At 35.3% G+C, this 238,328-nt stretch overlaps 27 protein-coding genes and 1 long non-coding RNA gene across 50 annotated transcripts; 11 read left to right on the plus strand and 17 right to left on the minus strand.

The window, feature by feature from the left end:
• Nucleotides 1–11,424: 11,424 nt before the first annotated feature.
• LOC111425479 (Contactin) lies at nucleotides 11,425–19,607 on the minus strand. 2 transcript variants are annotated; one of them, XM_023059522.2, is made up of 10 exons: nucleotides 19,512–19,606; nucleotides 19,055–19,270; nucleotides 17,262–17,731; nucleotides 16,947–17,097; nucleotides 16,515–16,893; nucleotides 16,359–16,461; nucleotides 13,990–14,741; nucleotides 13,764–13,936; nucleotides 12,348–13,707; nucleotides 11,425–11,999 (listed from the first exon to the last, which is right to left on the minus strand). In XM_023059522.2, the coding sequence occupies exons 2-10, from the start codon at nucleotides 19,262–19,264 to the stop codon at nucleotides 11,890–11,892; spliced, it is 3,708 nt and encodes a 1,235-aa protein (XP_022915290.2). In that variant the 5' UTR covers nucleotides 19,265–19,270; nucleotides 19,512–19,606; the 3' UTR covers nucleotides 11,425–11,889. The 2 variants fall into 2 exon arrangements, with proteins under 2 accessions (XP_022915290.2, XP_022915291.2); XM_023059523.2 differs by having other exon boundaries at nucleotides 11,911–11,999; nucleotides 12,334–13,707; nucleotides 19,512–19,607.
• Nucleotides 19,608–19,887: 280 nt separating this feature from the next.
• LOC111425496 (eukaryotic translation initiation factor 4E-like) lies at nucleotides 19,888–21,552 on the plus strand. The gene is made up of 3 exons (XM_023059563.2): nucleotides 19,888–19,998; nucleotides 20,843–21,324; nucleotides 21,374–21,552. Exons 2-3 carry the CDS (start codon nucleotides 20,856–20,858, stop codon nucleotides 21,526–21,528), a joined length of 624 nt encoding a protein of 207 aa, XP_022915331.1. The 5' UTR covers nucleotides 19,888–19,998; nucleotides 20,843–20,855; the 3' UTR covers nucleotides 21,529–21,552.
• LOC111425488 (transcriptional adaptor 3) lies at nucleotides 20,137–24,765 on the minus strand. The gene is made up of 8 exons (XM_071198495.1): nucleotides 24,726–24,765; nucleotides 24,630–24,661; nucleotides 24,360–24,567; nucleotides 24,137–24,300; nucleotides 23,661–23,891; nucleotides 21,708–21,898; nucleotides 21,546–21,649; nucleotides 20,137–20,807 (listed from the first exon to the last, which is right to left on the minus strand). Exons 3-8 carry the CDS (start codon nucleotides 24,556–24,558, stop codon nucleotides 20,326–20,328), a joined length of 1,371 nt encoding a protein of 456 aa, XP_071054596.1. The 5' UTR covers nucleotides 24,559–24,567; nucleotides 24,630–24,661; nucleotides 24,726–24,765; the 3' UTR covers nucleotides 20,137–20,325.
• Nucleotides 24,766–24,920: 155 nt separating this feature from the next.
• Nucleotides 24,921–25,511, plus strand: LOC111425478 (small ribonucleoprotein particle protein SmD2). Its single transcript, XM_071198497.1, has 2 exons — nucleotides 24,921–25,015; nucleotides 25,067–25,511. Coding segments are annotated over exons 1-2 (357 nt in total). The 5' UTR covers nucleotides 24,921–25,013; the 3' UTR covers nucleotides 25,422–25,511.
• A 1,165-nt stretch (nucleotides 25,512–26,676) lies between these two features.
• On the plus strand, nucleotides 26,677–30,564 carry LOC111425482 (uncharacterized). Its single transcript, XM_023059525.2, has 7 exons — nucleotides 26,677–26,797; nucleotides 26,853–27,743; nucleotides 27,796–28,107; nucleotides 28,160–28,801; nucleotides 28,849–29,423; nucleotides 29,477–30,355; nucleotides 30,409–30,564. The coding sequence occupies exons 2-7, from the start codon at nucleotides 26,931–26,933 to the stop codon at nucleotides 30,419–30,421; spliced, it is 3,234 nt and encodes a 1,077-aa protein (XP_022915293.2). The 5' UTR covers nucleotides 26,677–26,797; nucleotides 26,853–26,930; the 3' UTR covers nucleotides 30,422–30,564.
• A 3,053-nt stretch (nucleotides 30,565–33,617) lies between these two features.
• Nucleotides 33,618–34,223, minus strand: LOC111425498 (TRAPP subunit 20). The gene is made up of 2 exons (XM_023059565.2): nucleotides 34,067–34,223; nucleotides 33,618–34,012 (listed from the first exon to the last, which is right to left on the minus strand). Exons 1-2 carry the CDS (start codon nucleotides 34,172–34,174, stop codon nucleotides 33,680–33,682), a joined length of 441 nt encoding a protein of 146 aa, XP_022915333.1. The 5' UTR covers nucleotides 34,175–34,223; the 3' UTR covers nucleotides 33,618–33,679.
• An 8,716-nt stretch (nucleotides 34,224–42,939) lies between these two features.
• Nucleotides 42,940–45,205, minus strand: LOC111425493 (TGF-beta domain-containing family member maverick). The gene is made up of 3 exons (XM_023059558.2): nucleotides 45,001–45,205; nucleotides 44,819–44,927; nucleotides 42,940–43,932 (listed from the first exon to the last, which is right to left on the minus strand). The coding sequence occupies exons 1-3, from the start codon at nucleotides 45,133–45,135 to the stop codon at nucleotides 43,190–43,192; spliced, it is 987 nt and encodes a 328-aa protein (XP_022915326.1). The 5' UTR covers nucleotides 45,136–45,205; the 3' UTR covers nucleotides 42,940–43,189.
• Nucleotides 45,206–63,890: 18,685 nt separating this feature from the next.
• Nucleotides 63,891–69,114, plus strand: LOC111425492 (Ubiquitin-like activating enzyme 5). The gene is made up of 4 exons (XM_023059556.2): nucleotides 63,891–64,089; nucleotides 67,852–68,184; nucleotides 68,249–68,435; nucleotides 68,486–69,114. The coding sequence occupies exons 1-4, from the start codon at nucleotides 63,953–63,955 to the stop codon at nucleotides 68,984–68,986; spliced, it is 1,158 nt and encodes a 385-aa protein (XP_022915324.2). The 5' UTR covers nucleotides 63,891–63,952; the 3' UTR covers nucleotides 68,987–69,114.
• Nucleotide 69,115: 1 nt separating this feature from the next.
• Nucleotides 69,116–78,099, minus strand: LOC111425483 (very low-density lipoprotein receptor-like). 5 transcript variants are annotated; one of them, XM_023059530.2, is made up of 10 exons: nucleotides 77,890–78,099; nucleotides 74,585–74,701; nucleotides 73,401–73,523; nucleotides 73,224–73,346; nucleotides 71,560–73,175; nucleotides 71,308–71,506; nucleotides 71,113–71,217; nucleotides 70,686–70,792; nucleotides 70,368–70,511; nucleotides 69,116–69,638 (listed from the first exon to the last, which is right to left on the minus strand). In XM_023059530.2, exons 1-10 carry the CDS (start codon nucleotides 78,035–78,037, stop codon nucleotides 69,594–69,596), a joined length of 2,727 nt encoding a protein of 908 aa, XP_022915298.1. In that variant the 5' UTR covers nucleotides 78,038–78,099; the 3' UTR covers nucleotides 69,116–69,593. The 5 variants fall into 5 exon arrangements, with proteins under 5 accessions (XP_022915298.1, XP_022915296.1, XP_022915294.1 ...); XM_023059528.2 differs by having other exon boundaries at nucleotides 71,137–71,217; nucleotides 73,224–73,523; XM_023059526.2 differs by having other exon boundaries at nucleotides 73,224–73,523.
• Nucleotides 78,100–82,558: 4,459 nt separating this feature from the next.
• On the minus strand, nucleotides 82,559–83,574 carry LOC111425497 (peroxiredoxin 2-like). The gene is made up of 3 exons (XM_023059564.2): nucleotides 83,450–83,574; nucleotides 83,195–83,339; nucleotides 82,559–83,142 (listed from the first exon to the last, which is right to left on the minus strand). The coding sequence occupies exons 2-3, from the start codon at nucleotides 83,326–83,328 to the stop codon at nucleotides 82,686–82,688; spliced, it is 591 nt and encodes a 196-aa protein (XP_022915332.1). The 5' UTR covers nucleotides 83,329–83,339; nucleotides 83,450–83,574; the 3' UTR covers nucleotides 82,559–82,685.
• A 5,106-nt stretch (nucleotides 83,575–88,680) lies between these two features.
• LOC111425485 (transketolase-like protein 2) lies at nucleotides 88,681–91,564 on the minus strand. 2 transcript variants are annotated; one of them, XM_023059535.2, is made up of 4 exons: nucleotides 91,374–91,563; nucleotides 91,095–91,229; nucleotides 89,276–90,647; nucleotides 88,681–89,215 (listed from the first exon to the last, which is right to left on the minus strand). In XM_023059535.2, the coding sequence occupies exons 2-4, from the start codon at nucleotides 91,190–91,192 to the stop codon at nucleotides 88,811–88,813; spliced, it is 1,875 nt and encodes a 624-aa protein (XP_022915303.1). In that variant the 5' UTR covers nucleotides 91,193–91,229; nucleotides 91,374–91,563; the 3' UTR covers nucleotides 88,681–88,810. The 2 variants fall into 2 exon arrangements, with proteins under 2 accessions (XP_022915303.1, XP_022915302.1); XM_023059534.2 differs by lacking the exon at nucleotides 91,095–91,229 and having other exon boundaries at nucleotides 91,374–91,564.
• A 545-nt stretch (nucleotides 91,565–92,109) lies between these two features.
• LOC111425495 (RAS oncogene family member Rab6) lies at nucleotides 92,110–96,826 on the minus strand. Of its 2 annotated transcripts, none has more exons than XM_023059561.2 (6): nucleotides 96,643–96,826; nucleotides 96,298–96,356; nucleotides 94,394–94,553; nucleotides 94,129–94,334; nucleotides 93,978–94,044; nucleotides 92,110–92,828 (listed from the first exon to the last, which is right to left on the minus strand). In XM_023059561.2, the coding sequence occupies exons 1-6, from the start codon at nucleotides 96,710–96,712 to the stop codon at nucleotides 92,758–92,760; spliced, it is 633 nt and encodes a 210-aa protein (XP_022915329.1). In that variant the 5' UTR covers nucleotides 96,713–96,826; the 3' UTR covers nucleotides 92,110–92,757. The 2 variants fall into 2 exon arrangements, with proteins under 2 accessions (XP_022915329.1, XP_022915330.1); XM_023059562.2 differs by having other exon boundaries at nucleotides 92,110–93,851.
• A 239-nt stretch (nucleotides 96,827–97,065) lies between these two features.
• Nucleotides 97,066–100,272, plus strand: LOC111425491 (E3 ubiquitin-protein ligase KCMF1-like). Of its 2 annotated transcripts, XM_023059554.2 has the most exons (6): nucleotides 97,066–97,223; nucleotides 97,277–97,322; nucleotides 97,395–97,562; nucleotides 97,616–97,755; nucleotides 98,706–98,938; nucleotides 99,178–100,272. In XM_023059554.2, exons 2-6 carry the CDS (start codon nucleotides 97,307–97,309, stop codon nucleotides 99,896–99,898), a joined length of 1,278 nt encoding a protein of 425 aa, XP_022915322.1. In that variant the 5' UTR covers nucleotides 97,066–97,223; nucleotides 97,277–97,306; the 3' UTR covers nucleotides 99,899–100,272. The 2 variants fall into 2 exon arrangements, with proteins under 2 accessions (XP_022915322.1, XP_022915323.1); XM_023059555.2 differs by lacking the exon at nucleotides 97,066–97,223 and having other exon boundaries at nucleotides 97,230–97,322; nucleotides 99,223–100,272.
• A 3,926-nt stretch (nucleotides 100,273–104,198) lies between these two features.
• On the minus strand, nucleotides 104,199–112,897 carry LOC111425484 (neurogenic locus protein delta). Its single transcript, XM_023059533.2, has 7 exons — nucleotides 112,591–112,897; nucleotides 112,159–112,380; nucleotides 110,633–110,684; nucleotides 108,372–108,614; nucleotides 108,133–108,193; nucleotides 105,534–107,036; nucleotides 104,199–105,417 (listed from the first exon to the last, which is right to left on the minus strand). The coding sequence occupies exons 1-7, from the start codon at nucleotides 112,648–112,650 to the stop codon at nucleotides 105,297–105,299; spliced, it is 2,262 nt and encodes a 753-aa protein (XP_022915301.1). The 5' UTR covers nucleotides 112,651–112,897; the 3' UTR covers nucleotides 104,199–105,296.
• Nucleotides 112,898–115,479: 2,582 nt separating this feature from the next.
• On the plus strand, nucleotides 115,480–120,355 carry LOC111425360 (ubiquitin carboxyl-terminal hydrolase 8-like). The gene is made up of 8 exons (XM_023059339.2): nucleotides 115,480–115,633; nucleotides 115,694–115,801; nucleotides 115,848–116,155; nucleotides 117,905–118,067; nucleotides 118,117–118,276; nucleotides 118,329–119,743; nucleotides 119,793–119,966; nucleotides 120,045–120,355. The coding sequence occupies exons 2-8, from the start codon at nucleotides 115,704–115,706 to the stop codon at nucleotides 120,163–120,165; spliced, it is 2,439 nt and encodes an 812-aa protein (XP_022915107.2). The 5' UTR covers nucleotides 115,480–115,633; nucleotides 115,694–115,703; the 3' UTR covers nucleotides 120,166–120,355.
• Nucleotides 120,356–121,707: 1,352 nt separating this feature from the next.
• On the minus strand, nucleotides 121,708–123,248 carry LOC111425265 (Cysteine rich with EGF like domains). The gene is made up of 2 exons (XM_023059188.2): nucleotides 122,943–123,248; nucleotides 121,708–122,891 (listed from the first exon to the last, which is right to left on the minus strand). Exons 1-2 carry the CDS (start codon nucleotides 123,087–123,089, stop codon nucleotides 121,920–121,922), a joined length of 1,119 nt encoding a protein of 372 aa, XP_022914956.2. The 5' UTR covers nucleotides 123,090–123,248; the 3' UTR covers nucleotides 121,708–121,919.
• A 762-nt stretch (nucleotides 123,249–124,010) lies between these two features.
• On the plus strand, nucleotides 124,011–151,959 carry LOC111425179 (solute carrier family 12 member kcc). Of its 7 annotated transcripts, XM_023059004.2 has the most exons (14): nucleotides 124,012–124,320; nucleotides 141,390–141,437; nucleotides 146,170–146,243; nucleotides 146,586–147,029; nucleotides 147,084–147,313; nucleotides 147,362–147,540; nucleotides 147,603–147,921; nucleotides 147,979–149,260; nucleotides 149,318–149,425; nucleotides 149,575–149,628; nucleotides 149,823–149,942; nucleotides 149,994–150,121; nucleotides 150,181–150,320; nucleotides 150,373–151,959. In XM_023059004.2, the coding sequence occupies exons 1-14, from the start codon at nucleotides 124,164–124,166 to the stop codon at nucleotides 150,462–150,464; spliced, it is 3,375 nt and encodes a 1,124-aa protein (XP_022914772.1). In that variant the 5' UTR covers nucleotides 124,012–124,163; the 3' UTR covers nucleotides 150,465–151,959. The 7 variants fall into 7 exon arrangements, with proteins under 7 accessions (XP_071054585.1, XP_022914772.1, XP_022914774.1 ...); XM_071198484.1 differs by having other exon boundaries at nucleotides 124,011–124,320; nucleotides 149,823–150,121; XM_023059006.2 differs by lacking the exon at nucleotides 149,575–149,628.
• A 3,976-nt stretch (nucleotides 151,960–155,935) lies between these two features.
• On the plus strand, nucleotides 155,936–160,977 carry LOC111425239 (E3 ubiquitin-protein ligase Siah1-like). Of its 3 annotated transcripts, none has more exons than XM_023059154.2 (4): nucleotides 155,936–156,170; nucleotides 156,389–156,940; nucleotides 159,444–159,876; nucleotides 159,935–160,977. In XM_023059154.2, exons 2-4 carry the CDS (start codon nucleotides 156,673–156,675, stop codon nucleotides 160,113–160,115), a joined length of 882 nt encoding a protein of 293 aa, XP_022914922.1. In that variant the 5' UTR covers nucleotides 155,936–156,170; nucleotides 156,389–156,672; the 3' UTR covers nucleotides 160,116–160,977. The 3 variants fall into 3 exon arrangements, with proteins under 3 accessions (XP_022914922.1, XP_022914921.1, XP_071054597.1); XM_023059153.2 differs by having other exon boundaries at nucleotides 155,936–156,166; XM_071198496.1 differs by lacking the exon at nucleotides 155,936–156,170 and having other exon boundaries at nucleotides 156,178–156,940.
• A 517-nt stretch (nucleotides 160,978–161,494) lies between these two features.
• On the minus strand, nucleotides 161,495–172,691 carry LOC111425682 (Aspartyl beta-hydroxylase). 2 transcript variants are annotated; one of them, XM_023059886.2, is made up of 12 exons: nucleotides 172,601–172,691; nucleotides 165,675–165,858; nucleotides 165,407–165,604; nucleotides 164,768–165,351; nucleotides 164,640–164,703; nucleotides 164,263–164,337; nucleotides 163,865–163,996; nucleotides 163,479–163,811; nucleotides 163,245–163,387; nucleotides 162,635–162,869; nucleotides 161,759–162,584; nucleotides 161,495–161,707 (listed from the first exon to the last, which is right to left on the minus strand). In XM_023059886.2, the coding sequence occupies exons 2-12, from the start codon at nucleotides 165,724–165,726 to the stop codon at nucleotides 161,557–161,559; spliced, it is 2,793 nt and encodes a 930-aa protein (XP_022915654.2). In that variant the 5' UTR covers nucleotides 165,727–165,858; nucleotides 172,601–172,691; the 3' UTR covers nucleotides 161,495–161,556. The 2 variants fall into 2 exon arrangements, with proteins under 2 accessions (XP_022915654.2, XP_022915655.2); XM_023059887.2 differs by lacking the exons at nucleotides 163,479–163,811; nucleotides 163,865–163,996; nucleotides 164,263–164,337.
• Nucleotides 166,477–168,691, plus strand: LOC111425683 (Hairy/E(spl)-related with YRPW motif). Its single transcript, XM_023059888.2, has 3 exons — nucleotides 166,477–167,107; nucleotides 167,159–167,376; nucleotides 167,915–168,691. The coding sequence occupies exons 1-3, from the start codon at nucleotides 166,959–166,961 to the stop codon at nucleotides 168,517–168,519; spliced, it is 972 nt and encodes a 323-aa protein (XP_022915656.1). The 5' UTR covers nucleotides 166,477–166,958; the 3' UTR covers nucleotides 168,520–168,691.
• On the minus strand, nucleotides 169,313–195,062 carry LOC111425681 (atrial natriuretic peptide-converting enzyme-like). 6 transcript variants are annotated; one of them, XR_011641315.1, is made up of 14 exons: nucleotides 194,996–195,062; nucleotides 180,077–180,188; nucleotides 179,858–180,023; nucleotides 178,893–179,592; nucleotides 178,500–178,835; nucleotides 178,289–178,441; nucleotides 177,802–178,017; nucleotides 177,602–177,743; nucleotides 177,356–177,546; nucleotides 177,116–177,305; nucleotides 176,872–177,025; nucleotides 176,487–176,813; nucleotides 169,661–175,995; nucleotides 169,313–169,590 (listed from the first exon to the last, which is right to left on the minus strand). XR_011641315.1 is itself a non-coding variant. In XM_023059884.2 (14 exons), exons 2-14 carry the CDS (start codon nucleotides 180,133–180,135, stop codon nucleotides 175,819–175,821), a joined length of 2,757 nt encoding a protein of 918 aa, XP_022915652.1. In that variant the 5' UTR covers nucleotides 180,136–180,188; nucleotides 194,996–195,062; the 3' UTR covers nucleotides 169,313–175,818. The 6 variants fall into 6 exon arrangements, 5 of the variants coding, with proteins under 5 accessions (XP_022915652.1, XP_022915648.1, XP_022915649.1 ...); XM_023059884.2 differs by having other exon boundaries at nucleotides 169,313–175,995; nucleotides 176,487–176,635; nucleotides 176,690–176,813; XM_023059880.2 differs by having other exon boundaries at nucleotides 169,313–175,995.
• Nucleotides 195,063–195,263: 201 nt separating this feature from the next.
• On the plus strand, nucleotides 195,264–199,008 carry LOC139431163 (uncharacterized). The gene is made up of 2 exons (XR_011641468.1): nucleotides 195,264–195,458; nucleotides 195,579–199,008. It is a non-coding gene; the product is annotated as an uncharacterized lncRNA (long non-coding RNA).
• LOC111425669 (Syntrophin-like 2) lies at nucleotides 198,641–201,702 on the minus strand. The gene is made up of 5 exons (XM_023059856.2): nucleotides 201,204–201,702; nucleotides 200,866–201,151; nucleotides 200,271–200,797; nucleotides 199,997–200,221; nucleotides 198,641–199,943 (listed from the first exon to the last, which is right to left on the minus strand). The coding sequence occupies exons 1-5, from the start codon at nucleotides 201,399–201,401 to the stop codon at nucleotides 199,632–199,634; spliced, it is 1,548 nt and encodes a 515-aa protein (XP_022915624.1). The 5' UTR covers nucleotides 201,402–201,702; the 3' UTR covers nucleotides 198,641–199,631.
• A 707-nt stretch (nucleotides 201,703–202,409) lies between these two features.
• Nucleotides 202,410–203,872, minus strand: LOC111425671 (hydroxymethylglutaryl-CoA lyase). The gene is made up of 5 exons (XM_023059858.2): nucleotides 203,720–203,872; nucleotides 203,525–203,664; nucleotides 203,212–203,335; nucleotides 202,766–203,167; nucleotides 202,410–202,711 (listed from the first exon to the last, which is right to left on the minus strand). Exons 1-5 carry the CDS (start codon nucleotides 203,786–203,788, stop codon nucleotides 202,475–202,477), a joined length of 972 nt encoding a protein of 323 aa, XP_022915626.2. The 5' UTR covers nucleotides 203,789–203,872; the 3' UTR covers nucleotides 202,410–202,474.
• A 93-nt stretch (nucleotides 203,873–203,965) lies between these two features.
• Nucleotides 203,966–209,053, minus strand: LOC111425670 (RNA-binding protein 24-B-like). Its single transcript, XM_023059857.2, has 5 exons — nucleotides 208,352–209,053; nucleotides 208,117–208,243; nucleotides 207,721–207,778; nucleotides 205,133–205,356; nucleotides 203,966–205,074 (listed from the first exon to the last, which is right to left on the minus strand). The coding sequence occupies exons 1-5, from the start codon at nucleotides 208,817–208,819 to the stop codon at nucleotides 204,935–204,937; spliced, it is 1,017 nt and encodes a 338-aa protein (XP_022915625.1). The 5' UTR covers nucleotides 208,820–209,053; the 3' UTR covers nucleotides 203,966–204,934.
• Nucleotides 209,054–214,707: 5,654 nt separating this feature from the next.
• LOC111425428 (uncharacterized) lies at nucleotides 214,708–216,166 on the minus strand. Its single transcript, XM_023059429.2, has 2 exons — nucleotides 216,071–216,166; nucleotides 214,708–215,997 (listed from the first exon to the last, which is right to left on the minus strand). Exons 1-2 carry the CDS (start codon nucleotides 216,099–216,101, stop codon nucleotides 214,790–214,792), a joined length of 1,239 nt encoding a protein of 412 aa, XP_022915197.1. The 5' UTR covers nucleotides 216,102–216,166; the 3' UTR covers nucleotides 214,708–214,789.
• A 495-nt stretch (nucleotides 216,167–216,661) lies between these two features.
• LOC111425574 (Organic anion transporting polypeptide 33Eb) lies at nucleotides 216,662–219,494 on the plus strand. The gene is made up of 5 exons (XM_023059695.2): nucleotides 216,662–217,017; nucleotides 217,067–217,252; nucleotides 217,303–217,587; nucleotides 217,643–218,632; nucleotides 218,846–219,494. The coding sequence occupies exons 1-5, from the start codon at nucleotides 216,744–216,746 to the stop codon at nucleotides 219,163–219,165; spliced, it is 2,055 nt and encodes a 684-aa protein (XP_022915463.1). The 5' UTR covers nucleotides 216,662–216,743; the 3' UTR covers nucleotides 219,166–219,494.
• Nucleotides 219,129–221,659, minus strand: LOC111425575 (Organic anion transporting polypeptide 58Dc). The gene is made up of 5 exons (XM_023059696.2): nucleotides 220,672–221,659; nucleotides 220,318–220,599; nucleotides 219,924–220,269; nucleotides 219,449–219,867; nucleotides 219,129–219,399 (listed from the first exon to the last, which is right to left on the minus strand). Exons 1-5 carry the CDS (start codon nucleotides 221,372–221,374, stop codon nucleotides 219,194–219,196), a joined length of 1,956 nt encoding a protein of 651 aa, XP_022915464.1. The 5' UTR covers nucleotides 221,375–221,659; the 3' UTR covers nucleotides 219,129–219,193.
• Nucleotides 221,660–238,328: the final 16,669 nt, after the last annotated feature.

Here is a 238,328-nt window from a genome sequence, read left to right on the forward strand (position 1 = left end):
TGTATTAATATAATGAAGTTATGCTGGTTTAAATTTAATATATTATATTGGAGTCCTCGAATAACAAGGATTAGTTTCGGACAAATATTCACGGTCAACGGAGAAATTTCAAACATACGGACACGTGTTAATTAGGAAATTATGGAGTTCGTGAAATTCGTTTCGGGCTTAGAGTGGAGGATGAAGTTTATACAGTGCGGCCGTGGAAAGTTGGGAATAATTCAAAAACGACTAGAGCCGACGCGATCGAAGTCAAAAAAAGTTAAAATCGTTTCGCGATGTTGTCAAATCAATGTCCGGGTAAGGGAAAGCAGAAATTTCGCTTGGAATTATTTAGTCCACGTCTTTCTGTGGCGTGAGTTTACATCGGGTTATATTGACCCAACTTTGCCAGTGGCCGCCTAAATACTTGATATGGTGCTCTCTCTTTCCGTGGCGGGATCGCCTAGTTTCAGAGGAAATTTTTTACTACTCTTCTTTTAAAACCATTATTGATTTAAGAGGCATTGTTCAGAGTCCCGTGGGGAGCGTCAAAAATAAAACGACCTCGCGATACCTGAGAAATAATATTAAAAGAAATAAAAAGCCGGGACCCTTTTTACGAAGAAATTGCGCACCAAAAGTAGTGAAAATCGAGTAAGCCATAAACTTTCCTTCGATTTGGGATCTCTTAGAACTGGAGTGTCAACTCCAGTTTACACATTTTAATGTTCAGTTCTAAACGAAGATTCAATTATTCTTCGAATCGTAGAGATCGGCACTTATTTAGGATCAACCGTATTTATGGCCTCATTTTGTGCCGGGATTCCTTATAGTTGCCGGAACAAATAGCTGGTCTTACGAGTCTGTATGAGTTACGACCGTAGTAACATGGTAGGAAATGAGTTATCACTTCACTAAGATATGACTCATAAGTTAAAGCAGGATTAAATTCAGTTTTAAAAATAGAACTTAGTTCTGTGACATGACGACGTTTAGGAAATACCCTTTATCCCAAAGGTAAAACAAGGTCGGATGATACGCCATCTGCGGGGTCAGCATCTCATTATTCTCGGACGCAGGAAAAGAAAAGGACGGTATTCGAAGTAAAAAATAAGAAGTAAAAGAGAAACACGGTATCTTAAATTCGGCCTTCAGAATTACGGCGCTTCTTTTGTTGAAGTGTATATATCGTGTTCTATTTTGCGAGACAAAGAGAGCCCGCGCGTGTTTCCGTTGAAAATTGAAGTGAGCACCAAGGAAAATGATGATGTTTTTGCAGTTTTCCTGCTAATTGCTTCTTATATCTCCCCACTACATGCACTGTTTCCACGTAATAATTTATTTTATATTTAAAGCTCATATAAGTATTTCCACCGAAAATTACGGTTTCTGCTTATTATATATCGTTCCTAAATATCAAAGGAATATCTACGCCCACAATCAAAAACACACATCGAGGTAGAATGAACCTTTTGATTTATGACTTATTAGACTAATATGTATTTAAACCATGATATTGTTTCAGAATTGTATTTTGATAATTAATTATCGTACCCGACGTCATCATTGCAAGTATGCAACCAATATCACAGTATTCGTATGGCAATACGCAAATCGCGTTATTGGTTGCATACTTGCAATTAATTTAGATATATTAATTTTGAAATAAGTTATATGTATTAGAATCTTAATTTCATGACCACTGCTTAGGGCGGCCGAGATTATTTCTTCCATAAACTTCAAGCAGATCTACCCTGCTTGGCTGGTTTCTCACTCTGAATGCCCAGTGATACCATTAATAAGTTTATGGAAAAGATAACCTCGGCCGACTTCGAAGACGTCGGCCGCCCCAAGTATCATGAAGCATTAGAGCGACCGACGTCTTCGAAGTCGGCCGAGATTAGTTCTTCCATAAATTTCAAGCAGGTCTACCCTGCTTGGCTGTTTTCACACTCTGAATACCTAGTGATACCATTAACAAGTTTATGGAAAAGATAATCTCGGCCGACTTCGAAGACGTCGGCCGCCCCAAGTATCATGAAGCATTGGGGCTGTCGACGTCTTCGAAGTCGGCCGAGATTATTTCTTACATAAACTTCAAGCAGGTCTACCCTGCTTGGCTGGTTTCAAACTGAATGCCCAGTGATACAATTAACAAGTTTATGGAAAAGATAATCTCGGCCGACTTCGAAGACGTCGGCCGCCCCAAGTATCATGAAGCATTGGGGCGGCCGACGTCTTCGAAGTCGGCCGAGATTAGTTCTTCCATAAACTTCAAGCACGTCTACCCTGCTTGGCTGGTTTAAAACTCTGAATGCCCACTGATACCATTAATAAGTTTATGGAAAAGATAATCTCGGCCGACTTCGAAGACGTCGGCCGCCCCAAGTATCATGAAGCATTGGGGCGGCCGACGTCTTCGAAGTCGGCCGAGATTATTTCTTACATAAACTTCAAGCAGGTCTACCCTGCTTGGCTGGTTTCAAACTGAATGCCCAGTGATACAATTAACAAGTTTATGGAAAAGATAATCTCGGCCGACTTCGAAGACGTCGGCCGCCCCAAGTATCATGAAGCATTGGGGCGGCCGACGTTTTCGAAGTCGGCCGAGATTAGTTCTTCCATAAACTTCAAGCAGGTCTACCCTGCTTGGCTGGTTTAAAACTCTGAATGCCCACTGATATCATTAATAAGTTTATGGAAAAGATAATCTCGGCCGACTTCGAAGACGTCGGCCGCCCCAAGTATCATGAAGCATTGGGGCGGCCGACGTCTTCGAAGTCGGCCGAGATTAGTTCTTCCATAAACTTCAAGCAGGTCTACCCTGCTTGGCTGGTTTAAAACTCTGAATGCCCACTGATACCATTAATAAGTTTATGGAAAAGATAATCTCGGCCGACTTCGAAGACGTCGGCCGCCCCAAGTATCATGAAGCATTGGGGCGGCCGACGTCTTCGAAGTCGGCCGAGATTAGTTCTTCCATAAACTTCAAGCAGGTCTACCCTGCTTGGCTGGTTTAAAACTCTGAATGCCCACTGATACCATTAATAAGTTTATGGAAAAGATAATCTCGGCCGACTTCGAAGACGTCGGCCGCCCCAAGTATCATGAAGCATTGGGGCGGCCGACGTCTTCGAAGTCGGCCGAGATTATTTCTTCCATAAACTCCAAGCAGATCCACCCTGCTTGGCTGGTTTAAAACTCTGAATGCCCACTGATATCATTAATAAGTTTATGGAAAAGGTAATCTCGGCCGACTTCGAAGACGTCGGTCGCCCCAAGTATCATGAAGCATTGGGGCGGCCGACGTCTTCGAAGTCGGCCGAGATTAGTTCTTCCATAAACTTCAAGCAGGTCTACCCTGCTTGGCTGGTTTAAAACTCTGAATGCCCACTGATACCATTAATAAGTTTATTTAAAAGATAATCTCGGCCGACTTCGAAGACGTCGGCCGCCCCAAGTATCATGAAGCATTGGGGCGGCCGACGTCTTCGAAGTCGGCCGAAATATAATAATTTATTTTATATTCAAAGCTCATATAAGTATTTCCACCGAAAATTACGGTTTCTGCTAATTATATATCGTTCCTAAATATCAAAGGAATATCTACGCCCACAATCAAAAACACACATCCAGGTAGAATGAACCTTTTGATTTATGACTTATTCGACTAATATGTATTTAAACCATGATATTGTTTCAGAAATGTGTTTCTTGTTTCGTGTTAATGTTAGTTAATTAAAACCGTTTGGAATTTCAGCTCAAAACAAGTCCAATTTTGTGCAACAATGAACGCGAAAAATAACAGATGGAACAAGAGGTGATAATCAAATACTGTCAAGCTCGACGGATATTTTAATTGTGCATTAATGCGAAACTCATACGCAGAGTAGGATTATGTGTACGAGAATTTCAAATTTGAACTGCTGTCGTAATTGCGGCTCGCAAGCAATTTTGAATCCCGGGTTGTGTTAACGCCCACACAAAATCAACTCCCAAACGTACTACCAACGACCTCGGAGACCGCAACACGCAATTTTAAATTGCGTTAAGCGAGATACGAGAGGGGTCGCTCGTTTCAATATTGTTTCCCTTCACCCTCGCGTGAGTAATACATCCTATGATACGAATAAAATAAGTCCGTTGATATGCAGTCTGCAATAAATGTTCTCTCAGATGTCGGCGCCAGAAAACAAACAACTCCCAAAGTTCCTCGCGGATGTTGCTCTGAATAGCAGCGGCGTGTGTTCCAGTTTAAATTTGCCTTACGTTTCAACAGACACTGCAACAATCAGACTTCGAATCGATATAACAGCTCGATTAATGTTTAATCCTCTCCGAAACTTGTTACAACTCACTATTTACTTTCACAACCAATTATCCAACTCTAAGAAAAATTTAAAGAAACTCTCACATTGACATTGAATTTCATTATTTAATTACATTATCTTATATATATTTTAAAACAAAAGTTTAAACTCTTATACAGTGTCTTAATTAATTATCGTACCCGACGTCATCATTGCAAGTATGCAACCAATATCACAATGCAATACGCATCATACGCAAATCGTGTGTTGCAATAAAAATACTGTGATATTGGTTGCATACTTGCAATGATGACGTCGGGTACGATAATTAATTAACACACTGTATATATATATATATATATACATATATATATATATAAATAAATATAATATATACAGGGTCGCTGATATGTAAACTATCTCAGTACGTTGCAAATACTATCAATCTCCATATGTCGGACCATCTTGCGCAAATGCTCGAGTTCACCATAACAGAGCTAAAACACCCTGGAAAAAACAAAACAAAACAAAGAAACTTTGCTTATTCAAACATTAATCGTTTCAGAGAAAAATTAAAAGAAATGAGTATACTTGTTGACAATCACATAACTCATGGCGAAATTTGACGAGTGTTTCCCTAAAAAATACATATTACAACGCAAAGATAAAAAATATACAATAAACACACCTGAGTTAAACGCATTGAAACATACTCTTGATGCCATGTATATCGTAGCAAAGGCAGGAGATAGTCTAGAAGCATACAATATCTATAGGAAATTAAAATATACTTACATAAAAACTATGATAACAGAAAAACAAAAACAAAAAGAAAACTTTATATCAAATTCATCAAATAAATCGAAAGCAATCTGGAATGTCAGGCGGAGAGGAATCAACACTATCGGCAGAGGAGATGAACACTTTTTTTATAAATTTGAGTAACAAAGCAAAAAATGATCACCATAATACACATCTATACGGTACTTTACTTCAAAACCATAAAATAGATAATAAAAGATCATTCTACTTTAAAGAAATAACGCCAATTGAAATCATAGATATTGTGCAATCCCTAAAAAACAAAAACACTAAAGACACCTACCACTTTAGTGCCAACCTCCTAAAACAAGTTGTCGATGTGATAGCGTCACCTCTATCCAAGGTTTTAAACAAATGCGTGAATGAAGGATGTTTTCCAAATGAACTAAAAATTGCAAAAATTCTACCAGTACACAAAAAACTTTAACACCACAATTTATATTGATGAAATAGGCCATTTAAGTAATAATTTTTAGCTCTACTACTATCCGTGCAAAAAGTCAAGGCCCCTCACTTTAGAGATCGATATCTTCGTAACCGCTCGATGGAAAAAATTGTAATAAAGTTTATTGTAATCAGTTTCTGCGTATATTATGTTAATTTGAAAATTTTTCGGTCCGCGGTTTTTCTTTTATCACGAGTTAAGTGAAAAAAGTAACCGATTTTTGAGAGTGCCAGCAACTTTGTCTACTTTGCGATTTTTTTTGCTCTAAAACTATTTCAAATTTGAACTGGTGGTAAACCGATGTGTTGTTAATAAAAAAAAATATACCCCATATTTTATTTTTTCTATATTCCATACAGTTTTGCAAAAAATCGCGGTTTAGTAGGATGCGGTTGTTTCGAAAACGACCTGACGGATTTCAACGCGGTTTTTACCAAAATATGTCAAATAATGTCGTTTGTCGAATTCCGTTATCAGTTTTTCAAAATTAGGGCTCCTTAGTTTTTAAGAGCGATTTAATGGAATTACAAATTAAAAAGAATCAGAAATAAGCTATGCGGGTAGAGGAGGGTTCCGTCCAATCGGAACAGACGGTGCGTCCCAGACAGTACGTTGCACCTTTATCTTACCTACATAGAGAAATAAGGCGCGACGTCCTGTCTGGAACGCACTATCTGTTCCGATTGGACGGAACCCGCAGAGCTTATTTCTGTTTCTCTTTAATTTGTAATCGCTCTTAAAAAATTAGGGAGCTCTAATTTTGAACAACTGATAACGGAATCCGACAACCGACATTATTTCACATATTTTGGTCAAATTCCCGAGGAAATCCACCCAGCCGTTTTCGACATAACGCCGTCTTACTAAACCGCGGTTTTCCGCGAAACTGTATGGAGTATCGAAAATGGTATTGCAATTAGAGATGTGCGCATAACTGATATTTTATCAACGCGGGTCACACACACCACTTACGTGAATATCATATATGAATCATGTTTGATTACTTGTTAATTTGATTATTAATTAATCGTGTTTAACTAATGGCAGAATTAATAGGAAATGTAGTTTTATATTGTTTGACTTTTTTATATTATTTTATATTTGTTTAAGCTCTTGATTCTATGAAGTTTTAATTTCAAATAATTTAAATTGTAGAAGTTATAAACCTTTAATAAGTACGGTATAGATAACAATCTACAAGTCTTCATCAAATCGCGTATTGCAATAAAAATACTGTGATGTTGGTTGCATACTTGCAATGATGACGTCGGGTGCAATAATTAATTATATATATATGTATATATATATATATAAGTACGAAGGCTTTCACGGCCGGTGTGAATTGAATTAAAATTAGAACTAAAACTAGAAACTTTCGGGTTTCGCCGTGCGTCTTTTAAGAAAAGATTTGACGTTTCGGACGCCATGTTGCACCCTTCTTCAGAAACTGGTTCGAAGTGTATAAGTTATTTCTTTCTGCTACCCATTATGCCGCAGTTCTTAACATGCCTTACCAACAACGAATTCAACTAGATATATATATTTATTACTTACTTTCAAATTAATATTCCACAGATGTATCTCCATGTTGGTAATGTCTATAGAAAAAAAACAGTATAAATCGATGCAGAGTACAAAGAATAGTGTAGCGAGTCCAAGGGCCGAAAAAAAATAATGAAAACGTGTCAGTTGTTATCGCGCCGGGTCGTTGTACTCCAGGATTGATATCGAAAAAAGTATTAATTAACAAAGTTATTTTTAAAATAGAATAACATTTTTAATTGGTAAAATAAAATTGTGTAGAAAGAAGTAACAAGCTGTTTTTAACAAGCACCCTACAAAGAGTTGGAGAACAAAATATTTCTTTGTGTAACACATGTACATTCATAATTGATGCTCCTCAAAGAAGCATTATAAAACCGGCGAACATTAATGAGTAACTTCGTGAATGCGTAGAGAATAAGGACGGCACTTCGCTGATTTTATTTAGAAAACAAATCTTTAAATTGCAGATTTAAAAATGGAAAATGATTGCAGCATTCTTTGAAACTCGTAAACATCCCCACAAAAGCGATAACATTACAATGATTTCCTAGAATTAGTTTCAATAAAAATATGTAACATCCCCCAATATAATTTCTTAGAATAGCTTCTTACAGTGAGCTTCGGCTGAAAAGTAACTACCTCGTAGAAAATATTATAAGGTCATCTTTCAAGAAGCTATTTTGATATGTAAAAAACGAAGTTATCGGGGGGTTGATATCGGTCTTGTAAGCGAATTAAGTGCGCTAATTAAAAGTTGAAAAACCCGTGGGCCGAGGCGGTAATGAAATTTCTAATTCCCAGAGCCGAAACTTAATATCGTGCCAGAAATATCGGAAATGGCTCACGGTCAACATTGCACTCCGGAACATTTAATTAAACATCGAATGGCGACGCAGTTCCCTCGGAAATTTAAATTAGCTTTTCGGTGAGTTCCGATCGCGAATTTTATTTCAACGACGACGACCCAACGGAATTAATCGAATTTAATAACTATCCCTCTCGATCTCTTAAAACGCGAACTTGAAAATAAACCAAATTCGCCTCGCGGATGATGAATTAAAGCGGAAAACGATGCAAACGAGCTTTCGTGTTTGGCGGTGTTAAACATGCGAGCCAATTAACCCAAAAACTGGGTTAGTTCCGTCTCATTACTTGCTTCTCTACCCAACTTCAATTAGTACTGGAAAAATTATTGTACAATTTAAGAGTTGATAAGGTTTATATCTGCGGTTATTATCTCTAGTTGACCTAGACAAATTGGTACTAAAAACTCAATTTGCATTTTAAAAATATTTTTAAATCCAACCGCGAAATTATTTAAAACACGCACACTGACTGATTTTCAATGGTAGAAATAAATTAATTTTGCTATTCGCGGTACATAGTTTATTTTATAATTAAATTGGTTTAATAATGAAAATGCGTATGATATTATTTGATTTTACGTGGATTTTCAGACATCAATATAAAATAGTTTCAGTTCAAGGTCAAATTTACAACGTTATTCATGTTATCCACCGGTTCAAATATATATTCGACGTGCAATAAGAATTTAGTACCTCGTAAAATATTGATAATAAAAACCTTCATCTTGTATTTTAACCGGGGCTATTTCAAGAAAATTATTTAAAGCATGCGCTGAATGATTAAATTAAAATTCAAATTAAATTGGTGATAAGAATTTAACTTGTATATTTGTATGAAAGTTGAGAGAGCAAATAGTGTTCACAGTAAACAGCTTATTCCATAATTAAATTAGTTTAATAATGAAAATATGTACGTTATTATTCAATTTCACGTGAGTACAAGGTCGAATTTACAATGTTATTCATCTGGGTTCGTGGCATGCATCCCTTGAAACATATATTCCAATGGGATATATAATAGGGAATGCAGCTAAATTGATAATAAGAATTCACTACATCGTAAAATGTATTACATCGCCATATTGCATAGTAATAAATAGTAGTACATCGTATAACGGATTCAGAATCTATCGTAATATTTAATAGTGGTAATACATCATTTTATAACGTGGTATAAATCTTGATATAATAAATAGTACGAGATAAGTGAATAAATAATGCAAGAATGTATAAATAGAAATTGGAAATGATAAGTTAATTGGCCGGTGATTTGTGAATGAATGGAGGGAATGGCGAGAGTAAACCGCGTTTATCGGCTAATCATCCGTCGACCGTTTTCCTGTTTACGGTCGGAACTTAGTTCGAATCGATTTGAGCTCTCGAACTACGTGGACAAACGGACCGTTTTAGGTGAGTCGGAGTTGCCGTCGCTGCTGAAGGGGCGTCGATTTCGGAGGCCGTTTTCAATGCATACTAAAACGGAAAGAATAATGGGATTAGCTGGAATAAATGGCACCGTACGCGGAGGTGCTCTACATTTCAGGAAATTTGAAATGTCACTTCCAACCAGCCGACGTTTGTTATTCAGTCCTTCCGGTATTATTTAAACACAATAGCCCGGCGCCGCTGAGGTTAGCGGGTACAATGACATAATACATACAGCATTACCGCCTTACTCTCGCCGTTCTTAAATTTACGAATGCGATAATTACATTGCGGACTCAAATTTTGACACTTTAATAACAACTTTATACTTTACCAACATTCATTCATAATTAAAATCACACTCAATAATATTACAACACTTCGTCGATCGTGATATAAACAAACATATATTGAAAGGTTGATATAGAGCAAGTTGAGATTTGTCACTGAGTAATTCCAGAAAGCGGTTTGTTAAGCCCCAACTGATTGATCTGAATCCGGTTAAAAGAGCTTCTACTCTAATACATACGGACTCTTGATTCCACTCTACCAAATAGACCAGTTAAGCTGTCACGACGTCAACGTGGATAATCTTGGATTTTTGTGAATCTTTGAAATATTTTACATTTAGCTTTAATTTCTAAGTATTCAACATTTTTTTTTATGTTCTAAGCAATAAATACAAAATTGATATTAACAACATCAATATATACAAGTTTTTTGCTTAATATTGTTGTGAAAGATGAATAAAATAAATGTTTCACGTACAAAGAACCTTTTATATATAAATTTTTTTTCAAAGAATAAGATTTAAAAGTACCATTATGTATGTATACAGACTCAAGGAGTCGGGAGAAGTATTTTAAATAATAAAAAAAGGGAAAAAATTTCTCTCAGTATAAAGCTCAGGAATGGGTATCGAAAAATGTACCCGTTGCATTTTATAATATTAAATATTTACCCTATCGTGGATATTAATATCCGAAAGAACATTTCTACGTATATAAAACGAAATAAAATTTAATACCGACATACCAAAAGTCTCTATAATAAAAGTATCTATGTTGTAAAGGGTTTAATTTTAATTTTTGGGATAGTTTAAAATTCATGTGGTTTTGCAAGTGATTTTTCTTCCGACTGAAAATATGAGATCTTTAAGGATATGAAGCAATTTATACCAGATGTTGCGAAAGGTTGCCAACGGTTCGCTTCGAAAGCGGAGACAAGAAAAACGCCTAAAATATCGAACGACTGTTGAAATATTGGGGCCGTCATTTGTAAGACCCCCCAGCCTGGTGGGTCTCACTGACCTTGCGCTATGTTCGTAAATTACCGATGCACCCACGAATGACCGTTTTTCCGCTCAAATTCGGACAACCATGAATATTTTGCCCGCCTCTATTTATTATTTTAAAACGCAATTTGAATTTTGTAATTAAATACCGAAACCACCTTAGTTGATTTGCAACTAAATTGATCATCAAACTTCTTGCATAAATTTTTGGGTCAAAAAATTCAACCTTGGTCGTAAAATTCAAAATCATCAAGTAAAAAAAAGTTTAAGCGCGAGCAAAACGCTCTCCTTTTTCGCGATATCTCACTTTCCCGGCACGAAATTCGCACAAATCTCGCGAAGTGACATACAAAAGGAACGACACGCCGCTGTAATCTCCAAGGGCCCGTAACGCCGCACAGGATTTGCTAAAAACACCTGATCCAACGCGTAATGAATTACACGTCGCTGTAGTAAAAATTAAAAGCAATCCTGCTTTTATTCGCCCAACTGTTTCATTTCGTGAAAGCAACAATCCACCCATTAAATTCCTTTGTTGACCGCTTTTCCGGGATTTCGAGAAAGTGCTTATCGATTTTGCATTCCCAGAATAAAGGTGAACGTTCGAATTTACGTTCTTAGTCCACGTACTTTTCTTAGATGGCGCTCCAAACGTTGAATCAATCAATGACATCAACTGCATTTTACGCCATCTCTTATCGAAACATAAAAGGCTTTCATTAATAAATTTTAAGATGTTTGTAAAATTATTTATTAAACAGTTTTCATTATAATTTAATTAATAGAAATGAAAACTCAGTCAAGTAAAAAAAAATAATCACTAAGATTACTATAAAAAACGAAACATCCCTAAAAAATATTAAAAAAATTAATATCTTTATGGTTAAAACAAAAAATCAAAATAATTGACATAATTGGACGGAATTGTTAGTAATACCAACGAGATTCTTAATCAATCACTTAAAATTCTACAGATAATAATAAAATGTTTTTTTTTCTTTCATGAGATTCTCGCAGCGATATGAATCCAGGTACATCTGTTATCGTTACTAATTATAAAGTAGACAATAGAAGATCGATGTATATACTATATAAATCTGTATACAAAAAGGGACAGAGAAAAAATATTTTACGCCGCGATTCCTATCGTGTATTTACAGGGAGGGTTTTTGAGGCACTAATTCGAGGCGAATTTATTTCTTAATCAATTCTACGTAAGATCGCGTGTATTATACTACATAAGGCAACAGTTGAGATTGTTGAAAAACCATTAAGTGTCTTTGAACCGCTTCTGTACATTTCTGGATCTCCTGTAAACAGAACCACAAACAAAATTAATTACACATTTATGTTTTTTATATTAAATCTATTCTAGCAATGATAAAAAATAAATAAATTTGTTTTTGCTCGCTTCAATTCAATAAGATTAATAAATAAAAGCATATTTAAGCAAATATACACTTTTATAGAGTACAACATAGCGTCTAAGTTAAAACCTACAAGTTATATTTATCACCAATGCGTAAAACGGTAATCGCACACATGTAACTGTTACAAATTTGCCCTAGAAGAAATAAATCCAACGTCTTAACACATTATTTCTTAAATTTTGAACAAAAAAAAATATAAAAATTAATTATTTACATTTTAATACATACCCATCCGGAATTGCCATTCTGGTGAGCTCATCCTACCATCGCCACCGTTTGAATAAGCCAAAACACGGGTCTTGTAATCCTTTCCGGGTACCAAACCATCAATTATAGCAACTAATTCGCCTCCAATCGGAATAACGGTGTCGTTAGCGGTGCTGATATCTTGATCGTTTTCCCAAACGCGTACTTTAAAACCTTGTAGTGGTTCTTCATCATTGGCTGGTTGTACATATCGCCATATAACTTTTATTGTGGATGGATTTATCGGGGTGATGTTAACTGAAGATGGTGGTTTTTGTGGTGGTTTTTTATACGTTCGTTCTTTGAACCGTTCGCTTTCCGGTCCTTCCCCGGCGCCGTTATAAACCATAACTTTCACATTGTAATAAGTATTCGGTACAAGACCGACGATTAACGCCCAAGGTCTAGTTGTTCTTGATAGATAATAAACGCTATCTTGTTCGTTATTGCCATCGCGCCAATATTTTATTCTGTGTCCGATTAATTTTCCGCGAATGCGATCGCGAATTTGTTCGACGGGATTCCAACTAACATTCAAGGCTGTGGAGTTATACGACATTGCTTTAACTAATTGTGGGGCGACAATTGGCATATCTTCAGCTGAATAAATTACTTCTTCATTACTTATCGGCCCCTCGCCTTCTGAGTTAATACTTTGTACTTTAACTATATATTCTGTATAATAGTGGTCTGATTTTATATGAATAACAGCTTTACCGATGTTACCTTGTTTTTGTAATGACAAAGTTTGAAACTCAGTTTCATGCAATCTTTGTTTGAAGAAAATTTTGTAATAAATTCCGGGTGCGTTTTGTTGATCATTTCTTAATGGTGTCCAAGTAACCGTTAAATCTCCACGTTTACCTCCACCCCCACCAACGTTAGCCGGAGGTAAATATGGTTTATCAACAGCTGTTGATTTCCTCGGGCTTGGACTACTTGGCACACCCGTTCCTAATTCATTCGATGCGGTCATGCGAAACTCGTAAATTGACCATGGTGTTAATGATACTTGAACTAGGGCGCGTTTTCTATTTGGAGGAACCGGTTGCGCGTATATTCCACTCGCTAAATTCACCCAAGTCATGTTCCACTGAGTTCGTCCTGCGACGCTATATTGATAAATTTGTCTTCCGTGAGCCGCGCCGTCAGTCCACAACAAATTAATATGGGTATTATTCACTATTTGCGCTTCAACGCCACCTGGAGGACCCGGCGGGCCTTCTATCTTTACGATCGAACGTGACGATATTTGACCTAATGAAGATGTTACTAAACATTCGTATTCGCCTTCATCGGCAAACGTAGCATTTAAAATTACTAAATGACCACCATCTATTCTCTGGATAAACAATAAAAATTATTAAAATATCTAATAACTAAGAATAAAAAACTTACAATTTGATTATTCGAATTTTTAACATCAATGTTGCGTATTCTAAGCCCATTATGGTGCCAGATATAAGCTATATCTAGAAGTTCTTCAATGTAAGCTTCGCAATAGAGCTCAAAACTGTTGTGTACAAATGTTACAATTCTTGGTGGTAAAGATTGTATCCATCTTGGGCCAACTTTAAACGATATTATTTAGTTTCAAAAATGACTTAAAAAAATATTAACTTACGCAAAACAATTAGTCTTCCCCTAGATTCGTCTAAACCGTTTTCATTTTGAGCCGAACAAGTATAAATACCTTCGTCATTCCTACTAACTGGACCAATAAATAAATTCCCATTTTCCATGATTTTTCTATGACCACCACTTCCGATAATATTACCATCTTTTTTCCAAGTAAATTGCGGTTTAGGTGCCGCTTCAGGTTGACAAACAATGGTAACGTTACCTTGCTCGGCGGCGTAAGTTTCCGGCTCCAAAGGCCGTTTTTTAAACGAAGGCTTAAACGATAAAACTCGAAGTTGAGCGGAAGAATACCTAGCTTTTAACGCGTTTGATGCTCGACACTGATACATTCCCGGATCGCGAAACTCATCAACTTCACGTATCGTAAGGACGTTATCTTGGATTATAATCCTTCCATAATCTTCCGATTCTAAATAACCCTTAATTAATTGCCGCCCATTTTTCCACCAAGTATAATTCACATCCGGAATTCCAAACGCTTCGCATAACCAAACCAATTGACCCAGCTTATCGACATGTTTATCTTGTAATGGGATGCGAAATTCTGGTTCGGCTTGAACGTTTAATTGGACACCTTGTTCTTTTGATGATAAATCATTGTAAATTGTACAAACGTATTCGCCTTGATCTTCAACGGTCACTTTTGGTATTATCATAACGCGATTGTAACTTTGGAAAGTTGTGTTTCTTGGTAAAGGTGCTCCTCTACGCGTCCAATTATAACTTGGAACCGGACTAAAAATTTTTGTTTATTATTTATGTATTTTAATGTTTATTAAGTTTAAATAAGTCGCAAGATAACTTGAAATGTTAATTATCGTCGGGTTAAAGTTCGATATGTTGAGAAAAAAATTGCAGTTCATATCCCACGCCTCGCCCGCAAGCGACCAATGCATCAAATGAACGATATCATTTAAAATTGCCGAGGTCGCTTGTGGGAGAGGCGCTACAACTAATAGACGACTTGCTTTACTCATATCCAGCGCCTCGCCCGCAAGCGACCTCGGCGGAGTGAAAATAAATTAAGGTGTTATATGCTTAGTTCGCTTTCCAGTGCATCAAATGAACGATATCATCTAATATTGCCGAGGTCGCTTGCGGGCGAGGCGCTACAACTAATAGACGACTTGCTTTACTCATATCCAGCCCCTCGCCCGCAAGCGACCTCGGCGGAGTGAGAATAAATTAAGGTGTTATATGCTTAGTTTGCTTTCCAATGCATCAAATGAACAATATCAATGAATATTGCCGAGGTCGCTTGCGGGCGAGGCGCTACAACTAATAGACGACTCGCTTTACGTTGATGTACTCATATCTAGCGCCTCGCCCGCAAGCGACCTCGGCGGAATAAGAATAAATTAAGGTGTTACATGCTTAATTCGCTTTCCAATGCATCAAATGAACGATATCATCTAATATTGCCGAGGTCGCTTGTGGGCGAGGAGCTACAACTAATAGACGCCTCGCCCGCAAGCGACCTCGGCGGAGTGAGAATAAATTAAGGTGTTATATGCTTAGTTTGCTTTCAAATGCATCAAATGAACGATATCATCTAATATTGCCGAGGTCGCTTGCGGGCGAGCGCTACAACTAATAGACGACTCGCATTACGTTGATGTACTCATATCTAGCGCCTCGCCCGCAAGCGACCTCGGCGGAGTGAGAATAAATTAAGGTGTTATATGCTTAATTCGCTTTCCAATGCATCAAATGAACGATATTATCTAATATTGCCGAGGTCGCTTGCGGGCGAGGTGCTACAACTAATAGATGACTTGCTTTACTCATATCACGCGCCTCGCCCGCAAGCGACCTCGGCGGAGTGAGAATAAATTAAGGTGTTATATGCTTAATTCGCTTTCCAATGCACTAAATGAACGATATTATCTAATATTGCCGAGGTCGCTTGCGGGCGAGGCGCTACAACTAATAGATGACTTGCTTTACTCATATCACGAGCCTCGCCCGCAAGCGACCTCGGCGAAGTGAGAATAAATTAAGGTGTTATATGCTTAATTCGCTTTCCAATGCATCAAATGAACGATATCATTTACTCTTGCCAAGGTGGCTTGCGGACAAGGTGTTACAACCGAGTTTATACTTGGTTTACGCTGATGCAGTCTCATATTAAGCGGTTGTGTCGAAAACGGCTGTTTAGAATTCAACGCAGCATTTACCAAAATATGCCAAATAATTGTGTTTGTGAATCCCCTAATCAGTTTTTCAAAGTTGTCTCTTTAATTTTATAGAGCGATTTACGCGAATTATAAATTAAAAAGAAACAGAAATAAAGCAATGTGTTATGTTAATAGTTTATCTTGCGACTCTTAACCCCGCCCTAAATTAACTTACTATCCAAAAGCCATACATTCCAACCTAACTTCTTCTCCAGCTTTAGGAGGATTTGTAAATATTTTAGGAAAAGTGTTGGCAAATTTCAATTGTTCATATGAAGCTATAAATAAAATAAAATAAAAAATCGTTATGGTATTGTTTTGATTAACCTACATTGTGGGTTAACTTTTAATTGAAAGAATGGTCCATTTTTTCCTGTATCTGAATAAAGAGCGTTTACGCTGCATCCATAAACGCCTCGATCGATCGTTTCTAGAGAAGAAAAGTATAATCCGCCGTCGCGCGATACGAAAACGCGCTCATCTTCTTCGACCAAATTTGGGAAGTACTCGCGAGACCATAAATAACGAACTTTGCCGAAAAATTTTGGGGGATCGCATCCCATCACTTTACCCCAATTGTGGTCACCTTGTTCTGCGGCTCTTTTAAGTACGAATTCGTGAATGTATCCGAAATTTAACGCTATACTTTCAGAAATAATTGTACCATATTTATTGGATGCTTTGCAATGATAATTTGCACGATCTAATTTCTAAAAATTAATTTGAATTTTAAATAATATTACTAAATATTAATATTTTTTACCTCTTCAGGTTTCATAATAATTAACATCCCTCCACTTAAAGTGTAACGATCGTCAGTTAAGGGATCAACCTGTTTTGCTGCAAGTCTGTCATTTTCATATTCTTCTTTAAACCATTGATAGGTAGGCGTTGGATAACCACCTGCTAAACAACTATAAAAAAATATTTTAGAATAAAAAAATTATGTCGCTTTATCAAATGAGTCATATTTTCCTTTATAACAGGCAGAAATATTTCATTTGATTCATTAGTGCTGAATTGTTCCACTGTTAACATCGAACAATACAGGTAACACTTCAATTTTTACTTTTCTTACCTTAATACAATTTGATTTAAAACTTGTCGCCTCGACACGTCGAAAATGACATCTTTAGGTTGTTGAATAAAAAACGGCCCTCGCGGGATTTTCTTAGGATCCTTAATTTCAATTCCATAAGTATACGTCCGGTTATCACCCAAAAGTCGTTGCAAGCTGAACAAATTCGCCTCGCAAATAAATTTTAAAGGCTCATCTCCTCGAACGGGAACAAAACCCCAGTGCATTTCGCTCGTCGAAAAATTATAAACCAAATAGTCATCGCCATAATTTTTTCGAACGGGAAAAAATGCATTTTCCATATCAACTAAGGGAGAGTCATCCGCGTTTCGCCACATATCCGGATTTTGTTGGTAAGCCCCAAAGTACCAGCGTCCTCTCAGAGAATCTTGTTTGTTTAATTCGTTTATTATAAAACCATGTTCGTCGTAACTATTTATTGATAAGAGATCCGATTCAGATGAGAAAGCCTAAACAAATTTTAAATCAATTAATCTAAATGTCGTATTTCTTTACCATTTTTTGTACATAATAAGTACTTTAAACTACGTCATTCCTTTATTCTTTGTGAAAATGTTCTCATTTTTGTTTTCGTCGTATTTTTAATTGCCATTTGTTTAAGGTTTTTTTAATCAAAAAATATGGCGGTACTAAGAAAAAAATTCTCAACTAAAAAATAACCCAATATTGTATAAATCCTCAGTGTTACTATTAACATAGAAAACTACAAATTCATCTAATTTTCATACTTTCGTATTTTTCTCAATATTTATGCATCTGAGAGCAAAAGTGAAAAAGAACAATATTATTAAGAATGAAATTTTAAATTTTAAAAGTTTTTTTGTAGCCTCCTCCGAATCCCGAGTGTTTTACCATGAAAAATTAATTAATTTTGATCGTTATAGAAGAAATAATTTCGACCGACGTCTTCGAAGTCGGCTGAGATATTTCTTCCATAAAGTTGTTAATGGTGTGATTCAGGATTAAAAGCAGAGCAGAAGGAATTTCAAATAATCTCAATACTTAGGGCGGCTTTATTATATCGCTCGGGATTCTGAACATATTACAAATAATGCCAAAAAATAATTACAAAAAATTTTGACAAGTAAAATTGCGTTTAAGTAGTTCGCATTGCTTTGACGTATTTAATTTATTTTGTGGTATTTGAACCTATTTTTGGTAGTTTATTGTTTGAGTAAACTCTAAGAGACAAAAACTTCAAACTAATAATGTGGTTTCCCCACTACATAGTTAATGAGGTTCTATTTCTGTACAAGTAATATTGTTGAAAATACTCGTAGTACCTGGTTTTGATACCACATGTCATGTTTTAAATTGCTTCTATTCCAGATAATTCCAGAAATACGTATTGAAGTAAAATTAGTCGCTTTTGAGAACTTTTAAAGGTTCTATTTTGTGGAGAAATCTTATTATGTTACTTTTGATGTTGATTTCAACGCTTTAAATGATGATATACGGGTGTATGAGTTATGAGTATGTTTTCACTAAGCGATTTGATAGTTTATTATCAAGTTTATGATCTTGGTTAGTTCTTAGGACAAGTAGAGGAGCTTCAAATGACCCTTAATTTCTCTACTGAAGGGTTGTTTGGGTCTTACAACAAGTAGAAGAGCCTCTTAATGACTCTAAAGGATTGATTGTATCCATTTATGATTTACTTCCAATGGGAAAGGTGTTTGTAAGGAAAATAGGCTGAGATTACTGCTTCTGTTATGACTTATTTATGATTTTTATTAATTAGACTTTACTTATATGTATAATTTTTTACTTACACGACAAATATGTCTAGATTCATTATATCCCCTTAAAGGTGATTTAATAAACCTATAACATGATTGTTGATATTGTATCCAATGATCAGGACATCGTAAAGTATCGTAATAATAAAAATCTCCAAGATTGGGTGGTCCATAAGATCCTTGGGCCCCAATAAAATCGACGAAATGGACGAAAACAAACGTAAACAATATCAATATCCACATTCTAACCTAAAAATGAAATCACAACCTGTTAGATTGACTTTTAAACAAATAATAGCCGTTTTTAAACGGGTATATTGAATTTATAGCGTGTTTTCAAGCGTTAGTCATACTTTATAGCGAAATTGATGAATATATAGGGAGTGGCATACTAAATAATGTAATTAAGATTCATTATGAAACGAGGTGATTTAATTATTCTTAAAGAATAACATTTTTAAAAAATAGATTAATTTGGGGCAATACTTACGTGTTTACATGAAAATAAAAGGGTTTTTTAAAGAACAATGACAGTTATGAGGTCTTCTTCTGGCGAGCTTAAGCATCGTGGTGGGGGTTAAAAAAGTTAAAACTTAAAACGCAAAAATAATTTATTATTTTAATCGCAATTTTTGTTTTAAATTTAAATTATTTTAGTTCTTTTAAATTTAATACGGGTTAAAACAATAAATAATTAAATTATTTTGAGTCATTTTTATTTAAATTTTCCCGCCATTTCATATCTCATCAAAATTTATTATTAAAACAAATTTAAATAATAAAAACCTATATTGAATTACATTTAACAAATTATAAATTAAAAATTTTATCTCGAAAAAATTAAAAGTATCTAATTTGACTTCGTTTCATAAGGGCGATATTCGTTAATCTCCACAATCAACGCATGCGTTGTAATAGCATCCATTTTGGTAACCTCCCTTTTCGAAGGAAGTTCGTAAATATCAAAAAGCACCGTGGTAAGCACTTATTTATTATATTTTTACTTAATTATCAATTTTTTTATTGATTACGTTTCAAATTAAAGCTGGATGATGAAATATTTAATAAAAAATAACGTTATAAAGGTGTAATTAATCATCAAAAAGACCACAATGTTTAATGTACTATAATTTATTTATTTTGGGTAAATTTTGGTATACATACATCTATACTAAACGAATGATATTGTTTATAAAGGTTTTCAATACTGAAAATAAAAAAGAAAAAAAAAAGTAACCCACAAAAAGTAAATTAAACCACTTTGCTATAAAAATATATATGTATGTATGCTTAAAATAACTTTTTTACTGTAGCATTGAAAAATTTGTAAGTTCAGATAGTTCTCGATGAAACATCATTTGTTGTTTAATTAATTTGTTAGCTTCTTCTTCGCATTCTCGAGGCAATAAACGGTTATTTTGTTTATCGAATCCCTCTTCATCGTCTGTTGCAGAGACGTGTTTTTGTTTCGCGGTTAAAAGGGTGTTGTACATAGCCATAACCTTATTATCTACTTTACTGAGCGCCATTTTTATCTCTTGTTTTCTCAAATCTTTCGCAACCATCGTACGAACCTTTTCTAACTCTTTTATATTGTGCTCATTTACAACTGCTAATTCTTGCTGACACTTTTTTATTTCCAATAGTATATCATCTTCGGGTGGAAACGTCTTTGGTAAATCATCTACATCTAATATTCCTTGTTCCATAAGTTCTTTACGTAATCTTCTATCCAAACACATACCACCTCTCGGTCCATTATTATTTTTTAATGTAAAATCGGATGCTAAAACAAAAAATTAAGTATGAATATTTTTGCAGATTTAAGACGAAGATGGGGGATGAAAAGAAAGAGAATGCGGAAAAGCAAAAATCCGTTTTAAATCCGGAAGCTCCAGCTTTCGTGATGAGAACAAAACCAATAAAACATACGTTACCATACACTTGGACTTTTTGGTATTACAAAAGAGTCCCGGGTATTAACTATCGCGATAATCTCCACCAAGTTGTCTCGTTCGATACGCTCGAGGATTTTTGGTTGTTGTATCACCACCTTTCTTTGGTGAGCGATTTAAGAAATATGGATTATCTCATATTTAAATTGGGTGTAACACCGGTTTGGGAAGATGTTAATAATCAGCGTGGAGGTCGCTGGGAGGTCCACATCCCTTCAGCACTCCGCAATGAGGTCTTAACCACTGTTTGGGTACAATCGGTTTTGTACTCTATTACTGATTGGTCTCATTTCAGTCAGCAACTGTGTGGAGTTGTTGCTACAGTGCGTTATAGATACGATCGCATAGGTAAGACTTTTTTTAAGTTAAAAATTAAACTTATTTTCTGTTTTTATAGGAATCTGGACCTCTGATGCAAATGACAGATACATAACAAACGCAATTGCTGAGGAATACCAAAACATTCTTGATGCAAACAACTGTGGTATTTTACAATATCAACCGCATAAAGTTTTAAGCCGAAGGGCAAGAAAATCTGCAAGAAACAAATAATTTTCGAAAAAACTCACCTTTTAGTTTACTTATAGAGTTAGGATATGATTTCAAAACTTTTTCTTCTAAAAGTCCGGCCAGTAAACGTTGCGTAAGTGGACTTGAAAATGTATCAACCATACTATAATAAACATATATTATAACCAGAATAAAACCATAAGTTCAAACAAAAAACATACGCATTTAATCCACTTTTTTTCAAATCATTCGAAAAATTAATACTTTTAGTTTTGGTTGGTTTCCCTAAAGTAGAAAGATTCTGTTCTTGATTTAAAGTACTTTCGGCCCATTCCATCGCGTAGTGTTCCCCAATCTCCGGAATCTTTACGTTTATATCTTGAGAACATTCTTGAATTAAATCATCCAAAAACTATCACAAAAAAAATTAATATAATATATATAATTTCTTTTTTTTTCACAAAGTTCGCGAAATTCGACGCAAATTTCTGACCATCCTGTATAATTTTTTAAAAAACTTTTCAAAGGGTCTTCAATGGGTCTTCTCTGTGCCAACCCAAAGAATATTTAGCCGGACTCGAGTGTAATTTTTTTTTTATTAAGCCAAAATTTTCGAAAAAACTGAAATAATTCAAAATGGTGCACTCTAGACATATGATGACATATCAAATTATATTAAAATTTAACGGAAATTTCGAAAATTCAATAAAAATTGGTACATTCCATTTAAAATAATCAAAATCATCATGTCATTAGACGTTTCTGGGGTTAATAATAATAATAAACAATATTTATTGGTTCACATAAATAATAATAATAGCAAATACATTGGAAATAAACAAATTAAATTCAAAACAATGAACCAAAGAGAATGGAGTCAGTTTGGCTAGCATTGTTTTTCGCTGTTCAATGCGTTCTCTTTGACTAAAATATTTTCAGATTTCTAGCACTTCCGGTTATACCGGAAGTCGCAATCTACTTTATTTTTTTAAATGGAACACCTATATATTTTTACAAGTTTGTATTTGTCTGTCAAAGAAGATCTGGGAATCATACTAAGAACTTTGTCGCGATAAAAGATAAATTAAAAATTTCTTGATTTGTGTAAATATTATTTTCGTTATTGTTATCGATTTTAACTCTTTTTTGTACTAATATTAAGGGACCTAACAGATAATTATTAGCTCACATGCATCAAGTGACGTAAACTTTTACAAGAATTCATTGAGAAGGCTTATTTTCCATGGCACACTAGGCCAAATATTCATATATAATTGTGCATTTTTCAAAAAACTCTAATTATCTCCCAAACTATTAATGTTAGGTATGGGACATATCGAATATAAAAGTTGTAGAATGGAACACCGAAGACGACTAAACAATAAAATATGGGGGTTGCCATTTAAAAAAATTAAGTTATGGTACTTCCAAATTTCGAAAAGTTAACGCGCCATAGTAAATTGACCAAACGTTCTAGACAGCCGTTCTTGGCACCAAAACATACTCCATCATGTTGCTTAAGCATGTTCTGAATCCTAAATTGATATCCCAAAATTTAAGTGTTCTCTGATTTTTTGAACAAATATCTGCTGGAGCAAATTTTTCTAGAAAAATTGGAATAACTCGAGAATGGAAGAATCAAATTGCAAAAAGTAAAGTTATTTATAAACCTTAAAAGCAGACAAATCCGAATATGTAAAAATGTACAGGATGTTCCATATAAAAAAATAAAGTCGGTGGCGACTTCCGGTATAACCGAAAATGCTAGAAATCTGCAAATATTTTAGTCGAAGAGAACGCAATTGATAATGCTTATGTCCGAATTCTCAAATTTTTATTTTGGCCAGGATCCCAGAAACGTCTAATGACCGGTCTCGCTGAGACAGCCTGTATAAATTTCATTTTCTTCAAGTTTCTATGAAAACTATACATTTCAAATAAGGAAAAAATGCTGGTGAAGGAAAAAATTGGGGTTGCCATTTAAAAAATGAAGTTTTCGGGAAATTCGGCGCAAATTTCTAATTCAATAAAAATTGGTACATTCTATTTAAAATAACGAAGTTGGAGAAAACTGAAAATATCTTAGCTGAAATGAGATAAATTTGTACTATAATGTAAATTTGTAGTATAAGTAATAATTTGAGAATGGTAAATTAAATATAATAAATAGTTACATTAACATCATCCTTGGTAACATCAGCACAATATGGTTCAATAGAAGACCAAAATTTATCAGAAGTATCATTTCTTGGTAAAATAACTTTTGGAACTTCATGTTTTGTTGAATGTTCACCCATAAATCCATTAATGGGTGGGTTGTATTGTTTTGTTTTGAACAATCTGGACCCATTCTTTGTGTCTTTGTACTTTAACTTTTCATCAGGCCTTTTTCGTTTTAACGACGACTAGAAAAGATAATAATTTAGAATTTCTTCTTGATAGAAAATTAATAATTTGATTAACAATAAAGAATTCACCATAAAAACTGTCGTAATTGCTTTTATATATATTATTTAAATCAATTAAATCACGACTAAGTGTAGCTGAGTAACAAAAAAATTCTCCTTTGATGAATTTTTTACTTATCAAGGAGAATTTCGCATATTTCTGTAATTACTAATCTTTGGATAAGATTTTTTTTTGAAATTACTTTTTCTATTGGTTTCCCTTTCTTTTCAACTTTATCCATTGATTCAACTTCGCTCCTCAACAACCGATTTCTAACTGCACTGGTGGATAAGAGCTTCTCAAAGTCTTGTTGAAGTTGATCCAAATCATCCATACTAACTCCATCGTCAACCGGTCTGGATAAAACTAGAACATTTAAAGGTGATTACCAAAACAATCGCGTTACAAGTCATGAATTGACTTACTTCCCGTGTACCTAGGAAGAATTTTAGCGTTATCAGACTGTTTAATAACAGGGAACGATATAGGTCCATCTGAGTCAGAGGTGAATGAATCAGCAGCTCTTTGACGTGAAGTTGATTGTTTAGCCACATCTTTTCCTTTACTACTATAGCGATTTATATTACTTTTTGTTTGGTTGTTGGATCTTTTCACTGGAATCATATCAAAGATCTAAAAAAATATGACAGATAGTTGACATAACCTCAATAACCGATTTTTTAATAATTATTTACTTAATTACAACCAACTGGACGTGTTAAATTAGCTAATTAAAACGATAATTTATCTTATTGACAAGTTTTTTAATAATTTATTCTCTTTATATTTACGTTCGTTATTTTGTAAACAATTTCCTACTTCCGTTCCCCACCTCGGGTGATCCCTAAAAACCCTACAAGGCTACCATTTTTATTAAAACTCAATTTGCTCTTTTTAAAATACAATTTTATTCAAATCATTCTTTTACAACTCGAAATTAACAAAAAATACGAAATAAATAATAACCTAAAATAAATAATCTCAAAAATTTTATCAATCATCGTTAGTTAAAGTTGGCAACCCTTGTATTAGACATAACCTAAAACGCTTCCGATTAACCTTAAAAAAACCCAAAATAAATGTAAGTAATGTTTTAAACGTGCTAAATTATTATTAATTTTTTTTTCTGAAGGGCTTTAACTAAACCTAAATCGGAAATGACGGCGGAAGAGCTCCAGGCGCGCGAAGAAGAAGAATTCAACACCGGCCCTCTTTCAGTGTTAACAATGTCTGTTCGTAACAACACTCAAGTGCTTATTAATTGCAGAAACAACAAAAAATTGTTAGGAAGAGTTAAAGCTTTCGATAGACATTGTAATATGGTACTAGAGAATGTTAAAGAAATGTGGACAGAACAGCCTCGACCTGGCAAAGGAAAGAAAAAGTCTAAACCAGTTAACAAAGATCGTTTTATATCTAAGATGTTCTTAAGGGGCGATTCAGTTATATTAGTGGTTAGAAACCCACTTGCTGCGTCTAATAAGTAATTTTTGTAACTTTTTTCATCTATTCTCTTTAGATAACATTATTAATTTGGGTAAAAATTAATTATTAATACATACAATTCTTAAAATATATCAAGTTTATTTTATTTAAGATAACTACTACCATTAGAAGACAACCTATATCCTAATTCCTTTTAAACTTAATAAAAAATATATGGATTTATATTTCTCATCATCTTGAGAAAAGTACTTGGAGTAAGAAACAATCTAAAATAACCAAATGTAACTTAAATTTTTGACTTTGTTTGGATTGATATGATATGGAACAATTGCTACCTATACCATACACTACCACATATAAAACTTCATAGAATCAAGAGCTTAAACAAAATTTTGCCATAAAAATAACCGATTTTTTTTATTGTAGCCTCCCATTTATGTTGAAATCGTATAAAATTTGGCACATCTCCATAATTTAGCAAAAGAAACATCTTTTTTTAATTAATTTTTATTGTACATCGATCAGAAAGATCACTTTACCTGCAATGATTTATTTTTTGCTTTAATTTTGTTACTTTGAGGATATTTAATACAAAATTAATTTCTAAAAGGAAAGATTGAAAGGAAATTTAGGAAGAGCCTTTATGTTACACAAAATTTAGCGAAATATCTAAATATTTTTTCGGACTTTATGAAACGTCTTTTACTAATTCGCAAACATATAATGTCTCTACGAGATCAATGCTATGACGAAGCTGCAAATGCAAGTGGTGCTCTCACAAATTGTTAATGAAAAGGATAATTTTAATATTGACAAATCAGTTTTGCAAAGAAAGAGAAAAAATCCTCTTAAATTGGGCGGATCAAAAAATTAAGTCATTCATGAATTCCGATGGAATAAAACAAGCCAAAGATATTAAATAGTTTTTGTTGAAAATACTGGAGTGATTGAGGAGCACTATTTTGACATAAAACGATTATATTTACTTAAAAATATGTTTTTTGATTATAATAAGATGCAGGAATTTCATTTAGTATCGGAAATAGCTTCATATTTTAATGAAAATGAACATCTAAAAGATTTATTTGCACACGTATTTTCAAAAATCGGCGCCTATTGTTGAACTCGTATAAAATTTGCAAAAAAAAACATCTTTTTTTAATAAATTTTTGATGTACGTCGGCCAAAAAGACCACTTTACCTGCAATGATTTATATTTTTATTGCTTTGTTAATTCATTAAGAATATTATAAGTTTATTATTTCAGTTTATGAATAACCGATATCGATATCTCCTGACATCTGGTGGTTACATCAACGAACTAAAATTAGTTTACCTACTATTTTTTCATCCAAAGAGTTATAAAACTCAATTTGTATTTAAATTTTTGTATTAATAACAACACAAAATAACATTGGTAATATTATTATTACTTATTCTTTAATATTATTACTATATAATTATTTTTTTAGGTTATGGCAATACAAAATCAAGAAATCAAATTAAAATAATTAAAAATTAAATTGCAAGTGTAAGTTTAATTTATCACAATGTTGAGTAACGATAAACATCTCCACAACACAAGAATTGATAAAACATTGCTCAACCATATTAAATTGGGGTGTAATAACCTTTATATAAAACATTTAATTGCATACATTAGTGGAAAAGATGAAGTAATACCATATAGTAACAGTGACCTTGAACGATATTGTGCTTCAGTACCCAACAATCTATTAGAACAGTTCAAATTACACAAAGAAGTTAACTTTGATTTAAATACCATGTATTTGGTGGTTCTTATTACACATGTTTTGAAAAATGATACTCGAAATGATAATATATTAGCAGCCGGGGAATTCTTTATGAGTGAATTACTTCAAGTTAAAGAAGAGATTCCACAAAAAACGTTCGATACATTACTTGTGAAAATATTAGTTAGATTAAGTGAAGAATATAGAATTTCTAAAGACACCTTGATGCATGTTTGTGCGTTCATAAATTTAGTAGAGTATGATTTGAGTGAATGTATCGAAGAAATACTTATGTTTTTACAAAGTATCATTGGAAAAAGCAAAGATGTTATTGTTATTGACTTAGAAAATGGATTAAGAAATGACACAAACGAAGCTAATATAGCATTCAACACATTACATAATTTATTTCAAAAATTTGATTCTCAAGAAATAATTATTTCAAACATGTTTCAATGCGCCTTAATTGTATTTTGTAAAAATGAGTCTGCTTTAAACGCAAAAGAAAATTTCTTGAAATTTTTTAAACACTTTTTATACCATTTTCATACATACTCTTGGTTTAAAAAGAGGTTTTTTAGAGCGCTGATTACTATTAAGGATCCAATGGTAACAACACTTACTTAATGATTGGCTAAAAATTGTAACTTGATTCTTTTAGATAACCGTTAAATTGTTAAAGCTCTGCGAAAAAGACGTTTATAACTCCCTAATTGGAGGTTTGATTAATTACTACATTACCGGTCCTTCTAAATACCGCCCGTATCTACAAGCAACAATGAGTTTGATTATAAGTAATCCTTACAAAAAGGATGCTTACAATGATCCGTGTCGACAAGCGATTGTCAATAGGATCGTCCACGAAATATCTTTAAGGTTGGGAAATTCTGATGTCAGTGAAAAAGAAGATATTATGAGTACATTCATTCAATGGTATGAATCGAAGGATATCAATCTAAGGAGAACACTGCAAGTAAGAACATTTTTAGAGCAAAATTTATCGAAATTTTTTAAAATTTTTATAGCAAATGTACAATGATAATGACGAAACCACCAAGAAAATATCAGCAAAAAAATTAATATCCATTCTAGAACCCGTGGTAGATATATATTGGCAAAATGAAAAATTCAACATCTTATTTATAAAATTAATCCTCTCTATTTTCCATTCAAAACCGCAATACACCTTTAATCGATCCGTCAGAATGATTGAAAGATTATGTTTGACTGCAATGGCTTGGCAAGTTGAAGATTGCCTTCCTTATTTCACGAAGGTTATCATAAAATGCGTCGACAACAACGTTCCAATATTAAAACCTTTATTAGCGATTTTAGTAAATTTTGCTTTAATACAAACAGAAACTGCAAAAAAATTTTTATTTGAAATTTACGACTTGATTAAAAACGCCTTCGTTAAAAACGAAGACGCTGATGTTGAATTTGCGGTGATATCCGTGTTAATTTCGCCGGATATGAGAGGGAAAGAAATATTTTCGGCTATGGAGTTGTATTTTCCTATTACCCAATCCGATTTGAAGATAATATTTGAAGAACGTACGCTTAAATACGGCGCGGCAGCTTGGCCGTTTTTGTGTATGTTGCTTGATAAACACGAAGTAGATGCTTTCCCCATACACTTTAAACAGTTTATATTAGAAATTGATGACGTAAGTAAAAAAAAATGATTTTTCTTTTAAAAATAAAATTTTTTTAGATGAGTTTTTATTTAAAACCTGAAGCTATTTATATAATTCAAACGATTCATAAAGTGTTTATGTCAAAAATGAAAAAGAGCATTTCATCTGAAGATAAATCTCTAGCAGTACAAATTTTCACAACGTTTTCAAATCATGTCATGAAATGCATCGTCCCTTCGAAATTAGCGAACGACGTTTCGGCGTTATTGGCGTCTTTATGCGATGTGTTTGATACTAAATGCCCGGTATTAACACAATGGATCAAATCTTGCTACGATGAAGTCATGCACAATTTGGATCAAGAAAATATTCCTATTATCACCCGAAAAATCGCTTATTTAGCACACTTTTTAATCCCGTTTAAGTTGGAAATTCCCGAAATTGATGCGGAGAAAATCAAAACAATCTTGAAGTTTCCCTCAAACATAAACAATTTCGTTTTGGCCAAGTTAATATTGTTTTATGGCAGATATTGTTTGAAGTGTAACTATGAAATTGGGACATTTTTGGTGATTATAGAAGATTTTTTGAAGCATGATGACCTCGAAATTCAAATAGTTACCTTGGCGACTTTTTACGATATATCAAAATTGTGCGTTAATAAAAAAATAAATTAAATTAATATTAATTTTTTATGTTATTTAGGCGCTTAGAAGATTTTAGTTCGCTTAGTTCAAAACTTATGAAGTTAATAACATCGAAAAATGTGGCAGTACAAGATGCAACGTTGAAATTATTCATGGAACTTCTCACGTCAAATCGTATTCGGTTAAACAATGAAGAAGCGATAATATTTTTGTTGGCTCTTGTTGAAAAAAATCTCAACGTAGATATCTTTTTAAAAGATTCCGTTGAAAAAGAACTTCTAACTAAAAGTGAAGGGATGATTAAGCGTTGTTTCATTCATCTCATATTTTACTTAAACAACTTTCGCAATAACAAATACGAAGTTAATCTACGTTTAGAAACGACGTATTCTTATGAAAAGCGCAGTTTGATTTATCGCTATCTTTTCGGCAGCTTGCAACGACAAGATCAACTTAATATTTTATTTAATTTAGCCAGAGATTTCAACGTGGACAAGTCATTTGAAGTTTTACGCGACATCGTCACGTTGGCATCATATTTCGGAATGGAAAATTCGAAAAAAGTCTTGGAAACCAAAGAATTTTATGAAACATATAGGGAAAAATTGGAAGATCTTACAAAAATAAAGTGCCAAAATGATCCAATTCAAATCGAATTCAATTTGCACATAGCCACGGTACTTCAATTCCTTTTAAAAGCACTTTTAAAAATCGAAAAAGCAAACAAAGAAATGTTACCGGAAATTTACAACGCAATAGCTTTATTAACCATCGCTTATTATAAAAACGTTACTACCATAGTTAACGAAAATTTTAAAATGAGGAATTTATTTTGCGTTTATAACAGTTTGTTTGATAAGTATCAAGATGTTATTTTAAATGAATTAATTAGTAGTAAAATAATGATTGATCGAAGAGATTGGGATCATTATATACAGTGAGTTTATTTTTATTTGAAATAGTAAGATTAATATTCTTTTTGTTTTTTAGGTTAGATTTATGACGAAGTGATTTAGTTATTATTGAATTATTTTTTTAAAACCAAAATGGAAAAGGACATCGCATTATTGATTAAATTTTTATATGTAACAATCAAATAAGATTAATTAAAATATATTAAGAAAATAAATGTTTTTTTCCATATAATTGAACTTTCTTTTCAAAAGCTGTTGACTTAATAGGAGTATTTTCTTCATAAAACGGGTTCACGGAGTGTTTAATATACGCCTCGTACATTTCGTTAAAGATTTTTTGATGCCATCATACAAAGACATACATTTTGCATTTTAAGTATAAGAATCGTTATGAAATTATCCTAATTATTCGTATTATCACCCGAAAAATCGTTTTAGCTCACTTTTTTTCCCGTTTAAGTTGGAAATTCCTGAAATTGATGCGGAGAAAATCAAAACAATGTTGAAGTTTCCCTCGAACATAAACAACTTTGTTTTGGCCAAATTAATATTGTTTTATGGCAGATATTGTTTGAAGTGTAAGATTTTTTGATGCACGGCGACTTACCTTGACGATTAATATTAATTTTTTATGTTATTTAGGCGCTTAGAAGATTTTTACGTGGGCAAATCATTTGTAGTTTTACATGGTCAGGTTGGCATCATATTTCGGAATGGAAAGTTCGAAAAAAGTCTTGGAAACCAAAGAATTTTATGAAGCATATAGGGAGAAATTGGAAGATCTTACAAAAATAAAGTGCTAAAATGATCCAATTCAAATCGAATTCAATTTGTACATAGCCACGGTACTTCATTACTTAATTTTTGCATTTCCCTGTGAACAGTATAAAAATGAAACTTAAGATTATTTTCCTAATTATTGTTTGTATTAAAATATTTTTCAAATAAAACTTGTTAAGAATTAAACAAGGAACAACTTTTGTAGGAACCATTTTTTAAAATTATCAATTTTTGCATTTCCTGAGAAAAGTATAAAAATGAAATTTAAGATTATTTTCCTAATTATTGTTTGTATTAAAATATTTTTCAAATAAAACTTGTTAAGAATTAAACAAGGAACAACTTTTGTAGGCATCATTTTTTAAAATTATGAATTTTTGCATTTCCCTGTGAACAGTATAAGAATGAAATTTAAGATTATCTTCCTAATTATTGCTTGTATCAAAATATTTTTCAAATAAAACTTGTTAATAATTAATCAAGGAACGCCTTTTGTAGGCACCATTTTTTGAAATTATTAATTTTTGCATTTCCCTGTGAACAGTATAAAAATGAAATTTAAGATTATCTTCCTAATTATTGTTTGTATTAAAATATTTTTCAAATAAAACTGGTTAAGAATTAAACAAGGAACAACTTTTGTAGGCACAATTTTTTAAAATTATCAATTTTTGCATTTCCCTGTGAACAGTATAAAAATGATATTTAAGATTATCTACCTAATTATTGTTTGTATCAAAATATTTTTCAAATAAAACTTGTTAATAATTAATCAAGGAACGCCTTTTGTAGGCACCATTTTTTAAAATTATCAATTTTTGCATTTCCCTGTGAACAGTATAAAAATGAAATTAAAGATTATTTTCCTAATTATTGTTTGTATTAAAATATTTTTCAAATAAAACTAGTTAAGAATTAAACAAGGAACAACTTTTGTAGGCAAAATTTTTTAAAATTATCAATTTTTGCATTTCCCTGTGAACAGTATAAAAATGAAATTTAAGATTATCTTCTTAATTATTGTTTGTATCAAAATATTTTTCAAATAAAACTAGTTAAGAATTAAACAAGGAACAACTTTTGTAGGCAAAATTTTTTAAAATTATCAATTTTTGCATTTCCCTGTGAACAGTATAAAAATGAAATTTAAGATTATCTTCTTAATTATTGTTTGTATCAAAATATTTTTCAAATAAAACTTGTTAAGAATTAAACAAGGAACAACTTTTGTAGGCATAATTTTTTAAAATTACTAATTTTTGCATTTCTTTGTGAACAGTATAAAAATTAAATTTAAGATTATCTTCCTAATTATTGTTTGTATCAAAATATTTTTCAAATAAAACTTGTTAATAATTAATCAAGGAACGCCTTTTGTAGGCAAAATTTTTTAAAATTATCAATTTTTGCATTTCCCTGTGAACAGTATAAAAATGAAATTTAAGATTATCTTCCTAGTTATTGTTTGTATCAAAAAATTTTTCAAATAAAACTTAGTAAGAATTAAACAAGGAACAACTTTTGTAAGCACCATTTTTTAAAATTATTAATTTTTACATTTCCCTGTGAACAATATAAAAATGAAATTTAAGATTATCTTCTTAATTATTGTTTGTATCAAAATATTTTTCAAATAAAACTTGTTAAGAATTAAACAAGGAACAACTTTTGTAGGCACCATTTTTTAAAATTATCAATTTTTGCATTTCCTTATGAACAGTATAAGAATGAAATTTAAGATTATCTTCCTAATTATTGTTTGTATCAAAATATTTTTCAAATAAAACTTGTTAATAATTAATCAAGGAACGCCTTTTGTAGGCACCATTTTTTAAAATTATTAATTTTTGCATTTCCCTGTGAACAGTATAAAAATGAAATTTAAGATTATCTTCCTAATTATTGTTTGTATTAAAATATTTTTCAAATAAAACTTGTTAAGAATTAAACAAGGAACAACTTTTGTAGGCAATATTTTTTAAAATTATCAATTTTTGCATTTCCCTGTGAACAGTATAAAAATGAAATTTAAGATTATCTTCTCAATTATTGTTTGTATCAAAATATTTTTCAAATAAAACTTGTTAAGAATTAAAGAAGGAACAACTTTTGTAGGCACCATTTTTTAAAATTATCAATTTTTGCATTTCCTTATGCACAGTATAAAAATGAAATTTAAGATTATCTTCCTAATTATTGTTTGTATCAAAAAATTTTTCAAATAAAACTTGTTAAGAATTAAACAAGGCACAACTTGTGTAGGCACAATTTTTTAAAATTATCAATTTTTGCATTTCCCTATGAACAGTATAAAAATGAAATTTAAAATTATCTTCCTAATTATTGTTTGTATCAAAATATTTTTCAAATAAAACCTGTTAATAATTAAACAAAGAACAACTTTTGTAGGCACCATTTTTTAAAATTATCAATTTTTGCATTTCCCTGTGAACAGTATAGAAACTGAATTATTTATTTAAAACCAAAATGGAAAAGGACATCGCATTACTGATTAAATTTTTATATGTAACAATCGAAATTTACAATTTAAGATTAATTCAAATATATTAAGCATATAAATATTTTTTTCCATACAATTGAACTTTCTTTTCAAAAGCTGTTGACTTAATAGGAGTATTTTCTTCATAAAAGGGGTTCATGGAGTGTTTAATATACGCCTCATACATTTCATTAAAGAAATTTTTGATGCCATCCTCATTTCGGTTATCATGAACCATAACGAATCTTATCAACCCGGCTGTAACGAAAGCAGAGACAAACCATTGATTAAATTTGTCCACAGATTTTAAATACATGTTGTGGGTTTTCCATTTGTGTTCGTCGATTAGATCGAGGGCGGAGTGGGCTATAAATTGGTTTAAATGGCCGTAATCTTCTTTCTAGAAAATTAGAAATTGTTAGGTTGATTTTATTTGTAATTCGGGTCTATTTGCCTTGGGTTCTTTTATGTTGGTGAATTCTACTTCGAAAATTGGATTGTCGTTGTGTCCAACAATAACGAAATAATAACTACCTGACATTTTTTGGAGTTTTTTTGACATTTGGATTTTAATTTATAACATTTTGACGTCGATTAATTTAAAGGTTATGTTTATGTCGATTTTTTGTAATAACACCAAGAGATAGCGTTGATACCAAATTATGTAATTAAGTTAATTTATAAAAGATGGCGTTGTTACAGAAAATTTTATTATCCTCAAGAAGGACGTTTTATTGGATTTAAGATGGAGTTGCGCTTTTTGATATGAATTTGATGAGAAAATTTGAGAAAATTTCCTTGTGAAAAAAAATCTAATTCTATTTTTAGACCAAGAAAAGATTTTGTCATCCCGTTACGCGTTTAGAAGCGTTTAATTCAAGTACACAGAAAGAGATAATATCGTTTGTATCCGTGTATTATGCCGGGAAAAACCAAACTTCTCCAATTTTTTTTAACTCCTCGATTCCTTTCCTTTCGCAAAACAGTTAATTAAGCCCGAGCCGGCGGTGGTACGAAATCGAAATGGGAGTTGGGATACACGTAGTTATCGTCCAGTTTTGCATAACCGCTGGCGGTTAGAGCAGGTCGGGAGGACGTGGTTTAATTCGATAGCCGGAATGCGAATGACGATGGTTTTCTGTGTAAGAGGACCTCGTCGGGTGAATCACAGCATTCACGGCCCGGACCGACCGTAATGATCAGATTATAAATCCGGATGTGAGGCAACGTAAAGAACCCGGTGTATCCGGAACCGTCGTCCACCTGTTTATAGAGCAGCAGCCTTTAAGAGCCTTAGGCGCGTTCGTCGACGCACCGTCTGAACCTGCTCGGGAAAACCGAGTAATGGCAATAATTATAGGAACTGATTTATAATTTGTACAAAAACCATAAAACTAAGAATGCGGAACCGTTCATAAAACGACCGATACAGAACCACAGAGAGACTGAGATTTTACTTTCTTGGTTCAATGGTTTCCTATAAATAATTATCTCTTATTTGTTCTTTTTTATTATGAGTCAACGCCACTTTTACTATTATAATCACCTTGATTTCACTTATTTCTCCTTACATATTAAATATATAGATAACAAAATACAACAATACATTAAGCGTACATCTTTTGAACAACAAAAACATTCTTTTTAGTTACTTGAACAGGATGTTTTACAACGCTTTCTAAAATGTCTTCATCGGCCAAGAATCTTATTATTTACACATCATTTTCAACCTTAACATCATCAATAATGTTGATGTTTACTTCTTTACCGTTGTATGAACTCCAATAATAAGGGGGTTTACAAATTTAGTTCCAAATGTATGATTTTGCCTGCTTGAGCCGAGGCTCTACAATTAAGATCGAATCAACCCAAACCCCAACAACATATTAATGAGGATGGCATCAAAAATTTCTTTAATGAAATGTACGAGGCGTATATTAAATGAACCCCTTTTATGAAGAAAATACTCTTATTAAGTCAACAGCTTTTGAAAAGAAAGTTCAGTTGTATGGAAAAAAATATTTATATGCTTAATATATTTTAATTAATCTTAAATTGTAAATTTCGATTGTTACATATAAAAATTTAATCAATAATGCGATTTCATTTTGGTTTTAAAAAAATAATTCAGTTTCTATACTGTTCACAGGGAAATGCAAAAATTGATAATTTTAAAAAATAGTGCCTACAAAAGTTGTTCCTTGTCTAATTCTTAACAAGTTTTATTTGAAAAATATTTTGATACAAACAATAATTAGGAAGATAATCTTAAATTTCATTTTTATACTGTTCACAGGGAAATGCAAAAATTAATAATTTTAAAAAATGGTGCTTACAAAAGTTGTTCCTTGTTTAATTCTTAACAAGATTTATTTGAAAAATATTTTGATACAAACAATAATTAAGAAGATAATCTTAAATTTCATTTTTATATTGTTCACAGGGAAATGCAAAAATTAATAATTTTAAAAAATGGTGCCTACAAAAGTTGTTCCTTGTTTAATTCTTAACAAGTTTTATTTGAAAAATATTTTGATACAAACAATAATTAAGAAGATAATCTTAAATTTCATTTTTATACTGTTCACAGGGAAATGCAAAAATTGATAATTTTAAAAAATGGTGCCTACAAAAGTTGTTCCTTGTTTAATTCTTAACAAGTTTAATTTGAAAAATATTTTGATACAAACAATAATTAGGAAGATAATCTTAAATTTCATTTTTATACTGATCACAGGGAAATGCAAAAATTGATAATCTTAAAAAATGGTGCTTACAAAAGTTGTTCCTTGTTTAATTCTTAACAAGTTTTATTTGAAAAATATTTTGATACAAACAATAATTAGGAAGATAATCTTAAATTTCATTTTTATACTGTTCACAGGGAAATGCAAAAATTGATAATTTTAAAAAATGGTGCCTACAAAAGTTGTTCTTTGTTTAATTCTTAACAAGTTTTATTTGAAAAATATTTTGATACAAACAATAATTAAGAAGATAATCTTAAATTTCATTTTTATACTGTTCATAGGGAAATGCAAAAATTGATAATTTTAAAAAATGATGCCTACAAAAGTTGTTCCTTGTTTAATTCTTAACAAGTTTTATTTGAAAAATATTTTGATACAAACAATAATTAGGAAGATAATCTTAAATTTCATTTTTATACTATTCACAGGGAAATGCAAAAATTGATAATTTTAAAAAATGGTGCCTACAAAAGTTGTTCCTTGTTTAATTCTTAACAAGTTTTATTTGAAAAATATTTTGATACCAACAATAATTAGGAAGATAATCTTAAATTTCATTTTTATACTCATCACAGGGAAATGCAAAAATTAATAATTTTAAAAAATGGTGCCTACAAAAGTTGTTCCTTGTTTAATTCTTAACAAGTTTTATTTGAAAAATATTTTGATACAAACAATAATTAAGAAGATAATCTTAAATTTCATTTTTATACTATTCAGAGGGAAATGCAAAAATTGATAATATTAAAAAATGGTGCCCACAAAAGTTGTTCCTTGTTTAATGCTTAACAAGTTTTATTTGAAAAATATTTTGATACAAACAATAATTAGGAAGATAATCTTAAATTTCATTTTTATACTCATCACAGGGAAATGCAAAAATTCATAATTTTAAAAAATTGTGCCTACAAAAGTTGTTCCTTGTTTAATTCTTAACAAGTTTTATTTGTAAAATATTTTAATACAAACAATAATTAGGAAAATGATCTTACATTTCATTTTTACACCGCAAGCAACTCGACTAAACCTAAAATAAGGAATATACCGGGTGAGGCATTTATTACTCATAAAGCATCAATTGTATCAAAAAAAGTTTGAGATAAAACTTTCATCATATGAAGGAGGAAAATGTTTTGTATGGTTTTAGTTGCATTTTAGAAGTGTCTTTGAATTGTTAATTAATTTTTTTTAATAACTATGGTACTCTCCATGATAAAATAAATAACATTTATTTAAAAAAAATTTTTATTTTATGAACATTACGCACTACAAAAATTCAAGGTGCTACACAATTAACATCAAATATTTTGGAAATATTAAGGCGGCCATAACAGGTGGCAGTTGTTTTAGTACCCGTATCTATTACAGCATCCCTTAGCTACAAATTCATTCGTTGTTTCATTAATTAAGGTTGGAAAGATAAACGATTGCTGCAAAATTTAACCCAAACCTCGAAAACACAAACAGCACCTCGGCCGCAAAAACTTAATCATACAAAGTTATATATTCTACATTTTAAGTATGAAATTATCAGCATTTATAAAAAAATCTTTGATATTTTGATTTTTTGTATATTCTTTGTATGTATGAGAATGTGAGAAGAAATTGTTACAAAGAACTTGTTGAAAATGAAACATAATAAAAATGTTAATATCTTATGACTGAAAGTTTGCGGAAATAACAAAACGATTCTGAATGGATAGTTGTTGTCTTTGGCCGCGCCTCCGAAGATAATTCACGGTTTTAGGATGGTGCGTCACCCCGCTGAACCGTCCGGTACGTTATCCACGCATTCTGCGGGGCAGAAATTCGCGTAGAATGACTAAGGAAACTCTATTATTACACCGGCGGAGCAGGTCCGATTCTAAATAAATAATCTAGTGGCCTATTGCGTACGTATTGGCGCAAATATAGGCGTTCTTTACTAAATTCGGACGGAGATAAAGGCGATGCCTGATTTACGAACACACCCCCGCACCACTGGATATCGGTTTGGACTCGAGCAAAGGTACTCCAAACAATTCGAGGAAGCTTACTTACGTCATAAACATTATTTTCCATCACTGTTCTATTCTTCTGGGTTTTCGAAAATATGTGGTATTTTGTAATGTCACGCAATGGTGCGCTTTAAACGGTTTATGCACCTTGACGATATAATATTTATGAAAGCGTCAATAGGTTGCAAAATCGAAACGGAAACGTTTTACGATCTGTGACCTTAATACTAAGATGATTGATGTCGACGCCGGTTTTAAGTTGAAAACGGATTTTGTCAGTTTGTAAGGTGGAGAAGTCATTAGTTGTTGGGCTTCCGTGAGATTTCGGCATTTAAGTTTGATTTACGAGAAACAGGTGCCGAGTAAACCGAAAGATGCGAAATGACCGAAATAGACCAAGGACTCGCGGTGGCAAACGCTAGAGAAAACAAACGTTAGAGTTAGGTGCGCGTTTGTTTTTGTCTGAATCATGCACGTTTTCAAGTTGTCCGGCGTGGAAAGGGAATCCCCGCAACATTATTGCAAATCGCTTATCACGAATTCGCGACTTCTCGGTCGGGGTTGGTTGGGAGGAGCTATAATGGGCCGTCCGTGAAAACATAACATTGCGAACGTGACTGAGGCAGCGGGGTCGCGTAGGTGAAATGTTTTAATAGCCACTTCCACTTAATATTTAAGACGGATGCAACGGCGAGACGGTTTCGCTCCTGGTTGGCACGGGAAAAACAAAAAAGCGCGACTGTCACCCGTACATTAACTTATTACTTCAATTGCTATCGTCGCTAGAGTTTATTTTAAATACGCGAGTGCATCGCGGGCCCACGCCATCGTTTCCAAGTGTTACACATCGAACTGCCAAACGCGGCGTGGCAAATAACTTGGACTCGGACCTTGCGTACTAGAGTATACTCAAATTGTAAACTATGCCTCTAATTGTTCTGATTGAAATAATTAAAATCGGACGGCGACTTATATTGGCCGAGTAAAATGTGCTTTCAACTCTCATTAAAACATCCAACAAAAATCTCTTTACCTACTTAAGTCTTGCGTCACATTTGCGACATCTTAGCACCTGCTCTGGCATTTGCTAACTCCTTCTTATACCAATTAACGACGTCTTCACGACACGCTCTCGCATTATTAACCCGGCTAATAACAGATAATTTCCGCCATCTAACGAAGAATATTACTAACTAATACGGTTTTCGAAAGCGGGTATTTTCTAGAAATGTTTGGTCAAAACTGACATCATTTGTGACGAAAATTTTTATATATACAGTGTGTCCCCGAAGAGGTGAAACGACTCTTATAAGATGTAAAATTTTTTTGATATTAATTGTCATCTTTTGGGGTTTGGCCTTCCTTGTTTAAAACATTATTTTTGAACATATTTTCAAAAAAAAAACTTCTTGTGTGTCAGGTAAAGTGCCTTTTCTATGCTAAAATGTTACTAAGAAATTTTATTCAGAATGAAAAGTTATATCCATACGCAAATTTTCGTCAAATTTGTTTATTATTTTCGTCAATACTAGTACTTTATTACAATTTTTTGTTTTGAGATTCAGATTGTTCGGGAGAAATAAACAAATCGTTCTTAAAATGTTCACCAAAAATTAAGTGTGTGTTCGCCCACAAAAGAAAACAGTTATTCATAGTTAACTCAGTTTCAAATCAGTTTCATCATAATTTTTTTTTCTTATAGTGAACACTTCCTGCTGTAAGAAATCTTTTGATTAAACGCCAACAAGTACTACTTTGAAATCTAGTAATTGGAAATTTTTCACTAAATAAAGCAATAACCATATTTATCAGGTTTTCCCCGATTCCATAACATTACATAGAATACATATCGGGTAGGCGGACCAACCAATCTTGCACCGCGACCCTAAGGATCTATTGTACCCCGATAGATATCGTTATCAAATTTCACCGTGCAGTCCAATGCTCTTAACGAACATTAATACCTTGCTCGGCGAAAGGTCATTCAGATCTTTTCAGGAAATAAACTGCGACCCAAAAATCGAGAATCTGATACGGTTAACGGCAGGGCAGTGGCATAAAACATGCTCAACCGTCTCTGCTTCCTCCGCACATAGTCGGCATTCAACATCGTCGGCTAAACCCAACAAGTTGAGGTGTGCTTTTAATCGGCAGTGCCCAGTAAAAACACCCATTAGAACTTTTATGCTACTACGGGCAAGTCCTAAAATATTCCCGGGTTTGACAGTGGCGATGTTAATAAACACCTTAGCATGTCTCATTCCAGGAGAACTGGTCCACAGTAGGCGAAGTCTCTCTTCAGCCCACAGTCCAATCCTATATTTGGCCATCGCAAATGATACACCAACTGCTGGTTCCGGTCCCACAAACGCTTCAGCGCTGCCATCTCGTGCTAGCTTATCTGCCGCTTCATTGCCAGCAACACCAGAGTGACCCGAGAGACTCTGTTATCACAACTCAGTGTGTTTAATGTTCTCTTACAATCATTAACCAGAGCCGACACCGTTTTCACGGCTTGCAGCGCCTGGAGAGCGGCTTGACTGTCTGAGAAAATTCGTACTGTCATGTTCTTCACCCCTCTTTCAAGAAGGATTTTAGCACCCATGTCAATAGCAAATACTTCCGCCTGGAATACAGTACAGTACGTACCCAGGCTGTAGGTTTGCTTAATTCGAGGTGTCTGGCAGTATACTCCTGCTCCTACCCCTTCAGGCGTTTTTGATCCATCTGTGTACAAGCAAATGTCTGCCCGAACCAGAGAATTTTCATTTTCGATCCAGGACTGCCGCTCAGGCAGTACAATCTGGTATCGAGCATTAATCACTGATAGTGATACCGCCAAATCTGACGGCATTGATAGCACAGTATCAGTGCTTATAATGTCTTCCGCAGCCCATTGGTAGGACATGTCGGAACAGTTTTGAGCATATTGCTTAAATCTGTAAATGGTTGTTCTAGCCACTTTCTCTATATGCAAATGCAGAGGAGATAGGCCAAGCAGAACCTCCATTGCTAGAGTTGGCGTTGTGCCTATCGCACCAGAGATTGCCAATCCAGCTACTCGTTGAATTCGTGAAAGTTGACTGATAACTGAAGTCTGTCGGACTTTCCTATACCAGGCTGCTGCTCCGTATGTGATCATAGGTCTAACCACAGTCACATAGAGCCAGTACAGTCTTTTAGGGGTAAGACCCCAATTTTTTCCACAAAGACTGCGACAAGTCCACAAGGATAGTCTAGCTTTGTGCAAAACTCCCTGCAAATGTCCATTCCATGACAGGGTTTTGTCTAGGATTACTCCTAGATATTTGACTTCCTTTGAGAAAGGCACAACAATTGTCTTTTGCGGGTTTATTGAGAGGTTCTCTCCCTTACATCAAGCGCAAATGGTATCTAGGGTCACCTGGAGGACTTTAGATATCCTCGGCAAACAGGTTCCTTTGACCATAACGACAATGTCATCAGCATAAGCTTGTATTTCCACACCAACGGCTTCGACTATCGCAATCAGATCGTCAATTAGGAGGGACCAAAGCAGGGGAGATAACACCCCTCCCTGCGGGCAACCACCTCCCGGCCTGAAGCGTATCGTATCACCGTGGAGTGAAGTAGAAACTATTCTACTATCTAGCATATTGCGGATCCAACCCGCTATAGCTGCTTCCACTCCCCTGTCAAGAGCAGCTCTTTCAAGAGATTGTGGTATTGCGTTGTTGAACGATTCCATAACACTTAACATTGTATTTAAAAAACACTTTAAGTTTACTAAATTACAGTTTGACAGATTAACATTGACAGAAAAGCAATTTTGTTTTTCCATGGCAGTCTTTGTTAGAAATAAAATTGTTTGATATGGATTTTTATCAAAGTAGGTCGATCATTTCGAAAATTTGTATATGGCCATAATTTTACATTCTGAACAAAACTTAACTTACTGTAAACAGAAAAGGTACTTTGCCTGCCACAAAAAGAGTTTTTCTTTCACTGTCAAGGCTCACTTGTTTTTTAAGAATTGATAATATGTTCAAAATTACTTTTTAATCAAGCAGGGCTAAATCCCAATTAATATCGAAAAAAATTTACCTTTTATAAGAGTCGTTTCACCTATCCCGGGACACACTGTATATTTTAGAAATTAAAATGATTATTATTTACAAGTTGTTAAATGAAAATATTTTCAAATTTGTTTCACACAATAATAAACAAAAATAATATTTATTCTTTTTTGCTTGTTATTGAGAAAAAGTTATGAGATAATGAACCTTATATATAACTTGCGTAAGGTTTATTAATAGGTATGGCGATATTCACGTTTCTTTTCCATTCGTCAAATTAGAAATGAATCTTATTTAATCATACTTACTTTTTGGAATTTACTTTCTAATTATATTTGAAATAGTCAAAAATGTTGTCGTTAACATTTAAGGTCAAAAAACAGATGTGTTCATTGTGTACGTAAATATAGAGGAGTTGTTATGTAGGTCAGTGGGTATTTTGATTAGAAACGTCTTGCTCAAGGTTTCCTCTTTAGATATCCGGCAAGGATGCGGGAAATAAAGGCGGAAGTAATAACAAACGAGAAAAATATACGCGAATATATTTAAAATAATACTTTCATTCGATGACAGCGTTACCAAAATATACAATACAATATAACATCGTCGTGCCGAGAGAGAGAGAGAGAGAAAGAGAGAGAGAGAAAAAATAATACGAATATCACAGCAACAAATTACGAACGTAGAGGAAAACGATCGATTCTCGTGTCAAAAATGCTATAGTTCACCCGTAATCTTACTATTCTTTGGCAAAATAAGTCTCCGGATAGCCGGTTTAAGAACACGCGCACTCAAGCACCTTCATATTGTCCCATTTCTCGAAATACAACTTGGTCGCGTCGTAAGGATCCACCCTGAGGATCTCCAGCGGTTCCAATTTTGACGGTGCACAACATACTTTCGGCACAGTCTTATTCACCTTGTGAATAATGCTCTGGATGCGCGAATGATTCGTGGCGTGGTTATAATTGACAGGACACCTTCCCCTGCAATAACTCGCCTCGTACGATTTTGGTTGTATGATCGAATTCATCTCGACCATATTCAAATCTTTAAATGTAACAGTATATCGATGTCTGCAACATTTCTTTTTTGAGTCGTTCGATCGACAATCGGTTCTTTCCCTTCCCGATTGTTGAAGACTTCTTTTTCTTCTTACTTCTTTTGATACAACTAAAACATTCAAGGATGTTTCTAATGGTTTCAATCCTCTTGAACATTCCACACATTCCACTTCTAAACCCAAATTTCTGTCCCCGTTCAACCAGGATCTCGTCGATGACGTCACGTCTATATCAAACCACTTTGCGTCTTTATTTGAAGGATAAAAAACATTTTCCCCGACAAGTCTTCTCCTTCTAGTACTTAAAATTTGGTAAATCCTGACGTGGATTAAATCCGTATCGGGAACTGGAGGTGCTAACATTTTTAGCTCGGAACTTTCGACGTCGACCCCTTGGTCGGCTTTTATAGGAAAGAATATTCTTCCCGATCGACTTCTTCTCCAAGATTTACGCTCTAAAATGAAAAAAGAAACAAATAAAAAAATAGAATTATTTTTATCCTTTAATATTATTTTTAGATCATTCGAGATTTTTTTAGACGTTCTCATTCTGATATTAATACGTCCATCACCTCTATAAAAAAAAGTTTATTTCGAATCAAAACAAATTTTATGAAAACCAAAACAAAATTTCAAACGTATTTAAAATAATTATTTAAAGATTTATTTTCTTAGAGCCACTTTAATTCGATTAACGACCGCTTTAGTTTGGCGTTAAACGTTTTCGATTTAAAATACATTATAAATAGATCGTCCTCCGGTTGGAATTCAGCATCTTGTGATCGGGCTAATAGTCAATACGGCGCTACGACGTTACGACGTCTCTATTTCGGTATCAGGACGGCTATGTTTAGGCGCCGCGACGCCAACGTAAAGCCGCCCGTGACGATACGATTTCGTTACGAAGCAAGCCTTTCGGACGTCCTTTACCGACCACCCGACCACCTGTTGGATTTGCACGTGGCCGTTACGACAGCGGTTCGTTGACCATTATCATCATAATCACTTTTATGTAGATTCTTATTTATATATAATTATGAATTAATTTTGTTTTGTTGGAATTTCTTGCAAAATGAAGAGATCTTCATTAATGTTTTCTTTAAGTAATTATTTTTTTTGTTTACTTTTTTGCGTTTAGAAAGACGAAGAACGTCTAAAGCTTGCCAAGAGATTGTTTAAGCCCTATTTATATTTTTTTTTACTATTTGATGATCGAACGTCTCGCTTGACCAGACATTTAAATCTTTTAATCTCGTGGCTTCTTATGCATTACTTCTTATTTTTGGTTCCAATTAATTTTGATTTTTGGTTTAAAAAAATGTAAAGGGAAAAAACACCAACCTGACTTAAAGGTGAGTAGTTTGGGTAGTTCGGTCTGGACGATGCGAGACCGTAACCGGTCCAAGTACAGGGTCATCATACGCGTGTACTCCTCCTGACTAACGTTGATCTGCAACAGAAGAAGTTAAGACGTCGGTATCGAAGGGCGCAACAGGTGCTTCTTGTTGTTTTGAAAGTGGTACCTTCTTGACGTCGGGAAAGTGGTCCAAACCGAGATCCTCAACGGGCCCTCCCGGAGGTGGTGGAGACGAAAGGGTCGCACAAACAGAACACACGTACGTCCACAGGGTCAGTCGCGTCCACAAGTGATAGCCCATAGCCTAGCGGTCACCAAAGGCGGGCGTCGTTTTGCGTCTGGCGCATGTCGCGCGGCGGCTCGACGCTGACTACACAACCACGATTGAGACGCGCGGCGCCTAGTCGCGGTTTTATACGGTCTCCGAGGAGGGGAGCATGCCGGCCACGGGGCCGCTGCCGCCGATTTTCGATGCCCCCATCGCGCTCCACAATTGATAAATTTCCCTTTAACAACCAAATCGATGCCTTTAGGGGCAAAACTTCTCAGAACCAACCCTTTCCTTGAACACCTTCGCCACTTTTCCTCGAATTATATATTTCCCCTTACTTACTCTCAAACTCTTCGCTTATAGACTTATAGCCCCCAAACGTTACCCCCAAGAACATTTTTACGACCTACCCTATTACCCTTCTCAGAACCATTTTGGACACACTTTCATTTTATTACAGAGAGAGAAATATATCTTTATTACAGCTATCGACCTAATGGTTATAATATTTCCGCTGGTTATAATTACAACAAAGAATTTCACAATATTATTATTAATTAATTGTCTTCCTCTGATCAACTTCCATCTCTTTAAACATAATTTATGTATTTTTTCATAATTGTTTCTGTTGTCTAAAAATTTCTTCCCTAGTCTGTCTTGTCTTAGTCTTATAGGTGCAATACCAGTCATTTCCTATAAGGTCTCGTTTCGTACGTTGTGCAATGGGTTTTTTAAGTGTCTAATCTTACAGATAATCCTCAAGCATTTTCTTATACAATCACCATTATGATTATATTTGGTCAGTATTTAGACCTGTCAGCAGTAGCTAGTCTTCAGAAAGCAGTATTTAGTCTCCACAAAGAAATTTTAGTCTTTAGAAAGCAGTATTTCGTGTTCCAGACGCTGTATTTAGACCTGTCGGCAGTATCTAGTCTTCTAGAAGCAGTATCTAGTCTTCTGCCAAAGTTATGTATGTTTTCTCCAAAATATTTTATCTTTCTTTTGCAGTATTTAGACCTATCAGCAGTAGCTATTCTTCAGAAAGCAGTATTCAGTCTCCACAAAGCAATTTTAGTCTTTAGAAAGCAGTATTTAGTGTTCCAGACGGTGTATTTAGACCTGTCGGCAGTATCTAGTCTTCAGAAAGCAGTATTTAGCCTTCAGAAAGCAGTATTTAGTCTTCTAGAAGCAGTATCTAGCCTTCTGCCAAAGTTATGTATGTTTTCTCCAAAATATTTTATCTTTCTTTTGCAGTATTTAGACCTGTCAGCAGTATCTAGTCTTCAGAAAGCAGGATTTAGTCTCCACAAAGCAATTTTAGTCTTTAGAAATCAGTATTTAGTGTTCCAGACGCTGTATTTAGACCTGTCGGAAGTATCTAGTCTTCAGAAAGCAGTATTTAGTCTTCTAGAAGCAGTATCTAGACTTCTGACAACATTATGTATGTTTTCTCCAACAATATCTTATCGTTCTTTTGCAGTATTTAGACCTGTCAGCAGTAGCTATTCTTCAGAAAGCAGTATTTAGTTTCCACAAAGCAATTTTAGTCTTTAGAAAGCAGTATTTATTGTTCCAGACGCTGTATTTAGACCTGTCGGAAGTATCTAGTCTTCAGAAAGCAGTATTTACTCTTCTAGAAGCAGTATCTAGTCTTCTGCCAAAGTTATGTATGTTTTCTCCAAAACATTTTATCTTTCTTTTGCAGTAGTTAGACCTGTTAGTAGTATCTAGTCTTCAGACAGCAGTATTTAGTCTTCTAGAAGCAGTATCTAGTCTTCTGACAACGTTATGTATGTTTTCTCCAACAATATCTTATCTTTCTTTTGCAGTACTTAGACCTGTCAGCAGTATTTAGTCTCCACAAAGCAATTTTAGTCTTTAGAAACCAGTATTTACTGTTCCAGACGCTGTATTTAGACCTATCGGCAGTATCTAGTCTTCAGAAAGCAGTATTTAATCTTTTAGAACAGTATCTATTCTTAAGAAAGCAGTATTTAGTTTTTTAGAAGCAATATCTAGTCTTCTGCCAACGTTATGTATGTTTTGTTCTTGATACTGACAGCTACTTCTTTCTGGGGGGATAGACCATCATCTTTTTGGGAGCCCCTTATTATCTACACGGATCTTGTACCACCCGGTACCTCATTTCTGCAGCTGTTACTTTGCTTTTGTGCTTATCCTGCATTGGCAAAGTTTCCGTATTGGTGATTTCCTATCCTGTGCAATAACAAGACAAGTCCATTGGTTTCTTGTTCATATTCTTCGCATTCTTTTATTGAACACATAAGTATTGCCATGAAAAATCAATTTTTTGTTTTCTCTGAACAGTAATTTCAGACTTCACGTGGACTTTGAATAATGTAATTCCTGTTTTTTGCTGAAGTCTAGTTTATAATTATTGCAATTTCAGACTTTGCGCCCCCCCGCATTCCGCTCAAAATGCTTGGAGGGGGGGCGCCACCCCGGTTCCCGCACCCTAGCGCTTCATTTGCTAGCGCCGGCACTGTATACAATATTACTATATTCAATCAATGGTCTACATATGCTCTTATATATGCAGCCACAGGTAGCATACCTTCTTACCAGTCGGGGTTCAGACCACTGCATGGCTGTCAAACTGCACATAATAATAATAATGAACTTTATTGTGCTCCATAAGATTCTACATATTAAAGAAAAAAAAAGAATACATGAATTAAAAACGAAAGGGCACAAAAGGCGGGTTCCAGACTTTAGTCTGTTCTAACCAACCATTAATCAAAAAAAAAAAATAATAATACAGACAAAATACAAATAATAATAAAAAAAACAGCAACAACAGGATGCACACCAAATGCAAGATTATGTAAAAAAAAAATTTAATAAGAAAAACCTGTCTTACTTAACTGTCGAACCGACAATGACAGACTTCCCAAAAATTTGTAGACATGATAGGTGAACAATGATGTTCTGTACTTAGGTGGCACAATTGCAGGGCCAAATCTGGTTGGATATCTCTCATCTTCTGACTTAAAAGTTATTTTGTCATAGAGGTACAACAATTCTGTATTTTTTGGATACGGTAAGACGTATCCATGTCGATTGCAGCGTGATAGATAGGTGTCATGTAATTAAAGTGTGATAAGACATATGTATCATATAATTGTTTTTTTAACGTTATATGACAAATAAGACGAATAGGGATATAGCTTCCTTAGACATACCACGATACCTAAAACTACGGTCGAGCGTTAAGCCTAAGGACTTCACACTATCAACAATATCACTCACAATATCAATATCAAGCCGCCCAATCTCCACAGGAGTTCCAAAACAAATCCACATTGATTTCTCAGGGTTAATTTTTAATTGATGATAATTAGCAAACTTCTGAATATCCCGTAAGTCCTTATTTAAGCTTAGCGCACACATCACCTCTGCAACAAGTAACGACTGATACACCTGAACGCCATCGGCACACATATTAATATTGGAGGAAGTTAGCAAGGAAGCAAATCTCGACTTATAAAGAGCAAGCAAAAGTGGCCCCAAGACCGAACCCTGCAACTTTAACTTTTTATGTTCTACCATGGACGCACTCAAAATATCATCCGTGAGCCCCAGCATAGCTTTAGTACATAACTGTAGTAACAAGCTGTTCTGTTCAACATCTCAGACATAGTAAATCTTAGACATAGTTGGTAGGATACTGATCGGACGCAGATCTCTATAATCAACTGGATTCTTTTTCTTTGATAAAGGAAGTATGACAGCTCGCTTCCACGAGTCCGCTCCTATTGATGGAGAATCTATCACCGTAATAACCTGTAATAGCTCATACCTGGTAACCGTCATCACGGATGACATTGTGCAGACTTTAGACCGGGGGATGATTACTGTTTTGGTCATGCTTGATTACTCTTTAAGTCTTTTGACTCTTTAAACATTTGATATTCTGATCGCCGTCTTGTGCGAAGCTACTTGACAGGTAGGTCGCAGCGAGTTGTGCTGGGTGGTGGTTCTTCTAGTTCCAAGCTCTTGTTGTCTGGTGTTCCACAGGGGGGATTTTGAATCCCTTACTTTACACAGTGTACACCTCAGAGTTGCCGGCTAAAATTAAAAATTGCAAATATCATTTTTATGCGGACGATACACAAATTTATTATTCCTTCTACCCATCTGACGCTCTGGTGACTACTGAAATCATTAATAGTGATCTCGAAGCTGTGTCATCCTTTAAACACTGCTTATGTCTGAGTCCGACGAAATGTGCGGCAATTTATAATATTATATATTATTTATAATATTATATAATATTAATATATTTATTTATTTTTACGAATTTATTTAGTTTTGATATTTTTTGTATTATTTATTATTATTATTATTATATTTGCATCGCTGTCTTTATGTTTATGCCCTTGTCTTTATAACTTAGAGATCTAAAATATTTCGCCCGTTTAGACATTTCCCCCTGTACTTTCCTATAGTGTGTACTCATGTTTAATTTGGAATCGATGTTCATTCCTAGGTACTTAATGTTCTGTAATGGTTTTATGTTAACCGTATCCATCTTAATAATTGGAGACGTTTAAACTATTCTGTGATGTGGAATAAATAATTGAAATTTAGTTGGGTTTGGTTTAAATCTCCATTTATAAAACTATAATATTACACATATTTTGGAGCTTGTTGATCGTTTTCTCTAGGTTTTTGTCGTGTGATACATCGGCAACCTGTAGTATGTATTGATCTGCACAATAGATGTTGTACAGTGGAACACCTTGTAATTTTATTACATTTTCTTACATTAGTAAAAAATTAATATATTAACTTCTTAGAACTATCCAGACACACCTTCGTTTAAACAGGAATTTCATTGAGCAGATGGTTTTTAAGAAATGCTTGTCTTAGGTTTCATTTTTCTTAAAAGAAAGTATATTTTAAAAATTGACGTGTTCTTAGAATCGAAGTAGAGGTACTTTTAATTATTATTTTTTGCTTCTCCGTAGGGACATATAGTTTGGAATCACCAGGTGAATCACATTCTGAGTCATATATCATTAAGTTGTAGCTAATTTACTACTACAGTGAAATTCCCCTAACTCGAATCACTAAGGGAGCGGAAAAAAACTTCGAGTTAGAAAAAAATTAGTAGAATTTCAGCTCTAAAGAAAAAAATTAGAAATGTACTTTTTATTCTTTAAAAATTATTCGACTTAGAAGATAATTCGAGATATAGAATTTTTTTTTATTTTTTAATATTTTATTTAAAAAAAAACAGATTTCAGAAACGCTCAATCAGACTTAATCAACTGTAAGCGTATCTATTCAGCCAATCATAAATGAGGAAATCGCCGTTAACGCTTTATTAAACTATGATTAATTTTGATTAACCGAACCATGCCCTAACATTAACTGAAATGATTCCTAAATCGACGTCTTTTACGAAACATTCTTTTATATTATTCTCTTACATATCTTATCTTTTAGATAGTCGGTGATAATTAATTTAGTTCCTACACACAATTAATCTTCAACTCCTCTCATCTTCCATTTAATCCATTTCCTCCAGATACTCTGCTTTTACTTATCTGGTTAACACGGTTAACGTTCTTTAAAGTGATTAATCAAAAAGCAAAAAAAAATTAATTTGGAATATTATTACGAGATTTTTAAAATATATAAACTTAATTGTCAATTTCATCACTTCAGTCCGGAGATAAAAAATTTTAATCACATTTATCAATTTCTGACGCAACATTAGACAATTTATGAAGAAAAGAATCACGTTTTTTATGATGAAATCCATTTTTGAAAGTCATTTTTACTTTTTGAGTTATAACGTTTTAAATTAATCACAAATTTGCTATTATATTTAAAAAATCCTAAAAAATCAATTTTTTGAAATATTGTTGTGATATTTTCAGATTATTTAAACTTGGTTTGATATTTTATCATGCTGAAATCCGATTTTGAAAATTTCATTTCAATCCGGAGATAAAAAATTTTAATCATTTTCACTTATTTAGAGATTAACATTTACTCAAAAATCGTTAAAAAATCAATTTTTACGCAATGGCTTTCAACGTTTTATCATATTTATGAAGAAAAGAATAAAATTTTTTATGCTGAAATCCGTTTTTGAAAATCATTTTTACTTTTTGAGTTATAACGTTTTAAATTAATCACAAATTTGCTATTACATTTAAAAAATCGCGAAAAATCAATTTTTTGAAATATTGTTATGATTTTTTCAGAATATTTAAACAGAGTTTTCTATTTTATCATGCTGAAATTCGATTTTGAAAATCTCATTTCAATCCGGAGATAAAAAATTTTAATCATTTTCACTTATTTAGAGATTAACATTTACTCAAAAATCGTTAAAAAATCAATTTTTACGCAATGGCTTTCAACGTTTTATCATATTTATGAAGAAAAGAATAAAATTTTTTATGCTGAAATCCGTTTTTGAAAATAATTTTTACTTTTTGAGTTATGACGTTTTAAATTAATTAAAAATTTGCTCCTTTTTTCTATTGCATTAAAAAATTTGCGAAAAATCCATTTTTTGAAATATTGTTCTGATTTTTTCAGAATATTTAAACAGAGTTTTCTATTTTATCATGTTGAAATCCGATTTTGAAAATCCCGTTTCAATCCGGAGATAAAAAATTTTAATCATGGTCACATATTTAGATTAACATTTACTAAAAAATCAATTTCTACGCAATAGCTTTCAACGTTTTATCATATTTATGAAGAAAAGAATAAATTTTTTTATACTGAAAGCCATTTTTGAAAATCACTTTTAATTTTTGAGTTATAACATTTTATTTATTTTTTTTATTATATTTTTAATTACAGTCATGATATTCGATGAAGGTGAGGAAAAAGGCCATCATGGCAAACCAGATCTGCCGCAGGCTACTAGGAAGGAACTGGGGTCTCAAACCACGAATGGCTCATTGGGCCTACGTAGCAATAATCAGACCCATGGTCGCCTACGCCTCATTGGTTTGGTGGCCAAAAACAAAACATAAGACAGCTCAACAACAGCTGGCACAAATCCAGCGGTTAGCATGTCTTAACATAACGGGTGCAATGAGATCCTGTCCGACGGCTGCTTTGGAAGCCCTACTCGGTCTCACACCGCTCCACATATATATACAAAAGGAGGCAGCCTTAAGTGCCTTATCACTGAAAACAGTTTCTTCACTCAAGTTGATGCAGGGTAACCTCAGAGGACACCTCGAGATCCTCAAAGACCCATGTCTAAATCACCTGATTGAAATTAAAACGGACCTTATACCGACGGAATACAATTTCAACCAACCGTATAAGGTCACATTTAGTAGCAGGGATGATTGGGCGAAAGGAGGGCCTCAACTAAAAAGAGGAGCCCTAGCCTGGTACACCGATGCTTCAAAGACAGTAAGATCTGGAGTAGGCATGGGCATCAGTGGACCAAATAGCCACATCAAATTGCCCCTCAGCTCGGACTTAACAATTTTCCAAGCAGAAGTTCTTGCTATAAACTTCTGCACCGCTTTGAACCTACAGAAGGGACAAAAAGGTGCATCCATAAACATTTTCACAGACAGTCGGGCCGCCTTAAAGGCAATTCAGGCCTACACGTGTGGCTCCGCACTGATCAGAGAGTGCACCAACAACCTGAGAGAACTCGCTAGGGGCAATGATGTTACCCTATGGTGGGTTCCAGGTCACAGCAACATTGAGGGCAATGAGAAGGCCGACAAGCTGGCCAAAGAGGCAGCAAACACGCCCTTCATTGGACCCCAACCTGGATGTGGACTACAAAAAAAGCCACCTAAAACAAATAATCAACAACTGGGAGGCTTCAAAGATAGCCTTACGCTGGAAAGAACTTCCAGGTCACAGACAAGCGTATGATAACTCCGTCGCAAAACAAAACCAAAGAGGTTTTATGCCTCAGCAAAGGGGATCTAAGAACGCTCTCAGGCTACCTAACCGGCCATGTGCCCCTAAAATACCACCTCTTCCACATTGGACAAGCTGAGGATCAAACTTGTCGACTATGCAACGACGAGTCAGAAACTGCTGAACATATACTGTGCAATTGCGTCGCCAGAGGACGTCTAAGGCACAACGTCTTCGGTAAAACTCCCCTGTTACCTACCGACATAAAGGTTCAAGACCTCAGGACAATACTAAGGTTCATTAAGGACCTACATTTGCCCTAAACCTTTGGAGGGCTAAAGTTACAATAGATCTTATAGGTCGCGGTAACGAGAGGGGCCGCCCTCCTCAGCCCGGCAGCAATAATAATAATAGACGTTTTAAATTAATCAAAAATTTGTTCCTTTTTTCTGTTGCATTAAAAAATTTGCGAAAAATCAATTTTTTTAAATATTGTTATAATATTTTCAGAATACTTAAACAGAGTTTTCTATTTTATCATGCTGAAATCCGATTTTGAAAATCTCATTTCAATCCGGAGATAAAAAATTTTAATCATGGTCACATATTTAATCGCTAAAAAATCAATTTCTACGCAATGGCTTTCAACGTTTTATCATATTTATGAAGAAAAGAATAAATTTTTTTATGCTGAAATCCATTTTTGAAAATCACTTTTAATTTTTGAGATATAACGTTTTATTTATTTTTTTTATTATATTTTTAATTACAGTCATGATATTTTCAAAATATTTAAACTTAATTTCTTATTTTATCTTACTGAAATCCAATTTTGAAAATATTTCAATCCGGAGATAAAACTTTTTATTCATAATCATACTAATATATAACATTATAACATTTTTTGAAATATTGTTATGATTTTTTCAGAATATTTAAACAGAGTTTTCTATTTTATCATGCTGAAATCCGATTTTGATTTTTTTCCATGGTCACATATTTAATCGCTAAAAAATCAATTTCTACGCAATGGCTTTCAACGTTTTATCATATTTATGAAAAAAAGAATAAAATATAATAAATAAATAATAAATAAATATATAAAACATATAAGTTATGACGCAATCGTTTTGAATTTTGAGTTATATCTTAATATTCTTAGCATATACAAAAATAATTATACATTTCATTAAGGTTATTTTTTTTTATGGCAGATATCGTTTTGTTCCTGATATCTTCTTATTATCCACAACCAACCTAGGCGTGGTTGGCATGAGAAGTTAATCATGTACACTGTGTTAATTAATTATTGTACCTGACGTCATCATTGCAAGTATGCAACCAATATTACAGTATTCGTATTGTAATACGCGATTTGAGTATACATGCTTACATGGTTGCATACTTGCAATGACGACGTCGGGTACCATAATTAATTAACACACTGTTTCATCCATTTCCTATCATTTAGCAGATTTGGTAGACTAAGTTGAAATTTGAAGAATTAGCATCCAAAATATTAATTTTTATATAACTCTTTGCTGCGCTAGATTTGATGCTCATTTGAATAAGTTGTCTTCTTCAATTCTGGAGATGCTTCTTCGTGATTTTTTCAAGTATTAATTAAAATAACACGGATTGTACAAGAAAGAACTTTCGTTTTCAATAAAAGTGAAATATACATAAAAAAGATTTTTACGGTATGGTTATAGTAAGGATAAATTTACATATAGTAGTAGTAATCTCTGATCTAAAATGGTCGTAAAATGGTGAAACGTTCGCGTAGAGTAGGCATTTTTTTTATAGAAGCACGACAATATGAAATGTCTTTTCGTAGAAATCAACATGGAAGAAAACTTTACCCTGACCGCAAACGTTCTTTCGATATTATTTTTTTTTAATTTCTGAGAATATAGAGTATATAGTTCTTTTAATAGCAAAGAAATTTAAAGGCGGTGAATGTCAAGATATTTATTATTTTAAAAAGTATTGTTAGAATATAAAGAAATTTGAAACGTTTTGATGTTTATTAGGAATGAAGTGAAACTGACGATAATCACACAAGAACCCGGATTCGAAGCGAGAGAGGAACGAAGATTTTTTAAAGTCCGATTTACAACGTTTACGTTTCCTGGCGGGAGTTGTAGGGTCTTAATTGTCATTGTTATTGTTGTTTGCGTTGGTAAAACTAAAACAGATCATTATTGAGGAGAAAAATAGAAAGGAATCGCTAAAAATACTCGGGCACCTGCGTCTTTTCGAAAATCGACCGCTATCTTTAAACAGGATTAAACGTTTCCTGAAACGTTTGCGTAGGCTTTATTGAATCGAAATTGAATACGCTACAAAATTTTTGCCGAAAAATTAGTTTACCTAGAATGGGATCGCCGAGTCATCCAAATCGATACCATTCAATTTTAATTCTTTCAAACTCCATGGTTTGGGTGAAGGTTGTATAATAAAGATTCAATTTCCGGTGAACCGATCGGTATTTTCCTCGATAGCCTCGTACCCTAAGCGGAAAAACAAGCTAAAATTCGCAGAACAATGCTAACGATCAAGACGAAACATTGGTTTTGCGCATATTTCTGCGAACGTAAAAGTTGCCCGGCACGTAATTTCTCAAAATGGATCCTCGGTATTTTCGAGTGTGGGGTGTGGGTAGTGTTTGGAAGTTGCCCGCAATGTTTATGTGAATTGTTTAAACGAATTCGTGCTAGATTTATACAAAGAGTATTTTGCCGATTTACCATGCGGTAGTAATAACACCCGATTATACTTTATTGGTACTAAGTAGTCTATCTCAGCTTTTGTTCAACGTCAGCGGACTCAAAATCCATAAACTTGATGATTCACTTAAAACAATGCAAAAATTTCCGTTCAATTTTGCGGTATTAAAATAAAACTTGGATATTACTTGTTTAATTTTGTGCCAAATAATATATTTCTGTCGACGTATTTCTTAACTTTTTCTTCTTTCATTAACGAAATTGTTTAAAAAAAAATAATAACTTTATTCGGTTTATTAAACTGTAGCGGTCAATTAGTGCAAATAAAGAGTAATCGTAGGAGGTGGGTCGACATGTATGGTTTGAACGAAAAGTGTGCAAACGGAGAATGACTCATTGTAACGGGCCGTCCGAATTGAAAATAATAACATTTTTAAAACGGCAATAAAGCAGATACAGCCGCTGCTGGAGTAAACATCGAGGTTTTTGTGCGTCCGCTAATCCGATATTTTTAAATTTGCTGGTATATACATGACAGGTACATGGTGATTGTTAGTCAATAAATCGATGCAGTTTACACCTCATAACTATTCCTTTCACTTTTACACTTTTTCTTTCAATTTCTTATTATCTCATTTTCTTCATTCTGTTAATTCCAATAAATTACAAGAAATTATAACAAATTACCCGATGTTAATCTAACAAAATAATCTCAAGTTGCGATTGAGAAATGAACATGAAGGTGTGGTAATAAATTGTACCATTGTTAAAACGTCACCGATTAATAATTACCAAGACATATTAAAATTAAAATATTCTTTCTGTAGCCATCAAAAAATGAGGGGAAAAAATGTTGTGATTAGTTAGAAAACATTTAACGAGAAAACTAACTGCTTCTACAAAACCACACGAATTATGAGAAGCGGTTATGGTTTAGCGCAAATTCAATTAGGGCGAACCGCTTCTAATCGGTTTCTAACCCGTTTCTCCGAACCTATTTTTCATTCCACTACCCCGAAAGTTCCATTTACCTCCGGTTACAACCTAACAGTTAAATGGAACACCCTTAGTAAACCTATACGTAAGGTAGATTACAGCCAAGTTTTTTGCCATCTGTTGCGCGACGGTCGAATTGACCTGGGGTCATAACACTCCAGGTGTGCATACGTTAATCGATGGAAAAATAAAAAAGAAAAAATATTCAGTCAACATCGTGAACGGAGTCGAGCCGAGACGTCGAAAAAGCCGCACGCGACAGCGACATTTCTACAGTGCAAATGCACGTCACTGACCTACATAACCTGTTGACGATAGGAATCTGACTTATGCAGGAAGACGAGCTTCTCTGCGGTTCCGTTAGCGCCGGCATTCATTTGACGTTTTTACGAGATATATTTTGTTTCATTAAACGTTACTAATTATTATACACAACTAATTTTAAACCAAAATTAATCTCCCATCAACAAAAATATCCACGTACTTAAATTAGATGGGATTTTCCAATATTAGTTGAGTTAGGTTCTTTTTCTAGAGTAACTTAACAATACATGACTTTCTTATTTATATAACCAGCAATTGATCATTTTGCGTGACCCATATTTGTGGATATAAAATTGGCTTAGGGTTTTCCGACATAAATTAGTTAGGTTCTTTCTTTATTTCATTATACTTTTATTACACAATGGATGACATTTTCATTTTTCATTATAAAATTACCACTAACCTATTCGCGATAATCTAGATCTTGAGATAAAATTATATCCTGCATCAAGATGATTTGATTTATTGGTATGTTTGTGTGCACATTCTTGGTACTTCAATTTCCAGTGATTTTTTTTAATTTTCACTTTTTTTGGTACAACCCAAATTAACAAGTTGTCAACATTTTCTTTCTAAAAAATTTTTAAATCTTGCCCTATTATTATTTATTGCTAAAGTTTTATGTATAAAAAGTATTTCCCCATCGCTTTTATTTTATGAATTATGATTGAGTTAATTTTCGAAAATCAACAATTTTGATGTTTAATCGATTTAAAGCTTATAAATAAAAAATGGTAATAATTGGGTTCAATCTTTTTATGGATCTAGTCTTTAAGGTCCATTACTAAGGTTTTATGTATAAAAAGTATTTCCCCATCGCTTTTAGTTTTTGAGTTATAATTGAGTTAATTTTCGAAAATCAACAATTTTGGTGTTTAATCGAGAGCTTATAAATAAAAAATAGTAATAATTGAGTTCAATCTTATTATGGATTTAGTCTTTATGGCCCATTACTAAGGTTTTATGTATAAAAAGTATTTCCCCATCGCTTTTATTTTATGAGTTATGATTGAGTTAATTTTCGAAACTCAACAATTTTGATGTTTAATCGATTTATAGCTTATAAATAAAAAATGGTAATAATTGGGTTCAATCTTGTTATTGATCTAGTCTTTATGGTCCATTACTAAGGTTTTATGTATAAAAAGTTTTTCTCCATCGCCTTTATTTTATGAGTTATGGTTGAGTTAATTTTCGAAAATCAACAATTTTGATGTTTAATCGATTTAGAGCTTGTAAATAAAGAATGGTAATAATTGGGTTCAATTTTTTTATGGATCTTGTTTTTATGGCCCATTACTAAGGTTTTATGTATAAAAAGTATTTCCCCATCGCTTTTAGTTTTTGAGTTATGATTGAGTTAATTTTCGAAAATCAATAATTTTGACGTTTAATCGATTTAGAGCAGTGTTGTCCACTAATTTTTGATCAAGATCGACATTTTATATAAATGTCTTGCTAAGATCGACCGAAAGGTTTAAAGTAACCTTCCTTTTTTTTGCTCTGAGGCCCAGATATAGATATTTCAGATTCCCGATTTTTTTGGCAATTGACGTTATGGTCACCACTGATTTAGAGCTTACAAATAAAAAATGGTAATAATTGAGTTCAATCTTTTTATGGATCTAGTCTTTATGCTCCATTACAAAGGTTTTATGTATAAAAACTATTTCCCCATCGCCTTTAGTTTTTGAGTTATAATTGAGTTAATTTTCGAAAATCAACAATTTTGATGTTTAATCGGTTTAGAGCTTATAAATAAAAAATGGTAATAATTGGGTTCAATCTTATTATGGATCTAGTCTTTATCGCCCATTACTAAGGTTTTATGTATAAAAAGTTTTTCTCCATCGCTTTTAGTTTTTGAGTTATAATTGAGTTAATTTTCGAAAATCAACAATTTTGATGTTTAATCGATTTAGAGCTTATAAATAAAAAATGGTAATAATCGGGTTCAATCTTTTTATGGATCTAGTCTTTACGGTCCATTACTAAGGTTTTATGTATAAAAAATATTTCCCGATCGCTTTTAGTTTATGAGTTATGATTGAGTTAATTTTCGAAAATCAACAATTTTGATGTTTAATCGATTTAGAGCTTATAAATAAAAAATGGTAATAATTGGGTTCAATCTTATTATGGATCTAGTCTTTATCGCCCATTACTAAGGTTTTATGTATAAAAAGTTTTTCTCCATCGCTTTTAGTTTTTGAGTTATGATTGAGTTAATTTTCGAAAATCAACAGATGAATCATTAGAGGTATTTATAAAATTTAAATTAAATTGAGTTGGTGGCAGTTTTGCAAGCACTTCAAGAGCGCAGAGTCGATTATCGATACACCAATCTTATTCATAACATCTACAAGAATGCTACAATGACGCTAAAATTGCATGAAAGTACTGAAGAGAGTAAAACAAAGCGATACACTGTTGAACCCAAATTGTTCATCACAATCCTGAGAGTGTATTTAAACAACTGGATTGGACCCAAAAAGACATAAACATTGATTGACTTGGAAAGATTAAACTAAAACAAAATTTATGATAAATCTTGTTCCCAGCTCTAACATCAACATTGGAGATAATGAGATTGAGAGAGTTGACAGCTATGTATATCTTGGCTATGAGGTTCGTGTATCAAGAGGTAATCAAACAAGCGAACTAAACAGAAGGATCACACTCGTATGGGCAGCCTACGGGAAACTTAGAGACATCTTCAAGAGAAAAGGCTTTCAATCAATGCGTGTTTCCGGTTATGACATAAGGCTCCAAAACTTTAAGATTAACGGTAGCCACTGCCAGAAGGGTCCAAGTAACGCAAATATAGATGGAGAGGTCGATCCTGGGTCTAACTCTGAGGGAATATATACGAAATGAAGACCTATGAAGAAGCACTGGCGTAAATGATATGGTCAACATTGTGGCAAAGCTTAAGTGGAACTGGGCGCAACAACTGGATTCAGACAGCACAGAATAGAATCGAATGGAACAGAATAGGGGAGGTCTATGTCCAACAATGGACGAAGAGGGCTGCTTGATGATAGTAATCATAATAACTTGATCTAATCTAAATTACGACAGATTCGTCTAATAATATAATACGTTCGATAATACGTCTTTGATTGTTGACAATTCCTCGACTTCAACGTCCTCATCATCTTCCTCTTCCTTTTTTTTTGAATCTGATATACTTATTTTTACTGATATCACTTTTATACTCACTGTTTGGGTATTTACCCTGGGCCGGGGTAAATATATTATACAGTATTTCTATATCAAACTCAAAAATAGAATCTTTAAGCTATAATTTAATATAAAAATAATTTAAAAACTCCTCAAAATAAGGTCAGGGTGATTTTTTTAAATTTCCTCTTACATCCTAAATTAACAAGTTTTCCTATAATTCTTTTTTTTTTATTTTTTTAATCTTACCCAATTATTTCTATATCAAACTCAAAAATAGAATCTTTAAGCTATAATTTAATATAAAAATAATTTAAAAAATCCTCAAAATAAAGTCAGGCTGATTTTTTTAAATTTCTTCCCACATCTTATATTAACAAGTTTTCCTATAATTCTTTTTTTTTTAATTTTTCTAATCTTACCCAATTATTTCTACATCAAACTCAAAAATAGAATCTTTAAGCTATAATTTAATATAAAAATAATTTAAAAACTCCTCAAAATAAAGTCAGAGTGATTTTTTAAATATCCTCCCTCATCTTATATTAACAAGTTTTCCTATAATTCTTCTTTTTTTAATTTTTTAAATCTTACCCAATTATTTCTATATCAAACTCAAAAATAGAATCTTTAAGCTATAATTTAATATAAAAATAATTTAAAAACTCCTCAAAATAAAGTTAGGCTGATTTTTTTTAAATTTCCTCCCACGTCTTAAATTAACAGGTTTTCCTATAATTCTTTTTTTCAATTTTTCTAATCTTACCCAATTATTTCTGTATTAAACTCAAAAATAGAATCTTTAAGCTATAATTTAATATAAAAATAATTTAAAAAACCTCGAAATAAAATCAGGGTGATTTTTTTAAATTTCCCCCACAAACTAAATTAACAAGTTTTCCTATAATTCTTTTTTTTTTAATTTTTTTAATCTCACCCAATTATTTATACATCAAACTCAAAAATAGAATCTTTAAGCTATAATTTAATATAAAAATAATTTAAAAACTCCTCAAAATAAAGTCAGGGTGATTTTTTAAAATTTCCTCCCACATCCTAAATTAACAAGTTTTCCTATAATTCTTTTTTTTTTTAATTTTTTTAATCTCACCCCATTATTTCTATATTAAACTCAAAAATAGAATCTTTAAGCTATAATTTAATATAAAAATAATTTAAAAAATCCTCAAAATAAAATCAAAGGTGTTTTATTTAAATTTCCTCCCACCTCCTAAATTAACAAGTTTTCCTATAATTCTTTTTTTCTTAATTTTTCTAATCTTACCCAATTATTTCTATATCAAACTCAAAAATAGAATCTTTAAGCTATAATTTAATATAAAAATAATTCAAAAACTCCTCAAAATAAAGTCAGAGTGATTTTTTAAATATCCTCCCACATCTTATATTAACAAGTTTTCCTATAATTCTTCTTTTTTTAATTTTTTAAATCTCTCCCCATTATTTCTATATCAAACTCAAAAATAGAATCTTTAAGCTATAATTTAACATAAAAATAGTTTAAAAACTCCTCAAATTATAAATTAACAAGTTTACAGGAAAACTTGTTAATTTATAATTTGATTTGAATTTATAATTTCTTCTTGTTGAAATTTTTTTAATCTTACCCCAAATCACAATGAGAACTTGAATTGGAATTTGATTATTGAAATCATTTAGTTTGTCAATTTGGTTTAGTAGTGTGTTTATGTGGAGGTATGATTTTGTGTTGATAATGTTGAGTTAGGTTGTAAGAATGTAGACCCTCAGATCATAAAGTTGGTAGTTTAACGATTCGATTTCGGGATAAACAAGACGGAACCGGGTTTGAAATCGTTGGCAATTGCGCAATCCGATTTCTGATGGATGCTCCATTTACAGTTTCGACGGTTACTGATGGTGGGAATTGAGTCATAGGCCGGGGCGTCGTTTCTTATACGCGCAAAGGACGTCACGTGCGATATATTTTTCGGTCCGGGGTAAAAATAAATATAGGTACACAAATTCCTCATCGTATACGCATTTATCGGTGTTTTTATCTTCGCGGGGCCCGGTGACGTCGATTCAAGTCTAAATAAAAAGTTCGGCGATCTACCGGCGCGGAATCGATCTTCTTAAGACTCAGCTTAGAGGAGGACCTAGGACTTTCAGACTTTCTGATGACAGCCGCATCCGGACGAGCCTAAGAGGTTGCCTCTTACTTTTACTAGGAAAATCCCATGAATCAATCGACTTTCGGCTTTTTGTATCAATTTCCTCTTTACGCTGTCGGCTGTTACAAAATTTATGTCACGGCGACCGAGTGGGTTTTGCCGGATTATTTTTTTCTTTCGTCCGGCTTCAACTTTCGGAAGAGTGGCGTGACAACTTTGATTTCGATCGAATTCATCGTCCGTTAATAGCCTTGTTCGATTATAAAAAGCAATTCGAAATTTTCTGAAGATTATACTAAAAGGCAGACCACACCTGTTGACCGTCTAAATTTAAAGTTGTTTTAATATTAGTAGATTTTAGGTGAAAAATAAAAATATGTGGAGTGACGAGGAAAAATAATTAATGTCCTCGTGGTGGTCGTTTCAATCTATTCCACCGCAGGATTTCCACGAAAACTCGACAGTGACCGGTACCGAGAACGCGTTAGTGTCATATGAGTCACACCCGAGACCCAGGGCAATCTTCGAAAAAAGGTCATAAACTCTTTGCAGAAACGGAGCGGCCTATTTTTCGCTAATTAACTCGCAAAAGTTGGGGTTACCTAACTTTATTGGAATGTATATCTTCGATGACGTTTCTCCTCCGTTATTTTAATATCCGTGTTCAAGTTCAACGGACTTCGGGATGCACGTAGCCGTCTCCGATGCGGTCTCCAGCTTATGAAACGGCGGCGAAAATAGAAAATTTATTAGGCAGGGGATCCCTGTATTTGTTTAGATTGTCTGAAAAAAAATCTCTCCGCCCGATAATCTTTCCGTTCATTCATAAAAGCGCGATACGCGAAATTTTATTGCTTCGTTACAACATCTCATCTAACAATACCCTATTTTTAATTCTCATTTTTTTCTTTGCATCTCAAGATGTCTAATTACCACTAAACGCTCCATCTGGTTCTCTTAAAACATATGTTCTATATTAAAATGCATCTCGTTCTCGACGACAGATCGCCGTCAGTCAACGGCCGTGAACAAGCTTGAACTGAAATTCCTTCGGATATTTATTTTAACTCAAACCAGCCAAGATTTATCGAATACTTCACAAAGAGTTACCCACAAGACCTTACCTGCATTAATTGAGTCGTAAAACTTAGAAAAACGCTAACATTACTTAGCACTAGTAATATAACTCAACGTTCATTCAATTTACAAGTACGATTTCAGAAAGAAACTATAAAAAAACCAACTTATACTAAATGTTTATAATTACTAAACACCCAAAAACACTTACGGTTTATGTAAACCAATCGTTATCTTCTCATTAACCTATATATTTATCAAACAACAAAGTAAATTTAAAAAAAATCATAATTTAACTAAATCGTTAATAAAAATTGTTAAATTTTTATTAATTTATTTAAAATTAAAAATAATAAAAACATCATCAACACCATCTATGATAAAAACACCACACTAAACCCGAATTTTAGCCGATAATGAAGTTATCTTTAGCTGTCGGTGTTTCATTTCATGTCAAATAACGTGTTTTAGTTTAGCCCATATGCTGGTCAGTCGCCGAAAATGTCTGTAAATAAAGATTTAGAGGTAACCATGAAGGAAAGTGGGTCTGAATCAAAACAAGACGATGTTAGAAATGTTCCTGCAAGACAAAAAATTGAAAATATGTCTTCAGAAGTTGTGGATTCAAACCCATACAGGTGAGAATAAATGTTTTGAGGACATTCCCATTTAAAACAAATTGGTATTGTTTAATTTTACTTTAATCGTGGAATTAAATATAATTTTAGGGATGTGATATCAAAAGAATGTTTAGATAAGGTGTAAAAAGGATATTAAGTTACACAATTAGGTTAAGAACTCAATGATACTATTATAGTATAAATTAACCTATTAGTGCATAATGTTGGAAGATATTTTTGTTATAAATTTAGTTTCTATTTGTTTTTGATTTTTCTTTGTAATAGTATGGTCCTCTTTGAATCAAATATTTTTAGAATTAAGAAGTACAAATATTAAATTAATATAAATATGTAATTATCAAATAAGAATATACCAAATTAATATACAAATCAAATGATAACAAAATATAAAAAATTTTAGTAAGTTATTCCAGGTGCTAATAATATAACAGGTATTAGAAACAGTTACTAGTAAAATATGGAAAATAAAACATACTCTATGTTGACTTCACATGGTATAGTCTTCCACTCGGCGATCGGTTTTTATGACTCTCTCACTTTCCTACTGTAGTTGTAAAATGAACAAAGACGGGGTTGCACCAGGTAGTTTCCCATTGTAGAATGCTGGGATTCCTCACTCAGGGCCGCATTAAAGAACACTCTTTACTTGCAAATTGTAGAAAAATAATAGGGTGATATAACCTCTTCAGATCCCACAAAAAACCCTGCAACAGAATGTTTTGAAATTTTTGCCAACGGTTTCACAGAGGTCAATTAGCTTAAATAAATTTTTTGAAATTTAAAAAAAAAATATATTTCCCAAAGCATAGAACAATAATTTAACATTATAATGGTATAAAAACAAAGTGTCCATTAAAATGGACCTGGGATCTGAAGAGGATATAAATACTCATTATTCTCTTATTTGTTGTATTTTTAATATTAAGTAAGGTACAAGAGGGTAATAAGGCCCGGCTGATAATAAGGCCCATGTTCGAAAATCTCGCCAACAAGCATAAACGAGGCCAGCATTCGAGTCAAGACGAAGCACAACTATATGTAATCGTTGTCACGATTATAGTTGCGTTTGTTAGGGTAACCGTTCATGTGATAGTGATAGCGAAGATTTATAAGCTATTGGTTTTATAAGTCATTGTCGAGAGTGTTGACTTGTGAGCCTGTAACGTAAGTAATTACATATTTTACACTTGGTGGCAATGAAAGAGCATTAAATATACTTATGATTGCTAATGTTAGGTTATGTGTGGTTTCCGCGCAAACATTTTTTCTGGTTAACGCTACTTGTCTGGAAATAACGCCCGGGCCTTATTAACAGAAAGCAACCCTGGGCTGTATTTCTAGGTAGTTAGGCCTTATTTTACAACACGCTAACATTCCGGAACTGTGTTTTGATACTTAGATGGGAAAACCGTGTAGAGGTATCCGAGCCAATTGGACCTCAGAAATGATGGAAGAAGCCCTTCAACTCCTTCAACAAGGACTTTCCCAGAGGGAAGTTGAAAGGCGTTCGAAAATTCCGCGGCGTACGTTAAGAGCTCATATGCAGAGTGGATCTACAGAAAGATCATTGGAAAGGAAACCAATTTTATCAAAGATCTAGAAAACAGAATAATCCGACTGGCGGAAGTTGGTATACCCTTGACACCTAAATCACTTCGGAGAAATGTATACAGCTTCATTAAGGCAAACGGAATTAACTTGAAAAAAAAGAAAAATAACCAAATTCTTGGAAAGGATTGGTTCAGCGCCTTCCTAAAACGTCACCCACGTTTAAGTAAGCGTCGCGCACAGTGTATGAATCCAGCAAGAGCTCAGAAATTAAATCGTTTTATTGTTAACGATTATTTCAGAAAATTACGATTCACTCTTGAAAAGAATAAAATGTTACATACACCTGAGCGAATTTTCAATATGGATGAAAAGGGCTGCCGCTTAACATTGCATCATCAGCAATCCGTGTTGGCCCTAAAAAGAACCAAAAGAGTTCATCTTGTAGCTCAAGAACATGCGGAAAACTCAACTGTTGTGACATGCGTTAACGCTTTGGGTAACGCAATACCACCCATGGTTCTTTTTAAGGACATACGTCAGAAACCTACTTTTCAAGATGGTCTTCCTGCTGGGTCAGCTGTGTTAATGAGCCCAAAAGGTAGTATGACTACCGAACTGTTTTGCAAATGGCTAGAACATTTTGCAAAGTACAAACCCACAGGCAACGTTCTTCTGATTTTTGATGGTGCTACGTCGCATCTTGATATGATGGTTGCACAGAAGGCTGAAGAATTGGAGATTCTTCTGTTTTGTTTACCTAGCAGTGTTTAAGTCCTTTGAACATTTCTGGGACGAGGAGTTGATGACGTATTGGGATCAAAAACCAGATCGTAAGCTGACTAAAGACAGATTTTCACATATCTTTACACCGGTATGGGAAAAGTGTATGTCCGTAGCCAACATTACCAGTGGCTTTAGAGTTACTGGCGTATGCACCGTCTTCGGTATGTAGGCCAGTTGAAAATCAAACTTCATCGACTTCTTTGTTAACTAGTCCTGCTGTCGGCAACCAGGAGTCGTCCAGTTCTGACGATGACGCGAACATACCGTTGGCTGTACTTCGTACACGTTTGATGGGCAACATAACTCGAAAGAGAGCCGAAGATCTGCCTGGACCTTCAAAATCAAATGAAAAAAATGCGTTCAGTAATATACTGAAAACGCCTGAATTACCAGAAAAAAAGTGTACTAGGCCGAGAAAAAAGGCCTTAAACTATAGGGCTCAAGAAGTTACAAAAGACTTGTTTAAATCAAAAAAACTGTACTAATGTTAATGATGGGCTTTATTTTCAGCCGAGCCAGAGAATAACGACCACACATGTTGAATACATAATATTTTTTTACAGGGTTGCTATGTATACAACCGACGTTCTTTTAGTTACATTTTGTACTTTATAAATAGTTTGATAAGCGAATATATTTTATTTTTATTTAAAAGAGTTTCATTCCGAAAAAATTTAAAAAAATTCTTAGGTGTCCCTTATTACCCTCTTGTACCTTACATATTTTTTCTAAGAAATGTTTTGAGAATGCATGCATTGTCTAATTACAAAAAAGAGCGGAGGATAATTAGATTCTTTAAAATTTTGTTATTCTATTATTTAGACATTCCTAAAATTAATATATTTTTTTCTAAGACTTTTATATTAGTTTTTATAATTAAATTTTAGTTGTTATAACTAAACTTTGGTTTTTTTATTAAATTTTAGTTTAAAAAAATTTAAATTCGACCCTGTCTTTGTCTGACTGTTATAAATCTTTTCAAGTACTCAAGCGGGCAAAAATCACCCCGACTTTTATTTATGACTGTCATAAAAACCGATCTGGATGTGGAAGAGTATACTGATGTCTTATTATTGGTGGTGCAGTACCAACATAGAAGACTTATCATCACAAAGTTGCTTGATTATGACATTAAGATTCTCACTTCAAGACCTTCCCTAATCTACCCGACATTGTGCAGTTTCATAACCTGACACCAAAACTGATTTTACCCAACATTCTTTACCTATAACTAATTAAAATAAACTGTAGCCAATATAACTAACTTTTCGCAATCTGGTATTGTGGAGACTTTTTACCTATATTATTAGCTTAGGTAGCTTTGTAATTTTGATGATTAATAAAAGATAAAACAAGACTTATACTATGCACTAATAGGTTAATTCAAAACAATAAATTTTATTGATTTTTCCTATACAATTTTAGTCGTTTAATGGCATTGAAACGTATGGGAATAGTAAATAACTACGAAAATATACGTCTCTTTACTTGCGCGGTAGTCGGTGTTGGTGGCGTTGGAAGTGTGACGGCAGAAATGTTAACGCGCTGTGGAATCGGACGTTTGATTCTTTTTGATTACGATAAAGTTGAAATGGCGAATATGAATCGGTTATTTTTTCAACCACACCAATCGGGTCTGAGTAAAGTTGAAGCGGCCGCGGAAACTTTAAGAAATATTAATCCAGACGTTGACATATCGACTTATAATTATAATATTACCACTGTAGATAATTTTCAGAATTTTATGGACACGATATCGTAAGTTTTAAAATTATTCACACACTTTAATTAATTAATTAATTAATTAACATTTTGCTTTTAGAACTGGCAGTTTAACTAAAGGTCCTGTTGATTTAGTGTTGAGTTGCGTAGACAATTTTGAAGCTAGATACGCTATTAATACTGCTTGTAACGAATTAAATTTAAATTGGTTCGAATCAGGTGTAGCTGAAAACGCCGTATCGGGACATATACAGTTTATAAAACCAGGAGAAACTGCCTGTTTTGCTGTACGTTTAATACCTTAAATAAATTAAATCCTAAATTTGAAATTTTTTAGTGTGCACCTCCATTAATAGTAGCCTCAAACATCGATGAAAAAACTTTAAAACGCGACGGAGTTTGCGCGGCCAGTTTACCAACAACGATGGGAATTGTAGCGGGATTCTTAGTTCAAAACACTTTAAAATATCTTTTAGAATTCGGCGAAGTATCGACTTATTTGGGATATAGCGCGTTAAACGATTTTTTCCCGACGATGACGCTCAAACCAAATCCAAACTGCGAGGATGCTAACTGTAGATTGCGACAAAAGGAATTTGCCGCGAAACCGAAAATAGAAAAAGCTGTTGAAGTGATTGAAGAAAAACCTTTACATGAAGATAACGAATGGGGAATTTCTTTGGTAGATGAATGTATACCCGTTGAGGAAAAGGCAAAGGTTGGTGAAGGCGTTTCATATGCGTATGAGGCACCTGAAAGTGGGGATGTTGAAGCGGGCGTTGAACCAACTCCTACTGATACGTTAGAAGATCTCATGGCGGCTATGAAAGCGCTTTAAGCAATGAATATTTATCTGCGATGTACTCCATGATGTGCTATTCCATTTTTTTTTAATATATTTTGTTATGAAGTTAATTTTATATTTGATGCAAATAAATAAAGGTTTTTGAGAAAAGATATAACAAAGTTCTAGTGTTTCTTTTTATTTTATTTTTCACATTGTACGTATAGAAACAATTTTTTAAAAAAATTTTGTGAACTTAAAACTATAGCAACAGATATACGAAAAAGTTCTATGACACTATATACACATATAAATAAATATAGAAACGTTACTTAGAGCTAAGAGGAATAACAAGTTACAACTGTACGACGAGATCCAAGATCTAGCGTTTTTAAAGAACCTCGCCTGGGCACGTTATATACACTTAAACGTAGGAATAAAATTAGAATTAGTTTTTTAATTCTTCTAGAACACATAGTATTATATTGATCCGATTTATTTTTACACTTACAAATACATGTGATGTTGCGAATCCAAGTAACGATACTAAAAAAAATTAATAATAAACAATGTACACAATTTTCTAATAGAATCTTTGGAGATTTGGCTGAAGTTAGTCTTTCTCTTGTTGAGCACTCACGGAATAGACTAGGTAGCTTTCTTACGCAAACTCATTACAGTTGGCACTTGTTAGTGGTTCCTGTGCCTACAAAAAATTAATTTCATCAAATTAAAATAATTAAAATATTCGCAAATTTATTAAAGGAAAACGATGGGACATAAAAGCAAATGAGCGAATGAATCTAATACGCTATCTACGTAATAAACTACTCACCGGCAATCTTAATCATAAGATGCATGAAACAAAAGAAAAATAATATGCGCATGACTCGAAACTAACTAACATCATAAAATTCACACGTCGATGGTTTTACAGTGAACATCAAGAGTACTGTTATACACACGTCGAAATATTATTTATATATACGCGGGATTCATGGTAAAAAGATATTTTTAAATTGAGTTAATACAAAAATTAACTAAAAGAAATTAATCTTAAATTTAGTAGTTAATATTTTTATAAGAATTTGAGCTTAAAATTGTTTTGTATTAATTTCACCTTAATTAATTATTTCTAGCGGAAACAAATCATTTTTATATTAAAAATAAATTATAATAATATTAATTTCCAAAACTCAATTTAAATATATATCGACCACAAATCACCTCGTACATTCGACAATGTAGAGCAATTACTGATTTTCTTATTATTTTTTTTTACTTTGGCACAGCGTCATAAGTGATTACAAAAATATGAATGCAATTCACTTAAAAGCTAATACTGATGGATAGGATTAATAAGTTTGATCGGGACATCTATTTAATTGAATTATCTGCAATTGCCTGCGTTGCAATCCAACGTCAGTGCTCTTACCTCTTCTCCGACTGTGCTCGCATACATGCGGGTCGGTTTCTCCAACGAAAATTGATCTTCTGTCGTCTTCCTGTAGACTGGATTGTCGAAATTCATCGAAGTAATGTTTCGGTGTAAATAACGTTTGTATACTAAATAAACAATCTAAACGAAAACACAAAATTAATGATTTATTTTAATACACTGTTGGAAATAATTCACGAGTACATCCTATATAATCTGAACCACCAAATTTCATTGCCCTAGGCACACGCGTTCAGATTATACAGGGTGTGCTCGTGAATTATTTCTAACAGTATATATTATATTTGATCTTACGATTCCAATGACAATCAAAAATACGGAGACTACGCCCACGGTGATGTAAGCCACCGTTCCGGTATCAGCTCCATCGCCATTAATCGGATACGATTTATTTACTGTACCTAAGACAATAAAAATAAAAACAAGTAAATAAAAACGTGATAAAATACACATTTGTATCGTATTCTGTTAATCGAATATGTACAGAAGGTAGATGCAAACACTCGAAAACTAAAAAGGTACAAAGCGGAGAAGAACGAAAAATAAAAAAAAAGAAAGAAAATTTTACATAGGATGTTGCGTTAGTTTTGTAAATATGCCCCATCACCTTGTCACCGCCACCATTCGGGAGTATAAAAAAAATGTGGGAAAAATGAGGATTAAATAAAACGAGACTGTGGGGAGGGGCACTCAGAAAAAATAAACGATCAAAATGACTAACCGTCTGTCGTCGACTGGTACTCACGATTCGTAACAACCTCGGTTTCAGAGACCGTATTGTTATCTGTTTGTGTCGTAACGGCTATTGGTGTCGTAACTGTTTCGGCTAAATGCAAAAATATCAACAACAAAATGTATATAAAAAAAATAAAACGCGTAAGATGAAAATATCTAATATTTTAAGAATCCCACTCACCGTCTTGGACACAAGTTAAACCATCCGGTAACATCCTCAGCGATTCCGGACAAGCGCACGAAATCTTGGGTGAATCTACATTTATCCTTGGAGCTGGTAAACATAAATGCGAACAATGACCATTGACGGCTTGACAATGATTTTCACCATCAGGTTGTCGATAAGGATGATACACATGAATTACCATCGGACTTTGAATCTTCAATTAAAAAAATAATAACCCAAAAAACTTTTCAATTAACTTTTAATTACCATTTGTGTTGATGTAACTGCAGTAACATTTTTCCCAGTAAATTTATTAGCTTTAAAAACTCCGGATTTATCCCAATCGGTCCAATAAATCCAATCTTCAAATGTAGTTATTGAAAACGGGTGTCTTAAAGATTCGGACGACGCCAAAATAAGTTTGCGTTCGCTTCCGTTGAACTCGCAAGACGAGATCTCGTTTAGTTTAGCATCGACCCAATAAACCCGCTTTTTAACTAAATCCAAAGTTAATCCGTTTGGCCATTTAATATCAAAAGAAACTATTGTGCCACGATGTGAACCATCCATTCCAGCCCTTTCGATTTTTGGCTCGCTCCCCCAATCGGTCCAAAACATCCACCCGTCCAAAGGATTTAACGCGATTGCTCTAGGTTCTTCGAGATCGCCTTTAATTAAAATCTTCCTCATTTGACCCTCGAAATTAGCTAACTCAATGGTGTTTTTTCCGGTGTCAGTCCAATAAATGTGATTGTAAATCCAATCAACGGCCAAACCATCGGATGTTGTTATCTCATTGTTTATAACGACTGTTTTTTCGTTACCTTCGTCGATAGGGGCTTTGTATATTTTTTTATCGGTTACATCGCTCCAAAAAATCATTCCGGTTCGGAACACAAAATCTAAAGCTGTTGCCGAATTCGTTTGATTAACTATACTTGTCATTTCATGATGATCCAACGAAATTTTTCTTATATCTTTTCGTCTGGCGAAGAGAAGAGATGCGTGTCCTTCGGCCGCTTTGCATTTTGTTAGATCTCTAGGGTCTCTGATGTAGCCGTTTTCGCATTCGCACTTAAACGTTCCTTTGTCGTTGATGCAATTTTGCGAGCAACTTCCAGGGATTTCACATTCGTTGATATCTCCGCACGTTCTGTTATCGATTAATTTATAGCCGGGGTTACAAACACATTGATAACCAATCGGTAAATTAATACATTTATGCGAGCAACCACCGTTTTGAATGTTGCATTCGTTTTTTCCACATTTATCTTTCGGCTCGTCCTCCCAATCTGGGCAATCTTGATGACCATCGCAAACTTTGTTCAGAGGGATACACGACCCACCCCCACAATCGAATTGTGTCTTTGGGTCGCATTTTGAATGGGGGTTGTCGCAGTTTTTCTCATCACTACCGTCAGGGCAATCATTCCTTCCATTACAGTGCAAATTTCCCGATATACAACTCTTATCTTTGCATTGAAATTGATCCGCTCTGCAAGTTATATTTTCGCAGTGAATCGGCGACTCATCTATCCCATTTGGGCAATCTTTAGCTCCATCACAAAGGTAATCTTTTTGAATACACGTTAAATGATCGCCACAATCGAAAGTATGGGATAAACAAAATGACGATGAAAACGTGTTCGGACAATCTTTTTCATCCCGACCATCCGCACAGTCTTTATCGCCATCGCACCGCCACAAATTCGTTATGCAATAAGTATCGGAACATTGGATTTGGGTGTCTGGAGAACAAGATACGGGAGGGCAATCTCGCTCGTCGGAATGATCGTTACAATCGTATTCTAAATCGCATCTCCACCGTTTTTGAATACATTGGCCATCGTCGCATGTAAATTCATCTGATCGGCAAGTTTCATCTAAAAATTTTTTTGTAATTAAATTAATAAAGTTAAATTGTTACTTACTGCAAGATCTTTCATCAGAGCCGTCTGAACAGTCTTCGCTTGCGTCGCACATCCACGTTAAAGGTACGCATTCCCCTCGAACCGATCTACAAGTAAATTCGTCTGCCCCACAAACTTTTTGCCCTAAATAATAAAAAATCAAAAATCTTTTCAACACATTTTTTATTTCTAACATACGGCATTTAGTTTCGTCTTCGTCGCTGTTGTCGTTACAGTCTTTTTCGTTATCACATTGCCAATGAGCTGGAATGCACTTTCCGTTTCCGCATTTAAATTGATTATTTGGACAAACTACCGTTTCTAAAATCAAAGAAAAATTAATCACGTTGTGTGCCATAAAAACGATTTCAAATTACGCAACGTGTATCGAACGTAAAATGATTAAAGAAAATTGGTTTCAAGTGCTTTTAATAATACGTTATTATTTCAGGTTTTTTTTTGCAAAAAACTTTATTAGAAAGGCGTTCAATTAAATCTTTTTCTGTGTATCAAGTTATAATAAGAAGTATAAAATAAACAGTTATTGTTATTGTTATGATTAAGATAACAGGACGCAGTTTCGCTATTATTATGTCTTAAATTTTGAGTGACGATTATTAAAGTCGGTTGTTTTTGTAAACGTGCTTTTATCGTTTAAGCGTGTCAATTTTTAACCGATAAGGACCAACGAATGATTTCCGCTTTTGTCTTATATGGATAAAAAGTGAAACGTCTCTGAAAAGAATGTTGACGAACGAGAAACTTTTTAAACCTAAATAACTTATAATAAACAAAAAAATTCTTACCGTGAGGTAGCTCTGGTACATAAAAGAGTTTAACAGAATCAACACAAAATAAAAATACAATGAAGTATCGGAACATCTTGGTTGATGTCCGACTAAAAGCTGTTGATGAACTGAGAGTAAACAGGGCTTTGATCTCGCACTTAAACTACTGAAACTGAAGGCGCCCCCTCTTCAGCAACAACAGGTATCTGACGTAATATCGCTATCTTATTGACAAGAACCGTTCAAAACGAAACTGCGCCCGAAGAAACGATCGCATCTGACGCAATGGATATCCACGTTTGCTCGTCTGACCGAAACTATCAATTATTTTCAGTCCCCGTCTATTTAGCGAACAAAGACGATCTTTTCTATTTACATCACAAACCAACGCGACCTATGCACCCATTTCGCGTAACGCAACAACGGAAGAGCTAATTACAAATCGTTAAACTCTTATCACTTCCTTTTATTTTCATATCAAAGTGTCACTCAGACTATTCTTACGTAATTATCGCTCATTGTCTTTCATCTCATTTCATCTCAAACAATATACACACAAATAATAATCTAACTTAATTTTAATTTCTAATTTACCAGTACAATTTTTTGGTTCATCTGAGCCATCATCACAGTCTTCCTCGCCGTCGCAAGTATACGACATCGGTATACATTTCTTGTCGAGACATGTGAATTGTTTTATACTGCAAGGAGCTGAAACAAAAATTAATAATATAATAATAAGCTAAATTCCAATGAGTGTAAGAAACAAAGTTATGAAGTCAGAATGAAGAATGAATTATGTCCATAATAATAGAAAAAATTGGATCAACCTCAAATGATGAGTTGCAGAAACGAAATTTCACATAGAATTAATAAAAAGTATAAGAAATAAGATACAGTTCAAAAATTACGTTGTCACAGTGTCAATTCATTTTTTTTGTGTATGAAATAAGATGAGGCTTAAAAATTTCGTATAGTACATACAGTGTGTTAATTAATCATCATTGTAAGTATGCAACCAATATCACAGTATCCGTATTGCAATACTAGTACTGTGATATTGGTTGCATACTTGATGACGTCGCGTTCGATAATTAATTAACACGTTGTATTTTAGTGTCATAATATGGGCAACGTTCGGAATCACAAAACACAATGATTTATAATACAACTCACTTAATTGTATTTATATCATGCTGCACTGCGTACGCAATAGTGTAGATAATAATATATAAATATATGAAGCAATGAGAATTATTATGTTATTGTTTAAAATTCTAAAAATAATATATATATAAGTATTTTCAATCATAAATTACCGTTCAAGGTAATTGTTAAATATAATTTGTGATGTTACCAGTTATTATTAATAAATAATAATTCGAAACGCTGCAAGATTCGATTAAAACTTAACAAGAATGAAAATGAAATCATTTTGTGGTTTTCTAATTTATCGTATAAGCTGTGATTGTCGTGACGTCAATTATTTTCAAAAACAAATTCTATTTGAACAAGAAAAATAAAAAAATTAAACAGGTTTTTTCTTTAAATACATGTTAAAATAATCAAAAAAAATGTTGTTAATTAATTATCGTACCCGGCGTCATCATTGTAAGTATGTAACCAATATCACAGTATCCGTATTGCAATACTAGTACTGTGATATTGGTTGCATACTTGATGACGTCGGGTTCGATAATTAATTAACACGCTGTATTTTAGTGACAATGATTTATAATACAACTCACTTAATTGTATTTATATCATGCCGCACTGCATACGCAATAGTGTAGATAATAATATATAAATGTATGAAGCAATGAGTGAATAATTATTATGTTATTGTTTAAAATTCTAAAAATAATATATATATAAGTATTTTCAATCATAAATTACCGTTCAAGGTAATTGTTAAATATAATTTGTGATGTACCAGTTATTAATTCGAAACGCTACAAGATTCGATTAAAACTTAACAAGAATGAAAATGAAATCATTTTGTGGTTTTCCAATTTATCGCATTAGCTGTGATTGTGGTGACGTCAATTATTTTCAAAAACAAATTCTATTTGAACAAGAAAAATAAAAAAATTAAACAGGTTTTTTCTTTAAATACATGTTAAAATAATCAAAAAAAAATGTTGTTAATTAATTATCGTACCCGACGTCATCATTGTAAGTATGCAACCAATATCACAGTATCCGTATTGTAATACTAGTACTGTGATATTGGTTGCATACTTGATGACGTCGGGTTCGATAATTAATTAACACGCTGTATTTTAGTGTCATAATATGGGCAAAGTTCGGAATCACAAAACACAATGATTTATAATACAACTCACTTAATTGTATTTATATCATGCCGCACTGCATACGCAATAGTGTAGATAATAATATATAAATATATGAAGCAATGAGTGAATAATTATTATGTTATTGTTTAAAATTCTAAAAATAATATATATATAAGTATTTTCAATCATAAATTACCGTTCAAGGTAATTGTTAAATATAATTTGTGATGTACCAGTTATTAATTCGAAACGCTACAAGATTCGATTAAAACCTAACAAGAATGAAAATGAAATCATTTTGTGGTTTTCCAATTTATCGCATTAACTGTGATTGTGGTGACGTCAATTATTTTCAAAAACAAATTCTATTTGAACAAGAAAAATAAAAAAATTAAACAGGTTTTTTCTTTAAATACAATACATGTTAAAATAATCAAAAAAAGTTTTTGTGTTAAAAGGAAATGAGTATGTTAGTGACGCAATTTAATGCGTCTTATATAAATAATTTTATGCGAGGCATAAACATCGTACGTTTCAATTTAATGACTGTTTCAGTATCTTTCATCTTCAAGGTTAAGATTCAGGTTGAATTTGTTTTTGATAAGAATTTATTATGAAAAAAATTGTTTGTTTTGAATTTATGAATTTGTTATATTATAAGGATGAAGGAAAAAATGATGAATGAATTCTTTATTAACATTATCTGTGTTTATATATTTTTTTATTTCATCGTGGTCTTAAGATAAACGGAATGATTCAGATGTAATCGTTTAATAGGAAATGCTTACAGAGAAATATTTTGCTGAAATGTTCTAATTAGTTAATAAATTAATTTAATGGAATTCGAAGAATTTAAGAAAGTTGCTGATTATCAATTTATTTAAACGCACCACTTTTTTTTGTGAAAAATTATGAGTCAAATGTTATTTTAAAAAAATCCACACCCAGTTAGTCCGGGAGTTCGCATTTCTGGGCACAAAATAATAAACTTATAAATAAGCATTAGTCGTTTGAATGCGTCAGGTTTCGGTGTTATTTATGCGATTAGAATTGGGGTGAAACTCTGGGGTACTTTTTATCTGTATCTCTCCTCCCGGATGACGTAAAACGAGCGCCACCGAGGAAGGTGACGATATCAGGGTGGAGAGGCGCGAAGAGTCAATAGATATATTTATAGAAGAGAGAGATAATATAATTCAACGGACGGCGTCGTGTAAACAAACCGACGTCACTGAAAGTTAATTAAAAATATAATACGTTTTGCCTGAAAGGCTTTAAATAATTTTCGTTCTTTTTTATGTACGTCAGGGCGCCTCGCAGCGTTATCGATTCACTATGGGAGATGTTGCTCCCGCAATCTCAAAATCGAAATATTAAATGAAAAGTGTTGTATGACTATTTTTGAAATAAAAAAAAAAGTAGAAGTGTACTCCAGACACAGAGTCGAGAAGTAGAGAGTCAATATAAAAGAGTGGGGCGTCCAAAACATCAGGTGATGCCTCATGGCGTCTCGGTCCACGGGAATCACTTGCAATTGTCATTGAAAACTTCTCTATGAAATTGTATATAAAATCATTGGCGCATCTAAAAAAAAATCCTTACCGTAAGATGAAATGTCCTCCGTCGAGGCACTCACTAGCACAACACTGATGAGCAGGTACCTCCACATAACTACGCGCCCCGTGGGTTTTAACCACGTACTAAGTCCGGCGACGTACTGGGCACGTGTTTTACATGGCAGTTTTTTCATTGAATAGCCGCTAATTGCGGCCGGGTTCGGTTCCACGTCCGCTTGCGACACCTTTTGCCCACGATATAGTAACAGTTTGCCCGGAGTATGCGCCGTAAACGCCGTACCAATGGCAAAAGGGTGGGACACCAGCCCAAAATATCTCAATATTCTCTAATCACAACTATTTTACTAAATAATAGATATACATCATAAAAATACACTCTTTATTTACTTAGCGATTTTTTATTAATTTCTTATTTTATCTTATCCTTCTATAAACATCTTTCGTTCAATTTCGTTTCAATTTCGTTTCAATTTCGATATGGGGTATAAATGCCAAAATAACGTTTTACGTTTTCAGGTCATCTTAATTCTAATAATTTAATCTGATATCTTAATGATTTTATGTGTCTACACTTAGAAAAATATGTGTATTTAATAAATTTAGTTATTTTTAAATCATAAAGCAATAAAATAATATTAATCGGATAAATTTTAGTTTATATTACTTATTAAATGACAATCAAGATTTTGAGTGGATAAGAAAGATAAGGTTCGAGTATCCATGTTTACTCCATTAGACCGCGATCCCCTCTCAACAATCCCATGTGCGCGACTTACGACGTCATTCTGGTCCGAGATTCTTATTTATTATTTTAGAAATATTACATATTTATGTAGGTATCAAATTAAATCAAATAAGATAAATATTTATTTCGGATCCTTTGTTAATGAAGACGTGCTCAACCTAAATGAGATTTAATCGAGTTTAAACACACATTTAAAGTGTTGGTGGTCTTTGTTTTCCAGAATAATCTCGATTTCGATACTCATCTATAAAATTAATGTGGTTATTTATAAACATCATTTAATTATTCTACTTTTATTATTTTCCAATGCGGAATTAAGATTATTATTTGAAACTGATAATAGATGGCGCAACATTCAAAATTTTACAAAAAATTAAAATCTTAAAATAATCATGTATTTTTTTTGTTTTAATTTTCCTTTTATTACTGCAATATATCGCATACAACAACAATAAACAGTATGTTTAATAATACAACAAAAATAATAACAATAATAACACCGTGGGAACCCGCTCAATAATAGGTCTAAAAGAAAACCATATTAATGCATGGTTAGTACATTCTTTTTTATTATTATTTATTTGAAACTTCGCTTATCCGATAGATAAACTGGCGTTCTTAGCCAATGAGAGCGCTTAAAATCGCTGTAACCATGGTAATTATCTATCGGTTAAATTTATCAAGAGGTGGTAAAAGTGAGCCTTAGTCAGATATGATTCCAATAGTGTATGTACAGTCAGAAAAAAAAGAGATGCGTCGATTTTCGTTCGTATAGGCCGTCCAAATTACATTTTCGGGATTCATTTTACATACTGTATATGGGATTTTGTGTAATTTGGACGGCCTATACGAAAAAACGTCGACGCATCTCTTTTTTTTCTGACTACATACCGGATAAGGTAGATAGGTTTTAAGATTGGTTATAAGACCGTCATAACATACTCTGTCGAAAGCATGTGACACGTCTAAAAAAACTGCTATACAATATTTTTTGGCCTCTAGGGCATCTCTATCTGATTTCACTACTCTGTGCACTTGTTCTATAGTACCATGTTGTTTCTTAAACCCAAATTGATAATTAGGAATTAATAATAACACCGTGGGAACTCGCTCAATAGTAGGTCCAAAATAAAACCATATTAATGCATGGTTAGTACGTTCTTTTTTATTATTATTTTTATTTTTTGCAAGTCGGTTTGAATGAATCGCTGGACAATTACTTCTCTTACAGTGTCTCTTAATCAGATATGATTCCAATAGTGTATGTACATACTGCATAAGGTAGATAGGTTTTAAGATTGGCTATAAGACCGTCCTGCCGTACTCTATCGAAAGTATGTGATACGTCTAAAAAAACTGCTGTACAATATTTTTTGGCCTCTAGGGCATCTCTAGCTGATCTCACTACTCTGTGCACTTGTTCTATAGTACCATGCTGTTTCCTAAACCCAAATTCATAATTAGGAATTAATAATAACACCGTGGGAACCCGCTCAATAGTAGGTCCAAAATAAAACCATATTAATGCATGGTTAGTACGTTTTTTTTTATTATTATTTTTACTTTTTGCAAGTCGGTTTGAATGAATCGCTGGACAATTACTTCTTTTACAGTGTCTCACAATCAGATATGATTCCAATAGTGTATGTACATACTGGTTAAGGTAGATAGGTTTTAAAATTGGCTATAAGACCGTCATGACATACTCTGTCGAAAGCCTGTATCACGTCTAAAAAAACTGCCGTACAATATTTTTTGACCTCTAGGGCACCCTAGCTGATTTCACTACTCTATGCACTTGTTCTATAGTACCATGCTGTTTCCTAAACCCAAATTCATAATTAGGAATTAATAATAACACCGTGGGAACTCGCTCAATAGTAGGTCCAAAATAAAACCATATTAATGCATGGTTAATACGTTCTTTTTTATTATTATTTTTATTTTTTGCAAGTCGGTTTGAATGAATCGCTGGGCAATTACTTCTTTTACAGTGTCTCTTAATCAGATATGATTCCAATAGTGTATGTACATACTGGTTAAGGTAGATAGGTTTTAAAATTGGCTATAAGACCGTCATGACATACTCTGTCGAAAGCCTGTATCACGTCTAAAAAAACTGCTGTACAATATTTTTTGGCCTCTAGGGCATCTCTAGCTGATCTCACTACTCTATGCACTTGTTCTATAGTACCATGTTGTTTCTTAAACCCAAATTGATAATTAGGAATTAATAATAACACCGTGGGAACTCGCTCAATAGTAGGTCCAAAATAAAACCATATTAATGCATGGTTAGTACGTTCTTTTTTATTATTATTTTTATTTTTTGCAAATCGGTTTGAATGAATTTGCAGCTTTTGCAGGTATTTGGAACTTCGCTGGGCAATCACTTCTTTTACAGTGTCTCTTAATCAGATATGATTCCAATAGTGTATGTACATACTGCATAAGGTAGATAGGTTTTAAGATTGGCTATAAGACCGTCATGCCATACTCTGTCGAAAGCATGTGATACGTCTAAAAAAATTGCTGTAGAATATTTTTTGGCCTCTAGGGCATCTCTAGCTGATCTCACTACTCTGTGCACTTATTCTATAGTACCATGCTGTTTCCTAAACCCAAATTCATAATTAGGAATTAATAATAACACTGTGGGAACCCGCTCAATAGTAGGTCCAAAATAAAACCATATTAATGCATGGTTAGTACGTTCTTTTTTATTATTATTTTTATTTTTTGTAAATCGGTTTGAATGAATTTGCAGACTTTGCAGGTATTTGGACCTTCGCTGGGCAATTACTTCTTTTACAGTGTCTCTTAATCAGATATGATTCCAATAGTGTATGTACATACTGCATAAGGTAGATAGGTTTTAAGATTGGCTATAAGACCGTCATGCCATACTCTATCGAAAGCATGTGACACGTCTAAAAAAATTGCTGTACAATATTTTTTGACCTCTAGGGCATCCTAGCTGATTTCACTACTCTATGCACTTGTTCTATAGTACCATGCTGTTTCCTAAACCCAAATTGATAATTAGGAATTAATTTTTTATTTACTATGATGAGTAAGTACTCGTGATTTTATTTAGTTTCAGCAGCATAGTTATCTAGGACATCTTCCATTGTGTCAGGAATGATCCTAGTCTTGCGTTGAAGATAAGCAGTACCATTCGTAGCCCATGCTTAGGAATAAGTTTAAGAACCAATTTTTTTTCTTATAATTAGTGTATATTGAAAATGATTTCGGAACTATTATCTTAGGAATTGTTTCTGTTATTATGGGTAGAAGCAAAATTAAGCCCAGGAACAGTGTTATGGTCATCAGAAACAAAACGGGCGGAAATAACATCACGGTGGTGAAGAAGAAGTTATTCGAAGTTGCAAAATGTGATGGCAGAAGAAAATCATCGATTAAATAAACATTTATGTATATAAATTACCAATTTAGAAACAATATATCATAGCTACAAAGAAAGTATCAAGCTCGGAGATAAAATAACACCCCTAATAGCAAGAAATTCGTCCGTTTAAGAACCATCGGGTTGGGATTAGGCAAAAACACAAAGACTAAGCATCTATATATATATTTTTTTTAAATAATTAAATTTAAAAGCCTCATCTATGATTAAATAGCAAAACTAACCGAAAAATAAAAATTTAAAATATTAATTCTGACACCTATTATTGATGAGGTACATAATAAAATGTAAATAACTATAAAATGTTGTAAAAAAAAAAACGGACACGGGTAATTTCGTATTGATTACATAACAAAGTAAAATCGGATTTTTAATCCGTGACGCCACGCGACGTAATGATTAGAAGTTGTTTCAAAATTCCATTATCTTAAGTTTTTTATTACTTTGATCCATTTTTTATCGTATGATTAAGTAAGATAAAGCGAAAAGTAATCCATTAAAGATCAGAGGAATCAAAATATCTTCTCACTGCTGAATACTTTATTTATTAATCAGTTTAATAACGAAAAAAAAATAGTAGATAATACTTTTCGTACAGGAAACGAGATATAAAAAAAAACAAAACAAGAAAAATACTCTAAAGCGAAATTTAGTTAACGGTTTCAAAGTAATCTTTACTCTTCAATGGATCTGGTTTCATGGTCTTCTTCCCAGGAGTCCAGCCAGCCGGGCAAACTTCACCATGTTCGTCGGTGAATTGGAAGGCTTGAACCAAGCGGAGAGTTTCATCAACGGATCTTCCTACGGGGAGATCATTGATTGTGATTTGGCGAAGATTACCCTTTGGGTCAATGATAAATAATCCGCGGAATGGAATTCCAGTTTCTTCATCTAAAACGCCATAATCTCGGGAGATTTTGCAGGATTTATCTGATAAGAGAGGGATGTTCATTTCTCCAAGACCACCTTGCTTACGGGCGGTGTTCACCCAAGCCAAATGAGAGAAGTGACTGTCTGTTGAACAAGCAATAACTTGCGTTTTGATATTTTTGAATTCTTCGAAACGGTCGGAAAACGCAATAATTTCCGTTGGGCATACAAAAGTACTGTTAAAAAAAATTTATGTAATTATGAAATAGAAAAAAAAAATTTACTTACAAATCTAAAGGGTAGAAGAAAATTACGACGTATTGTCCTTTATAATCAGAGAGCTTGATATCTTTGAATTGTCCGTTAACAACAGCTGTCCCTTTGAATTCGGGGGCTGGTTTTTGTAGAGCTGGTACCGGCATGGTGGTAACTACTAAAAATCGAATTATCTCGTTAAATATCGTTTTACAGTCGTTATTTTTTATACCGGGTTATTACAGGGATCTTAAGAAACAATTTGAGGTGTAACACGTTGATACTTACTTGGTAATTACGTAGGAAAAAGTTGAGAAAAAAACTTTGGCAAGACCACGCGATGGATCGCACTAGAATAGGTTCGTTTCCGTTCTGCACGGTTTCATATACGTTCGCTTCTCCTTTCTCACTCGCACTCGTCTACTTACATCTATTGTTGTACTTCGCCCGTTATACAACGTCCCTTTTCGTGTAACGTTCGGTTACGTTCGTGACGTTACGAAGGACGGACGGCACCCACTACTTTTAATTATTATAAAAGTCAAATTAAACTTTTAACGCCCAACACTTCTACTTTTAATAAATCAATAAAGAAATCCCAAAAGAAATTTTTTATTGTAACTATATCTATGACCTTCAATAAGCATTTATTTTAACCTTCTAGAACCTTCAATGGCGAGCCCCTTGGCTATTTCATATGATTTCAAATAAATTAATAAAAAAATTTTTTTATTCAATCATGTATTTAAAATACTATTTTGTACTATCTAATCACGTACATTGATATAAAACTATGTGCAAAGATAAGAATCCGATTATTATAATTTCATAATTTTACGTCATATTTCTAACGTTACTCATGTTTTTGTAACAATTGCATAGATTTTAATATTACAATACTATCGATTATTTCAAATTCGGCGTGTGTATAACCTGTTGTTTTCATAATCGATTAATTGAGCATACATTTTCACGCCGATTGGTTGCTTATCTTTTCGTGGTACCGCGTTTTTGGCTTGTTACAACGGAATGGGAACGGAAAAGGATCATAATCGATTATTTACGACCACTAGGCGTTATGCAAATATTTATTGTTATAATACGTGTTTATAACTACACCAATTTATTTATCGCCATCTATACGTCGTAAGATTCAACGAAATTTCAAAGCGAAACATTTCAAGTTCATGGATTTTAAGATGTTGTTTTAAACGTTTTGTTTGTGTAAATAGAGAAGATTTTGAAAAAAACATTCTTAATTTATTATGTTAATATATACAGTGAATTTCTTACTTTAAATTATTATGATTTAACCTAATTTATCTTAATTAAATTGTTAATAATAACGAAGATACGGATGGTTAAGTTAATACTATATTTTTGTTTTTCTTTCATAATTTCGCTTTCTTCTATGTGATGAACATGAAAATCATTTTTAAGGCGATAAATAATAATTTGGTATTAGTTTTGATCTGTCATTCAGATAGCTGTCAATTTTGGTCAATTTTAATTTCAATCAGTATCCATTTCGGATACAAGACGGTCATGAAAGAGTTTATGGATACATGAATAGATCAAAATCAAAATGACAGTCATCTATAGAAACTATCTCGTTTTGTATCAACATGGTATCAAGCTGCAGCATCTTAGAAGAAATAATCTCGGCCGACTTCGAAGACGTCGGCCGCCTCAAGTAATATGAACCATACAATAAGTCTACCCTGCTTGAAATTTATGAAAGAAATAATCTCGGCCGACTTCGAAGACGTCGGCCGCCCTAACTATGGCTCATGATACTTGGGGCGGCCGAATAGATCAAAATCAAAATGCCAGTCATCTATAGAAACTATCTCGTTTTGTATCAACATGGTATCAAGCTGCAGCGTCTTAGAAGAAATAATCTCGGCCGACTTCGAAGGCGTCGGCCGCCCACTCTGGTTCATGATACTTGGGGCGGCCGACGTCTTCGAAGTCGGCCGAGATTATTTCTTCCATAAATTTCAAGCAGGGTAGACTTATTGTATGGTTCATGGTACTTGGGGCGGCCGACGTCTTCGAAGTCGGCCGAGATTATTTCTTCCATAAATTTCAAACAAATTAAGAAAAATAATCTCGGCCGACTTCGAAGACGTCGGCCGCCCCAAGTTTCCATAAATTTATTTTAGACTTATTGTATGGTTCATGATACTTGGGGCGGCCGACGTCTTCGAAGTCGGCCGAGATTATTTCTTCCATAAATTTCAAGCAGGGTAGACTTATTGTATGGTTCATGGTACTTGGGGCGGCCGACGTCTTCGAAGTCGGCCGAGATTATTTCTTCCATAAATTTCAAACAAATTAAGAAAAATAATCTCGGCCGACTTCGAAGACGTCGGCCGCCCCAAGTTTCCATAAATTTATTTTAGACTTATTGTATGGTTCATGATACATGGGGCGGCCGACATCTTCGAAGTCGGCCGAGATTATTTCTTCCATAAATTTCAAGCAGGGTAGACTTATTGTATGTTTCATGATACTTGGGGCGGCCGACGTCTTCGAAATCGGCCGAGATTATTTCTTCCATAAATTTCAAGCAGGGTAGACTTATTGTATGGTTCATGATACTTGGGACGGCGACGTCTTCGAAGTCGGCCGAGATTATTTCTTCCATAAATTTCAAACAAATTAAGAAAAATAATCTCGGCCGACTTCGAAGACGTCGGCCGCCCCAAGTTTCCATAAATTTATTTTAGACTTATTGTATGGTTCATGATACTTGGGGCGGCCGACGTCTTTGAAATCGGCCGAGATTATTTCTTCCATAAATTTCAAGCAGGGTAGACTTATTGTATGGTTCATGATACTTGGGGCGGCCGACGTCTTCGAAGTCGGCTGAGATTATTTCTTCCATAAATTTCAAGCAGGGTAGACTTATTGTATGGTTCATGATACTTGGGGCGGCCGACGTCTTCGAAGTCGGCCGAGATTATTTCTTCCATAAATTTCAAGCAGGGTAGACTTATTGTATGGTTCATGGTACTTGGGGCGGCCGACGTCTTCGAAGTCGGCCGAGATTATTTCTTCCATAAATTTCAAACAAATTAAGAAAAATAATCTCGGCCGACTTCGAAGACGTCGGCCGCCCCAAGTTTCCATAAATTTATTTTAGACTTATTGTATGGTTCATGATACATGGGGCGGCCGACGTCTTCGAAATCGGCCGAGATTATTTCTTCCATAAATTTCAAGCAGGGTAGACTTATTGTATGGTTCATAATACTTGGGGCGGCCGACATCTTCGAAGTCGGCCGAGATTATTTCTTCCATAAATTTCAAGCAGGGTAGACTTATTGTATGGTTCATGATACTTGGGGCGGCCGACGTCTTCGAAGTCGGCCGAGATTATTTCTTCCATAAATTTCAAGCAGGGTAGACTTATTGTATGGTTCATGGTACTTGGGGCGGCCGACGTCTTCGAAGTCGGCCGAGATTATTTCTTCCATAAATTTCAAACAAATTAAGAAAAATAATCTCGGCCGACTTCGAAGACGTCGGCCGCCCCAAGTTTCCATAAATTTATTTTAGACTTATTGTATGGTTCATGATACATGGGGCGGCCGACATCTTCGAAGTCGGCCGAGATTATTTCTTCCATAAATTTCAAGCAGGGTAGACTTATTGTATGGTTCATGATACTTGGGACGGCGACGTCTTCGAAGTCGGCCGAGATTATTTCTTCCATAAATTTCAAACAAATTAAGAAAAATAATCTCGGCCGACTTCGAAGACGTCGGCCGCCCCAAGTTTCCATAAATTTATTTTAGACTTATTGTATGGTTCATGATACTTGGGGCGGCCGACGTCTTTGAAATCGGCCGAGATTATTTCTTCCATAAATTTCAAGCAGGGTAGACTTATTGTATGGTTCATGATACTTGGGACGGCCGACGTCTTCGAAATCGGCCGAGATTATTTCTTCCATAAATTTCAAGCAGGGTAGACTTATTGTATGGTTCATGGTACTTGGGCGGCCGACGTCTTCGAAGTCGGCCGAGATTACTTCTTCCATAAATTTCAAGAAGGTAGACTTATTGTATGGTTCATGATACATGGGGCGGCCGACGTCTTCGAAGTCGGCCGAGATTATTTCTTCCATAAATTTCAAACAAATTAAGAAAAATAATCTCGGCCGACTTCGAAGACGTCGGCCGCCCCAAGTTTCCATAAATTTATTTTAGACTTATTGTATGGTTCATGATACTTGGGGCGGCCGACGTCTTCGAAGTCGGCTGAGATTATTTCTTCCATAAATTTCAAGCAGGGTAGACTTATTGTATGGTTCATGATACTTGGGGCGGCCGACGTCTTCGAAGTCGGCCGAGATTATTTCTTCCATAAATTTCAAGCAGGGTAGACTTATTGTATGGTTCATGGTACTTGGGGCGGCCGACGTCTTCGAAGTCGGCCGAGATTATTTCTTCCATAAATTTCAAGCAGGGTAGACTTATTGTATGGTTCATGATACTTGGGGCGGCCGACGTCTTCGAAGTCGGCCGAGATTATTTCTTCCATAAATTTCAAGCAGGGTAGACTTATTGTATGGTTCATGATACTTGGGGCGGCCGACGTCTTCGAAGTCGGCCGAGATTATTTCTTCCATAAATTTCAAATAAATTAAGAAAAATAATCTCGGCCGACTTCGAAGACGTCGGCCGCCCCAAGTTTCCATAAATTTATTTTAGACTTATTGTATAGTTCATGATACATGAGGCGGCCGACATCTTCGAAGTCGGCCGAGATTATTTCTTCCATAAATTTCAAGCAGGGTAGACTTATTGTATGGTTCATGATACTTGGGGCGGCCGACGTCTTCGAAGTCGGCCGAGATTATTTCTTCCATAAATTTCAAGCAGGGTAGACTTATTGTATGGTTCATGATACTTGGGGCGGCCGACGTCTTCGAAGTCGGCCGAGATTATTTCTTCCATAAATTTCAAATAAATTAAGAAAAATAATCTCGGCCGACTTCGAAGACGTCGGCCGCCCCAAGTTTCCATAAATTTATTTTAGACTTATTGTATAGTTCATGATACATGAGGCGGCCGACATCTTCGAAGTCGGCCGAGATTATTTCTTCCATAAATTTCAAGCAGGGTAGACTTATTGTATGGTTCATGATACTTGGGGCGGCCGACGTCTTCGAAGTCGGCCGAGATTATTTCTTCCATAAATTTCAAGCAGGGTAGACTTATTGTATGGTTCATGATACTTGGGGCGGCCGACATCTTCGAAGTCGGCCGAGATTATTTCTTCCATAAATTTCAACCAAGATAGGCTTAGCTTCACGTGTCATGTAATATCTATTAGATTTCACAAAGTTCTGCAGTTCGAAATACTTGAGCATAGATCTTGATAAACGATTTCGCATTTCAACATTCGTATTGGCCAAAGAATAATATATAATTTGTCAAAATCAGTTGAGAGGTTCTCTTATTACAATCATAATTTCGTATAAGTGAAATAGGATACAATCAACTCACTTATTATTATACTTTTAAAGTTGTTTTATTGATTGAATCAACATTTATTCAAGTAAACACATCTTAATAACATTGTGTATAATAAAAAATCAAAATAAAATGCAAATTTTTATGCAAAAAATATAAAAAATTAAAGTTTCAATAATTCGTTGGCAGCTGTGACAATATGTTTGGATGAAATTCCGTAATAATCTAAGAGAGCAGTGGGTGGTCCAGATCTAGGAACTCTAGGAACGGCAAGTTTTTTAACGACGATGTTGCGTTGTTCGGCGACAGCTGAAAGTACGGCTTCTCCTAAGCCGCCTTCGGGATAATGATCTTCAACCGTTAGGATTCTACCTCCAACTTCTAAAGCGTTTTTAATGATTCCCTCTTTATCGATGGGTTTAATGGTGAAGGGATCCAAAACGCGAGCGAAAACGTTTACTTTAGCAAGTTCTTCAGCGGCTGTTAAAGCTTCAATTAAAGTTACTCCACCTCCAATTATTAAAAGTTGATCGTTGGGTGTTGATTTAACAACGTGCGATTTTCCAATCTAAAAATAACAATTTAAATTTAAAAAAGTAATAGTAATTAATTTAAAAGAATTTTTTACCTGGAATATTTCATTATTTTGATAAATAATCGGCGTATTCGGTCTATTAGTACGAATAAAAGTGATTCCTTTGGTGTTAGCAGCTAATTCGACGGCTCTTTCGCAAGCGACTGCATCACCTGGATAAAAAACAGTGCTTCCAGGAATTGATCGGAACATAGCTAAATCTTCTAACCCCATTTGACTAGGGCCGTCTTCTCCAATGCTAACACCGCAATGAGAACCAACAAAATTGACGTTACTTTGCGAAATAGCACCCATTCGAATTTGATCGAAAGCTCGAGTTAGGAATGTAGCAAAGGTGGAGACGAAAGCTACAGTTCTGTCGCGACAAGTAGCTCCTATTGCGACTCCAACTAAATTTTGTTCGGCAATAAAACATTCGATGAATCTTGATGCATCAAATTTCTTTAATTTCTCAGAAAAAGTTGAGTTTTTCATGTCACCATCCAAAGCGATAACTCTTGGATTACTTTGTGCGAGTTTTACCAATGCTGTTCCATAAGCATTCCTTGTAGCGATTGATTGTCCCAATTCATAATTAGGAGGGGAAGATAATTTAATGTTGCTGATATCAACAATTGGAGCATCATCTTTCAATGGCTCTTGATGATGAATTTTAGTGGGTCCTTGATTTTTTACTAATGTTTTTAAATGTTGAATAATTCGTTCTGCTTGATCACCCAATGGTTTTCCATGCCAATTATCAAGATTTTCAACGTTGGGGAAATTCTTTCCTTTAAAAGTTTTTGCAAGAATAGCAGTTGGTTTATCTTTTGTTGTAGCAGCAACATGGAAAGCTTTAACAAGCTCATCTACATCGTGTCCATCCACGACAATTGCATTGAAACCAAACGCTTCCAAACGTTTACTGTAAGTATTCATGTTATGACCCAATGATGTCTCTTCGGATTGACCCAAACGGTTAACATCAATAATCAAACAAAGATTATCCAAATTGTAGTGACTCGCGAAATGAATCGATTCCCAAATCGAACCTTCGGCAGCCTCGCCATCTCCAACCAAACAATACACCCTGTAGTTAGCTTTATCGTAGTTTTTACCAACATAAGCCATTCCAGCGGCTACCGCCAATCCTTGTCCTAACGACCCAGTTCCTACATCAATAAAATTCAATCTCGGAGTTGGATGACCCTCAAGGTCAGAGTTAAGTTTCCTCAAATTTTTTAATTCATCCACTGGAAATAACCCGGCTTCGGCCCAAGCTGCATATAAAATCGGCGCTGCATGACCTTTCGAAAGGACAAATCTATCGCTTGATGGATCTTTTGGAGCTGAGAGCTTGTAACGCATTGTATTGAAGAAAAGAACCGAGATGATTTCCGCTATCGATGAACATGATGTTGGGTGTCTAATAAATAATTAAATCGTAAGAAAAAAAAAAAAAGAAACATGCTTATCATTGAAATTAGATAGTACCTACGGTTAAATTTTTCCTGCGAATGTAATAACAGGAAATGTGGAATTGCTTAGTTGGTTAAGTTTTGATAAGAAAATTCTTTAATATTACAAAAATCACAACAAAAAATTGTCATTCAATAATTTATTAAAAAATTAATAACCTTGAAAGTCTTGAATGTCAAATATCATGCTGGAATTTGGAAGGTTATGCGTCTCGTGTTTTTTTAAAACACGTTATCTTTATTTAATTAAAACAATATTAAACGAATTTATTTCAAGGATATGTTAATTTTTTTAAGGTTATTTATAATTAGTAATGAATCGAGCACATGCTTAGATTATAACCTAAAAGATGCCGGTAAATGAAAACATGGCATCTTTGTAAACGGATACATACCCAGATTTACAAGCACTCGTACTCTCGATACAGTGAATTCTTAGCTTGTTCGCGATATCCTGCAACGCAGGGGAATCATAACTAGCTTGAACCGGCATTTTCAACAGTTGAAAGCGTAATGTCTACTGAAGGACACTGCGAAGATGTTAATGACAAAAAAGAGCAAAGAGATAGTGAGAAAGACCACCAAAAGCTTAAATATTCTCAAAAGAGAGGAACAGAAGATATATTTGTATCACCCTCTCTCCCCCACTCTTAAACCCTAGAGGTTAAACTCACCCTGATTTCGAAGCCTGCGTACCAATGATCGACTGAATTCGAAGTTTATTCGCGATGTCTTTTAGTTCTTGGACCACTTTAGCTTCTGGTTTATGATAGGCCATATTGAGGAATGTTCGTTTAATTGTAAATTGTAATAACGTGGAAAGTCGATACTTCATGGGCTAACGCAAAATTTGATCTAGTTTTTCATGGTCTGTGTGATGAAAAGTAGGGATACACATGCGCGTTTGGTTAAACGTCTTACGTAATAAGTGTTATAGCGATAGAGACGGCGCGTACTTTGGAATATTTGAAATATTTTTTCCTAGGAATGTTTACACTATTTAACGGTTAATGTGGAGTTTTTATCAAGTTGATAACATTTTTATTAAATCAATTTTTTTTTAAACATTAAAGTTGGAAAGGATTTGTAAACCATTTTGTTGGTAAATTCCATAAATTTTAATCAAATTTGATTCTGCTACCTTGGTAATTAATAATAGTTGGGTTATAAGATTTCTCAATAATATATTAATTTAGAAATTTGGGGAATCGTTTATGGATTCTATTTTTATGCTTTATTATGAACGATTTTTATTGACATCATTCTCATCCATAGATTTTATCAATTTTTTTTCTTACACTTTCAAACTAATTAATAGCACTCATAAATAAAAATATTTTTATTTTAAATTAAAATATATGTAATGAGGAATGTTAGATAATTAAAGAAATTATAAAAAAACTCATTACATCGTTGTTAATAAATTTTTATTATCATTTGCAGTTAAAAAAAAACAATAGTAAACAAAAAGTATGAAAGCGGTACATACATCGGTAATAGGTTATTCACTTTCGTATTAATTAATTTCCAACAAATGATAAATTAAAAATTACTTTACAATATATTACTTTTTTTTCATCCAACAGTATCGATAAGGGGAAAAAATATAGTGGAAGTGTACAACGCACCCGCTGGAAAAAAAAATGGAAAGGTGAAGAAACGTGTGGCGTCCGTTACTAAATATATTTTACTTTTGCTTTAAACTTGTGCAAAAAAATCATACACCGTTTAGATACTTAGCTATATGTCCGTAAGTGATAGTAATGAGGTGGTATGAGAACGTGAGAAAAATAAATATTTATATATATTTCATCGAAAAGGCATAGGGCGATTCGTCATTATTAAAGATGGGTTAAATATAACATATACCTTTAGTTATCCAATTATTCCACACACATAGTGCCAACTGCGTAACCAAGGAATCACATATATAGCTTGTTTTTTATTATTATTTTTTTATCAACAAAGGCATAGGCTACTCTTATTATCCAACTAAACGATTATTATTATAATTATTATTATTATTAAAAATCCATTCTCGTTTATGTTACTGCTTAGTTAGCACATGCAACCCCCTTCCGAATCGTTTTGGTCGTTTTGCAGTTGTGGTTGAGTTTGCAAGTCAACGGCTATATATGTTAAGAAAAAAAAAGACACGCATCAGTTTGTCTTGCTTCACGCCTTCAGAGAGTAGGTAATACTTATAATACTTAAATACCATGCAACGTTTGTGGAATGAGTAGTGTTTTGATTTTTCAAACATTGTCCATGCAAACGTGCACACGTGGCATACCGCGGCTCAGCTTTCAAGCACCAACACCATTAATGCAGTCAATGGCAAAAACAAACACGGACTCGAACCCGTTAAATCCGCGTGTACACGCAACATTATTTATATACAAAAATCATATACAAGATGAGTTCTAATAACATTAAGCATTATTACGCATTATTACAACTCACCCCGCACAAAACAAACGTAGTATTTATATATAAAAATAATGATAAAACAACATATACAAATAAATACAGGTTTCTCTTAAAAAATTTCTTTTATAACATCCTGCATATTTGGCTTTATTCTAACAAAACATACCAATAAATTTATATTTGAAAAATAGCGGAGTACAATATCTGAAAAACATTAGACAATCTAAATGTTTTGTTAAAACAAAACCGAATACATAAAATTGCTTTATTTCCTAATCATGCCGAATCATGCAATTATATTAAAGTAACATATACAGATTGAAATTGCACAAATTACATATTATTAAATCTCATGTGTTTTTTTACCCAAATAAATATACAAAACGCAAAAGTGCGTACGGAATTAAATATTCATATTATGTACAAGCTACGGACGGAATAAGACTCAATTACAGCGATTCCAAATCGCTTGAATTAGCTGCGGAACCAATGGCACCTACCGATTATTTTTTTTTTATTTAATTAAGCACGGAATCGCGTATTGAGTCTCATCCGTGGGCAAAATCTTTTCAAAAATTATAAAACAACATAACCGTGGTGGTACTTAAGGCGAGCGGGCAATTCGGAAACAAAGGACGGTGACCGAGCCAGCGGTCAACATGCACAACCTCCGTCGGGGTCTTTAGTCTCGTTCGGCGTGTCTTTCAACACGACTTCTTGCACTAAAAAAACAATTGAGGAAAATAAAATTCAAATCGAAAAAAACAAATTGCATATACTGCCATGCAAGCTCTAAATTTGAAATATCGCCAAACAAATTTGCCATGCTTTCTTTTTAAAAAGGATACTGTCTTCTGGGGGCTTATTTTCCGTTGAATCCATTCCTGGGAGTGCTGCAGCTACACGCCTGAATAACTACACAAAATAAACATAAATATTAATAAAAATTTATAAATAGAAACTTTTTTATCAACAAAATTGTTATCAACAGTGACTCACCTGCTTAACATTATAACCAGCTTTCGCACTGGTTTCAATAAACATAACATTCAACTCCTTGGCCTTGCGTTCACCCTCTTCCGTGCTAACCTGCCGCTTGTCCGAGAGGTCCGTCTTGTTGCCCACTAGCATTATAATGACATCCGTACCCCTTTCAGTGCGCACATCGTCGATCCACTTTGATGTTTGATGAAACGAGTTTGCATCTATCAATTATAATTCATATTTATTAATTAGATATTTATGTAATAAAACTTTTTATTACTTGTAATATCATAAACAACGACGGCCACCGTCGAATCACGGATGTAAGAAGGAATTAACGAACGGAAACGTTCTTGACCCGCAGTATCCCATAGTTGGAGTCTAACCGTTCTATCTTCTAAGTACATTGTTTTTGATAAAAAGTCGATACCTATCGTTGCCTAAAAATATTCAAAAAAAATATTATATGTAATGTTTTATATCCAACGTGTCTCCTATATCATTTTCACGTCGGTATATAAATACAAAATTTAAATACATTCTGTGTCAATTATTCTTTAAAACACCTTGTATGAAAGGAGTCGGATATATTTCTGTGCTAAACAAAAAATTCTTGCACCGGTCTTAAAGAATCTTAAATTAAGAGTTTTCAATTAATAAAATAAATAATTAATTAATTTATTGTATTATAATAATGATTTTATTGCAATTCGTCAAAAATATACCAAAAAGCATTTCTTATAAACCCTTCAATACTGTAGAAGGCCTTCTCTAACAAAATATTTTTAATTTTATTGACCGAAGTCTTAAAAGATAGGCCCGTTAAACCACTATATATAGTTCTATGCGTTTCTAGATTTATGAAGTCGTATTGAAACGTATTGAATGCCGAACGTCATTCCTCCCCCTGGTTTCGTGTTTGTGAATATTATTATTTTCACATTTGTTGCTCACAATGATGCAATAACATGAATTTGAGACATTCCAAAATATATAATGGTTCTTCTTTGTAGGCCAAAAATTCTTTTAGCCATCGGGGCATGTTCCCACGCAAGTATACCGTAGTTAATGTGACTTTGGAAAAACGCAAAATAGGCGGTACTTCACTAGAAGAAAACTCCGAGAGACGCCTCAACAGAAAGAGAGTGGAATTCAAATGAGAAGCTAAAACTTCCCCATGGGAGTTCCATGTAAGTCCAGGATCCACATGGACACCAAGAAAACTCAACATTCTGTCCATGTGTAAAAGTCAGTGTCAATGACTATTAACAATGTTTTGGCAATATTCAAAGTCAGGCGATTGCTAGCAAACCAATGCTTTGCCAATATGAACATTAAATTTTGTAAGGATGTGGCTTGAAATGTGTCTACTTAACAAGCTAGTATCATCTGCATATAAAATAGATGGGGAACACAACTCATGATACTTCCAGGATTAGACATAACAGAATTAAATTTCACATATTGATTTCTGTATGTAAGATGACAATAATTTACACGCTTCTGGAGCTACTATCATTAATAGCGCCATTTTTGAACAGTGGCAAAACATATGCCACCTTAAAGTCATCTGGAAAACAGCCAGTAGTTAAACAGAGTAGTAAGTACAGGAATCAAAAGTTTTTGCATCAAGTCCAAAGCTCAATATCCCGCACCTCGTCCTGTGAGAAAGGATATAATGTGAAATATTCGTATTTAGAGCAATCCACCTGTTCAATTAACAATAATAAAGGATCCTCACAAATTAAGTCTTGATGTTCCCACTATGTAGCATCTTATTAGTCTCTCCTACCCAATTCTGACTCTTAGCTCCAAATTGGTGAATCTTGGAAACCTGAGGTAGACTGTGGGAATCAATCCCAGTAGGAAGGAGGGTTCCAAAATATTATGATGACTTAATAATTGATTTTTTCAAAACTTGTGATATCAAAAATTGTATCAGATTAACATTTAAATCTTTAAAATTTAAAAGTTTTTGTTTAGCACATCCAAATATACACATAGTTTTTGAGAATGGTTTACACAGAACTTCGATCATCATGTTTCTGCAACTTGAACTCATAAAGTTGAAATTAACACAAGAATATTTCAAATTAAAAATGGGTGATAAAATAATATGACCTATTGAGTGAAGTTATTACTACAATTAAGTAGAAAATATAATGCATACCAAAGTAGACTTACCTGATAAGTATTATCAAAGCTATCGTACATGAATCTGGTTATAAGCGACGTTTTACCGACTGGAAAAATAACAAATTATGTCATATAAAAGTATTCTAAAAGGAATGTAAGGTATTTGGAGGTAATGAGGTAGTTCTAACCTAATAGCGGTTCAAGTCTTTGGGTTGGGTTTGAACGAATTGATGGGAGATTAACTGAAGGGAGAAAGTTGAAATTGATGTTTAATTATGATGTAAACGATTACTTCGACCGTGTATTTTATCAATTATTGATCTGGCTACGCCTGACTTAAAATGCTCAACAAATACCCAAAGAACCTGCCCTAATCCGGGAAAATGAACTTACCGCTTTGTTCGCCTAGAAAAACTAACTTAAATTTACGCAGCGGATTCCCGAAGTCACCGGAAGTAGACATCGCTAACCGATCTGTCCTAACGGTTAATTAATTCTCAACAAAAATCCTGTATTTAACAGTAAGATATCACAGCAAAACACACGTACAAACAGAATGTGACAGCAGACGCCACGCAGCGGTCATAACTGCACATGCGCCATCACTATTCTTTCGAATTACAATCCAAAGATGGCGTTATTACGAGTTTGCGAGCATCAACATTAGATGGCAGGATACTCAAGCGCCATCTAATGAGAACAAAAATTATATAAATATAAAGTTCGTCTATAGATGTCACCCTCTTACCAATAAATGAATTTCTTCATGAAAACAGACAAAAAAGATTTTCATTAAAATTTTTAGAATAGTTGTTAAATTTGAATAACACTTCTTTAAACAGTTTATGGATCCATATATGGAAAATTTAATATACAATCGAATGTAATTTTGATATAAGAGATGATGTGAAGTTAGTCACTACCCTGTTGGTCGGTTTACACGGCTAACTTTGCTCGATTCGCGTCCATGATTGGTTGGGTTAGGTTGTTAAGAGTGAATATTTATTTTTTAATCTCGTTTATTTAGGTTACCTGAAGTTCCGGTTCCAATTTTGAGATGAGCGCACACGAAGGTATGTTGATCGGCTGTTTTTTTTTCTTGTTAATACGCGTTTTCATTATTTCTATTGAACGATTTCTCTTAGGGGTTAGTTGCGATTCCTGCCTCAAAGGCAACTTCCGGGGGCGACGCTACAAATGTCTAGTCTGTTATGATTATGACCTTTGCGATACCTGCTATGAAGCTGGGGCCACAAACACTAGACACACTACTGACCATCCAATGCAATGTATTTTGACACGAGCTGACTTTGGTAGGTGTTTTTCTCAAAAGTTACAATTGTAGCAAACGTATCTTGATTTCTAGATTTGTTTTATGGCGGAGAAGCGCTTTCTAATGATCATCCACAGTCATACACTTGCCCATATTGTTCACGTATGGGATACACAGAAGCTACTCTTCAAGAACATGTCACTGCTGATCATGCAGATACTTCTTTTGAAGTGGTAAGTGTGTGGGTATAGAAATTAATAAGCATATATGAATCTCCTATATGTTTGAAAAATAATCTTTATAAATAACTAAAAAGAAAGTTATAATATTTAGTATTAAATGACTGTGGTACATTTAGAAAATAAAAAAAAAAAAATTTTTTTATAACAATAAATTTTGAAAACAATAATTGTTCGACTAGAAAGAATTCGAATGGGCACATACCATCGAAATTCGCGGACATAGGATTGTCGGGCAATTTGTTTCGATCCCGGTCGGCGAGAGGTTCGCGAAAAACGCGCGGAATCCCCTATATCCCCAATAAAATCCGTGGAAAAAGCCGGGCAGATTCACTGGGAACGATTTTTTCGTTCGGTAACAATTAAACCAAAATTCACAATGATGCATTCACTCTGGCGAAAAATTTACGACCGCCTTCGCTGCGGTTCCCATTGCGCGTTTTTTGTCCGTTTTGTAACTCCTCCCCGTCCTGAGCCTTGGATAACTCGGATTCCCCTCGTGACGCTTCGAGCCACATGGGAGAAGCGCGGTTATCTGCGGGCTGCTTAGGCGATTCAAAATATTTGAGGGCCGCCGTGGGATTCTTTTACGGTTTTCGATTTGTCTTTTCGCGATTAACCCCCTACATCGCCGTCGACACAAAACATTTTTGCGAACGCAAATCTTATTTTTTATTGTTAATTAAGTATTATGTGGTTACCGTAGTCGTTTAGATTCGGGTTTCAAAACGAAATATCAAATTACTAAATTACAAAATCCATCACTGTCTGGTTGCCATTTCGGGTGAAAAAAATCAAAGCTAAAATCGGTTGTGAGCGTCGCAAGCCTCCCGCGGCGCTTCGCCTGTCGCCAGGCGGGGCCGAAATTTTTTCCGCCGGCAATTAGACATGTGGGGTTGCACCGGGCCACATGGCTCTCGTGACCTTAAGGGACGCTGTCGTAGGTTTGCCCGGTGTGTGCCGCGATGCCAGGTGGGGACCCCAATCTGATGACGGACGACTTCGCCGGTCACTTGACTCTGGAGCACCGCACGGGGCCCCGGGATCTCATCTCCTTCCTTGATGAGCCGATGGCGACGCGCCACAATGTGCGTCGCGTTACCCATTCGGCGCACTTGGCCGGGGGTACCAGGGGCGGCCAAACCTCAAGACCACGTCGGTCCAACATGCATTTCAGGTATTTTGAACCTCAAAAACTTTTATCTTAGTGACACTTCTTGTAATACATTTCAAACACCAACAAGACATTTGATACTTTATAGCGCTTGTTTAGTAACTCACACTTTTTGCATTTTTATTTTTGTTGAGAGTGTTTGAATACTAGAACGATGCACGTGATACAAGCTCACAGCTTCCATCGCTTTTTTCAATAATTGTTTAGTAGTGTCGCTAACTAACAGTTGGCTTATTTCTAAGCGTATTTGGATCTGGTGGGTTGACCTCTGTTTCTCCTTCGTCCAGGGAATCCGTGGATCCGATTGCAGAATTGCTCTCGCAGTTATCTGGAGTACGTCGCTCAACTAGTAATACGAATAGCACCCCCAGTCAGCTTCAGCAACTACAGATGCAACTTCAGCTCGAACGACAACAGGTGAACGCAGCTCGACAACAATTAGAAAGAATGCCACGTAGACAAAATCAGTCCCAAAACACTTTGAGGGAGGCAGCCTCTTCAGCGGCTAGCCCTGGTTATGGCTTCCTGATAAACCCAAGCGCATCTCAATCGCAGCCTTCGAATACCAATTCATCGGCTACTCCGCAAGCAGCTAACCACTTCCTCTTGGAAAACCTTTTAGAAGAGCTTTCCCTCCAGAATAGCGCAGAACCAGACGATAACAGTATAAGAGAATTTGCTGAGGAGTTATTATTGGCTACCATGACCCAGTTAAAAGAGGATCAAAGAGAGTCTGAAAATGGACGAGCAATAACAGATGAACCGCAGGCGGTTCAAGTGGTTAATGTACCTCCCGTAACTTTGAATGGTGGAAGAGATGGACATACCGGAAGGATTTTGCGTGGAAGGGCTCGATCAGATGGTCATAATGCATCCAGACGAGCCGATGCTAATAAATCTGTAGATAGCATTAGGCTTAAACAACAACCGCAGCCCGATCAACCGCATTTGGGCAACAGATAGTCAAAGAAACGCGCGCCGCTCTACTAATGTGATAGCCTGCATTACTTAACAAAGAAGAGATCGCGCCCTAGCGGCTGCACGAGAAACCGTAATATAACACATCTATATTTAACGATTGTTTTCCATATGTACCGCATACCTTTCTTTACACTCGTGCGTTATCGCTATGTGGGTGTCTAAGGCCCCCCTCGTTGCGTAGTAGCGTTTTGCACGCAACCCCCTTTTCAATGCAGCCATAGCTCATTGGCGAGCTATGGCCCGTTTACAGCTGGTTCCTTAAGTTTGTCTTTAGTTTTTTTATACACGCAAAACAAATTTTTGTTTTGTATAAAGCTTGTATGGAGTTTGTTAAAATAAAACGATGTTTAAATGTTTTTAATTGTTTTATTTACGTTCTTTTTTTTACCTGTAACACGCGTTAACACATTTTTTTTTCTGAAAACTAAAAATTATAATTGCTTAAAATTATATTTAATTCATTTAATTGCATGTAATTGCCATACTGCAACTTTCGTTTTCAATGCAGGTTTCTATTTTAATTAACTATTCATTCAAAAAATAATGTAATTAGTTAATATGAAATCATGTTAATGAATTAACTTTATAGTATAAAGTTTTTCTTAATTCTTGTATAATTGGCGTTAATTACAATTAACGAGAGAAGAGAACGGTGAAGATTTGGTCGCGTAGGAATTATCGAATTAAAATTTATGTACGTCATTAAGCCGCGAGCTAAAGAGGTCCGTTCTAGTTACCAGCTGTTGCTGGCACATGGAACACCTTTTGGGTACCTGGTCCTCGGATAAACTATACACATCTATCCGATTCACTGCCGTCGAGACGCCTCTCCCACCGCTGTACCAGCACATGGCATCGTATTAGCGCCGCACATGGATCTCGGCCCTAATGGGCTCATTATCAACCTATTGCCAATTTGTCAGAGAATTATTTTAAATCAAACTCAATCTGTTTTCTGCATACAGCATAGACTGTACAGTTGCATAAAAATCTTAATTGTTTTATAATGATAGCGAAATTTAAAAGGACTCGAAAAGATTGATATAGAAGAACTTTTGAGACTTTTAGACTTTAGAAATGTCTTTGTGATTTCTTTGTATATTGTATAGTTTTTCTTCTTTGGAAATGGATACTGAGAGACTCAGGTGCCCGGCCTGTAGGTAGATTTGTGTGGATCTGAGAGCAGCTGCAAGGAAAGTGCCATATGTTTGATGCAGTTTTGGTGTGATTGAACATATAGGTCCCAGATATGAAGCCGAAAAAACAACTGGCTCCTCGAAAAACACCTTTCGCACCGGCCACCTTTTCTTGAGCCCCTCCTTACGAAACTAATCAAAATTTAAATTTTACAAGCTGCGCGGAAGGGTTTCGGGCCGCGGGAATCTTTTTATTCCCCGTCCGTAGAATCTGTTCTATTGTGCATTGTTCCGAAAAGAGGTACCTTCTCCTCCAAAGACCTCCCCGACATGTGGCACGTGCCTGAATCCTAATGCTCCTAGACAAAAACCGCTTATTGTCCCCCAAAAACGGCCGATAGGTATACGTCCTATTTCGTGTTTTTCTTCTTTTATGTTTTTTCTCTTCTTTTATATCGCTTATTTTTGTAAGCACAATCTGCTATCACAAAAAAGGGACTTTCTGTTAACAGCTGGGGTATAATCTCTTTTAATTCTTAAAATTCTTATTTAATTTACGAACTAAAAAAGTTTATATGTGTATACTCGATACGATTGGCGATAGAAAGGCGAGTCATCTAGGCGACAGAACTCCATATGGTATTTATGTCTGATTTTATAAATCGGGTTATTAGAATTATTAAATCGTTCGTATTTTATGAATTTGTTTCTTTATGGTTATTATTTATCAATAATAATATTAAAGTAAATTAAAAACATCAAAAATGATTTTTTTTATTGTCATTGCTAATAATGAGTAAGTATTTACACCATTTATTCGAGATTTATTACTGCACCGATTCGTGATTTTATATATAGATGGTTTATTTTACATCGTATATATAGAGATGATAGAAAGATTAATCATCAACTAAATATATTTAAAGATCTCTTCTTATTCTATTAAGAAGAATATTATGTTACAAAGTAAATCTAATTAGCATATAAATCACTTCATACAGTTAACCGAATTTCCCGGGATTTGTGTTGAGGTATTTGTTTTATTGTTATTTGATCCCGGATTGATGCCCGGCAGTTTCCGTAGCTTACGAACCCGAGAGTATTGATTTGAGGGCGTCAATTCGACGCTCCCATCCAGCAGGAAATTAGCGAAATTTTCCGTCCAGTTTTGATTTGGGAGCAGCCGAAAGAAGTGGTCCTTCTTTTTTTGGATCTTTCAGGTGGTCGCGTTGACGCCAGGTGGACGCGTTTCTTCCAAAACGACGGTCGTTTTCGTACTTTCATGACTGGCGCGTATCTCTTTTTTACGTAATTTCGCCAACGAATTGCAACAGTGTTTCATCCAATTAGAGTTCAATTTGGAAATGATATATGTATTATATGGGATCGTTTAAGATAGAGAATATCATATGGTTTATAAAATGTTTCCCACGTGGGTGCAGAACCGGAAGTGCGTCGTAAAAATCTTGGTGGAGACCACACCCCCTCTTAAGCGCACATACCTGGCGCTCGATTATTTTACCGCAACAGCGCAATTTCATCTCGGGCAAATGTTCATCTCGTCAACGGCTTGCCTTATGTCGCCGGATCGCAGGTACCCAAAAAACATCTGCGAGAGCAGAAGCTGGCGGCGAATAAATTGGTACAGCAGCCGTTTCTAACCTTCTGTTCGGCCTCTAATCTCTTCTTTGTATTTGCATCTTTGTTCTCACCCGCGCTCCTCCGTTGGTTCCCTTGGGAAAAGGGCTGTTTTCTTTCTTGAGGACTGCCACCTTTAACACACTTCCTGTTTACAGGAAGTCCTTAACTCTTCACTTGATCATAATTTAGAAAAAAAATCTTAAGCAGCTTTCTGACTCCAATCTTAATTAATCAATATAAAAGGAAGTCGAATCTAATAATGTAATCAAATTTGTGTTTTTAACAGATGTTATATAAGGGAGTTAATCGAATCGATTCGATACTTTGATTGATAGCAATAATTCTGCAAGCTGCAATACTAAGACATTTATCGTTGAGTGATGTACCGCGACCGTCCAATCAAAATAATGAGAGAAAATAAAGATTAAATGTGATGACCACTTTAAAATTTACATATAACGTATCATTTAATCACAACAAACCCTCTTTTGATTAGAATCTTAATGTCGAGTTAATTTGATGTATGATAAAGTAAAGATGTGACAGCTGCTTTAAAAAGCTAAAAATCGTTTTCTTAAAAAGAGAAGTGTGAGTAGGTGTTCTCTTGAAATAATCCGCGCAAAGATAATTTCTGCGCAGCGCGCCATTAAATTATGAGCAGCGAGATAAAAATCGCGGGGCAGAGAAGGTGGGTGCTCCTCTCCTCGGAACGTAGAAAAACAAAACCTCATGGGAACGGGCGAGCAGATGGTTCGATCGAATTACGAATCCCGAGGTGCCACCTGTACTGGAGCACGTGTAGCAGGCCGTATCTGTTTTCGAAAAGAAACCGGCCAGTAGCTTCAAGACGCATGCGCGCGTCATTCGTCGAAGGCCGCGATTTTCAAAGCTTTCGTTGGCGACAGGAGATGCAGGAATGCCAACACTTTGTACTGCGGTGACGTCGTTTCGAATAGACGGTAGATCTCGAACCGCTGCGACGTCTTCCTTTCACTCGGTGTTATGAAAACCGAGATTCGCGACTTTTTCTACTTCGCGCAAAACTTTATATAACTACGCAGCTGCCGGTATTTAAGAGATTTCGCTTAATTTATTGGCCCAGGTTGCCATCGTTTCGAAACTACCTCCCCAAGATGCGACTTAATCAACCAACAGTATATTTTAATGTCAAAAAAAGAAATGATTTACATTTTATTACGTTTTATGGATTACTCCAAACGAAACCTTTTAAGGTTTCAAAATTGTTTTTGTATATTTCTTTTTGAATCCTTGAAGAGGAATTCTCTAATGTTTGCATTGCTTCTTCATTACATTCTCGGGAGCCTCACCTTGTTAGAGAAAAGATTTATGTCCGGCCTTAATGCCAACCTATGTTGCCTGATCGTCTTGTCTTTGAATGTTCATGTATTTTCTCAAGAACGGTTGTCAAAGATAATCGTTTTGTGTACTTACCTATTTATTAATAATATAACGGGAGTAGGTGGAAAAAATAAGACAAGTATAAATTATTTTCACAGTATTTTTATATAATCAAAAAAATGACGCACAAACGCGCCTCCGTACAACGACAAAATTAATTTAATTCAATTTTTACGTATAAAAATAAAGGGAGGATTGAGACGCGACCAAGTTTGCTCGATTACGGTCGTCTCTCCTACAAGAAGGACAAATGTACAATATATATTACAAAAATAATAATAATTAATAAAAGACGAACAAAAGGGGTGGCGATTCGGAACAACAAGTGGTCGGAAATTAATAAGTACAAAGAATTGAAAACGGTTCTCTGTTTTATTTCTAAATACTTATTAGATTGAGCTTTTTAAAAAATCCCAATTTAATCCTTGTGGATTTTTCAGAAAGCCCCCGAAAGAAAAAAAAAAAAGAGGGGGCGGGAAAAACTTTCGTATAAAATGACTTAGTTTAAATAATAATATTAATAATAACAGGAACATAATTTGAAAAAAAAAACATGCTATTTAGACTTATAAACTAACGCTCACTAAATGTACACAAAAAGTTGTAAAATTCTTCCCGGATTCAAAGTCAATGGCATTGTCTTTATTACGTGGGACCGTTTTGTCACTTGATCTCACAATTTTTGACTTAGCGTGTAAAAAAAATCACAACATCATCGTGGTAGCTTGTCATTTACTGGAACGGGCGGCGCCACTGCGCAGAAACGAGGTTGGCCGCGGAGCGCGGCGCCAAAATCTTTGGTGCATGAACCCTAAAATCTAGTGCCAATGGCCAAAAGCTAAACAAACGCTAAAAGTAAGAGGAAAAAGACTATCTTACAAGGCATAGAAAATTAATAAATAATTATGTCCATTAACAAGATTTTGCGAGGGTTCACTTTGCGGTATCGCGACGAACTAAATTTACGGACAGCGCCGAGCCGCGCGGCGACGTCGCTGTTAACGCAGCGCCGAAGTCCACTACGATTACAATATTATTATTAAGTACATACTTCAACATTCGAAAACGCATTCATAAATAACGCACAACTATCAGTTAATCAGTGGGGAGAATAAATACAGTTATATTTACAGAGCACTGGTTTCATTTTCTCATTTTGTTTGTTAGTTTTTTTTATTTGGATACTAGACCTCGGTCGCGAAGAGGCCCGTCGCTAACGCTTCTTGAGGGTGAAAGTGTTCTTCTATCACATAGACGCCATTGGACTCTTTTTCCGTTGGCCTTTTATATGGAGATGAGGCATCACTATAATAGACAAAAGAAACGGTACCGTTAGATTATTTTATATTTATATAAAAACGTACTAATTTTTAATTGCTTAATAAGAGTATAATAATTAAAATAAAACAATGTATATTTACCTAGAGCCACACACAGCCGATGAAGTATTAGACATCACAGACAAACGCTTGATGTGTTCATAGTCGGGTTCCTGTAGCTTGGCAGCTAAATGGGTCGACGGATTCCTGCACTGTACTAACGGTTCAGTGTTCAACTGTTTTTGCGATCGTGTCCTTTGCAAACTGTACACTGGCCGGCCGTCGATCACTTGCGATGTCTTTGGGAAGGCATCGCCTTCGCTAACACTAACATTAGACACACTGCAATCGTCCAGGGAGGTTAAGTTGGAGGAGTGCACATTGTTGGTACACTTGCCCCACGTGTTCTTGATCATGTGGGCGTCGGCGGACATCGCGGCGCCGCGTTTCGCGAAACTGCTGCTCGCCGTGTTTTGAGCGTTTTGAAGACGCGCCTCCTCGTCTTCTTTGGCCTTCTCGCGTTTCCTCCTGTGTTTCATACAAATGATGACGCCAACGGCGACTAGGACGAGCAGCGGCACGAAGGTGGAAATGGTGGCGATAACGACTACGTGTTCCGTGGTGAAATTCGATTCGGACGATACTCTGGCGCTGGGAGCGACGCTCGAGGCGGACTCATCGCAAACTTTTCCGCTAAATCCTGGGGCGCATAAACACTCGAAGCTGTGGGCTCTGTTCACGCAACTTCCGCCGTTCTGGCAGACGTTTCCGCTGCACTCGTCGACTTCGACGCTACAGTCTTTACCCGAGAATCGCGGAGCGCAATTACATTGATAGTCGTTGGTTAGTTGTAAACAAGTTCCCCCGTTAGCACAAGGTTTCGCTAGGCAATAGTCGACTCGTTTATCGCAAAGGTTTCCGACGAATCCGGGCACACATTTACATTGAAATTCGTTTGTCATATCAATACAAGTTCCCCCGTTCAAGCACGGGTTTCCTACACAATCGTCGTAGTTAACTTCGCAATATTTCCCAACGAATCCCGAGAGACATTTGCATTCGTATCCGTTGGGACTCTCAACGCAGGTCCCTTGATTCCTGCACGGGTTCGAGAAGCACTCGCCGAGCCGGATTTCGCAGGTAGCGCCACCGAAACCGGCCGGGCATTCGCATTTGTACGCGCTTCCGGTTTCCGAACACGTTCCCCCGTTTTGACAAGGGTTTTCTTTGCAAACCGAGGTTTGTTCGCAATGAGATCCTTGAAAACCCGGAGGACAGAGGCAGGAGACCGACGTGCCGTTTCCGATACAGGTTCCCCCGTTGGAACATCGCGATGGGCTGCATCCGCTGATTGTGCTTTCGCAGTCGGTGCCATTGAATCCTGGAGGACAGCTGCACGTGTAGCTGCCTTGGCCGGTGTTCCTGCACGTGCCGCCGTTCTTGCAGGGTCGATGATTGGTGCAGAAATTGAGGTCCTGGTTGCAGAAGAGGCCTCCCCAGCCCTCGTCGCAGAGACAATCCCAAGGTTTCACACAGGTCCCGTGGTTGCAGCCGGGATATCGTTGACACTGATTGCATTTGGGACCCTCCCAACCGATCTGGCACCTGGAATAGAGAGGCCGCCGTTACGCCACGTCTCGTTATTATTCTAATCGGGTATTTATTTGGAAGCCGTGCGGTTCGTATCGGGAGGCTCATTGAGTTGCGGCCGGCGTCGCCGGTGCAGCTAAGGACGGCGCGCGGGGGCCCGCGGCGTCCGGCGGGGACCGGTGGGGGGATGTTACACGCCCACAGAACAGTTTCCCACGCTGCCCGGTTTCAAGTATGCAGGTCAAGGAAAGGTTAACCTCGGGTCGCCGTCCCAATCCGCGTACTCCGCGCTGCACATCTTCCGCGCCCGAACGGGGAAATTCTCTCCCGCGTACCTGCGCCATTAGAGACAGCGACGATCGCGCGCCCGTTATATCTCCTATATCTAATACCTCAATTCCTCCTATTTCCTATTATTACGTATTTCGGTTACTCCTATCATACAAAATTTACCGACTTTCGGCGACCCGAACAAAACCTTTTAACCATTTTAATTGATTTCGATAGATCAAAGAGACAAACCGGAAATAATAAAACCGACAACATTAACTATTTCACGTAATTTAATCGCATAAAATAATTATAATCCTATAACGTCTGATTTACGACTATTTTATGGTCTTTGTCCTTTTTGAAATGTAATAGTGACAATTCTCTTAAGAGACTGTTGCATGTGAGAGTATCGTTGGGTAAAAGGTAATCGGAACACTTAAATTCTAAGAAAGAAGATAATAGAAAGTTTAAGTTTACTTTACGATTATTCTTTTTTCCATTCTATAAACAATAAATCCGATAAATAATTAAAAAATTTCAAAACCCGACGAAACTAATTTGCTAGATTACTAATAAACCTAACCAGGAAGTACCGATATTAGAAGATCTTTTTTTATAAACTCCTATATCCTTTAGGATGATAAACGTATTAAAAACCGCAAAACCGGTTCTAGAACCATTAAATTGAGCAACGATATCGTTTCCGACACAAACTTCCAAATAAACGATTCCGGTCTAGTTTCGACGAGGAAGAATTTCTTGTGGGATTCATAGGTACTGGGACGGTTTTGGACGTGTGTAGCTTCCAGGGAAGCCCTTTGAATGAAAGATATCCTACCTGCACTCGTTCGGGACGTTGCAGAAGCCGTGGACTTCATCGCAGCCGAGGCTGCAGCGAGCTATAACAAAAAGAGACAACGTTAACTTTGGTATGCTTTTGCGGAAGAAGGACGGAAGACGCGAGGAAGTGGCGCGACGAAGGGCGGAAAGGGGGGCGGCAATAATTGAAGAAGCAGCCAGCGGAGTGGAACACGCGTTCGGGAGAAAAAGGCGGACACGGGGGCATATGGTACTTACGTTTCGTGCAGTAATCTCCCTGCCATCCAGCGAGGCATACGCGTTCGCCCGTGGATGAACACGTAAAATGACCAAAATTATCATCCCTTGGACGACACAGGTTTTCGCAACCTTTTCCAAAATAATTCACGTTACAAGTCACTCGAAATTCTACTTTCAATGAATAACCATCGGATGTATCTTCATGCGATGTCCATTTTTGGCCTACTTCAAGCCAAGTTTGCGTTGCCAATCTTAATAACACTGCAAAAAAAATTTAAATTATGAATTAATGAATCATAGTAATAATAATAATAATATAAGGATAATAATAAAATAACAATAACAATAAAAGTGGCGTTAATTGCGCGGTAGCGCGTGAACAATGACGCTTACATAAAGCGCTCCTTGGGAATTTCTCTAAGTACAGTTACCGGTTTATATTAAAATAATTAATACGCCCGGAAACGGCTCAGCGTCGGTTTTTTTCTCACTTCGCTTAATTAGCTTTCCGTAAACCTTTAAATAAGAACCCGGTGGTAGTAATTAGCCGCGTGGTCACGAACGTCATGCGTAAGCCACCTTTGATTTCCTTCGGTTTCAATTCAATTTTCACCTATTCGAACCGTTTAATCCAGTTAGCTTGGTATCCATAAAGTTATTTCACAAGGTTATATTTTGGACTAAAATACTAAACTTTTAATGATATATATATATATGTGTGTATGTATGTGTAATAGTTAAGAGTCTTTAGAAATCATTAAGAAAATTTTGGAGAAGAAAAAAAGTTGACCGACGTTATACATCTGTCCAAAACTGTCGGTCAGGTCGAGTTCTAATCAATTGTTCGGCAGATGGCCAAGATTTCCGCGTGAGAAGATTTCTCAGGTAGCTTCGAGTAAAAACAGACAGAGCGGAGGCCCGTCCTACGAGACGACGAAATGTGCGAGTACACCTGCATTATCCCCGCGCCCTGTCGGAGTCGGGCGCAGCTGTATCCGGTGTACTTGGCTACACTAAGACACCTTTTATTCTAAGCCTTGGCCGGCCCTGATTCAAATCTCTTCAGAAACGACGAAACGTCCCAATGGGAGATGATTATTTTCCTTTTCTCTTTCTTCAATAAAACGAGTTCAGGTGCGGGAAGAGAGCCTTCTTATCATGTTGCCGCGCCGAGGAGGAAGTCTGAGATAATATTCCATATTAGGGGGAGCTCTGCAAAGGGCAGGATATCCGGTCCCGGGCCGTTCGAAAATCTAAAAGGTTCACTCGCGAGTATTTTTTTTTTCTAAAAACCGTACGGGAACCGCCGAGAAATGCTGAGAACGAGACGGTTCTCTTTACTTTTAATTAACGGGGACCCGTTAAAGCGCGGGCGGGGGAAATTTCAATTCAATCGCAATTTTTACACTAAATAAACGAGGAAACCCGCAAACCCGACCAAATCTCATATATATTTTTTACTTCCCATACTTTTTTCTTTACACTTTTACATTTTTCTTTGCTCGCTTCTTTACATCTTTAGGTAAAATTTTAAAAAATCTCTACGTAACCGATGTAGTTATCGGTTTTTATTCCGTAGGAGAAGAGCGTCGCACGTGCGGACCAGCTGTCAAAATTTGTTCGAGATATGACGCTTCCGTTTCTTACCTTGCGCGGACGAACCGGGAAATTCTGGGCAGCTGCGTTTCCCGATAAGAAGAAAAGAATTGTTTAAATAACTCTTGGGGTTACTTTTTAATGGCGCTAACTGTACGCCGGCCAGGTGCTATACAAAATAACCGTCCTCTCATGCTCTCCCCTCTATACACACACACTCATACACGTACACACAACACATTTACGATACACGCACACTGGAAAGCCTTATAGTCATTTTTCGGACTCTCTCACAAACTCTCTTCCACCGTTTAATGTTTTAGAAAATATTTCATTTAAAAAAAAAATTTTTTTTGTTTATTAATCTAACTTCAATTAGATATAATATGAATTTGTTTGAATTAGTTTGAATATTAATAACCCTTAGAGCGTTTAAAATCTAATGAAATAACCAAAATTGAATAACACCGCTTTTTGCCGTGTTAATTTAACTTCACGGATTAAAAATACAAAATGAATTAAACGCTTTAAGTTTAATTTTGTTCTGATTTTTATAATAACGGAAAATTTTGCGATTAGTTTTTTAAAACAATACTTTTACTCGGGATAAATTTAATAATGGTTGGCGTAGATAATGAGTTGATTACTACAAAAAAAAATGAGAAAATAAAGTAGTGACTTACCGTCAACCGTGGAATTGCCATTTAGAGCTTCGACGATGAGCGAAAACGAGCTCTGTAAAAAAAGAAATAACATTTTTTGGTCAAAGAGAAAACAACTTTCACTATAAACAATGTAGAGAGTGGTAAAGAGACGTTGGGGCGCGCATGGAGGATCTTCTTCTCGCGCATTGTGTTACAATAATATTGAGAAACGGTACGTAATTGAAAAGTCGGTAATTATAATCGGTTATATAAGACGGCTCCGGTATAAATATCAAAGCGCTAATTATTTTTAAAAGCGGGCGGCGCGTAGCAGGAATCCGTCGTTGCGAAACGACGGCGTAGGAAGAACGTAACATCTTCAAATTGCTCCACGCTTTCGAATTTTACCGTATCGGTGAAAATATTTAGATTCTTTTTCGTTTTAGAAATTCGCGAACCGTCGACGTTTGCGAAAGTCGAAAGAGAATTAAATAAAAAAAAATAAAAAAATACCGCACCCGATAGGATCGATAAATCTAAATTACAATTAATTTGAATTTATACACAAGGTAAGGTTCCCACGGAGACCTGTTTCAACCGCGTATAATAAGTAACAAAATTCTCGAGCGGAAATAAGTACACTCTCGACAACAATCTCGTGGTCCAATCTCCGGACGGACCTCATCCCGACGTACTCCGTACCGATTCTGAAAGCGAACGGATCGATCGCGCTTCGTTCAACTTCATTTTCACTCCAAACACTTTTATTTCATCTTATTTTATACTTTTAACTAGATTACTTTCATCTCGTTATCAAACACAACATTACCATAATATAATGTTGTTATCAAAATCAGCAACACATTTAATATTTACACTAAAACGTCCAGTTTCGTTAATTTTAGATCGTTTTGGAGGGTATCCAGATTTATTTTCTCGGTCAAACTTTGTAATGTTAAAAGAAGCAAAAACAAATCAAGTCAATCTTACATTTTTTTTTTTTAATTTTTCAAAGACTTATGGAATTATATTATAGAAGGGTGAGGGTCGGTTACTGTTAAAACCCATTCATTTTTCTTTTTAAAGAACCGTGCTGGTGTACCCGCGTTTACTTATTGTATTTATGACGGGGTTGATAAATAAGTATTCGCAAAAAGGGGGAGGGTGAATAGGGGTGAATGATTTGGATGAAAGTTGCAAATCTAAAGATTTTTTTTGAATTATTTCTTTAACCGTCTCAACGGTATGATATGCGCTAGACCGAAACGATGGACAACCCTTTTACATAAACGACGAGGGTCATATTGTTTTCAACTCGTTTCCTTTGATACACTAAGAATATATGATTTCTTATTTATAATGCTTTTAAAGCATATATATTATTAAGTTTGACTGAGAAAACAAACGTACAAAGATGTAGCCCGCATACAGCATTTTTTTTGTATATTTTATTTTTTTATTCTTTGGCCGTTCCGGGGCCTCGACGGTTAATCCTCGTACGAGTCGGTCGCGCGGAGGCAGGTGGCGCAAAATTGTGCACGCACCGCCGGCGCAGGAATTCTTACCGGCCAGGTGAAGTCGAATGGTATCCTAATTGGGGTGGCGTAGCCGTCCTCGACGGCGGACGTGACGACGTTGCCGAAGGTGCACGGAGATGCCGCGTCGATTTTCACTTGGTACTCCTTGAGACAGACCCGAAAACGAGCTGGACACGATGGTGGGTCGCAATCCTCGGTTTGGTTGGTGAATGACAGTAGCTTCAACTCGAAGACGCCGGCAGCGTCGACCTGGGGAATCCCAAAAAACATCCGGCGTCAATTGAGGAAGTTTTTAAAATGAATGGCTTTTGAAAGATGATGATGATTAAGGGTGGTGATACTTTATTATGGGTTGTTATGATTGAGAGGAAGCATTGCCAAAGATCCCCGAGTTATCAATGCTTCTTCTTCAAGGATTTGTTGATGATTTATTTAAGGGGAGGGTGAATCGTTGGTTACCTTAGTGATAAAGATGATGAATAATCCGAATAGAAAACAGCAAGAAATCCGGGAATCCATGGTTCAGCAACAGCGTCGACTGGAACAGCGCGCCATAAGCTTTAAATTCGGGTTGTTATAACTCGGCGGGTTCGTTTGATCACGGTGTCACAGCACTAGACCACTTTGGGGAACCCATAACGGCACATCACCGTAACTCACGTAAACGCCGTAGACGCGGACGAACTCTGTTTTAGTAGTGAGATCGTGGAGATCGTTGCGACGCGGACGCCGAGTGCAGACTGCGTCCGTGTCCGCGAGCGGCGCGACAGGACGACCGTGTGGTAGCGTCTGGTTCGAGGGAGGGGAGCGCTCTAAGGGGTCCTGTGCTTCCGCTCTGGGACCGTGCTACCCGCTACCCTTCGATGCAGCCTGCCCGTTTTAATGCGAAGGCTGCCAGCTGCTCCTTTTGCTCCTGCCTCCTGCTCCTGGGCTCTTCTTACTCCTGACGTTTCGTCCTGTCTATACCATACACCTTCCCCATACGCCACCGTTTTCTTTAATATACCTTTACATCTCCTTAATACTCTTGAACTACATACACCACGTATGCGTGTATATTCGACGTCCTCCGCGTCCACGGCGTCTCCTTAACCTATTTCGGGACGCTGTGCCACCCTCATCAAAACACCCACCATACACAGACACTTACACAAACATTCTACAGGTATTGTTTTTCGCCCTACACCATTACTACATAAGAGTACCATTTTTTTTCCATTTAAACACCTAACATCAAAACAATACCCAAATGAATATTTGTATAAATAATAAATAATAATTAATAATAAAGTCCGAATTAAAATTGATTAGTTGTTAATGTTTTGGAAAAGATCCAATTCGATGCAAAATAGAGAGATGCTTTCCCATGCGTCTCTCGCGGGATAGGTTGATTCGAAATCGCGTTTCGCGACTGGAATTTCGCAACCGCTTTAAAAATACACAACCTACTTCTGAGCTACGCAGGTCCTTCCGATTCTCGTCGTCGGGAATACGGGACGCCGTACCGACGCGGATCTCACGATCTTCCAATTAAACGGGTAAAAAAAAATTGACGGAAAAACAATATGCAAATACGCGCGAGAATTTGTTTCGAAAAATATAGATATCAATAAGCGCTACCTGTTCCCACGGAAGACGGCACTATACTAAGCAGGAAAAAAGCCGAATCCTGCTGGGATGATGTTGAACATGAGTAATAACGCCTTATGTAAGTGCTCGACTACCTGAAGATGTTACTCATGCTTTCGCTCTTTTATAAATATCGATCTTCGTACAAGGTCTTTTCGTTTCTAAATTGCGTACGAGGATTCTTGGACAAATATCGTTTACGGAGTTAAATGATTCTATTTTTAAAATCGATGTATGTTCTGTGGCGCCGTCTATTAACAAATCTATCTTTTTCGAAAATCTTACTCTTAGAATAGATTATTACTAAATATATCAAAGTAAAAATGTTTCATTTTGACAGTTATGATGGAGGAGTTATTTAAAAATAGAGTTGATAAAAATGATTTGATTTATGTATTTAGGGTTGTTTTTTATGGAACATCCTATTTTTTTACGCCACAGGAAACGTGTCGCGAAGAAAATCGGGGGCACTTCCGGAGGAAAAAAATCTCTACGCAGCCGGCAGAAGGCGCAAGATCCGGAGAAGGCGGCCCCAAAAGCCGTTTCGGCGTCGTCTATTTTTTAGCCCTCTTTGGTCGCCACTTGGCGAATGGCAACGTAGGCTGGGGCGTACTGTTACGGAGCTAATCCATCCGCTGGCCACGTGGATGTTCATCCATGCAAGCATGAGTGGACGCGCAGACAGCTGCTTCCCTCCGCGGAGTGCGCGCAGGGCCGGCCGAGGCCCTGTCAAAACCATCGACCGTGTCAAAGACGCCTGCTGCACGCTCCAAGACGCCCGGTGCCACAAAAGGGCCTTCTCAACCGACCGGCGTCGATATATCACCCATTTGACAGCCCCACAATGCCATAGATGCTAGTTGTTTGCTCGTAGATCTTACGAAAATCTTCAGATTTTTCTATTTCTTTAATCTATTCTTCATTTATTAATAACATCTCATGTTCCTTCTTTTCAATTTATTTAATAATCAATCTAATACTTGATTATTAAATAAATTGCTCTCTTTATTTTTATGATGTTAATATTTATGATATTAATACGTATATTTTGTTTTCTTTAAAATCAATTTAAACGATAATTTTTATAAAAACTTAATACAACTTGATATTTAAAGAAACGAGTATTCTAAATGAACCCTTTCTTAATGTTAACGGTTCGCCGAGTTCCACCCAAGTTTTCCTCAAGTCCTGCACTGGACGGATGCGCACCAAACCGGCACTTTGTTATCTAATGGGGCTCTTCACTTGGGGTTCCGTCTGGTAGCGGCAGCAACGTACCGGTACAATCATCAAAATGTACATACACGTAACGTAGAGTTAGGCCATATTGCCCGAGATTTATGACACAATAGCCATTATTCGGTACTTATGATTGAAATGGGCAGCAATAAATCAGGCGTTCAGAAACACCAACCCCTTTTTTCTCTTCCCCCCTAGTTTGGTGATTCCGATTTCGTCGCGCCGCGATAATTCGATTTCGGGGCACAGGAAGCGAATCCACTCATTGTATTCAAATGTGCAGGATGCCGCTTTAGACGGTCCCTCATGCATTGCGAGTATGTAAATTTTGCGTTTTCTGGAACACTCCGTTCTACTGGACACCCAACAAATTTTCATTAATTAATACTATTCTTTAAATTTAAATATGCCGGTAATAAAGTAACTTATTTACAGGTTCCTGTAAAATTGTGTCGATATGTTGTCGATAAGGTAGTTTCCTATAGTTGATGTGAAATGGTCGAATTTGTTAGTAATGTAAACAACTAAGTTAATGTTTTTAAGTGTTGTGATCAAAATAAAATAAAAACAACCTTTTCCGATTAAATGTAATTCCAACATAATTATTTTATTATTGAGAACACATATAAAGGAGGTAAATTGAATGTTAATCCTTAATTCAAAGATGAGGTTATGTTTATTACTTTTTTTAAAGCAACTCCAAAATGCCTGTTGATTTACATTACGCCAAGTGCATGGATGAATTGAATAAGCAGGCTACTACGCCTGCTTTTCAAAGCATGTACAAGTCTAAACCAGCAGGGTAAGTTTTAATTTTTACACAATAAAAATATTAACCTAAAATTTAGTTTGTACAAACTGGCGAAGCAAATGTATCACCAGATCAATCAAAGCAGGGAAGATAACGAATTGGCCTACATCTACTCATTCCGTTTTTTGAAACTACTTGAAGTCATTTATCGTCGTGACACCGACAAGCATTTCGTGCAGCTCCAATTTGACTCCATGCGAAAGGAAGTTGGCGAACTATACACAGAACTTCAAAAATCTCTTCAAAGACGTTATGATCAATTGGCTCAGAAAAAATTAAGTGAAGTACCTGAAGAACCAACCACAACAATTAAAGTCGATGATAAAAGTGTTTCTAATATATTTGGTAAATCATATTGAATCAAATTTAACATAAAACTCCCACGCCAAGTATCTCTGAAATGGGTTGAGATATCTTAGTTTTGTAAGAATTATTATTCATTATACAAAAATAAAGATGGCGCTGCAATCAAAAGAAACTCCCTTCATCACTAACTTTTTATTAGGTGTATGTGATAGAGCATGTGCAACTTTCTTTATTAACACATTTTGCGCGGGAAGCGACTAAACTCGTTTTGCGCGGATTTCACATCTTGAGCGGGAAACGACTAAACGACTAAACTTTGGCGGCAAAGTGCCCGCGCAAGATGTGTTAACATTGATTTCAATATTTAGTAGATTCGAAGATTTTTAACTTTAAAGAAGAATAGGATTGAAATAAAATTATTCATATAAACCAATAAGGTGGTCTCAACATTATTTTTTAACATAAATAACAAAACATTAACAAAATAAAAAACAGAATTACGTTCTAGGTCACCAAATAAATTTTTCACCATAATAATAATTACTTCCATTTTCATGCACGTACTCTGAGTTTCACCTGGACTCTCTTTCATTTTTGCTCTCAGATGCGTCAATATCGAAAAAAATATGAAAATTAGATGAATTTATTGTATAATGGTAACATTTTGGAAACGGAGCATATTACATAAAAACTTTTGAAACAATAGTTATAGCAAATTTTATTCTTAACAATATTGCTCTCTTTCATTTTTGCTCTCAGATGCGACAATATCGAGAAAAATATGAAAATTGGATGAGTCGCTTAAACTCCAGGTGACTTGTTGATTAAAAGGAGGTTGTCTTAAGACCAATATCGATTGTTTAGCTTGCATACTATTCCATTATTATGGAACTACTTTCATTGCACCACAGAATATTATTCAGCAAGTTGCCAAAACTCAACGAATATCGCTCAAACTCGTTTTTCTCTCTGTCTTTTATGTTTCTTAAATGTTCCAAAATTGGTAATGTTTGTGGATAAATTTATCAACGACATTCACCGTAAATTAAAATCACATTTAACTTATCTTCTTAATTGTCTCGAAACTACTAAGTTTTTCAAATCAATGTTGATAAGGAAAGTTGCATAGTTTTCGATTGCACCTAATAAAAGCGTATTGTAACAATACTACGACCGCTCCGACAAACGTATTTTGAATAATACGCCTTAACCGTTTGAAATATCAAAAAAAGTTTCAAACAAAAATCTTCTGCGAGATATTTGATTAATTATTGTTAATGAACACTTTTTTTAAATAACATTTTTTGATATTTCATAAAATAAAGGAGGAAAATTGGAAATTCCCACGACGAAATATTGTAATAATTTCTTAATTTTTGTATTAGCCCCGCCCTCAAAGGATTGGTGGTGTGGCGAACCAGTTTTAGCGAGATCGTGCGTACTCTATCTACCATTGAATACAAATTATTACAATATTTCAGCGTGGGAATTTCTTTATTTAATGAAATATCAAAAAATCTTATTATTGAGTAAAAGTGTTCGTTTAATAATTATCTACACCTCTTCTAAGCCCTTTTAAAAATGCTTCCTAATAATCTCGGTAATTAACAATAATTAATCAAATATCACGCAGAGATTTTGTTTGAAACTTTTTTTGATATTTCAAACGGTTAACACATATTATTGGAAATACGTTTATCCATAGTGGTCGAACAGCCGCTCCAGAGATACTTAGCCTGGGAGTTTTAAGTCAAACACTGTATAACAATGATTTTCATTTCACATTAGGTGATGATATTTTTATTTCATCTCAACAATTGTATCAAGAGTTGCCTAATGTTGCTGAAAATATGTTAATTATTGATATTAGATCTTCGACGCATTTCAATGAATCAAAATTAAATGGAAATTATCATTTAATTAATATTGATAATAATCTTATTGAAAGAGGGTAAGTTTTGACATTATAGAAGGTTCAATCCTCATATTATTATTTGTAGATTGTCCGCTTTTAAATTAGAAGAAAAGTTGGATAAAGTAACGAAAGATAAATTTGCAAAACGTGATGAATACATCTACATTTTGTTATTGGACAACGACACGGTGAAAGAAAGCTTCCAAACATCCAAGTTAAAAATTCTAAACGATATATTAACACTTGTAATATAAATAATATTTTCTTTATTATTCAAAATTAATTATTATTTTGCAGTGGGATGTTAACAAAAATTACAATCATGCTCCATATGTACTTAACGGCGGATACGTCGATTTTGTTGATATGTACCCGACACACAGTACAAATCCGCATGTTGTTTGTACTGATCGTTATGGCGATTTGGATGATATCTTGAATTTGGATGCGATTAATTATCCTCCAATGGAACGTTTTGGTCACACGTCAATCGTAAGTGTGACTCCTAAGGATATATTAGAAAACATGTTCTTGGAGCTTCTTAAATTATGCCAAATAATTGAGACAACCGAAAAAGAATTGTTACAATTTGAAGAAAATCTTTTAATAATGATGCAAAGTTCGGAATATTCTTCATCTGAAAAGGAACAACTGGAATACAGTAGAGCATCTTGTGATTTGCAACGACGTGCTCATTACGAAAGAAAAGATGAAATGAAGAAAGTAATGATAAAAGAAGTGAAAACGCATAAGTTGAATGAATCTGATTATTTTAATCGCCCGGAGCTGCTACATCTTGAAAGAAGCATTGTTGATGTATCTAGAAAGCGGCGTAAAGTAGCCGAAGAATTAAAGAAGTACGAATTGGAAGAAGGTGAGAAAGAAAAAGAGGAGGAAAAGAAACCACAACCGATAGTAGGCGATTCCTCGCATAATAAACCAGTGCCTTCTGAAGAAATTGTAAAAAGACCACCACCGCCAGAATTGGTAAAACTCATTCCACCAAAAGTAAACCGCGCTACAAAACCTCTTAAACCTATTTCTTCTGACAGAGGTTTAAACGGATTAGTTAACATAAAAAATAGTTGTTACATGAATTCCATTATCCAATGTTTGCGTCATATTCCATATTTACGATATTATTGTATAAGTGGTGAATACAGAAACGAAATAACCACTAAACACCCAAAATTAATCTTGGAATTTAGCGATCTTATTAAACAAATGTGGATGGGTCATAGTAGCGCGGTTAGACCGACCACTTTCTACAATGCCATAACTCGTTTGTACCCAGATTTTCGCAGAGGCAATCACGAAGATGCTAACGAGTTTTTCATGATTGTATTTAGTTATTTGAGCGATGATGTAGCCCGTGATATTCCGGAGATGGCGCGATATTTGCCTGCAGATCGTACGTCGTTTTATCGACTTACACAGCAAAAGGAATCATTCTTTATTAATAATTTTTACCATCAAATTCGTATGGACACCGAGTGTCAGAAATGTTTAAAACGCGAGATGCGATTTGAGACTGAAAATGTGCTCATTCTTGATATGCCTTTGAGAGGTAATACTTCTTTGGAAAAATTGGTGCATGTTTTTATGACAACTTGTGATGTTAATACATTGTTTTGTAATGATTGTGAGAAACCGTCTGCGTTTGATCGAAAAGTAACTTATCTACCTAGGATTTTAACGATTTTATTGAAACGGTAATTATTACTAAATTTAAATCATTTTTATTAAATTTTTTTTTTTTAGTTACACTGCAAATCGAGATGGGGTGTACGTGAAGAAAACTACAAGTTGTTCCTATCCCTTGGATGGATTAATATTTGGAAAAGCTAGATATAAACTTTGGGGTTTATGTTTGCATCAAGGCTCTTTATCGTCTGGTCATTACACCGCTGCTTGCCAAAATATTCTTGATAACAGGTTAGTAGGTATTCTTTTTAACACTGGACGGCTCGACCTTCCAGGGTTAAATGAAATAATTAAATTTTTTGGTTTAAGGTGGTATGAGCTTAATGACGAAATGGTTCGTCCTATCGATTTGACTCCGACTACTTACGAAAAGGAGGTGTATTTACTATTCTATCAGCTTGTTGATGAGAAAATGGTTGGGTTCTTGTGAAAAACTTGTGATATCGCAGATTGACTATTTTTATACATTTGTTACTACGTTACCTAGTCACAATAAGCAATGTTTATTCCGCTGTTGTAAATCGATATTTGTTTACTCCCACGCATTTAAAGTATTATTCCCCATAAATTATTATTAGTTTAATATAAATTTACTAAATAAAACGAAAAATGCAAATTAATACTGTTTATTTTCACCCTTTAAAATTACACACAGTGTACAAGAGTATATAAAATATAAAATATACGAGTATATTGTTTGTGGAAGTATCAATTGACGAGACTGTATAAAATACAGTGAGTATATAAAAATATTTAGCACCAAAAGCTGCCGTCCTTTCGAACATGTTTTGTACTAAGGCAAGCTAAGCAATCTCAAGTAATACAATGACTAGTAAAAAAGTTTGCATAAAAGCGTCGGAAGACTGGTAAACATAATACTGTTTGGTAAAAGCAATAGCTAAATTCCTATCAAATAAAAATCAAACAATACAAAAACAGATACAGGGTCGCTTTGAGGCTGTTAGAATTGTTAGATCTTGGTGTAACTGTGGACGGTTCAACTATTGTTGTAGTAGTTGTGGTGTCATATCCACTCCCATGTTCTGTAAGATCTTCATCGTCAGATTCAAACCCCAGGTTAGTGTCACCATTACACAGATTAGCAGCACAGTAACAATATTTAATTTTGTTGGCTACTTTGCAATCAGTTAAGTTCGTAGCCTCCCCACACATCCGAGCAATCACCTCATTCCCTAAAAAACACGCTCTACAGCAAAAGGGAGCAACGACGCGGGCGAAGAAATTACTAACCGTTGATGTGTAAACTGCAACTTGCCACCCCTTGGGGACACACTTCTTTATAACTTGCGTTGAACTCTGTACAACTATACTGACCATCCTCACCGCCACATATATAACACTCATGACAAGCCACATGGAACACTAAACAAGAATATTATTTTGTTAGTAAAAACTACGTACTAATGGGTTAAAACAAGATTAGTAGTTACCTAGGGTACTCAGAGCGAACACGTTAAAAAGCATTTTGGGATTACAATGAGAACGGGTCAGCTTTACGAGATTCATCTAAACCAACTTTCTACGTACTAATTATACAGTTGGAACGAGTTCTAATTTAAATAAACGCGTTTAAATTCGTCCAAATAAACAGCGACGAATAAACGATTATTTACGATCCATGTGTGCCAGCTGACGACATCTCTAGCCGAGAGACGAACACTATTATTGAGACATATCAAGGTCTGTTCGACTCTCTATACTTTCTCGTTTGACTCAAATCTCCCATATTTGTGACGTAAAGCTGGGCCGAGATTCAAAATTTTACTTTTTTAGTCTCAATACGTTCCAACAAACCGCGCATATTAATAACTCTGGCAGCAACATTTTACATACTTCTATTTTCACCTCGCGTATAAATCATCAAAATTTGTCATTTAATATTATATAATAAACCGAAATGTTCATTTGGAAGGGCATGCAGTTGATATTTATAAATTTATTAAAAAAAATATTAAACGTTTTATTCGTAAATTCATTTATTTGGTTTGAATAAAATAACAATAATTTACAAAAAAAAAAACAGAAACATAACAAAAAATAAATACATTTATTCGTCTACACGCACAGTTGTTTATGAACTCAAAAATTTATCTAAAAAAAATCACTAAATTGGTTCATTCGCTAAATTTGAATAGGAATGAATGAAAAATCTTTTTTAACTTATCACGAATCTTGGAAGAATCTTTGAGGAATTTCCGCTGATATAGGTGTAGGTGGAGAGTTGAGTATATATTCTGAAACTGCAATATACACGGCAACACACAACCCAATAATTCCAGCAAGTACAACATTGCGCTGTAAAATAATGCAGGTACAAACACATAAACCAAGATAGGTTATTATTCTGGTCCAATAAACGTAATTATGTCTATTCTCTTTATCTTCATCAATACAAATCTTATCTACCATCCTAAAACCTTTGGCACAACGCAAACACATGTCGGGACCATCACCAATGCATCCAGTACAAGCTTTATCACACTCAAGGCATCTATAAGATCCATCAGTATTAACGCAAAATTGGAGAGGTGTGCAAACTGGTTTAGGTCCAGCACACTCGTTGATATCTAAACAAGTTCCTGGTTCAGCACCAGGTATCCAACCAGGCGCACATTTTTCACAACCCTCTTTTGTACAAGCCCCATCACAATATATAGGACAAGGTGAACATAAAAGCTTCTTATCATCACGATAAGCTTCATAAGATTTATTATCACACTCATTACATGTGACCCCTGCATAACCATCATCACAAGCACATTGCCCACTACCCTTCCTAGTTCCACTCCCCTTGCATTTACCATTATTATTACAAATATTATCAGGGAATCCAGCACAAGGAGTACAATTTGCACCATAGTGGTGATCAGGACAACAATGTTGCAACATTTCTATGCAAAAATACTCATAAATATTTGGCTTTTCATCTTGTAGATTAAACCACCACTCCTCAATAATTGCATCATGTTCTTCATGTAATGCATAACATTGATCACGTCCTTCCTCTACATCCAAACAAACCTTTTCTTGAATTTCTACTAATCGAATTTCACTTTTTGAATATGAACCCAACTTTTGCTCCTCCCAAGCTGTATCACCACCTGCATGATGTCCTTTCGCCGTTCTATCCATACCCTAACAATAAAATTAATATTTTTATATTGAATTAAAAAAATATTACAATACCTTTTTGAATGAATTTATAAAGATTTTACATGCACTGCATGGCGGATACCGGCGTTGTCTCACTTGTTCCTTCTTGTTTGAGGTTACAATCGCGAAAAGTGAGGTTAGAACAACCAGAGTGGCGATAAACACAACGAATTTACTCATTTCTCGTCCACGTTTACAACCGGTACACGATGAGCATAATATTTCAATTGATTTATGTCAGAAATCAACGTTTTTCACCGAACTGTACAGTAAAACGTTTAAAGTGCTGTGTTTTGGCGTGTTGGTGTTTGATTGGCGATTGTTATTATTGCGGAGGAGAGGGGGAATGAGTTATTTATCAGAAAATTTTTTACCATTTAACTTGTAATTAATTAATAGTTATTTTATTAATTATTTGCTCAAATTTTTTAGATTCAAAGGAAAAAATTATTTTATTTATATATTTTTAGACATTTTGTAAGGTAGAGATTATAATTGGGATCTATAAGGAGGATTTAGACTTTTACTACCAATATTTAGTCTTGTACCACTAAAATCTAGTCTTCTTGCGCCAGCAGTATCTATTTTGCAAAGGTAATATAATCGTCTCTTAGAACTATCTAGTCTTCTACTAGCAGCATTTAGTCATTTGCAAAGCAGTATCTAGTCTTCTGACACCAATATCTAGTGTTCTGAAAGCGTTTTCTGTAGACTTTCTATAAAGGGATCTAGTCTTTCACTGGTTGCATTTAGTCTTTAGTCACCAGTATTGCAGGCTACTTAGTCTATTGCAAACACTTTATTGCTTTCCATTAATAGTGTTAATAGTTAATATGATATTCTGATATAATTATGTATCAGCTACGCTACGCAATATATAAATGTTCGCTAAATTGTTTGAGAACTGCTGCAATTACACAATATAAAACTCCGTTAAAATTATTTTATATTAATTAAAATATGATATTTTTAAAAAAGAGACAAAACTAATTCAGGGTAATTTTATATTGAATTATAAGTTGGGGCGTCGTGATATAGATGGCGACAGATGTATATCAACAAAACCATTCGGAATATACACTGGAAGTCTTGTAAAAAGAGCAGTTGTGTTTTAGAAGTTGGCATTATACGTTGCGACGGTTTTTTGAATGTTGTTTACACGCGTTCCGCGCTCTGCGAGCGATATAACGTGGTTTTGATGTGTTCAGCAGGATTCGGTTTGCGTTTTTTGGGTGAGAAGGGTCACAGGCAATAATGCCCGAACGATTTACGGTAACGAAGTCGGCCGACTCCGCGAATATATATAAATTTAGCCGAAATAATGCGACTGAAGAAGTTGTTGATAGGCCGTCAGAAAAATTATTGCCGGAAGCTAATGATACTAATTTGTTGAAGGAAACCCCGGAAATTGGTGAGTGATTTTAAATAAATCAATTTAATTTTTAATTGGTTTCTTATTTATTTTTTTTAATTAAAATAATAAATTTACTAAATTAAAATTTTGGCGGTCAAGTTTACGTGGAGACGATCGATTGATTAAATACGTGCTTAGGACCCATATAACTAAGTAACGAACGGGGGTTGATGGTAATTTATTCACAGTTGCCTCCGGCGTCTGGATATTCGCGTGTATATTCCTGCTGGGGTAGCTATAAATGCAACAATTCGTGCATCATCCCGAGATAATTTGCCACCGTAAAATAAACCGAAAGATTTATTTAAAAAGATCTATTTATCGATGCGGTTTATCGCATTTCCGTTTGTTAAATAAAGAGTACTCGAAATTAAAACCTTTAACTAGTACAACTTGACATTGACTCTAAATTCAGTACACAATAACTCAATTCAAATAGTCGAGTTGAGATGTACTCAACACTTTGTATTCAATTAAAACCTATTCAATTGGTATTAATGTTATTGATTGTGACTTCTTCGTAACAATCTTGAAATATACTATGTCCATAAATCCATAAATGGTTTTCTTGCTTTTTGACCTTTGTTTGCCATTGTTAAAAGAAGCAATGATCATTCATCCTATTGATAAAAAAACGTTGTTGTTGGAATTAGTCACCACTCTTTCTTTGTATGATCGGCAAAGAAATATAACGCTAATATAAAACAGTAACGTTATTATTATCGATTACGTGCTTTTGTCACGTGGCTCCTTATCAAAGATTTGTTTGAGAAGCGGCTTCTCTTATCTTTATAGTCTTGTAATCCTCACCAAACTTCTGGAAATGAGGCTTAGAGATCGAGGGATTAACTGGTTCATAGTCCGAATTGTCCAGCGGTTACCTGTTCGGTACGAATCTGTTATATCTAAGATTTTTGATCTAATCTGCTTTGCTCGCATGGAAGCACCTGGATACCGTAATCCAATTTGTCTTCGAAAGTATTGATTTTATTTCCTGCGGGTAGTTTTGATTATGCATCTCTGTGCTTTGCCAAGAAATAAAAAAATTTTTTAATTTAAAATTTTTTTATGGGTGAAAGCGTTTATGTTGGCGCAACGCTGAAAACAGGGGGGTCTGGATATTTTTATATTCACCGGTATTTTTAAATCACCACATAAACGCTCATCTCGCCTTTGTTCTTTTAACATCGCCAACGAAAACGATTGAAAACAGACGTTACATTTACATTGACTTTCCATTCGGAAGTTATTTTAGATCGTCAATATGTCAAATCATAAAAATTACAACTTCGAAACTTTGTAGTTTGAAACTTATATAGAGGGTTGATCGTAAATTTAAGTTTCCGTTTGCGCGCTACAGGTGCACGGCTCCGATCGAATTTTCTTTGGAGTGAAGGTTTCGCATTAAAATTGTGTATAGGTGAATGTAGGTTAAACGACGAACGATATCGAATTTCCTGAACGGTTTATAAACATAGCCCTGACGTGGAATTCACATAGTGTAAATAAGTTTTTTTCATTGTTACCTTTACTGGCAGGCATACAAACAAACGGAATATATTGAGACGTGAAATTATGTACCTCTCTATTTATGTATTGTTTTTATTGCAGGGTTTGAACCTAATTGAACGTTTCTTTGTGTTATATCAAAAATTCTAAGTATCAATGTTTGCGTCAATGTTTGGGATTGTTAGAAAGAAAGCCGCCTAAGCTAATAGCTGGTGGAGCGTCGCGGCGTTTGTAGCAATAATTAAGGTCACCGAAGTGCCAACTCAATTAATTGCCGCCGTAATTGAAATGTTGATAAACCCGACGTTGATGATGCTACGAAGACTAACACAAGGAATTTACTAACCACAAATTACGTGGCATGCAGAGATACAGGAATAAATATACTTTTCAAATTAATTTTCAAAACTTAAGAATACACTTATACCATTACTTCAACTGGAGAATTTCAGAGTTATGAGAGAAAGGGGATGAATAATTAATACTAGATAGGTTGGGTACTATGCACTTAAAATATACTATAAGGTAATATAATATTTAATACGTTAGTGACAGTGAGACGAGATTGTACTGAAGCATATAAATATAATTGCATGTATAATATTTTTTCTATAATACGATTCGTACAATCTATTTCTCTCAGTGCAATCTTGGCTCAGGTTAGTTTTGTTTACTACGATTAATAACATGTAAAAAATATTGGGGAAGGTTATGTTTTTGAAAATCTCATGTACTTTTTGAGTTCTATTTTTTTTAATAAAACGGATTTTGTGAATCATCTAAAAATCTATTTTTATCAATATCGTTATAATATTTCCTGGATATGTAGATGTGTTTATCTATCTTATCATGCTGTTATCCGATTTTAAAAATCTCATTTATTTTCGGAGATAAAACATTTTAAACTAAATCCTACATTTCAATATTAATATTTATTTTAAAGAAAAACGATTTTTAAGGTAATCTGTAGTGGAAAAAATATCTGAAATTGGCAATGTTAATATCAGAGTATTAACACACATTTTCCTGGTATATATTCACCCACATGATGGAATAGATGATACTATATTTATAAAAGCTTCACTATACGATAACGCCAAAAAACTTCCTCAATCAGACTGGATACAAGAAAATAGCTACACTACCTACGTTTATCATGCAGGCCAATACCAACATATATCCTCTCATCCATGCTCTAGAATTAATAATAGATCATGGTTCAGACCACCTCAGCATAGATTTTCAACTAAACACCCCACCGTACTCCCCAATAGTAGACATTCCACTACACATTAATATTAATTTATGCAATATCGACACCAACACAATGACACGACAAATTACATCCATAACAATCCTGCTATTAACCCAGAGAATATATCATCGAACATATTAAGTCCTATTACTCCTTCCCACTTCCTCCTTATATCCTAACGTAAATTAAATATAAAAGATGCATGTACCAAGAAGAAGTACAGAAGAAATGAAGATGCTGACACCAATGAGCTTATTAAAAGTATTCACAAGTTAATATGGCAATTCAGATCTTCCAGATTTATTGAAGCTTTTAATAATATCAACCAAAGTAAGGGAAAATCTTTCTGGAATGAAGTCAAAAAACTATCAAAATACAAAAAAAAACATCTAGCCCGTTTATCTTATAGATCCATCTGATGGCTCCAGCTGTAACACTGATTTCGAAAAGGCACAAGTACATGCTAAATATCTCGAAGAATGTTTTAAAAAATCTGAAAATCACTTATTCGATAACGACCATCACACTGCACAAATTTCTAGTAACAGATTGAATGTCGACGAAGATTAATACTGGGAATTGTTAAGCAAGGGAAAAAATACTTCGGTCGGCTATGATAAGCTGACACGAACAATTTTTAACATTCATGCACATGTAAAAGACATATTCAACTTTTGTTTCCAAAATCAATACTTTCCTAATGAATGCATAACTGGGACAGTAGTATGCATCCCAAAAAAAGACTCGAACCTACAAACGTCCTATAACTTTGCTTCCCATCGGGCAAATGTTTGAAAATCTTATTAAAAAACGACTGCTAATGTATGTTGAAGATAAGACACTTATAGCTTGCAGCAACTAAAATCAGCAGCTCTTTTTTTAGACATACAAAAAGCGCAGTGAGACTCAGTGTGGCATAATGGCATCTTTTCGAATAAGAACAAATGAAACCTTCTCGGATGAATTCCAAATTGAACAAGGCGTACCACAGGGTTCGCCGTTCTCACCAATACTATACAATGCTTTTGCATATGACATGATGGAAATTTCCGCGCTGTCTACCGATTTATACAGGGTGTCCCGTTAAGCGTACGGAGCGGCTGTATCTCGACAACGGTAAGGCCTAGAGGTTTGGGAAAAAAATCCTTATAAGCAAAGTGGGCAAGGCAAATAGCTGGAAATTATTTTGAAGTTCGTAATTCGACCCCTAGGGGGCGTAACTGCCATAGAGAAACATAAAATTCCCGCTATCTCAGAAACTTAGACGATGAGCTATAACTTTGACAACATCATTTAGTAGCTTGGATAATACCGCATCGCTTTTGTTTTGCGATATTTCTCATATCTGTCATAATAAGGGAGGGGGAGGCCAATACGTTTTCAAATGTTTACATTTTAATATCTCCTGGACCGTTCAACCGATTTGAATATTTCTGGTCTTGTTTGAAAGAGCATTACATACTCTTTTAAAAGATATTTTCAGTAAGACCGCTTGGTTTAAAACAAATAAGCGGTTACATATTTTTGTGATTTTTGAAAAAAAGTTAAATGGAACGGTACTGTTTTCTTCACAGACCCTTAATCACTATAAAATATGCTAAAGAATAGTGAAAACCGCATCTCGATATCTCCATCCATTCTCGCATTATAGAAGAAAATGTTAAAAATTCGAATATCTTAATCAGATCAAGTTACCTTAGGAAACAAATAAGAGAGCACAAAAATTTTATTATCTAGACCCTTCCTTCACACTTTATCCAAGCTTAGAACTGCTCCAAAACTACTTTTGAGGCGTGTTTAAAAGCTAACGGATCAATGAAACATCAACAATGATAATAAAACAAAATAAACCAAAACACTTAGAATAACTTAAATTTTTGGCAAAAATAGCTCACTAATGTGCGAAATGCCTTCCATAAACCTCGATGCATTTATTTAATCTAGTTTTGACGAAAAAAAACTTAAAAGCTTAAGTCTCGGCCCTGGACACGTTTCTACTGGTATTTAGAGTTTTGTCATATTTGCCCTGGTTATTGGTTTTTCTTGAAAAGTCAGGTCGTTTAGTCTACGCAATAGATAAAGGGGTGAAAGCAATGTGGGTTTTGCTCGAACCAAGAATGCATATTATGCAAGTTTACACCAGCTTGTGGACAGATGCTTCATGCATCCATAGCATTTGTGATAAAAGGTTTGGATTTGTCCAAATCATATTTAAAAGTCAATGATAATAGTTCAGTCTGTTATCATAATCGGTATCTGTTAAGGCCTGATGTAAAACAACGTGGTGGAGATATTATTCTCTTGAGGAATCTTGTGGACAATTGTTTTCGGAGTTCCCAGATTATGTGATTATGTGACCAATGTGATTTACGAATTCATAGAGATGTCTGAATGGGCTACACGTTGCCAGTTTTCCGTAATCACTAAATCAATCTTAAAAACACTTAAAAGCACATTTTTGCCATGCAGTTGCATCGTATTCGAAACATTGAAAATAAATCATCATACGCTCTGTCAATCATACGCTTCTGCGTTGGTAAATGACATGTTTACAATTACCATGGTTATGTGATTTGTTTTTATCGATGAGGTAACTGGATGTGATTGATGGCACTCGAGTTTTTAACATTTTCTTCTATAATTCGAGAACGGGTGGCTATATCGAGATGCGGTTTTCACTAAAATTTTGCAAATTTTAAGGTGACTAAGAATCTGTGAAGTAAATAGTATCGTTCTATTTAACTTTTCTTCAAAAATCACAAAAATATGTAATCGCTGCAGATAACGCCCTCTAGCTTATTTGTTTTAAAGCAAACGGTCTTATTGAAAATATCTTTAAAAAGAGCATAAAATGCTCTTTCAAACAACACCAAAAATATTCAAATCGGTTGAATGGTCCAGGAGATATTAAAATGTAAACATATGAAAACGCATTGGCCTCCCCCTCCCTTATTATGACAGATATGAGAAATATCGCAAAACAAAAGCGATGCGGTATTATCCAAGCTATTAAATTATGTTGTCAAAATTATAGCTCATCGTCTAAGTTTCTGAGATAGCAGCAATTTTATATTTCTCAATGGTAGTTACCCCCCCTAGCGGTCGAATTACGAACTTCAAAATAATTTCCAGCTATTTCTCTTGGTCACTTTGCTTATAAAGATTTTTTTCCCAAACCTCTAGGCCTTACTGTTGTCGAGATACAGCCGCTCCGTACGCTTAACGGGACACCCTGTATATGCTGCAATATGCCGACGACACTGCACTAATAGCGCATGGGAAAAAACTTGAAACGGCCATAGTAACATTACAAGAAGCAACTAACAAAATAACTAAATGGTGCTCTTCCTGGAGAATTAACATAAACGCATTAAAAACACAATTTCTAATACCATTCCATAGGATAACAGATAATTCTCCAACAGTATACATCAGACAGACGCAAATCAGTGCTTCAGCGAACATCAAATACCAAATATAATCTTTGACAGCAAAGTGAAGTTTCACATGCGCACAAAAAAGGCTAAAATTAAAGCAATCCCAAGAGCAAAGCTGTTTAGAAGTTTAACCTACAAGAAATAAGGCATTAACATCAACTGAGCTGCGCAGATTTGTAAGACTATTTCTAGAACCATTTTAGAGTATGCAAGCCTATTGACCTATGATAGCAAGCGGTGCACACTAAGGAGTTTGGAAGTTGGCGAAAGAACAAGCCATTGCACAACATCGCAAATAAAACGCTATATGAAAAAACTTAAATAAAGCCTTTGACTCATTTTAGCAAACAAATTTAAGAGTAAGATGGCTGAAGAAATATCACCCCTATTAATACAATCAGAATTCGACACTATTTACAAAAGGATTGTGACAGGATCATAATAAGTGGCTGATAAAATTTTAATTATTGTTATTTTTTTTAAATTGTCTCTCGTTTTGAATCTTGGAATTTAAAAATTCGTAAAAAATCCATTTTTATTAATATCGTTATAATATTTTCAATCTTACATTTAAATATTAACATTTATTTAAAAAATTTAATCGTTTCAAATCTTGGAAGATTTATAGAAGAAATAATTTTAAAAATTTAAAATCTCGTTATCGTTTTTTTAAATTTTTTTAAATTAAACGTTGTCGTTTTATCTCGGAGATAAAAAATGTTTAAAAAAATGCCGATGACACTACTTCCTAGTTATGCTTTTCGTGAAGGCAGTCAAGACCTCCAGGGAATGGAATTTTATCAAAAGCACCTTCAATGTCAATAAATGCTCCCAATGTGGATTTTTTAAAATCCGTTGCCCCACCGACATAACTAATCATCGAGTAAAGAAGTCAGTGTGCACTTCTCTGGCTTTGGTTGTTGATTAGGTTCTAATACTTTATTTGGTGAACGTGTTGAAGTGAAGACTTAGTAATGAAGATTATAGTGACGGCATGCCATCGTCCTAGTGCAAGAAATATTACTGAAGTGCCTGCTACACCGGAAATAAACGTGACAGGTGAGAAAGTAAAACGTGAGGCGTGCATAATTAAGTAAATACCAAAGCTCTAAAAAGCTTTAAATGATTAAATTTCCGTTTCTTGAGAGATGTTGGTAATTAATTCAACAGGTTGGCATGCTAAAAATATTAGGAAATGCGGCCGTCGCCCCATAATTTATTAGCTTCTGGGATTTTTATGTCGGTTCGGTGGCTATCTTTCGATACTTCCGCACGACGAAATCGATTGTCATTAAAATTTCACTGGACGTCACATAGCGTTTAATGAAATATTTACTAGAGCGGCCTTAACCTTCTCTCACAGTGACCGCCACGGTTGTTTATAGATCTGAAACTTTAAACGCTTCCCGTTTCTAAACGAAAAGACGGAACTGTCAATTTCCGTTTTTTTTTCATTTCCTTTTCGTATTGAATTACTTTCAAATCTTTATGGAAATATTGAATTTAAGTTTGATATGGTGCAATCTATTTTTTTCGGGTTTTTAGGTCCTCGCGAGTCTAATTTTAAACCTCGCCGAAGGGCGCGGAAGGAATCCTCTTTCAAAAGCCGCACTCCAGAAAGAAGGTCAATTCGCACTAGAGCAGAAATTGGCCCGAGGCGTGGTCCGTCGTGGTAAAAGCAAAAAACGTTCGAACATTGGGATTTGTTTTTTGGAAAAATTTTAAGATATAAAAATTTTTAACCTTGATGAATGAAATGTTTTAGGAAAATTTTGTGTCTTCTAAAATGTCATTTTAAGGATTTCTGGCTTTTTTAGTTTTAATTCGATGTATGCAGAGAGATGTCGATTATTAACGGTAAGTTGGAAAGAATTTTTTGAGTTGATAATTGGTTTCCGCTTTGTTCGTTAATTGCTGGCTAAACTCACGGAAGCAGACGATTCGATATTCGATCGTTAATTATACGTCAAGTTCGTATTTCGATTTTCCCGTGAAATTGTTGGGCGTTAGAACGTTTTGAATTTTATCTCGAGGGCTGAATACGTCCACATTATGACAAATTATAGTTTGATTCGCTTCCGGAGGGAAATTACATTTCCCCAACCTATAATTGATGCGGGACGTTTTATAATTTCCGCCTGTATTTTTCGAGTTCCACCCGTTATTTCCCCAAAGTTTTTGCATTTTCCCTCGGATTAGTTCCGCGGAAAAACTTCTCGAGTGGATTTTGTTAAAGCTAAACTTTCGTTCCTCTTTCTATGGACCTCGAACTTTACCACTAAACCCACGTTTCCTTCGTCGTAACTTGCAACAATTTTAGAACACCTGTATTTTTTTCCTTGAACGCGATAAGAAAAGCAATTTTGCAATATTGAATCCCGCTCATAAATATTGATATTTAATAAACACAACACAATCTGACATAAAAAATAAACTTTTCCGTATCCAAACAGAAGCAATTAGAGTTCAGTTTGCTTTTGATTTTTGCCTTTGGTTTGTAAACAAACCATTAATGCGAGTACAAAAAAGGGTATTTACTCATTAGGTAGTTAATCGTTCTTTAAACTGGTTGTTGTTCGATAATTTGTTAATTATGTCTCAAGACGAGACGAGTTATTTAACAGTTGAGTGCTGGATGGTGTCGGAGTGAGTTTCTACAAATGGAGGAAAGTAAGTGTTTACAATTTGTGGTATTAATAATCTCTCGGATCGAGAACGTGCCGAAATGATGTACCGGTATAATTCGTCGTCCAAACAAACCATAATGGAGTTGCTTATTGACCACTGCCTCCGGAGAATAGCTAACGTTCTAATACCGAATTTGCAATTAGGGAACGTGCCCGAACTCAGGCACTAACGAGGGCATTAATCTCAAAGCTGAATAATCCATTAAAACCATGGCCTTTGAATCATTCATTTATGTTCTGGCATCATTTTCTATTTTCTACAAGTTTACGCCAAACGATTTGAGACTGCTTGACGGGATCTTGATGTTATTTTTGCACCGAAACAGCTCCCTCTCTATCTCTGATGGAATTTGGCAATGCAAGTGATGATTCCCGAAACTAAATTGCATTTTTGCTCAGTTTTCGCGACGATTTCTAAACGAGTGGGCCAAGTTGCGTTTTGGTACGACATTTTCATCGATCACGACAGTTTTAAAATTATATCATTAAAATTTTTTTTAAACTTCACCTTTAAAAGCTTTTATAAAGCGCTAACTAAGCTTATTGCATCTCATTAAATGTTAGATTTTGTAACGAGCGTCCCCATTATTTTCAAACTTCGTCGTTTCACGTTCCACTTATACCATAAGGACAAGAACTTGTAAGAAAGATTTCGTTCCTCTAATCTGATTGTTATGTGTACTTTAATATATCATGTTAGTGTTTGCACAAAAGAGATCAATTTACTTGTTTTGCTGTTCACCGGGATGAAAATCTTTTAAAATTAAAGTTTTTTAAATTTATAGTTCATTCCCAAAAAGACATAAGAGTCCATAACAGGTATATAAACACTAAAATATAACAACAACGCAAGAAGAAGTTACATATATACATACATATACAACAAAAAAAAATTTCAAAATCAGTTTAACCTAAGATTAATGTAATAAGTCTTCTCCCGCAAAGGAATCCAGACCATTTTATATATTAGCTTCACACTATCAAGCTTAATCATCTCATGTACATTAAGCACTTTTAACTCATTATACAATGATGTAGTATTTGTGCTATGTGGTTTAAAAAAGAGACTTAGAAACTTATTTTGTGTTACTTGTAGCTTGTCAAAAAGGGCAAAGATAATTTAAGTAAAAGTAAGCATATAATAAAAAATCTCGTATCATTGTTGAAATATTGACCATTACGTTTTAGATGATAGCTTATACCATATAATCCATTAATCTGTTATCTAAGACAATGCCCAAATAGGCACTATTTGTAACTTCACTCAACCTAATTACATTACATTACATTACATAGAATACATATCGGGTAGGTGGACCAACCAACCTTGCACCGCGACCCTAAGGATCTATTGTACCCCGATAGATATCGTTATCAAATTTCACCGTGCAGTCCAATGCTCTTAACGAACATTAATACCTTGCTCGGCGAAAGGTCATTCAGATCTTTTGAGGAGATAAACTGCGACCCAAAAATCGAGAATCTGATACGGTTAACGGCAGGGCAGTGGCATAAAACATGCTCAACCGTCGGCATCGTCGGCTAAACCCAACAAGTTGAGGTGTGCTTTTAATCGGCAGTGCCCAGTAAAAACACCCATTAGAACTTTTATGCTACTACGGGCAAGTCCTAAAATATTCCCGGGTTTGACAGTGGCGATGTTAATAAACACCTTAGCATGTCTCATTCCACAGTAGGCGAAGTCTCTCTTCAGCCCACAGTCCAATCCTATATTTGGCCATCGCAAATGATACACCAACTGCTGGTTCCGGTCCCACAAACGCTTCAGCGCTGCCATCTCGTGCTAGCTTATCTGCCGCTTCATTGCCAGCAACCCCAGAGTGACCCGGGACCCAGATCAGAGAGACTCTGTTATCACAACTCAGTGTGTTTAATGTTCTCTTACAATCATTAACCAGAGCCGACACCGTTTTCACGGCTTGCAGCGCCTGGAGAGCGGCTTGACTGTCTGAGAAAATTCGTACTGTCATGTTCTTCACCCCTCTTTCAAGAAGGATTTTAGTACCCATGTCAATAGCAAATACTTCCGCCTGGAATACAGTACAGTACGTACCCAGGCTGTAGGCTTGCTTAATTCGAGGTGTCTGGCAGTATACTCCTGCTCCTACCCCTTCAGGCGTTTTTGATCCATCTGTGTACAAGCAAATGTCTGCCCGAACCAGAGAATTTTCATTTTCGATCCAGGACTGCCGCTCAGGCAGTACAATCTGGTATCGAGCATTAATCACTGATAGTGCACTCAACCTAATGCCAGAGATTATAAGTTAAAGATCATATATGTACATTTATCGCTATTTAATTGAATATTATTTTCATTCACCCAAGAGCAAACACTGTCCAGATCACACTGAGGCACATACAGGGCAAGATCAACATGCATACAACAATTGGTTATATCATTTATATATATTTAAAAAAGCAGAGACCTTGGGGTACTCCATACTTGATATGAGTCTTGCTGCTAGTAGCATTAATGTAAACAGCTTTCTATTTCTTAAATATTTTTGAAAAACTCTTAGTGATGGTCCCTGAACTCCCAAAGCTTCGAGCTTACTAAGCAGTATAGCATGGTCAGCCACATCAAACGCCTTACACAAGTCTAGGAAAACAGCCAAAACAATCTGCTCACAAGTTTGGAAACCAATCGTATTCAAATGGTACAGTAGTCTACTTTTTAAAATTGATTCTAATATTTTGGCAAAGACCGACAGCATACATATTGATCTATAGTTCTCCGGAAGAGTTTTTGAGCCTTTTTTATGCACTGGAGTTATTCTTCTTATCTGTAGGATATCGGGAAATTGACCAAGTTTTGTTTCTCTCTTGTAGGCTTAATGTACATTGAGGAATCTATCCCATAATCCAAGCTGATATTGGCGGCCTTCTCTATCATTTACTGCGTCTCCCATACTGCTTACAATCTTAGGAATCCGTTTATTTTCTATACCAATCGACAGGGCATTCTTAATAATAGACCACTGCTTTCTCGAGAATCCATCAAGTTTTTGACTTCTTTCCGTAATTTGACAAAATGACACCAGTATAATTCACTTCCAGGAAAACGCTTCGTCCTAATAACGCTTTATCTCTTTCGTTTATTTAATTCTTGACTGCTGTAGTGAATACCAAGCAAAGTATCCATTTCAATGTTTTCGGTTTGTCTAGAATTGAACACAATTTCAACATTTTGCTTTAAGGCAAAATCTTAGTCATTATATCTATTGTAAGTTTTATGATCAAACATATTAATATCACAACTGTAGTGGTGTTTAAAGTTAGTAAAAATATGATCCAATATAGATTTTGTTCGCTGATCAATTCAAGTGGGATTTAATTTACTTACTTTGTTCAAAATTTTATACCCATTAGTTGTCAATGTTAGCTAAAATCGGTTAAAAATCTATATATATTTAAAAACTTGGAAATAATAGAAAAGGTATTTCGATATAAAAGAATAAAGCGCCTCATCCTTGTAATCTGCTTGTAACGTAAAGAACTTGTACATGCCACTTGAGTTCTTTGACTACATCTTTTACCGTTTCCAATCCCTTTGCCGTTTGAGTTATAGAAAGTTCGATTTATCATCTTTCGCGATTATTTTTAAATGTATTTCTTTTATTATAATGCTGGAAACGTGGTGTGAAAATGGCAAATAGCGTATTGGAACTTGCGGGGTTTTCAAGAATTTATTGGATTTTCATGCGTAGCTTTTCTAGGAGCATGTTTGTTTGCATATTTGCCTTGGGAATTCAGCGGGTTATTTTAAAGATTGGATTTGAAAGATATTTGCGGAAGATGAGCTTTTCTAGTAGGATATTTGATGGATACTTGAAATTCAATTTGGGGATAAAATAGAATATAAGTAGATAAGTAGCATTTTCTGATGTTGAATGAATTTTTTTTAACAAATTCTTATTTATTTTCCTGGGGTTATTTTAAAGATTGGATTTGAAGGATATTTGCAGAAGATGAGCTTGTCTAGTAGGGTATTTGATGGAAACTAGAAATTCAATTTGAGGATAGGATAGGAAAGTGGAATTTTCTGTCTTACGATGATGGGGTATATGTCTACAATTCAGCAGGTGAAATGGCAGGGTTGTAATCAGGTGGTGGCGGCGGATTTTGGCAAAGATTGTCGAAAAACCGCTCTCACGGAGGGATGATGCGCGATGGTTTCGCGCCGGCATCGTAATAGGGGTGCAGGATCGCAGGATCCGAGATGCTGCGTTCAGTCGTCAGCACGATCTCCAGCGGGCAGTTTCTGTGATCGTAAACCGGCACCGTTCGCGGTCTATGCCGGCAATTCGTCATGTCCGTCGGCGACGATGATAACAAGGCGACGGCTTCGCCACAGCAAAAAAATATTGCCGACGGCCACTGCTCGCCAGCTAAAGATCCAGGTATTTCTCACCTCTTTCTGAATTTTTTATGCGATTTATTCAAAATAACTGTATTTCAAAAACGAGCTTTCCCCGAAAACGTGCTCAACCGCATCGGGTAGTATCGTAAGCGTGGGGTCGGCGTGGGACGTCGATGAGGACATCCAAAATACGGGGATGTTCGCGGACAACGTGCCGGGAGCGGCGCGTGTTAGGTCACTAGGTTATAGAGGGTCTGGGTACAACGCGGGAAGCTGTTTTGCGCGTATCGATTTTGCCTACGCCCTGTGTGGCTCCAGCTAACCTACATTTTCGAGCCCAGGGTACCAGATCTTCATCGATCTTTACCATCATCGCTCATCGCGTCCGCGAATCATCATCGCTTTTTCCCTCGCTTTCGCTCCGTTCACCCTTTCCAACTCGCCGTACGGGAATTTCAAGAATAAAAAGCAAAAAATTCTGGATACGGCAAAATCCAGTCCCACGTTTCTGGATTCAACAACGTCCGATAAATTCAAATCATTTTTTTTCAGTTTTTTGTTCTAAAAATGGGAATAATAAAACTAGAATTTGATTGAATAAGCCCCGCTTTTCCCACTGGCTTTTTTCTCTTTTCATACATTTTGAATTGATTCAAATGAAATTTTTTTGGCTTGGTACCATATGAATATATATATTTGAAATTAGTTTCTAGGTGTATTTAAAGTTTAAGAATAGTTAATAAAACTGTTGTGAGTAATGCCAAAGCGCAACCCAGCCCGGAAATAATTGTTAGCCCCAGTAACCGAGGCAATTCTTGCCAAACAAAGGAGATTTATGAACGCACCAGAAAATTGTAAGTACGCAGCGAAAAATTACGGAATCCCGCACAAAAACAAACTTCTGGCCCTGGTCCAGGAAAAAAAGCTAATTAGGATTGCATTTAGTACTCTGAAAAGAAGTTACTCCTTTCTTTTTAATTGACTTTTCAAAAAAGATTTTTAGAACACTCTTTAATGATAACATGAATATTTATTAAGATATTAAAAAGTTTTGCATACTTTATCAGGGACAAAAATGAGATGGGGTTTGAATTAAATAACTCATCCGGGCAAGAATTGATTGTTTAAAAAAAAAAAATGTGTGTCATCAAAATCAAATTAGAGAGTTCGATAATGAATATCTTTTGATGTTCATTTTTTCTGTTTCTTTTTTGTGTCGAAAAAAGAAAAAAAAAATAGGGTGAAACTGTATCCTCCTCACGAAAAGAAGTATAAGATCAATAAAGGTCGGTGTGGCGGAAACGAGTACAAAAAAATATTATTTTCAGATAGGACCGCCATTTGTCACCGGCCCATTATCGGATAATTTCGAAATTGTCAATTCACCGGCTCATACAAATTTGATTAACTAGCGCTAGATTTTCGCTCGACATTACGATAACGCAATATCGATTCGTGTGCGGTGCGTTTATATACCATATACAAAGCTCGCTACACAACCGTCGGCACAGTTTATTTGTTCAACAGATAATTCTATTTATCGTGCGGATAAAAGGTACTCTAAAAATTTAATATTAACTAAAACATCTATTATTACTGCTTTATTTTTATGGAACCTATATTTATTTACGATATATTGTTATTAAAATAAAAATTTATGTGACAAATATTGTTTGGTAAATAAATAAAAAAAATTGTGTAAATAATATCTTATAATATAACGCTTTTAATGCGAAAAATGAAAAATAATTAATAAATTAAAAATTCATTTTTCTTAATATTATATATAATAGATTATTTACGAATTTCGAGATGATCGGGGTGATGAATTAATTTAATTTTAACACCATCAATACACAAAGAAACATTAATAATTTCCTATTTTTTTTTAAATTAAAAATCGATTAAAAAATTAGTTTTTGCATTTTAAAGCTCTTTAATCAATCTTCTCTTTGGTGTTGTGTTTGATTTATATGCAAATCAGGTTATAAATTAATAAATATATATCTAAATATAAATAAATAACAAAATTTAATATAAATAAATTAATAATATATATAATTTTCTTATATATATATAATTTTTATATAATTTTGTATAATTTTATATATTTTTATATAATTTATATGCAGATCAGGTTATAAATTAATAAGTATATATCTAAATATAAATAAATAACAAAATAATTCATATAAATACATTAATAATATATATAATTTTCTTATATAAATATAATTTTTATATCATTTTGTATATTTTTTTAAATTTTGTATAATTTATATCCAGACCAGGTTATAAATTAATAAATATATATCTAAATATAAATAAATAACAAAATAATTAATATAAATAAATTAATAATATATATAATTTTCTTATATATGTATAATTTTTATATAATTTTGTATAAGTTTATATATTTTTATATAATTTATATGCAGACCAGGTTATAAATTAGTAAATATATATCTAAATATAAATAAATTAACAATATATATAATTTTCTTATATATATATATATAATTTTTATATAATTTTGTATAATTTTATATAATTTTTATATAATTTATATGCAGACCAGGTTATAAATTAGTAAATATATATCTAAATATAAATAAATTAATAATATATATAATTTTCTTATATATATATAATTTTTATATAATTTTGTATAATTTTATATAATTTTTATATAATTTATATGCAGACCAGGTTATAAATTAGTAAATATATATCTAAATATAAATAAATTAATAATATATATAATTTTTATATAATTTTGTATAATTTTATATAATTTTTATATAATTTATATGCAGACCAGGTTATAAATTAATAAATATATATCTAAATAGAAATAAATAACAAAATAATTAATATAAATAAATTAATTAATAATATATAATACATTATTTACGAATTTCGAGATGATCCGGGTGATGAATTAATTTAATTTTAACACCATCGTACTCCTCATATTTTTTAATATCAAATACTCAAAGTAACATTAATAATTTCAGACTAGGTTGTAAGCGTATTATAAATTAAATAATTTTCTGTTACTTTTCTTACTTTGCAAACTTGAAACTTGGAATACGCAGATGATAGGTGTTCACCCATCAAATTGATGAAAGTTCTAATACTTGTCATCCATAATCCTTGTGGTAGAAGCAACCATCTAGTATTTAGACACCACCTAGGTCTAGTTGACGTATCTTGGGTTCACTCTATTTCTTTTTATTTTCAAAAATATATTAAATTGATGATAAGGAAATTTGAGAAAATTGAGGGGAAATGCAATTTGTTGGTAGCCTTGATGTGGGTAAGAGAGGGAAGAGGAAATTTCATCGTGGAGGAAATCTAATATTAAAAGCTATCTGCATGCACTTAAACGGGATGCGTTACATATTTGCGCCGAGATTTTTCCGTAAGAACAAAAGTGCATATTTGAATTTAAGAATTCGTTGCACGTTGAACGTGAATTAAATTTGATCGAGGGATGTGTTGGTTTATTTTGAGAGCAATTTAAATCGTTCGCGATTGAACACTTGTAAATCACGTAGTATCAATTCAACGCGGGCCAAATAAATATCGATTTGAATGCACTGGACGCTCATTATTTACTGTCGCGTTTGTTTTTTTTTTCTTTTTCGTTTACGCGTCGGGTAATTTAAACTAAAAGTTATATATTTCTTGAAACTAATAAAAATCCACTTTATATCACCAATATTGCGGTTTTCTTTTACTCGAAATCTCTTTCGACGATCACGCTAAAATAACTTCTATTTACTTTTCAGGTAAGACTTTGATCGAAAGCTCCAAGCCGAGTATCGTATTGCAAAGTGGTAAGTACTTTGCTACTTTACTTTCAACTTTATTTTATGCTTTTATATTAAGCAATTTTTAAATAGCCTTGAAATTCATTATGATGGTTCCCAAAAATCGAATGTTTACTCTGCAATGAGGCGACCTTTGTCGTCCTACTTATGCGAGGAGGAGAAGTCGATTGGACAACAAATATTGGCGCTATCGGTGTTTATTGACCTGGCATAATGATATCCGTGCGTCAGTGAAAGAGCGAAGGCTTTGTTTTTCGAGATACTACCTGAAACATGTTTTCCGCTCGCGTGGCGTAGTTTTCGCGTAAATTGAATGCAAAGCTCCTTGTTTATTTCAAGCGACAGGAAAATTTTTATTTAGATACAACGAAAATACTAGCAGATAAAAGTGTGATACGTAGTAAAATGATATAGCGTATTTTTAGAACGGTTCAATGCCCTCGAAAAACGTGAAAAACAACAAGACTTTTTTTATGTTCGTGGAAATTGAATCTGTAAATGGAAGGGATTCGGGGACATGTGACATAATTGAAACCGTGTCCTCACGCCTCCACGTTTGTCAAAAGTCAAAACTTCCGACCAGGTCAAAATTTAAGGGGAACTTTTTCACCTTAATAAGAAAAAATCACGAAATGGGGTCGCCGAAATGTCAGAGCGGAGAGGCGACCGTAGCAACTTCGCGGGAATCGATAACCGATTATCGCGTGAAGTGGATCCGAGCGTATTTGCCCCAAAGCTGCCCGGAAATTTAATCCCATTTTGCAGGTGGAGGTGATCCAATAAGTGCCCAATATGAATTCTCGCCTAATCGTCCGGTCCTGATGCCCTCCGATGCAACGCCCAAATTCACCTATATTAAACCTTATCAACATGCTCCAATTCGTTTAATATACCTCGTTTGCTTTGTTCAAAAATTATACAACCACCATAAAAAATTTTATAAATATTACATAAAAATTTTTTTTTATTCTTAATCAAATAATAACACAGGAATTTTTTTATCGACATCATGGAGATTATAGAAATGACATTGAGGAAATTTTTGCAAAAATTTTACTACAAGAAATTTTAAAGTATCATGTTCTTATATCGCTTTGTTCTGGGATGGGAATTGCTCGTTTTATCCGGATTTGCACAAATTTTGCCGATGTCGCTTTGTAATCAATTATATTACAAAACTAGGCAATTTCAAAAAAAAGTCGCCGAAAATTCATTATTTTACAAAATTAGACATTTATATGAAAACACACTAAACAATCAGAGTGTAGATCGCCGAAATGTCAGAGTAAAGAGGCGACCGTAGCAGGAATCGATTTAATCTCATTTTGCAGGTGGAGGTGATTCATTTAATAAGTGCCTAATATGAATTCTCACCTAATTGTATGGTTCTGGTACCTTCCGATGTAATGCCCAAATTCATCTATATTAAACATTATATAACCATCATAAAAAATTTTACAAATATTATCCAGGAATTTTTTATCGACATCACGAAGATTATAGATTAAAAAACGCTCTTCATGCAATGACATTAAGGAAATTGTAAAAATTTTAATTGCACAATTTTAGACAATTTTTGGGAATGTTTTTGTTCTTAAAGTATCATGTTCTCCGGATTTGCTAAAATTTAGCCGAGGTCGCTTGCGGCGAAGCTTTGTAATCGATTATATTACAACAATAAACAATTTCAAAAAAATTTTTGCCATCTTCTTGAAGTGTTGTAATATAAGTGTTTATTTCATGAGAGTATCATGCATTAATTATATGTTATACGCCGAAAAGTGCTTATTCCACATAACTTGTTAATAATTAGCCGAGGTCGCTTGCATGCGAGGCTGTGTAATTGATTATTTTACAAAATTAGACATTTATATGAAAACAGACTGTAGATCACCGAAATGTTAGAGCGGAGAGGCGACCGTAGCAGGAATCGATTTAATCTCATTTTGCAGGTGGAGATAATTCATGCAATAAGTGCCCAATATGAATTCTCACCTAATCGTCCGGTTCTGATGCCCTCCGATGCAATGCCCAAATTCATCTATATTAAACATTATACAACTATCATACAAAATTTTACAAATATTACCCAGGAATATTTTATCGACATCACAAAGATTATAGATTAAAAAACACTCTTCAAGCAATAACATTGAGAAAATTGTTGCAAAAATTTGACTTGCACGCTTTATGGACAATTTTTGGGAATGTTTTTGAAACATTTTTGTTCTTAAAGTATCATGGTCTATTTTACAAAATTAAACATTCTGATAGAAACACACTAAACAATCAGAGTGTAGATGAGTTTACATCTTTTGCTAAGGAGCATGATGATTCCAATCCTTTTAACAAGTGTCTTAAGAAGTAGCAAAAATTGAGACATTTTGAAATTGTTTGTAATTTTCTGGTAGATGGGCTTCGAGTAGGGAATATATAGGTGTGATTTGAAGGCATTAGGGCTTGAATCATTTCGCATAAATTTTTATCTAATACCAGTTTTGTAGTATATATTTTATCCCTAATTTTTTGGTAATGATGGTTTTGCTGCTTATATATCAATAAATCTGTATTTATATTAATATCATTACATAATGAAATAACAAAATATATGAGATGAAACTCCTTGCAATTATTGTATCATTAGTAGGATATAATCGGAGTGTCCGGTTTCCTTACCCAAGTCTCCGATTAAATTTCTGTTACTAAATCCTTTTCTTAAATTACGCTGTCTCAGATTTTCTTTCCTCCGAGCTTCGACTCCCTAATATTTAAGGTATAGATATTTCCTATTTATATAAAATAAAATGATGGTTATAAAAGGACTATAACCTGTTGATAGATAATAACGTTTTAAATAGTATATGTCAAGGATATTGTAGTGGTGAAAATTATTGATTTTTCCTGTAAAATCGTAACGAAACATTAGGAATTAGCATTTATATGGGATGATTTAAACGTGGGGGGGTTGGAAATTATTCAAATTAGTATGATTTTGGAGGGTGAAATTTTGGAAATTGCGTTTCATTTTTAAGTAATTATAAATTCGAAGGTCGCATGGTAATTTATGGTCCAATAATCGATAACTTTCGCTTTATTTTCGTCCTAAACGGACATGCAACTGTTCAATAACGGTTAAATTTTTTTAAGGATTAATTTATTTCTTTATCTGATTTCAAAAACTATGATGGATCGTGATTTACAAGTCAACACTTTTTATACATCGCCTTTTAAACGTTTTAAAATCCTCATTGTCGATTGTGTTCGAAAAAAAAAAAATTCGAAATATTATCAAACAATCTCTTTAGCTAGTTTAAAATCGAGATACCACGATGAGTAACATTATTAAATCGTTCTTTATGCCAAATCCGCTTTTGCGAGTATAGGATTAACCCAATCTTATCGATACATCACCTTTTACACAAATTCTTTTGTCTGTCGTACGTTAATCTGGTGTAGTACCCATGTGGTTGCTGCGTTATTCGGTTCAAAGTATTGTGATAGTCTCAGAACAAACAGGAGATATTAACTATATTATCGGTTAACTGTACTTCGAAGAACACAAAAACGATTCAGTTGCACTGTAACCATTTCTTGCGCAGCATCACCAAGTTCATTTATTTTTAATGGGGCGTGATTCCAAACAAGGTAAGAATAGTTCATTCTAAGCGGATGGTAAATATTTTAATTTGGAACTGTCTGCTTTTTTATTTATTTTTTTCACAATCATTTGTGGTTAATAACAATAAACCACGAAGTACTGCATATCTAAAAATATAATAAGTAAACATTTATCATTTTTTAAATTAAAAAAATCTCAACTCTTTCTTGTTAGAATAAATTTTACGTCGTGATACTGTCGAGTGCAGTTAGTGATGAAATCTCTTGACGGTAGGTATCTAATTTACATAGTAAATTCGATGAGAGCTGCATAATATCGGGGTTACAATTTAATTAACATAGAAATGATGAGATTTCTAACTTTACTAAGCACTTTGCTGTTAAGTCGTGATGAAGTAGCGCTAACGGAGAATTCGTATTTTTAGAAATATACCTCAAATATAAATATTTAGGGTATTAAATTTTAAGCAAACATATTTTATTTGAGATGGTTAACGTTGAAATTTGTTAAATCACGTGTCCCTAGTGGCAATTAGACGCTTAACTGCCCGTATAATTAAACATTAAAGGTACCGTAAAAGGTTATGACGCGAATTTAACCATCAAAGCCCTATTGTTATGTAAGGCGGGATGAGTTTTTTTATCGAAAATATAAAAGCTAAATCGGTCAACTTAGTAAACATAAATCCCATGACTTTTATCGCTTAAAGTGTTTGCGATTTATATTTAATCCCAGCTACTACTCCTCATAGTCTTAACGTTATCACGCATTATCAAGTTTTTCAAAAAAAAAAATTAAATAAAACTTATTGCCTTGTAATTCACCGGGATTTAACTAGTAATAACTTCTGGAACTCTTTGTAAAGTGTATGGATAAAGAAAGGATTGGACCGCACTCATTTGGCAATGTTCCAAAACTACACTCTGGTGACAAAGATATAAACCGTTTCTATGGATTTCCTATAACCCAATTGTATTTCGAAATATATCGAAAAAATTGTTTGTTGTAATTTTACACAATCGAACGTCGATTTCGAATCGATTTTTCGCAAAAAATTAATATTCGTTCGAAATATGCCAACGATACCGTACCTAAACTTGAATAATTCTTCGTTTACAGGAGATGGAACCGACGAACAACCTTTCGTGTCCGAGAAGAGGTCCGGATATGAAACGAATCTCTTCCTTTACAAGGTAAGCTTTCCGCCCGGAAAAATTCATTTTGTTTTTTTCCCGTAATTCCATTCCAGTCGGGCAAACGAATATTTTAACGAACGCAATTACAGCGTTCCGACAACATCACTGAACGCCAATTACGACCGTAATTAATCGAGGCTGGGTTTAGCTGAAAAGCTCGTTGGAGTTTCTGTTTCACGATGTGCAATTAATGTATTGCTACACAGTTATTTGATATTCCCTCGTTTCATATTCAATGTTACATTTGTTAGACAGTTTCTAGTACTTGTATCATACACAAATATAGAATTTTATTTTTTTTTTTTTTAATTATTTTGTTATTAATTAAATTAATTTTAGGAAGAGATGGAGGATAGGCCAAGGGTTTCTACTATGATAAGTTCCTTGGCCAACTACTCCAATACAATTCCTCCAGCGTCAACAGATCCTGATGCAAGACCGGCTAAAGGTGGTGCTCGTATGGGCACATTGATCGGCGTTTATCTCCCTTGTATTCAAAATATTTTTGGTGTTATTCTCTTCATTCGTCTAACATGGGTTGTGGGTACTGCGGGAGTGATACAGGGCTTCCTGATTGTTTTGTGCTGCTGCTGTGTTACCATGCTGACGGCCATCTCCATGTCGGCGATCGCCACGAACGGTGTAGTCCCGGGAGGAGGAAGTTATTTTATGATCTCGCGGTCTTTGGGACCAGAATTTGGCGGAGCTGTGGGGATGCTATTTTACACAGGTACCACGCTGGCGGCTGCCATGTATATCGTTGGTGCCGTGGAAATAGTACTGGTAAGTATTAAGATTTCCCAATCTTATTGTATAAAAATTTAATACAAATTTCAGACATATATGGCGCCGAGTATAGCAATTTTCAAAGAGAACACAGCGGAGGCTATGTATAACAACTTTAGGGTTTTCGGAACTGGTCTTTTGGTGATCATGGGAACGATTGTTTTTGTGGGAGTCAAATTTGTTAATAAATTTGCAACAGTTGCTCTCGCATGCGTCATCCTATCGATTGTGGCTGTTTATGTTGGGATTTTCTATAACTTCAATGGAACTGATCGATTGCAGTAAGGATATTTAATTTTTTTTTATCTGATTTTACAAACTTTTTTTAGTATGTGCGTTTTGGGTAACCGTCTTTTGAGAAGCGTGGAGATTTCGGGTTGTAACAAAAGCGAAAACGGTGCTTTATTCCCTATATTCTGTAATGCAACCTACTGCGACCCTTATTTCGCGGCTCATAACGTCAGCGTAGTAAAAGGAATCAAAGGAATCTCATCTGGGGTACTTTTAGGTGTGCCTCAAATCCTTGGTGTCATTTACGTAACTTATTTTATTTTTTTTTCTTTTTTATAGACAATTTGTACGACAGTTTCTTGGAATTGGGGCAATTTATTGCTCGCGGGAGGAACCCAGAAGACATTGAAAATATTGGTCACTCAACTTTCAACCAGGTTTACGCGGATATCACAACATCTTTTACGATTCTCATCGGTATCTTCTTCCCATCGGTCACCGGAATTATGGCTGGGTCTAATCGATCTGGAGACTTAGCCGATGCTCAAAAATCCATCCCAATAGGAACAATTTGCGCTATATTAACTACATCGACCGTGTACTTATCGGCTGTCGTACTTTTTGGGGCAACTGTTGATAACTTGTTACTAAGAGACAAGTAAGTTTTGTTTAAAACTTAATGAAGCGGTGGTTTTGATTTGATGATTTTATTTAGATTTGGAGTTTCTATCGGCGGGAAACTCGTCGTGGCAAATATAGCTTGGCCAAATGAATGGGTGATCCTCATAGGATCTTTCTTGTCAACCCTCGGTGCTGGACTCCAATCTTTAACCGGAGCACCTCGTCTGCTTCAAGCAATCGCCAAAGATGGAATTATACCGTTTTTATCTCCATTCGCGGTATCTTCGAGCAGAGGAGAACCAACGAGGGCCTTAATTTTAACTCTTCTAATTTGTCAATGTGGCATTCTTCTCGGAAATGTTGATTACCTCGCGCCGTTATTGTCAATGTTCTTTTTAATGTGTTACGGATTCGTTAACCTCGCATGTGCACTACAAACATTATTGCGTACACCAAACTGGAGACCAAGATTCCGTTATTATCATTGGTCCTTATCGTTCATTGGATTAGCTTTGTGTATCGCTATTATGTTCATGACGTCATGGTATTACGCGCTAGTTGCAATGGGTATGGCAGGATTGATTTACAAATACATTGAATATAGAGGAGCTGAAAAGGAGTGGGGAGATGGCATTCGAGGTTTAGCTTTGTCGGCGGCTCGTTTCTCATTGTTACGTCTTGAAGAAGGACCTCCGCATACGAAAAATTGGAGACCACAAATTCTTATTTTGGTCAAATTAACTCCTGATCTTGTACCTAAATACAGAAAACTCTTCGCGTTTGCCTCTCAATTGAAAGCGGGCAAAGGTCTAACAGTTTGCGCCTCCGTTATTAATGGGGATTACACAAAATCGTACGGCGAAGCTATGGCCGCTAAACAAAGCCTAAGAAGGACTGTTGAAGAAGAAAAGGTTAAAGGTTTCGTTGACATTCTCGTCGCTAGAGATGTCGTAGAGGGATTATCACATCTAGTGCAAACAACTGGATTAGGAGGAATGAAACCTAATACAGTCATTCTTGGCTGGCCGTATGGTTGGCGCCAATCGGAAGACGAACGTACATGGCAAGTGTTTTTGCAAACGATCAGGAATGTGACATCAGCTCGGATGGCGCTGTTAGTACCGAAAGGAATCAATTTCTTCCCGGATTCCACAGAGAAAGTCGTTGGGAATATCGACATTTGGTGGATCGTCCACGACGGCGGTCTCCTAATGTTACTCCCCTTCTTATTGAAACAACACCGAACATGGAAAAATTGTAAAATGAGGATATTCACCGTTGCCCAAATGGAGGACAACTCAATCCAGATGAAAAAAGATCTTAAAACATTCCTTTATCATTTACGTATTGTTGCTGAAGTAGAAGTAGTCGAAATGGTAAAATAAAATACCAATTTCTTTTTAATAAAATTTTAAAAATATAAAATCTTTTAGATGGACAGTGATATTTCAGCTTATACTTATGAACGTACTTTGATGATGGAACAAAGAAATCAAATGTTAAGAGAATTACGACTCAATAAAAAAGAAAGCTTACAAGTCGTAAGTATTGATGTTAAAAATATTTATAATAAATTCTATGTTGCTAATCAAAACCGATTGATGTGGAATAATTTTCGCGTTGATCGGTTAAAAAAACAATCCTCTACTTAAAGACCAGTTATCTCATTCGTTTGTCCTTGACTTGAAAGGTACAGACGCTGGTGGATTTCAACGCCGTGTCGGCGGAAGAGAAACTGCCACTGGTAACAAACGCGCGCCGCTCATTTTGTTTAATTACTTTTGAGTTGGTCGCTTCTTGCATGGTTTTGTTTCCAACTCATTGCCAATCATCATCACGGCCCCTTCATCTTTTTTTAACGTTTCCACCTTAGTTTTAGCTTAACCAAATCTTATCAAAATTTTTTTGCAACATCTAATTTCTTTTATTCAAACCCAGGTACAATCGATTGTGGATCAACATCACCCCGATGCAAAAACCGCCACCAAAGTGAGGTTCCAAGAACCTGGAAGTGATGGTGTTGTTGATAACAAACAAGAAGAGGAACCATCAAATGAGGTTAAAAGAGAGATTGTAAAATATTCTTGCGTTGCTAAATTTTTTTTGCAGCCTATTTCCGATGAAAAGGCTCCACTGGAAAATAACATCAAAGAGAAGGAGGATGCGTCTGAGAAAGAACCGGAAGTTACAACCAAGGAGTCCCCTGCTAAGAACGATGCTAAACCAATTACAACCCCGTATATTAACCCAACGATTTATTAAGTATTTGTTATTCTAAGTTATATTTTTTTTGTAGTGATGAAGGAAACGTTCGTCGGATGCACACAGCGGTGAAATTGAACGAAGTGATAGTCAATCGATCACACGATGCTCAGTTGGTGATTTTGAATTTACCAGGACCACCGAAAGATACCAAATTGGAACGGGAATCAAATTGTGCGTTTAAATAATTTTAATATTTAATATATTGATTTTATTTTTGTTTTAGATATGGAATTTTTGGAAGTGTTAACAGAAGGATTGGAGAGAGTGCTGATGGTCAGAGGCGGTGGTCAAGAAGTGATAACGATTTATTCGTAAAGTGAAATTAGTAAAAAGTGAAACCAAAGATACTTATTTATTCTCCTCGTATTAGTTTCTGGCTCTTGCATATCGTTGCAGTTCGGAAACGAAGCTGTGTCGAATCAAAACAAAAAAAATTTAAGAAAAAAATAAGGGAAAACTTAAAGTTAAAGAAAATTTAAAGTATATTAAAAATACCAAAAAGTAAAACTCTGCGAATGCTCACTTTTCTACACCTTGTTGGAGCTCTATGCATGCGGTGTTAACGATTAGGATTTTAGCGATGTAAGATATGTTGTAGTGTTTAGCCAAAAAAAAAAAACAAGAAAAATGGTTACATTAAACAAATCGAAATGTACTCGTGTAGTTCTGTTATTCAAGAGAAGATCGTATTTATATCAGATGTTCTACGACTTGTTACTTTTACTACCTTTATGTTGTTCTATATTTTTTTCACTATCGTTTTTTCTCTATTTAATAAGCATTTTAACTATGTACAATCCATATAAATATTAAAAAGTATATTATATCTATAAGCGGTTGTGTCAGGATCATCTTTGTTAAGAACAAAAAAACCAATAAAAATGTAATAATGGTGGAAGAACTTGACACGACCGCTTACAACTCAGCTATATTTATAATAAGTATAAATATACTTAAAGCAATATTAAAAGTAAAAAAAATCTTTATGAATGTCAAATTATGAACAAAGGTGATAGGAATACGTGACAAACGTGACACGAGGGCCCTTCTAATATATTCACATACGTTCAGTCCAAATTTAATTTTTTCATTATATATAAGTACGAATTTTATTTGTAAAAAAAATTAAAAGTAGTGAAAAGCAATTTTATCAACAACTCCATTTCGATACAACACACCATATTGAACACCAATTTATTCGCCATACAACAAAGCGAAATATAAATAGCCGATTAGGACACGAAGCGTTCGGTCGCCGCCAAACAACAAAAAAAGGAAAATTTGCCTGAGCGACTGGACGCTGTGAGTATATTCTGTGCCCCATAGAGGGCGCCCACACTGTCCACCTACGGCCTGAGTGTAGTGATAGTGCACTAGTGATCTCAACTAGCCTTAAAGGTACCTTGATATATTGAATCCTATTTATTTAAAACAAAAAAAAGTATAATGACAACAAAAAAATCGTGTACCAGTAGCGTCGCCACGTTAATACGCCGCCGCACGCCAACCACCTATGACCGTTGGCGCCGCGACGCCTAGCGACGGCGGCACCGAAACCGCGGCGACGCCTTTAGTGGCGAAAGAACTACTAAGAAGAATTATTTATTCGTTTCGTCGTCTCGATCATGATCACTAGAGTGTTATGTAAATGGCGCAATCGTTTTACCTTATTATATGACCATGTGTTCATTGAGTAAAAAGTACGAAATAAAATTGTGTATAGTAGGAGGTCCGATTATTTTCTTTTTATTTTTTTCATTTTTTGACGTTCATAATAAACCTTAAATAAAGAACTCTTCACTATCATCTATATTATGTATTTATATTAACGTTGTACATAGATTTTATTTTGTTGGTGTTAATAAATAATAATAATAACTAACATAAAAGCAGGTAAGTTATTAAATAAAACATTAACATAAACACATTAAAGTTTAAATAAATATAATTAAACAAAAAAATGTAATTTATCAATAAATAATCATTTAAAAAAATTGTTTTAAAGGTTGTGAGTGTTTACGTGAAATTCCATCTTTAATATCTAAGTGTAATTTATGACACACGGCTGATAAAGCACTTTGAGACAGAAATTTAAACTACATTGAAAGTAAATATTTTGGGTTAATACATCCGCTGCGTATTTCGATCAGGTTTCGATAATTCAGATACTAAAGAACCCAACCCAACCCAATTTATTTCTCATACCACAGAGAATACTTTGGGGAAGCCGACGTCTTCGAAGTCAAACAAAGGCAAAAAATTAAGATTCTAATATCACTCAAATGAATGAATTTTTCATCATAAAACACTCGGGATTCGGAGCGTACTCAAAAAAACTTGTAGAACAAAAGTTGCAAATTTTATAATATATTTATATTTAAATTTTATACTTAATTGATCTCACTTTTGCTCTCAAATGCGTAATTATCGAGAAAAATGTGAAAATTTGATGATTTCGTTTTATTAATGGAAGCGCAAGGAATTCGGAATATTTTACAAAAAAACTTGTAGTACAAAAGTTATAGCAAATTTAATTTTTAACAATATTGCTCATTTTCACTTCTGCTCTCAGATGCGTAAATATTCAGAAAAACGTGAAAATCTGATAATTTCATTTTATTAATGCTAGCGCACTGGATACTAAATATATTAGAAAATAACTTTTAGAACAAAAGTTGTAGCAAATTTTATTCTTAACAATATTATCCATTTTCACGTTTGCTCTCAGATGTGAAAAGTTGAAATCTTTGTTGTACATAATATTGATATATTATCTATTAATTTCATGATTCTATAGTTTTGGGTTGATTTGGCTTGATTCAAAGTTGGGTTACTTTGTGACCGAATTGACTTGCTTTAGACTTGGGTTGCTTTCTAGTTGAGTAACTTTTGAGCTAAGTTACTTTCTGGTTTGATTAATTAGCTAGAGTTGCATTACTTTGTGGGCAAGTTATTTTGAGGTTCCCACGGTAGTGTTGACTTATTTTGTGGTTGAGCATTCGGGTTGGATTTCGAGTTATTTTAAGATTTGCCATTTTTGGCGTTGAATAAGATTGCATATTAAGTATAATGTTCATTCTGTCAAAGAACGCCATTAATGCATTTCATGATTCTATAGTTTTGGGTTGATTTGGCTTGATTCAAAGTTAGGTTACTTTGTGACCGAATTGACTTGCATTAGACTTGGGTTGCTTTGTAGTTGAGTTACTTTCTGGTTTGATTAATTAGCTTTGGAGTTGCATTACTTTGTGGGCAAGTTATTTTGAGGTTCTTGCGGTAGTGTTGACTTATTTTGTGGCTGAGCATTCGGATTGGATTCCGAGTTCCTTTGAGATTTGCATTTTTTTGCGTTGAATAAGATTGCATATTAAGTATAATGTTCATTCTGTCAAAGAACGCCATTAATGCATTTCATGATTCTATAGTTTTGGGTTGATTTGGTTTGATTCAAAGTTGGGTTACTTTGTGACCGAATTGACTTGCTTTAGACTTGGGTTGCTTTGTTGTTGAGTTACTTTCTGGTTTGATTAATTAGCTTTGGAGTTGCATTACTTTGTGGGCAAGTTATTTTGAGGTTCCTGCGGTAGTGTTGACTTATTTTGTAGCTGAGCATTCGGGTTGGATTCCGAGTTCCTTTGAGATTTGCATTTTTTTGCGTTGAATAAGATTGCATATTAAGTATAATGTTCATTCTGTCAAAGAACGCCATTAATGCATTTCATGATTCTATAGTTTTGGGTTGATTTGGCTTGATTCAAAGTAGGGTTACTTTGTGACCAAATTGACTTGCATTAGACTTGGGTTGCTTTGTAGTTGAGTTACTTTCTGGTTTGATTAATTAGCTTTGGAGTTGCATTACTTTGTGAGCAAGTTATTTTGAGGTTCCCACGGTAGTGTTGACTTATTTTGTGGCTGAGCATTCGGGTTGGATTTCGAGTTACTTTAAGATTTGCCATTTTTGGCGTTGAATAAGATTGCATATTAAGTATAATGTTCATTCTGTCAAAGAACGCCATTAATGCATTTCATGATTCTATGGTTTTGGGTTGATATGGCTTGATTCAAAGTTGGGTTACTTTGTGACCGAATTGACTTGCATTAGACTTCGGTTACTTTGTAGTTGAGTTACTTTCTGGTTTGATTAATTAGCTTTGGAGTTGCATTACTTTGTGGGCAAGTTATTTTGAGGTTCCTGCGGTAGTGTTGACTTATTTTGTGGCTGAGCATTCGGGTTGTATTCCGAGTTATTTTAAAATTTGCCTTTTTTGGCGTTGAATAAGATTGCATGTTAAGTATAATGTTCATTCTGTCAAAGAACGCCATTAATGCATTTCATGATTCTATAGTTTTGGGTTGATTTGGCTTGATTCAAAGTTAGGTTACTTTGTGACCGAATTGACTTGCATTAGACTTGGGTTGCTTTGTAGTTGAGTTACTTTCTGGTTTGATTAATTAGCTTTGGAGTTGCATTACTTTGTGGGCAAGTTATTTTGAGGTTCCTGCGGTAGTGTTGACTTATTTTGTGGCTGAGCATTCGGATTGGATTCCGAGTTCCTTTGAGATTTGCATTTTTTTGCGTTGAATAAGATTGCATATTAAGTATAATGTTCATTCTGTCAAAGAACGCCATTAATGCATTTCATGATTCTATAGTTTTGGGTTGATTTGGTTTGATTCAAAGTTGGGTTACTTTGTGACCGAATTGCCTTGCTTTAGACTTGGGTTGCTTTGTTGTTGAGTTACTTTCTGGTTTGATTAATTAGCTTTGGAGTTGCATTACTTTGTGGGCAAGTTATTTTGAGGTTCCTGCGGTAGTGTTGACTTATTTTGTGGCTGAGCATTCGGGTTGTATTCCGAGTTATTTTAAAATTTGCCTTTTTTGGCGTTGAATAAGATTGCATGTTAAGTATAATGTTCATTCTGTCAAAGAACGCCATTAATGCATTTCATGATTCTATAGTTTTGGGTTGATTTGGCTTGATTCAAAGTTAGGTTACTTTGTGACCGAATTGACTTGCTTTAGACTTGGGTTGCTTTGTAGTTGAGTTACTTTCTGGTTTGATTAATTAGCTTTGGAGTTGCATTACTTTGTCGGCAAGTTATTTTGAGGTTCCCACGGTAGTGTTGACTTATTTTGTGGCTCAGCATTCGGGTTGGATTTCGAGTTACTTTAAGATTTGCCATTTTTTGGCGTTGAATAAGATTGCATGTTAAGTATAATGTTCATTCTGTCAAAGAACGCCATTAATGCATTTCATGATTCTATGGTTTTGGGTTGATTTGGCTTGATTCAAAGTTGGGTTACTTTGTGATCGAATTGACTTGCTTTAGACTTGGATTGCTTTGTAGTTGAGTTACTTTCTGGTTTGATTAATTAGCTTTCGAGTTGCATTACTTTGTGGGGAAATTATTTTGAGGTTCCCACGATAGTGTTGACTTCTTTTCTGGCTGAGCATACGAGTTGGATTCCGAGTTACTTTGAAATTGGCATTTTTTTGGCGTTGAATAAGATTGCATATTAAGTACAATGTTCATTCTGTCAAAGAACGCCATTAATAAAATTAAAATTAAAAACAAAAATGAGTGACATCTATGATTAAATAACTCAACACATCTTTAATAGCTGAAAAACATCAAAATAAGTTGTTGCAAAATTTTGTTTTAAATGTAATTTGTTTGTAAATATAAAAAATAATATAAAATAACATATTAAATAAAACTAATTAATTGTTTTCGTAAATTAAATTTTGTATATGTTAGGTTGGTATTGTGTAATGAAGCTTACTTCACTCATTTTATTTTGAGGTTATGCATTCCTATCTAAGGTTGGTCATTAGTTTGTGTCGTAAATAAATGGATATAATAACAAACAATCGGTGTTGCAATTGAATTGTATTTGTCTTAAACGCTCCAGATAAGTTTATTGGGCAAGCATAATAAATGTAGGGTATTTGTAAGATAATTGATGGACAGCTGTGAGTGTCATCGTTGGACAATCTGAAGATCTGAAGTAACCTGTAAGTACGTAACATAAAAAAACAGGGCAAATAAATCTGTCAAAAAAAAGTAAATATATAGAATGAAATGATTTTTTTCTAAAGAACATTAAGTTGTGCGGATTGCCAAATTAGTTTCTTTATTATCTTTCTTAAAAAAAAATAAATAAAGGGAAAATAAAGTGTTAAAAGTGGTGGGGTCGACATGCGCGTTTGATAACAAATGTTCTATGCCTTTCCCAGACTGTGGGTCTTCAACTAAAATGGCGTCAAATATCACCAAAGTTGATAACACGCTTTAGATAACAGCGGGACGACTCGCTGTATAATGATTGTTCGCGACCAAACGCGCACGTTTTGGCGAAAAAACGAGACTTCGTGGTGCGTTTTAGGGTCGACACGATAAACTGACTATATCACTACCGAACTATAACGAAAAAACGAAGGCGCACGATTGACTCGAGGGATTGACTCGCTATTTGGAAGACGGACGTTTAGTAATCGAACATAGTACGCTCGGAATCCCAATGGCCCAAATCATGAACCAGAAGAGAGGCCGTGGTACGGCCGCTGTTGGGGAAACCTCCAGCACAGGCTCCCAGAGTGGATCATCCAGCCAATTATCCAGACTGCCTACACCAGGAACACTTACTGATGAACTTGCTGCATTATTTGAGTGTCCTGTTTGTTTTGAGATTGTATTACCTCCTATCATGCAGTGTCAGGTTGGGCACCTGGTCTGCTCTAGCTGTAGACCAAAATTATCTTGCTGTCCAACATGTCGTGGAACATTAGGTAAGTTATTTTTAATAGACACTTATTTAAAAAACACTCAAAAAAGTTATATCTATTATTATCTGCTTATTTGTTAGTCATAAACATCAATATCTTCATATAGAGTTACACATTGTATAGTGAAGAAACCTAATATATAAGCTGATGTGAGTAGTTTGTAAACTTTATCAATGATATACTTATTTATTTATGATTTATATAAATTACCCAAAATTTATAAAAAAAACTTGTAACATGGTTTCATCATTTTATCTTAATGATTAACTAATTTCTTGCATTAATTTTGTCACCATGTTAGGACATTTTTATGCTGACACCTTATTTCTTAATTTTTATTACACACCATACAGTTTTATTACTCCATATTTTTATTAATACATCCACCAAAATAAATCGAAATCGAATTTTTGGATACAAAAAATATCAACATTTAAGACAAATAATCTTTGTGAAGTGTGTGAAAAATCTTCAAGATGAAAAATTTATTATGAAAGTAAGTAATTATTTTATATACTATAATATTAGAATATTGTTTTTTTTTACAGTCGCTTCCACCAACATAGGAAAAATATTTTTGATGAGTTATAAAGTATTATTTTTTATTAATATATATTTTTTGTTATAAATGGTTTTTAAGTTTTTTGAATTTGTTCCTCTATTATCTACGCTTTTGTTGTTGGATGGCCGGCGATCATTTCCGAAGTAATTTTCCATGTGGAATCAGAATCGGACCATCGCGCCAAGATTTTTAGATATTTGAGGTTGTGTACAAGAAAAAAATGGCTTTTTTGACTGTTACGCCTTTGTTGTTGAATGGCTGACGATCATTTCCGAAATAATTTTCTACGTGGAATCAGAATTCAAGACCAGAATTGGACCATCATGTCAGGATTTTGAGATATTTGAGGTTGTGTACAAGAAAAAATTTCTCTTTTGACAACTTTTGAAGTTATGTGTGAGACGCACAATAGTATTTTGCTGTATTCTATCTATTTCATCATATAGTACTATTATTGCCCTTCAAAATGCGCTCTTGAATGATGTTATACGATTTCCATGATAAGTTATGACCATTTTAACACTTTCGCGGACAGAACTCGAAATCATAGTGTCCGCGAAAGTGTTAAAATGACGTAATGAGTTGGAACCCAGCATAGCATATGGATAGCTGGTTATTTTGCAGCATTTTGATTTCAGTTTTATTTTGAATTTGTAACTTAATACAGAATCTCTTGTATTTTCAGAAAATAGAATCAACCTTAGCTATTGCTAGAACTTCTATGGATACGCGCATTATTCAAAAACTGTACTGCAATGAACATTCAGGCAAGCGCAAAATAATGAGTTTCTTCTGTTGCCACTTTTGTTATATTATAAGTAAAATGAGTTACAAGTCCATCAAAGATGACGAGAAATCGGTATTATGAGATATTGCATAAAATCTTAATTATTAAGTAATTACATAAAACATTGAGGTGACAACTTTATGGACGTAACGATTGAAAAATTAATATATTTCGGACGGAACTTCAATAGTTAAGGATAAAAAAAATTACTCATAAAATATGGATAACTTCAAAATCTACAACGATAAAGTATGAATTATTTTTAGTTATTACGGTGATATCAGCAAAAATTCTGTTTTATTTTTTGATAATATAAGGCAGTCAATTATAAAGTATGCGTCAAAATGACGTCACTGAGTGAATTCCAAAATATAGTATTAAGCGATAAAAACTGTACGTGTGGAATAATAAAAAAGCAGAAATTTGTAAAAAAAAATTGTATATGGGAAACATTTCTTTTATGTTGCGCTTTCGAATCCTCTTCATCCACCTCGTACTCAAATTTATAAAGTAATTTTTAAGCTATTTTCAAAAAAAAGTCGTATTACGTACTTGTTTTCGTAATTTTTCTGTACTTTCACATTGAAATTGTTTGAAAATCAAATTTTATCGGTTTTTGCAATTGTTCATTTTTCCAGGTTTAATTGCCAAAGAAGGAAACGGCTTATTGTTAAAATATTTTAGTGTGTACATTAGAGCGGGCGAAAATTTCGTTTAATATTAATAAGTCGTGAATTTATCCCCCAAAAATTCGATATCGATTTTATTGCTATTTTATATTTGAATATTAATAAAAAAAAAAAACATGTAAGTTACAAAATTTTTTTAATGTTGCGATATAGATTTTTTAATATTGGTAATAACATTTATCGAAATTCTTTAATAGTTACGTACAATAAAATAATCTATTACTAATCAAAAGAATAGGAAAGGAAAAAATTATTTTCGTAATACATTAAAAAATTTTAAAGACTCGAACGGACACATGATTTCATTTATTAACAGGTTGTGACCACGTTACGTTGCAAAAGCACTCATGTCGAATTTTTTCAAATTAGTTGTAAATCGTTTTGCGTATATTACCTTTGCCGTATTAGGTAAATATTTGTTCATCAAAATAAAATGTTTATTATAAAAGTATTTTTAATTCTTTTTAGGTGATATCCGAAACTTGGCAATGGAAAAGGTGGCAAACAACTTAATGTTTCCTTGTAAACACAAACAAACTGGTTGCCGGATGTCACTAGGTTTAAATGAAAAAGCTGAACATGAAGAAGTATGCGAATTTAGACCTTACAGTTGCCCTTGTCCGGGTGCATCCTGTTCTTGGCAGGGTCAACTGGAGAAGGTGATGGTTCATCTGCAGCACGCGCACCAAAATATTACTACACTTAATGGAGAGGACATCGTCTTTTTAGCCACGGAAATTAATTTACCCGGAGCCGTTGACTGGGTGATGATGCAAAGTTGTTTTGGACATCATTTCATGCTCATTTTGGAAAAACAGGAAAAATGCGACGGGCACACACAATTTTTTGCGATCGTTCAACTTATTGGTTCACGTAAACAAGCCGAACATTTTGCTTATAGGTCAGTATTAATCTATATCATAATTGTTAATAGTTATCTTAATTTTTCTTTTTATTAGATTGGAATTGAATGGTAATAGACGCAGATTGACATGGGAAGCGATGCCTCGATCGAGTCACGAAGGTGTTGCGTCGGCAATAATGGGATCAGATTGTTTGGTATTTGATACGTCGATCGCCCAACTATTTGCTGATAACGGAAATCTCGGTATAAACGTTACCATATCTGTAGTGTGCTAAGAAAAGACGTTCGATTCTAATTATTAATTCTTTTTTAAGCCCGTTCGATCGCGTTGGTTCCATCGTATTTTTCATTAATTTTATTAATTTCATGTTTAAAAAGTCGTATATATGTAATGTGGTCCTGTAATTTTGCGTTTGATTGTGTTATGAGCTTCGAAGTCCGCTGGTTTCGGTGATTCGTTTCCTGATGCGCAATTTTTTCGGCGAAACAATGATTAAATAGCTCACAAGACTCTCAATGAGTGTTGTTTCGAGCAAAAATTGCGTTTCCTATAAATTAATTAATGGGGAGATGAAAAACAACCATCGAGCGAGTACAGTTTTATGTAATTCAACCTTAACAATGTGAAAATGGTTTTAAAATTATTAATTATTGATTTTTCACGTTTCCGTTTGAAACGATCTGTTCCGTCTGTTGCGGTCACGTCAAAGTGGTGGTATTATACGAAAAACCTTATAAGGTAGCAGTATTAAAATGAAAGCGGCGATGTGATAGATTTTTATTTTCACACGTGACCACCGAAATAAGCCGCTGTATAATAGCATCACATTATGCATGTAGTTTGCACATATAATATTAATTAACCGAGGGAACGTTCTACAGGCTGAGCGCTGTACCATGCAGGGATTAATCGACAAATATCTTCGTTTTTTTTTTAATAACCGTAACCCTATGGGCGACGCATCCTCATTGACACGTACGTCAGCGAAGGACTTTTTGTTGTATGTGATAAATAGCAACTAGTATTTTTAAGTTTAAGTTTTTAAGAGTGGTATCATTGTTCAGTAAAATATATCTACTTATCAGTAATGTAAATACAATCTAGATTTGAGCCTACTTAATAAATTTTATCTTTTATTTTATTTGTTTTCATTTTAAAAATAGTTACCAAAATCAAATTTTGAATCTGTTTTTATAAATTTAAAGAAAATCTGTTATTAGAAGACATCTATTATTCAATTTTTTATTCAAAAACTTTGTTAGTTAAGTTTCAAACCCAAACCAAGCTTTTAGTGTGGCAATAATAGTTTTACTACTAAGTAAAAGATGGCAGAATACATTTGTACTTGCTTATTATTGTTTCGTTGGCATGTTATTATGTTTTTGGTCCTTATCAATGAAGAATTCGATCAAATTATTGGATTCATATAATTTCGGAAAGAATAAAGACAATACATAGCAATAACTCATGCAAGAATATATATCTAAATAATACAAACATTTTCCCACGCTCAAGCTCCAAAAATTAGTTTTATTGCCCTTACATTTTATTCTAAAATGATTTTTGTAATCGCATAATTTCACTAAAAAGAAAAGGTACAAATATATTTCATAAATATTTGTGTAAAAAGGTTTAAATAAAACAATCTTTTTTTAATAAGTATATATTAAAATATTGTACAGCCGTGAATTTACTAATAAAAAATATAGGATGATTTAAATTGGTGATAAGTTGACCCGTTCCGCTTTGGTTAATTCAGGATGCCAGACATCGACGATGAGAACGAGTCGATATTCGGTGCCATTATGCCAAACTTCGTGCTCGAAGCTATCGTCGAAAACAATAATTTTCCCCTCTTCCCAGCTCCTAAAACTCCCCGTATTAAATTTAAGTTTGCCAAACTTGTTTTTTACAAACCTTATTTCTTCAGCTACTCGAATGTAAGTCTTTGGAGGTACTTTTAGCCCTAAATGAACTCTTAAACGACAATTAGTTGGTCCGCAATGAGGCCATACGTGCGTTCCTGGATGCATGACGCTAAATTTAACCTGTCCTCTTCTGCAGGTTCTTGTTTCGGGGGATGCTTCGATAATTTGACAAGTTATGGGACATTTAAGGCAGTTTTCTTTGTTTTTAACACCTCGAGCATACAGTTCAAATTGTTTCCAGTCGCCTACGTCTTTGAGATTTTCGGATTCGTCTTTGAAATAACCTTTTTTGTCAAGCATAGAAAGACCTTCATTACGTATTTCTTTCCAATTTTGTCGGAGAAGCTCGTAAAGTTTATCATACGGTGTTTGTTCTGGTTCCCAAAAAGGTTTTCCTGTTAATCTATTTACATTATAAAGCGATCTTTGGTATTTCGACAAAAAAACCTTATTTATCACACCGTCTTCGTATATTTTTATAGCTTCCTCTGGTTTCCCGATTCTCGCTAAAGCATCTCCTAAATGAAAGTAAAATCTTCCGTCAATAACACCCGGTTCTTTTGTTGCGATTCCTTTGGTGAGGTATTCTATTGCTAAAGATAAGTTATTGTCAACTGTTTTTAAGATAAAACCGTAATGGACTAAGGCGAAACCATCTTCAGGCCATTTTTCCAAAGTTTCCAAAAGTAACATTCTTGCTGTTGTGACTTTGTTTATTGTTAATAATGTGACTGCAAAATCGTTTCTATATTTTATTTCGTTGGGAAATTTTTCTAAAAGTTTTTGGTGAATTTCAATTGATTTTGCGTAGTTTCCTAAGATTTTCTTAATTATTTAGTGATTCATAAAAATATTTTTTTTATACCTATAAATCTCATTCTCTCAATACATCTTTTGGCAGCTGCTAAAAACAACGCGTCAGGTACATATTTGGCATTAAGGACTTTTGCGAAATACTTAATTGATTCTTGTAGTATTTCGTTGCTTCGTTTCTTTTCCGCAAGTTGATCTAAGGCCCTCGCGCGCCCATAGAGGGCACGCGGCGATCCCGGATGATCTTCAAGGATTTTTATGAATAGGGTTAAGGCTAAGGGTAAATTCTTCCAGACAAGGAGGGGAGCGCAAGAAAAAAACACTCTGATTAGTAAACGAGTCTCTTTGCAGCATGCAAAAAACGTGGTCCCGATGTCGTCTCTATTAGTCAAATTGTGTGCGGTGGCTAATAAAAACAATCGGAAAAGTTATCGTACCATAATAGACTGAATTAATTAAAAATAAAAACATTCCAAGGGGGTAATAAAAAAATGCAAGTCGAAAACAAAAATCTAAAATCTACTAATTCTAAAAATCTAAAAACAATCTTAGTTATTATTAATTATTACTTAGCAGCGAGGTTTTTTGTTTGGGAAGTTTTTTATTCCTAAAGTTTTATTATATTTAATTTCTTTTTTGATTAATATGTTTTTAATACTCACATTGGGTAAGTGTCGTTCAGCCGTGTCTAAACTATCTCTAATTAAATAATCTTGAGAGTTTGTAATATTTTCAAATTCATACGATTGAGCGCCTGATCGTTTTTTAATCGGCTTGTCATCGTCCGAATCTGATTCTTGCACTCCTAATAATAAAAAGAATGGTTAATAAATTTTACTAATAATGTTAAAAAAATTAAACTAAAAACTTTATCAAACTTAAAACTAAAAAATTACGTTTCCACCCTCCATCTTCAATATCATCTTCCTCCTCTTCTATTTCCTCCTCCTCCTCCTCCTCCTCTTCGTCTTCATATTTATTTTTAGAACCCAGCTTCCCGTACTTCTCCTCTAATTTCTTCATCAATTCCTCATCCTCATCTTCTTCCTCATACTCTTCTTCATATTCTTCCTCTTCTTCGTCAACATCTTCGTCTTCTTCGTAATCTTCTTTGGTTTCGGGAGTTAAAGATCTTGTGTATTTAGCTCGTAGTTCTTCGTATTGCTTCTTTGTAGCTGGAACGTGGATTTCGGAGTCGCTTTCTTCTTCCTCCTCTTCTTCTGAATATTCTAAAATTCGGCTGAAAGTGTTTTTTTTAAGTAGGATCAGGGCGATTTTTTACCTTCTTCGTTTTCGAGATCCTGCTCAATTTCTTCTAATGTCGGAGGAGGTACGATTGTGTTTCTCCTCGATAAATTTGCGTCTTCTTTTTGGTGTTCATCTTCTCGTTTCGATGATGGTTTATCCGTTCGTTCTAAAGCGAACGATCGAATACCTTTACTTTTATATAGATATAATTTTAATATTTTTTTGGATATAATTTTGAAATTTTTAAATAATTTTTATGCGGTGTTGAATAAGCTGCGCGTCGTTGGTTACAATTAATTTAGTTACAAGAAAGGTAAACTAAAATAATTTTTAAAGAGCTTAGTACCAGGAAATGCTTGAATGTTAGCGTTTTAACACTAAAATGAAAGAAAGCGAAGGAGTTTACAACAACAAAAGGGCATGCTTTGTTACCGGTTTTCCATTTCTTTATCAGTACCACATACGCGACGATCAACAGGGCGACTCCTACGCTTACTTTGGCTGCCACTGGAAACAACAGCAGCCGTTTAATCTTCAAGTCATTTCCTGATTTACATTTGTTAGTATCTAATGCCATTTTTTTCTCTTATCATAAAATTCTCATATCAAGGTACTATTTATAATAAATAAAAACGTTTGTTTTATAACGCTAATAAATACTTTTTATAGCTAGAAGAAATTAAATAGTGTTATTTAACCTAAAACTTATCTATATAATGTTGTTTTGCAAACGATTTAATCTAATTAATAGCTAAATAAATCAAACCAAAATAACAACACAAAACAAGCGTGAAACAAAAAGTACTTACTTCCGGTGTTTGCTCCGTTCGTTGCATCATCCATATCATTTTCATCACCTTCTTGATCTTCGTCCTAACCAAATAATATGAGATAAATTTTTTTTGGAAAAGAGACGATTTTTAGATTATTTTTTTACCTTGTCTTCATCTGAAACATCTTTTCGATTCGATCTTTTTAATTTTGTGGTTTTGGCTTTTTCGGGAATTTCTTCTACACCTTCATCCTCTTCATCTTCTTGCTGTTCATCAGATATCTGGGTTTGTTCTTCTTCTTCTTCTGATTCTATCGGTTGTTCATCATCTTGATCATCACTTTGAGAATCTTGATCATCATCTTCATCATCTTGTTCTTCTTCATCTTGTTCATCAGACTCAGCTTGAATTTCTTGAGATTCATCAATTTCTTGCTCAGATTCTTCTTGTTCTACTTCAGATTCATCTTGTTCAGATTCCGCGTCTTCTTGTTCATCTTCTTGTTCGTCTTCCTCATCTTCTTCAGATTCTTCGTGTTCTGATTCTTCTTGTTCTGATTCTTCCTGTTCTGCTTCTTCCGATTCTTCGTGTTCATCTTCTTCTGAACCTATACCCTCATCTTCTTCATCTTCGTGATCGTCGTGATCATCAAATGAGACTTCATCGTGATGGTCGTCGTGGTCAGGTGAAGTGTCAATCCAGCCTTCAAAGATGGTGGCGAATCTTGATTCGGAGAGAGGGATGTCAACTGCGTTGTAAAAAAGGATTAAAGATGTGATATTCTTTTGATTTTTTTAACTTACTGTCTGTTAATCCTCGATGTTCAACTATGGTATAACCGAGAACAATGGCGATTGCGAGAGTGATGATGAAGAAAATACATTTGGCGCAGATTCCGCCGCCGATGGTTTTTTCTTTGTGAATGTGGATATTGGTGTCATCAGCAATAAGAGTTGGAGGCGTCGGTGTTGTTGGCTGGTGGACGTCCTCTTGATGGTCTTCTGATTAAAGGGTGGTTCAAAACGGAAAATTGTTATGGATGGGTTACGTAAAGTTTGCGGCGATTTTTACCTTTTTTCTTGCGTTTGTCTTTTCTCTTTTTCGGTTGCACGTCGCCTGACATTTTCTAGGCGACGCATCTGCTTTTACCCGATCCGCTACTTTATAATTAACACCGTTAGGCAACGGCCGCTCTCGCAGGACTACAACTATTTTAATTTTGGACCAGGCCGAGCATCCACGACGGCCTACGAATCTAGAAATTACAAAAATAACACTTTCGAGCCCGTGGTGGCGAATCTCAGGTGCGCCGGAAGGGTTCTATCTCCAACAATTTGTACAGTTATGGGACGCACCGGAATAAAAAAAATCTTAAAAATGGGTACAGTTACTTTGGGTTAGTTTGGGCGGCGATCAGCGATAGGCGCAGGTAAAAATCGAAAGCGGAAGCGCATATTACTCGAAATCCCGTTCTGTCGTGTGACGCCACGTTTTTCGGCATTGTTATTGTTGTTACGGGTGGATGGTGGACGCCGAAGGGTCGAAGCACCCTTAGTCGCGTGGCGGCGGTGTGACATGTTACTTTATCCATTTCCCACGATTACTGACCTAACATCCCTTCTCTTTCCCTTTCATCCCCCTTTACTTCTCTGCGAAATTTTGCTAATCGCTTTGCTTCTTGTTTCTACCCCTATCTTTTTCTATTTTATAGGGTTATTATTTTCAAGGTCTTTTTTATATTTATTTTTTTCAATACAACAATATATTTATATATTTAAACATTTTTCTTTTATTATTTTCTTATCTTTTATATATTTTATATCTAGATATTGATAAAAAATTGGTACATAATATATAGATATATATTAATATTAAAAATATTAATATATATTTAAGGGTGTTGATGTTGAGATTAGAAAAAAAAGTGATGCATCTTAAAAGTTCCTGCAAATTATGGCACTCGATGGCGTTAGTACGATTAAACGCGCGAGGGCAAATTGAATGGTAGTTATCAAATGATTCTCGATGAAGAATGGATTTCCCTATTCGATTAGTAGCAGGGGTGGTTGTGGGAAAGTCTCTCTAACGGCATACACACGTGACCGCTCTTTCGTGTATCAGGGGAGAAAGCGAGACAGTCCGAATGAGTTCACCCTTCCGTCGAAGGGAGAAAGGTTGCAGTCGCGTGTTAGGAGAACGGCGGGCCGCGTGGTGGGGACAGTGGTGGGGTGAAAACGTGCCGTGACGTCGTTTGGTCGACGGCCGATCAACAGGACAGACATACAACCGTCGTCTTTACACGCGTTCAGGTTTGACGACAACCGTCGGACACGCGCCTTTCGTTTCCTTCTTATTATGGACCACAACACTCCTCTTCATTGGGGGTACTCCTCCGCCAACGCACCTTCTTGGCCACCCGCCCAACGGTCATCCGGCTCAAAACGACCACTGTCCGAAAGTGATGACTGCGACGATGTCTTCTCCGAGGAGTCCTCAAAAGAACAGTAAGTCTATATATTTCTGTTTTCATTTTGAAATTAATCATGATTTCCTAGATGTACTTCCCCTGGAAATGCTGATAGTTGTCAGATGTTGTCAAGGAAAAAACGACGTGGTGTTATTGAGAAAAAAAGGAGGGATCGTATAAACACCTCTTTATCGGAATTAAAAAGATTAGTGCCCAGTGCTTTTGAAAAACAAGGATCTGCCAAGTTGGAAAAAGCGGAAATACTTCAGATGACCGTTGACCATTTAAAAATGTTACATGCCAAAGGTAATTTTTTATTGTAATATTTATAAAGAGCGTAATTTAATGCAGTGAAACATGGTTTTTAAATGGCCACTGCATGTAGATCGGTTAGACACCTGTTGCTTGTGTTATTTAACGAACACTATTTCCGCTCGTTGTATTGATAATCAGAAGTTAAACTTAAAATTATTGATAAACACAAATATATATGTAATTGTTGATCCGATATTTAATCAGTGTTTATTAATAATTTACTATCAAATTGTTTTGTTCATAATAAACAAATTTATGTAGATCCTTAAAATTTCTATAAATTATTAATAATGATTTAAAATTAATTTTTGTTTAAGTCATTGTCATAGTTCACAAAAATTAAATGTGAACACGTGATATTTGTTTACGTACTCAAGCCAACAAGTGTATCAAACCGTTCCCACAGCGTGATCACACCTGGCCACCCTCCATTTCCCACGCGGTGGCCAAACTCAAACCCAACCCTTCCATCCATCCATTCATTCACCTGACATACAGGTCGTAATGTGGTCGTTTCATTTTTTCGCAGGATTGGACTCCTTCGCTTATGACCCTCATAAGTACGCAATGGATTATCACGGTATGGGTTTTAGAGAATGCGCCGCAGAAGTAGCCCGTTACCTTGAGAGAATTGAAGGGTTGGACATCCAGAATCCATTGCGTCTCAGATTGACCTCTCACCTTCAATGTTGTGCGGCACAAAGGGAGTTGGCATCTAAACAGGCTGTAGCGAGTAGCGGACCTTGGGGTTACGGTTCTCAACCACCATACCCATTAAATCCACTTCCTCCGTCGCCGGCAGGGCCAAATCATGGTCCGATTCATCATCAACCACCTCCTCCGGGTCCAGCTCCACCGTCGTCATTGCATCATCAACCGATGCATGATATCAATTATGATATTTCAACTTCTTGCGCCGTAACGGTTCCGAGCGATTCTTCAAGGTTACCACCGTCTTCGTCCAGCACGGTTTTAACACCTTTAACGACAACCACATCCTCAGCTTTGGGTTATGGTCAATACCCAAACTCTTTTAGTATTCCAAGTAGCAGTCATCACCAGAATTATAACCAAACTAACCCTCCGCAAGGCATGAAGCCTTATAGACCATGGGGTGCCGAAGTTGCTTATTAATGCCAAAGCCAAAAGAAGCCTTGATTAAGTTAAGATGACCCCTCGAAAAAATGACACAGGGGATATAGTCAATTACGTACCTTTTATTTAAGAATATAATATTTTTTACTGTATTTATTGTAAATAATAATATTTTTATATTTAAAATAAACCAAAATATATTTTTCACAAATCCGTTATTTTAACCCTTTTCAAATCCGCACATAACTGGTTTTAGGGTTGCTAAAGCGAATTTTTTGCAAAAACCGGTTCGTTCGCGTTTCCTTCTATTTTCAGATTATCTTAGTCGAATGGTCACTAAAAGAGTGACCGGGTTCATTAACGCGGAATTTCGAAAAACTTCGAACGGCCCGCGACAAGGTTAAAATGTAAATGTAAACGGGGGCTATATACCAGGGGCTGGGACACACGTGGTGGCGAAACGTGGGAATTTTTCGCTTACCCGGCTCTCATGCGTCCACCTTTCTCTTAAGGGCACACGCCAGTAACTACTAAAAGGGGGGTGCCTAAAAGGGATTGTTTATATATTTGTTGGTATTGGATAATTTTAAATCATAATAAAAAAAAATAATTATTTATATATATTTTTTTTATAATAAATTTAAAATTTAAGGGTGAAACTGTACTAAATACAAAATCGAAAACAATAGTCAATTGACGAGTGTCCGACACGTGCCAAACTACGTCATAGTGCAAATCCCGTCTCATTACCGTGATTCAAACGAGACGAAATTGTGCTAAGCCTTCTGCTTGAACGAGCGGAAAATCGGAAAGGAGAATGAACGACGTAAAGTTTATTTTAAAATGCTTTATTTATTATGTACAATTTGAAAAATAGTTCTAGAATCGATCACAGCCCGTTATCGAATACAAAAAAATGTGTTAATTGACCTTGTTAGCTAACTCAATAACTTCATTGAAGATGTTTTGTGACGTTTCCATCTCGAGTAATGTTATGTCGGTAGACACTGATGTGCGCTCTTTTAACGAGACGGATAAAAATGATACTTTGCTGTATCGTCGTTTTGCGCATATTTTTCTGATTGCGTTGTTAAAACTTTTTAACGCCGTCTAAAAAAAATGTTAAATAAAACGGTTTAAGTGATATTAAATCTGGTCGTGTTCTAATTACGAGACATACCTGCAACCAATTATTGCCGACGTAAAATGGTAATTTACCGATAGGCATGTTTGGAACGTTGTCGATGAAATGACGTTGATGCGATGAACTCCGAGGTATATACAACCGCCCCCACCAAACAAACGCCTCCCGTTCGATCATCGTAAGGGGATGCACTTTATTCGGACGTAATACTAACACCCTTGGGGCATTATAATTGTAATCACATTAAGTGCCGACCGATTCTGGTTATGGATATTGCATTTTAATTCAATACACATCACCCTGCGCGATGCAAATCGTTAATCAAAACGGGAGAAATCGAGTCACTGCCTTCTGCGATGTTTACCGAATTCGGTTTAACCAATTTGTTTTTTACGAAACATCCACTAACTAACGCTAATTTATCAACGTATGTTACCTATTTCCCACTAGGTACATGCGGGCTAAGTATTTTATCCTAACCGGATATGTATCTGATAATAAAAAAGACTAAAAATACTTAAACGTTTTCTATTAATAAACTTAGAACAAGTAAAAGCGATTATTTAAGTAAAGTTTCTATAAAGTAATGAATCAGTTTATTTTGAAAGTAAAATTTTAACCTAATTAGAATTTTGTGGATAAAACTTTTGAGTCTCATACTTTTAAGTTTATTAACTAGTAAAACAAGTTGGTTGCACGTTAATAAATCCTTAAAGTTACCCGATAGGATAAACCCCTACCTTATTAAAGTTGCGCAACGGTAACTTTATAAGTCGACAAATAAAAAATTTTCGATTCAAATTTAGGGGTCCCGTTAAAAGCGGCAATTAAAGAATAATAAGAATAATAAATAAATTCAAATGTCAACCCGTCAGTCAAACCGTCGTCGTGTAACGTAGCCAACAAAAAAACCTTCTAATTGATTCGGATTAGTCACACCGCGGCCGACGCGCTCTTGGGGTGAGTTACTTTTTATCTTACACACTTCGAGGGTTAGATAATGTTGACCCGTGTCCAGTTTGAACGGACCACTTCAAAATCAATCAACTTGGGAAAATATTTGCATTATGCCCGTGCATAAATCGCCTCCGCTCGAACGTAACGCATATGAATATGCCAAATTGTATATTACCAAATCGTAAACTAACTTTTATTATCGATACTGATTATATTATCGGAATCATATAGAAACTACTATATCTCGGATGAGTTACAGCCTACAATATTTGCTACATTGTCAGAATTTATTATCCGTGAAAGGACAGATGGGAGGTGCTTGGGTTGTAATTTTAAATTAGGGGGCGGAAAACTGACCGCTGTCCAGCAAGTCTATTGATATCCAAAGAAATTCATTTTAAAGACTGAAATTCATAAACTTTTATTTATATACACTTTTATTTTTAATATTATCAACAAATCAATGTTAATAATTAATTAAGATTTTTAGGCAATAAGGTATTTATTTCTGCACCTCGCCCGCAAGCGAACATATCATACCATAAATTATATAAGGGATTGTACAGAGGATTTCTTAATTTGGTGGTGGTTCTAATAGCTGATGTCTCTGTCACTTGAATGTTTTTCAGTGACTTATTTCCAATTTTAAAAAACAACGGGGCTCCGTATTCGATGTAGTCTACATATTGTTTTGTAAATATGCATCGCACATTTAATGTTAACACCATTATTCTTGAATGTCAGGCTTCTAAATTGCTTGGCAATTGCTTTCATTTTAACTTTTTTGTATGAATATCAAATTTCAACTTATTGTCAATCCCTAAATATTTGCATGTCTTCGTTGGCTGGATCAAGGTGTTCGTTAATCTGATGGTCGGAGAATATTCAGAAGTCCCATGAAAAGGCAGAAGCAGTTGTGATTTTTGAGGGTTTATGTAAATACGCCAAATTTTGAACCACTTTTTTACATCCACAGTCAATGTTCGAAGTCTATTTAATGCTTTTTTTAAGGTCGTATCGTGAGTGACTAACGCTGTATCATCTGCATACTGCAGCATATAAGCAGTTTGTACGTACTATGGGCATCATATCATATCAAGTTGGAGAAAGCGAAGTCGAGGCGTTGCATTTGATACCACCCGGTAGTTCTTAAACAACACATATCACAGCAAAACTATTTGTTAATACCTTATTCACCCAAAACTGGTTAAAACATAATCCCTCTTCTTTTTTTACTGAAATGATTCCAAAATTATAAGAAATATAAAAATTATATTTGTTCGAATATCTGATGAAAACTTGGTATTCTTGGATTTGTTCGGTATTCTAAAGATTTATGATCCATGAAAAAGCCAGATGTGAGGTGAACGTGTAAGGGGCGTGAAAATAGCCAATGTCCATCCACTTGGTAAAAGGGAAGCTATAAAATGGTACTGTTATAATTCGGGTTGTTAAAATTGAACGATGGTTAAAAATGGCACGATCATACTTGTTGAATTAAAAGCTGATTGGGAAAAAGGGGTGCGAATTGATTGTAAATCGATCAGTCAAAGTCAAATCTTCGCCTCCGTCATACCGTATGTTGATCCGATACCGCGACCGGCGAACTTGATAATAGGCCGAGTGTCATAGAATTGATAAATCGTTCCGCGATGATCGCGGAAGTCGAAATCAACCATAACAATAGAAAAAAATAAAAGAGAGAGATCTTCTTGTCAATATAGATTATATTGTACTACATATATTCCACCATATATACACAGAATAATTTCTTCCTACACAAAAACAAACATCGAAATCGCTAGCGCGGTACATCGCTCAACATTAAAAAACACGTAAAGCGGAAACAATGTGGAAAGTAATAAACAATTATATAGTACAGTAAACTTCGGATATAACGAACAAGTTCTAATATGTATTTTTTGAATATACTAAGTTATATCCGATTCGTTCGTTATATCCGATATTAACTTTATATAAAAATTAATAGTATAAAAAAATAATAATGTAAAATCCTACCTTCGGAGTGCACAAATAACTGTCAAAGCGCTGCTGCGCTGACGGAGGACACTTATCTTAATTAGCGTTAAACGTAATCGTTTAATTATTGTCGAAGGAAACTTTATACATAACCTCAGATTAAAAGAAAAATCAACATCTCGCGTGCACTCGGCGACATCTAACCAACGATTGATAAACTCACTACAGTGTATTATCTTTTCACTAACAATTCGACCATTCGTTCTTAGATGGCGCCACGACGAAAACTTTTACATTTATATTCATTAATTAATATTAATCAATATATTAATTAATACTCTTATTATTGTCATTGTCTATCTACATTTTCTTTGTAAAATTGACAATTATTAGTTTTTTTTATCGATGCAAACGTACGATAATGTAGATCATTTCGATTTTTGTACCTTTTCATATCAGTTTTATTTCTTTTTAATTTAATTTTATTTTATTTTGTTTGAAAGAATAAGTATTAATGAGGATTTTCTCTGAAACAATCTACTTTATCCTACAAGAAATGCTACATACAGGAAAATTTTAATTAACCAGCTATAACAAAAGAAGATTTTTGTTGTAGATAGACGATGTGTATACATCCGTTTTTGATGATCAAAATTTAAAAGTGTTTGATTACTTCGCCATCTTACTCGAATAGAAATAAATAAGAATTGACATAGGAGTGACAATTTTTAATATTGACTATGAATTTCTTTTAACACAGGTTCTCGTTAAATACAGTTGCACTGGAAGCACATATAATTCCAGTTTGCCGTTTAGATTTTCTTTTCACTAATTGCGCAAAGCTTAAAGAACATGTAATTTTCGAACAGTTTTTTCTTTATATAATCTACTCTTTTAACGTACAACAAAATTAGTTTGTTTAAATTTTATTATCTTCTTTTTTTTTTCATAATTTTTCATTAAATTTCTCTCTGTATCGTTTCAAATAATCAAACTCGTGCGCCCACATGAACAGAAACGAATCATTATACTAACGTTATTGTCTATATATTGTCAAATATGTATAATATCACTTTGATTTCATCCTTAATACAGTTTTCTTTTCTTAATATATTCATGTGAGCTTACTTTATAAAATTCCTCTTTAAATTAAATTTAGTGATTGCCCACATTTTCACGCATTTTTCCCCAATATAACTTACCGGCTCCCCAAACAGTTTGCGACTCCTTTTTTGTAGTAATTCGTTCATATCCAAATAATCAATCAAAGAGAGTACGACAAATTGTTTGGCAGCCTACATTTATATATATATATATTTTCTTATGTTTCAATACATACAGATGTCCGTTGTTATTGTCGATATGTTTGTCGGAGAGAAAGGGATAGTTTCGTAAGATGATCTCGTAACACAATAACTCGCAATATTATTACAAACCCGTTTGCGATTCGGATTGTAGTGATTTAAACCTTAATTTCTAAGGAGAGGTAGAAGAATGAATTTTGGTGATGACTGATTATGTAATAATAGGATTCGTATTCGCTATTTAATCTATTATTATCTATTATTATACGCGTATTTTCAATAATACGCGTTAACCGTTTGAAATATCAAAAAAAGTTTCAAACAAAAGTTGTTCAAAAATGGAAAATTTATACTTCTGCGAGATTTTTGATTAATTATTGTTAACCACTTTTTCTAAATAACATTTTTTGATATTTCATAAAATAAAGGAGGAAAATTAAAAATTCCCACGCCGAAATATTGTAATAATTTCCTAATTTAAAAGATTCAATGGTAGATAGAGTACGCACAATCTAAAACCGGTTTGTCACACCACCAATCCTTTAAGGGCGCGGCTAATACAAAAATTAGGAAATTATTAAATGTTTTGGCGTGGGAATTTCTAATTTTCCTCCTTTATTTTATGAAATATCAAAAAATGTTATTTAGAAAAAGTGTTCGTTTAATAATTATCTATGCATCTTCTAAGCCCTTTTAAAAATGCTTCTTAATAATCTCGGTAATTAACAATAATTAATCAAATATCTCACAGAAAAAGTATAAATTTACCATTTTTAAACAACTTTTGTTTGAAACATTTTTTGATATTTCAAACGGTTAACGCGTATTATTGGAAATACGTTTGTAACAGCCTTATTAAAAACCAAATTCAAGCAAAACTAGAAATTCTCTGTGCTGATCGGTGTGAATTTTAATCGATTAAAAGCACTCCTTAGATACTTAAAGAGGGTAAGAGATATCGAAAAATTGATTTTGATCATTTTTGTAAGTTACCAAAAAATAGAAAACGCTTTATGGTGTGTGTCAAAATTGTTGTAATCGATTAAAAACATCTCTAGAATACTTAAGGAGGACGAAAGAATAAAAAAAATTTATTATTTAGTTTCTGGTAGGTGTCTCGCACAAATTCATCTTGATCGATTTAGGGTGTTAGATAATTAGGTTTGAATTAATAAACAAGAAAAATTAGAATATTCGAAAAACCGAAAATCCTTTTTAATCTGCTTGTTATTTAAGTTTGTGCTGATACGGTATGGCTACCAATTAAACTGATGTATAAATTGGTGATTTCAAATATAAAATTAACCACAATTGTCGATTTAATTGAATAATATCAGTGAATTCTAATTTAAGCTGGTCCATTACGACCATTTAAATTATGACAAAGGAATTTCAGCTTTGAATGATTTCGATTTTGAACGGTGATATTTTTGGGTAACACCAAAATTCATTTTAAATTGATTGATTTTCAGGTTTGAAATAAAATTGCGTGATACCGTTTAGGGTAGTTAGGAAGGGGATAGAAACGAATAGGACATCTGAGTGTACGCAAAAGTTCCTAACATCATTTATAAATATCTATAGAAAACTATGATTCCTCTTCTAGGGGTATAAAATATATCCAAGCGTCGCCCGCGAGATGCCCTTGGGGGATGGGAAAGTCCTTATTGTCGTGACGACCGAGTGTACCATGTATATAGTGTAGGTTTATCTAAAAAAAGGTCCCCCAAGGCCACGGGCGGGCGAGTGTACACAGCTTTAAAAACAGATCACATGTAAATCAGCTGCCGCCAGAACACTAGGTCGAGAATTGTCGCTTTTTATCACTAAGAGGTTTAAACTTGACTAGAACTTGTGCGTAGCTCGATCGCAACAGGGTCGCGATCGGTTTTAATACTGCTTTTTGGGAAACGGGGGTCGAGGGGGGCCGCGAAATGAAAGGAAAACCAGCAGTTAGTCGCTGCCATCCTGCATCTGCTGCAGGATCCACGGAACGTACTTTGGGACGTACGCATAGACCCCCGGTAGATGGGGGTGGGCGCACTTGATGCCCCAACTAACGATCCCCCCCACAAACCATTTGTCGACGTCGCCGTCGTCCCTGCACAAAAGCGGCCCTCCGGAGTCGCCCTGGGGAAAAGAAGTTTAATTTTCGAGCAAACCCCGTATTTCGCAATCGATAAGCCTGGAACGGTCGCAGGAATTTTAATTTTCGAATTCTCTTATGAATTATTCGACTTGAACCGCCGCGGTTATTATCGATACTCAAAACGATCATCTACGATATCACCATAAAAAAACAAAAACTTATTTACTTTTAATGTTTGTCTACAAAGAAAACCAATCCGACTGTTTTTTTTCTTTCCAACGTCAACTACTATTTCCGCTACTCTGTACTTTTCGTTATTAAGTCACTGCAAACTCTTTCGATTCTTTTTCTTTCTTTATTAAATGCTCTTTAAAAGAAGTTCCCCTTTAACTTTCTGACTCTTATTTAGTTTGATTATATCGTTTTCTGTGATAAACGCACGTGGCGTGTGCAATTTGAATTAATGAAAGTCCGTTATTAAGTCGACGCGGGACTTTAGATTTACATTCTCGAGGACGAACATAAAACTTACCTGACAAGCGTCTTTGCCTCCGTCTTTGTAACCAGCACATATCATTCCGTCCGTCACGTTCAAGTCGCGGTTCTCAAGCCAGGAGTTGCACAGCTCCCGCTTCAGCACGGGCACGTTCACCTCGTTCACTTCAGGCTCGTACTCCGACACTGAAACATGCACATTTAATCTTCGTCTCCCGAGTTCCACGTCCGCCCACCTACTTTCCGTGTCCTCCTTCTTGCCCCAGCCGATAACCGTACACATCGTTCCCGGATGTAGAACTTTATTTGCGGGTGGTAAACAAACTGGTAAAAGATGTTCGTGGAACGTAACAGGAGACGCAAGCTTAAAAACAATTATAATATTATTAAATATTTATTTTTAAGTATTTTTTTCGAATTACCTGAAAAAGAGCAACATCGTTGTCGTGCGAGATACCGTTATTATAATTGGGATGGGGCACCACTTTTCGAACTTTCATTTTCTGCCCGTAATAGGAATGGGCGTGTCTGCGGGTAATCCCTAGTTGAATCGTCCACCCAGAAACGTCCGAGTGGCTGAAAAAATAGAAAAATTAGTAAGCTAACGCACTCTGGCCATTTTTGCGATTTTTCAGAGTGCTCCCAAACTATATATATTATACATACTTTCCGACGCAATGCGATGCAGTGAGTACCCACTGGTCCGCAATGAGCACGCCAGCACAGTAGAAGATTTCTTCAGGTCCTCCAAGTAACGCAGCCAAAAAGGGCCAATCTCCCGGCATAGACTTCGTTCCGCCAACGATCCTTTTCACCCTTTCCGATTCTCGAGTGGTTTTACGCGCTTTTCCGCACACTGAAAAGCAAAAAGATGAGGAGAATGTCCAATAAACCCACGGAACGTACCGAAATTCGTGCAAGTTATATCCACGGTTAAAGAAGGTTTCCCTTTGCAAGCTCCGAACGCCCGCAGCATGTTCTTAGGAGTCGCGCTCGTCTGCCTTTGCGATAGCTTCCACAACGTGTCGCTCTTTGGAATCACCGGAGTGTTATTAATCTCGACGCCTTTCAACATATGCCTGCTACCGTTTAAAGTCCTGCAGAAATCCTTCGATAAACTTCCTCTTAATACTCTATTTAATATTAACTTACGAATATCCCAACATATGGCAAATCATTTCCGGAGTGATTGAGTCAAAGTATTCCACGCAAGCAGGCATCCATTTTTGATGCTCGGGTTTGTACACCTCTAATTGCCCTCGGCCTTCATCCCCATTTCGTTCACTCAATCTTACTACAAAATTATTAATTAAAAATTCTATATAAAAAGAATTCTTTTTTATATAACTTACAACAATTTCGCTCATCTTGAGCCCACGGACAATCCACTTTGCCGTCGCACATGTATGTTTGCGTGATACAACTGTCTTTTCCACAGTGAATTTGATCGGGAGCACACGTCTTACAGTTGAGCTCATCGGATTGATCTTTACAATCAATATGGCCATCGCATTTCCAGTCATACGGGATACATCGACGTATATCACATTGAAAACCCGAATGACACACTTTCAAAAGCAAAAAAATATTTTTAATGATCGAAACGCTTTTATTAAAATATTGGAAAGATGTCTAACAAAGCTTATAAGGGTGAAATGGCAAAAACCGTGACGAAGATGGAATGTATTTCGAAACGGGGCGTAACGCAGCGACGTCGTTGACAGGCCGTCGAATTTCGAGGGAGCGGGAATAACAGAAGGCCGAACGAAGGTTTTATATCGATTTCGCGTTTCAATGCGACACATACAAAGCGGGATTCGGTGGCGAAAGGGCACTTACCGGGCTTTAGCGACCTCTGCTTGGCCTCTTTCACTTCGTTGTGGCCAACGCAAACGTCTGGATCCGCGGATTCTGGAAAAAGACTGCAATCGAGGTAATCAGGCAGAGGAAGACCAAAGACGTCAAGGAAGAATCCGCAACGTCGTTTTGTTTCTGAAAGACAAGAAAGGGATTTTAGACAGACATTTTTTTGTGGAGTTGATTTTAGTACCAGCACATAAACTTCTACAAGGTCGAACGACTGCACCTCCGGAACCGCACTTGGGTACAAAAACGGAGCAGAGAAAGAGAGCGGCGAGCTCGTAGCATCGGACATCGACTACGGCGTCGTAAACTTCGAGTTCCTGCTGCGCGTCTCTTTGTCCAAAATGTCCCATGTAGTTAGGGAAGACTGTGAAGTTGTACGGGACTTTGTGCTGCTGGCAAAAGCTGACAATAACCGGCAGACAGATGCCCGGAGCAGGATTGGTTCCCAACGGTTCTTGAAGTCCGCCGGAAGGCGTAGTGTTCGTCGAGTTATTCACGATGTGAATTGCCGTAGGATACGCTGCAAGTTCTTCTCCATTAGGTATACCAATCGATATTTGGTTCTAATAAAACTTACCTTTGAAGTAAGCAATCATTCCACCTCCTATAGCCAAAAGGGCGATAGCATTTACTAACAGTTGAGCAAATCTAAATCTCAGACGTACTCCTCTGACGTAATGGCTGGACGGTCTTCTCATATCCCTTATAATCTTATGGTGCAACGACATATTGGAACCGTTATGAAATCGAACGATCGTTTGTAGACTGGCGGGCGTCGAGACGCTCTTAGTTATAGCTCCGTTACTACCATCATCCTCCACCATTTGCATTTTCCCTAAAACCCCATTTTGTTTGACCGGCGTTTTCGGAGGTAACAATGGTGTCTCCATCGTTTTCGTCGTGTAACTGGGCGAGGACGTCTGACTAAAGCTATCGCTGGACAAGCTGGAATCCTGCCTCATCGAGATTTTGTGGTTCACAGGGGGTGCTTTGTTCGCTGGGGACGCGGGCGGCTTGCAGCATGATCGAGGGGCCGCAGGAACCACAGTGGGAATCCCGGGGGCTTGAACCCTCGTTTCGATCCGTTTATGGTCGACGTTAGTAAAGTTCCTGGCCGGCGGCACCGGCGGTGGCCCTCGGCTCCTCGAATTAGCCACCGATACGGGTTGTTGTTGACGTACCGTTGGTTTTTGTTCTCCTGCAGGCGCTTTCGCGGCAGGAGGTACAAAGGTTCGTTTTGGAATCGTCGGCGGCCGCGCTGGAACCGGTGGTAGTATCTACCCGTTTTTACGGTTAATAATTTTATTTATCAATGTTACCCAATCCTAAATCGTGTTACACATACCGCAACGATTGGCACTAACTAGACGTTTCATAAAAATAACAATGCGAAAAATATCTATAGAATCTCTCCGTGGAAGTTTTAGAAAAGAAACACGAACTCCAAAAAGAGAAATGCGGGAGAGAGTCCTTGCCAATCAACGCGAAATGCGACGCAATGAAGGTTGGGTGGTAATGGATGGGGTTGGAGGGTCCGCTTACAGGTGCCGTGGGTCTCTCCTCGGTTAGGGAGTAAGCGTGTGCTGAATGTCTTCTTGCGTAGATATTGGTATTGACAGGTGCCAGCGTAAGCGCTGTTGGCTGAAGGGCCGCCCCGTCGTTGTCCAGCAAATCCATGAAGGACTGTTCTCCTGCCAAGCTACCCCATCTATTCCCCATGTTAAAAAAAATCCCAGCAAAAATAATTTGTTCCTAACTTACCTCGACCTGGATCTTGGCTGCTCCAATTGGGCAATACTGTGCCGGTGCAAGTCGACCATTCCGTTCGTTGTACGCTATAGCATGTTGGACGTGGCCCACGGACCTGTTGCTCCTGCAAAATGACAAAACGTACTAATTATAAAATTTGAAAATTTTGTGTACAGCTTTTGTTGCTTGGGGTAATTGGGAGCGACGAGGCGCGCGCCGGGTGCCGATATCGGTCAGCGACCTAACGGCCGCTGCAGGGCGTACACATGTACCACTCACCTGTCGGCGGCGGGGGCGCGTGTTCAAACCTGAGCGACCGCGTGGCGAGTGTGTGTACGCTCTCGAGTACGTCTTTGCTCGTTCGGACCTGCGCCGTCTTCTGCCGACGGCGACGACGGCGCTCGATGCGGCGCCCAGTTTCGCGCTTACAAACCCTCCGAATTTTATTGCTATTTCGCCACCGGAAATCCAATATTCCCCCCACTTCATCCCCCACAATATTTGAGCTAACCAATTAAACCGTTTGTTAGAAATTATTACCAGAATAATCTTCAATAACAATTATTCCATAAGTAAACTGGTGCTAATTAAACTAAAACTAGAACTAATACTAGCACTAACACTAGACCTAGAACTAGAAACTTTCGGGTACACATTTTTGACGTTTCGGATGCCATGTTGCAACCTTCTTCAGAAACAAGTTCGAAGTGACTTAACCCGAAAGATTCTAGTTCTAGGTCTAGTGTTAGTGTTAGTTTTAGTTTTAGTTTAACAATTACTCAATAAAAAAAAATTTTTTAAATCATTTTTGATTTTTTTTAGATTTGATAGAAAGTGAATAAATAAGGGTAGAAAAGCATTCGTTAATATTCAAATGCTCCAGGCTGTATGCGATACACCGCGCGAGTACTGAAGTGTTTATTCCATCGAAAATTAAATTGCACATTCGTATTAACAGCGTTGCGACCCTACCATACTAAATACATATTTATGAATCTAGTTTGAAAATGTTTTGTAACTATTTCAGAAAAAAAAAGTAATCCCTTTTGAAAGTAGTATTTATTTCCCGTAGTTAAAAATCGAAGAGTTATTACCTCTTTGTTGAGGATAATGGAACATAAAAGTGTATTTTCATCTCCATATATTCGATTTTCCTCGAACAATATTTGCTGTGTGCACAAATGGAAAACCGCGAAATGTATTCTTACCTCAACAGCACATATTTGAATATATATTGTTCCGCTGTCAACGAGAAATGGGTACAGTTTGTCGAATACGTCTGGTCCGATCGAGGCGATCGAACCAAAACGTGACGTTCGATTAAACAGCGGGGTGACGGGGAGCAAAACGTTCGTTTTTCCGGTTGGATTAGTTATTTTAACCACAACGGTGGCCAGACCGGATATACGACGTCAACATCAAAACGATGAAATAAAATAATCTCTTTGATGTGTAGTCTCAGCTTAAGGTTTAATCTTGTTTACAACCACGCAAACTAAGTATTAGGGAAAATGGCCGAAAATTGATTTTAATATTAGTGGACTCCGGCGCCGGTAACGGCGTATAAAAGCGGACAACTTTTCACCCCTTAATGGGCGTATCGATTACCCTTCCATAACCGACGGGCCCATTTTGGCCACGTCGGCAGTATTACCTAACGAAATAAAATACACAATTTAGTTTCATTGCTCTTAGCTCGTTATGCCCTAAACACCTGTAATGATCATTGTTGTATATTACATAAAAGTTACCCAATTACTCTAAGCACAAATTACGATAAATTGTCGATTAGGAAAATCACCATTTTTCCAAGTTTTTTTATATTTGCACTCTGTCAGCAGGCAAATCCGTAAAGCTCACTGTGTTAGCACAAAGGACTTTGCCGGTTATAACAAATCTACCAACCATAGACAAAAAATAATCCGGATAAAACGCAGGGTAACATTGAAAAGCAAACGAACTCGGAACAAGGCTGTAATATATGAGGAACATACTTCTATAATAGACTACCGATTAATCTAACGATTTAATTTTCTTATATTACTTACTTGGTTGACACATACTGCAGTTTAACAAAAAATTTAGGATACTGCCTGAATAAACTGAAATCGCTTGCGGTCGAAGCGTTAAAATTTATATGCAATCGATATCACACCGGTACTAAATTGAACAAAAAGGGCGGCTTACGCGGACGAAGTTACTCCGCCCTGAGTTTAGCCGAGGTCGCTGCAACATGCCGATCAACTTTCATCAAGTTGTAGCATCACATTGTAACGCCTCGGCCGTAAACGGCAAATCTTTGAAAGTTGGTTTACTGATTATATCTTGTAAATGTTAATTTTAGGCAATCTTAGCCATCATATATCACACTCATCAAAGACAATTCTTCATGATCTTGGTACATAATCGTAGCCGAGGTCGCTTGCGACCGAGGCAGAATATTTAAATATATATTGGAATCCATGTTGCAAGTTAAATATGTAATAAATAATAAAATAACTTTTACTTGCTTTATTTAAATATACAGTCGTACATGTTTCAGGAAATTATTCCCATCTTCAGCGACAAGCACGCATTAATGAACATAAAAATAAAGCTCAATCCAATGTTTTCAAACATAAACTAGAGACAGGTCATGTAATAAATTACAAAGATGTAAAATTAATTCATAAATGCCAAAAAAGTTACAAATTGGATTTATTGGAATTATTGGAGATTCATAAACATAAAAAGAACAACAAACTTAATGTTATTAATGACCAAATTTATAATAATGACAAACCATTGTTTAATTATCTTATTTAGGATGTACAAGATTTTTTGAATTTTGTGTTTTTGTATTTGTTAAATATTTCCGCAGTCTTGAAACTAGTTACCCTGATGTCTCCTTTTCATATATTCTTTCTTTGTCCTGGGGGGGGGGCGGTCTTTTCCTTTTTTCCTGTTTTTCGTTCCTTTTGGAATGTATCTGGTTTCACCTTCAGTGTCTTTCAATCCTCCAAATGAACAAACCAAATTTAATGTTATACCTTATATGTTTTTTACAATTTAATTTTAATGTTTGATTTGTTATTTATATTTTTATAGGTAAGACTCTCTTTCTTTTATTCTCTAATATATTTAATTTTATTTCCTTTTTGTCTTAGATTTAACGTAATTTTAACGCCATTTAAAAAATTTTTTAAAAAATTTTTATTATATTTTGAATTCATTTTAACATGGTTTTTCCTTTAGAAAACTATTGTTTTTTATATGTTTTGCTTGGTTTGTGATCCTTCTTACGGTTCCTGACGGTGAGTTCTTTTTTAATATGTTCAGAGTTCACTTTTCATTTTTAATTCTAGTTATTTGATTTTAAATGTTACCATAAGATTAATATTTAATGTGATTTTCATTATTTTAATAGCTTGTCGCTGAAGATGGGAATAATTTCCTGAAACATGTACGACTGTATATTTAAATAAAGCAAGTAGAAGTTATTTTATTATTTATAGAATATTTAAAACCTGTTTTACTTATTATATCTTGTAAATATTAATTTTAGATCATTTTGGCCATCATATGTCACACTCATCAAAGATAATCTTTCATGATCTTGGCATATAATCATAGCCGAGGTCGCGTGCGGCCGAGGCAGAATATTTGAAACCTGTTTTACTTCTTATATCTTCAAAATATTAATTTTAGTCAATCTTGGCCATCATATATCACATTCATCATAAACAATTCTTCATGATCTTGGTATATAATCGTAGCCGAGGTCGCATGCGACCGAGGCAGAATATTTGAAACCAGTTTTACTTATTATATCTTGTAAATATTTATTTTAGGCAATCTTGGCCATCATATATCACACTTATCAAACACAATCTTTCATGATTTTGGTATATAATCATAGCCGAGGTCGCTTGCGGCCGAGGCAGAATATTTGAATCCTGTTTTACTTATTACATCTTGTAAATATTTATTTTAGGCAATCTGGGCCATTATATATCACACTCACGAAAGACAATCTTTCATGATTTTGGTATATAATCGTAGCCGAGGTCGCTTGCGGCCGAGGCAGAATATTTGAATCCTGTTTTACTTATTACATCTTGTAAATATTTATTTTAGGCAATCTTGGCCATCATATATCACACTCATCAAAGACAATCTTTCATGATTTTGGCATATAATCATAGCCGAGGTCGCTTGCGGCCGAGGCAGAATATTTGAAACCTGTTTTACTTACTATCTTGTAAATATTAATTTTGGATATTCGTGGCCATTATATGTGATTTATTAGCTCACCATCAAACTTTGACATATGATAGCTAATACAATTACCAAAAAAATTGTTAATGAACATATGTCCTATTTCAATTATTTACGAAATTATAACACTTTAAAGTCTTAATTTTTATATCATAATTAACTGCAACATTTTTTTTAAACACATAAATATTACAAATATTCTTCAAAATAGCCTCCTTCTGCTAGAATATATGCTTCACAACGACTAATTAAAGAGTTCTTCAGCCGAATTAAAATGTCTGGTTGATTTCTTATTTCAGTAGCAAGCATTTGTATTCTGTTTAATAACTGTTCTCGTGTGTTAATTTCCACTTGATACACAATTTGTTTCATTTGACCCCATAAGTAGAAATCCAATGGATTAATTTCAGGGGATCTAGGTGGCCAAGCAAATGGACCATTATTACCAATCCACTTGTTTGGAAAATATTGGTTTAACAACTCGACAACTACTCTTCCGCGATGAGATGGGGCACCACATATTTTGAATTACATTAAGACATATATCTTCAAGTAAATCAAAAAGTGTATTGTTCAAAAAAAATCTGTAATTTACAGCGTCCAAATTTCTTTGGTCTAATCGCATGCGGATTTTGTAATGATCAGATATGTCCATTATGGTAATTATTTATACCATCTCGTGTAAAACATGATTCATCTGCCCAGAGAACATTTGAAATGAAGTCATTATTTTGGGCATGTTGCTGCAATAACCATTCACAAAATGCTAACCGTTGCTGATTATCTCCTGGCTATAGAGCTTGAACATTCTGTTTACGATACGGATGAGTGCTGATGGAAGGATTATCAATGACAGCATTAATTACAGCTTCTTCGTCCTCTACATTAATTGCTGGAGTACGATTACCTGTTTCTCGAAGTCTTCTGAAAGAATCGCTAAAAATGTGAAAATTCGCTGTGGAAATCTTTCTTGACATTTTCCTACTGATTGTCGAGCATTTCCATTGCAAAAACCATACACGAAATGTACATTTTGAGTTTCTTCTTGTATGTAATAATTAAACCTTACAGCAAATTGACATATTACAATGACAATTTTGTTTTTGTTGAATGTTTGATTTTACTATTAATAAATGCGCTGCAGAAAACTTTAAAGTGCTATATATCCTATATGTTCATTAACATTTTTTTTGGTAATTGGATTAGCTATCATATGTAAAGATAATCCTTTATGATCGTGGTATATAATCGTAGCCGAGGTCGTTTGCGGCCGAGGCAAAATATTTGAAACCTGTTTTACTTATTATGTCTCGTAAATATTAATTTTAAATGAATAATAATGAAAATTTCGTTTTGGGTTGATATGATATTAATTGTAGAGCCTCGCCCGCAAGCGACCTAGGTTTAGGCGAGCGAAGTTATACATTCTCCGGCGTAAGTATTAAAACATTTATTAAGACATTGATACTTAAAAAATCTTAAAAATTCAAAAAATAAATCTGGTTTTAGTAAAGTATGTCATGAATGATAACAAAGTAAGAACATGGAAAAGTAGTTTTCTAAAAAGAGACGGATTAAAATTCCTTAGTTCTTAGGAATTACTCAAGTCGATGCAAGTTATGGTAATTTTCCATTAGGACTGTCGTTCTTTTGAGACAAATAATTAACTGTCAAACCCGCGTCACGATGTCGCCGAAGAAAGAGCCGGGACGTGAGCGGAAAGGGCAAAGTTTTGAATTTAAAATGAGCGTAGTTATATCGATGTTCGATTGTGTCGGCACGCGGGCGGGAAACGGCGACGGGGGATGAAGGGGGTTGTTGAGGGGTAACCCGTGAGGTTCCTGTGGGGGGAAGGGAGCGCGATGTCAGCTGTTGGGGTTAGTCGATAGGATAACCGTTGGTAGCTTGCCAGGATGTTTTTGGGGAGGTGTGCCCATGACCTTGGCTAGCGTCGACGTCGCGGCGCGCGTATTCAATTTTCACTTCCCCCGGATTTCTGTCGATTGCGTTTCACGGCGAACAGACCGGAAAGTTTTCCTTCGAATTACTGGAAATTAACAGATCGACAGCGCTAATTATTAAGCTGCAATTAAACTTATTGAATTGAAGACCAACTTATGTTGAGAAGTTTGACTTAGGAATTATTTTACAAATAAAAATTAATAAAGTTAATTAATTAATTATATATATATAAAACATTCTTTTGGAAAATAGATAAAGTTTGGGAATTAGTTAACCTGAATCGATTGACATCGAAGCCCTCGAAATCCTCAGGGCGAAAGAGAAAGGTAAGCTACTGGAAGAATCTCTGAGGCGTTGTTTTTCCGGCGGCGAAGTTGACGCACGCCGTCGGCAATTTATTAAGGGCATTACGCGATAATCCGGGTGGCATAAGAGAATTCGTGGCGGAGCTCCAGGCACGTCCGGCCCGGGAAAGACTTCGGAAAATGGGGAGGCGGCGAAAAACAAAAAAAAAACAATCGGACGTAAGTGGGGCATTGAACCGCGTCTTTCCCGTTGACGGACGATTGATGGATAGGTCGTGAAACGAGAGAAAATAGGGGGAAGAACCGGTCGGTTTTCTCTTCATCGCCCACGCGACGATCACGCGGCGCGTAGGCGTTACGTCCTTCGTCCACTTTCACCCTCCATACTACAAATAGTACTACGCGAACATCGGAAACAAAACAGAACGGCAGAAAATTAAACTACGAGGTGTCGGCGGTGGTTTCGGTGGCGCCAATGATGATGGTAACGAAAAAAATCCATCGACATTTTTTCATAGAGGGAGGATTGTACTTACGAGTTTTGGGGGGAGCGCTGAAGACTTTTTGAGGGTTGTTTGCCCTTGGCTACCTCGTGCTGAAACTGATTGCGAGCTTTCGCGAGTTACCACTATACAAGTCCTGGGTTCTGGTAGTGGGGGTGCGGCCGTCTGATTGGGGGGAAACCGTCCGACGTCCGCGGCTCGCGATATTTGCATCCCGACGTCGAACGTCCTCGTTTTCTCTGTCAGTTCTAAAGACCATCCAAAATCTTACACCCACTTGTACGATTCTAAACTGACACTGACTAAATCTTTAATATTGTGCAAAAAATATCCAACGGATTACTACAAAATTCATAGAACATTGATATTTCTTGGAATAAATATACTACTAGATGATTTTCTATTAATATGATGAGGTGCAAAAATCTAAAAAATGAAATTGTGTTTTGTACTTATATCCAAGGATATCGAAGAATATCTCGGACTTATTCGAAAGTACACTTCCAAAGAATATTGAATACTTTCTCGGATTTATTTGAAGTATTTCTAGGATTTTTCCAAAATCTTTTAAAGTTAAAACTTAAATAAATATTATTCGATGTCATATTTCTGTTTTGATTCCATTTTAACGATGAAAAAGTTTATTTATGTTTTTCAGTTTCTACAATATCTAACTACCGTTATGACGTGGTTTCCTGAAGATGGCATTAACACGCCGAAACCGGTAGAAACTGAAAAACATAAATAAAATCTTTCATCATTAAAGTACGACTCTCATTTACACATTCATTAACACACACGATGATAAAAGGGAATCAAAACACAAATATTATTAATTATTGTTCGATATTAGAAGTAATTTTTAGACCACGAAATTACAAATCAATTTTAATACTTGTAAATGATGATATACAGAGTACAAAATAGCTCTTCTTTATAAACAAGTTGTATGATAAAGATAAAATCGGATAACGTGGTTTCCTGAAGATAGAATTAACACGCCGAAACCGGTAGAAACTGAAAAACATAAATAAAATCTTTCATTGTTAAAGTAAGACTGTCATTTACATATTTATTAACACACACGATGATAAAAACGAATCAAAACACAAATATTATTAATTATTGTTATATTAGAAGTAATTTTTAGACCACGCAATTACAAATCAATTTTAATACTTGTAAATGATGATATATAGAGTACAAAATAGCTCTTCTTTATAAACAAGTTGTATGACAAAGATAAAATCGTATAACGTGGTTTCCTGAAGATAGAATTAACACGCCAAAACCGGTAGAAACCGAAAAACATAAATAAAATCTTTCATCGTTAAAGTACGACTGTCATTTAGACATTCATTAACACACACGATGATAAAAGCGAATCAAAACACAAATATTATTAATTATTGTTCGATATTAGAAGTAATTTTTAGACCACGAAATTACAAATCAATTTTAATACTTGTAAATGATGATATATAGAGTACAAAATAGCTCTTCGTTATAAACAAGTTGTATGATAAAGATAAAATCGGATAACGTGGTTTCCTGAAGATAGAATTAACACGCCGAAACCGGTAGAAACTGAAAAATATAAATAAATCTTTAATCGTTAAAGTACAATTGTCATTTACGCATTCATTAGCACACGCGATGATAAAAGGGAATCAAAACACAAATATTATTAATTATTGTTCGATATTAGAAGTAATTTTTTAAGACCACGAAATTACAAATCAATTTTAATACTTGTAAATGATGATATACAGAGTACAAAATATCGCTTCTTTATAAACACGTTGTATGATAAAGATAAAATCGTATAACGTGGTTTCCTGAAGATAGAATTAACACGCCGAAACCGGTAGAAACGGAAAAACATAAATAAAATCTTTCATCGTTAAAGTACGACTGTCATTTACACATTCATTAACACACACGATGATAAAAGCGAATCAAAACACAAATATTATTAATTATTGTTCGATATTAGAAGTAATTTTTAGACCACGAAATTACAAATCAATTTTAATACTTATAAATGATGATATATAGAGTACAAACTAGCGCTTCTTTATAAACAAGTTGTATGATAAAGATAAAATCGTATAACGTGGTTTCCTGAAGATAGAACTAACACGCCGAAATCGGTAGAAACTGAAAAACATAAATAAAATCTTTCATCGTTAAAGTACGACAGTCATTTACACATTCATTAACACACACGATAATAAAAGCGAATCAAAACACAAATATTATTAATTATTGTTCGATATTAGAAGTAATTTTTTAACACCACGAAATTACAAATCAATTTTAATACTTGTAAATGATGATATACGGAGTACAAAATAGCGCTTCTTTATAAACAAGTTGTATGATAAAGATAAAATCGTATAACGTGGTTCCCTGAAGATAGAATTAACACGCCGAAACCGGTAGAAACTGAAAAATATAAATAAATCTTTCATCGTTAAAGTACGATTGTCATTTACACATTCATTAGCACACGCAATGATAAAAGGGAATCAAAACACAAATATTATTAATTATTGTTCGATATTAGAAGTAATTTTTTAAGACAACGAAATTACAAATCAATTTTAATACTTGTAAATGATGATATACAGAGTACAAAATAGCTCTTCTTTATAAACAAGTTGTATGATAAAGATAAAATCGTATAACGTGGTTTCTTGAAGATAGAATTAACACGCCGAAACCGGTAGAAACTGAAAAACATAAATAAAATCCTTCATCGTTAAAGTACGACTGTCATTTACACATTTATTAACACACACGATGATAAAAGGGAATCAAAACACAAATATTATTAATAATTCTTCGATATTAGAAGTAATTTTTAGACCACGAAATTACAAATCAATTTTAATACTTGTAAATGGTTTTATACAGAGTACAAAATAGCTCTTCTTTATAAACAAGTTGTATGATAACGATAAAATCGTATAACGTGGTTTCCTGAAGATAGAACTAACACGCCGAAATCGGTAGAAACTGAAAAACATAAATAACATCTTTCATCGTTAAAGTACGACTATCATTTACACATTCATTAACACACGCGATGATAAAAGGGAATCAAAACACAAATATTATTAATTATTGTTCGATATTAGAAGTAATTTTTAGACCACGAAATTACAAATCAATTTTAATACTTGTAAATGATGATATACAGAGTACAAAATATCGCTTCTTTATAAACAAGTTGTATGATAAAGATAAAATCGTATAACGTGGTTTCCTGAAGATAGAATTAACACGCCGAAACCGGTAGAAACTGAAAAACATAAATAAAATCTTTCATCGTTAAAGTACGACTATCATTTACACATTCATTAACACACACGATGATAAAAGGGAATGAAAACACAAATATTATTAATTATTGTTCGATATTAGAAGTAATTTTTAGACCACGAAATTACAAATCAATTTTAATACTTGTAAATGATGATATACAAAGTACAAAATATCGCTTTTTTATAAACAAGTTGTATGATGAAGATAAAATCGTATAACGTGGTTTCCTGAAGATAGAATTAACACGCCGAAACCGGTAGAAACTGAAAAACATAAATAAAATCCTTCATCGTTAAAGTACGACTATCATTTACACATTCATTAACACACACGATGATAAAAGGGAATCAAAACATAAATATTATTAATTATTGTTCGATATTAGCAGTAATTTTTTAAGACCACGAAATTACAAATCAATTTTAATACTTGTAAATGATGATATACAGAGTACAAAATAGCGCTTCTTTATAAACAAGTTTTATGTTAAAGATAAAATCGGATAACGTGGTTTCCTGAAGATAGAATTAACACGCCGAAACCGGTAGAAACTGAAAAACATAAATAAAATCATTCATTGTTAAAGTACGACTGTCATTTACACATTTATTAACACACACGATGATAAAAGGGAATCAAAACACAAATATTATTAATAATTCTTCGATATTAGAAGTAATTTTTAGACCACGAAATTACAAATCAATTTTAATACTTGTAAATGATGATATATAGAGTACAAAATAGCTCTTCTTTATAAACAAGTTGTATGATAAAGATAAAATCGTATAACGTGGTTTCCTGAAGATAGAATTAACACGCCGAAACCGGTAGAAACTGAAAAACATAAATGAAATCTTTCATCGTTAAAGTACGACTGTCATTTATACATTCATTAACACACATGATGATAAAAGGGAATCAAAACACAAATATTATTAATTATTGTTCGATATTAGAAGTAATTTTTAGACCACGAAATTACAAATCAATTTTAATACTTGTAAATGATGATATATAGAGTACAAAATAACTCCTGTTTATAAACAAGTTGTATGATAAAGATAAAATCGTATAACGTGGTTTCCTGAAGATAGAATTAACACGCCGAAACCGGTAGAAACTGAAAAACATAAATAAAATCTTTCATCGTTAAAGTACGACTGTCATTTACACATTTATTAACACACACGATGATAAAAAGGAATAAAACCACAAATATTATTAATTATTGTTCGATATTAGAAGTAATTTTTTAAGACCACGAAATAACAAATCAATTTTAATACTTATAAATGATGATACATAGAGTACAAAATAGCGCTTCTTTATAAACAAGTTGTATGATAAAGATAAAATCGTATAACGTGGCTTCCTGAAGATAGAATTAACACGCCGAAACCGGTAGAAATTGAAAAACATAAATAAATCGTTCATCGTTAAAGTACGACTGTCATTTACACATTTATTAACACACACGATAATAAAAGGGAATCAAAACACAAATATTATTAATTATTGTTCGATATTAGAAGTAATTTTTTAAGACCACGAAATTACAAATCAATTTTAATACTTGTAAATGATGATATACAGAGTACAAAATAGCGCTTCTTTATAAACAAGTTGTATGATAATGATAAAATCGTATAACGTGGTTTCCTGAAGATAGAATTAACACGCCGAAACCGGTAGAAACTGAAAAACATAAATAAAATCTTTCATCGTTAAAGTACGACTGTCATTTACACATTCATTAACACACACGTTGATAAAAGGGAATCAGAACACAAGTATTATTAATTATTGTTCGATATTAGAAGTAATTTTTTAACACCACGAAATTACAAATCAATTTTAATACTTCTAAATGATGATATATAGAGTACAAAATAGCGCTTCTTTATAAACAAGTTGTATGATAAAGATAAAATCGTATAACGTGGTTTCCTGAAGATAGAATTAACACGCCGAAACCGGTAGAAACTGAAAAATATAAATAAATCTTTCATCGTTAAAGTACGATTGTCATTTACACATTCATTAACACATACGATGATAAAAGCGAATCAAAACACAAATATTATTAATTATTGTTCGATATTAGAAGTAATTTTTTAAGACCACGAAATTACAAATCAATTTTAATACTTGAAAATGATGATATATAAAGTACAAAATAGCGCTTCTTTATAAACAAGTTGTATGATAAAGATAAAATCGTATAACGTGGTTTCCTGAAGATAGAATTAACACGCCGAAACCGGTAGAAATTGAAAAACATAAATAAAATCTTTCATCGTTAAAGTACGACTGTCATTTAGACATTTATTAACACACACGATGATAAAAGAGAATCAAAACACAAATATTATTAATTATTGTTCAATATTAGAAGTAATTTTTAGACCACGAAATTACAAATCAATTTTAATACTTGTAAATGAAGATATATAGAGTACAAAATAGCTCTTCTTTATAAACAAGTTGTATGATAAAGATAAAAAGATAATCGTATAACGTGGTTTCCTGAAGATAGAATTAACACGCCGAAACCGGTATAAACTGAAAAACATAAATAAACTTTTTCACTATCATTTACACATTCATTATCTGATTTGTTAGAAAAGGTGTATGAATTTTACGATGTAATATTTACCATAACACTTTTAGCCTCAATTAAAAGCCATCCTCGTAACACAAAGGATTCCGAGAAGTAATAAAGTTCTGCTTTTACGTTATAGCCCGGCTACCTCATATTTAGCCGTGCTTTATTTCAGTAATATCCGACAACTCCATTAATTATTGTTCTTAATTTTAAAAGCAACAGATTAAGTTTGTTAAATAAACATCAACAAACTACGAAAGTATTTATTGACACTTTCAAGTTTAATGCTTTATTATTCTTCAAATATTTACTTGTATACTTTTTTATTAAAAAATAAATGAAACTGATTATGAATTAAATCATTTAATGCAATGTAATTAAACTCCATTCTCTTAAATCCCCTCATCAATTTGCGGTGGTCATTCATACGTACCAAGTTGAGAGGCAGCGCCAATGATATTAAAGCGGTAACCGGCTATATACATTAACAGCATAAATTAACAGGTCAAAGGAATATTTGTTGCAAAGTTTAACAGTCTCTAATTCGGTGTTAATATACTCGGTATATTAGTTTATGTGCCTTATCTTGTTTGGCAAATAGAATATAATTTTTAATACGAGCTTAATAACCACGGGCAGGCGGAATTTCCATTAAATTTTCCGAGGATTTTTTTACGATTTCCACAAACAGCAGTCTGCTTTAGTATTAAGCAGAGAAATGATTACCTATTAAAACATAAACCGTTTAATATTTATTAATAAAATTTGAATATAGAAAAAAATGTATCGAATTGGTACTAAAACAGCAGAGATTTAATCTCCGAGTAAAACTCGGCTCTCGTCACGTACGCCGACGAGGCAAATTGGATTTGATATCTTAATTTACCGGGCAATTTATAAACGTTCGCCCCGGGACGTACGTTGTAATTCAATACAGGGTGGATTATGCTAACAAGACGAGGCAAGTTTGCCGACGACGCGAACCGCGGCAAACGATATCCGACGCATTTCGGATTTTGTGGATTTCACATGTTTACAAACAGCAAATCCCAAATAATGTAAATGCATCAATATGTTTACGTGGAACTGCTACCAATCAACAAGGTATTATTGTAAGTTCATTAACGGAAAATAGGATTATTTGCTAATTAGCTATTTGGATTATTCTTGGTATTATTCAGAGGCGATTTTCGATTTAATCTTTTTAGGGGGCCGAATTCCGCGACTCGATCGGTTCACCACCCGCGAAATTTATCTCCACGCCCGGGACGTAAAATTAACATATAAGACCTATAAGTTAGGCTTACACCGACGCCGAGTACAAAATAAGAAAATCGAGGCTATAAACGGCGAGTAATGGCGCGAGCCTTATTCCTCTCCTGCGAGGATTTCGGTCGGCTCTATTAGTTAATTTTCACTTCGCCTTCCGGTTTTTAATTGATTCCAACCCAGTCCGCGCAAGCGCCCTTAACAATTCCAAGAAATCGATCTGCACTACTCACACCCAAATCTCACACAATTCTCTTTTCCATTTCTTCCAAAAAAATTTTTATTAAATTTATACATAAACATATTTTTACGACCACATAAACTAAAAAATTAATAACTTTTAACATTTTTAGTTTATTAGAAATAGGTAAGTATTTATTTCCCGCGAAATTCGCAAACATTCCATAAATTTTGATTTATAGGATGCTTTAGTGCTATTTCCTAAACAATCTTTTATCAACCAAGTGATCGTTAAAAAACATTTATAGATTGTATAACATAAAAAAGTTTATCGGTTCGGTCAGATTTAAGTTGGAATATGGATTACTGATAAAATATGTAATTGGTTGAGTAAATTATTGAATTATGAATTATGGAAGGAAATATTTGTGATTTTTGTTTTTAGAATTTTAAATTAACGCAAATATTTTATTTTTATTATTTTGATGTAATATAAATAGTTAATTATATCACTTACCAATAAAAATAATAAATATTTTTTATTAAGTGTGAACTTTTGCACTTTAATACCCACTTTAATACATTAAACATTTATACTCGTGCATTTATAAATAAAACCAGTGCAAGGATAAAATAATAAACAAGCTTCAAACGACATCTATGAATCTCTAGTTGAATTATATATTCACAAAAATTCTTTGTTGTTTTAAAATCATATTTAACGACATTCAATGAGTGGGGTTAGAAACATAAATTTTAACCCGTGCGAAGGCCACAGCCATTCGGGCATGTTTACCTATTTAGAGCAATCCCAGGCAAGAGGCCGAAAGCACGAGATGTTTACCTACTTATCACGATTATTTATTGCTGCACAGATTGGTGATTAAGATATAGAAGACTTTTTGAAAATACTAGAAAACGCTCCCAGACTCTTTAAAAGCACATTAAACCATATTTTTAGTTTGTTCGGAAATACGGAGGTATGTACTTCTGCCCGGCGAAAACCGCAAACATACCATAAACTTTGATTTATGAAATATTTTGTAAACTATGCCTTAAAGCATTTAAGCGCATAAATGGCCATTAAAAACTATTTCTAGGTTGTATAACCAACAAGAAAAAAAGAAATATAGGAAGATACAAACGATGTAATTGCGAAGATTAAGATCGCCATCACATAACCCTCCAAAATTAATACTACTAATATGTGCAAAAACTACTTATACTGGAAATGGAATCAACTAAAACATATATATATACACTGTTGGAAATAATTCACGAGCACACCCTGTATAATCTGAACGCGTGTGTCTAGCGCAATAAAATTTGGTATAGAAGTAGTACTAAAGTAGTGTAACTTACTCTCACATGGAGAACGGCACAACTCTGCTGGGAGGAGAAACATCAATAGCGAGAGTATCCCCCATGAGCTTCGCGTACCATCGCGACACGACTTGGCATGGAGTCTATAAGTCGCTATACTGTAGCGAGAGGGATGCCAACCATGCCACCTCAACTCGCCTCCATAGCTCCTCAACGTTAGCCGAGGAAGCCGGATAACGTAGAAGTCTCCAACCAGTCATGTCCCAAAACATGTTCGATCGGATTCAGATGCGGAATCCGAGCTAGCCATGGAAGCATTCGTATACGGTGCTTCCACAAAGGTCTGTACAACACGCCCGATATGCTGTCGTACTTTGTCGTGCATGTATAGCAGACCTGGGAGTCGCCGAACGTAGGGAAGCACAACGGACCGCAGCACCTCATCTACGTATCGTTGACCCGTCATGGTCTGCTATACACGCAGCAGACGTGTACGTCCACCATATGTAATCGCACCCCATACCATAATGGACGGTTGTCGGTGGATAGGGCGCTCTTGCAGACACTGCTCGAGTAGACGATCATCACGGCTCCGACGAACTAAAATTCGCGCATCACCGGTGCTCAATTCGAATCTTGATTCGTCGGAAAACAAAATGTCCCTCTACTCGGCAACCTACTAATGCCTAGCGTCGACCCACTCGTGACGTATGCTGCGGTGCTCGGGTGTTACTGGAATCCGCTGCATCGCACGACGCGCGCGCCAGTCCACTATCTACCAAACGCCGCCGTACAGTTCGCGTAGTGAGTGCGCCTTCCCCTGCCAGTGGCCAAACAGCTCCAAGTTGCCTTGAGGAGGACACACACGACGCTAAAGCGCTGAGCACAAGAACGTGATCCTCGAGTGCTGGGAACGCGCAGGGCCCTCCCGGCCGCGGCTGTAGGTACCTATGTCCTACCTCAGACCATTCTCGCCATGCCCGTTGCACTGCTGATAACGACCGCTCGAGACGACGCGCAATTTCACAGAACGATACACCCTCAATGTGCATACCCACAAACATTCCTCACTCAAACTCGCTTAAGTAACGCGATCGTCCATCCATTGCGCACAGAGTACGATAACAATGTGGTCCCTCACACCACACTAAAAACGACCGGTATTTTCCATCCACTTCGGTCTCCATAGCGACGGAATGCTCCACTTGGAAGGGCGGCTCGGTCAACAATGCCGCGACGAAACAACTCAAAACTCCCTGAATAAACTCGTCTACAGTAAATCTTTGTGCTCTGCAAATATTATGGATTTATCTTCACGCGTTCAGATTATATAGGGTGTGCTCGTGAATTATTTCCAACAGTGTATATGTAGATATAGAATTGGAGGGCATAATCAAGAAATTGAATCATATTTTTCAACAATACTGAAACTTTTCTGATCACTTTACTTTTTCATGCCGCTATCCAATTCAAACTATATATTCAAACTAATAACACTAAAAGTGCTACTCAGGTATTGCAGAAAATTTGTGAATAAATACACTATTGGAAATAATTCACGAGCACACCCTGTATAATCTGAATGCGTGTGTCTAGCGCAATGAAATTTGGTATGGAAGTAGTACTAAAGTAGTGTGACTTATCCTCACATGGAGAGCGGCGCAACTCTGCTGAGAGGAGATACATCAACAGCGAGAGTATCCCACGTGAGCAGCGCGTACTATCGCTATAAGACGTAGCATACAGTCGATAAGTCGCTTAAGTAAAGACCGGTATATCCCACCACACTAGAAACAACTGGTATATCCCACCCACTTCAGTTTCCATAGCGACTTAATGTACCACTTGGAAGGGCGGCTCAGTCAATAATGTCACAACAGAAAAACTCGAAACTCTCTGAATAAACTCGTCTACAGTAAACCTTTATGCCCCGCAAATATTATGGATTTATCTTCACGCGTTCAGATTATATAGGGTGTGCTCGTGAATTATTTCCAACAGTGTATTTGCAACATCGCCATATTTTTACCTTAGGGTCTTAAACCTTTAGGGTCCAGCACCACCGTCATACAAGCGGAACTAACTGCTATTAAACTTGCTGCTGACTGCATTGTTGAATACAACAAGCGGGGTAAGTGTTTTACTATTTTTACAGACAGTAAACAATCTCTTTTAGCTTTAAGCAGAGTTATTATAACGTCTGCAGTAGTTATGGATTCTCACAAAGCACTGGAGGAGGCCGCGAAATACAATTCTGTCAGAATCCAGTGGATTAAAGGGCATTCCGGCTCCAAGGGTAATAACCACGCGGACAGGCTAGCCAAACGTGTTGCCAGTAGAGCGCCCTGTGCACTCATATCGAGTTAATAAAGCACATTACCCACAAAAAATTTTTAAACGGGTAGGACCGTACCCCGGGCTGTCATCTCGCTAAGGAATTGTTAAAATATCCTTCAGCCGCAACAGCCCAGTTCTTCGTAGGGCTTCGGTAAAAGTGCCCTTCGCACTGCCACAGGTCTCCTCACGGGACACTGTAAACTAAATAAGCACCTTCAAAACATGAAGCTTGCTGACTCCCCTCAGAATGAGGACTTTCGGGGAGGAATGGTCAACCACAGATGACATCAGGAATGCACCTCTAGGAGCTGTCCTAGTCTTTGGTAAATCCTTAGGCTGGTTGATGTGATCAGAGTGTGTAATGGGAGGATGCACAAGAGGCCCAATGGGGCCTAAGTGTGGCGTGCAGTTTTGCATGCACTCCCCAATCCATACATACATACATCGCCATATTAAGCAGATGAAATAAAATTGTTAAATAGCATAAAAATAAAACAAAATATTAGTTTATATATATATATTTAATATTGTCAACGTGAAATAATGATTTTTAATAAGAAAACATCTAAAAATAAATTATACAAGAGATTACTTAACGAAATTCTAATTGACTACACGATTACGGAAAGGGAAACAATCAGGAAAGGAAACGTAGAGTAGTCACAACCATGACTGATCGAGTGTTTCATTTCGATTCATTACAGCAGGAGTCCGTTTCGTTAAATGTATAAGCTGAGCTCGTCCACTATGTTCTTTACTATTTTTTTTTTAATATGAAAGTCTACTTTAAACGGTTCACACACATTATGTATTTTATTTTCACCGTTCCGACAAATAATTTTGGCTGAAATATATCATTTTCTTTAAATATTTTCGTTTATTGCTACAGAATTGAATCGTTCCACCGCTTTCGCTTTGTTATATTGACTAACTTGCAACGCACTATGGCCCGCACTTTTCGATGCTTCGAAGAAACAAGTTTTAATTTGTCGCCTCTTTTTATGTTTTATGTACACACGCTTTTTTTAATAAATTTTAACAACAAATTTTGTACACAACAACAATAGTTTAAATATCGATAATTTCAACAGATATGTACGAATTTTATCAAGTTTCCTTTCGTCGTCTTATCAAAGAATTTATTTAACAATATCACTAACAAAACTACACCGTGTGATTTTTTAATGTGGTTGATTTTAGTAATTTGTATTATTTTATCATTGTTTTTTTTAATATATATAAAACTTGTTTCTTGCGCTAACGCTAGATATTTAAAGAGAGTATAGAACAACACCTAAATGAAAGAAAGAGCTAGGTCGAGGAACATCTGTAAAAATCTTCACTATCTAATCGAACATTGTGCAACGCAGTTTCTTGTGCAGTACACTTACGGTTATGCTAGTCAGTACTACAAATGGCTGATCTACAAATCTGGTCCTATACCATTTTTGTCGGTCAGTCTTTACTCTTCTGCGCTAATTAATTTAATTCGTTCACAATACCATCGACGATAAAAATCCCGGATCAACCGACGCCACTTTTGCCGTTAAAAACGCGTGCATACAAAACAACAAACTCTGTAAAATCGTACATTCCAATTCCTTCGTTTCAATAGCCCTCGATTCAATGTCTTGAAAATGCAACTTTAATTTTGATTTGCCATCATCAGAAGAACCGCGCAACTGAGAAAACTTGTATTGCCACACTGGGATTTTTTGGTCAACTTCATACAATGAGAATCCCAAATTCCAATCTAAAGTTAATCCAGCCGTTTTTCCATTACAACTAACGGTAAATGTTTTATTCTGAAATCATCATTTTTTATTGAAACATTTTCATTTTTTCATTTAAAATTTACCCCAAGTTTCATAACTGCAGTACATACTGAGCAGTGCCAAGCATTTTCAATCCTTAACAATTCTTGACGCGTTTCCACCGAAAAATAACGGGAATCTTGACCAGAAGTTTGAACCAAAAAACAATGTTGTCGTTCGTCCACATTTTCGGAATCTTTTACAACCCTAAACATTGTTTGGTACACTTTGAAAAGGAGAGGACACTTTGTCCAATCACCTATAGTTAACTAAAACAACAATTTTTTTTAAATTAATTATAATTATTTTTATATTTACCGGTGGAGTATCAAATAACATTAAATCCGTTCCTTTTAAAGCAAAAAATCTTGGTTTATAATTTTGCCAAGGATGATTATTATTTAATACACCTTCATTTACCCATCCCATATATTCTATTCTATCAGATACACTAAAATTTCTATTATAAAGCTTCATCTGTAAATTGGTTAATCCAATTATGTTGTCAGTAATAAATTTAAGCCACTGCGAAAGAATGGCTGAATCGTCGCAATGAATGATCCCTGTGCTGATTCCATTCAGGCCTCGAACTTCGAAAGCGTTCGGTCGCAGTTTGTCTGTGCCAAAAATGTACCTCGTCACATAGGCCATCATCAAAGGTAATGTCACCAGGTCTATCCACCGAGTTTGTTGCGCCTCCTGGTCGAGTTCTGAACAAATTGAACTTGGTCTTGAATTTGTACTCAATGTCAATTTCAAACTATCTTCTGAAGCGTCTTTTTCATCACTATTTCCGCTTCCAGTACCGCTGTTGCTATCATTAGTCATTGATGATTCTTTTTCTTCTATTATTTTAATATAAATATTAAATATGTTATTATTATAACTTTGTAATATTTTGTTTTAAACTTACCTTGTTTTTGTAAGAAAGGGGTAGCTGCTCTATAATGTTTAACAGTTAAAACAACCAGATCACCAGCATTTCTTAAAATATTAACTGCATCATCATGAGGACAAGCTGTGATATATTCCCCATTAACTTTGATGATAGCATCGCCTACAAACAACTCCCCAGTCTGATCAGCAGCTTGATGCTTATAGATTCTTGAAATAAGAATGGGGAGTTTATGCTCAGCGCCACCCTTAATACTTAATCCTAATCCTCCAATTGTTTGCCTTCTAATTTGCACCATCCTCTCCTAATTATTTCAAATAATCAATTAAATGATTAAATTAAAATTAATTATTTACCTGTGATGTGGAAGGTTTTGATTCTAAGGGAACTAATTCTTCTTTTTGTAATCTTAATACTTCCATAGAGAGGTTGAGTCTTACAGGAACTGGTCTGCTTTTTCCGTCACTAACAGCGACCATACCAGTACGAATTTTAAGCTTTTTGTCGATTTTCTCTTCAATCGGCGTCGTCATTTTGGTCGCATTTATCCTCATATTGGTGTAAATCGTCCTAAGGGCCTCTTTTCCAGAGGACTCTTTGAGGTAATCTTCTTGTAAAGTCTTCTAACTGTTGGTAAAGCGGCACATTGCAAAAGCCAGCCGCAACGTGATACACTAAGGGACATTAATTACTACACGTAGAGAACGGGGAGCCATTTTTAAAAGGTCCAAAACAAATGTGTAACAAAATAGAGTGGTTTTGTAGCCAAAGTGGTATTGATGTTTGAATAACTCCCATAAAAGAGCATAGATGGAACTTTACGACTTCGAAAAGGTTTTCTTATATCATAAATGAATCGATATATTTCGCTAGTCGAGTATAGATGGTGCGAGTAAGTTAAAAATATGAAGGAAGTGGGGAATATGACGTCATACCGGTCCTGAATTCAACAGAAAGACCTATTTTGATAATTCATATATTCAATATAATTTTTTTAGTCTTAAATAAAAAGGAGGCACCATCTATGAGTGGTTTGACAAAAAACACCCTGAGGAGCAGAGTAAAACACTTTCGTGTGATCGATCAAACAACTAAAACAGAACATCTTTTGACAACAGCTAATAGGCAAGATGCTGCAAGGCCTTCATTTTGCTAATTTTTGAACACCTAGGGAATAAGGGGTCTTTCAAATCTTGCTTCAACTGCTGTGTTATGATGAAAATGTATGCGGCCACGACTTAACTAACACTATGTCCACCTAAATCTGGAATTGCACTACCTTGGCTAAACTTATGCCGTAGAATCAATACCATACAAACCTAAAACTGATTTATGCATATTACAACTTCTCGATTGACAGTGACTTTGTCTAAACTCGGAGGCCATAGGATGGAGAAATTATTATTACTAAAAAAATATTTAAACGAAGCCAAAATGTAAGTTATGGATATAGACACTTTAAAAATAACACTTCTAAACTCTTGGACCAACGTGACATCACACACTGAGAACGAAGGATAATTGGGAGGGGATCCCGAGCAACTGGGAAAAATATAGAGAACTGAAAATCTTGAAATATACTCGATTGCTATAAAAATTATAATTTACAAATTAATATTCATTAAAGTTAAAATTCATATTTTTTGTATAAAGCATTATTAACGCGAGAGGCAGGGGGTTTATTGATAATTTCAGATATAAAGTGGCCTATTTTAACAAGTTGTTTCAGATCAATACCGGTTTGAGCACCTAATCCATGTAACATATAAACTAAATCTTCCGTGGCAACATTTCCGGTTGCTCCTTTCGCATAGGGACATCCACCCAACCCGGCTACCGAAGAATCAGCCACCGTGATACCCATCTAAAATTGAAATAATTTATCTTATTATCTTAACTGGATCAAGAAATAATTTACTTCTAAAGCTGTTAAAACATTAACTAACGCTTGGCCGTAAGTGTCATGGCAATGAATAGCTAATTGGTTGGGGTTGGCAACATTTAAAACATCTTTAACCATATTTTGAATTTTATTTCTAGTTCCAACCCCAATAGTATCGCCCAACGATACTTCATAACAGCCCAAATTTAACAAAGCCTCCGTTACTTTTGTTACAGCGGAAGGTTTCACATCGCCATCATAAGGACATCCGACAACACAAGAAACGTAGCCGCGTATTTTTAAATTATTCTTTTTGGCTTCATCCGTCACCGCTTTGATACGATTTACTCCCTCTTCTGCGCTACAGTTAACATTTTTCATGGAAAAGCCGTCTGAAGCCGAGGCGAAAACGGCTATTTCTTCGGCGCCGGCTGCAATCTAATTTTAGGTTGGGAATTTTTGTATGGAAACGTGGAACTTACTGCTTGCGCTAACCCTTTGGTATTCGGTACCAAAACAGGGTAAGAAATCCCGCGTTTCTTTGTTATTCCAGTAAAAACTTTTAAGTTATCACCCATTTGAGGTACCCATTTCGGACTGACAAAACTATAAATTTGAATAAAATGTTAAAGTCCGAGATTTCAATGAAATGTTGTGTTTTTTGTTTTCATTGTAATAATATAAGCAAAGAAACGGTTATGTTTATAAATATAAATGTTATTGAAATGTAAGATTTCAATATTTTTTTAACGAAAATCATCGGTTAATATGTTTGGTGGTTGGAGGGTTGCTTACCTCGTAACTTCGATTGTCTTGAGGCCGGTGTCACTGAGTTTATTTATAAGTTCTATTTTTGCGTCAGTCGGAACGGTCGTCGTCTCATTTTGCAGGCCATCCCTGGGCCCGACTTCGACGATCCTCACGAAAGAGCTATGCTGTTGGGTACGAGAAGTTAGGTTAATTATAACTTCAATACGGTTCCAATCGTACCTGACGGTTTCCGTCGAGTCGAAGCGGCCATCGGTGGCCAAAGAGGCGTTTGAACTGTCGAATAGGCATTCCGTTGGAGACTAAACGACCAGAAATTGCTTTCAAATTTGAGGAACGCGTGTTGCTCGTAAACGATAACAGGTGACGTCACATGTGACGTCACGCCCCCCGAGATGCCTTTATAAATAGAGAGCGGACTGAGAGTTTTACGTAGTCGGGCTCAAATTCGAATAAATAATTGAAAACTCCTTTATAAATATTTATTTAACTTAACTATATTATAATCTTAGTAAATTTTACAAAATAATAACTATTGACATACATAGGTACAACTTTGTCGATATATAAATAAATGATGGCGCCTCCTATTCATCTTTATATTTCATCAAAAAGTATAAATAATAATATAATTAAAAATTGCTTTTTTCCTCAGGGCAATAATAAACGTTGTTTTATTTTGCGCTGAGGAACAAAGCTAATAGATAGTAATAAAAGAGGTATCCTCTTAACAAATAATTATCAACTAGAATTTATTTTAACTATCCTAAACTTAGTAATCTTTGTATATAATAATTAGGACAGAAGATTTCTTATCTTTCCACAACGATTTGGCAAAAAATAAGTAACGCTTCGATTATGTGCCGATGTTATCTAGTAGTTCTTTTGTATAGCAACAGCCCCCTGTGTTACAAAAAAAGGCACTAACCACCTGGACGGTTATGATTTTATTCTCTGACTAGATTGCAGGCTGTTTAAGTACACCGTATCACAAAGTTTAAAACATTCAACCTTCGGATATAAGGCACCCTTTACCAATTTTTTTGTCCAGTTTTATAACCATTTGACTAGCTAATATTTTGGTAAGGTTAACGAGTATTGTACGAATAAATAGCTACTCCTTTAATCCTAGTAAAGTAAATAAAAACGATCGCGATCAGACTAGACTTGCGCTAACAACTCAATTAGTTTATTATTAAATCGAGAATTGACTATCTAGTCTATACCTAATTTATGATAATTAGTTAATCGTGTTACACTACCGAGATTGCACGTACCTTTGCAGACCAACAAGGAACTCAACTGCAAAGTCAGCGATCTTGAGTATCTGCTTTTAAATTATACATATTATCAAGTTGTGTAACTACTTCCCTTTGGAATAATCATCATTGGTTTCGTTCGTCGTCTTACGGGGGAATCTTTTACTTTAACCGTCAGTTACGGCAATCTTGCTTCCTGCATGCTGGGCGCTTGCGCGGCTGCTGCCTGATAGGGTAATCCTGGAAATGCCGTCGCTGTTGCTGTTGGCAAACTTGGTGTTTGTGGCAGCGCATAAGTATATGGCATATATCCAGCACCTTCGACAAAAATAAAAATTAATTTCTTTCAAAAAAATTCTTTTGTAATTTAACATACCAGCTGCGCCTGCGTACGGTGTGTAAGCATCGAAACCGTTTGGATATTGTCCTGTGTAGGGGGCGGTTGCCGCAGCAGCCATTGCAGCAGCATTTTGGTATTCATAAAATTGCGAAGTAGCTGCTAATGCCGCTGCCTGAGAGAGTTGCGTGGCGGGTAGAGGCATTAATGTTCCAGGAGCTGTAGCCGCTAAATACGGCGACTGGTACATATACCCCGGCATCCTGAAAACGAGGGAGATTAGGGGAAGTCGACTGGAAGTTGGGGGAGCCCCAAAGCACAACACTCCAAAAAAAAAAATTAAAACCAAAGAACAATTGAAAGTGTGTACAACACGTGATTCTACGACAATGTCTAAATGAACTCAAAAATCATAAAATTAAAAAAAAAACATACGACTTCCGTTCTCGGTATTAGATAGAAAGGCGTTACTGTTGTTATATTAAAAACGACAACATCTATATAGAAAGGGGATATTTATAAAGAGAAGAAAAGAAGTTATTTCTCGAAGAGAGCGTCATTAGTGGAGTGAGGGTTAGAACAGAAAGGCGGCGACGTTTTATTTTCGATGCAGCAAATGTCGCGGCGGGTTTTATGCGTATGCCGGTTTATATATAGATATTTTATTTCCAAACTGGCCAATTTGGGCCGGACTGACAGCATTCGACGTAGAATGTTCAGGTTCCGTTTTCTCATTCGGGCCTAAATCACGAAAATTTCCCTCATATTTAGAGCCGACACTAAGCCAAATTGACATATTCACCGTTGCCAAGTCTATTTCCGTTCTGCGCTCCATTCTTTCCAACAAAGTTCATTTCGGACTCCTCGCCGTGCTAAATTATTGATAAAAAGATCTTTCCAACAGATAAAAAATTATTTATTTTTCATTTAACAGCCTTTCCATTGTATTTATTAAACATGCGTGGGTCCTATCTTACCAAATTTCAATAACAACGTCACCATAATAACAGCATTCGATCGTGTATAATCACTCATTGTTGTGACCTTTTATGGTTTAGATCTTAAACAATTGGTACTTGCATAATTCTTCAAGAATACACTACAAAAATTTTATTACTCTTTTAACCACATTATTTTTTATGCGATTGTAAAATTAACATTAAAAATTTTTCCAAAAATGATTAATCCAAATCATTTAATTTTATTATATATGTATATGTATAATTTATGACAAATATTAAAATAAAACAGGAAATATAAAATATAACCTAATGTTCGCATCATCATTAATCGTATATAGAATAATAAAAAAAAATTAGATAGAGAAGTCTATTTCCCATGGCGTGTAATTTCATATAGCGCATCGAAAGGGGGAAAAAGGGGTTATCAACACGATCTAAATCGGCGCGGAAATGTTTCTACCGGAGACCGGAAGCGAAAAATTGTAAAAAAAAAAACGGTAGAGCACGCGTCGGAAATATCCGGTGAACGGCGCAATCGTGAGCTCCCCTATCGCGGGGCGGCCAAACTAAACTCCGGATTTGCTCCGGGATTATCCAATGGGCGTTTATCCACCCCTTTGGAACCGCCTCCGGTTTGAAAGCGGCGGAGGCGGCAACCGTTCCCGAACCGTTTATTTCTGGTTAGGCGGTTAAAATGAAAAAAAAATCTTCTTGGCACGTGCCAAAGGATGCGTGGGCGCGAACGTCTCGTGTGACAGGACGAAGGATATCTTAGCAGCTGGTAAAATCCGAGTCTATTTTCATATCCGAACGAGTTTGTTCATTGGTTAAGATTTTTTTACAAACTCGAAAAGACGTCAAAAAGATTAAATTTAAGTTAAAAACCAACAAAAAAGTATTAAAATATTGTTATAAAATCTACAAGAAACTAAGTAGCTACGAACGGAAAGAAAAAAGAAAACTACAACAACATTAAAAAAAATTTGTTTCATTGAGAGAAAGATGCGCGTCGATTTGTCTTTTGAAATTCAAGCCATACACACTGCTCACTCACTACTTTGACCGTTTAACGTTGGAAAGGTCTTGTATATATTCACCGAGCTGCTTGTAACACAAGTGTTTGTCACTATTACGAAATCGTAAATCGGCGATCCGCTCCTGTTAATAAGCAACATCGACCAAGGTGAACTGTTAGCTGTTAGTGTTACATCTGCAGTGGTGAGTATATTAACAGATAAAAAATAAATAAATAAATAAAAACTCGTAAAATGTAAAAAAGGTACGAACATCAAGTAGTCAGCCCAAAAAAAAAAGAAAACCTCACAGCAAACAAGTAAGAGAGGTCCGATACCTCCGTGCAAAAGTTTTAATTATAAGTGGAACTCAACTAATCAAAAATAAATTAAAAAAAATAAAAAAAAAGAAACCACACCCACACTCACAAACACTCAGCGTTGTACGTGTGAGAAACTAACTTCTGATAAAAGAGATTTGCGAGCTACTTTCATCGCATTCCGGATAACCGAGAGTCAGCCGATAGCTAATCTGTAAATTATATTGAAGGTCACCAACATGTCTTCACTATGGCCACTTTATTTTTGGCGAACGATCGATTCGACGATTGCTTATATTTTTTTTAACTTCCGATCTTCTGGTTGCACTTACCCGTATTGTCCTGGTAGAAGAGTCGGGTATCCTGCCCTCACCCCCGGAAAGGGAAACCCTGTAACCAAACGCATTCGATCCGTTACGTTGCTTTTGGCTCTTTTAGTACCACATGTCTCTTTAAAGCGGAAGTCGCCACCACCTGGTCGACCCATACGACACGTGGTCTAGTCACGCTTTCTTGATCTAACTACTTTATAACCGTTAGAATTTGGGTTTTCATCGAAATTACAATTAAATGACCAGATAGTGTAGACAACGCAATCGATTTAGATCATTTAAAATTTTGACGGAGTAATAAAAGATGAAAATAGTTACATGCGTCATCAAATATTTAAAATGACTCGTCAAAATAAAATGGTTATATCAAAAAAGTAGTTTACCAAACAAACTTACCAGTTTGAACATTGCCTCTGGGTTTGGCCCCTAGGATGGCTAAATTAACGTTGGCTTTTCTGCCATCGATGATGGGATTAGGTTCCCTACAAGCCCTCTCGGCGGACTGTCGATCACCCATGATGACCTAGAAAGACAAGAGAAAAGACGTAAAATATCTCCGGGGGATTACCCCCAATATGAAATACAGACAAAGACAACAAAGACGAAATAAGTCTTTGTTTCCGATACTCACAAATCCATATCCTCTGCTCTTTCCGTTAGCCCTATCGGTGATGACGACGGCTTCTTCGATGTCGCCGTAAACGGAAAAATGTTCTCTTAGAGATCGATCGGTGGTGTGATAGGGAAGACCACCAACGAAAAGTTTTGTCCATGTGGTGTCTCGATTTTGAACGCTGGCACCATTCAGACCTGCTGGTAGGAGACCAAGACCTCCAACGAGGCTATCTGCTTCGGTGGAGGTCGGGGTGGCGTTTTGCATAAGCATTGGGGCGGCTGAAACGGCTGCTGCGGTGGAGGTGGCGGCGACTTGGTCGAGCTGATTCTCCGTGGGTTGCGTCGCGGCGGCAGCCCTGGCGCTGGCGGCGCTGGCCTCGGTGGTCCTTGCGGTCCTGTTACCGAACGGATCTGGCCGGTTACCGAGCGGGTTGACAATATTGTTTATATACTCTTTGGTGAAGTTGATCTTACGATCTCGCATAAGTCTATCGTTGGTGCCTCGGAGCACTGAACAACCTCACACCACTAAACGGCACGTACTACCGCAACCCCACGATGCATCACCCGGCGAATGTCGTACGTGGAGGAACGTAGAGCGTGAAATGCGTGCCCACTCTGTGTGTGTGTGCGCCAACACTGCACTAAATATAGCCGCTTGCGACGCCGAACGTTTTCGTTCGCGTGCCTCTGCCCCGGTGGCTACCTCGGATCTAACCTCCGGGAGCATCGCAGAAGTGGTGTCTGCACGTCGGCTACCACCACCACCACCACCACCGAGGAGGGGACCGAGGACCACGCGCGGGTACCGCACGACCTTCCTCGGAGGGGTGCATTATAATTAACCCTCCCGTCTCACCCATCACCCCCGAAAAGGCCCCCTTCCCGTTGCCACGACAATTGAATCCCCGTCCCTCTTTGATCTCGACTCTTCTAAATCATCCCTTATTATGCCCCCGTGTATATTTGTGTTTTCCCCTTTTCGAAAGTTTCAAAGAAAATTATCGTTGAATTTCATTCTAGATCATCTTCAAATTTATGTTTAAATCTAAAATCTTTATATGTTTCTTTATATACTTTCCTTCGAAAACTAAAATGTTTTAACCGGATTGTTTCGTTTGACTGATCCGGAACAGCCATAATTTTAACCCCTGCAGCTTTTTGTACCCTCACATCTGCATCTTCGTTCGCTACTAGTTCTCCCCTCGGCTATGCGAACACCTGGTTCATCCACGAGACCCTTTTGTTTGTTATGTTATTACACGCCACTATGATATTACATTTGAAATAAAAATTTTTCATAATACTTTATTATAAGTATGCATATATATAAAATTATTATAATAAATTAATTTTATTTCTTATAATTCTCTAAATTATAAATTATTTTAATATTTTATATAATATATATTATATAAGCGATTTTTCTAATAAATTTTTTTCGAAATGTCCGCCGCGTTAGTAACTCGTTTCTCACGTGTACTCACCTATAGATTCGACACGGAAAGAGAAATAAACTTTTTCTGTGAATCAAAGTCAGGACAATAGCGGATAACTTTAAACAGTTCACGTGCGGTTATTATAAACATTTCGAAAAAAATTTCGCTTCAGAATAATGCATCCTTCAACCGTGTATATTATTTTAATATTTATATATATATTTTAATTATTTTATGTTAATAAAGTTTTGATTTAAAATAAAATTGTTTTATTTCTTATAATTCTCTAAGTTGTGTACCCCCTGGATTGACGATGGATGTTATAACAGTTTTTTTTTTCGTGTTTAAAGCTACGGTTCATCTCCCCCTCGTTTGTCTGTCGAACAGCTGTTCCCTCCACTCAATGAACCCAACGCATAGTGCTTAATTATGATTTTTTTTTTCACATCATAGGAGATGCGAATGACATAGATCGAATTACTTCTACGCCGCGAAGATGTCGCTGTGGCGTCTAGACGCGGCCTTTAAACCTGTAGACGTATAAATAAATACTGGACTTTTGGAACTAGTCCACCGGTACCGGCGATTTCGAAACTACAAAGCCCGTTTTCTTAGCGCTTTCGGACCGTTCGGAAATAAACGGTGTGAATCTAGGTTTACACAGTTTACGTATCTGCTAATACGGAAATAGATATCGTTATCTTTAGTACATTTTTTTTACATACGCAACGAGGTTGTTTTATTTTTTTTTATTACCGAGTTAAACGAAGTTTTCGAAGGAAACCGTAACTGAAGGGAATTGTAGCGGAACGATTTTGATCCAAAAATACCGTGGCAGTGGGCAGGCCGATTTTCTTTAAAAACGACGAAATGAAATAGGGACTATTTCTGTTAGTAGGAAGTAAAAAGGCGAACTGTATAGCCGCAGCTGTCGACGCCATCTGAAAAAGTTCCAGGAGATATTCCTGAACGCAGCTGCCGGCCGTTTGTTCAGGCGATTATTAATTTTAACACGTTCGCGAATAATTTAGATTAGCGATTTGTGGAAAACAAACAGTACCGCCCGAATTGCGTCCGCCTGTTGATTGATCCCTACTCATTTTTACTAAAGAAAACACGTGTCTCTGTCTTTTTTGACACAACATTAACTTTGTATAATCATTTATACTTAATTTACTTCAAATATATTATTACTATTTATTATACATCATTAATTAAATATTAATTTTATTATTACATATGCATATAGTTTTTAATATAATATCGGTGTGGTATAAATTGCTTTTAAGTTTAGCGACCTCTGCTAAACTCAAAACAGAATATGTTCTATTTCAAATAATTAAGCCAAGGTCACTTGCGGCCGAGCCGTTACATTTAACACCTTATCAATACTAAATTGAATAAAACATACCCTGATGCCTCGGCCGCAAACGACCTCATCACAGAATAATCAAAAATGACACTGACGTCGATTCGTTTGATGTTGGCGGCACCCAAGATTTGTATATAAGAGGTTGTCTAATTCAAATTTTTAAAATAATGTAATTGAATTAATTTAATATATTTAGTGTGGTATATAATTAAAAGCAGTAGTAAAACGGAAAATAATTCAACTTAATTTTTGATAAAATTCACTTATCATTAAATAATTGAGGGAAACTAAAGTAGTAATAGATTTATGTTATCACTAGAGAAGACACTTCAACTCTCGCTAAACATGACCTTGAGGTTGCGCGCGCAATCCGTGGCCACTTACGTCACGAAACACTCCTGCTCTTGCCCCTCGCCCACAAACTAAAATCAAAGTATTACAGCATAGGAACTTAGACAACCTTTAACATATAAACGTTAAAAGTTTTGTGACCTCGATTTAAAACCCGCCATCTTATCACGAGTTACCAAAAGCACAGAATCCAGGTCCGTTGAGTAAACATACTGTATAAGGTTATCTAACTCCCTATGGATAATGCGGCTAAACCCAAATGATTCTACTGGGTGTCCAGTAAGTAGGGACGAATTCGAATTTGGCGCCGTTTTGTTCTGTGACCGTTTTGCAGCCGTGGGTTTTTCATATTTGTTATCTTATAACCTTCCCATTAGTAGCCTGATCACTTTTGTTTGGTGAGCGTTGTTGTTTGACGTTTATTTTCGTCATGGAGCAGATGTCAATTAAGCAACGTATCCAAGTAATAAGAAGTTATTACAAAAACAGTGAAAGTCCCACATCAACCGTTCGTGAATTGCGTGTGATACTCGGACGTAATGTTGCTCCAACCGAATCTACAGTTCGTAAATTAATCCGTAAGTTTGAGACCACGGGCTCTGTTTCAAATGTTAAGAAAACGGGAAACTGTTCGAACACAAGAAAACATTGCTGTCGTGCGTGATAATGTAACCGAAAGCCCCAGGAGATTGATTCGCCGACGAGCCCAACAACTGAATTTTGTTAGAAAGATTAGAAAGAGACATTGCTTTGCTCAGTGGGTCTTGGCTCGACAAGCGGAGAACAATAACTTCAGAAAAGAATAATTTTCTCAGATGAGGCGCACTTCCACGTCAGTGGAGTCCTCAATACGCAAAACTGCAGAATGTGGGGTACTGACAATCCGCGAGTGATTTTGGAAAATGAGATGCATCCACAACGCACGACTGTGTGGTGTGGGTTCTGGGCAGGAGGAATGATCAGCCCATACTTTTTTGAAAATCATGAAGGAGCTGCCGTCACTGTGACCGGCGACCGTTACAGAAACATGCTTTCTGATTGGTTTTTCCCAGTTGTGGATGAAAATGACGACTTTAGGTTTCAACAAGATGGTACGACATCCCGTGAAACGATTGCTCTGTTGAATGAAAAGTTTCCTCAAAAATTATCTCTTTGCGTGGCAACCAGGAATGACCTGCCAGATCATGCGATCTTACGACTTGTGACTTTTTTATAATTTTTCATAACTTATGTATGAAGGAGGGCGATGTTACTTAATATGTTTGCAAAAAATTTTACATTTTCAATAAACTTTGTAAGATCTATAGCACTTTAATATTCGTCCCAACTTCCTGAACAGCCTTTAGTTCAGTATTACTTTTAGTGATAGTGTAAAACTAGAACTAACACCATACCTAGAATTAGAATCATTTGGGTTTAGCCGTCTTTAGAGACGTGTGGCTAAACCCAAATGATTCTAGTTCTAGGTATAGTGTTAGTTCTAGTTTTAATTGTTATGCAGCGCTAGACCAAGAACGTTCTAGGTCTAATGTAAGTTCTAGAGACAGTGTAAGTGTAAAAGTAGAACTAACACTGTACCTAGAATTAGAATCATTTGGGTTTAGCCGTCTTTAGAGACGTGTGGCTAAACCCAAATGATTCTAGTTCCAGGTATAGTGTTAGTTCTAGTTTTAATTGTTATGCAGCGCTAGACCAAGAACGTTCTAGGTCTAATGTTAGTTCTAGTGACAGTGTAAGTGTAAAAGTAGAACTAACACTATACCTAGAATTAGAATCATTTGGGTTTCATTAGGTCTAATGTTAGTTCTAGTGACAGTGCAAGTGTAAAAGTAGAACTAACACTATACCTAGAATTAGAATCATTTGGGTTTAGCCGTCTTTAGAGACGTGTGGCTAAACCCAAATGATTCTAGTTCTAGGTATAGTGTTAGTTCTAGTTTTAATTGTTATGCAGCGCTAGACCAAGAACGTTCTAGGTCTAATGTTAGTTCTAGTGACAGTGCTAGTGTAAAACTAGAACTAACACTGTACCTAGAATTAGAATCATTTGGGTTTAGCCGTCTTTAGAGACGTGTGGCTAAACCCAAATGATTCTAGTTCTAGATCTAGATCTAACACATCAAATGCTGCGAGGCATTGCAGCCACCAGCACCTTTGCTTAATCATTCAAAACCTTACATTTTATTATTATTGTTAATGAAATAAATAATATAAATTGATACAAGGTACAAATTGTGTATAATACATCTAAGTAAAGCGAAAATATTTGATTATCTCCTTAATTATTTATTATTGTTGTTAACATAGGATACTTAATGTTCCATTTAATTAAGAAAGTGAAATACATTATTTATAATTTCGATCGTATTCGTTCTATTTTTTTTTGTTTTTGGACGCACGTGGAGGTAACTGATGACTATTTATAAATAGTCATAAACAAGAACGACATAGTAAAAGCTTCGATTCATTACTATCGATTCCGTAAAAGCATAGGCGGGCATAATTGTGTACTTCCACTGTCCCTTACATTAATCTTTACGTGGGCGGTGGGTTTTCGCTCCATCGGCGGTGAACGATGAATAATAAATGGAAATAACAGGTGGACAGTAATTTGTGTAAAACGCGTCGCCTGGACAGCAGAAAACACGCTGCTGTGGGGCCATTATTTGACAATTAAGGGAAATCAATTCGGAAGGAATTAATGTACGATTCGACCGGGATTCATGTCGGGATCGATTCACCCAAATGATCGAAAGCATAAACACTATGCCGATAAAATATTCATTAAGACAACAATGACATCATCAAGAGCTGATTTTCGTGTCGCTACGACAATGTCTATTTTGAACAAAGAACGCGCTCGTCTCTGGCAAGTTGACAATTTTTTCCCTCCGCTTACCCCGACACCTTCACGACCCGTTCTATTTCGATTCTAGAAACGCTCCTCACAAAAAAAAATAACGTGCTGGCCAACATAATATTTACGCCGTATCTGACCATTCGTGTTGCCAACGTGATGCGCTACCCAGATAACTATCGACCGACTCTTTCAGCAAATAAACCATCTTTCTTCCTACTACACATTCTTTATACAAACGTTTATTTCTTTTTTTAAAATTCAATTTTAACTCCTAAAAAATGTTTTATTTATAAACCTAATTCAGTTGTAATTAAGTCATATAAATATATAATTTAACAATAAAACAAACATTTTATGAAAAAAATTTTTTATTTTTAATCTTCACCCTCCACCCAAGAGATTTCAGTAAGAAAAATAAAAGATATGAAACGTTTAAAAACTGTCTTGGTAGTTTACGTCATATTGTTGGTTATTATAAAAATTGTTTGGTTGTAAAAGTTCTTGTAATCTTCGTAAAACCGAATTTTTTGAATATTGGTTATACCAAGCATCCAATAAAGGTGATAAAACATCTCTGCCTGGAGCGCTTGGTGGGGCGTAAGTAATGCTTATTTGATCGTTTCCTGGGTTTGGAGGACCGTATCCAGTTTGGGGGGGTCCATATCCAGTTTGAGGTGGTCCATAACTTGCTGGTGGAGGTCCGTAAGTATATCCATATGTGTTTCTGATAGTCGTCTGTTCTGTGGGTGTATTTCCAGTTGATCCTTCGGTGGTTGTAGTGGATGTGGTGTCTTCTTCATCTTGCCTACCAAAAGGATAATCATCGTTATAATAATCATATGCGGAATCGTAATAATCGGGATCTCTATTAATAGGTCTTCGATTTCCTCTAATCCTGTTTCTATTTCCTGGTCTCCTTCTTCTTCTATTGACTTGTCGGTCAAAGTAATCATCATAGGATGGCGTTGTGGTTCGCTTTTTATTAGATGGTCTTTTTCTGCCTCGTACCCTATCATCATAATCTGGTCCTCTTGATCCTTTCCTTGAGGAGCCCCGTCTTGGCCTATTAGCAGTTTCTTTGTAGTCCGGAAACTCTAATTCATCATCTAATAGCCCAGTTTCTTGCGGTTCTTGATCGATTTCTCTCGTCTTATTAAAATGAGGTTCACTTCCATTGTACTTTACGTATTTATAAAATTGATTTGATGGCTCAGCTTCGTTATCTTGTATTTCTTTTGATGATTGAGTTTCCCCTTCAGTTGAAGATTGTTGTACTGAAACTTCCTCCTCCTCTTCTTGTTTTGGAAGATTATTATCATCTACGCCATCTTCTTCAGGTGGAGAACGAGGCGTGGTCGTTGTTCTTCTATCGTGGATATGGATAATTTGCTGTTGGTTCAACGGAGGAGGAAGGATGTGAGGAGAATGAGTGGTGTGGGCGTAATTTCCTTGCAAAGAATACCATAAGGGAGGAAAATATGGATATAGTGGTCGAAACGGAACCCAAGGAGATTGGTTGTAGCCTAAAAGGTAAGGTTTACCTTGACTGGCTTTTGCGAAAAATGTTGCAGCTAAGAGAAGCCCTAAGAGAGGTCCTTGGAAAGTCCTGGGTTGTCTTGCTAAGTAATCCGGCTCTATTGCTGAAGAAAATAATCACAATTTAATATACTTTGGCCATTAAGGTTTGTATCAAAGTATATTTTTCTAACTTACTTGTAACATTGTAATACTCCGTGGTTAACATTATTAAGTTGAGTAATTCACAAGTGCATCCTTCGAATACTTCTGGAATACTAAGCTTTTCACAGAGCACAAGAGGTAAAAGCAGGAGATACTTTTATGCGGGTCTTTGCAAAGAGCCCTCATGAGTAAGGTGAAAACGGTAAGAATTTTAATAGTTTTGATTAGGAAGATATAGAAATGTGGAGCAGTCATAAATCATTTTATAAATAATACTTTTTATATTACAACATAATAAAAAATTACTACTTAATAATAATTAATAGAAACAAAATTAATTAAAAAAACAAAAAAATAATAAAATTAATTCGTTATATTTCAGCGCCATCTATGATATAGCCGTAGAATTAAACCCCCCATTTTTATCGTCGATAAAGCAGAGCACACTCGAGTATTCAACACTCTTCGTTAGATAACTACGATTTACGAAGGATTTAGGGACATCTATTTCAAAATCAAAGAAACGCAAATTGAATTTGAAAATATTTAATCATTTTTTCCAGAAATGAGTTAAATTCAATAGCATAGATAAGCGGATCATGACTCAGTTAAGGAGCACGCTTAATCGACGATAAGATAAAGATAAGCCGGTTCATTTGCAAACGTTACACTAGCAGCTCAAAACAGGTTCAGCATTGCCGCCGAGATGATCCACCCTCGAGAAATAATGCGCACTAATTCTGAAGTTGGAAGTCAATTTTCCGCCCCAATAAATAATAGACGAACAACAACGATAGATTGTGGATGGGCTGCCTTGCCGTGTTTGGCCCAACGGTTAAATTTGGAGAGATGGGCGAAAGCGGGAGTTTTTCTATATTTCTTCGCCCATTTAGGAGCTCTTCAAGGAGTAATGCTTAGTTATTTTAGAGGAACCGCCCATATTTGGATGCAACATTATCAATATTCTGAAATTTTAATTGGTAAGTATTTAATTATTAATTAAGAAGTGTATTTATGTTTTTTTAATAGGATGGTTGTTATATTCCAACGAAATATTCGTCGGGGTTTTTGCCCTTTTAATATCGTATTGGGGTAATAGGATTCATAGAGTATCTTGGTTGGGTGGTTTAGCAATTTTCCAATCTTTTATTGCTATATTTTTGGTTATCCCAGAAACTCACGAACCTCGTTTAGATGATTTCCGTAATACAACAGGTAAAAGAATTGCTAAGAATTTTTTTGTTTTTAATTAATTTTTTATTTAGTGACGGATTTTCTCTGCACCAATTTCTTTAGTAAGCTTCAGTTAGGATTGGAATTTAATTATATCGCCTTAATATTATTATTTTTATTCCAATTATTTTTTGGATTTGCCACAATATCTTTTTACACACTTGGGTTGTCCTATATTGACGATAACATTGAGAAAGATAATGCCTCAACGTATTTAGCGATTCCCATGGCTGCGAAAATTTTTGGAAAACAAGTCGGGTTGTATTTATCTTGGGCGCCGGCTCTCTCCAATAATTTAATAATTTTTACCACTCCAGGTAAGCATCTATAAATTAAATAAATATAAAAATGGTATAGAATTAAAATTTTTAGCATGGTTGGTTTTGTCATCGTTAATATTCATTTTTGGCAGCATCATCACGTTATTTCCAATCAGTTTACCTGCTATGGCGTTAAAAAAAGCGGTTGCATCTTTGTTGAGTTTAGCTGGAAGGCACATTGAGGGGGATGATGAAGAATGTGATGAAGAAGATGAAGAAATAGAAGTAACACAAGATGGGTTTTTTACAACGCTTTGGAGGCTCTTAAAAAATCCTGTCTTGATGTTAAATATTGCCGCGTGCACCTTCGCTGGAATAGCCTTCGTAAATTTGGAGATTTTTCAAAATAAATTTTTTCAATCAAGATTTTTCGTTCAAGTTGGATCAGATCTTTCCGGTTATCAAGACAACCTCATCTCAAAAATAGCAAACGTTATTAAATACCCTTTCATAGCTACGTCACTTATCGCAACAGGTTTCATTATCGCCAAAGTGAAACCAAAACTTAAATACATAGCATTGTTCAACGTCATGATTTACACTATCACAGCATTGAGCTTCATCAGTTTAGCATTTTTAAGTTGTGACGTCACACTTCAAAGCGATATTCCTGGAAGGTTAATAACGCCATCGTGTAGTAGTCATTGTTATTGCCCAAAAAACACTCCGTTCGTACCAGTGTGTACCGTTGAAGGACAAAAAACTTATTTCTCACCTTGTCACGCTGGATGTCAAAATGTGAGCTTTTCAAATACCAAGATTTATTCGGGGTGTACTTGCGGAGAAAGTACTACTTCTGTAACAGAAACATCCGCAACTGAAGGTGCTTGCAACCAGACTACTTGTAGCTTATATTTTGTTGTAGCTCAAGCCAGTATTGTAATGGCTAGCTCATCTATGGTCAGCACAGTTATTACGAATTTATTAATTAATTTAAGAGTGGTTGAGCCTGCAGATAAAGCTATGGCTTTAGCTTTGGAATGTACATTTTTAGGAATATTACCATATGTTCCTGGGAAAATTATTTATTCTTATGTAGCTGGTAAGTTTTTTACTTTTATGGTTTAAACACTTTTTGGTTTAGTTGTGTGTTTATTAAAATGATTGGATATGTACTCTATGTGAAAATTTTAAATTTATGGATTTATGGAGAAAAAAATATTCTTGCATCAGTCAACGTTGTTAATATATTATTTTAATTAAACGCACTATTAAACCAATTATTATTTTATACTTTCTAAATTTTTTTTTTTAGAATCACTTTGTAGATATACTGGAAATAATGGATGTTTATTAAATTCTAAATCATTTGGATTATTTTTCTCAGTAACAACAATAGTACTTATTGGAATAGCTGCTTTGATATCAGTAGGTGTAGTATTATTAATCGGAGATATTCACATTTGGACTAAGGAGGATGAACCTTCAACGGCAAATAGAGATGAAATTGAAAGAAGTCGTGTTGACAGTGATTTTGGTACGGATGATAATTTGGATTTTAACTTAAGATCGGTTGGGCAACAAGAAAGAAACGATAATCGAGAGAGATCTAGTATATTGCAATCGTCATTTTAGGTGACAATAATACAAAAGAATATATATGTTAAATATCCTTTAATTCAAACTCAACATCGTCATCAAATATTTTTAAGCCCTTCACAAAATACCACACGCCCACGTCGAATATGGTGCCTATGGTGACGAAACCAGCAGCCGTGAAGTTTAAAGTATATCTTAAAGTTTCGCTATTATATAGCCAACAGTTTCCGTTTCCAGAACAAGTTTTGCCCCAAACCAAACAAGCTTTATCTGCAAAATATGAATTAATTTCATGGTTACTTTTGGTAATTAACTTTACCTAAAATGATTCCGAAAAGTATTGGGGATGGAACAAAAGCGCAGAGACTCATCATCATTAATGCAAAACCCATGGCAACCGGTTTATCTTTTTCTTCAACGCATCTCACCGTAACTAAAAAGTTAGAAACTCTTCCAGTAGCTCCTGTGAATTTCAATAAACAAACTACAGCTAGAAATGCATAGAATTTTGAAAAACAGTCTACATGACAATTGCCGGAAGTTGCGTAACCATAACCATCATCAGATTGAATACAAGAGCACTCTTTATATAATTTAGTTAGGTTTGTGAGTGAATATTGAGAACATCCTGCATGACAAGCCGAGATAAAAGACGTTTTGCCATCCTGAGAACAAACAGGGTTGTATTTGACATAATCACAATTGCAATTTGAATTACAACTATTTGTTGATTGATATCTAAAACATAAAGGACCATAAATGAACTCATAAACTTTTTCTTATAACACTTTTACCTTTTTGCTATGGGATTAATATCCAAACAATCTAAATAAACATATGAAATAATTCCAAAAACCGATATTGCACCTACAACAACATTCCAAGCCGCCAAAATTCTAGCAGTCGGTTTAAACTTTGATATTATCAATCCTGACAATAATACTCCTATCGCTGAAAATATTAAACCAGCTGTTCCTGTAATTAAACTAGATGCTGAAGCTGATTGTTTATATAACGTTTCAATGTATTTCGGTAAGAAAATCCAATAAGGCATGTAACCCAAGAAATAAAAGACGGCAGCGAAATTATTTAACATTAACGTCGGATTTTTTACTAATCTATTAAAAGTCTTCATCATATCTGCAAAATTTTAATTATTTTTAATAATTATTTATTTATAATTGTAACCTTTAAAAGATCTTGGAAGCTCTGGTTCATCAGTTGTGGAACGCGTTGTTAATTTTCTTGCGGCAGCTCTTGGAAGTTGCTTCGGAAACAAAGCCAACAATGAAGCACAGAGAAAAATAATACCTGCTAAGATAATCCAACCTAACCACCAAGCTCCAAGCCATCTAGGATCGTTATTATTTATGGTGGGCGTTAACGAAGGGGAAATATATAATTTTAAACAAATCGATGCTAAAGCATAACCTATAGCTGGGCCGAGAGTTCTTAAAAAATATGATATACCTAAAATGGAATCTCTTTATTAACCAATAAAAACATATTTTTACCCAAAAACTGTTTTATTTTTTTACTTACTAATTAAAGCGGGAGTTTTAGATTTTCTTATGTTATCATCCATATAGCTGATTCCTAAAGTATAATAAAGAGGGGAGCCGATCCCTGATATTAATTGGGCGGTAAATAATATTGCTGTAGCGGGAGCGTAATTCCCTTCCTCCATATCACATTCCGTCAATGTTTGATTAATCCCGCATAAAACTTTTTTCTTCTCAAGCTCAAACACCTTATCCGTATTATTGTTATCCATTTGTCCATATTCTATAGTCAAAAATAACGCATCTTTACCAGCTCCATATAACCAATGAGGTAGCGCAGTTAATAGACAAAATAACACGACTGTATAAAGTCCTATCGCCATCCAACGCGGTCTATGTCGCCTTCCAACATAATAACTCAAAATCACAGATACGAGGAGTTGACTCAAATCATTCCCAACAGTTATTATCCCAGTTGTTTTGCTTGGAATTTTGAATCTTTGCTCTAACGTAGTGATTGTTCCGTTATAATAGGCGTAAGTTGCCGAAAATAGACATCCTAATATACCATAAAGGAACACAAAAGCTTTTTTATTAGCGAATTTTTGTAACAACTTCCCTTTGATAAACCATAATCCACAAGTGGTGTCTTCATCGATTTCTACAGAAACGGATTTTAGAACCACCTCTTCCTCAGGAAGGATATAATCCGAATTCCCATTATCTTTGTGATTCGCGTCCATGCTTTCCCTTCACATTCTCGATTAAGACTCGTTGGATGTCGAACTTTAGTCGCGCGCTGTATCGCGTTTTGTAACCGGTGGGCGACCAGGATACGGTTTAAAGAACTAAACGCGGTAATTGCTAATGGTCGATTTAAGTCCTTGTTAAGGAACGGCGGACGTCATAGCGCCAATTCCCTGTGTCAATAGCGATGTGAAGCGTTTCAAATTGGGTCTCCGGTACGAGGTACGACGCAGTTGAACTACCTTGGGGATTCCTTTCAAAAGGGATACGCAGGATTCCGATACATCAAACATACATTTTGTACAAAATTCTAAGAATCGAAAGGATTCATGGAAAAAGTTTACAAATTTTGACAAAAATAAGATGTATAATAATAATAATATTCCTTTATTACCCAACAGGCATAAAAAAAGGATAACAATATATATTCAATAATGTAATAATACAATAATATGTATCTGTATGTGAGCAAAAAAATGGAATCCTGTTGCCCACTTTACAGAGAGTGTATATTGCAATGTTTGTCCTGGTATAAGGAATGACGAATACGCAGCTATATCTTGAGTTACTCCTTGGAACAACAAACCCTAGTCGCTCAAGAATGAAAGAATGCTATAATCGATAAGCTTTTGCAGAAACTTTTCATAAAACGCGTTTCTTCTGTCCGTCAAGGAATCCATAATGTGTCGCGAAAGCAAATTATTTTGTGGTATACCTCACTCAGGGTAAATTCCATCAGATTTGTAAGAAAGAAATTTTAAGAATCAGACAAGCGTATTGTAACTTACTCAGAACGTAAGCACAATACAAAGTCTTTAATAAGTTGACATTTGTGAAATATTTAGACATACGCATCACAAAACCTACGAACACACATTATTGATATGTGTTTTAAAATTAAGACTTGCATCAAACAGGACGCCCAAATCCCTCTACTCCTCTGCACGACTTAAAGTGCTGGCAGAAATATTGTAAGGATATATCCATGGTGACGAGCATTGGCTATAAGTAAGTACACAACATTTATCTATATTAAGATTAAGTTTGTAGGTCTTACACCATTGCACTATTGTGTTTAAGTTGTGTTGCAGCTTATCTGCATCTGCCATTGATGAGACTTCGGCAAAGATCTTGATATTATCAGCATACCCCAAAATCCGACAATCAATTTTTAGAAGTAAGTCATTTATGAAAAGAACAAATAAATTTGATCCCTGTGGAACCCATGAGGTAAGAGTGAACTCATTAGAAAAATATCCATTGTAAGCAACATAACATTTTCTATGTTGCAAATAAGAGGCCAGAAGTTGAATTGCTGAATCAATCAGACTTGCCCACGTCTATCCAAGGTGCTACAGATAAACTTGGAAATCGTAGCCAAGTTGGTAATTGTACAAAACCATGCTGGGAAGCTGACACAAAGGGGCGTGTGCTAGTGTACATAAAAGAATATAATAACTTTTCAAATAGTTTAGAAAAATTGGAAGTTATCGAAATTGGTCTATAGTTTGAGAGGGACGTACGATCATCCTTTTTGTAAACAGGCACAATTCTTGATCGTTTCCATCGTTCAGGAAATTCACAGGACGTAATGGAGAAGTTAATAATAAATTTAAGAAGGCAAGCAAATATATAACGGCAGTCTCTGACCATAATAGTTGGCAACAAATCATCTCAAGCAGTATGCTTATTAGAAAATGTTGCCATTAATTTAATTAGCTCCTCTTCTGTAGTGAGATGAAAAGAGTATGGCAACGGATTGAAATTAGATTCAGTGAAAGTTCGGTCAGTAGAAACATATTGGCAAAAGCATTTACAATATCTTGAGGATCAGCTTGTGGTACGTTTCTTAGCTCGGAGAAAATTCCATATACTGGACGGATTTGTTTTGATGGTATCTTGTATGTTGTTAAGATAATTAATGTAACTGTCGTTTATTTCATTTTTTGTGATAGAATTTTTTAATATTAATATGTCTCTTTATTTCCGCCGAAAACCACGGTGGGTAAGAATTATTAGATTTGGTTTTAATAGGGACATGTGTATTAATTACGGAGCATCATACAATCCATAGAATCATTGACAGCGGTATGGGAAAGCAAAATCATACTTAAAGAAGTGATCATATACACAGGAAAAAATCGTGTCGTGTAAAAATTTTAGAGTAGTTGGTAAAAAGAATTAGAGTAAAAATTGTAATATCACATGGTAAAAATAACTCTAATGTACACTATATTTAATATTAATATAGAGTTCATATGTTATTCACTTAATAGAGTAGTTTTTACAGTTCTCTAAACGAGAGTTCTTTTTTACTTATGTTAGTGAAGTTATGTAATATATAAAACATTAAATTTTACACAAGACATGTAAACTGTACTTTTCCTTCAGGTACTTCGTAGGCATCGCACTATTTTGCTCGGGATTACACGTCGGTACCACGTGATTAACATGTGGTGTGATACCAAGGTTTATATATAAGAGGTTGTCTAGGTTCGTACGCAACCATATTGCGCATTACGTCACATGTGGAAAATAATACCGCCAAGCAATTCAAATTAAACAAAGGCATGGAGCACCACATGGCCATGAGGTTGCGTGCGCAATCCGTGATCGCTTACGTCACGAAACACTCCTGCTCTTGCCCCTCGCCCACAAACTAAAATCAAAGTATTGCAGCATAGGAACTTAGACAATCTTTAATATATAAACCTTGGTGTGATACAGCTAAAATTTAACGGTCATTTACTAAACGAGTCGGAACTCGACAGCGTCTCGAGACCTGATTTACGGGATATAAAAAGAAAAAACGATTATTTTTATTTTAATTATATTTGCCAAACATTCGTGTTGTGAAATTAGTGGAACTTCCGGAAGATTTTACGTACGAGTTCCTTGCGAAGATTGGTAAGTATGTACAACTATACATACAGAAAACTTATAGAAGACTCATTAGATGCAGTTTTCATGGTGACTCGGTGGAAACTTCAAAATGGATTAAGTATGGTTATATAAAAAGAATTTAATTTTTTTTAAATTTAAGATATAACAATATATTACAAGTAAAAATAAAAAAAAATATATTTATAATTTTGATTTTTATTACAAACCTAAAGCCTTCCTAAAAATATTCTATACTTCGTATTAAAAATTAACACTAATAAGTGAAAGATACACACTATTTAGTGATATTTTGTCACTTAATAGGGTAAAATTAGAACGAATCTTTAATAATTTACAGTGCTAATTTTACACTGATTAGATTAGAAATGTATCTAATTAGAGTCACGACAACATCTAGTTAGATTACATATAATACACTGTTATAGAGTAACGATTTTACACTATTTAATAAACACCATCTTTCACTATTTAGTGTAAAATTTTAATCTATTCACCTACACTATATAGTGCAAAAAAATAACTCTAAATATATTGGACCGATCTGAACCATATTTTAGAGTTGGTTTTTTACTCTATATTTTTTCCTGTGTAATGCAGGATAAGTTGCTTGATGGAAGTAAGTTATCAGAAGATGGGAACCGCTGGTGATTAGTAGATGTAGAGTAGTAAACTTCCACTTCAAGACTGCGATGATAAGAATCTTCTGGTTCAACTGGATTATTAGATCTTATTATGTGAAAATTCATGTCAGAATTAGAGATCAAGAAATCCAACATTCTGCCATCTTCATTCTTAACGTTATTGTACTGTTTGGCATTAAGAACACTTAAAAAATCAATAAAATCCCTGGTTTTAATTGAATATTGACTACTAGGTAAGATTAAATCGGGAAGATTGAAATAGCCTCAAGAGTCGTAGATGTGTCCATATCATCAGAAGATATATAGGGAGGAATCTATCATAGGTACTGTTGCAGGAAGATGACTATAAGTATAAAAGAAAATTTCTGAATATAAAATGTGGTATTTCGAAGAAAGTATTGTTTAGGAGAAAATTCATTGATACGTCTGAACGTCGATTTGGAAGGGGGTTGGGATGGAGGTTTAGCGTAGAGGTAGGACATTTGTTCCGAGCGAGGTGGCGCTGCTTCAATAGAAAGGGTCGAGAGAATGCGGGGAATTAAAAATAAATGGAAACTTTTTCCATAAGTCCCGGCGAGATTACAAATAATGAAAGCCGGGCTCGCATTGCGTTTAGAGTTTTAATAGTCTTATGGCACATCGGGCGGAATTACTCGTTTTTCGGGGCGACGCCGCCGGAGACAATGGTGGAGAAGGAGGCGGTTGCCTCCCGGTTTGAAGTCCCGTCTTCGCTTTAGGGGCCGGGGCGTGATTTCGCCTTAATCCTTGTATAATGGTCGCGTAATTCTTCGACTACCGATCCGGCAACTCTTTCTTCGGCACCTAATGTATTCAGGGGGCATTGCGAGAGGGCGAGGGCGAGATTTGTTCCGGTTACTTAACGTTTTTAAGGCTGCGACGTCGTGGGGCAGAGGGGGGCGGGGATTAAAATGTAATAACTTCGTCCTCGGTCCGAAATTACATTTTTAATTTGAATAACTTGTATTTCGTGTTGATTTAGGCATCTCGCCCTGCTAAGACGTGCCCGGGACGCAAAAATTGCGCTTCCCAACTAAAGCTAACTGTATAATGGCGAAGATTGGAGCTTAAAAAGTATAATAGCCTCTCGCCTACGCCCGCCACCCCCGCACCGCCCCATCCGGTCCGAGCAGGACCCTTCGGATCAAATCTGATCACGTCCTCCAAACTTGATCTTGGCACGTAATGAAAAATTGCACCTTCATTACTGAAAAAGGTACAGGGAACCTAAATGACTAAATTTCCGTCCTAACTACTCACAACTAATCTCCATTTAAAAGCCCCACCGCTTAACGGAAACGTACGTCTCCTTTACCGCTTTGCATCTACTTTAACACCAAATACTACCTAAATCCAAATCAAATACTGTGTGTTAGTGTGTTAATTAATTATCGTACCCGACGTCATCATTGCAGGTATGCAACCAATATCACAGTATTGGTATTGCATAAAAATATTGGTTGCATACTTGTAATGATGACGAAATCATTTTGAATAGGACAAAAACCAGAAAGTAATTGTTTCGCCCTTAATTTTGCATCTCGTAGATCGTTCGTTAGAGTGTGTTCTGGTCTTGGAGGGGTCGGTAAATATGTTTTGGGTGTAATTAAAGAAATAAATTCGCGGCTAACGCGGTTTTGCGGCGAAATTATAAAGGCAAGAGAGTAAATAAATTGGGTTGCCGGAAAAGGAGGAGTCTGAAAGGGGGTCGGAAGGAGAGCGGACGTATTTCGTTTGCGTCCGAGGTCTTTATTCGCGAAATTGTGAGCTTAAATATGGCAGCAATTATTCTAAATACGGTATTAAAACCTTTTAGATAGCTATTCTTTCCGGGGGACGCGACGGTTGGGGATCGGTGGAGTTGTGGAGCGGTGAAGCGATGGTTTGGTCTGGAGACTGTGGTTGGGAAATTCTGTTGGGCGGCGGGCGTAATGCAGGGAGCATCGTCGTCCTTTTGAAAATAGAACAAATACAAAAGATTGGCTTTATATTGTCTCAAGTACCGGGGGAAGATGTCGCGTGATGAGGATGAACGATAAAGGCGGCGGCGAGCTTGAACAGGTGGTGATTTGGCTCTGGGCCGCGTTTTGCATAACAATTGCCCTTTTAAATAGAGAGCGCTCGCGGTCTCCTCTTTTTGCGTTATTTACGGGTGGAATATTAGAAAGCACTAAGGCTTACCGGCGGACGCAAACGATATTTTAATCTCGCGAAATAAATGAATTTAAAGAAATTCGAAGAGGTCGTCGCTATTTTTCGTATACATTAAAGTTTTAAGCCTCGACCTAAGAGCCCGGAGTCAAACGGCGAGCGCCATAAATTTCCTAACGTCAGTTCTCCTCCTCAACCGTTCGAGCCGTTCCCAAATCCATAGGCTTAACGTAGACGAGCCTCGGCCCTCCGTCGCTCCCTCGCCCACTTTTACCATTTTTAATTCGCTCTATTTATTTTCACTTTAATTACCATGCCATTAACCCAAATCGCACCCAGAAATAACAAGATTACGCGACGCGAAATCCCACGTCGCCGATTGAAGAACTCGAAACGCCGCAACTCCAAGATGCCAAATCTTTAAGGCACCACAATGCCACGACAATACCGACCGCTGGGAGATAGGTGGCAGGATCAGGCAAGTAATTCCCGTGTAATTTGCTATATTACGAGAGTCCGGGGAGAGAGCAGGTCAATTTCGCTAATAAAGTCCGACGCTGAGCGGGGCGAATGTTTACTTTACTAGAGTTAGTTGACATAAGCACACATAGCCTCTGCCGCGCTCCGGCAAGGCAAATAGCAAAATTTCCACTCGAACGCCGCAAAAATGCTCCTTGTTGAGGATCAAAAGCGCTCAAAGCTCGCCCTCTATATCTATACCCGATCGCGTCTGTCCCCGTTGCGCCGCTCTGCCACTTTGGTAATTGACTGCTCGGATTCGACTTCTTCTCGTTCGGCGACGATGCAAAAATAAGGGCCGCACTCATTTAATCTACTCGCCAAGTGGCTATATGCGACCGAATGAAAGATCTACCGCAACCAAAGGCAAACCGTCTTCGCTCCCTTTCCGCGAGATTAAAGACCTAACCGACCTGTGGGCAAACATGCGACGTAACCCTCAATTCAAACACCCAATTAGTAAACCCAATACTTTTTCATTCGATTTTTAACTAATCGTCAACATGTATCAATTACACCTTAAACAGCTTAATTTTGAATAATTAGATAATTAAGACAAATTTGAATAATTCCTGTAAGGTGTCTTTGAAAAAGATTTTTGAGACGTTTGATATTTTAAAGGTGCGGCAGTTTTAAGAACGCGTATTTTTTGTATCATTAGAGTGATGGTAATGCGAAGCTTTATTCTCAACTTAATGCGGAGAAGGCTTTCAGTTGGCGGAAGGCAAGCGAGCGAAAGAACGAACGAGCAGAAGACATCAAAGCGGAGCACAATAATCATCGATAAACCTTACTAATGATTTGCTTCTGTATCAGAAAAATCTGCGCAAAGGGGTCGGAGGAAAAAAAGAGGCGGACCTCGACGCTTTGAACGAACTAATTGCTAAGATTTCACTTGAATGCGCCATTTTCTAATTCGCCTTAGGCGCAATCCGATTTGGACGGCCTGGAAAAAATGGCAGCTTCCAAAGAGGGCCACTTTTAATCTTCTCCTTTGCATCCAAGAGACGTACTGCATCCGCACATCAAGAAGTTCAATATTTAATGTGTTCCGCTCGGCGGGAGCTCGCGTAATAAGGGAGACGGCTTTCCTCAAACTACTAGAACGAACGTTTATAATACTCCCATCGATCGCCTAATACGATTTCAACCGGGAAATATTAGATGTTAATGGTCCTAAAGTAAGGGGTAAGAGATGTTCCTTTATGCCTCGCAGTCTAACTATCGTATTAAGGAAATTCGCGTGCCAGCAATTAAATAATCCCTTCAAAGCGACGGCCCCGGCGAATTCTACCGGGAATCACTATGTTCCGCGGGACGCCTTCTACTCCAGACTCCCGGTTCACAATTCCCGGCCCCCGGCTATCTTACAGGCATCGAAAGGAAAACCATATATCATGCATGTAAATTCGCGACTCAGATAATCTGAGGACGGCCATATAAACTGCCCATATATATTCCCCTATCTTTCGACGACCCGAACTCTTAGATCCCGGATGTACTCGGTTTAAGGACCATGTCTTCCACCAACTTTGCGATTTATTACTACGATTCGTCCTGGTTTTTAAAATACTTGCAATGTTTACGAAAAAAACAATTCTTCTCTGCTATATGGAGATATCTCTATAACAAATTTAATACTACAAGTTAAAGTGGTTGTCTAAATTTAAATCTAATACATGTTTTATTTTTATCATGATTTTTAATATATGTATATTAGGTTTTTTGATAGGATTAAATGAAAGTTTTTATTAAAAATATTACAAAAATCTACCTATTTTGTCTTATTAATTATTAGCGCCATCTATTAAAATATATTAAAACTACTTTTTTAACTTTTTTGTATATGTATTATATAAAAAGTATATTTATTAGAGTTTCGTACAAAGTGTAGTAACAATGTTATAAATTGTTTATAGGAAGAGTAATTGTTTGAATGTGGGAGGATGAGAATAGGGCCTTGTCTAGTAGGCAAATGTGCTCTCGCATATTAGAGGTAATACGGTGTTGAGCTGTATTAATTCAGCCCCTTGCGGCTGAGGAGCATAGTAAAAGCATTAGCGCGATCATACTACCTTGTCACCGACCTTAAATCTTAAAGCCTCACCTATCGCTCAGCGTCTTAGCGGCGGTCTGGGACCCTTCCGCAAGAAGATCAAGGGGATGCAGATCAGGTCGATCCGCGAGGTAATTTTATTACAATTACCCGTTTAATAAATATTTATCAACCGGGTAGATAGACGAGGAGGGCTGCCGGTGGCGGTGGCGGTGGTCGTAGCGCTTTATCCGCTTTAGTTCTTTTGCCCTTTATTCCTTTGGCCGCTGTTTACTTCCCGCTTCCTGTTGCTGCTCTCTTAGAACGTCTAATCCGGCTCGACCTTATCAAAAAAGCGGAAATGTTTGTTTTCAATGGCGCGCGAGATAAAGACGCCGATAAACGTCGTGGAACGGGGCCGCTATCTTTACAAATCCACCGGCCGACCGTTTCTCGGTTATCTGAGGACTTAGACACTCCATTTGTCAAAACCTCCCTTGCCGGCGGTAAATCAACCAAAAAATTACTTTACGTACAATCCCTTTATAATTCTTCAAGGCGGATCGCTAAGTCGCACTGCGATCCTCCTTGTTTCAAATTAAGTTCTCAACTTTCAATCCGTTTCTTCTATAGACCCTATTTATTATTCTCTTAAATCAACCAGATCTTAAACCACCAAAAAAATTACTCCCAAATATATATGTATATATAAATCTAAGATAAAAATTATCATACATATTTCATCAAAAAGAAAATAATTACTAATAAATTGCTGATTTGAAAGTAGCTTATCGTTTCGAGTTTTTATTAAACTTTATTGACTTTGCAGTTTCATTCTTAAAGTGTTTCTATAACTGTGAAGATTATTGCCAAAATTTTATTAACATACATACAAGTCATCTAGGCTAAATTAAAAACGGCTACCTACCAAAAAATACAATTAATATCATATCAACCCGAAACGCATTAACATATAATGCAGAACCCCGGCCGCAAGCAACTTTGGCTAATCTCAGAATTTGCTTAATTAAGCAGAGTCCGCTTGTGGTTGAGGAGTTGCAATTGATACCATACCAATACTAAATTAACAATATACAGGGTAACCCAATAATGTACTTCAACGTGAAAAAAAAATCTTTTTTATCTCACATATTCAGGGGTGGTGATTCCAGGAAATTGTGGGGTGCCTTATTCCTAGCAATTCTTTTTTACCTTCTCAAATTACTAACTCTGGTGATGCAGAGCTTATTAAATTCTACAACTCTAATATTCTGCCTCAGATCTGTACTACCTTATCCTTTTCCTTAGCCTCGGAAGACGAAATCTATGGTGCGCTGCAATCTATTAAAACCAATGCAGTTGGAAATGATGGCATTAGCGTAAGGATGTTACTTCTGTGTTGCCCTGTGATTGTTCCGTATTTGTGTCAATCTTTGTTTGGAGCTGGGTGTCTTTCCTGATCAATGGAATGTCTCCCATCCCGAAATGCAGTAACCCTTCAGGACTAAATGATCTTCGGCCTATTAGCATCTTAAATGTTTGTTCTAAGGTAGTAGAAAGGATTGTGGGTGTAAGGATTTGGGATCATCTTAATACTTTTAATTTACTTCCATCTACTCAGTCTGGTTTTCGTTCTGGTTACAGCTGTACTACAGCTCTTCTGAATGTGACCGATGATATCTTGCGTGGATTGGATGAGGAAAATGTTAAGGCTCTCATCTTAATTGACTTTTTTCCCTCAATTATTCGACTGTACTTGCTGTGCTTCATTATGTTGGTTTCTCCCCGTTGGCTATCGATCAATCTTGGGACCAATATTATACCTAATTTACACTATTAATCTCTGTTCCAATCTAAAGCATAGCAAAACCCACATGTATGCTGATGATACTCAAATATACCTCGGTTTTGATGGGAGAGACTTGGGCATGTCCCAACTTCGAACTAATTCTGATCTTGAATTATTGCTTCAGAACGACTTATCTATAAATGTATCAGAATCCTCTGTTATCGTCTTCGGAAGAGGGTTGCCGGCGAATAACGTTAGGCAGTCCTTAAATATACTTATTAACAACCAACTACTTCAATTTTCAGATGTAGTACGTAATTTAGGTGTTGTCCTGGACTCTGATTTGTGATTTAGAAGTCATGTCAGAAGTCTTCTTCGGCGGGTTATTCCACCCTCAAGCTATTGTATTCCAACAAAAACCTTTTACATCAAAAATTAAGACTACATTTGTGCGAAACACTTGTGTTGTCCATCTTTAGCTACGAGGATTCGCTTTACAGAACTCTTGCCTTCGTTTTATATTTGGAATCAGAAGACGGGAGAGGATATCTTACTCGCTTGCATGGATAACAAAATTAGTTATCGTACTGATATTCATAATATAAATGTTAGACACAGATCTACGTTAACAGTACCAAAGCACCGGCTTAAATTGTTTGGGCGAGCTTTTTCATACTGTGTGCCTAACATTTATAACAATATTCCTATTCCGATGAGGCTGGAGAATGAGCGCGCATTCAAGAGAAAACTTAAAGTGGAGCTGTTTTTAATTTCAATTAAATTATAATTTTTTGAGTTGACACTGTGACAATTGACTTGGTGCTGGGTTGGGTTTTGATTCATCATTATGATGTATTATATTTTTTTTATATTCATTAGCATTCTTGCTTAACTGACTTGGTCCTTTTTAGCACCAAATTTAGTTTAATTGATATTTTGTTTGATTATGTTACTTTTTATTGTATGTTATTTTGTAGTTTCTTTTCTGTAATTCTTTTTGCATGTAATGGGGTTAATGTAATAAATATATATTATTATTATTAAACGACCAATAGCAGATCGTAAATCAGACTTAGGTAATCGATGCCACCCTCGGCCGGTCCGCCGCGCCGTTCATAACTCATTTCCCACGTGTACTCACCAATAGATTCGACACGGAAAGAATCAAAGTCGTCCGCTATTGGATAGCGGATAACTTTTAACAGTTCCCGTGCGGAAAGATACGGGATATCCTGTATATTGCAACCCCTCGGCCGCAAACAAGGAGGTAATCCAGAAACACCTTTCTTTTCTTGCCCCTCTCATAACTGACGTCCACTAGAAATGCGAAGATAATACATGTCAGCTATAATGAAAGTATTTAATGCAGTTGTGACAATTTATGGCAACTAGTGTAAAAGTAAAAAATATGATGTTTTCATTTATTGGAATGAGCTGGTGTCGATGAAAACGGTTACCTTATCAATTACGTTGTTTTACAGCTTAATTAACCTTGTCCGAACGTAAACGGTTCGCTATGGGGGCAATCGTCGCGGCGTGGCGTTAATTGATTTAATTAATTCGCGAGAAAAACGGTCGGAAATAATGCGCCAGAAATCTTTGAATGAATCGCAATAAAATATTGCACGTAAACTAGATCCGGCACGCATCAGAGTCCGGTCGATAAGTGCTGGTTCTAAGAACTGGTTTTTAATTTGTTGAAAACACATCTCGCCACTGAATCGCAAAAAATGGAGGGTGGTTTTTAAAATGTAATATGGAAAAGTGATCAACTGTGATCTGTAATTGGTCGAAACAACATGGTTATTAAAGTCCTTTTGGAAGGGAGTAACGGGAGGGTAGTATTAACTGAGTTACGCGGTCCTTTTACCCTTTCTAATAGAATCCGGGGAACTCGCTTGATCAAAAAAAAATACCCCGCACCTACGGACGCCTAATTGAACGCTGTTATGGTTCGAGTAAAATAGACGGCGATGCGCTCCCCTGAAGTGCCCTCAAGGGTGAAATCTGGGCGTACGCTTTCTCGGCAGTAACATTTGAAAACTACAAATCACCCGCGATCCTGCCAGATCTGCCCCCGCGAACGCGAACGCGAACGCATATTTAGAGCGCGGCTCTAAATATTTGAAATACTGTTATGGTTTATTGATACGGGCGGGCGCGGGCCACATTATCTCCGTCCAACTTAAGGAGCTCCTTCGTATTCCATCTGCTACGGTTTTATTGCCGCCACTGCAGCCCCCTTATCGGTACCGCTATGAACTACCACGAAACGAAACCGCGTTTTCAGTACACTCTCCTTGGACTTTCCGATTTCCTTCGGGCACGTTTCCACCCATTTCAACCCCCTCAATTTTTCTTTAAAATATCTCTTTACTAAAAAAAATACAACCAAATTTCTATAAATGTAAAAATGTTCATTATTAAAGATATTTAATAAAAGTGTTCATTTCTTTTGTAGGAGTCTCAAAGAAAATTTAATATTCCCATCCAGGGGAAAGGTTTGCGGGTAGCAGGAAAGATGGTGTCAACCCTTCTTAAAATCCATTAGCCCCCAATAATAATGTCCGAAGTAGCTCACAAAGAGCTATAGGCCCGGAGAAGACGACGCTATATGCAACAATTAACTCCATAGCCTAAGTATATTACTTGGTACTTACCTCGAGGCGCGGCATTAGGAGTTAGAACTCAATTACTTATTCGTTCACTGCCCTTTGTGAAGACGAGATCCTCGTCTATAAGGAAATAGGACGCAGTTTAGGGTATGAAAAGTGTTGGTTTATTAAGAAATTAAGAAAAGTGTCATTTTTGGATCTACGTAATATAAAGCACCTTTATATTACGGTAAGATTTTTATCTATAATCTGAGCAAATACGTTTATCTCGGGCGGTACAACAAAAGTATTTTTCTACAAGCGCACTAACAAGATTTCGGGTATCTATCTTATCGCCACGATTGTCTGGCACAGATTTACTGAAAACCAGCAGCTAATACAACACGCTTTAATTAATTAAATGTAACCTCTGAGTGGAGCTTGGATATTCTTATCTACAATTATTGTGATGATGCACTTTTGTTGCTTGTCGGAGTTTACTGAAAATTTAACGTTTTAAAGCGATAAGCGCTTGCGAAACGCTCACAAACGCCTCCAACTTTTCCTTTTCAACCAACACTCACAATTACACCACTTAACTACCTCGCTCTCAGCCGACTACCAATACGATATCTAAAAAGTCTCCTATCTACAAAAACAATTAACCGAAAAAACATGTTCATAAGAAACAAAATCATGCTTCGTATTTGAAGGATAAATTAAAAAAAATAGTCGAGTGTCTGACTCTTAGGAAGAAACAGGTAGTAAAGGAAATGTTTTTGCGACCAATTTCCAGATGCGTTTACTTAAAGAAAATCCGCTTAACGGATACAGTGCTGTAGTCAAAGTGCCCAATAGAATAATACGCTATATTAGCTCATTAAAATGAATAATGAATACATATTATTATTATTAGTAGCGAGAGACGGTTTCCGTCTGAAGTCAGCAAGGAGAGAACCCTGACGAAAGCTGCAACTACCGTTCTTGGACGAAAATCAATATTTGCTACACGGCGAACAAATTCGGCGAATCGTTTTAAAAAAACTTATCCAACGTGATCTCTCTCCCGATAATTAGTAGATAAACAGCTAATTACCGAATAATAATTTAACCCAATTTCGCGAATCAACTAAATTGTTCGGATAATGATTGCTAATTGTTGTGCGTCGAGTATCATCCTAAATACAATATTACTATATATAGTTAAAAAAAACGTTTTGTGTAATACGTGTGATAATGTTGTTAATGGCGTGATTAATACATTAAAATCTAGATCTACATCATCAGTCGGTAACCGATCAAAGAGACTAATTCGTAAAATAATCTCAACGTCTAGTGTTTACTTTGTCCCTATCTGCCAATCGAATTTGGAACGATATCCAATCAGATTACGTTTTCTTTTCGTATTCGATTAAAAATTACAGGTTTAATATAAGCCATTAAGTGACGCCCTTCGTTCATACTACAATCTCTCAATTTTTATTTATTTTTAAAACGATTATAATTGCTTTTACACACACAATCCTTTACAATCGATTTAAAAAGTACTTAAAAAATACTTTTCTGCCAAACTGTGACATCAGCATTTTTTCGTTCTAGGCATATCAGAAAGATGGTACTTCCGACTCTTAAAAACATAACAAGACATTTTTAATTAAAAAATAGATATATAGGTATATTTAACTTAAACTTCAAATAAAGTATCAAGTGGTATTATAAAATCAAATATTTATTTACAAATCTTAACTTTTATTAGATTTCGAAATTTTCCTTCATTCAATATTTATACTGCATTAAATTGAAAATATTTTTGAAAATTTTCATCATTTTGTTTATGGAGTTACAGAAAATTATGTTTATGCTAAATTCTGACAAATTAGATTTCCGCACACAATATTCCCATAATTTAAATAGTATTCTAATTTTATTCCCCAAAGACTTTGGTTTTGCCACTGTTTTGATTTTGTCTAAATCTGCATGAAAATGTTCCCAAAAATGTGAAAAACTACTCTAACACCTTTGGCATCATATGGTATTAAAAATACTAACACAAAATCATACAATGTTGTGTGGTGATCATATTGTATTAATTGTATTCTGATTAAGCTGAGGTTGCTTTCGGCTACATCCAAAACAATACCAACCCAAAACTAATCAACTTATAGTATAGTGCCTCGGCTAAACTCAAAACAATTTGCTTCCGAGGCATTACAATATGTATTAAGCAGTTTTGGGTTGGGATGGATTTATCAAGGATCTCCATTTTATGATTAGCCGATGTCCCTGAAGCAGTACAATGTGTTGGCCATCTTTTGGATCATATAACACAAAATCATACACTCTCATCGTGGTAAGGTTGCTGCAATATGGCAAGGCGGCAATAAACTCAGACTACAAATGGGGTAAAAAAATAATCCCACTAAGAGCAGGACAACAGATTATTACGGACAAAAAGCTACACCACAACAAACCAGACATATACATATCCGTCGAACAAGAGAATGGAAAGAGAAAGGAAAACCTCCAGAATTTGGGGATTGCGGAAAAAATAAAACGAACAAAATACTACATTAACTCAGTGATGGAGGTGGACCACAAGAATGTAGATCAAATCCCGCAACTTAAACCTAGTAGAAGAAGTAAGGGCGGCACATCATTACCCTGTGTAGCTGGGCATCCTTACAGTATGCGGTTTGGGAGAGGAACACAAAACCCTCAAGAAAGCCGTTCAGCAGCTGGGAGTGACGGACCATGCCTTCCAGCAAATTGTCAACAGAGCGGCGTACAACGTTGCTACGCATTCCGCACGCTTGTTAATGGAACATCTAAGTAAAAATTAGAAAGAGGTTAAGCGAAAACTAGTCGTGGAAGCTATGCTCCAAGAAAATTGCCAATCTATTCTATTAATTGTATTATATGTAAATATGAAATATATGTACATGTTCATGTAAATATGACAATAAAGTATTTTATGCTACGCCATAAGGTGTAGGAAAATTAATGAACAAGGATTCCTTTCAACCTGTATATTTCTGGATAAACCTCGGCTAAACTCAAAATAATTTGCTTCCAAGGCATTACAGTATGTATTAAACAGTTTTGGGTTGGGATGGATTTATGAAGGTTTTTGTTGTAGATCATTGCAGTGGAATGTGTTGGCCGTTTTTGGGATCATATACTATCAATTGTAGACCCTCGGAAGCAAACGAACTCATAGATTCTCCATCTTATGATTAGCCGAGCTCGCTTGTTGCTGAAGCAGTGCAATGTGTTGGCCATCTTTTGGATCATATAACACAAAATCATATACTGTCATCACAACACATTGCAATGTTTCGGCTGTATGCTGATCATATTGTATTAATTGTATTCTGATTAAGTTGAGGTTGCTTATGTCTACATCTAAAATAATATTAACCCAACCCAAAACTATTCAACATATAGTATAGTATAAACAAACAACCAGAAGGAAGGAGTTTACCATACACACGTTAAAGACTTAATAGAAAGGAAAATTAATTATTTCTGGATTTCTGGATATAGTATAGGGCCTCGGCTAAACTTAAAATAATTTGCTTCCGAGGCATTACAGTATGAATTAAACAGTTTTGGGTTGGGATGGATTTATCAAGGTTTTTGTTGTAGATCATAGCAGTGGAATGTGTTGGCCATCTTAGGGATCATGTACTATTAATTGTAGATGCTCGGAAGCAAACTCGGCTTTACCAAACGAATTCAGATTCATAGAGGTTGTGGCCGAAGTAGTGCAATGTGTTGGGCACCTTTGGGATCATATAGTATTAATTGTAGGACCATTACTTAACTTAATAAAATAAAATCATAACTCGTACTAGGTTTAGACAAGTTTTGGACATGGAGTTAGGTTGGAAAGTTAGATTTAATTAAGTTTGTAATTTATTGATAAAAAAGTGTAGGTTGAAAATACTTAAAATATTTGTTTAAGTTGGTAAAGAAAAGTTATAATGTCTGAAAAATAAAAGTTGGTGGTTTAATTTGGTGACGTGGAAGTAGCCGACGAAGTGGATTTCAATCAAGCGGAGATCGCTGAAGAGGATATCTACAAACATTCCTTTTTTGTGGACGTCTGCCGCGCCGCGATCGGGCGAACCACGCTCAGTTGGATGCGCCATTAACTTTTTGATGGATTGTTTTGAGGTCAGGTAGAAATCCACCTACCTCCGGGGATAATCTCGATTTTATAACCTTGGCTTGGGTCCCGTCCGAGGTGAATCTTGGAGAGTGGAACCGGCGGTTCTGTTAAGAGTTTGACGTAAAATT

Source organism: Onthophagus taurus, chromosome 8 (assembly GCF_036711975.1).
Source record: "Onthophagus taurus isolate NC chromosome 8, IU_Otau_3.0, whole genome shotgun sequence".
Lineage (NCBI taxonomy): Eukaryota > Metazoa > Arthropoda > Insecta > Coleoptera > Scarabaeidae > Onthophagus > Onthophagus taurus.

Bases quoted from the DNA above. Each gene is read 5' to 3' on its own strand.
- LOC111425479 (XM_023059522.2), bottom strand. From the start codon at position 19,264: ATGTGGATATTGATATTGTTTACGTTTGTTTTCGTCCATTTCGTCGAT. The intron at 17,732-19,054 runs GTAAGTAAAAAA...AAATTTGTTTAG, and splicing joins AATCTAGACATATTTGTCGT to GCTTTCTCATCTGAATCGGA. The intron at 16,462-16,514 runs GTAGGTTAATCA...TTTTATTTATAG, and splicing joins ATTAAAAGTTAACCCACAAT to CTTCATATGAACAATTGAAA.
- LOC111425496 (XM_023059563.2), top strand. From the start codon at position 20,856: ATGGGGGATGAAAAGAAAGAGAATGCGGAAAAGCAAAAATCCGTTTTA. The intron at 21,325-21,373 runs GTAAGACTTTTT...CTGTTTTTATAG, and splicing joins TTATAGATACGATCGCATAG to GAATCTGGACCTCTGATGCA.
- LOC111425488 (XM_071198495.1), bottom strand. From the start codon at position 24,558: ATGATTCCAGTGAAAAGATCCAACAACCAAACAAAAAGTAATATAAAT. The intron at 23,892-24,136 runs GTAATTTCAAAA...TATCTTTTCTAG, and splicing joins AAGGGAAACCAATAGAAAAA to TCGTCGTTAAAACGAAAAAG. The intron at 21,650-21,707 runs GTATGTTTTTTG...TGTTTATTATAG, and splicing joins AAAAAAAGTGGATTAAATGC to TATGGTTGATACATTTTCAA.
- LOC111425482 (XM_023059525.2), top strand. From the start codon at position 26,931: ATGTTGAGTAACGATAAACATCTCCACAACACAAGAATTGATAAAACA. The intron at 27,744-27,795 runs GTAACAACACTT...TGATTCTTTTAG, and splicing joins TTACTATTAAGGATCCAATG to ATAACCGTTAAATTGTTAAA. The intron at 28,108-28,159 runs GTAAGAACATTT...AAATTTTTATAG, and splicing joins ATCTAAGGAGAACACTGCAA to CAAATGTACAATGATAATGA.
- LOC111425498 (XM_023059565.2), bottom strand. From the start codon at position 34,174: ATGTCAAAAAAACTCCAAAAAATGTCAGGTAGTTATTATTTCGTTATT. The intron at 34,013-34,066 runs GCAAATAGACCC...CTAATTTTCTAG, and splicing joins CCAACATAAAAGAACCCAAG to AAAGAAGATTACGGCCATTT.
- LOC111425493 (XM_023059558.2), bottom strand. From the start codon at position 45,135: ATGGGCTATCACTTGTGGACGCGACTGACCCTGTGGACGTACGTGTGT. The intron at 44,928-45,000 runs GTACCACTTTCA...CTTCTGTTGCAG, and splicing joins ACTTTCCCGACGTCAAGAAG to ATCAACGTTAGTCAGGAGGA. The intron at 43,933-44,818 runs GTTGGTGTTTTT...TTTTCATTTTAG, and splicing joins ACTACTCACCTTTAAGTCAG to AGCGTAAATCTTGGAGAAGA.
- LOC111425492 (XM_023059556.2), top strand. From the start codon at position 63,953: ATGTCTGTAAATAAAGATTTAGAGGTAACCATGAAGGAAAGTGGGTCT. The intron at 64,090-67,851 runs GTGAGAATAAAT...ATACAATTTTAG, and splicing joins GTGGATTCAAACCCATACAG to TCGTTTAATGGCATTGAAAC. The intron at 68,436-68,485 runs GTACGTTTAATA...GAAATTTTTTAG, and splicing joins GAGAAACTGCCTGTTTTGCT to TGTGCACCTCCATTAATAGT.
- LOC111425483 (XM_023059526.2), bottom strand. From the start codon at position 78,037: ATGAAAAAACTGCCATGTAAAACACGTGCCCAGTACGTCGCCGGACTT. The intron at 73,524-74,584 runs GTAAATTAGAAA...CTTTGATTTTAG, and splicing joins TGAACCAAAAAATTGTACTG to AAACGGTAGTTTGTCCAAAT. The intron at 71,218-71,307 runs GTGAGTGGGATT...TTTTGCATTTAG, and splicing joins TTTAACTTGTGTCCAAGACG to CCGAAACAGTTACGACACCA.
- LOC111425497 (XM_023059564.2), bottom strand. From the start codon at position 83,328: ATGCCGGTACCAGCTCTACAAAAACCAGCCCCCGAATTCAAAGGGACA. The intron at 83,143-83,194 runs GTAAGTAAATTT...TTTTTTTAACAG, and splicing joins TTCTTCTACCCTTTAGATTT to TACTTTTGTATGCCCAACGG.
- LOC111425485 (XM_023059534.2), bottom strand. From the start codon at position 91,534: ATGAAGTATCGACTTTCCACGTTATTACAATTTACAATTAAACGAACA. The intron at 90,648-91,373 runs GTGAGTTTAACC...ATTATTTATTAG, and splicing joins ACGCAGGCTTCGAAATCAGG to ACACCCAACATCATGTTCAT. The intron at 89,216-89,275 runs GTAAAAAATTCT...TGTTATTTTTAG, and splicing joins AAAATAATGAAATATTCCAG to ATTGGAAAATCGCACGTTGT.
- LOC111425495 (XM_023059561.2), bottom strand. From the start codon at position 96,712: ATGTCTACTTCCGGTGACTTCGGGAATCCGCTGCGTAAATTTAAGTTA. The intron at 96,357-96,642 runs GTAAGTTCATTT...TTATTTTTCCAG, and splicing joins TTTTCTAGGCGAACAAAGCG to TCGGTAAAACGTCGCTTATA. The intron at 94,045-94,128 runs GTGAGTCACTGT...TATTTTGTGTAG, and splicing joins CTGGTTATAATGTTAAGCAG to TTATTCAGGCGTGTAGCTGC.
- LOC111425491 (XM_023059554.2), top strand. The intron at 97,563-97,615 runs GTAGGTGTTTTT...CTTGATTTCTAG, and splicing joins TTTGACACGAGCTGACTTTG to ATTTGTTTTATGGCGGAGAA. The intron at 97,756-98,705 runs GTAAGTGTGTGG...ACGCTGTCGTAG, and splicing joins CAGATACTTCTTTTGAAGTG to GTTTGCCCGGTGTGTGCCGC.
- LOC111425484 (XM_023059533.2), bottom strand. From the start codon at position 112,650: ATGGATTCCCGGATTTCTTGCTGTTTTCTATTCGGATTATTCATCATC. The intron at 107,037-108,132 runs GTAGGATATCTT...TCTCTATTCCAG, and splicing joins AACGTCCCGAACGAGTGCAG to GTGCCAGATCGGTTGGGAGG. The intron at 105,418-105,533 runs GTAAATATACAT...TGTCTATTATAG, and splicing joins TCGGCTGTGTGTGGCTCTAG to TGATGCCTCATCTCCATATA.
- LOC111425360 (XM_023059339.2), top strand. From the start codon at position 115,704: ATGCCTGTTGATTTACATTACGCCAAGTGCATGGATGAATTGAATAAG. The intron at 116,156-117,904 runs GTAAATCATATT...ATTTCACATTAG, and splicing joins AAGTGTTTCTAATATATTTG to GTGATGATATTTTTATTTCA. The intron at 118,277-118,328 runs GTAATATAAATA...ATTATTTTGCAG, and splicing joins TAAACGATATATTAACACTT to TGGGATGTTAACAAAAATTA.
- LOC111425265 (XM_023059188.2), bottom strand. From the start codon at position 123,089: ATGAGTAAATTCGTTGTGTTTATCGCCACTCTGGTTGTTCTAACCTCA. The intron at 122,892-122,942 runs GTATTGTAATAT...TTTTATTGTTAG, and splicing joins TTATAAATTCATTCAAAAAG to GGTATGGATAGAACGGCGAA.
- LOC111425179 (XM_071198484.1), top strand. From the start codon at position 124,164: ATGCCCGAACGATTTACGGTAACGAAGTCGGCCGACTCCGCGAATATA. The intron at 124,321-141,389 runs GTGAGTGATTTT...TTTACTTTTCAG, and splicing joins GAAGGAAACCCCGGAAATTG to GTAAGACTTTGATCGAAAGC. The intron at 149,629-149,822 runs GTAACAAACGCG...ATTCAAACCCAG, and splicing joins CGGAAGAGAAACTGCCACTG to GTACAATCGATTGTGGATCA.
- LOC111425239 (XM_023059154.2), top strand. From the start codon at position 156,673: ATGGCCCAAATCATGAACCAGAAGAGAGGCCGTGGTACGGCCGCTGTT. The intron at 156,941-159,443 runs GTAAGTTATTTT...AATTCTTTTTAG, and splicing joins AACATGTCGTGGAACATTAG to GTGATATCCGAAACTTGGCA. The intron at 159,877-159,934 runs GTCAGTATTAAT...TCTTTTTATTAG, and splicing joins GCCGAACATTTTGCTTATAG to ATTGGAATTGAATGGTAATA.
- LOC111425682 (XM_023059886.2), bottom strand. From the start codon at position 165,726: ATGTCAGGCGACGTGCAACCGAAAAAGAGAAAAGACAAACGCAAGAAA. The intron at 165,352-165,406 runs GTAAGTTAAAAA...TTTACAACGCAG, and splicing joins ACATCGAGGATTAACAGACA to TTGACATCCCTCTCTCCGAA. The intron at 162,870-163,244 runs GTGAGTATTAAA...CTTGTCTGGAAG, and splicing joins CTGAACGACACTTACCCAAT to AATTTACCCTTAGCCTTAAC.
- LOC111425683 (XM_023059888.2), top strand. From the start codon at position 166,959: ATGGACCACAACACTCCTCTTCATTGGGGGTACTCCTCCGCCAACGCA. The intron at 167,108-167,158 runs GTAAGTCTATAT...ATGATTTCCTAG, and splicing joins GAGGAGTCCTCAAAAGAACA to ATGTACTTCCCCTGGAAATG. The intron at 167,377-167,914 runs GTAATTTTTTAT...ATTTTTTCGCAG, and splicing joins AAAAATGTTACATGCCAAAG to GATTGGACTCCTTCGCTTAT.
- LOC111425681 (XM_023059880.2), bottom strand. From the start codon at position 180,135: ATGGTCGACTTGCACCGGCACAGTATTGCCCAATTGGAGCAGCCAAGA. The intron at 177,547-177,601 runs GTAAGTTAATAT...GGATTTCTGCAG, and splicing joins TGCCATATGTTGGGATATTC to GACTTTAAACGGTAGCAGGC. The intron at 177,306-177,355 runs GTACGTTCCGTG...TTTGCTTTTCAG, and splicing joins TATAACTTGCACGAATTTCG to TGTGCGGAAAAGCGCGTAAA.
- LOC111425669 (XM_023059856.2), bottom strand. From the start codon at position 201,401: ATGAGGATAAATGCGACCAAAATGACGACGCCGATTGAAGAGAAAATC. The intron at 201,152-201,203 runs GTAAATAATTAA...TGAAATAATTAG, and splicing joins CAAAACCTTCCACATCACAG to GAGAGGATGGTGCAAATTAG. The intron at 200,798-200,865 runs GTAAGTTTAAAA...TTAAAATAATAG, and splicing joins CCCTTTCTTACAAAAACAAG to AAGAAAAAGAATCATCAATG.
- LOC111425671 (XM_023059858.2), bottom strand. From the start codon at position 203,788: ATGCCTATTCGACAGTTCAAACGCCTCTTTGGCCACCGATGGCCGCTT. The intron at 203,336-203,524 runs GTAAGCAACCCT...TCAAATTTATAG, and splicing joins AAGACAATCGAAGTTACGAG to TTTTGTCAGTCCGAAATGGG. The intron at 203,168-203,211 runs GTAAGTTCCACG...ACCTAAAATTAG, and splicing joins CCAAAGGGTTAGCGCAAGCA to ATTGCAGCCGGCGCCGAAGA.
- LOC111425670 (XM_023059857.2), bottom strand. From the start codon at position 208,819: ATGCGAGATCGTAAGATCAACTTCACCAAAGAGTATATAAACAATATT. The intron at 208,244-208,351 runs GTGAGTATCGGA...TTGTCTTTCTAG, and splicing joins AGAGCAGAGGATATGGATTT to GTCATCATGGGTGATCGACA. The intron at 207,779-208,116 runs GTAAGTTTGTTT...GTTTGGTTACAG, and splicing joins CAGAGGCAATGTTCAAACTG to GGTTTCCCTTTCCGGGGGTG.
- LOC111425428 (XM_023059429.2), bottom strand. From the start codon at position 216,101: ATGTTAACCACGGAGTATTACAATGTTACAA. The intron at 215,998-216,070 runs GTAAGTTAGAAA...TATTTTCTTCAG, and splicing joins GGAGTATTACAATGTTACAA to CAATAGAGCCGGATTACTTA.
- LOC111425574 (XM_023059695.2), top strand. From the start codon at position 216,744: ATGATCCACCCTCGAGAAATAATGCGCACTAATTCTGAAGTTGGAAGT. The intron at 217,018-217,066 runs GTAAGTATTTAA...TTTTTTTAATAG, and splicing joins ATATTCTGAAATTTTAATTG to GATGGTTGTTATATTCCAAC. The intron at 217,588-217,642 runs GTAAGCATCTAT...TAAAATTTTTAG, and splicing joins AATAATTTTTACCACTCCAG to CATGGTTGGTTTTGTCATCG.
- LOC111425575 (XM_023059696.2), bottom strand. From the start codon at position 221,374: ATGGACGCGAATCACAAAGATAATGGGAATTCGGATTATATCCTTCCT. The intron at 220,600-220,671 runs GTAAGTAAAAAA...ATTCCATTTTAG, and splicing joins TAAAACTCCCGCTTTAATTA to GTATATCATATTTTTTAAGA. The intron at 219,868-219,923 runs GTAAAAGTGTTA...TTTATGTTTTAG, and splicing joins ATTAATCCCATAGCAAAAAG to ATATCAATCAACAAATAGTT.